The sequence below is a fragment of the Dama dama genome, chromosome 29 (genome assembly GCF_033118175.1).
Source record: "Dama dama isolate Ldn47 chromosome 29, ASM3311817v1, whole genome shotgun sequence".
Classification (NCBI taxonomy): Eukaryota; Metazoa; Chordata; class Mammalia; order Artiodactyla; family Cervidae; genus Dama; species Dama dama.
The window spans coordinates 15,323,094-15,611,451 of NC_083709.1; the positions used below are offsets into that span (position 1 = coordinate 15,323,094).

The 288,358-nt window shown below is 41.8% G+C and overlaps 3 protein-coding genes and 1 long non-coding RNA gene across 9 annotated transcripts; 2 read left to right on the forward strand and 2 right to left on the reverse strand.

Moving 5' to 3' along the window:
• Positions 1 to 9,784: 9,784 nt before the first annotated feature.
• Positions 9,785 to 15,350, forward strand: SAP30 (Sin3A associated protein 30). 2 transcript variants are annotated; one of them, XM_061132351.1, is made up of 4 exons: positions 9,785 to 10,715; positions 12,273 to 12,398; positions 12,932 to 13,030; positions 15,027 to 15,350. In XM_061132351.1, exons 1-4 carry the CDS (start codon positions 9,996 to 9,998, stop codon positions 15,147 to 15,149), a joined length of 1,068 nt encoding a protein of 355 aa, XP_060988334.1. In that variant the 5' UTR covers positions 9,785 to 9,995; the 3' UTR covers positions 15,150 to 15,350. The 2 variants fall into 2 exon arrangements, with proteins under 2 accessions (XP_060988334.1, XP_060988333.1); XM_061132350.1 differs by having other exon boundaries at positions 9,803 to 10,739.
• A 17,257-nt stretch (positions 15,351 to 32,607) lies between these two features.
• Positions 32,608 to 142,106, reverse strand: SCRG1 (stimulator of chondrogenesis 1). 5 transcript variants are annotated; one of them, XM_061132487.1, is made up of 5 exons: positions 141,862 to 142,106; positions 82,146 to 82,204; positions 78,671 to 78,773; positions 35,224 to 35,479; positions 32,608 to 32,803 (listed from the first exon to the last, which is right to left on the reverse strand). In XM_061132487.1, the coding sequence occupies exons 4-5, from the start codon at positions 35,463 to 35,465 to the stop codon at positions 32,749 to 32,751; spliced, it is 297 nt and encodes a 98-aa protein (XP_060988470.1). In that variant the 5' UTR covers positions 35,466 to 35,479; positions 78,671 to 78,773; positions 82,146 to 82,204; positions 141,862 to 142,106; the 3' UTR covers positions 32,608 to 32,748. The 5 variants fall into 5 exon arrangements, with proteins under 5 accessions (XP_060988470.1, XP_060988471.1, XP_060988472.1 ...); XM_061132488.1 differs by lacking the exons at positions 78,671 to 78,773; positions 82,146 to 82,204; positions 141,862 to 142,106 and adding an exon at positions 137,791 to 137,922; XM_061132489.1 differs by lacking the exons at positions 78,671 to 78,773; positions 82,146 to 82,204; positions 141,862 to 142,106 and adding an exon at positions 124,038 to 124,450.
• Positions 32,908 to 46,309, forward strand: LOC133048702 (uncharacterized). Its single transcript, XR_009691105.1, has 3 exons — positions 32,908 to 32,982; positions 35,236 to 35,324; positions 45,668 to 46,309. It is a non-coding gene; the product is annotated as an uncharacterized LOC133048702 (long non-coding RNA).
• Positions 142,107 to 145,316: 3,210 nt separating the features above from the next.
• On the reverse strand, positions 145,317 to 148,272 carry HAND2 (heart and neural crest derivatives expressed 2). Its single transcript, XM_061132472.1, has 2 exons — positions 147,643 to 148,272; positions 145,317 to 146,316 (listed from the first exon to the last, which is right to left on the reverse strand). Exons 1-2 carry the CDS (start codon positions 148,195 to 148,197, stop codon positions 146,218 to 146,220), a joined length of 654 nt encoding a protein of 217 aa, XP_060988455.1. The 5' UTR covers positions 148,198 to 148,272; the 3' UTR covers positions 145,317 to 146,217.
• Between the last annotated feature and the right edge of the window lie 140,086 nt (positions 148,273 to 288,358).

A 288,358-nucleotide genomic window follows, 5' to 3' on the forward strand; every position in this document is an offset into this window, starting at 1 on the left:
GGATTTGAGTGCAGGTAGTTTATCTGGAGGATTCAGGAAACACCAGTCAGAGGTGGGGAAGTCAGACAAAGAAGGGAAGGCAGTAAATAAAGGGTGCCTTATCAAGCCGGCTGGCTACCACTGGTACTGCCTGGAGTAATCCTATGGGAAAACTAGGAATTAGTATGAAACCCAGGCCTCAAAGTTACCCACCTGAGGGGCAGGAGAGTTAGGATATCTGTTACAACAGATCCTGTCAGTCATTAGGTGAGACCTGCTGAGAGGAGGGCCAGGCCCTTCTTCCAAAATGCCCTGACAGTGCTGTCTTCATTCTCAGAAGACAGCCCTAGGGCAAAGATGCTAATCCTGGGAGCAGGAAAGGAGCCTGAGATCATTGAAATGGGAAAGGCCAGACTATCATCAATAGGTGTGACTTACAAACCTGATTATACATTCTTTTGTGGCCAAATTTCAAAAACTTCCTGCAAAGTTAGGGAAGTGGTCCATAGGAGACCACCCTCACTTCAGACACCAGCTTCAGAGTTCAGGGTTCCCAAGACCCCTGTTAGGGTTGATGATATATTTGAAGGATGAAGAAAACTTACTGAAAACGGTTATACTCACAGTTATGGTTTATTACAGCAAAAGGAAACAGATTAAAATCAGCCAAGAGAATTGGTGCACACACAGAGGTCAGAAATCCAAATGTGCAGCTTCTAGTTGTCCTGTCCCAGTGGAGTCATGGACAGCATTACTTTCCCAGAAACAATGTACAATGACACACACAGAATACTGCCATCTAGGGGAGCTTATCTGCGTCTTGGTTTCCAGAGTTTTTACTGGGGCTCAGATATGTGGACATGGTTGATAGCCCTCATGGCTGATTTTTAGTCTCCAGCCCCTCTGGAGGTAGAAAGGATACCATGTGGCCCAGGCCCCAGGTAAACAAAGCTACTCTTCTTAGAAATTACTCCCAGGACATGAGGGCAGAGACCCAACCAGTAAGGTTAATTCTTTACTACACATCCCCAAGATGTCAAAACACTCAATTCTCTGATTATATTCTCATAAAATGTAGACATTAATAACCTATTGTCTGGCTCCCAGCTACCTGAGTCTTATGCTTATTTCTTTGTCATTTTACTTCACAGCTATGATTGTTTTGTTAAGCTTTTCAGATTCATGTTGAAATTATAAATTTCATTTGTTTCATCTTCTGTAAGAAAATTGTGCCACTCTCACAGTTTTCTTACTGTAACTTTCAGTAACTGTTATGCATATGACTTTCAAAATCCTTATATTTTAATTTTCCTAGACTATCATCAGGAAGTAGAAAAAAGGGCCACGATAGCTCTACAGAACTAATCTCTCATGGGCTTTCTCCTCCTTTGCTATAGCAAATGACTTCCCTAGAATATGGCAGCTTTATGAAGTTACATTTCCTCTGCCTCTCACTACCTAACCTGGCTCTGAAGAGCTTCTGCACATAGTTCTCAACTTCCTGATTTATTCACAGGCTTCAGGGACCAAGGCTTTGCTTTCCAAAATAATATTACTGCTTTTAGAAAGCTATTTTACTGGTATTTTCTAAGATCTGCTATCTCTGGTTAGTTCCTTTCTGTCCAGTCTCACCCTTTTGAATGTTTGAACTCTGTTCAAGCTCAGTCCTTTCCCCAAATGCCCTCTTGAGCTCCTGCACACACGTACTCTTTCTGGTCTCAGTTGCCTGCTACAGTATTCACATGTAATTTGGAGTGTTGGGGTTTTGCTAGTCAGCTGTTTGCTGAAAATTGTTTCTGTGAATTTATTTTCATTTCCATGTTGCTATGGATAGATTTCAGGAAATGAAAAAAAGTTTCAGAACTAAACAGACTCCATGTTCTTATACAATGATTATATAATTAATTTTTCTCCCATGTTCTTAAAAGAAACGAAGAAAGTCTCTGAAAGTACTATAATTATTGGCTTTAGATAATGAACAAGAATGTTCTAGTTATCACCAGCCTAATTAGAGCCAGTTATATAGATGTTTGGGCTTCCCAGGTGACACTAGTGGTAAAAAAACCCACCTGCCAATGCAGGAGACATAAGAGGTGCAGGTTCAATCCCTGTGTTGGGAAGATCCCCTCGAGGAAGGCACAGCAACCCACTCCAATATTCTTGCCTGCAGAATCCCATGGACAGAGGAGTCTGGCAGGCTGCAGTCTGTAGGGTCACACAGAGTCGGACACAACTGAAGTGACTTAGCATGCATGCACTTATGGATGTTCACACCTACTATGACACTAAGCCTATTGTCTAGAATATAATATGACAAAGTAGTTTAATGGAAAATCATATGAGGTCTACAGTGTAGATAAAATTTTTAAGTGAAACAGCCTCAGAGAGAAACTGCATTTTATTTTGATATGCTAAAAAGAGAATTGTTTGTAAAATGTTTCTCCGGGACCCAGATGATTAGAACATAGTGCAGGAATGTTGCGAGGGTTTTACTGGATCTTATCATAATCCAGTTGGATTATGGATGAAGAGATGTCCTGAGAATTCTGGTTTATCTTGGGGATTTAAAGCTATATTCAACTTATTTTTGAAGATTAATACTATTCCATCTTGGTAGTCAGCCACAAATAGTTTTGTATTTGTAGAGCAACCTCCTACATTACCTGGGAATTATCTCTGCTTTTTGTACACCTCACATTCTGGTGAGAAGAAAATCATGAAAGCAGCAGAGATAGGCTGACCAAGATGTTAAACTCTGAACAGTATTAGATTGCAGATGTTGTTTTTAACATAAGAACGGTACTAGTTATAACCAGGCAACTTAAGAGGTGAGAAAAAAAGCTGAGCATTTGTCAGTCATTTGGGTCTAGGCTTGGAGTCCAATACACATTAAAGATGGTAACCATAGTGAAACATCTCCCAGGCTGTGACTGGACCTCAAGAAGCATAGCCCAAAAGTGGAGGTGTGGGCTAGGATCATTAGTTTGGCTCAGAAATCCTCAAGTATTGGTTCAAGACTATTAGCACCCTTAAGGACCTGAAAGAAAGCAATGAAACTCCTATTTGGAAGAATGCAACATGATCCAGTGCCTTATATTATTTCCATAATTACTTTTTCAAATAAAATGAATAGCAAATAATCCAAGATGATGGGATGAAAGGATAGTCATAATCAGCCAGCACCAACAGAAACCACAGACAAATGAAAAAGACTTAATAACAAGCATAGTCTTTATACCACTATGCTTGTTCTATTCATGAGAAAAAGTCAAGCTTATAAAATTTGTCAAGAAATTGGAAACCATAAAAAGTGACTTTTAAGATTTGAAAAATAACCAAATTGGAGTTATATAACTAGAAAACAGAACAATTAAAAGGATTAAAACTCTGGGTAAATTTTAGAGTGTATTAGGCACACCTAAAGAGACAATGAGTAGGAAGGTAGGTTTACAAAACATCCCAAATGAATAAAAGAGAGACAAAATTGAAAATAAAATACTGAAGATAGAGCAGGAGACATGGAGGAAACACTAGGATGGTCTAATATGTATGGAATTAGAGCCCCAGAAATGAATGAGACAGTAAGGGCCCAGATGATTGTTGTCATTGTTCAGTCACTAAGTTGTGTCCGACTCTGTCACCCCATAGACTGCAGCATCAGGTGATATGTGAAGAAATAATGGCTGAAAAATTTTTAAAAATTGATTAAAGATGCTAATATGTTACTTTAAGAAGACAATAAAGTCCAAGTAGGAATTTTAAAAATAAAAGGCATTTTACTTTAAATGAAACTAGAAGATCAAAGACAGAAAAAAGCTTTTAAAAGCAGTCAGAAAAGAAAAAAAGATTCCAAAATGAAAGAGGGCAAAGTAAAGATTAATCCTAGGCTAAAAAATGTAAAGAAGACATAAGTTTCAGCATCAAAACAAAATATATAATTTCCAAACTAACTAATGGGACTATAAAAAATAATCCAAAAGAAAATAAAAAAAGAACATAGAGTAGGCAAAACAAATATAAAGCACAAAAAGTGAAGAATTAGTATAGTTGGATTTATTTTATTTTATTTTTTTCATTTTTATTAGTTGAAGGCTAATTACAATATTGTAGTGGTTTTTGCCATACATTGACATGAATCAGCCATGGATTTATAGTTGGATTTAAATATGTTAAAATATATTAGTAATTACATAACTCTAAATAGGCTAAATGCCCTAGTTAAAACGCAAAGATTATCAGGCTAGATTTAAAAAGAAAACATGCTAAACCACATGTTCTAGAAACACATCTAAGACATTAGGATACAGAAAAGCTGAAAGTAAAAAGATGGAGAAATATATCATGCCAACATCAAATAAAAGACAGGTGTTATAACTATTGATATATTGATAGCAACCAGACAAAACAATTAAAGCTAAGATCAGAAGGTCACTACAGAATGTTAAAATGTTCAGCTCTGGGTTTACATAACAGTTTTTAATATGTGTTAATAATATAGTCTTAACATAAGTAAAGCAAGAATTGACAGAACTAAAGAAAGAAATCAAACTAAGTGGGATATTTTTACTTAGTGGAACAAACAGATAAAAAAGTCTCTAAGGATATATGAGTGATTAGTCCATTTAATACTACCCAATGGGCATAAATAGAACACTAACCTAACACAGAAAATAAATTGTTTTTAACTGCATACAGAATATTTTAAAAAATTAACCATATTCTTGGTTAAGAAGCAAACCTCATTAAATTTTAGAGGATTTAGAATTATCAGACCATATGTATATGTTTGGAAATTCAGACATGATTCAGCAGTTCTGTTCACCAATACCTGTCCTATTAAACTGCAATCACAGATGTACCAGAGCACATGCACAAGAATGATCATGGCCCCAAACTGGAACCAACTCCTATGTCCATCAACAATAGGATGGGTTAAATAAAGTGTATTTTATTCATCCACAATGAAAAGAGCTAGTTAAGGGAGGTACAAGCAGATCTTCAAATCAGTGAAATCAGAGAAAACAGTAACAAAGGACACTATTCCACTTTCATAAAGTTGAAAAACAGGCAACTAAAAAGTCTTTTTAAGAGTTCATAACTGTGCAGTAAAATTAATAAAGAAAAGGGAGGCAGTGAACATCGTAAGTCAGCTCAGCTGCTGCTGGCCTGGAGAAGATTATGAGGGAAAAGGAGCACATAGGGTGCCAGCAGTCGGTCAGGGTCGGCTGCACGGTTGGTGGTGCCGCCTACAAAAGTCTCCTTTTCCTTGGTCTGTCTCTGGACCTGCTACAGTGTTTTTCTAATCTGCTATTTAATGTTGCTCTCCCTTGGTACAGCGATTCTTATTGGTCAAAGGCAGACTCTTGCAGGGGCCTGATTCCCCACTCAGCTTGCTGGCAGGGAGAGGGAGGGACTGCCCACGCCAGCAGTCACTCCCTGCCATCAGCTTTCAGTGCTAAGGCAGAGCAGAGATGGGTGAGGAGAGAGCTGACAGAACCCACAAATTCAAAGAAAAGCGGTTAAGAATTTCATCATGGTAATCACTGAGCTACAAGCAGAGTGGAGAGAGTAAGGAGTTGGAGGCAGTGGCCCTGAGCCTTCTGAGCCTTGGCCCTGTTGACAGTGTTCTATTTCTTGAGCTGGGTTGCAGTTATAAGGATGGTTATTTTACCACAACTGCTTAAACTGGACAGTTATGTGGTATGCACTTTTTTTGTTGTGCTTATTGTAATTTAAACTAGGACAAAGCATGGAGTAAAACAGCATGATCTTAGTTGCAATAAAGTAGAATTATTCCTGTATAAAGATGTATATACTTGTATGTTTTTTCACTCAGTCATGTCCAACTCATTGCCATCCCATGGACTGTAGCCCACCAGGTTCCTCTATCCATGGATTTCTTGAGGCAAGAATACTGGAGTGGGTAGCCATTGCCTTCTCCACGGGATCTTCTCAAGCCAGGGATTGAACCTGGGTCTCCTACACTGCAGGCAGATTCTTTACCCTCTGAGCCATCAGGGAAGCCAATTTATGGTATATACACATAATTGTTTTCTTAGAAGGAAACATAGGAAATTAACATTAGTTGCTTTTAGGGATGTGGATTTGGAAAGATGAGGGGAAATGGTCTTTGGTTTTTCATACTGAATCTTTTTGTGTCATTAGAATTTACAGTCATGTTCATGTGAGGATTAAGGACCAATTTGCATACTTTTGAAATTATGGAATTGCTTACTTTGCAGTAAAACTAGAAAAAAATTCAATCACATTAAAAGCTTTAGAGGGAAGAAAGGCAGGGAAAAATTCTTTTTTAAAGAATATTTTGAACCCTCTAAAGCTTTTAAAAAAGAATATTTTGATGATGTCAAAAATACCTTTATTATTTAGGTTTAATCTATATTTCTTTTTTGTCTCTTGTGAGGAAGATTTACCATGAAGCAAATGGACATAAGGTTCTGAGTCCCTCACCTGGACAAGGCTTGTATTTAATTTTGCATTCATAATTCTGTATGTTTTCTCTTAAAGATCCCTCGGATTATATAAACTTTGTTGTTGTTCAGTTGCTAAGTCGTGTCTGACTCATTGGGATCCCATGGGCTTGAAGCTCCCCAAAACCTGATTCCAACCTTGACTTGAGTTATACTTAGAGCATTTCTACACCTCCTGCTGAATATGAGAAGTTGTAGAAATAAACAATGAACCATGGTTGTTAAGAAAATTTCTTTGTAGGGATAACAGATTTACTAAAGAGATAACTTTAAATCAGGGATGGTGAATTTACATGTCATCTACTCCACAATGTTTTCTACTTGCCAGAGGTGAATCATTTCCTTCTGTATGCTAAGTGTATGCTTTTCCTTTAATTTTATTGAGGGATGTGTCTTTTGTCTGTGTGTTTAGTCACTCAGTCGTGTTCGACTCTGCAACCCCATGGACAGTAACCCGCCAGGCTCCTCTATCTATGGGGATTCTCCAGGCAAGAATACTGGAGTGGGTTGTCATGCCTTCCTCCAGGGGATCTTCCCAACCCAGGGATTGAACCCAGGTCTCCCACATTGCAGGCAGATTCTTTACTGTCTGAACCACCAGGAAAGCCCAAGAAGACTAGAGTGGGTAGCCTATCCCCTCTCCAGGGGAACTTCCTGACCCAGGAATCAAACCAGGGTCTCATGCATTGCAGGCGGATTCTTTACTAGCTGAGCTACCAGGGAAACCCAGGTTGTCTAGGTTACTATAAAAAATACCCTTTGTGTGTGTGGGGGGGGTGGGGGTGGGGGCGCTTATAAACAAAACAAATTTATTTCTTACAGTTCTGGAGGGTGGGAAGTCCAAGATCAAGGTGCTGATAGGTTCATGGCTGGTGAGTGTCCACTTTCTGGTTAATAGGTGGCAATCTTCTGACATGGATGGCAGAAGGAATGAGATTGCTTTCTAGAGCCTCTTTTCTAGGGCACTGATCCCACTCCTGGGGGCTCCACTCTTATGGCCTAATCACCTCCTAAAGACCTGACCTTCAGATCTCATCACATTAAGGATTTGGTTTCAACATAAAAATTTTGTGGGGACCCAAACATTCGTTTTCAGCAGCAAGTATCATGTGCTTGTTAAGCTACCTGTCTCCCCATTTAGGCTGAGCTCCAAAATGATTAGTACCCTCTCCCAATTTTTCTATCCCAAGGGCCCAGAAAAGATCCTGGCATGCCAATAAATGAGTATTTGATTGGAACTTTTAAAAACATTGTCTGTAAGGAGACATATGTCTGTAAAGGAGACATAGTTTATCACTAGTAAAATTCATATGAAACTGATATATAACTATACCATACATGAACTGATTTGATCATATTTGCAGAAGATAGGTTATAAACTTTTTAAGGGCAAGAACCACACAGTATTATAAATTATTTTAAATTATATAAAAGTACCCAAAATATGAAAATCTAACATCCTAATATCATGTCAGCTTTAGATTGTAAATGGAAACCACCTTTCAGCCATTCCCAGATAACATCCATTGGCTTCTCCTAACATGACCACCACTCTGAAGTTGGTCCATCCTGTTCATATATTCTCATTTTTATTATTTAAGAAACCATATCCATAAACAAGAAGTAGTATTCTGCATTTTAATACTTTAAGCCAACAATGTCTAATACAAACATAATGTGAGCTATATGTGTAGTTTTAAATCTTACAGTAGGCATATTTTGCAAAGTAGAAACAAGTCAATTTTAATGTTATATTTTATTTAACCCAGTATAGCGAAAATATATTTTGAACTTGTAGTTAATGTAAAAAAAATTACTAAATTAATATTCTTAAGAAAAATGTTACTAAGTCTTTGAAATCTTGCTGGTAGTTTATATATACTGGCATATCTCAGTTCAGGTTTTAAGTTTAGACTTAACATTTAAGTCGAAAAAATAGATTGTTACAAACATATTTAGAAGTTTTCCAATAAGTGAAATCAGTTTAAAATTTTTTAATGAATTAAAATGAACAATTCAGTTTTTCATTCACAATTAACCGCATTTAAAGTGCTCGATAGCCCCAAAAGGCAAGCAGACACCCTATTGGACGGCGCAGCTTGAAAAGAAAACACAACACTCACCATTCAGCATCTTTTGCCCACTAAATTTATTTAAAATATTTTTCTTCCTTTGCTGTTCTTTGGAAGTGCACAGACGGACTGGATGGCTGTGAATTTCAGGGTAGATGACAGTTTACATTTTTAAAAACTCATCTATCACTCAGTTTACTCAGCAAATACAAAAGAGCTTTCAAAAAAACCCTACTGCTTTCTATTTTTGTTTAAACAATGGGATTGAACAGGATATGCGTACTGATAAATGACGCGTTACCTTTAGCAAAGGTGTAGCTTTCGTACCAGCCACTCCCAACCTTCCACACCGCCCTCCACAAGCAGGCGTACACACGTACATTCACACGCGCGCGCACACAGACACGTACACAGACACACGCGTGCGCGCGCTCACGAGTCCGAAGCGCCACTTTCCCGGCGCTCGACCGAGCGCGCGCTTTCGGTCTCTGGGAGCTCTTGGCTGACCAGAACTCGGAGGGGTTCTGCTTTTTATTTTTCAAGTGTGATTAGACAGGTTCCCGGTTCCTTCGAGGACAAAGTGGAGATGCCCGGGCTGGAAGCGGAAAGCAGCCCTTTTAAGTCCACTCGTTCAGAGCTCCACCTCAGGAGGCCGGTAGATAAGAGTGCGCCCCGCAAGCCAGCGCGATCCTCTCACGGACAATGCTCGGATCTGGAGAACCTCCAGTCATCCTGCTGAAGGGGAGGTTGGGACGCACGTCTCCCCGCCCTGCCCACCGCCCCCACAGGCGCCCTGATGGACCATCTCGGGTGTCAGTCGACAGAGCTGCTACCCAGACCCAGGGTTAGACATGGGACCTCTGGGACCCAAAAACTGCCAGAGCGCCGTTCTCCTTGGTTTGGGTTTCCCACAAAAACGTTTAGTTGCTAAGTCGTGTCTGACTCTTGCAACCCCACAGACTGTAGCCCGCCAGGCTCCTCTGTCTATGGGCTTTTCCAGGCAACAGCACTGGAGTGGGTTTCCTTCTCCAGGGGCTCTTCCCCATCCAGGGGTCGAACTCATGTCTCCTGCATTTGGCAGGCGGATTCTTTACCACTGAGCCACTTGGGAAGCCCCACAAAAGACATATTTACATCAAAAACTTTTTCACAGATACAAAAAGGGCCCGAAACTTTTTTTCCCCCACACCTTCCCTCCCTTTTCATCCCCTCCCTTCCTACCCTCGCATCCCCTCCCCTCATACCCCGCCTCCCGCCTTTTGTGCTTCGCTTCAGGAGTTAAGTGACCTCTTCGTCTAAAGTGCCAGCTCTGCAAAATCCAGGAGCTAAACACAGCTCAACTTCCCGGGAGCAACCCCCTCCAACCACACGCCCCTGTTTTCTCAATGTATTACCGAAAAAAAATCCAGATCCCCCTCCGCGCGATGAATGCTGGGGTAAGTAGTTCCCCTAAACCATGAAGCTCGATGTCAGACTGGAGCTCAGGTTGGCTCCCCAAAAGAGAACTACAATTCCCGTGGTGCCCTGCGGGCAGAGTGGAAGGGGCGGGACGGACAACGGCGCAACGCGCTTGCGCAGATCGAGGGTCGAAGGGAGGCGGAGGTCTCGAGGTCCAACTGCTGAGGAGTCTCCATGTGACAGTGAGCGGCGTCCCAGCTCCTGGCGACGCCAGATTCCAGTTCCCGATCCCACGCCCCGTCCACTGACCCTGTGCCTGCAGACACCAGCAGGCCGGGGCCCCGTGGTCTTGGCCGGAGGACCCTGGCTCAGAGTTAATAGTCTCCGCCAAGCAGGTGCGAGGGACCGCCGAGACCCCCGGCATCCAGAGAGGCAGGCGGCGCGGAGAGTGGGGCTTCTGTCAGCGCGGCGCTGCGAGTGCGGGGACATGAACGGCTTCACTCCCGAGGACATGAGCCGCGGCGGGGACGCGGCCGCCGCTGTGGCCGCTGTGGTCGCCGCTGCTGCCGCCGCCGCGTCAGCCGGGAACGGGGCTGGGGCTGGCGCCGGGGCCGAGGTGCCGGGCGCAGGGGCGGTCTCGGCGGCCGGGCCGCCGGGAGCGGCAGGGCCGGGCCCCGGGCAGCTGTGCTGTCTGCGCGAGGACGGCGAGCGGTGCGGCCGGGCTGCGGGCAACGCCAGCTTCAGCAAGAGGATCCAGAAGAGCATCTCCCAGAAGAAGGTGAAGATAGAGTTGGATAAGAGCGTAAGTGACGGCGGTACGAATCTGCTCTGCCCGCCCCCAGGGGCGCTCGGGGAGAGGAGCAGACGCGTGTCGGTGGGGGTGCGGGAGCCCCAGACCTGGGTGCCTCGCGATCCCGTTCCGGGGTCCCTAGTAGGAGACAAACAACAAAGTGCTGCAACTCGGTCCGCGGTCCGCAGTAGACACTCTCGCGCCCTCGGGACCCGCTCCAGCGCCCCCACCCGCGCAGGGCCTCCACTCCTCCTCTGCGGGGGTCGGTAGTGAAACAAAAGGGGCGGCCGCACCGAGAACCCAGAGTAGCTGTCCTGCAACCCACGGCTCCTTCTGGAACAGAGGTGCCTTCTTTGTTTTGCTGCCCGAGCGGTAGCTTCCCCTTCCAGGAGTGGAGATCAGCCAGGACCGGACGCTGCGGGCGACTAGGACCCTGTCCCGGGTCCCGCGGGTGCGGGGTGGGGGACCCCCGGCTGCGAGCCGTGCGGCCGTGTCATCATCTAGGGCTGCTGCTCAAGACGTGGGGAGCGGGCAGCCGCTGCGGGTTAGCCCTCCGTTTGGCAGCCATCAGGGTTTCTTTCTTCGTCCTTTCACAGGTCTGTTCCTCTGACCATCTATGAGGTTTTTAGAAACGACCGTTTCCACTTTTCCGAGCCCTGGGGAGCGGTAATAAATCACAAGATGTGAGAACCAGCACACGTCCTGCATCTTCTTAACTTGCACTTTAGCTCAAAGTTTAATTTGAAAACCTGTTAGCTCACTCCTCAATTTTTTTTAAAGCAGTAACTGCTGATATACAATGCCCAGTATTTCAGAGGCTACCGTACAGCTCTCAGAACTATGTAATTAACGTTTTTGAGAACTGTATTTGGGATACTTTTTGCCTATTCAGTTAGTTCCTCAGTTCTGTACTTGAGAAACTTTCCAGGTATACTTGAATCATTTCACATTGTTTTGGTTGGAAAAACGTATTATAAATAAATGCTTTTATTTAATACTCAGGAAAGTTCATAATTCAAATTTAAATTTAGTAAGGATGTGAAATCAATAATTTATTTGTAAAAAGTGGATGGTTTTGTGTCTGGATTATAATTTGAGTATTAGATTAGGAAGCATTCACTATGGTATTAATATTTTTAAATGCGCTTTTAAGTAAAGAAAATACTATTCAAATAGCGAAACTGTGGCCAGCATCATTTTTCGCTTGTTTTAAAAAACGGCACAGCTGAACTAATCTAGTTCACCATCGCTGCAATTTGATGACAGAATCCAGAGCGTAGGAATTTCTCATTCTCTGCTTCTCTCCCTTCCGTTACTGGCCCTTCTCCCCGCCCCACCCCCCAAGTCCTCTTTAACAATATTGCTAGACATGGTATGTTTTAACTGGGTTTAAGGACTTAAGAGTAGCAAGAAACGTGCGTTGTCTTAACAATGGCCTGTTACTAATGTTTATATTTTTAATAATTCCTGTAACTATGTATTTTACTAATACATAGACACATTTTCCTGTGATCATAAGTCATCTGTGAAACTCTTCTGTTTCAGGCAAGACATCTTTACATTTGTGATTATCATAAAAACTTAATTCAGAGCGTGCGAAACAGGAGAAAGAGAAAAGGGAGCGATGATGATGGAGGAGATTCACCTGTTCAAGATATTGATACTCCGGAGGTAGGTGAAAGCTTTGTAAGTTAAATGTAAAACTTAAGTGCTCTATTCTGAAAGTTTTATTTTAAAAATATGAACAAATTCGAAAAATACTTGAAGCATTTGAAAACTCTAAAAACGAAAGCAAAATTAAATATAGCCAGTTAACATGCAGTTATGCAGTTTGACTTGTTATGGCTTCAATTGACAACTTTTTTTTTTTACTTTTTAAAAAATTTATTTTTTAATTGAAGGATAATTACTTTACAGAATTTTGTTGTTTCCTGTCAAACTTCAACATGAATCAGTCATAGGTGTACATATGTCCCCTCCCTCTTGAACCTCCCTCCTCAATTGACAATTCTTATAGTCCCCAGTCTTTAATAATCATCCTCAAAAAGATTGAAGTGTTTAATGCATTTTTAGTTTAGATTATTTAAGCCTTTTAAAATAATGGAATTAAATTTTCATTGTGTTGAAGTTGAAATGTTTTTTATAGCAAATATTAGTCATTAGCAAATGGTATGAATTAATTCATATACATTAATTTTTTCTAGGTTGATTTATACCAATTACAGGTGAATACACTTAGGAGATACAAAAGACACTTCAAACTCCCAACCAGACCGGGACTTAATAAAGCACAGCTTGTTGAGGTATATATGAGTTTTAAATTATTTAACCTATAATACAAAAAAATCATTAAATGCTAATAATGTTAATTTAGCATATATAACAATACATTTTAATTAGAAAAATCAAAGTTAATAAATCTATTGTGGAAGAATCTAGTTGTCTAGAAATGTTTGTCTACCACTTAGGAAATTCCTTTATATAATGATCACTCAGTAGATTGTATACAGTTTTCTAAGCATCTTCTAATACTGACTTTCAGAAATAGTAAGTAAAAGTTTTTTTATTCTCTCTCTAGAAACCTGTTTCTTTTAAAATTCTATTTTACTCAGTAAACACTTATTGAGCACCTAATTGAGGCATAATAATAACTTAGTAAGCTTTGATGTCTTTGTTAGAGTTTTCTTGAAGTTTTTGTTGGAATAGATTTTACAGATAAACCTCTAAACAATATTCCCGTAACTTGCTGATTTAACTATTTCAGAACTTGTTGATGTTAGTTTGTTTTATTTGAAGCATCCCTGTTTTTATGACTAGAAAACGCAAGGACTTTTATTCATGCTTTTACTTATAGGTTCCTGAATATAGGACTCGCAGTCCTTCAGTGAATTTTGAAAAGTTGAGTGCTTGTGTTCTCAGGAAATAATAGAGCCAAGAAACTGTGTGTCATATTAAGATATCTATAGATTTATGTGTTTATACTTCTATCATGTTTAAAATAAAAATGCTTAACCTACTTGACAGACTATAAATAAATATGTAAATCAGTTTTCCCATATTCTTCAATTTGTTAGGAAACCACATTTTATAAAATGTCCATATTGAATAACATAGGTGAATAGAAGGTATACTTCTTTGGCAGAATGCTTTTTAACATTAAGGCTTTAGCCAGAATTTCTTCTTTACTTCTTGCTTAGACAACAACAATCTAATTTTTCTTTAAATTTGATTTAAAAAATCAAGTCCTTTTCAAGTTATATAGTACATTAATATAACATAAAGATATTTCCTGCCATGATGAAATCATTAATATATCAATATATATACAGATACATAGTGAAGGTGCTTTTATTTTGGGACAAATGACAACCTAAGAACTGGTTATTTTAAATGTATCTTTTTTAAATGCAGAAATCAAACCTGATATTTTTGATAATCTGATCTTCTTTTAAAGATCTGTTTTCTTATTTAGAAATGAGAAATCCAAATAGTATGAGTGTTATAACTTAGTCAGAAATGCAGATATTTATAAACAATTCCAGAGTTGAGTGACCAGGCTCCGTAAGTCTCTTATCTTTTTCTTTAAGAAGTTTTACCTTCTGGAATCTAAATATGCATTTCAGTGCCCCAGTTTAGTCTAATATACTTCTACTGGTAGTTGCAGTGCATGTATTGCATTAGCAGAATGAAAAGGCAAGAAGGCAGGTAAACATTCTTCAGTGGACATCCTTTCCCTTCTCATTTCTCATCCATAATTTTTATACAGAAAAAATTTCAGGGAGTCTTAACAAAGAATATTTCCAATGAATGAATGAATGTTAAGTTGTAGCAAACATATTTGTAAGATAATTCTTGGTTTGTTTCTATCGTACCAAAACTTTTCCAAGTTAATCGTTGTTCTTTTTCCATAAGTAGAGACTAAACCATTGTATAATGCATGTGGACTCTTACATTCTGTTTTATTTCATTGATATTTGAAGTTTACAAGTAAAAGTATTTATTTCGTGATCTAGGTCTCAGCTATAAAATTTAAAATAAAGTGAAGTACACATTCTGATTACTATATACTTAATTGAGTGGGCTAAGGGGTCTTTTGAAATTACACTATCTCTTGTTCATAACATCTTATTATTATATGCTTTTCGTCCTGTTGATATTTTGTTAAATACAATTTATTTTTGAAAGGAAAAAGCTCTTACCACACTTTTTCTTTTGATGACAGTGTTTTTTTTTTTTAACCTGGTTTATAAAATCTATTAATATCTATAATTTAATTTCCTCAATTTTTTTTCTTTATAGATAGTTGGTTGCCACTTTAGGTCTATTCCAGTGAATGAAAAAGACACCTTAACATATTTCATCTACTCAGTGAAGAATGACAAGAACAAGTCAGATCTCAAGGTTGATAGTAGTGTTCACTAGGAGAGATGGAATTAAACTTGGATGTTCAGATGTTAAGACCGCTTACTGCTTTTTCACGTGTAGAAATGTTCCTTGTGTATTTTTTCTACAGAGGATTTTCTCTGGTTTTATTTTCTTTGTTTTGACTCTAATTAGTTGGAAACTCATGTAAAATGAGCTTTCCTAGATTAAAGGTATTTTAAATAAAGGTTATTGCTATTATAGTTGCTTCAGTGTATTTATTTTGTGGAAATTGATTTTTATTTTAAACTGACTTTTAGGGACCAGTATTAATTGAAATTTTAATTTGAAGATCACTTTATTATCTTTTTTCCCTTTTTTTCGTTCTGAGAAACTAACAAAAGTAATAGATGTTGCCCATTTGCTCTCTCTGGGGCAATCTGATTTGGAATTAAGGATATCCTAAATAGTAGTATTTTTTAAGTGCTTTTTAGTACTAACAGGTTCAAAATAGCAGAAAGAACAAACAGTTTGATGCCTACTTCCTTCCAAAGAAGAGTTAATATGTCAGCAAAGGTAAATGCAGTGCTGAAAGTTGAAATATGAATGTAGAATTAAATAGTTTGTCATTTCTTTAAATTTTGTTTTAGTGAAAAAGTATTTACATGGCACAAATATAGAAAGAACCTCTGCACTGCCCCTTAATTTTCAGTCATGTTCTATACTGTTTACAATGCAAATTAAAACTATTAAGTTGGAGAGATCAAGAATTTATCAGGATCTTTAAATTTTGGTCATAATTTCTGTTTTATTTCATTTTATATTTCATTCTCTGTCAGTTTTCTCCTAAATATTTTTACCTCTACTTTTCATGAGATTGTAGTATTTAGCCAAGGGCTTACAGTTACAAATCAAATTTATAGCTTGTGACATCAGAACAAAACATGTGGTGCAGATTTTAGGATAGAAATGGATGAGCCCATATGCAGCTCAGGATATCTCAAAGTCAACATTTGGTCCTGATAATTCTTTATTGTTGGAGGCTGTCCTGTGTATTTTAGGTTTGGTGGCGTCACTGGAGTCCACATACTAATGCAGTAGAGCTCCAAAGGTGATAACTAAAAATATTCCTAGACATTGTCAAATGGCTCTGGGGGGACAAAATCACCCCTGCTTGGGAACCACTATGTAGATAAGTTTAAAGAACATCTTATTTCAATAGAAGGTGAGTCTGTATTTTTAAGTGTTCTGAGTGTACTGACAGCTAGAAACTATGGTGAACAGTAACACCATCCTGGTGTTTAGGCCATTTAAAGATTTACTTGCAACTTTATTGATGAGCCAGAGGCTGTAACAATTAGTATATAGAAACCTCTTGTTTCCAGTACTCCAGAAATCTCCATGAGAAGTTTTTTCTTAGCTGAATGAAGATGAACCAACCACACACTACAAAATGTGGTAGTTTGTTTGAAAAAAGTATTACTTCTATGTTTTATATTTTTTCCTAAATCTATAAACTTTCTTTTTCAGTAGAAACTTGACTGCAGGCTTATATTTTATGAAATAAACTTGAAATTTTGGTCATATATAGCTCTGACTTGATTTCTGTTGTACCTTCTTTTATTTTTCATTCTCTGTCAGTTTTCTTTTAAATATTTTTACCTCTTATGAAAAAAGCTTGAAGCTATTTGCTGACATTAAAATCCATGTTTATGAATATAACCTTTGCCTCTCAATCTTAATTTCATAGAATTACTTGCATAAAATGTAGTTGTATAAAAAAATGAAATGAGAGTTGAGTGTTTATTTATCCAATGAAATTAAATCTTGTTAGAGCAATTTAAAACATGAAAAACAGAACTTAAGAGCCTCCCCCTCAAAGACAAGAGACTCAAGAAGCTGCACAGTAAAACTTTTACATAGAAATTTTAATTCTTACTGAGTTTTAAAAATTATGAGTTCTATGGAAATCTTTATTGTACTTATCTGTATCTGAACAAGAGAAAGTAAATGGAAACTCATATCTCTAAAAGGATAAGGATTATGTTTAGTGTTAGAATATCAGGAAAAGAATCAAAATTTGACTGCTGTTGGGGTAGAATGTATGGCAGGAGCTGAAGAAGTTGTTTGGTAACTACCCTTTACTGAATAATTTAGGTAAAGGCTAAAAATTAACGTCTGAAATGTATTTCTTTAATAAAGTAAGGTCTATTATTTCTACATAAAGTTTTTTTTAATTGAAATGTACATGATATACAATTAATTACTTTATACAATTTGGTAGTATTTAGTGTATTCACATCTTCATGGGTCACAGCCTTGTGGTGAAGGGACTTGTGTAACTCAATGAAGCTATAAGCCATACCATGTAGGGTCACCCAAGATGGATGGGTCATAGTGGAGAGTTGTGACAAAATATTGCTCCTTGGAAGGAAAGGTATGTTAAACCTAGACAGCATATTAAAAAGCAAAGGCATCACTTTGCTGACAAAGATTGGTATAGTCAAAGCTATGGTTTTTTCAGTAGCCATGTATGCATGTTAAAGTTGGACCATAAAGAAGGCTGAGTGCTGAAGAATTGGTGCTTTTGAATTGTGGTGTTGGAGAAGATTCTTGAGAGTCTGTTGAACTGCAAGGAGATCAAACCAGTCACTCCTAAAGGAAATCAACCCTAGGTATTCATTGGAAGGACTAATGCTGAAGCTGAAGCTCTAATACTTTGGCCACCTGATGCAAAGAATGAACTCATTGGAAAAGACCCCTATGCTGGGAAAGATTGAAGGCCAAAGGAGAAGAGGGCAGCAGAGGATGAGGTGGTTCGATAACATCACCAACACAATGGATGTGAATTTGAGCAAACTCCAGGAGATAGTGAAGGACAGGGAAGCCTAGTGTGCTGCAGTCCATGGAGTCGCAAAGACTGGGACGTGATTTAGCAACTGAAAATATCAACAAAGTGTATTCACAATGTTGTGCAACCACCAGCTCTAATTTAAAAAATTTTCATCACCCCATAGAAACACCCACAAGTAATTATTCCCAATTCCACCTCTTCCCATCCCCTGATAACCTTTAATCTTTTTGTATCTATGGATTTGCCTGTTATGGTATATCATGTAAAGGGAATCATATAACACATGTCCTTTTGTGTGGATTTTTCTTAAGACGTTTTCAAGGTTTATCCAAATTGCAGCATATGTTGATACTTCACTCCTTTTTATGGCTGAATGACATTCCAGTGTGTGTGCATATGTGTGTGTGACAATTTGTTTTTCCAGTCATCCATTAATGAAGAGATTTTGATTTCCACCTTTGGCTGTTATGACTAATGCTACTATAAACATTAGTGTACAAGTTTCTGTGTGGCCATGTCTTCATTTCTCTTGGGTATATATCTAGGAGTGGAGTTGCTGAGTCACATGGTAATGCTGTAATATTTTGAGGAACCTCCAAACTTTTCCATAGTGGCTGTATTAACAACTATTTCTCGAAATTGCTAAGGCTTGTATTTCCTTTTTTCTTTTTTTTTTTAAATTAAAGCCATCCTACTGGGTGTGAAGTGATAGCATTGTGGTTTTGATTTGTATTTTTTTCAATTCCTTTATTCATTTTTAAATTGGGTTGTTTGTTTTTATTGTTCAGTTGTAGGAGTTCTTTATTCTAGGTATTAACTGTATATGTGATATATGATTTACAAATATTTTCTCCCATTCTGTAGATTGCCTTTTCACATTTTTGATAATGTTCTTTGATGCAAAAAAAGTTTTAAATTTTTATTTAGTACAATTAATTTTTTTTCTTTCATTTGCTCATACTTTTGGTGTCAAGCCTAAGAATCTGTTGCAAAATCCAAGGTTATAAAGATTAGCCCCTATTTTTTTTTCTAGGCATTTTATAATTTTAGCTCTTAAATGTAGGTTGTTGACCCATTTTGTGTCACTTTATGTATATATGGAGTGAGGTAGAGTTCCACCTTCATTGTTTTGAATGAGATTATCCAGTTTTTCAGCACTGTTGGTTGAAGAAACCGTTCTTCTCCACTGAATGGTCTTGGCACCCTTGTCGAAAATCAATTTGCATAGATATTTGGGTTTATTTCTATATTTTCAGTTCTATTTTAGGCTGTATTTCTATTAGGCCAGTACTATATTTTTTTGACTATTCTAACTGTGTAATAAGTTTTGAAATCAGGAAGTGTGAGTCCTCCTTTTTTTTTCACTACATTCAGTCACAAGTCTGGTCTGACTCTTTGCAACCCCATGAACTGCAGCTTTCCAGGCTCTTCTGTCTTTCACTATCTCCCAGAGTCTGCTCAAACTCATGTCCATTGAGTCAGTGATGCCATCCGACCATCTCAACCTCTGTCACCCCCTTCTCCTCTTGCCCTCAATCTTTCCCAGCATCAGAGTCTTCTCCAATGAGTTGGCTTTTTGTATCAGGTGGCCAAAGCATTGGAGCTTCAGCTTCACCATCAGTCTTTCCAATGAATATTCAGGGTTGATTTCCTTTTCAGAGTGACTGGTTTGATCTCCTTGAAGACCAACAGATTCTCAAGAGTCTCCTCTAGCACCACAATTCAAAAGGATCAATTCTTTATCGTCCGCCTCTCACATGAGTACATGACTGCTGGAAAAACTATAGCTTTGACTATACAGACCTTTGTCAGCCCAGTGACATGTCTGCTTTTTAATATGCTGTCTAGGTTTGTCATAGCTTTTCTTCCAAGGAGCAAGTGTCTTTTGATTTCATGGCTGCTGTCACCATCTGCAGTGATTTTGGAGCCCAAGAAAATAAAATCTGACACAGTTTGCACTTTTTCCCCATCTATTTGCCATGAAGTGATAAGACTGGATGCCATGATCTTAGTTTTTTAAATGTTGAGTTTTAAGCCAGCTTTTTCACTCCCCTCTTTCACCTTCATCAAGAGGCTCTTTCCTCTTCACTTTCTGCCATTAGAGTGGTATGATCTGCATATCCAAGGTTGTTGGTATTTCTCCCGGTAGACTTGATTCCAGCTTGTGATTCATCCAGCCCAATATTTCACAGGATGTTCTCTAAATAGCAGTTAAATAAGTAAGGTGACTATATATAGCCTTGATGTACTCCTTTCCCAGTTTTGAACCAGTCTATTGTTCGATGTCTGGTTCTGTTTCCTCTTGTCTTGCATACAGGTTTCTCAGGAGATAGGTAAGGTGGTTTGGTATTCCCATCTCTTTAAGAATGTTCCGGTTTGTTGTGATCCACGCAATCAAAGGCTTTAGCATAGTCAATGAAGCAGAAGTAGATGTTTTTCTGAAATTGTCTTGCTTTTTCTATGATCCAACACATGTTGGCAATTTGATCTCTGGTTCCGCTGCCTTTTCTAAATCCAGCTCGTACTTTTGAAAGTTCTCAGTTGAAGTACTGTTGAAACCTAGCTTAAAGTATTTTGAGAATTACTTTGCTAGCTTGTGAAATGAGTACAATTTGTGGGAAGTTTGAACATTTTTTGGCGTTGACTTTTTTGGGCAATGAAATGAAAACTGACATTTTCCAGTCCTGTGCCCACTGCTGAGTTTTCCAAATATGCTGACATATTGAGTACAGCACTTTCATAGCATCATCTTTTAGGATTTAAAATAACTAAGCTGAAATTCCATCACCTCCACTAGCTTTGTTCATATTAATGCTTCCTAAGGCCCACTTGACTTCATACTCTAGGATGTCTGGTTCTAAGTGAATGACCACACCATCATGGTTATCTGGGTCATTAAGATCTTTTTTGTATAGTTCTTCCGTGTATTCTTGCCCCCTCTTCTTAATATCTTCTGCTTCTGTTAGATCCTTGCTGTATCTGTCCTTTATTGTGCCCATTTTTGCATGAGACATTTCCTTGGTATCTCCAATTTTCTTGAAGAGGTATCTAGTCTTTCCCATTCTGTGGTTTTCCTCTATTTCTTTGCATTGTTCACTTAAGAAGACTTTCTTATCTCTCCTTGCTATTCTTTGGAACTCTGCATTCAGTTGGGTATTTCTCTCCCTTTCTCCTTTGGTTTTCACTTCTCTTCCTTTTTCAGCTATTTGTAGGCCCTCCTCAGACAATCACTTGGCCTTCTTGCATTTCTTTTTCTTGGGGAAGGTTTTGGTCACCGCCTCCTGTACAGTGGTATGAACCTCTGTCTATAGTCTTTCAGGCACTCTGTCTGTCAGATCTGATCCTTTGAATCTATTCATCACCTCTGTTGTATAATTATAAGAGATTTGATTTAAGTTATACCTGAATAGTCTAGTGGTTTTCCCTTCCTTCAATTTAAATCTGAATTTTCCAATAAGAAGCTCATGATCTGAGCTACAGTCTGCTCCAGGTCTTGTTTTAACTGACTGTATAGAGTATCTCCAGCTGCAAAGAATATAATCACTCTGACTTTGGTATTGACCATTTGTTGATATCCATGTGTAGAGTCTTCTCTTGTGTTGTTGGAAGAGGATGTTTGCTATGACCAGAGCATTCTCTTGGCAAAATACTGTTTGCCTTTGCCCTCCTTCATTTTGTACTCCAAGGCCAAACTTGCCTGTTACTCTAGGTATTTCTTGACTTCCTACTTTTGCATTCCAATCCCCTATAATGAAAAGGACATCTTTTTTTGGTGTTAGTTCTAGAAGGTTTTATAGGCCTTTATAGAACCATTCAACTTCAGCTTCTTTGGCTTTAGTGGCTGAGACATAGACTTGGATTACTGTGATGTTGAATGGTTTGCTCGGAAATGAACCGAGATCATTCTGTCGTTTTTGAGATTTCACCGAAAGTAGTGCATTTCGGACTCTTTTGTTGACCATGAGAGCTACTCCATTTCTTTCTTACCCGCAGTAGTATATATAATGGTCATCTGAATTGAATTTGTCCCTTCCCACTCATTTTAGTACACCAATTCCTAGTCCAGTTTACCTTGATTCATGGACCTGACATTCCAAGTTCCTGTGCAATATTGATCTTTACAGCATCAGACTTGACTTTCATTATCAGGCACATCCACAATTCAGCCCAGCCTCTTCATTCTTCCTGGAGCTCTTTCTCTGCTCTTCCCCAATAGCATATTGGACACCTACTGACCCCAGTGACTCACCTTCTGGTGTCACATCTTTTTGGCTATTCATACTGCTCCTGGGTTTCTCAAGGCAAGGCTATTGAAGTGGTTTGCCATTCCCTTCTCCAGTTTTTTCAATATGGTTTAGGATACTTGGGGACCCTTGCAGTTACATATGAATTAGAAAACTAGTTTTTCTATTTCTGCCCCCCCAAAAAAGACCATAGACTTTTGATAAGGATTGTACTGTCTCTGTAGATCACTTGATAATTGCTATCTTAAAAATGTTAAGTATTTCAATCCACGAATATGGAATGTCTTTCCATTAATTTTAGGTCTTCTTTAATTTCTTTCTGTAATGTTTTCTAGTTTCCAGTGGGCAAGTCTTTTACCCTCTTGGTTAAATTTATTCATGATATTTTATTCTTTTGGTGAAATAAGAAGTGGAAATGTTTTCCCAATATCTTTTTTTTGGCATTATTCTTTACTCGTGTATAGAAAACTGATAGTGTGTGTTGACCCTGCAATTGTCTTGAATTCATTTATGAGCTCTAGTGGTATTTTAGTGGATTTTATGAGATTTTCTATCTACAGAATCATGTTATCTTTAAGTAGAGATAATTTTACTTCTTTTTAATTTGATGCCTTTTATTTATTTTTCTTGCAAAATTGCTCTGGCTAGGATTTATAGTACAATATTGAATAGGAATGATGAAAATAGGCATCTGTGTCTTGTTCTTTTCCTTATGAAGACAGTTTTCAGTCTTTTACCAATGAGTATAATGTTAATTGTGGGTATACCATAAATGCTCTTTCTTTTATAAAGAAAGTTTCCTTCTATTCTTAGTTTGCTCTTTTTATCATGAAAGGGTATTGAATTCTGACAAATATGTTTTCTATATATATTGAAGTAATCATGTGCTTTCTTCCTTTGTTTTATTAATGTAATGTATTGCATTGAATTATTTTCTTTTGTTGACCCACCCTATCATTCCTGGGGGAAATATCACTTGGTATATAATACTTTTATTATGTTGTTGGGTTTGGTTTGTCACTATTTTGTTGAAGACTTTTGCATCTATATTCATAAGGGATATGAATATAGATATCATAGGTCTGTAGTTTCTTCTACTGTTTTTATCTCACTTTACTATTAGGATAATGTTGGCGTCATAGAATGTGTTAGAAAATGTTGCTTCTTCTGTTTTTTGGAAAAATTTAAATAGGATTGACATCAATTGATCTTTAAAAGTTTGATTGAATTCACTGGTGACCATCTGGTCCGGGACATTTCTTTGATGGAAAATTTTTTATTATTCATAGAATCCTTTACTTACTATAAGGTAGATGGGGTTTTCTATTTGTTCTTGAGTGAACTTTGGTAATTGTGTGTTTCTAGGAATTCATCTAGATTAGACAATTTGTTTTCATATATTTGTTCATACCGTTCACTTATACTACTTTTACTTTCTGTGAGGTTGCTAATAATGCCCTTGCTTCCTCCCCCCACCCCACCCCACCCCCACCCCATGCTGAGGCAAAGAAGCTTTCTAAGGAAATTCTGAGGGAAAGAAGGAGATTTCTCAGTGAAAGAAGATTTCTGAGGGAATTTTGAAGGAAATAAGCAGATTTCTGAGGGAAAGAAGGAAATAACAAGGGAATTCTCAAGAAAAGGAGATTTCTGAGGAAATTGTGCAGGAAAGAAAAAGATTTCTGAGGGACTGAAAGAGATTTCTCAAGGGAAAAAAGGGTTCAGAGGTAAACCATGACAGAACCTAGGATGTTCTGAGCTAAAACCTGACAGAAAGAAGAGGCTTCAGAGGAAAAACTCTGACAGAACCTAGAGTTCTGAGGTAAAATCTGACAAGCCTAGGACATTTTGAGTAAAACCTGACAAACGTAGGACATTCTGAGCTGAAATCTGACAGAAACTAGAGGGTGCTGAGGTAAAATCTGACAGAAACTTGATGCTTCTGAGGTAAAATCAGATAGAACCTAAAGAGTACTGAGGAAAATCTGACAGAACCTAGAGAATTTTGAGATAAAATGAGGCAGAACCTAGAGGTTGGATCATCAAAAAAACAAAAAGAGTTCCAGAAAAGCATCCACTTCTGCTTTATTGACTGTGTGGATCACAACAAACTGTGGAAAATTCTGAAAGAGATGGGAATACCAGACCACCTGACCTGCCTCCTGAAAAATCTGTATGCAGGTCAGGAAGCAACAGTTAGAACTGGATATGGAACAACAGACTGGTTCTAAATCAGGAAGGGAGTAGTCAAGGCTGTATATTGTCACCCTGCTTATTTAACTTATATGCAGAGTACATCATGAGAAATGCAGGGCTGGATGAAGCACAAGCTGGAATCAAGATTGCCGGGAGAAATATCAATAACCTCAGATATGCAGATAACACCACCCTTATGGCAGAAAGCGAAGAACTAAAGAGGCTCTTGTTGAAAGAGGAGAGTGGAAAATGTTGGCTTAAAACTCAACATTCAGAAAACTAAGATCATGGCATCTGATCCCATCACCTCATGGCAAATAGATGGGGAAACAGTGGCAGACTTTATTTTGGGGGGCTCCCAAATGACTGCACATGGTGACTGCAGCCATGAAATTAAAAGACACTTGCTCCTTGGAAGAAAAGTTATGACCAACCTAGACAGCATATTCAAAAGCAGAGACATTACTTAGCCAACAAAGATCGGTCCAGTCGAAGCTATGGTTTTTCCAGTAGTCATGTGTGGATGTGAGAGTTGGGCTATAAAGAAAGCTGAGCACCGAAGAATTGATGCTTTTGAACTGTGGTGTTGGAGAAGACTCTTGAGAGTCCCTTGGACTGCAAGGAGATCCAACCAGTCCATCCTAAAGGATATCAGTCCTGAATATTCATTGGAAGGACTGATGCTGAAACTGAAACTCCAATACTTTGGCCACCTGATGCGAAGAGCTGACTCTTTTGAAAAGACCCTGATGCTGGGAAAGATTGAAGGCGGGAGGAGAAGGGGATGACAGAGGATGAGATGGTTGGATGGCATCACCAACTCAATGAATATGAGTTTGAGTAAACTCCCGGAGTTGGTGATGGACAGGGAGGCCTGGCATGCTGCAGTCCATGGGGTTGCAAAGAGTCAGACACAACCGAGCCACTGAACAGAACTGAAAGTTTTCTGACATAAAATCTGATGGTTCTGATGTAAAATCTGACAGAACTTAAAGGGTTCTGAAATAAACTGTGACAGAAACTAGAGGGATATGAGGTAAACTCTGACAGAACATAGGACATTCTGAGGTAAACTGACAGAACTGAAAGGGTTCTCAGGTAAAAATCTGAAGTAACCTAGAATGTTCTGAGGTAGAATCTGACAAGCCTAGGACATTTTGAGTAAAATCCAATAGAACTTAGTACATTCTCATGTAATACCTGACAGAAATGAGAAGATTCTGAGGTAAAATCTGACAGAAACTGGAGGGTTCTGAGGTAAAATCTCAGAGAACCTAGAGGATTCTGAGGTAAAATCTGATGGAAGCTAGAGTCCTGAGGTTAAATTGAAAGAGACCAGAGGGTGATAGGTAAAGTCTGACAGAATTGAGAGGGTTCTGAGGTAAAGTCTGACAGAACTAAAAGGGTTCTCAGGTAAAATATGACAGAACCCAGGGCTTTCTAAGTTAAAATCCGACAGAACCTAGAGGGTTCTGAACTAAAATCTGACCAGATTGTTCTAGGTAAAATCTGTCAGAAACCAGAGGGTTCTGAGGTAAAATCTGACAGAAAATAGAGGGTTCTCAGGTAAAAATCTGATGGAAACTAGAGGCTTCTGCAGTAAAATCTGACAGAACCTAGAGGGTTCTGAGGTAAAATATGACAGATAGTAGACAGTTCTCAGGTAAAATCTTACAGAATCTAGGGAATTTTGCAGTAAAATCTGACAGAATCTTGTACCTTCTGAGGTAAAATCTGACAGCAAGAAGAGGGTTCTGAGGTAATATCTGACAGAGACTAGGACATTTGTAGATAAAATCTGACAGAACCTAGAGGGTTCTGAGGTGAAATCTGACAAAGCCTAGAGGGTTCTGAGGTAAAATGTGGCAGAAAAGACAAGGGTTCTGAGGTAAAAACTGACAGAGCCTAGAGGGTTTTGAGATAAAATCTGACAGAACTTAGAACACTCTCAGGTAAAATCTGACAGAGCCTGGAGGATTCTGAAGTAAACTGTGACAGAAACTAGAGGAATTTGAGGTAAACCCTGACAGAACCTCGGGCACTCTGAGGTAGACTTTGACAGAACCTAGAACATTCTGTGGTATACTCTGATAGAACCTAGAGGGTGCTGAGGTAAAATCTGACAGAGCCTAGGACATTCTGAGGTAAAATATGACAGAACCTAGACGGTGCTGAGGTAAAAATCTGACAGAACCTGGAGGGTTCTGAGTTAAAATCTGACAGAAAGTAGAGGGTTCTAGGTAAAATCTGACAAAACCCAAAGTGTTCTGAGGTAAAATCTGACAGAACCTAGAGGGTTCTGTGGTAATATGTGACAGAACCTAGGACATTCTAGGTAAGTCTGACAGAAACTTGAGGGTTCTGAGGTAAAATCTTAAAGAAACTAGAAGGTTCTGAGGTAAAATCTGACAGCACCTCAAGGGTTCTGAAGTAAACTGTGACAGAAACTAAAGGAATTTGAGGTAAACCCCAACAACCTAGGACACTCTCAGGTAAACTGACAGAAACTGGAACGTTTTGTGGTATACGCTGACAGAACCTAGAGGGTGCTGAGGTAAAATATGACAGAACGTAGTGGTTTCTGAGGTAAAATCTGACAGAAGCGAGAGGGTTCTGAGGTAAAATCTGACAGAACCTTAGGTTTCTCAGGTAATATGTGACAGAACCTAGGACGTTCTGAGATAAGTCTTACAGAAGTTTGAGGGTTCTGAGGTAAAATCTGATAGAACCTTAGGTTTCTCAGGTAATACGTGACAGAACCTAGGACATTCTGAGATAAGTCTTACAGAAGTTTGAGGGTTCTGAGGTAAAATCTGACAGAACCTAGGATGCTCTGAGTTAAAATCTGCCAGAAACTAGAGGGTTCTGTGCTAAAATCTGACAGAAACCATATGGTTCTAGGTAAAATCTATCAGAAGCCACAGGGTTCTGAGGTAAAATGTAACAGAAACTGGAGGGTTCTTAGGTAAATTTTGACAGATCCTAGAGGGTTCTGAGGTAAAATCTGACAGATCCTACAGGGTTCTGAAGTAAAATCTGACAGAAAGTAGAGGGTTCTGAGGCAAATCATGAGAGAACATACTATGTTCTGAGGTGAATTCTGTCCCAAATTGGAGGGGTGTGAGGTAATATATAACAGAACCAGAGGGTTCTGAGGTAAAATCTGACAGAATCTAGAGACTTCTGAACTCAATCTGATAGAAAAAGAAGGTTTCTCAAAAACCTGACACAAACTATTGGTTCTAAGGTAAAATCTATGAGAAATTAAGAGGTTCTGATTTAAAATGACCTAAGTAAGGAGGTCATGAAGGAGTTTTGTGTGATCTGAGGGTAAGAAGGAGATTTCTGAGGCTTTTTTTGTGGGAATGGAGGTTATTTCTGAGGGGTTTCTATGTGAAAGTGGGAAATTTCTAAAGTTATTCTGAGGAAAAGACAGAGATATCTGAGAGAAAGTAGGAAATACCTGAGAGAAAGTTAGATATTTGTCAGGGAAAGGTGTTTTCTCAGGAAATTTTGCAGAAAATTCTGTATATTTCTGAGATAATTCTGAGATTAAGGAACAGATTTCTGAGGGAATTCTCAGAGATAGACATTTCTTCAGGAATTCTGTGGGAAAGCAGGAGATTTCTGATGGAAATAAGATCTCTTTAGGGAATTCTGAGGGAAAGATTTCTGAGATAATTCTGAAGTTTAAAAAAAATCTGACTTCTGAGGGAATCCTGAGAAAAAGAAGGAGATTTCTGATGGAATCTGAAGGAAAGGAAGAGATTTTGAAGATTTCTGAGAGAAGGAATTTGAGAAGGGTTTCTGAGAGAAGGTGGGTGAGTGGAATTGTGCTTGAAGGAGAGTATGAGAGAGCTCTGAGAAAATGAGGTTGAGAGGAAATTCTCAGAAAATGAGATTTAGAGGGTATTCTGTAAGAAGTGTAACACCCCTGCTTTTATTTGTAATTTTAGTTATATGTGCTTTCTCTCTCCTTTTTTTCAGTAGTGTTGCTAGGATTTATCAATTTTGTTTATTTTTTATTTGACGTTGTTGATTATTGGTTTTCCATCTTCTATTTCATTTATATCTGCTCTAATGTTTTTATTTTCTTTCTTCCACTGGTTTTGGATTAAGTGTGCTCTTCTTTTTCTAGTGTTAAAGTGCAAAATTCAGTTGCTGATTTGGGATCTTTCTTCTTTATTAATGTATATGTTTGTAGCTATAAATTTTCCACTGAGGTCCTCTTTTGCGGCATCCCCTAAGTTTGGTATGTTTTATTTTTATTTTCATTCATGCTTAAATTATTTTCTAATTTTTCTATCTTTTTCTTCTTTGACTCACTATTGTTAAGGATGCATTTGTCGATTTCCACATATTTGTTGATTTTCCTGTTTTTCTTCTGTTACTGACTTCTAGCTTCATCCCATTATAGTTCGAGAAGATAGTTTGTATGATTTCAATTTTTTTAATTTATGGAAAAATGTTTTATGTGCTAACATAAAGATGCTTCAGTCTATCCTGAAGAATCTTCCATGTGCACTTGAGTAGAATGTGTATTCTGTTATCATTGGGTGAAGTGTTTTGTATATGTCTGTTAGGTTTAGTTGGTTTAGAGTATTGTTCAAATCCCCTATTTCTTTTTTAATTTTCTGTCTAGATGTCTTTCCATTATTTAAAGTAAGGAATTGAGGTCTCCAACTATTATTGTAGAACTGTCTTTTTCTCCTTTCACTTCTGTTAGTTTCCTTCATATATTTTCTGGCTCTGTTGTTTGGTGTGTATATATTTGTAATTTTTAAATCTTATTGTAGCTTGACCCTTTTAACTACAAAATGTCTCTTGTACAATTTTTTTTAACTTAAAATCTATATTATTTGATATTAGTATAGCCAGATCAGCTGTCTTTACTGCTATTTACATGGATTTGCATAGTGTTGATAGCAAAATTTAGATTATGATCTAGGCAAGTGACAGTGGTTCAAAAATAAATTTTTGTCATGTTATTGCTTATTCATTTATCTGAAGTTAGTTTAAAAGTGTCAAGAAATGTCTTATATGTGTATATGTATTTTCTTCAAGTGTGTGTACTATTTATTATAGAATTCATTTTTTTGAGATCATAAAATTGTTCATATTTATTTGTAGCTAAAAGCTGATACTATAAACTTTAGTTTACTGTATGTGTTATGTCCCAATTACATTTATAGTCTACATAGTCAACTATAGTTCTCAAATAATAATCATACTAATTGCTGCTGGATTATCATATGTTTATGTACATGTGTATCATGTTTATGTGCAGGTATATTGTATGTACATCCCTTTTAATGTATATTTAAAGTGGGCATCAAGTCAGTTTTATATCCATAATACCCAACAGACTTATATTTTGACTTCTAAGACTCTAGAAATATAGATCACATATACCTTTTTCATTTAAAATTTACTATAGGTCTTTATTTGTACAGTTCTGAGAGTATTGGCTACATGTGTGCCATGCATTGCTCTCCAGTTACAACACTATACAAAAATGAGGACATTTTGGTGATATCATTTTATAGAAGTAAATTGAGGGAGCTAATTCAATATCAATTTACTATACTTTTAAAATATCAGTTTCTCTTTAATTGAGAAAAAAATTCAGGTATAGGCTGTTAATGCAATGTGATTTAGAAATATATGAATTTGATAATTTTTTTCCTTTTGTGAAAATTATTTTAAAGCCCATAGTGTTTACTGACAAGATTATTTACATTTTAGAAGCACCTGCCATAATACTTTGCTAAAACAATTTATTATTGAAAGAATTCATGTGTATCTATGAGCAATTATAAGGAAGTTAAAGTTGCAGAATAATCTGTGAATGTTCTTACCTGTCCTTCTCTCCCTCAGAATTGTTGCTCATTGTTTTATTTCTCCATGTTGCTTCCAATCTTTAATCCCAACAAACAAAAAAAGCAAGTCATCCTTATACATTATGATGAGGAAAAGAAAAATTTCATCAAGAAGAGATGAGATGTTAGTTAAGTATTCCCCACAACCATCAACTTTGTGCTCAGCACCATGGAATTTATAGTAAGAACAGAAATATAGAAAGTCAAAGACAACAATACAGAAATTGTTATTCAGTAAGCATTTAGCATATATGAACTATGTGAAATGTACAGTCGTATGTCTCATACAAGTAAGTTTGCTTTCCTGAAAAGGAAATAGGTTAGATGATGCTATTAAGTAAAGCAGAGGTTAAGACTTGAGTTCTAGAGGAAGACTGGCCATATTCAAAACCTGGCTCTACTGCTCTGATAATATAATTCTGGATAAACCACTTAATCTCTAAGCCTTGCCATTTTTGTCCATAGAGTAGGGATGATGATAGTAGTACATACCTCATTCAGTTGAAAGATGGTGTTAGTACATTTTCAATAAAAGCTTAGTCGTCTTGTAGCTAAAAGCTATTGAAAAAAGTATCTATTCATTAAATAATTGGGTGAAATGTTTGCTTTTAAAAACATGTTGACCAGGTCAGAAACTGTTGCATAAGTTGTGTGAACATTCATGTTTTTACATTTATTTGTTAATTTATATAAAAAACAATGTGTGCTTCTATAGTGTATTTGTTTCTAAAAGAATGTAATATAATTGGATATTACAAGTTATTTCCAGAAAGGAAAGAATATGATGAAAATCATCATAATTATCTATAAAGTTCCATTTATTAAATATTCAGCCTTTTTTCAAGTACTGTTTTTCTCATCAGGGTTTGATTGCAGCATTAAGGGGATACTTTAAAAAAGCCATTGCTGAATTGATTTTTTTGTCTTCCTCAGAGACAGTCTATGCTGAGTAGAAAATGTAACAGGTTTACTGATAATTTTCTTTGTTTACCTATTCTATGCACTGTTCCAGAAAGGAACAGTGTAAGATTTCTGTTAATGAGTTAGCTTGACTTTAATACCTGTCAATTCAGTAAATGAGAAAAAGCTCAATCAAATCATATGTTATGTTGATAAAACAATATATTTGAGTTTTTTTAAACAATTCCACTTCATGCATTTTTGCACAGGTCATACTATTTGAAAACATGGTCTGACTTATGCTTCTGTAGCTTTTAAGAGGAACTGAATTCTGACTACCTCAAAAAATTATTTTGTTTAGCCCAGTAACACCTATTGAGCATTGAATAGATACCAGATAGTGTTCTGGATATGGTCTTCAGAAACAGATCAGGGACCCCAAAGGATGTTTCAATGAAATAATGTCACTTTAATGCACAAAATGGTTATCTCCTAGTTTTACTACATGTGTGATGCTTCTCAAATGTTTCCCCACAGCAATACCTTATAAAGCATCCTATACTTCTCCTTTGGAGCAGCAGACCTCACATTTATAAATATTTGTAATGATTATTGTTTTGGTAGAATACAAGTTCCAAGAAGAGAAGTCCATCTTATTCATTACTACATCCCCAAATTGTAACATCCCCAAATAACTGGCACTGAGCAAGTATTTAATACATTTTTATAACATGAAGGACTTTCTGAAATTACTTCTGCTGGCTACCAGTCAGTGAACACACCTAAGGTGTGGAGCATAGTCCAATACTGCCTCTAACAACCAGAAAGTATCTTTGAAAGAATCTGTTTTATTTATCTTTAAAATTCATGTGACTTTTAAATTCTCATCCAACATCCATTTCTTTTAATATGTGTTTTTGTTAGTCCCCCCAAAAAGGGACATGTCAGGGGTATGCTGCATAGTTTTAAGGATACAGCTATGTGAGTGTTTTGGAACTAGAATTCTATTCAAAGTCTGTCTTGATTTTTTAACAAATATCTTAAACTCAAGTTAGCATCTGAAAGATTGGTTTAAGAATGTTTATCTTGACAATTTTGTTGTTTTTAAAAGAGCAAAATGCAAATATGCTTAAAGTATTTGGCATGCATGATATTTATTCACAGATTGGCTCCTTTTTCCCCTCTTACTATTAATAGAAAACTTCTAGTTTCCCTTCCAAGAACCTCAATTTATCTCTGGTTCTTTCCACTAAGTGTACATGGTCAATAACTGTCAATGAAGAAGTGAATTATTCTTCATCTTTGATCCACAGTTACGGCTTTGCATCTAGAAACCAAAATTCTTTTATCAAGTATATTAGACATCTTGTAGATGAAAATTTTCTAGTGAAAAATTTTAAACAATGTCCACAAAGAAAAATTAAATTGAATTTTTATTACTACTTATTTAACACAAGTTTGCTTAGACAAGTAAGAATTTATAGAATCTGTGCTTTATTGCACGGCACAGAAATCAGAAATACAGTTACACTATTATAGCGCGGTTTGCGGGGAATTATGGGTGATTTGTCTGGAATACATGACGATGTTTAGTGATTGTTGCAAGGAATCACAAAAGAGATCTTCGGTCCAAAGAAGACATCTCTGAAAAAGAGTAGAACATGAATTAAATCCAGCTGGAAATTAAGATATATGTTAGTCTTTGCTGGGCTAAAAATGGATAGTGATTTCCAGGATTTCAGACATAACTGTTTTTTTTAGGTGAATAAATACAAAGAGAATGAGTGCGAAGACTTGCCACAGGAGCAACAAAGATCAGGAAGGTAATCAATTCTTCTACTTTTCCCCATTTGTCATTGACATTATGCTATCATTTATTGATAAAGAAAAGCAAAGACTCGGTGACTTCAAAACATTACAATCATACCAAAAAATTCACTTATCTATTATGGGTGGGGATGGGCCATAATGTTTAAATCTACTGATAAGAAACAGAAGTTTAAAATTTTCTAGGGAAGCAAATAAATACATTTCTAGGTTTTATAGGGAAAGGTGAAATGTTGAGCTACTCAACTTTACTCTTGTTGGAAAAATCACTTAAGGTGATATATAAAAATGTGATGCTACCTTCTGTACTAATGTTATGTGTAATCGAAATATGACCCACAGGACTTGGAATTATTAAGGTGGGAAAATATGGATCAACTAACTAGGAAAATGAGGGCTGTTTGTAATAAAATGCCACTCCATTTGAAAAAATGCATGGAATAATATAAAATGATATGTATGTGCAAGGTAGTGTTATGATTATGGCTTAGTAGAAATATGCTGTATGCTTATACTTAGCATACAATGTACAACATGATAACCATAACTAACACTGTGTATGTTAGTTAACATACACAGTGTATGATATATTTGAAAGTTTCTGAGATAATATATCTTAAAAGTTATCACAAGGAAAAACAATTTTTTGACTATGTGAGGTGATTTGTGTTAACTGCACTTATTATAGTAATCATTTCATAATACAGTTGACCCTTGAACAACACAGCAGAAGGGGTACTGACCTTCTGTTCAACCAAAACTCCGTGAATGACTTTACAGTCAGTCCTCCATACCTGTAGTTCAACATCGGAGAATTCAGCCAATCATAGATGATATAATGCTATAGTATGTATTTAGTGAAAGAAATTTGCAGGTAAGTGTACCCATGCAGTTCAAATATGTGTTGTTCAAGGATCAACTGTCTATTTCTTTCAACTCATTGGGCTGTACACCTTAAAGCAAACAGTGCTGTACTTAACTATATCTCAGTGCAATTGAAAAAAAAAAAAGATACAAAATTTGTGTTTACAGGTTAAAAAAAAAAGAAATATACTTAGCTATTTGTTGCTACTGTGACAGCAGTAACCCAAAATCAGATAGAAACTACTTTCATATATTCATACTTCTATCTCATCCATTAACAATGGATGATCACAAAATTATAAAATAACTACAAGTACATTTCAGTAAATCAGTTTCAAGCCTTATAAGAAAATTTTAAGTATGATATTTTAATGTTAGGTGGCATTTCATTTATGTAGGAAAAGTTAAGTCATTTTATGGAGTCAGTTAACTTGAGTTCTTGATATCATTGTCTAATCAAGTGATTCTCACATTTTATGATGCCTCAGAATCACTTGAAGGGTTTAAACCATAATTGCTTTGCTTCTTCTCCATTGTTTCTGATCCAGCTGGTTTGGTCTGAGGTCCAAGGTTGAATTATATTTTTAATAAGAACTCAGCTAATACTGGAGCTGCTGTGCTGGGAACCACACCTAAGAACCAACTGGCTTGGTAGAAAAATTACCTGGTCCAAATCAGAAGTCTTAGGTTCTAGTGTCAGAGCTGATACTAACTAGTTATGTGGTTGGTGCTTGTCGTTTTACCTCTCTGCACCTTTCCCTGATAAAGTGGTTTTATCTGCCCTTTCTCTCTCACAGATTTCTTAGAAAAATGAAAAAATATGATGACATATGTTGAAAGTAATTTGGAAAAGCTAATTTCAGATGAAATAGGCAAGATCATAGTATTTGAGATTCCCCAATAACCAGGAAAAGATTACATTAAAATCAAGAGCTAAAAATCTTTATTGATTTATCTACCTTTGTATTATACTTAAAATACATCTACTTTCCAAGTTGGTAGAAACTTCAATTTAGTTAATTTCTGGTTAACTCATATATAGAACTAGAAAGTTTTTCTGTCGCTATTACCAAACTTTTCCATCCTGTTACTTGATCTGTTCACTGGGATCTTTTATCCAAAACCTTTTAATAGACTGGAGTGTTCTTAATTTGTCTTTCATTTAGCTTTACTAAAATCTGCCAAACTCTGTCTCTTAAATGAAAACATCTAGTTCAGTACATAATGTTGATGATCCTAAAAAATAGCTGAGATCTGAATAGGATTTTATTGAAAAGGGTGATAAGTTTCAGCAAACTGCTTGTGAAGGTTTCTTAAGAAAGTTGTTATGCATACATTTTACAACCATACATTTTGTGACTGCATTTCCTTACTTTGGGCAGCAGAGCAGTTCGCTGAAGTTGCAGTAACAGATCATCTCACATCCCTTCCCATCCCAGAAGTGATCCTGGACATTGACATCAATCTTCGTCAGGTCAGCTACTCCTTCTGGAAGACTGTGACAGTTGCGATCTTTTAGTATTTTTCTGTAGCAGGAGAGGCGGTTTGCAGGCATGGCTTGGAGTCCTAGCAGCAAAGTTAGTCCAACGGCGACAGCAAGTACTGTAAATTTCATTTTGGCTCTTGGCTCTGAGATAGAAGAAAACCCAAAATGTGTCAGTGTTTGTTTGTTTCATAGGTTTTTTTTAAAAGGATGGAGTTCATCTGAATGTAAAGTTCTGCAGCATCCTCATTAACTCTTAAATTGAAAGAGTCGGAATTGATTTTTTTCCTACTTTATTTGAATGTCTTTCTCAAAGTTTTATGACTATCTACAATAAAAACCACTTATTATATTTCTTTAAACTGACATGCCTGAGCTCTACAAAGAAATATTGAATGAGGGTTGTGTGAGGGAGAGAGAAGGAGAAAGTGGGAAGAGCCACTTGCATTTTCAAGTACTCAAATTCATTAAAATTTTTTTGTTGTTGAACTGTAATTTTCATACCATACAATTCACTTGCTTTACTTGCACAATGCAATGATTTTTGGTATATTTACAGAGTTGTGTAACTATCATCACAGGCATGGAGTTGTTCTTGTTTTTCATTTTTGACCATGAGGCATACAAAATCTTAGTTCCTTCAATCCAGGGATTGAACCCACGCCCCTTGAGTCTTACCTGCTGGACTGCCAGGGAAGTCCCCCAAATTCACTTTTTTTCCCAGTATATTCAGTAGAGGAAAACGGCTTTTAAGATGATAAAACTGAAGTAAATTTCTAGATTAGATATCATCATTGTGTACAGTGATTCTTGACTTTGCATATCCTAACAACATTGTCAAATAACCTGGACCCCACCCTGACAGAAACAAAAAGCCTACTCGTCCTGACACTGACAGATTATATTCTATAGATATATTTACAGTTAAGTTTTTAGAAGTTTCAGACTTATTTAGGGGACTGATTTTTGTTGCATATTTTTAGTAATTTGTGAACACTTCTCCCACATAGGTTACATCTGAGCCTCAGTTGAAAGCAAAGGCTTGAATTCCCTATAAGAGACCTTTAGCCTGTCCTTAGACACCCACCATGATGGGGAACTCAATTGTTGACTAAATCCACATATTCCACTGATATAGTTCTAGTGTTTCCCTTCCTGGAAAATATTTTTCTGTGGCTTCCACCCATCAGTTCTAATTTGAACTCTTGTGGTCATACCAAGCAAGTTTAAATCCCTCTTTTAGTAGATAACACTTCAAGTATAATATTTGTATGGAATATTCCAAAAGAAGGCAGAGTGCCAAAGAATTGATGTCTTTGAACTGTGGTGCTGGAGAAGACTCCTAGAAATCCCTTGGATAGCGAGGAGATCAAACCTGTCAATCTTAAGGGAAATCAATCCTGAATGTTCATTGGCAGGACCAATGCTGAAGCTGAAGCTCCAGTATTTTGGTCATCTGATGTGAACAGATAACTCATTGGAAAAGACCCTGATGCTGGGAAAGACAGAGGGCAAAAGGAGAAGTGGGTGACAGAGGATGAGATGTTTGGATGGCATCACCAGTGCAATGGACATGAACTTAAGCAAACTTCGGGAGATGGTGAGGGACAGGGAGGCCTGGTGTGCTGCACTCCATGGGGTCTCACAGAGTTGGGACTGGGCAACTGAACAACAACTTGGAATATTCATGATCTATTGAATTTAGCTTCTGTGGCCTCCATATTAAACATGAAGAGAATAGAGGTTTTTGCAGTAAAGGGAGACTAGCAAGATAGTGGAGGAGCCAGAATCAGACACCACAGCCGTTCAGATTTCATCTTGTTGGCAGGTGCTGAAGTATCTTAAATGTTTGGTAGAATTCACCAGGGAGCCCATCTGGCCTTGGTGATTTCTATTTTGGGAGGTTATTAATTATTGATTCAATTTCTTTAGTAGTTACAGATCTAATCACATCATCTAAAGAAGGACACTCACTACTTTTTATGAGTTTAGAAACTGAAAATACTTTCATACTATGACAGAGTTTTAGATTTTCTTTATTTCATATTCTGATTTGAATTAGTCATTTTTGGATTTGCTTATATATTTTCTTAGAATTATAAATATTCAACTTAATTCTTACCCCCAAATACTAGCTAAAGGAAGGACCAAAAAATGAGATCTATTTCACTTTATAGTTCTTTCAGATTTGAGAGAACAAGGCACTACAGTGTTGCATTACATCACAATCTAATATAGATAGAATAATACCTTCCAATGGTAATACCTTACACTTTGCAAATTGTAACATAAGTTGCATTTTTTTTTTAATGTAATTTTATGAGGTATTTAGTTCTCAGTTACTTCTGATTCAGGCCTTCTTTCCCCATAAGTTAATTGACGTTAAAAAAAAAAGAGTTACATTTCCTGACATTTTTTTCAGATTACTCTTCAAAGAAGCGTAATTAAATCTCTTGTTAATTGAGCATTTAATATATGCTAGGAATCAGCACAGTCATTATGCTTTAAAAGACATATTGAAGTCTAAGACGGAACTCTACTGTGCAAGCAAAGTTTTTTTTTTTTTTTTTTAACAGCTTTATTGAGGTAAAACTGACATATACTAAAGTACAGATATTAGAGGATACAGTTTGGTAAGTTTGGGCACATGTATGTTCCCATTATACTGTCACTATAGTCAAGATGGTGAGGGGATCCATCAGCCCTAAGTTTTCCTCTGCCCTCTTGTCATTTCTCCACCTCACTCATCCCTGCCCCCCACTCCCATCCAGACAACCACTGACCTGTTTTCTCACCCGAGATTAAGGTGCATTTTCTCCAGTTTCATATAAATGGAGTCATAAAATATGTATTCTCTTTTTATCTGGCTTTTATCACTCAGTATTCTTACTTTGAGAGACATGTATCTGTCCATTGCCTGTATCAATAGCTGACTCCTTTTTATTGCTGAGAATTATTACATTATGTATGCTATAAATTGTTATCCATCCATCTGTTGATGGATATTTGAGTTTTTTTAAGTTTCAGGCTGTTGCAAAGCTGTTATGAGCACTTGTGTACAAGGCTTTGCAAGATCATAGCTTTCATTGTGTGCTCAGTCGTGTCTGACTCTTTGCTACCCCATGGACTGTAGCCCACCAGGCTCCTCTGTCCTTGGGATTTTCCTTCTCCAGGGGATAGCTTTCATTAGTCTTGAGCATATACCTGTGAGTGGAATAGGTGGGTGTATGTTTTACTTCTTAAGAAATTGCTAAATTGTTTTTCCAAAGTGGTTGTACCATTTAAAATTCCCACCAACAGTCTGCAAGAGTTCCAGTTTGTCTATGTCCTTTCCAACACGTGATATGGTCAGTATTTTTAATTTTTACATTCTGATAGGTGTCTTGTGGTTTTAGGTAGCATTTCCTCAATGATTAATGGTATTAAACCTCTTTCATATGTTATCTTCATCTGTGTATCTTCTTTGTTGACCTGTCTAAATCTTTTCCCATTTAAAAAAAGTGGATTGTGTTCTTGAGTTGTGAGGGTTCTTTGCATATTCTGAACACAAGTTCTTTATTAGATATATACTTTCCAAACATTTCCAAACATTTACTTCATCTATGACTTTCCTTTTCACCTTATTTAAAATAAGCAAATGTTTTAAAATTTTAAAAGAAGGAAAAGTTTAAAATTAATGAAGTATAATTTCTCAGTTTTTTAAAATGTAATGTGCATTTGGTGTTATTTCTAAGGTCACAAGGGCTTCCCAGGTGGTGCTAGTGGTAAAGAACCTACCTGCCAATGAAGGAGACATAAGAGATGGGGTTCCATCCCTGGGTGGGGTAGATCCCCTGGAGGAGGGCATGGCAACCCACTCCAGTATTCTTGCCTGGAGAATCCCTTGGACAGAGTAGCCTGGCGAGTTACAGTCCATGAGGTCACATAAGAGTTGGACACAACTTAGTGACCAAATGACAACAACATATAAAATAAATAAGAGTCCTGCTCTATAGCCCAGGGAAGTGTACTAAATTTCTTGTAATAACTTATAATAAAAAAGAATCTGAAAAAGAATATATAACTGAGTGACTAACACAACATTGTAAATCAACTATACTGTATTTCAACAACAAGAAAAAAATTTCTTAATAAAATTCCGTCTTCCTTCACAGATTCTTAATCTGCCTTTCTTGCTCTAATTTTCCATGGAATTTATAAACCTCTAAATTATTATAAAATATTCTTATTGTGTCTCCCCCAAATTGAACGGAAGCTCCAGGAAGGCAGGCTTTTTTCTGATATGTATCCCAAGCACCTTTAACAGTGCCTGTCATGTTAGTGAAAGAATAAATAACACATCCTCATCTCTAGATGCTTACAGCCAGAGAAGGATGAGTCTCTCAGATTGCTAAACTCAGTAGCTAGTTGCAGAGGGCTGTTTATAACTGGAAGAGGTTAGTGAGCTGCCACATCCTTAAATTTGCATGTCTTCAGGCACTATTGTTTTAATTTAAATAAATTAATTCATTGTATTTAACTTTTTCAAAATAGTCTGACTTTAAAATGTACATCCCAATTTCTGGTTTTTGTTTGTTTGCTTGATTTTTGTCAAAACTAGCATTTGTTCTGGATGACTAGCCCATACTTGACTTAAAAATATATATATTTCTATGTATGTGTACAATTATGAGACAATTGAGCAACAAACATCACCTGCCTTTTCTGTAACCTCCCTCCGCTGATTCCTATCTTTCAAAAGGTTGGGAGTGTGGGGAGGAGTTGGGAGGAGAGCTGTAAGCTCTTTTTAATCTTTTTGCCTTAATGTGTTAGAATTTTTCTGTTACTTTAGATTGTTGGCATTTTCATATCTTTTTGAGCTTTGATCTTCCTAGTTGACTATGTAATCATGTACTTATTTTTGGTAATCTAGCTTAATTTTGTCTATTTCTTGTGACTTTTGAACAAACTCATTCATTTAGCCAACTTAGGCTCCTATTACCTTTCTTATATTTCCCACATTTCAGTGTAGTTGGTTCTTAAGCTCATTCCATGACTGTTAACATCTTATGCTTTCTTTCTATTAGATGGTTCTAATGAGAGCCATTTAGATTTTTTTAAGAAAAATTATTTTTCTAAAAAAATAGTAATACTTAGTGTAAGGCATGGAAAATACAGAAAAGCACAGATAGAATAAAAATCAACTAGAGTTTCAATGTGGAGAGGACAGTTGTTAACCTCACTTAGGACTTCTAATTTTTTTTTTTTAATTGTGATATAGCTGCTTTACAATGTTGTGTTAATTTCTGCTGTACAACAAAATGAATGAGCCATACATTTGCATATATCCACTCCCGCTTGGGCCTCTCATGCAGTGGCAAGGATGTTGAGAAGGAGAAATGGAGATGGCCAGGGACACTGGGAAACTAACATTTATGTTCTGGGTGGGAAGTATGTTGGAGAAAGAAGTTGATGGAAGAGATGAGATGAGAGAGAAAGACTCCAGGATGCCTATTAGGTTTCTGACCTGAATGGTACTGACATTTATTGAGCAGAAGGGGATTTAAGAGTAAATTTCTGGACAAGTTAATTTGAGATGCCCATCAGATGTGAAATGAAGATGTTGAGTAGACAGCAGAATGCAAATCTGGAGGTATGAATTTGAGGGTCATGGGGATGTTTACTGCTAGTCTTTGTCGCAGTGAGACTGCAGGGCAGTGAGTGCAGACTGGGAGAGAAGAGAGGAGGGTGGAGGCCTGGGCCAGCCTCTGTGCGGGGCCTGGAGGAGGCAGTGCTGGTTCCCTGGAGGCAGGGAGTGCACGTTCTCCTCCTCCCTCATCTCAGAGGCCTGCTTCCAGGCCAGGCTCACAAGATGGGCTCACACAGCATCCGCTGAAAGAAGGAACAAGTAAATTGCTAAAGAAGGCAGCGGGTATGTTGCCACACCGCGTGCCTCTCTGGCTGTGTCCAGGCCAGAGCACAGAATGGTGTTTCTGTCTGCCTTAGTCACATACTAGGGTGGAAAGTTCCACACCTGGCAAGTACTCGCTTGAAGCTTTTTTTTTTTTTTTTTTTAAACACATTATAAATTACCTGTTTGAACTGAAGTCTTCTCTTCTTCCTTTACTTAAGTACAGGTAAATAGCTTTAACTATTATTCTGCAAGTGGGGAAATGTCTGACCCAGTATGTTCCCATGATACATTGGTTGGTTTTTTCATTAAAAGACACTGACCTTCATCCTTAGCAATCCATCAAGACCATATATTTTCAAATGCCAACAAGAGTGAAATTATTTTGACCAATTGAAGCAAATCGCTCTCTTTTTCCCTCTCATTCTGTTGAAGGATGTGCCCTTTAAATTCCTCCTGGAATACGTGCAAATTACAATAGCAAATAAAGCTAAAAACTGAACATCTGAGGAAATAACAAGAGATCTTTAGAGAGTTACAGATTGGTTTTTTTTTTATTCAATTTTATGTAATTAACATTGTTCCTAATGTTGTAAGATGTCATTCCTATCCCAATAGGATAGTGGCATTATTTTTTACAATAAAGTTATATTGTATCTCATTTTATGTGTTTAATAATTGATATTAACAAATACAGTTCAGATGAAAAACCTCAAAAAATATAGATCACCTGATAAATGTCTGGTTAATCATAACCCTGGATAAATTTATTTTTTTGAGCTTTTTATTTTGTATTGGGGTAGCCAATTAAGAATGTGGTGAGAGTTTCAGGTGAACAGTGAAGGGCTCAGCCATACATGTACATGCATCTGTTCTCCCTCAAACTCCCTCAATAGTGGCCTTATTTTCAAAGGATCAATACAGAGGATATAGGGCTGTAGGCAAGATGTTTCTGGTTAAACAATAAATCACTGCCACCATCATATAGGGAGGGGATTGCAAATGTTGGTTGTATAAGGGTATTTGGCACCAGCAAGCTTCTGAATGGTTGGACTTAAGGGGAAACTGAAAAAGAAAAATTATCTCTTTAATGCCCCAAACTTGCAGGGTTATGTCGTGAAAGCGTTCAGACCTTCAGGGAGCAATGCTGCTGCAGACAGCTGATGTCCGTTCTAGAAACTGGCATTAAGAGCATGGGATGAAGCAGAATTGATGAATTAGACAGAAAGGGCAGCCCTTTTTATGATTCCTTTTGTAACATGGCCAGAAAGAAGTGAAGGCTGCAAAAGCAAATGAAAATTCCAACCCAGAGCTTGACATTTAAAATATCAAAATTACAGTTGGAAGAGAAGAAAACTGCCATCCAGTCCATGATGTTTTCCATTCATCTTTCCTGGCCGATGAAAATCAGTGATTTTTTTTTTTTTATTTACAATTCCCTCTCTTTCTTATTAACTGTACCAGAAGAGATTTATATTGGAATGACTGAGCACTGAATTGAAACTTCTCAAAGTGTAGGTTAAAGGAACAGAAGTGGTATTACAAGGTGAATAAGCCTTCCAAGCATCTTTAAACAGACACAATCAGCTCCAAGAGACCCTCATCAGAGGAAAAACAAAGTCCACATCCGTCCTGAAGGTGATCTGCCTTGGAGCATCTCAGAGGATGCTATGAATATGCTGGCTTGCATCATTCTCATTATTTCCCTGAAATCATCATCACTGCAGCATTTGGGAGAGCTTTTCACAGCTTGTGTAACTAAGTGAAGGACCTTTTCCCAAAGGGGAAAAGGGTTCCCTGTATTGTAGCAGTACAGACACTGTTGTATTCCATCCTGAGGGTGCCGAGGACAAATTCCATGAATTCCCTCTTTGTCTCACATATTTATACCAGTTTCTTTTTAGGAATCAGGATTTTCAAAAGCAAAAAAAAAAAAAAAAAAAAAAAATTGCTTTCTCACCGTTTATATACTTCATGTAAAGTAGGAATATAGGAATACAGCTAGTGCCTCGAAAAGGAGCTCATATACTTCCATCAGTCTCACATAGTCCTGAGCAGTCAAATTGTGGGGCCAGATTCAGAGTAGATGGGGGGCTTTAATAAGGACCAGCAGTAAGGGAGCTGCCTCCTTTTAAGCCCCCAATTAAATGCCTTTCCTGTTAAGAAATGTACATTTTCTCTTCTCTTTTCATCTGATTCTTTCCCTCTAACCTGGGAAGTATCATTTTTCTCAAAGTGCACACATCACCTCCTCTGAGGCTTTCTCCATCTCCCTTTCTCTTCTGACTCAGACACAAAAACACTTCTGCCCTATTCTATAGCAGTAGTTTGCAGTAGAATCAACTACCTAAAATGATTTTTAAGGAAAAAAGTACATACCCTTTTTCTTCTTCTTTCCTTTGGTCTTCTTGGCAGAGGAATCTCCTTAAATGCTCCAACTCACTGGGTGAGTTTGGGCAAAAGGAGAAAAGAGGAGGTGCTGGAAGGAGGTTACAAGTGGACCTTTGTCTGCTTCATCCCTCGCCAGCCTGCCTGCCAGGCCACTGCAGCCAAGACGGGCGAGAAGGCAGTGGGGAGAGACGGGGCTGCGAGACGGAGAACGGCCCCCTAGACTCTTCCAAACCAGGTGGGAGTGAACTAACAGCTTCTTGACAGAAGGAAATAGCTGGTCTGCACAGGCACCTCAGGGAGGCGGACTGTCACAGCAATGAAGTGTAGAACCTGAGGCACTTACAGAGAGCACAGAGTGATTTTTACCTTAGGGCATGTGTGTGTGTGTGAGAGAGAGAGAGAGAGAGACAGGCAGGCAGAGAGCACAGAGTGATTTTTACCTTAGGGCATGTGTGTGTGTGTGTGTGCATGCGTGTGTGTGTGTGTGTGTGTGAGAGAGAGAGAGAGAGAGAGAGAGAGAGAGAGAGATAAGGGCAGAGAAAGCAGGGAGTGGGGGAGGAGCAGGAGGAATGGCCACTGTGATTTAGGAAGGTGGTTGGCTGAGGATCTTTTCCCTTTCACAGTTTTCCTCACCATCTAGATGTCTTATTTTCATATGGGTTGCAGAGTTGGACACAACTTAGTGACTGAACAACAACCATCCCGGCTTACCAGGTCCTCACCCAAATGTTATCCATCACTGGAAAACAAAACATAAAATGACTGAAAATGAAATCTATTCTGTGCCTCAAAATAAAGGCATGAAAGGAATTTCATTCTGTTTGGAGTGAAGTGGAATTGTAGCATCTGTTAACTATCCTTTAGTCATTGTTGTTTTAATTCAATTTTGAGCAGAGTTCCAGGAGTTAGAAAGATTATAATAGAGCAGGATTATCTGGATGAAGAACAGGGGGGAAAGCATTCCTGGTTGTATCGAAAACCCAAATGAACTTTTCAGCCAACCCAGTGTGTATGTCTGGGTGTGTATGTTTTATATATATATATATATATATATATATATATATACACACATATATATATGTATATATATATACACATATATATATCGGAGAAGGAAATGGCAACCCACTCCAGTATTCTTGCCTGGAGTATCCCAGGGACAGGGGAGCCTGGTGGGCTGCCATGTCTATGGGGTCACACAGAGTCAGACACGACTGAAGTGACTTAGCATGCCTGCATGCATATATATATATATATATATATGTTATCACTTCTATGTCCAATCAAAGTTTATTACAAATTGAAAGTGTTAGTCACTCAGCTCTGTTCAACTCTTTGCTACTCCATGGACTGCAGCCTGCCAGGCTTTTCTAAGTTTATGGAATTCTCCAGGCAAGAATACTGGAGTGCATAGCCATTCACTTCTCCAGGGGATCTTCCTGACCCAGGGATTGAACCTGGGTCTCCCACATTGCAGTCAGATTCTCTACCATCTGATCCACCAGAAAGAAAGTGAAGCCGCTCAGTCGTGTCAGCCTCTTTGGTACCCCATCGTCTGTAGCCCGCCATGCTCCTCCATCCATGGGCTTTTCCAGGCAAGAATACTGGAGTGGGTTGCCATTTCTTCCTCCAGGGGATCTTCCCCACCCAGAGATCAAACCCAGGTCTCCTGCACTGAAGGCAGATTCTGTGCTGTCTGAGCCACCAGGGAAGCCACCAAATAGAAAAATCCCCCAAAATAATGACGGTGCCAGTTCATGATACAGAACTTAAGCATTTGTTAGAAGTATCAATATTAAATTTGAAAAGCAGGCTGATTAGTATTTCCTAAAAAACAAGTAACAGTAACAGCAAAATGCTCCCAATCAGAGAAAGTCTCGGGAGATGTTTTAGGTATAAGTAATTGGAGACATTGGACATCTTAAACTTGTGGGGAAAAAATGGGAACATACGTAAACTGTTCCCCTGATTCCCACCTGGGAGCTTATGCCTGCGCCCATATTTAGGATATGCTGCTCTTCCCTAACCAGCCCCTTTCTCCTGTTTCCTCCAGGCTTAAATCCTTCTGGAGTGGCTGAGGGTGAGGTGTAGAGAGAAGCAGCCTCAAGTTTCAACCTTCACAGGTCCCCTCCCAGGAGAGAAGGAGGACCTGTTTTAGGTGAGTATCTTGACGGAAGGATTTTCACAATAATGAAGCTAATTGAAAACTAATTCACAGTATATTTGTTGACATAATAATGAGCTACAGACAAAATCGCCTTTGGAATGGTCCCTCAAAATCTTCCATCTGTTAAAAAGAAACAATTAACCTGTTTTATTAACTTAATTACTTTTGAGCTCCATATAAGAGTATTCTTTTTCATGAAAACTGTTTAAAGTTTCTTCTGAACCTGGAACATTTGTGCTGAGAATGGCTTTTGCAAGTGGATTGAACAAGATAACCTCTAGTACCCAGACTTAGCTTTCTGCTACTGCAGAGAAACAGGAAAATTGACCCACTGAGGAGCCTCCACGAGGCCCAGAGGAGACAGCAGAATTAATCACCAAGGGGCTGTGGCCTGTGATGTCAAGCTTATGCCACTGTAGCTGCAGGAAGGGACCTGCTTCCCAAAGGCCCTCCTGTTGGAATTAGGATGCACTTGGGAACTGCTAGGACCCCAGACAGGCAGCTGTGACTGTAGTGGGGCTCAGGGGAGAATCTTCCTGCTCAGAAATTTTTCATCAGAAGAGCAAATACACAATCTCCTTTGCCTGGGTGTGCATAGCAACGCTCCCTGACCTGTAGAGGTGGTGAGCAGCCTTTTGGATCTGATCTTTATTTTTTGTTTTTGAATACACTAGCTTATTGTTCAGTTTGTTTCAAAATAATCCCTGGTGTCTCAGACAGTAAAGAATCTGCTGGCAGTGCAGGAGACCCAGGTTCAATCCCCCTGGAGTAGGGAATGGCTTCCTACTCCAGTATTCTTGCTTGGGAAATCCTATGGACAGAGAAACCTGGTGGGTTACAGTCCGTGGGGTCGCAAAGAGTCAGAAAAGCCTAAGCAATGAACACTTTAATAGTGAAATAGTTTGGTATAACAGCAATCACCATTTAAAGTATTTTATGTTTTTAAGTATAGCTCAAGGCACGTGCATGCTCAGTTACTCAGTTATGTTCAACTCTTTGCAATCCCATGAACTACTCTGCCCACAAGATTCTCCAGGCAATAATACTGGAGTGGGTTGCCATTTCTTCCTCTAGGGAATCTTCCCAACCCAGGGATTGAACTCGCATCTTCTGCATATCTCCTGTGTTGTCAGGGGGATTCTTTACCACTGAGCCACCTGGGAAGCCCTCGGATCAAAGAACACCCATTGCTTAAATGCACTTTGACATGATAAGACAATATTTTTTTATAGGCATCATTGACACCTATGAACAATAAATAGCCTAGTAGACAGATTAAGGTTTAACCTTTCTTTTCTTTGGTGGCTATTTAGAGATTTAAAAGAACAGATAACTCATTTCAACAGAAATCTGCTACTGATATTTACCTCTATATAATCTTCAGCTCAGACATCGAATGCCAAGAACAAGCTTTTGTTAGCTTGACCCCCTCTACCCCCAGCAATAAAAATTATCCCCAAACACATGTTTTTATTTTAGATATATTGATCTTCTAGTGTAAAGCTTGTCCCTTTAAATACCGGATGCAATCTAGGGCCAACAACCTGATTCCTAAAGAGTGAGAAGAAAGCAGAACCGAGAAATTTCTTTGAATTGTTTGGTGACTATGTACAAATTTTAAGAGGTCAGTCAATCCTGATACATGGAGCTAAACCTGCTGGTAAATAATCAATTACATTTCTCAGACACTGCAGTCTTTATCTTGTGACAAAAACTGATCTTTAAATATCATAGAAATAAAGTCAGAAAAATGGACCTCAGGAGAGAAGTGAATCGAGGAGAACTGGCCAGTTTTAGGAGCCCATGGAATATTTAGAATGAATGATCATGTTCACATGAAAATAAACCCTGGCAGGAAAGAGGCCAAGAAAGAAGGAAACTTGAAAATGAGCCCTTTGGTTTCCTGGCAGTCTAAAAGAGGCCTTGGTCTGACAGTAAATGGAATCATAGCCCAGATCCCAACAATAATTGTGTGGTTTGTTGGACACAACCTACTTATCAAACTGAGAATGAGAAAAGGTTAAGTTCCCAACGGGTGTTCTCTGTCGACTCCAAGTGAGTGCTGAAGCCTCTACAAGCCTCTGGTCAGTTGGTGATGAGGACAATACCTGTGTCAGCATTTTTAGTGATAAAAATGACATTGCCAAGTTTGCCAAACACTTAGACATCTTGGCTTATTTCACCCAGGCAAAATTCCTTCCTGAGGTACTTTTTCAGATGGGGAACTGGGGCTCCAAAAGGTCAAGCAGTGAGACCAAGTTTACCCAGCAGGTAAGCAGTGGAGCTGAGGCCAGAAAGAAGACAAAATTGTGCTGTTAGCCTGTTGCCTTGATAGGAGGAGGAGTGGAATGAGAGTGAGTCTAAAATTACAATGCAGTTGGAAATGGAAACCCGCTAGGGCACAGTGTTTACATGCAGCGCCTTTTGCCCTCAATTTTATAGGCTATTTCCAAAGTTGCTCAGGTCAGCACCTTTCTCTTCATCCCACCCTCTAGAAAGGTTGCTTTGTACATTTGTCATATAATTAGCTTGTTCTGTCACATTCTGCTTTCCATCCTGCGATACCCCAACCTCTTAAATATACTTTTTAAACTTGCATGCATTAAGGATCAGTCTTCATACTGTAAAGGTCAGTGGGTTTTGACAAACACATAGTATTCACTATCCCCTATTACATTATAATACAGAATAGACTCATTGCCCTAAAATATCTCCTTGTTGTTCAGTCGCTCAATCGTATCCAACTGTTTGTGACCCTATGAACTGCAGCACGCCTGACTTCCCTATCCTTCACCATCTCCCTGAGCTTGCTCAAACTCATGTCCATTGAGTAGATGATGCCATCCAACCATCTCATCCTCTGTCATCCCTTTCTTCTCTTGCCTTCAATCTTCCCCAGTATCAGGGTCTTTTCCAATGAGTCGGCTCTTCGCATCAGGTGGCCAAAGTGTTGGAGTTTCAGCTTCAGCATCAGTCCCTCCAAATGAATAGTCAGGATTGATTTCTTTTAGGATTGACTAGTTTGATCTCCTTGCAGTCCAAGGGACTCTCAAGAGTCTTCTCCAACACCACAGTTCAAAAGCATCAATTCTTTAGTGCTCAGCCTACTTTATGGTCCAACTCTCACATCCATACATGACTGCTGAAAAACCATAGCTTTGACTAGATGGACCTTTGTCGGCAAAGTAATGTCTCTGCTTTTTAATATGCTGTCTAGGTTTGTCATAGCTTTTCTTCCAAGGATCTAGCATCTTTTAATTTCATGGCTCCAGTTACCATCTGCAGTGATTTTGGAGCCCAAGAAATTAAAGTCTGTCACTGTTTCTCCTGGACTTCACCTATTATTCCTGGAACCCTGACAATTACTGATCTTTTCACTATTTCTATAGTTTTATGTTTTCCTCACTGTCATACAATTGGAACCCTAGAGTATGTAATTTGTATAGACTGGCTTCTTTCACTTAGCAATCTGTATTTGAGTCATTCATGTACTCTTAAGCTTTCTTAGCTTATTTCTCTTTATCACCAAATAATTTTCTGTGATACTGATATACCACAGTTTGTTCATCTTTTCACCTGTTGAAGAATATCTTTGTCACTTACAGTTTTGCATTTATAGATAAAAGTGCTATAAACATTTGTGTGCAGGCTTTGTATACACATACATTTTCAAATATTTTGATCAATGTCTTTTTAACATTTTTCAGGTTGATTGTAATTGTTGATTTATAATCAACTAACTTTTATATGGCTTCTCAAATATAGCTATTTGAAAAAATAATTTTTATATAATAAATCTGTTCAGAGTCAGGTATCATTTTTATAAAAGTATAAACAATGAGCCCATTAGTGTTTTATGGAAGAAGAGAGCTCTCTATATTGAGAGCTCTATATAGAGCAATTTAGATGTATTTAGATTTCATATTCTTTGAAATATGAGCAGGCATGTGGTCTGCTGAGGCCATTTCTTTTACATTGCAAACAGGGAAATTTATAGGTGTTAAATGAGCCTCAAAATTGTTCCTTTATTGCTGTAACCTCACTAATAAAACATGTTGAAATTTACACATTTGGAAATCCAAATAAAACCATTTGCAAGTTGAAGTAATGAATACAATAGGGTCTTAGATAACTAAAAGCAGGTCCCTTTGTGAATATACTTATCAAGTAGGACACAGGAAATGCCAAGAAATAATAAGCTTTGGAAATATTTTTCCTGGATGTTTCATCTCTCAGTACATGGTATGTTTTACATATATTATAATCCTTTTAAAACATCACTTACTGGGAATTTCCTGGTGGTCCAGTGATTAGGACGCAGTGCTTTCATTTCTGGGACCCAGGTTTGATCTCTGCTCAGGGAACTAAGATCTATAAGCTATGCGTTAAAAAAAAAAAAAGTTACATCACTTACTATTTCATAGGGTATGGGCATGCATTAGAGTGGAAGGCAAATATGTTCACTGTGTGTGTGTTAATCACTCAGTTACGACCGACTCTTTGCGACTCCATGGACTATAGCCGGCCAGGCTCCTCTGTCTGTGGAGTTCTCCAAGCAAGAATACTGGAATGGGTTGCCATTTCCTTTTTCAGGGGGTCTTTCTGACCCAGGGATCGAATTCAGGTCTCCTGCCTTGCAGGCAGATTCTTTACTGTCTGAGCCACGAGAGAAGCCAGTTATACATTCACTAAAATTAATCTAAAAGATGATAACAGTTCTACCCAAAAGCCTTTCTGTGACACAGTGTTCTATCAATGGCAAGTCAGCCTTTGCCTTTATTACTGGTATTCCAAAGAGAGCGCCTTTGCGAATGAATTAGCAAACCTTGTCCCCACATTGTGACCACCTTACAGAACCTTTACTGAGTTTTCCCACAGAATCCAAGTGACTTGTGCTGATTGGACCAGCAGGGCTGAAGTATAAAATATCCCACATCAAGAGAGCTCTAGCAGTGTATGCTATGTTTTAGTTTGTGTCTTAAGTTACTCGATGTAAAATATTTCAGAAAATGGTGTTCAAGTATCAGAATGAGGGATTTAAGACCATCATACAAGTTCCATTGATTTCTCCTCTGCATAGAAATGACAACCTTTTTAGGGTCAGAAAATTAATGAGTCCAAACCATATTGGCAAATGCTGGAATTTTTCCCCCTGACCTAAAAGTTTTGGAGATTTCTTCACTAGGAATTTGACTCACTAAGAGGTGAGGACTAGCTTCTAGGAAGCTCATGGTAGGGTGGGGGATGGGGGGTAGGAGGGGTGCTTAGGGTTTTAATTCAGTGGAAGAAATTCAGGAGAGAATTCTTGGGAACTTGATTCTGAAGCAGAACACACCTTATGATCCATCCAACGGGCTTCTATAGAGAGACCCTTTCCCTTTAATATGTAAAATTTTAGCAGGGGAAAATATCTTCTTCTATCTCTCTTTCACAAAAATATATATATTTGTTTGTTTTAATTTGTTTTTGACTGGAGGAGCAGCAGGACATTGGCCCTTTGGATCTCCTTGGGTTATTCCCTGAATACTGTCAATGATGCCAATACAAGTGAGTTGATATTCATGTTTCTAGTGAAGGAAGATTTACAAAGATTGTTCTCAGTATCCCCCACCATGTGCTAAATTGAACTTACCAAGAGTCTTCCAGGAGAGGGATCAAGGCCCTCTCCTCTTCCCTTCTGAGATTCAGCTTCCTGAGAACTGAGATGGCCCTGGCACTGCTAGCAAGAAAACGTTAAAGTTCCCCCAAGAAAAAAGAGGGAGTCTTGGTCAGGGGCTTGGGCTCCAGACCAGAGCCTAGAGGTTTGTGGGGGATAGTGTGTTCTAGATACAGTGTGCAGCTGTGGTTAGAAACCCAGTTACGCCCGGGCACCTTGGCAAAGCAGCCGTGTTTGTGGAACAGAGGCTGGCTGTGTGAGTGCAAATCCAATAGTGTTGACTTGGGATCCTGTGTCCTCAGGGGCACTCTGCTGCCTGCCTGGAGTTCTGAAGCAGAAAGGACAGCCTTTCAGCCCGACAGAACCAGTTCTCAACAGTGACACCACGTAGAAAGGATTAGAATCAAAACTAGTTTAAAAATTGAAGTATAGTTGATTTACAAGGCTGTGTGAGCAAAGTGATATAGCAAAGTGATTCAGATATGTGTGTGTCTGTGTGTTTTGTATCCTTTTCCATCATGGTTTATTACAAGATATTAAATATAGTTCCCTATGCTGTGCAGTAGTACCTTGTTGTTTATTTTATATATGGTAGTTTGTATCTGTTAGTTCCACATCCCTAATTTATGCCCCCACTTGGAAACCATAAGTTTGTTTTCTTTCTTTCTTTTTTTTTTAAATGTATTTTATTGAACAATAGCCGTGACACACAGGCTTAGTTGCTCTGAGGCATGGCGGATCTTTCCAGGTCAGGGATTGAATCTGTGTCTCCTGCACTGCAGGCTGATTCTTTACTACTGAGCCACCAGCAAAGCCCTATTTGTAGACTTCTTTTTAAATTTATTTATTTTTCATTGAAGGATAATTGCTTTACAATATTGTATTCATTTCTGCCATATGTCAGCATGAATCAGGCATAGGGATACCTGACTAGCGTGAGGTAATACCTCACTGTAGTTTCAATTTGCATTTCTTTACTAGTTAACGTTGCTGACCATCTTTCCATGTGCCTATTGGCACTCTGTGTGTCTTCTTTGGAGAAGGGTCTATATTAGGTCTTCTGCCCATTTTTTTTTTATTGGGTTGTTTGTATTTTTTAATATTGAGTTTTATGACCTGTTTGTGTATTATGGAAATTAATTCCTTGTTAGTCACATTGTTTGTAAATGTTTTCTACAGTCTGTAGGCTCTCTCTTTGTTTTGTTTATGGTTTCCTTTGCCATGCAAACACTTGTAAGTTTGATTAGGTCCCATTTGCTTATTTTTGTTTTTATTTCCATTGCCTTGGGAGACTGTCCTAAGAAAACATTGGTATGGTTTATGTCAGAGAATGTTTTGCCTGTGTTCTCTTCTAGGAATTTTATGGTGTCCTATCTTTTAAGTCTTTAAGCCATTTTGAGTTTATTTTTGTGTAGGGTGTGGGAGTGTGTCCTAACTTCATTGATTAGGTGCTCTCCCAGAAGAGCTTGCTGAAGAGGCTGTCTTTTCTCCATGGTGTGTTCTTGCCTCCTTTGTCAAACATTAAGTGGACATAGTTGCATGGGTTTATTTCTGGGCTCTGTATTCTGTTCCATTGACCCATATGTCTGTTTGTGCCAATTCCACGTTGTTTTGTAAAATCAGAACTTCTAATGGGCAGATCAGAGTTTTTTCTCTCTGGAACTTTGAAACAAGACTGCTCCCTTTGGACTAAGTAAATTCCCAGGTTGTGAACAATTTGGGGAATGGAGAGTCCCTAAGACAGAGACACTGAGTTACCTACAATGTGGAAGGATGGAGGCTTAAACAAATAATTAGAAAAATAGAGATGCCCAAATTTTGAATCCAAAACTAACGAGGTCCTACAGATTAGTATGCCAGTTCATTGTGACTCACCAAGAGCTCAAGTGTTTGCCAAATTTGTTTAACAGCTGAAAAAATATTTTTAACTAAGAATGTTGAGCGATGAGATTCTAAGGAACACCTGTTGGAAAATGCTTTTCGAATGGCAGAATTTTAGACACTAAATTGTGACAAAGGAGCGGTCAATGTACAGCAGGAGTTCCTTCCTGGAGCCTGTCCTTACGATGCTGACCCGTCTCAGGGTAGATCAGCCCGCCGTTCTGTGGAATTCATCACCTTGTTCTCATGCTCCAGCCCGAGGAGGGCAGAGCAGAGGGTGCTGACTTGAAGTCAGAGGCTTCTCCTGGGCTCAGTCTATCCATCCTCGGCCTTTGAATAATGACCACCTACAATTCCTCATTGACCCTGGGTGTAGGGTGTTTTGTCCCTTCTGTTGTTGTGCATCCTTAGTGCCCAGACTCTGCCTGGCCCGATTTAGATGCTCACGAGCTGTGTGTTAAACAGAACTCCTGGCCCTCTGTCCTGGCAAAGTCACTAGCAACCTAACCCGGCATTTCCTTTGCAGAGTCTGTGATTGCACAGCAGGTCAGACCCTGTGGAAGGTTCAGGAGAGCAGCAGCGGCTGGGAACTCCTGATTGGGTGTGGTGAGCCCAGTCCTCAGCCACAGATGGAAAATGACATTTCACTTGTCAATCAAATGAAGCCCATATTTGCCCAAGTCTGGTCATCCTGGGATGGTGGGGAACAGGGGTTCAGTGAAGCCTTTACAGGCTCCACCAGCTGAGTCGCTATTCCCCAGCTTACCGCTGCCCAGTCTAACGATGATGTGCAGAGTATTTAACCACTTATATGGCAAAATACATTTTATAAACACATGTATTTTAGTAAATCATTATATAAGTAAAAACATTAAATTTTCCCTGTGTATTCTCTAAACTAAATTCATCCTGAAGCCACTTACTCTGTGATATAAGATAAAATGATCACCAAATCATTCTAATCATTTCTAAGCCTCTTATTGATGTTTAGAAATTTCTGGGTGGGGACTTCCCTGGTGGTCCAGTGGTTAAAACTTCACTTTTCAAAGCAGAGGGTGCAGGTTCGACCACTGGTCAGGAAGCTAAGAGCCCACATGTCTCTTGGCCAAAAAAAACCAATACATAAAACAGAAACAATATTGTAACAAATTCAGTAAAGACTTTTAAAATGGTCCACATCAAAAAAATCTTTAAAAAAAAATACTGGTTGGGCTTGTGGTTGATAAACTCTCAGGAAGCTGAGCACTACCCTTCTCTAAACTACAGTTCTGGGGCGGAAACGAGCTCTTCTGATGTCTTCCATGTGAAGTCAGTGGTCATTACCCCTGGGGCCAAGAGCTCATGGTAGTGGGAGGGTGACTGGGCAGCTGTCCCTTGTGTTCTGCATCAGCTGACCCTCATGTTTTGCATGCTGGTGCTGCTCATGGAGCCTGTACCTGGAGCCCCTTTGCTTCCATCCCCACTTGCAGTGCTGTCCCCCGCTGGCCACCTGCCCACCTGGGTCCCTCCTGAGCGCCCACGGGGTCTGTGTCCATGCAGCTACCAACCTTGAGCTGCTTGGCTCATGGACCAGCGTCCCAAGTCCATTGCCACCTGTTGGGTGACCTTAGATGGTCATCTAGTGATTCGTGGTCTAACCTCAGCTCTTAATCAACCTTCAGGGCCATAGTTCTGTGTGTTAACCTGGAGGAACACCATGCCAGTGTATAGAGGCTGAATATCAGTCATGGTCTTGTCCCTTCTGAGTAGCTCAGGGTCCCGAGTCTTCTCCTCACCCCTTGCCTTTGGTAACCACACATCTGATCTCTTTTTCAATGCAGTTTTTCTTTTCAAGGTTCCCCGTGTGAGTGAGGTCATACAGTATTTGTCTCTCTGTGTATGACTCATTTCGCTTAGCACGATGCCCTCAAGTTCCATCCACGTCTTGCAAATGGCAGAATTTCCTTCTTTCTTATGGCTGAATATTCCATTGTGTGTGTGTGTGTGTGTGTGTGTGTGTGTGTGTGTGTGTGTATAGACCACAGCTTCTTTATCCATTTATTTATCAGTGACCAGTTGTTTCCATGTTCTGGCTGTTGTGAACAGTGCTGCTATGAACATGGAGATGCAGATATCTCTTCAATATAGTGTTCTCATTTCCTTCAGTTATATTCCCAGAAGTAAAACTGCTGGATCATATGGTAGTTCCATTAAATAAACCAAAAGTAGAATTGGCCCGTTTTTAAATTGGATTATTTGTTTTAGTTTTTTTGGCTACTGAGTTATATGAATTCTTTATTGTTGTTCAGTCACTAAGTCATGTCTGGCTCTTTGTGACCCCATGGACTGCAGCACGCCAGGCTTCCCTGTCCTTCACTGTCTCCTGGAGTTTGCACAAACTCATGTCCATTGAGTCGGTGATGCCATCCAACCATCTCATCCTCTGTTGCCTTTCTCCTGCCCTCAGTCTTTCCCAGCATTGGGGTCTTTTCCAGTGAGTCATCCCTTTGAATCAGGTGGCCAAAGTATTGGAGCTTCAGCTTCAGCATCAGTCCTTCCAATGAATATTCAGGGTTGATTTCCTATAGGATTTTAGAATAAATTCTTTATATATTTTAGCTATCAATCCCCTACTAGACTTAAGATTTGTAAATATTTTTTTCCCATTATGATTATGTAGGATGTCATTTCATTTTCTTGAGTGTTTCTTTTGCTGTGCAGCCTGAATATTTTGACACTCTTTCTGCCCTGGGTAATATTTTTTTCCCCAATAGCTTGGGCGCTTAAGAAGAGATCTTTAATCCCAAATGGTTGAAGGAAAATTTTCTTAACACACCTGGGCACCAGAATCAGCCATTTGATGAGTCCCTTTGCTGTCCACCTGAAGCTATCACAACATCATTAATTGGCTATACTCCAATATAAAGTAAAACGTTAAATACAAAAAAACGGAAAGGAACAGCCATTTGAGCGAGACTGAGAAATGAATACTGAAGCTCCATGTGTGGACTGGGTCTGCATCTGGTGTTGGGGAGAACCTTCAGCTTAGGGGTCCTCTGGGGTCCAATGCAAGCACCCATTTTCCTCTCCATTTGTAGGCACAGTGCTGGATCTAGTGACATACCTCAGTGAGACTGAGTCTTAGGAAATTCATGGTTGGTTGTTATCAGGGCCTCCTGCCGCTCTGCAAACCACCCCTGTGGAGAGTGATGCACAATTTCCTTTAGGTTAATTCCATAAGTTGCATTTCAGAAAGAAAAAGTGACCTGACATCACAGGGAAACCACTTTTAGTTGCTCCATTTCCTGGAGCCTACAGCTTTTTTTTTTTTTTTTTGCTACAGCTGGCAAAATGCCTGGGACAAGATGTATTCATGTCAAGTCAAAGCAGAGCTGTGTTCAGAGAAACAGATGGCCCACCTAAGGTGAAAAAATTACTTTCTTGCGGGGAAAGGCTGGGTGGTTTATTCACCTCTTCCTCTAGGAAGGCAGGAATGCGTGCAGGCAAAATAAACACAACACATCACAAGGGCATGCCACAGATGAACAGAATAACGTGCTGAGCCAGACAGTGAGAGGCTTCGTCCTGCTCCAGGAAGGCTGCGGGAACTTGTCACACACTTACGAAAGTGCTCCCGGACCTGGAAAATCACTCCATCTGTGGAAGTAATAAGAATCAGGACATAAGGGGAGAGACCCTACAGTCCACTCTCTCTGAGAGCCTGTAATGACACGCTGAGAAGATGGGGAACGGTTAGGATGAGCCAGGCACAGACTCAGAAAAAATGATTGAATATGAACAGAGCAGAATTGTGTTGTGCTCCATCGGAAGAAACCCTGTCTGGGGTTAATGTGGCTGGAGGTATGGTAGACAGATAATCTGGGTTTGTTTAGAAAAGGGGAGACATGGAATGGGAATTCGTTGCTGGTTATCTAATACTCTCTGCGGAGGTTGTTGTTATTCATTGTTTAGTGGCTAAGTCATGTCCAACTCTTTGGGACTTCACAGACTGTAGCCTGCCAGGCTCCTCTGTCCATAGAATTCTCCAGGCAAGAATACTGGACTGGGTTTTCGTTTCCTTCTCCAGGAGATCTTCCCCACCTAGGGACTGAACGTGTATCTCCTGCATTGGCAGACAGACTTTTTACCACTGAGCCACCAGGGAGACCCTAAATGCAAAATAGAAAAATCAACCCTGCATATTAATGTCTTCTTTGCCTGACTGGGAGAGTTGGCCAAAGGACTAATAATGATGACTGTTGTAAAAATGATCTTGAAATAGTTGCTACATAGATAAAATGAGATGCCTTCACTTACAACTGAGATTTATGGAGGGTCTGTGAGATGGCAAAATGGGGTTTGCAATGCAAGATGTTTATTGCTCCCAGAAGCTGTGGCTAATCTCTTATGAAGCAAGGTTTCAGTTGGGTAGTGATTGAGTAATTAGAACAGAGATGCATTGTGTAACTCCTTCTTCCTCTTTATTTATTGTGAACCAGTGAATATCCCTAGTATCAAGCTATAGGCCAGCTTAATAGATTTGATTTTTGAATATCTCATATCATGAGAGTTCAACGGTTCTTGCAAAAAGTGCCCACAGAAAGCTATGGCCTTATATTTATCTCTGCTGATGCTGAGCTTGTCTGATAAATTCATACAAGGGCATCCTAACAGCCTTGTATTTAAAGGGAACAAGAACCTACATTTAACCACCCTATCTTTACTTCTCATGGCTAAACTGTGAGACTGATATTATTTCCCCCTATGTTAAGGGTGGAATTAAGATGCAGAGAGATGAAGTAACTTTCTCCAGGCAGTAGAGCACCTTCAAAGCTGAAAAAACATGCTCTCTTCTGCTCAGTTTTACACAGGAGAAGTGAGGTGTGGATACAGTGGTTGTTCAGTTGCTCAGTCATGTCTGACTTTGTGACTCCATGGACTGCAGCACTGTCCTTCACTCTCTCCTGGTGGTATTTAAATGCATTCATAACATTTTGCATCCATCACCACCATCCTTCTCTGTAACATTTTTCATGGTATAAAACTAAAGCTGTATTTCTACTAAACAATAATTCCCCCTTCCCTTCTCTCCCAGACCCTCGGAACCACCAGTCTACTTTTGTCTCTTAAGAATTTGACTACTCTTAGTACCTCATATATCTACTCATGTTCTCTTTTGGTGGCTGTTTGCATGGAATAACTTTTTCCATCCTTTTACTTCCATTTTATTTATGTCTTTGGATCTAAAATGGGTCTCTTGTAGATGTAGTCATATCATGTATTTTTATCAATTCTGCCAGTCTCTGTCTTTTGACTGAAGATTTTATTTCAGTTCAGTTCAGTTGCTGAGTCATGTTTGACTCTTTGCGACCCCATGGGCTGCAGCATGCCAGGCCTCCCTGTCCTCCATCACCAACTCCCGGAGTTTACTCAAACTGATGTTCATTGAGTCAGTGATGCCATCCAACCATCTCATCCTCTGTCATCCCCTTCTCCTCCTGACTTCAATCTTTCCCAGCATCAGGGTCTTTTCCAATGAGTCGGTTCTTCGCATAAGGTGGCCAAAGTATTGGAGTTTCAGCTTCAGCATCAGTCCTTCCAATGAACACCCAGGACTGATCTCCTTTAGGATGGACTGGTTGGATCTCCTTGCAGTCCAAGGGACTCTCAAGAGTCTTCTCCAGCACCACAGTTCAAAAGCATCAACTCTTCAGTGCTCAGCTTTCTTTGTAGTCCAACTCTTACATCCATACATGACCACTGGAAAAACCATAGCCTTGACTAGATGGACCTTTGTTGGCAAAGTAATGTCTCTGCTTTTGGATATGCTGTCTAGGTTGGTCATAACTTTCCTTCCAAGGAGCAAGTGTCTTTTAATTTCATGGCTGCAGTCACCATCTGCAGTGATTTTGGAGCCCAGGAAAATAAAAGTCAACCACTGTTTCTACTGTTTCCCCATCTATTTGCCATGAAGTGATGGGACCGGATGCCATGATCTTAGTTTTCTGAATGTTGAGCTTTAAGCCAACTTTTTCACTCGCTTCTTTCGCTTTCATTATATTTTGAAAATTTCCTTTTCATTATAGGGGACTGGAATGCAAAAGTAAGAAATCAAGAAACACCTGGAGTAACAGGCAAATTTGGCTGTGGAGTACAGAATGAAGCAGGGCAAAGGCTAATAGAGTTCTGCCAAGAGAATGCACTGGTCATAGGAAACACCCTCTTCCAACAACACAAGAGAAGACTCTACACATGGACATCACCAGATGGTCGACACTGAAATCAGATTATATTCTTTGCAGCCAAAGATGGAGAAGCTCTATACAGTCAGCAAAAACAAGACCGAGAGCTGACTGTGGCTCAGGTCATGAACTCCTTATTGCCAAATTCAGACTGAAATTGAAGAAAGTGGAGAAAACCACTAGACCATTCAGGTATGACCTAAATCAAATCTCTTATGACTATGCAGTGGAAGTGAGAAATAGATTTAAGGGACTAGATCTGATAGACAGAGTGCCTGGTGAACTATGGACGGAGGTTCGTGACATTGTACAGGAGACAGGAATCAAGACCATCCCCAAGAAAAAGAAATTAAAAAAAGTAAAATGGCTGTCTGAGGAGGCCTTACAAATAGCTGTGAAAAGAAAGGAAGCAAAAAGCAAAGGAGAAAAGATATGCCCATTTGAATGCAGAGTTCCAAAGAATAGCAAGGAGAGATAAGAAAGCCTTCCTCAGCAATCAATGGAAAGAAATAGAAGAAAACAATAGAATGGGAAAGACTAGAGATCTCTTCAAGAAAATTAGAGATACCAAGGGAACATTTCATGCAAAGATGGGCGGGCTCAATAAAGGACAGAAATGGTATGGACTTAACAGAAGCCGAAGATATTAAGAAGGGGTGGCAAAAATACACAGAAGAACTGTACAAAAAAAGATCTTCATGACCCAGACAATCACAATGGTGTGATCTCTCATCTAGAGCCAGACATCCTGGAATGTGAAGTCAAGTGGGCCTTAGAAAGCATCACTATGAACAAAGCTAGTGGAGGTGATGGAATTCCAGTTGCGCTATTTCAAATCCTGAAAGATGATGCTGTGAAAGTGCTGCACTCAATATGCCAGCAAATTGGGAAAACTGAGCAGTGCCCACAAGACTGGAAAAGGTCAGTTTTCATTCCAATCCCAAAGAAAGGCAATGCCAAAGAATGTTCAAACTAGTACACAATTGCACCCATCTCACACGCTAGTAAAGTAATGCTCAAAATTTTCCAAGCCAGGCTTCAGCAATACGTGAACCTTGAAATTCCAGATGTTCAAGCTGGTTTTAGAAAAGGCAGAGGAAGCAGAGATCGAATTGCCAACATCTGCTGGATCATTGAAAAAGCAAGAGAGTTCCAGAAAAACATATATTTCTGTTTTATTGACTATGCCAAAGCCTTTGACTGTGTGGATCACAATAAACTGTGGAAAATTCTGAAAGAGATGGGAAGACCAGGCCACCTGACCTGCCTCTTGAGAAACCTGTATGCAGGTCAGGAAGCAACAGTTAGAACTGGACATGGACCACAGACTGGTTCCAAATAGGAAAAGGAGTACGTCAAGGCTGTATATTGTCACCCTGCTTATTTAACTTATATACAGAGTACATCATTAGACATGCTGGGCTGGATGAAGCACAAGCTGGAATCAAGATTTCTGGGAGAAATATCAATAACCTCAGATATGCAGATAACACCACCCTTATGGCAGAAAGTGAAGAACTAAAGAGCCTCTTCATCAAAGTGAAAGAGGAGAGTAAAAGAGTTGGCTTAAAGCTCAACATTCAGAAAACTAAGATCATGGCATCCGGTCCCATCACTTCATGGCAAATAGATGGGGAAACAGTAGAAACAGTGGTTGACTTTTATTTTCCTGGGCTCCAAAATCACTGCAGATGGTGACTGCAGCCATGAAATTAAAAGACACTTGCTCCTTGGAAGGAAAGTTATGACCAACCTAGACAGCATATCCAAAAGCAGAGACATTACTTTGCCAACAAAGGTCCATCTAGTCAAGGCTATGGTTTTTCCAGTGGTCATGTATGGATGTAAGAGTTGGACTACAAAGAAAGCTGAGCACTGAAGAGTTGATGCTTTTGAACTGTGGTGCTGGAGAAGACTCTTGAGAGTCCCTTGGACTGCAAGGAGATCCAACCAGTCCATCCTAAAGGAGATCAGTCCTGGGTGTTCATTGGAAGGACTGATGCTGAAGCTGAAACTCTAGTACTTTGGCCACCTTATGCGAAGAGCTGACTCATTTGAAAAGACCCTGATGCTGGGAGGGATTGGGGGCGGGAGGAAAAGGGGATGACAGAGGATGAGATGGTTGGATGGCATCACTGACTCGATGGACATGGGTTTGGGTGGACTCCAGGAGTTGGTGATGGACAGGGAGGCCTGGCGTGCTGTGGTTCATGGGGTTGCAAAGAGTCGGACACGACTGAGCAACAGAACTGAACTGAACTTCACTTGCATCAAGAGCCTTTTTAGTTTCTCTTTGCTTTCTGCCATAAGGGTGGTGTCATCTGCATGTCTGAGATTATTGATATTTCTCCCGGCAATCTTGATTCCAGCTTGTGCTTCATCCAGCCCAGCATGTCTAATGATGTACTCTGTATATAAGTTAAATAAGCAGGGTGACAATATACAGCCTTGACGTACTCCTTTTCCTATTTGGAACCAGTCTGTGGTCCATGTCCAGTTCTAACTGTTGCTTCCTGACCTGCATACAGGTTTCTCAAGAGGCTGGTCGGGTGGTCTGGTCTTCACATCTCTTTCAGAGTTTTCCACAGTTTTTTGTGATCCACACAAGAGTTTATTTACAATTAAAATAATTACTGGTAAGGATTTGCTTCTGTGATTTTGCTATTTGTTTCCTAAATGTCTTGTAGCTTTTTTTTTTTTTAATCATTCATCTCCTGCATTACTTCCTGGTTTCTTATGGTGTTATTCAGTTGATTTTTAATTTAATTTTTAAAAGTTATTATTATTTCGGCCTGTTGTGTGGCTTGCAGCATCTTAGGTCCCCTTGCGAAGGAATAGTGCAGTCTTAACCCCTGGACCACCAGGGAAGGCCCTGTGTTCAGTTGATTTTTTGTAGTGAAATATTAAATTCCTTTCTCATTTCCTTTTGTGTATCTTCTATAGCTATTTTCTTTGTGATTACCACAAGGATTTCCTTTAACATCCTAAAGTTATAACAGTATAGTTTGAGTTTATGCCAGCCTAACTTCAGTAACATACCCAAATTCCTTTACAGCTCCAACCCCATCCCTTTCAGTTGTTATCATAAAATTACCTCTGTCTACATCATATGCCCCAAAATGTAAAATATTATATTTTTAAAATGCAATACTGTCAAGCCATGTACAAAGGAGAAGGCAATGGCACCCCACTCCAGTACCCTTGTCTGGAAAATCCCATGGATGGAGGAGCCTTAGCCTCATGGGGTCGCTAAGAGTCAGACACAACTGAGCGACTTCACTTTCACTTTTCACTTTCATGCATTGGAGAAGGAAATGGCAACCCACTCCAGTGTTCTTGCCTGGAGAATCCCAGGGACGGGCGAGCCTGGTGGGCTGCCATCTATGGGGTCACACAGAGTTGGACACAACTGAAGTGACTCAGCAGCAACAGCAGCAAGCCATGTACAAACAAAAAGTTCAGTTGCAAACCATTGTTACAACAATACTAACTTTCGTAATTATTAAGTGTTTACCTTTATTGAGATCTTGATTTTTCCATCTTGTATAAGAGTTAATTCTTAGGTAGGTTGAAAAGGAGTCTAGGGCCCTCAAGGAGGAAGATGTCCAGGGCCCTCAAGGAGGACAAAGGGGTCCAGAGCTCTCGAGGAAGAGAAAAAGATAAATGTTTTTCTGTCTGATGGGCTTCTTGATTTTTCCATCTGATGGGCTTCCCTGGTGGCTCAGTCAGTAAAGAGTCTGCCTGCAATGCAGGAGACCCAGGTTCCATCCCTGGATCGGGAAAATCCCCTGGAGAAGGAAATGGCAATCCTGGAGAATTCCATGGACAGAGGATCCTGGTGGGCTACAGACAGTGGCGTCACAAAGAGTCAGACAGGACTGAGTGACTAACACTTGTGATTTTTCCATAGAGATTTGAGTTTCTCTCATGGTTTCAAGTATCCTTTCATTTCACCTCGCAGGACTCTCTTGAGCATTTCTTGCACAACAGGTCCACTAGTAACAAACTCCCTCACTTTTATCTTAATATCTTAATTTCTCTCTTACTTTCCAAGAGCAGTTTTGCTAGATATAGAATTCTTGGTTGACGGGGTTTTTTTCTTATAGCATTTTGACTATATCAGCCCACTGCCTTATGGTTTCCAAAGTTTCTAATGAAAAATCTACTGATAGTCCTATTAAGGATCCCTTGTGTGTGATTATTTGCTGCTATATTGCTGTTTCCTGGATGTTCTCTTTTTGGGGAGCTTTCAGCTCTCCATCCTTGAACATTGTTGAACTTGTTGGATATTTATATTCATGTTTTTCATCAAGTTTGACATGTTTTCAGCCATTATTTCTTCAAATATCCTCTCTGCCCTTTTCTCTCTTCTCTTTCTGGGACCTCTAGCATGTGTGTGTTGGTCTGCTTGTTAGCAACTCACTAACAAGCTCTGTTTTAAAAAAGAAAAGGACGCTGTTCCCTTTAAATCTACCAGCTGTCACTTAAGCCAGATGAAGAGGGACTTGCATTAGTGGGGAGAGGTGCTATAACAGTGACACTGCGTTTTTGTCTGGACCTGTGTGGTCACGAGCAGCGACCAGTGATCAGAGCACAGACCGCTGGTGTCCATTTTGCCCACCCAGGCTCCTGCAAGTTGTGGACAAGCTGCTCCAGGAACCGTGCATAGCTGCCTGCCATGGGGTGAGGGTGCGAGGCTGCTGTGGTCCTGAGAACTGAAACTGGCCAAAATTAACTGTCCACATCTTCTCCTGGACATTGGAAGCCTTCAATAAACTGTCCAGAGTTCCACAGTAGTTACATCAGACAGATTCTGCCAGCTCAATTGTTATCCAGGGTGGGACACAGATTCTCAGAACTTCCTACTTCATCATCTTCCCAGAATTGGCCAAAATTAAAAAAAAAAAAAAAAGATTTCCTTTTTTTTTGGAGCAGTTTAGGTTCACAGCAAAATTGACTGAAAGATACAGAGATATCCAATATAGCCCTTTCCCCATTATCAACAGAGAAATGCCTCTGGATTTTAAATTGTGTGTGTGTGTGCATGTGCGTGCTAGTCATGTCCAACTCTTTGCAGCCTCATAGATTGTAACCTGCCAAGCTCCTCTGTCCATGGAATTTTCCAAACAAAAATACTGGAGTGAGTTGCCATTTCCTACTCCAAGATTATGAAGTACCACCATTAAAATCATGTATAAGGAAACATTTCTTGAGAAAAGGCTAGTTGTCATATTGGAGCATTTCAACGCTTTACACAGCTGGCAAGTCTGGCCCCTTTAGGACCCACACTCGTGCACCAGGGGTTTCTTGGAACCTAAGAGGCAGGAGCCATCATGTTTCCTTCTTCTGGGTGTGCATCTGAAGTGCAGGAATAACAGTCATTCTGTCTCCCAAAGTCATGTGCTTTCTGTCAGTGGCCCAACGTCTTCCTACTTATCTGGGAGCCATCTTTCATGATGATTTATCCTACTTGAAGCCTCTTGATGTAAATAGTTGCCAAGTTTTAGAGTCTGTTGCTGTACCATCTCATCCATTGCAGTGCTCACTCCCATTCTTTTGTCTCAGATCCGTGAACATGGATTCCATGCTGTCATATGAGTCTCCTGAATAATTCTCCCCCATGCCAGATTCCTCTGTTCCCATCACATGGTTGCTATATGTATCATCTTATAGCACAGCTCCAATGATCTCATGCTTTTGCTCAAAAAAAAAAAAAAAGTACCTCTCCTATTCCAAAATCCCTAGAAACTGTGGCGGTTCCCAACTTCCCAGAGTCCTTTCCCAAATCATGAGGTCCTAGGTCTAGAGGGAGCATTTGATGTTTGGGGGTGGTTTTTCCTCAAAGTGGTGCTTTCTGAAAAGCTATCAGATGCAACAGCTCTGCTTTGTAACAAATCTATAAGAAAATAATTCTAGACTCTCCAATCTCCACAGAAAAGCCCTCATCTTTTTCCATTAAGTTGTTGTCTAGCGCCACCTGGTGTTAGAACTAGGCAGCAGCGGCTCTAGAGAAAAAAGAAAAAAACCCTGTTAATGTTTTATCCCAAACTGAGAATCTTTAGCACCAGAAAAGAACCTTAGAGATGATTTAGATGGATGCCTCACTTTATAGATCAGTAACTTATCCAGGATTTAGAGAAAGAACTGGATCAAGATTTAAGTCCTAGGCTTCTCAGTTTTCCCACACAGCCACTCCTTGCCCCCATAACCTCTTTTTTTTTTTAAACACTTTTTTAAAAGGTACATTTGGCTTATTTGTTTATTTGGTTATGCAGCATGTGGGATCTTAACTCCCTAACCAGGGATTGAACCCACACCCCCTGCAAAGGAAACACAGTCTTAACCACTGGACTGCCAGGGAATTCCACCCCACCTCCCACCCAACAGCCACGCAACCCTCCAGAGGAATTGGGCCAGAGTGATGATGCAACTTCTGGAAGAAGACGACAAAAGGATATTAACTTTCACTGATCCCTTCATATAAACCAGTTACTTTGCTAAGTACATTTCTAATATCTCAGTTATTCTTCACAGGTAGCCTGTTCCTATTCCTGTTTCACTGATAGATAAGGCGAGAGTCCGAGTGACTCACCACAGTGACGCTGTATTATTTCCTCACCATTATCCACTCCCTCCGTGCCCTTGTGTCTAGACCACATTTACACTTCCCTGCTCCCACTGACTCTGAGCTTGGCCAGTGGGACTTTCTTTGGTCAATGGAATGTGAATGAACTTGATGCATACCCCAAATGAGAAGAGGCTGTACATTCCGTGGTGCAGCCCTGTCCTCTGTGGGGACAACATACCGCAGAAGGTGGCTGTCCCTTCAGCTCTACCCCTGAAATAGGACACACGTGGAGCAGGGCTGAGCCCCCTAGTCACCGTCGATTCAGAGTTAGCTTCCAGCCTTTATGAGACGTAAACAAAAAAATGAATATTTGTCCTTTAAGCCATTGAGAATTTGGGGTTGTTTGTTGCTGCAGCAAAGCTGACCCATACAGGCTTGAACACAAGTCTGACTGACTCTAGAATCTCTTGCGAAACTGTGAAAAAGAAACTTGCTCTCAGTCAATGTCTAATTTAACTAATCTGAGAATCTATGTGTTAGGCCTTTTTTTAAATGAATCTCGTCTTTGAAAAATTAATTAATTAATTTGGCTGCACTGGGTCTCAGTTGTGGTATGTGGAATCTTTAGTTGTGGCATGTGGGATCTAGTTCCCTGACCAGGAAATCGAACCCCGACCCCCTGCATTGGGACTGCAGAAGTCTTAGCTACTGACAGGGAAGCTCCTGTGTGTTACATTTTAAGTTACTAAGATTCTCGCCTCCTTGGACTCCTTGCTTAATTCTACCCTTGCACTGACACGTATCCTGAGGATCTGATTTAATTCTGCAAGCTGCTTCTCCAGTTCCACCTACTCTGTGCTTTTGAGTCTCTTTCCCTTGATTTACTTTTTCCTCTTTTTAAAAGCACTTATTACCTTCCAAAATACTCTACAATCAACTTATTTACAGCACATATTGTTTAAATGCTGCCCAGGTGAATTTTAAGAGAAAAGGAGCTTTTAGGTCTGTTTTGTTTATTGTCGTTCCTTCATCAGTGCCTGGCATATGTGTCATTAGCCACTCAGTCATGTCCAACTCTTTGTGACCCCACTGACTGCAGCCCACCAGGCTCCTCTGTCCCTGGGGATTCTCCAGGAAAGAATACTGGAGTGGGTTGCCATACCCTTCTCCAGGGGTTGAACCCAGGTCTCTCGCATTACAGACTGATTTTTTACCATCTGAGCCACCAGGGAAGCCTGGCACATAGTAGACGCTAAAAAGTGTTTGATCAATGAATGAATGAAAACACTTCTGAAATCATGGTAGGTGTTGTGTTTTAATAGCTTGACCAGTAGAGGTCATAGATGAGTTCTTTAAATATCTTGGACCCACAAAGACTTCTACATCTGCTTTTATGTTGGGTCTGTTCACTCTGGATGTCTCAGGGATTAGTGTGGGTTGCCCTGTGGCAGTGATCAATCTGGTGGTGGCATTTGATATATATCATGAAAACTGCTGAAAGTGACAAACTGATGATGCCTCAGATTGTTTTCTTCTCCGTCTATGACCTAGTTTTGGGAGCCAAGGAAAAAAATGTCAAGTAGGATGCAAAATGGGGCATAAAGTGTTGGCTTTAAGGTATCTATTTATAGAAGTTGCTTGTAAATAAAAGTTCAATTCAGACAAACAACCAGAGAGGATAGTAAATGCTTAGTGTGAGTTGCAAAGCTATTTGCCTAGATTAACAACACAACCTCCCCAAAGTGTGTGTATGTGTATGTGTATATATGTTCAGATACAGCCTAGAAATCCTGGAACCCTTCACTGACCATTTCCTCTCCTCTTTTACAACAAAACATGGCAAAACAAGAATCATGAGCCGTGACTCTGCCTGTGTGGCTTTATTCTCCCTGACTTACACGCTTAACCTCACAGTGTATGACTGCATGGCGGGTGGGGGGACTTAAAGGGACAATGACACAGGATTGGAAGCTAATCTTTTTCTTCAGGTTGGCCGATTGATGGCTTTTGGTTGATTGATGAGCTCAAGGATAAGGATTAGAGAAGGAAAGAAATCTAATTTTGTGGCTTGCCTCCCACATACCAGGCACTGTGCTAAGTACAGTCACCTAGGTACAGGCACTGTGCTAAGCGGTCATCTTGTCCACTCCCTGAAGTGAATGGTGTCAAAGGTCACACCTAGTACTTAGTGGGAGCTCAAAAATGACTGACTAAAGAAGCGAGCGAGTCGATGACTGTTAAGAAAAGGATCTGTGTCTTTGTTTTGGTTTGTTTGAGGGGGCTGCTTTGTTTTATTTCCTCGATAGAACAAAATCCAACTGAAACCCAGAATGTGGGTACACATGTTTGGCATTTATTCGTACCACATGTCCATTTACTGGGCACTGAAAAAGGATGCCTGGAATGGGGTTCCCATCTCAAGATACTGGAAGGTAGGCGTGGATGGAGCACTAAGGGGGGTTGTTGTTGTGTAGTAGCTCAGTCGCGTCCAACTATTTGTGACCCCATGGACTGTAGCCCACCAGACTCCTCTGTCCATAGGATTTCTCAGGCAAGAATACTGGAACGGGTTACCATTTCCTTCTCCAGGGGATCTTCCTGACCCAGGTATTGAAACCCACCCAGTCTCCTGCATTGACAAGCAGGTTTTTTACCACTGAGCCACCTGAGAAGCAAATAACCAGATAGCATAGTTTTATTCTATTATGAGGCTTGTTGCTAGATAAATGCAAGGTTGGATTCTCCTATCTGATGATATGAAAGAATCAACTACCAACTACTCAACAACACTTTCAGAGTCGTACATTGGGCAGGAGAGGAGGAAGAGTCCCCCCAAAGGTTTACAGAGGAGGTATGTCTTCACTCTGACCGAAGTGAAATAGTACTTCTTCCTCTCCCCTCTCTTTCCTGCTCTCCTGTGCTGAGAGCCTTCCTGGACTATTAGGCATGTGATATATTCAATGCGAGTGTAATCGATACACGGAATGTAAAGACGCCAAGTGTGCATGAACAAATGAGAGGTTCTTAGACAATTCCAAACAAACATATACTTGATAATGGCTTTTGGCTGAAATTTATTTTTATATTTTATAGCATGTTCCCATTTGCCCGTGGTTAGCGAAGATTAAGCTTGCCAAGCTTTAATGTGGTACAAATGCCATGTTGAAGGCAAGTGCATGGTTACAGTATCTGGCTAGTAGAAAGCATTATCAACAGCTGTGGTTTTCCAACGCTTTGTGAGGCTGGAAAACTAGAGCACATGTGCCTTTAGTAGAGTGGGCATTAACATGCCCATTAATTTTTTAAAATATAACTTGCGGTCACTGGTCGTTTCATATGGTTTTATAGTTACAATGAAATTCTGGTTACGTGTGATAATGGCCAGAAGGCAGAAATTGGTTGAGTCCCTCATTAATTAATTATTGAAGGATTTATGGAGAGACTTCTCTGTTCACAGACATGTACTTGGTGCTAACTGTAGCCAGTCAATCCCACCCCTCCCCATCTACACGTTTGCCAGAATTGTCATGAGTGTAAGTGTTTATTTGAATCTTGTCCCTTTCCTTTTATCACCATCAAAGGATACATCTTAGGAAATAAAAAGGTTGAAAGGTAGGAGAATTGTCATAAAGATAATGGAGGAAAACAACGGTTCTAAATTGTTAAACAGTTTACCTCTGTAGAGGAGGAGGATCCTATACAATGGTTCAAAGTATCTGATGTCAAAAATCATTTGAAATAAGTTACAGAAATTTGAGATTTTGCTTTACCTAGTGTCTTGAATTGATAAGGTTTCATCATAAATATTCTCTCACACATCTACTGAATCTCTTCCTATTGGCATAGGAACATGGAAGATTGTCAGTAATCATCTATTTCTGCCAATTTTCCATGTTCCTATGCCAGTCATCAGAAAGAAAACAACATATGTACTTTATGATTCCTGAACTGACAAGAATTGGCTGCTTTGGAAATACTTGCATAGTTCTGTAACATCCAGTAAACCCAGCAGTAGAAGTGTATTTTAAAGAAAAAAAAAAAAAGATGGAGCTTCCCTGGTGGCTCAGGGGTAAAGAATCTGTGTGCCCATGCAGAAGACATGGGTTCAGGCCCTAGTCCAGGAAGATCCCACATGTAGCAGAGCAGCTAACTCTGTGCAGCACACCTGCTGACGCTGTGCCCTAGAGTGTGGGAGCCAAAGCGACTAAAGCCCATGCACACGAAAGCCTGTGCTCCACGATGAGAGAAGCCTCGGCAGTGAGAAGCCTGTGCACCACAACTGGAGAGAAGCCTGTGCGGCAACGAAGACCCAGCGCAGCCAAAAATAAATAAAATCCTTTTTTAAAAAGAGAAACTATAAAGAAAAAAAGGGTTATCAGTGAGCTTCCAATTTCATGACCACCACTTTGAATTAATTGTTTTTTTGGTCTTGTGGCGTTCTTTCCATTTTCCAAAGGATCTCTCATGACTCCTTAGGAGTGTCTAGCCAGAAACTCAGAAGGCGTAAGCTGTTCAAAAAGATCACCGTATGCTTTTCTTGAGTTTCATTCAGCAGCAAGGAATTTTCTAGTTGTTTTGATTGGTAGCTGGGCTTCCCGGCAGTTTTCCAATGCCATAATACTCTTTCATTCCACTTAATTTAAAAGACATCCATTTCCATGTGTGTCAGACATCTACTGAGTCTCTCCTGCATCCCCTAAGGAGTCAGTACTTGGCCACTGTGTCTCCAGGCCTTAGTCCGCTGTGCGGTCAGAGCTCTGTGCTTTTTCATTCCCTTGGCTCAATGCCCAATGAGATGCACGGGAAGACCAGATTTCGACATTAAACCGGCATATCTTATCATTCTTTTACCTCATTACGTAAGCCCTCCAGTGCCAATCCACCCTTGGAATAATAATAACAGCTCTTCTCTTCTTGCCTCCTGCCTTCCCCTGCATCTTCTCCTGGGACCTAAGGGGTTACTTCCCAATTGCTATAATAATGAGAGTTGTTGTTTAGTTGCTAAGTTGTGTCCAACTCTTTGGCAACCCCATGGACTGTAACCCACCAGGCTCCTCTGTCCATGAGATTTCCCAGGCAAGAACACTAGAGCAGGTTGCTGTTTCCTTCTCCAGAGGATATTCCTGACCCAAGGATCAAACCTGCATTTCCTGCATTGGCAGGTGGATTCTTTACCACTGACCCACCTGGGAAGCCCCCATAATAAAACTAGGCAGTATTTATTGAACATTCCCAAGCATTTACCAGACAATTCAAGAACTTTACATGCAGAGCAGGCCTAGGTGTCCCCACCTTTGCTGCCACTTTTATGCCCTCACTCCCAGCTCGGGGACTGAGGCCCCAGACTAAAAGTTCTCCAGGGATAGAATTTTAATTGCCAGATTTAACAAATAAAATTACAAAAATACCAGTGAAATTTTAATTTTGATTAAACAAGGGAAAAAATTAATATAAGCATGTCCCAAATATTGCATGAGAGTTACTTATGTTTAAAAATTACTTATTTTTAAATTTTTTTTATATGGACCGTTTTTAAAGGGAGGGACAGGGAGGCCTGGTGTGCTGCAGTCTATGGGTTGCAAAGGGTCAGACATGACTGGGCAACTGAACAACAACTACAAATTTTTAAGTCTTTATGGATTTTGTTACATCTCTCCTGTTTTATGTTTTGATATTTTGGCCAAGAGGTACGTGGGATCTTAGCTGCCTGACCAGGGATCGAACCCACAACCTCTGCATTAGAAGTCAAAGTCTTAACCACTGGACCACTAGGGAAGTTCACCTTTTGTTTATATAACCTTGCCTTTTCCAAACCAGGTCACTTTTTTTTACCTCCTTCTCAAGCTTCCTGTGATAACTCATTCCCAAAACATAGGGAAATGGATGTTCAGAAAGTTCTCCTCAGAGTAAGCAATATAAAAATCCCTTGATTGTGCAATTGTAGGTGTGCACAGTAAGCCCATGTGCAAGCTTAGGTTGGAGGCAGCAAGACAGACTAGCAAGCAGATCTATGTTGCATGGCAGCCCTACCACTACTGCCTGTAGGATCTGGAGAAGGTCTTTAATTGTCTTATGCTACAGAGTTCTCATTTTAAAAAAGAGAAGACTGCAATTGTAAGGTTGTGCATTCATTTTCTAGGGCTGCTGTAAAAAAGTTGGTGGTTTAAACAACAGAAGGATGTTACCTCCTGGTTTGGAGGCTGAAAGTTTGAGACCAAGGGATGGTTCCTTCTGAGGTTGTGAGGGAGGCATTTGCTCCACGCCTCTGTCCTCAGTTTGTAGATGGTGTAGACAGTTGTCTTTATAGTCACATGGCGTTCATGTGTGTGTCTCTGTGACCACATTTCCTCTTTTTTTTTTTTTTTTAAAGGACATGAATTATATTGGATGAGGGTTCTCCCTGATACATCACCTTGACTTAATTACCTCTGTAAAGACCTTATTTCCAAATAAGGTCTCACTTTGAAGTACTGTGAGTCTGGACTCCAGGGTATCTTTTGGGGGGAATATAGTTCAACTTACAACATTTTGCTGAAAGAATGGAATATGGTAATTTATAGGAGGCACCTAACAGAAACACTGGATCATAAGAAATACTTAACAAATAGCAGTTTTTGTGGTTGTGATTAACAGTTTTATCTTATTTTATAATGATCTTATGAGTACATGGTTATTCTCTGGGATTAATGGACACCTACATAGAAGGTCCAGTACTCTTGCCTGGAAAATCCCATGGATGGAGGAGCCTGGTAGGCTGCGGTCCTTGGGGTTGCTAAGAGTTGGACGCGACTGAGCAACTTCACTTTCACTTTTCATTTTCACACATTGGAGAAGGAAATGGCAACCCACTCCAGTGTTCTTGCCTGGAGAATCCCAGGGACGGGGGAGCCTGGTGGGCTGCTGCCTATGGGATCACACACAGTTGGACACGACTGAAGTGACTTAGCAGCATATAGAAGGTCGGGCTTCCCAGGTGGTTGAGTGTTAAAGAATCCTCCTGCCAATGCAGTAGACACATGGGTTCCATCCCTGGGTCAGGAAGATCCCCTGGAGGACAGCATGGCAACCCACTCCAGTATTCTTGCCTGGGAAATCCCATGGACAGAGGAGCCTGGTGGGCTATAGTCCATGGAGTTGCAAAAGAGTTGGGCATGACTTAGTGACTAAACAATAACAACAAACACAGAAGGTCTAGGTGGGGAAAATGTATAAATATCTAGAAAATCTTAGGCATAAGAATCAAATATTGAGAATAAAGAACTTTATGTTACTGCATGTGGTTAGGGTAGAGAAAGAGCAGGGATGTAGGATAGATGGTGAATAGAGGAGATAGCATTTAATTATCCAGACTGACTGATGTTGAATTGATGACACTCCATTTTAGTTCACTTTGAAAACAGAGAGAGAATTAAAATTTACCCTTGGACTATACAATCTGCCAGAAACAGTCAGAATCATTATATTTTTAGAGCATAAAAAAGTCACCAAAGAACCAGTCACTTGATTCTGATGACAGAAAAACTCAGAATGTAGTTATCCTACAAACAGCATTACTTGGAAAATATTTACAAGAACGACAGTTTCAAGCCCCTGTGGGATTTGAAAGTGGTGCATTTTCTGTGGCACCTTTCACTTCAGTGTATTATTTGAAGAGAAGTTCTTACTGCTAATAAAACTAGAAAGGAGAAAATTGCACTTGGTTCATAAAGAGAGACACCCGGTTCCCTGCAGGATATCCTTGTCGGGCTGGGTAACTAAGACAGTGCAGTGGAATGTGTGGCGGGGAGGGTAGATCTTCAGTACCATAAAAAGGGTGATTATTTAAGAAGTCTGGTCTCCATTAAGAATAGAACAAGAGGAAATATGTTTGATTTGCAGAAGGAAGAATTTAGGCTGGATCCAAATACTCTCTGTATTGGCATTCGGTAAAATAGGTACCCAAGAGAGGCTCAGTAATACCATTCCTAAGAAGATCTATAAAATTATGATAGACACTGCATTGTTAATAGTTTCTGAAAATAATAAGGCCTTATGAATATTCTGTCCAGCATATGAGATTTGCCTATGAATATCGGAAAGAACATAGCCAGGGTGAGCAGCAAGAAAGAATCTCATTGACCTTTAGCTGGGTCAGTTTTCTTGCTTTATGAGTTTGAAATGAAATATAGAGCAGAGGACAGCCTCAGTATCAAAAACAAGGAAGCAAAGAAAGACCCACTTCTTAAGGAAGTGTGCAGAAGGGTGTCTGCTCTTCCTGCTACCTCCTTGCCACCTGTCACAAAATTGAGGATGTCAGGAACTTTTTGCTCACAGTCAGAGGAAGGCACACCAGATCTGTTAAGATCAAGAAAAATAGGGATCTTGTGGCTTGGGTGCAGCGGTTCCATGACTGTCGCAGACGGATGGAAGGTGGAGCAAGGGGGCAGCCCTGTCCTGGGTTTGCAGCTGAAGCAACCCGTCCTGCTGATTTACCCGTATTAGAATTTTAAAAGTTCAAGCGAACAAGTTTTTAAAGGGATGAAAAGGCTACTTATCTTCTAACTGAGCCAGCTGGTCACCTGTGCCTCCCAGCCTCGGTGATGTTGTAGGGGGCATAGCACGGACGAGCGGGCCCTGGATCTGATCGGGAAGCTCACTTGCGGCTTCTCAGCGGTGGGATCTGTTGACATGAACAATCCTCAGCACGCTGGGTGACTGGAGTGCACTTTCACGATTCGCTCTCATTTTACCCCCTTGCTATTTCCACATGCCACTAGAACCCCTTCACTCCCCTCTGAATTATGTGCTGTTCAAGACGGATGCTCGGACCTCCCACTCAGGCAGGGCAGCCCCAGCTCCGCGAACTCACAGGACCCATTGTTCGTCCCTTTCGTAGCCAGCGCTGTCATCGCAGGCCTGCGCTCCAGCGGAGCCGGGGGTGGAGGGGTGGGGAGGTGGGGGGAGGTGGGAAACGAGCCCCCGGAGGGTCGTCCATCATGCTCGTAAACGCTCTGAGTTCTACCAAGTTCCATCAGAGTTCACCTACACACCGAAGCAAAACAATCCTGCTCTGTGCATTCTTGTTTTCTTCAATGTATATGCCGCCCACAAACGTGCATGAAATATTTGCACGTGTAATGGGTGCGCTTGAAGCTGTGCGCACATCTCGGCAACGGTGCGCAGCGCGCACCGGGCCGCGTGCCAGGGCGCCGGGACACCTGGTGGGCTGCACAGAGAGGCTGCGCTGCTTCTGGGCTTGCGTGTCCATGAATCCCTCTTCTCCGGTTTTCTCTCCGGCCTGCCTTCATGGGCTGTTGTTTTTTTTTTTTTCCTCCTAAAAATTGAAGTGTAGTTGATTTACAATATTGTGTTATTAATAGTTTCAGATGTACAACAAAGTGATTCAGTTTTTTATATATATAATATGTATTATATATAACATTTATATTATATAACTGAATCACTTTGAGATATATATATATATATATATATATATATATATATATATGTATATAAATTTCAGATTCTTTTCCACTATAGGCTATTGTAAGATATTGACTTGTTGATTATCTCTTTTGTATATTCATTGTTGCTGTCTAGTTGCTAAGCTGTGTCCTGCTCTGTGACCCCATGGACTGTAGCCTGCCAGGCTCCTCTGTCCATGGGATTTCCCAGGCAAGAAGACTGGAGTGGGTTGCCATTTCCTCCTTCAGAGGATATTCCTGACCCAGGGATTGAACCCACATCTCCCACGTCTCCTGCACTGGCCGGTAGATTGTTTGCTGCTGAGCGTATAGTAGTGTGTATATCTTGTGTCTTGATTTTAACAGTCTCACTCATCTAAGCATCTCCAAAACCTGTGATTAGTTAGGGTCCTGGCCTGTGGCTGACTCCCCCCTCCACCGCTTCTGCCCACACATCCAATTTCACCAGGAACATCTATGGCTCAGTAATGAGGTTAAGATTCCTCTCCGTGGAATCCAGGAGAACATGAAAGACAGACTGTCTTTTGTGTTAACATGAAGTCCGGCTTTCACCATCTTCTTTCTTCTGTAAGCTCTCTGCCCCCTTACTTTAGAGAAGAAGCAAAGTTTCCCTGAGCTTCCCAGAGCATGCAGTCTGGTTACTGAAGAATCTTTAAACAGTTTACTATGTCAGACACCCAGAGCAACACACACACACACACACACACACACACCAACCAGTCTGGCATCCTTTCCTTGTGTTTAATCTATGGCTGCTTCCCATCTAGTTTTCACCTCATGAAACTCATGAGAAATCTGAAGTCATCACCTCAGCTTCAGTCTGCATGTTCTGAGGAGTTCTGCAGGGCAGATGTGGTAGGAATTTGAAGGCTGTTTCTCCATATTTTTGGATCCTTTCAATATGCATCCTTTAGCCTGATGCGTGGTGCTTCACAGCACACATTTGAAGTATCAGGTTAGCAAGTGCCTAAAAGTGGTAGTTTTGATGAGAAGGGAGAAGAACCCACAAATTCCTTTCTCATTCAGCTCGAGGATTTTCTAATCTCTTTCAATGTAAAACCTCTTGACTGGAGTGAGGCTTCTAGTTTTACCTCTTATGAAGAGGGTTTTAAGACCCCTTAGAAGGCATCCTAATAGTCGAGAACAAGAGGGAATTACCACAGAACAGGTGGAAAATGATTTAGGACTTGTATCAACAAAGTCGGTCCACAAGGGTGAAATTCCATATTTTTATCTAGAATCAGCCCTAGCATCCTGGGATGATTAAGGCTGAGAAGACTAGGGGATGGTCCTATTACAGCTGTGGTGCTGGTGGTCCAGACTGACCTGCAGATGCTGGTCACCTGTCTGTGGAGAGCGAGCCCCCAGACCCAGGGAGGCTGGAGAGAGTGGGGTTTGTGTTGCGTCTCCAGACAGCTAGAGGAGAATTTGTGTCCTGGGGAGATGTTTCTGCCTGCCTTTATTGATGACTTTCTCCTCTGAACTCTCATGTTTCTTGGTTTTCTAATTAATTTTTATTTGAGTATAATTGCTTTATAATGTGTTAGTTTCTACTGTATCACAAAGTGAATCAGCTGTATATAAAAATATATCCCCCTTTTTGTCACCAGAGAGCCCTGAGTAGAGCTCTCTATGTTATATAGTCAGTTCTTTTTGTTTTGTTTGTTTTGGTGTTTTTATTTATTTATTTATTTTTTCATTTATTTTTATTAGTTGGAGGCTAATTACTTTACAATATTGTAGTGGTTTTTGTCATACATTGACATGAATCAGCCATGGATTTACATGTATTCCCCATCCTAATTATCTATTTTATACAAAGTAATGTGTATATGTCAATCCCAATCTCCCAGTTCATCCCACCCCCCACCTCCTTTCCCCCTTGTATGTTTGATCTCTACGTCTGTGACTCTGTGTTTTAACCTTGACTCACAGTTTATATGATTCACGCAGTGTGATGATATGCCATCAGCTTTCTTTCTGCATTTCGAGGACAGAGAGTATGTTTTTAGAGCTGTGCTGACTTGCAGCAGTCATTGTACATGATGGCTGCTCCCAAAACTGCAAGGTCCACAGGAAAACAAGGGACGGGGTGTTAGAGTCAGGGAAGCCTTTCCCTGAGGTCTGCACCAGAAGTCCCTGGCTGAAGATGGTCCAGCACTGGCAGGATGACAAGGCTGAGGGAATCCAGAGGAGAGAGAGACCCTGACGTGCCTCACCCAAGCCCACTCTGATTTGGTCTCCAAACTACATGAATTAATCAATGTTCTTCTCAGGTAAACCAGTTAGCCTTTTTCCTTGCAAGAAAGCATACTAATTGATACACCTATACCTCTGAAATGTTTAAGATGATGTTAAATTGATGTAAATTAAATCTGGCTTCTCTTTGAAGAAATATTATATACTTCATATTACATTTCTTTTTAACATTTATTATTAGTCTGTGCTGGGTCTTAGTGTGGCATGCGGGATCTAGTTCCCCTAGCAGGGATCGAACCTGGGTCTCCTGCCTTGGGAGCATGGAGTCTTAGCCACTGGACCACCAGGGAAGTCCCAATTCATAATACAATTCTGATAGAGAACCCAGTGTCCGACTTTTTATAGAAATTATTTTTTTAAATGCCATGTTGAGTCAAACATATATGATGTATTTCTAGAAAGTTTTTACAGAGCATGTAACTGATAACTAGGACAGAATAGAGTCAGCCTCTTCAAATTCAAATTCTTGTGAATATGTATCACATGTAGTTCTTGTCTTCAGTTCAGTTCAGTTCAGTCCCTCAGTCGTGTCCGACTCTGAGACTCCATGAATCACAGCACGCCAGGCCTCCCTGTCCATCACCAACTCCCGGAGTTTACTCAAACTCATGCCCATAGAGTCAGTGACGCCATCCAGCCATCTCATCCTTTGTCTCCTTCATAATTCCTCTGTTGTGTTCAGTGCGGGAAATAAACACTCTGCCAGGTCTCAGAATCGGCTGGGGGGTTTAGGGGACATTTCACAAGACTCTTTGAGGAGACGTTGAAGGATATTTGGGCCCACATGATAACTTCTTAAGACATCATGCCAACCTACCTTTTAAAATCAGTTTTACATACCTTTGGCTGCACTGGGTCTTTGTTGCTGCAATGGGCTTTTCTCCAGTCACGGAGGGCCAGGCCTACTCTAGCGGTATGTGGACTTCTCGCTGCAGTGGTTTTCCTGTTGAGGGGCGCAGGCTCGGTAGTTATGGCACACAGGCTTAGTTGCTCTGCTGCATGTGGAATCTTCTGGATCAGGGATCAAACCCATGTCTCTTGCATTGGCAAGAAGATTCTTTACCACTGAACCACCAGGGAAGCCCCAAACCCACTTTTTTAATGGAGGTATTTCTAAGCCAATTATTTTTTCACTTTATTAACTGTAAAATCATACAGGATTATTTCTTAAAACTCAGACAATACGGAATAAAAATGCTCCCCCTTCATGCTTGTGAGGATTATATTAGTATTTATTTTCTTTGTGATTAGGCTGTGGCCCATGTAAGTGTCATATTTCAGGGGACCTGTGAGGTCACAATAATGCTAAGACATAGTCTGCTTTTCTCACCCTGTTGATGTTTGCACCCACGGTTCAAGGCAACAGTGGGTGAAACTGGCCCCTTCGTGGGAAACTGCGCGGTGGCATCCAGCTGTGTGGTCAGCCTTGCATTCTTCATTGCCGTGCATTCACAGGAACCCAAGAAAGCCCACTTTAATTAAGCATGTTCTTGAAGAATTAGTAAAAATTATGACTTTTATTCAATCTCAACTCTGAGCATGCATGCTAATAATATTCTATGACACATGAAGCACTTCTACTGCATGTGAAGTCCTACAAGGGTAAGCATTTGTGTCATTATCTACATTACAAGCTAAATGAACCTCTTTTTTCATTAAGCACTATTTTTACTTGAAAGACAGACTACAGTTATTCAGTTTTGGCATATCTTTTCTTTAAAATGAACCAAGTGAGCCAGTTACTTCAAGGAATATTGCCAGTGATAGTGTACTTTCAAGTGAAAATTTGAATTTTGAAAAATGTGTCTGCTACTGTCAGAGCTTGATAGCTTCTCAATACTGGAGGCATTTCTGATGAGTCAGTGGTGTTACTAATTATGTGGTTTTTTTTTTTTTTTGGATATTGCACTGTGAAACATGTCAGCTTTTGGAAGGAATTCAAAGTCCACTGAAGGGTTTTAGAATCACATTATGTAAACTTGAAGCAAACACCACTTGCCCAGTTGTGGTTCAGAGTTAGAGAGGAAGAGCTACAACGATCTCAGATGGCTGTTAAAACTCTTCTCCCTTTGCCAATGATATATCTGATAGAGGATGGATTTCCTTCATATATTTCACCCAAACAACATATCATAGTAGACTGATTGCCCAAGAAGATAGGAGAACCAGCTGCCTCCCATGAAGTCAGACACTAAGAAAACTTGCAAAGGTATTAAAACAGTGCCACACTTCTCCCTGATTTTTTAAGATGTTATTTTTCATAAGGAATATTATTAACATAAAGTGAATAGTAAATTTTTACATAATTTTAAAAATTTTATTTATTTATTTTTATTTGGCTGTGCTGGGTCTTTGTTACTGCACAGGCCTTCCCTAGTTGCAGCCAGGGGGCTCCTCTCTCGTTGTGGGGTGCAGGCTTCCCGGGCTGGTGGCTTCTCCTGTTGCGGAGCGCAGGCTCTAGGGTGGTGGGCTTCAGTAGTTGCAGCTCATGAGCTTAGTTGCCCCACAGCATGTGGAATCTTCCAGGAGCAGGGATCAAATCTGTGTTCCCTGCACTGGCACGGGGATTCCTAACCATCAGGAAAGTCCTATAGTAAATATATCTTTTAAATTTCACCCTTTTATTTTCTAATATGATTCATGTCAATAGATATAACTAACAAAACCTCTTCAGGGTACTCAGTATTTATAAAGAGTAAAGGGCTCCAGAACCACAAACTTGAAAATATACTTCAGGAAACATGAAAATACAATGTCAGGAGTACAAAGCAGAACACTGAAATGGATGTGCAGTGACTCCAGCTATGTGAAAATGTATGTGCACAGAAAAGGAATAGGATGAAACTACAAAATAATAATAATTTAGGTGATTTAAGTTTTATTTTCATAAAATTTCCAACTTTTTATTAATAAAAATGTTTTGCTCCTATAATCAGGAAGGATAGAATTTCAGTTCCAACCACAGAGCATATATTTATCTGCTTTCTAACTGTGGTAGCCACCATAAGAGCATCGTGTTTTTGTTTTATTAGTGGTGTAGAAGGATTTAATGTGCCTGACTCTAAGACAGGGAGATTTTTAAATAAAGAAACTTTCCCAAATCAAATAAAAGCGTTTCTTTGTGGTAGTTCCCTGAGGAGGTGATAAACTTATTCAAATGACATTTGGGGGACTCCTATTGAAGAACTGGACTTCCTCTGTGGCTCAGACAGTTAAGAATCTGCCTACAATACAGGAGACCCGAGTGCAATCCCTGGGTTAGGATGATCCCCTGGAGGAGGAAATGGCAACCCACTCCAGTGGGTTGAGAACCCCATGCACAGAGGAGCCTGCTGGCTACAGTCCATGGGGTGGCAAAGAGTTGGATACAACTGAGGGACTAAACAACAATAACAACGAATTGAAGAATTGTCTATGAAGAGTCAGCCACAGAAGAAACGGATCTCCTCTCTCTATAGAGATACCGCATTCTCTCTCCTCCCTCCTCTAACAGCTTCAGCTAACAGTCTGTATGCTTGTTGACCCTGACCTTGAAAGCTGTTGTGAAGAACCATAGGTCCAACTACAGGGGAGGAGCCCGGGAAGAGCCCCCAGTCTCCTTATAAAAGCAAGTCTCTTTGGAGCTAGCCTAGGTTACTTGGCTGTACTCTGCAAAGCAGAATTAAAAGAAAGCAAGGCGAACTTCCCTGGTGGTGCAGTGGCTAAGACTCCATGCTCCCAGTGCAGGTGGCCTGGGTTTGATCCCTACTCAGGGAACTAGATCCCACATGCTGCAGCTAAGACCTGGCCCAGCCAAATAAATAAATACAAGTATTTTTTAAAAATAAAATGAGGAATTAATTACACTTTCCTTTTTATCCCTACTCAGTAGAGTGCCATACGGAGCACAAAGCAAAGGCTCAATTAACTTATGTTAATGGCAGCCTCTATGCCATCCCAGGGTCATTTGAGCTATGGACTGGATTGTCTGTGTTGACATCACTCAGCTAAAGAGAAGCTGAGAGTTATCAGCTTGTTTAGACTCAAAGATGATTCCACTTTCCCCAATAGCCTAAAACTCAGTCTCCTACTGGGGTGACCATTTCAGCATTCTTAATAATGCAACTTCACTCCATCTTAGTCTGACCTGACTTCTCCAGCTAAGCTTATTCACCCAAGGCCAGCCAAAGCTGGAGAGGGGCATCTGCTGGCCTGGCCATCTGACCTCTGCCACGCATCACTGTCCTGCAGATGAACAAGTCAGAACAAAGAGACAGACTGCACAGAGACGGCCCCGAATGTATAATTTTCACGGAGGGTTTGGCCTCTGGCTTACCCGTCAACTCCTTTTAAAGCACAACTGCCTCTCAGGTTGAATCATCTCCTCTCTTTTGCCTGAAACATACAGAAAGATAAACCAATCAGCCCAATGTGACTCTGTCCAGAACAAAGTTTTCTGCCAGGATTCAGGTGCTGGAAAACTCATGTCCCTTGAAAAGAAGTCCCAACAAAATGAAGGCTTATTTGTATTTGTTTCTGCATTTGGAGAGGGAGGGCGATGTCATCCATGTCTTAGACACATCTTAATTTGCGGATTTTTTCTTCTAAGACTCTCCTAATTGGATGAAAGTACGCAGGGGCTGATTTATGGATCTCCGGAGGTGCCAGGCATCACTTCACATGTGCACAGCTGCTCCACAGCAGTTTAACTTGGCGGAGGGTGTAAGCCTTGGAATTGTGTCATCTATTTGTACATGCTTACAACAACCTCCTTGTGCAGGTTCTTCAAGAATCCTTGCAGACATGGTCGAGCCTGGGCGTTGAAGGAGTCTCACGGAGTGATTTACCCTGTTGGGAGGCTTTCAGAGTTTCCAGGATGAAGGATGAGATAGCGTTCTGTGCCATGGATTCAGTTCCCCAGGGAATTAGAGAGATGGGCTGGAGAGGCTGCCAGAATGTGAGGCCTCAATCCCACAGTGGTTGTGGTTTCAGTGGTCATCCAGCCAATGCTGGAAGTGTCATTGTGCTCAGCAGGCTCTCTTCCATTCTGCTGTGTCACAGGGAAGCAGCTAAAAGCAGGGGTATGGGGTGGGGGGTGATGTTGTGTGAGTCACCACAGGTATAAATAGCTTGAGAAGCTCTACTGACAATGGATGATCTGGTCTCCACAGTAGCTAACAAGGCTATCTTCAAATGCAAAGGGCCTGAGTTCTGGCCCTGATGTCCTTTGTAGTCAAGGATGATATCGTGGACACTGTTTCTCCCTGTAGCCAAGTGTGACTGAAAATACCCGGGTGACAGATGATAAGGCCTTTCTATGGGGCGGGGGGTGGGATGGGGCATGGAGAGCTTGTGTGGGGTCTGTGTGTGGGCCTCCCAGCACTCAGCTCATCTTGTCACAGAGCATCAGGACTCCATCTGCAGCAACCCAGCAACCCTGGCCTCAGCCCCTTGGCTCCAACGGCCCACAAATGTCTCCACTCTTGAGCATCTTTCCCTGGGTCCTGTGACCAGGGATTTCCCCTCCTACCTGGCAGCTTGCTGTCTCGTGTGCCCATGCTGGGCAGGCAGATGGGGGCCAGCTTTCTTGCTACACTGTTTTCAGGGGGTTGGGGGAGAGGCCTTTGAGGTGGGCTGAGTCCTTTGGCAGCTTTGTTGATGGGTGGTTTTATTTTACCACTTCAGCACTGATTTGTTCCCAACCTTTAAGGCTAAAAGGACTTCCCCCCTTTCTCAGTGTCTCCTGTCTTAGGCCAGGTAATGCAGAGGCAGTGCTTTGGGCCTCTCCTGTCGGTAGATGTGCCTCTCCTGTCGGTAGACTAAGTGGACCCTTACATAGTTTATGGCCTTAAAAAAATGGTACCATACCAGCCTATTTTCAAAATCCTTTTTTTTAAAGGTTATAAATTTCTAAAGGCTTATCTCAGAAACCTAGTAATGGGTTCACAAGCCACCAACAGAGCTCAAGTGAGGCCCAGGCCGCGCTGGTGGCTTCAGCCAATGGCAAGCACTGAGTGACTGCTTTTTACTTCACCTCTTTGGCAAATAAAAATCTTCTCACATGTGGGTTCAAGATGGGATTAGGAAAGATAGAAAAAGGGCGCCTTAGCCTTAAAATCTCCTACAGGAGGAACTGCAAACTATCTTGAACAGGGAAATCCAAGAATCTTACTAGCTCCTTAACTGCTGAGCATCCTTCCTCGAGAAGCATCTGAACTGAGGGCTTTGGGCATAAGAAAGTTGTGATGAGGATGGGTGAGATGAGAGAGTGGGGGCTGAGACCTACCCTGGCCACCGGGCTTCCAAGGGAGAGGAAGACAACCCGGTGCCTCCATGAGCAGCAAAGGGACACCTTCTCGGGAGGGAGAAGGGACCTGGAATTAGGAGACAGAGGAACTGAAAAGAGACTTTGTCTACTTCACGATCCTGTCTCTTTGATTTGAGGTCATCCAAGGGTCCCATCTGACACAATGTTTGAAGCTGCTTCTCCAGGGCACACCTCTGAATCAGCTTTCATCTCTTCCCAGCCCTGTGACAATGCAGAAAGTGAGGCCTAGTCCCCAAGTCTCCAGCACATGAAGCAGTGGTCTCTGATCTTGTAGATATTCTTTTGTGTGTTTTTTTTTTTTTTTTTTTTAAGAAATTAGGAGGAGTGGGATTGAGGGTAACAAGCATCTAGTATATTTTGTTATTCCCATTTTGTAGATGAGGAAACTGAAGTTTGGTTATAGAACCAGGCTCATGTGAGTGAAAGTGAAAAGTGAAGTCACTCAGTCGTGTCCAACTCTTTACGACCCCATGGACTATAGCCTACCAGGCTCCTCTGTCCATGGAATTTTCCAAGCAAGAGTACTGGAGTGGGTTGCCATTTCCTTCTCCAGGGGATCTTCCTGACCCGGGGATCGAACCCAGGTCTCAGGGATTGAACCCAGGTTTTCCACCTTGCAGGCAGACACTTTACCAGAGTGAACAGCAAAGCTGGGATGTAAACTGAAACCACCTACTAGGGGTGAGCAGGTTGGCAAGTGAATCAAGGAGCCCCTGCATTTGATGTTGGCAGCTCTGTGTCAGAACCCTGGTCTTCTCTCTAAAGTCCTGACCAAGAACTCCAGGAAAACATAAAGTTCTCCTCATGGTGTTTGAGAAGGAAATAGTTCCTCTGAGATCCTCCTTCTCCAAGGAAGATTCTAGTAGGTTTGGGTTGATAGACCCCAGGAAGTCACTGGTAATAGAGGCTGACACCCCTATAAAATCAATCTATGCCAAGTAGGCTGGGCCCTTGGTTTCCTTTTTTCCATTGGATTTCTGTCAGGAATCCCAACTTCATGGCTTGTGACACGTGGGGCCCTTCTAGTTACAGAGCTCTTCCTCATGAATTGCTCAGTCAAACCTCAAAGCCCGTGTATCATTCCTTCTCTGTCAGGTGAGGACATGGAGACAGAACGCCCATGCATTCCTGACGGCAGCACAGCTAAGACCCCGGGGACTGGGGCTAGAATCTAGAACACAAGTGCTCTTAGCACTGCCCCGCCCTGCTCCTTCTCCACATCCTATGGAAGGGTTTATTGAGGACCGTGCTTCTGCACAAGGCAGCCGATGGCAGCAGTGGTCAGCTGGAGGCAAGGTCCTAGGGTGTGGTGCTGGTGGGGTTGGCCCGAGAAATTAAAATCAGGGCTGACTGGGGTACAACAGGAAGGATGCCAAGGTTGGCAGCCAGACCCAGCCTGAATTGGGCAGTGCTGGCAGCATGCAGTGTTATGAAACATTTTCAAAGTAACTAAGAAGTCTTTTTTAAGGTGATAAAATTTCTATGTTCAAAGTGTTAGAAAATATTTGAAACAAGCCATTCCTAAGTAGGTTGAGGTAAGTATTGCTAAGACATACTATTTACATGTGTAAGAGTAAGTTCTTCATAATATAGAACTGAATTCACTTCTTTAAAATGGGTTTGCTCTTGGGTTGCATGGAGACATGCACATGGTTTAATTGTAGCCCTCACTTTTCAACATTTTGACTGTCAAACAGACATAGGATGGCACCTTTCCTAGGAAATGTGATTTATAATATACTCTACACTTAGTGAAAATTGAGTTTGTGTATTAGTTAGGATTAGATTGCTAGAAGATCCAAAACAGCAGTGGCTTTAAGAAAATAGTTTATTTTTCTCTCATGAAAAGAGGTCAAGAGTCTGTTCATGGATGGTTTGGTGGCTTCCTGGTGTCAAGGACTTCTGCTCCTATCTTGTTACTCACTATGCATGAAATCTATTTTCAAATTCACCTCATGGCCCATTATGGCTGCTGGAGTGCCAACAATTATATCTGCAGTCCAGCGAGCAAAAATAAAAAGGGAGCAAGAATGAAGGAACACTCTCTTCCACTTCCACTTATGTCTCCTCAGCTAGAACTCCATGATTTGCCAGGTCTGGCTACAAAGAAGACTGAGAAATGTATGATTTTAGTTAACCATAATGTTCTCAGCTAAAACAATAGTTAGGATTATTTTTACAAAGAAAAAAAGTGAGAACAAATAATTAGGGGCAATCAGGAGTCTGTACCATAGCTTGATTCTGGAACCTATTCCCTTCATCTTGTTCCCTAGGCGCCAACACTTGCTCCTTGCCCACGTGCATTTAGATTTCCAGTGTTAAGGTCCTGTTGAGAACTGTGGAATGTCTGAGATTCTCCCCTACTTGTGAGTGAGGTGCCAGCATGCCAGTGTCCTGGGTGCTGGCAGAAGACACAGGGCCCTGGGTCAGAGATAAAGGCTTAGTTACAGCAACAGTCTGAGTGCCAGTCTTTTTTGTGGCAGCTCCCAGCCTCAGCCCCCACGGGGCGACAGCTGCACAGCAGCAGGTGGCATTACAGGAGAGGCACTGTGAGCTCAAGGAACGCAAGGGTTGTCTGGTGGGAAGTGAGGCTGCCGGCCTCCTGCAGAGGGAAACTCCACCTCTGTACTTCAGGCCATCCACTGTGAGGCATCCTTGTGAAGACAGTCCATCCAGAACACCGGTGTCAGCGTCTCTGCCTGCAAGATGTCAGACAGAGGAGAGGCCGTGGGGGACAAAGACCGACGTGACACAGTTCACGTGGAGCGAGTCACCATGAAAGAAGCGCCAGACACTCCCCGGCCTCCTGTGAGTGGGCGGAGCTTTGGGGGCTGGGGGGGAGGGGCGAGCCCGGACCTCGAGCCAGGAGAGGCTCCGCCCCACGTGCGGGTGTGCAGATGGGGGCGATGCTTCACAAACCTGCCCGTGTCCTGAGGCGTATGTGGAAGTCACACTTACTCTCCGTGGATAGATGGAGTCAGGTTCTGCCCATCCGTGTTTCCTGTTGGCCCTCTGTCCCACCCCTCAGCATCCTCTCATCTCCCTGAAGAAATTCTTGTGCCCTGAGTGAACGCGTATCTCCTGTATAAGGTCTGTGTTTCTGAATTCAGGGGGCCTTGGGTTGCCCTGGATTCTAGGGTTCCCTGGCAGGGCATAAGTGTCCACCAGGGACAGACCACTGCTGGTCTGGGACTGGAATACCCTCTGGATTCCCTCAGGGGAACGAGAATTTCACAGCCCTCAGGATGGCAGGACTCACTGAGGTGACCTGAACTCAGAGCTGAAAGTGCTCCTAATAGGTTGTTAGCGGCTGGGGTGTAGCAGGGGAGTATAGCCGTCCTGACCCTGTTTTGGGGAAGTTTAAAAGCATACAAGTGAGTCCAGTCAGGGAAACAAAAAGCAGGTAAGCAACTGTTTAGTGCTCTACTTGTCCTATGAAAGTAAAATGCAAGTCATGTATGGAGTTTTAAATGTTTTAGTATGTAGTTGCTGAGTTGTGACTGACTCTTTTGCGACCCCATGAACTGTAGCCCACCATGTTCCTATGTCCACAGGATTTCCCAGGCAAGAATACTGTAGTGGGTTGTCATTTCCTCCTCCAGGGGATCTTCCGGACCCAGGGATCAAACCCGTGTCTCCTGTATTGGCAGGCAGATTCTTCACCTGCTGAGCCATTGGGGAAGCCCATAAATGTTTTAGTAACCTTATCAAAAATATGAAAAATAGATTAAATTAATTTTAATATTTTGGGCATACACACCAAGGAGACCAGATCTGAAAGAGACACGTGAACCTCATCGCAGCACTGTTTATAATAGCCAGGATATGGAAGCAACCTAGATGCCCATCAGCAGACAAATGGATAAGGAAGCTGTGGTACATATACACCGTGGAATATTACTCAGCCATTAAAAAGAATTCATTTGAATCAGTTCTAATGAGATGGATGAAACTGGAGCCCATTATACAGAGTGAAGTAAGCCAGAAAGATAAAGACCAATACAGTATACTAACGCATATATGTGGAATTTAAAAAGATGGTAACAATAACCCTATATGCAAAACAGAAAAAGAGACACAGATGTACAGAACAGACTTTTAAACTCTGTGGGAGAAGGCGAGGGTGGGATGTTCAGAGAGAACAGCATTGAAACATGTATACTATCAAGGGTGAAACAGATCACCAGCCCAGGTTAAATGCATGAGACAAGTGCTCAGGGCTGGTGCACTGGGAAGACCCAGAGGGATGGGGTGGAGAGGGAGGTGGGAGGGGGGATCGGGATGGGGATCACATGTAAATCCATGACTGATTCATGTCAATGTATGGCAAAAACCACTACAATATTGTAAAGTAATTAGCCTCCAACTAATAAAAATTAATGGAAGAAAAAGATTTTGAACAACTGAAAAAAATTTTTTTAATATTTTATTTAACCCAATATACAGAAAATATGATCAGTTTAGTATGCAGTCAACATAAAATTATTTGGGAAATAGTTCACATTTTATGCTAGTCTTCCTGGTGTGGCATGCATTTTATACCTACAGTGAGTCTCAATTCAGACAAGTCACATTCAAGGGTTCAATAACCATATGAGGATCGTGGCTTCCATACCAGACAGCAAAGGCTTAGTCCAAGATTGTGTGTGGAGTGTGTGTGTGGAGTGTGGAGTGTCAGTGGTGCCTGACACAGATAATACACGCCCTGTCCAGACCTGGTCTTCTGTGTGTGGGGCAAGTGTTCTGTCTCCCCACGTGTGCAGGGTGTCCTTTTCTTCTCCTCACATCTTCCTTTGCGCACCGGAAAACCAGCTCTAGGGGAGACTTGGTGCTTGCTACCTTAGAGCCAGGCCCACATCTGGCTGGCTTAAAGAACATTTATGGACGAAATGGCCAATCTGAAGTTTAAAAAAAAAAAGAGGTTGTGGGGAAACAGGTTAAAAAGAGAAGAGGAAGCAGGAGGAGGAGAAAACCTTGTAAACTGCAGAATACACTACATTTGCGGTCAAATGAAACAAATTCTTTACTTGGTACATAGACTTGTCCTAGGCAGTGTGCTGGAAGGGAGAATTCCCAAGAAGCAGTGAGAGGTTCAGAGTCATTCATCAACTTAATCATGATCTATTTTCTTGCCTTGAACAGCGCCAGCTGGAATATGTTACATTCTATCCCAGGAAGGGAATCCAAGGAACAATTCCCAGCAAGCAGTTGTTCAGTGTGCAGAGAGTAAAAACCTCCAAGGCCTTTCATTAGAAGTTTCACAAGATTTTTCCATCATCTTCCACCTAGAGCAGTGCAGTGTAGCAGTGTTAGTTGCTCAGTTGTATCCTACTCTTTGCGACTCCACAAACTGTAGCCTGCCAGGGTCCTGTGTCCATGGGATTCTCCAGGCAAGAATACTGGAGTGGGTTGCCATTCCCTTCTCCACAGCATCTTCCTGACCCAGGGATCAAACCCAGGTCTCCTGCATTGTAGGCATATTCTTTACCATCTGAGCTACAGGGAAGATCCACCTAGAGAGATATAGTCAAATGGGAAAATTAGGACTGGAACCTTATACAATTTGGGACCCAACGCTGTGTTGGTGTGAGGAGAGACCCAGATTCCAATCAGAAAGCAATTTGAGTTTTGGTACAAGATATTCACTTAGGGCAGGCTTCCCTGGTGGCTCAGAAGGTAAAGAGGAAGATGGACAAAATAATAAGGCAGGCCTGGTAAATACCTGACACAAACATGGAACAGTACAAATACTTAACTCAGCCCTGTCCCAGGTACCTGAGATAAGTGGTTGGTCTAATGATATTTTAGCATTCAACTCTGTAATATGTGACAAAATGATGGCATTAATATGTGAAACTAGAAAAACGTAGTGAACTGTATATTGTGAATTGAACTGTACACTGTGAACTGGAAAAAATGATCAATTTGAGGGCTATGACAGACTTAAGATGTATAATTCTGAAATATTATGTTCATTTACTTTGAGATTTTAAGAAAATGCCAATATTCTATTTGACTCACAGACCTGATATAGCCACCTTAACCATGAATGTCCACAGGGGAAAAAATGAACTTAGCCTATCAACTAGTTTCCTTACTTTCTGAACTATTATCAGCTATGAGTTCTCCCCCTCTTCCAAATGTGGGCCTGATATTAATACTACAGAGGGGTAGTAGCTGTACACATATGTATCTAAAATTCCAGGAAGCTGGGAATTTTCTGGATCATGTGGAATAACAAAAAATTTCTCATGGAATACACAATGAATTGAAGCAATGCTTTAAAATTTTTTTCTTAATTATAATTTATCAAGTTAATGTAGTCTATTCTTTATTTGGATGTGAGTAAACAGTCTACTGACAAAAGGCATTTTCCTTTTTACTAAAGAATCACAGGACCCAGTTTGGGGCATTGGTCTAGAATCTAGGCATTATTGTATTATGCAAAAGAATCACTAGAATTTAACCTAATCGACTACTCAAGTCTCGACAAATTAAAAGTCAGTGAATCCACGCAGGAGACAAGCCAGCACAGGTGCACAGCAGTTGACTCGTGACCTGCAGCTGTTGCCTTTTGGGTTCACGTGACTGAGAGGAAGGTGGAAAAGCCCGCATTTGTTGACAAAAACTGCTAGTCACCAAAGACCAGAATATTTTTTGCCTTGGATTATTTTGGGAGAACCCTGCCAACAATTTCATAAAGACAACTTGGACATTTGCCTATAATGCTTGTAACCCCTCAGCTGGAGCTAACTATTAGCATTAAAACACTCCTGTTAAAATGGTCCTCCAAGGTTCAGTGTCTCTGTGCTGCCTTAACCTGCTCCCAGTTCCACTTCACCTGAATTCCCAAAGCCACACGTGTTCTTCTATTCCAGTGATGTGGAGTCACATCAAGTCAGTCAAGCTAGCAAGCTTGGGAGTTGGAGAAGAACATTTTGAAATCATCTAAAAAGAACATGTTTTTTAATTACAAGAGGGTGGGGTATGAGGAGATCTCTCCCCAAATAATTGAACCCAAATGGAACTAAGGCTTTGTAAAAATGGAATTATTAAAAAAATCAATAGTGTTCAATAATTATTTCAATGATGTCTAGATGGTAAGTCAATGCTCCCTACATATTTTAGGCCAATAGGCCCACAAACTCCTCCCACTTACCCCTCACTGATGAAAACCTTTCCATCCTGCATGCTATGTGCCGAGCATGTGGGTGGGCATCCAGACAATGCTCTGTATGAGGGCGATAGCCCTGCTCCGAGAGCCATTCTCTGAGCTCCAACCAGACGAGGACAGCCACCCGATGCCCTTGCATCTCTCCCACTGACGCTCTTACATAACCCAGAAGAAGGAGACTGAGGCTGAAAAGGTCCTTAGAGTATCCCATGACTCTCTCCTTTTCAACTGACAGACATCAGAGAAAGACCCTGGCTGTGGAGAGGCCAGCACAGTAACGACGCAAAGTCTGACTGGAAAGTGGATGCATCCCTACTTTGAAACCCACTGAGAAACACAAACTTTGCAGATAAAAACAACAGTAACGGAGAACAGAAGGCAGTTGCTAGGGGTCGGTGGGAAGGAGGGAGCTGACAGCAAAGGGCAGCAGCGGGAGCTTTCTGTGGGATGGAGTGGTTGCTTCTGGGTCCTTATGGTGGTGCATCTATGATTCTGTGCATCTCTCAAAATTTACAGAAATGTACACACACAAAATGAATTGTACTATATGCACATGAACAGTAAACTCAAAGAAAAGGGACTGACCCCTCTACACTGTTGGTAGAAATGTCAATTGGTACAGCCACTATGGAGAACAGTATGGAGGTCCTTAAAACTCTGTATGATCTGGCAATCCCACTCCTGGGCATATATCCGACAAAACTCTTAATTTGAAAGGATACGTGCCCACCAATGTCCACAGCAGCACTATTCACAATAGCCAAGATATGGAAGCAACCTAAATGTCTATCAACAAATGAATGGATAAAGAAGATGTGGTATATATATGTACAATAGAAAATAACTCAGACATCAAAAAGTTAAATTTTGCCATCTGCAGCAACACAGAGAGACCTATGAAGATAAACATTTAATAGATGTACTGGACAAGAATAAGACTCTGTCTCCTGAAAAACAGCAAGAGTGAGAACTCTCTGCCCCAAAGACAGAGTAGGCAGTGACAGCACAGGGCAAGGCCCGACTCCAGCCAGGCCCTCAGATCAGGCAGTGAGCCTGGCCGCCTGTGGGTTCCCAGCACCAAGTTCTGCTCAGAGTAGGTGCTCACAATGTCTTGCTTTACCTGAAGTGCTGGGAGTAGAAAGTTTCTGGCAGGCACATACAGAGCAGCGACTCGGAGTATCCCCAATGCAGTGATCCATGGAACTTAGTTAATCCTGCCACCGTGTGTAAACAAAGACTGCCCAAGGTATTTTCATTTCGTTTAGCTTGGCTGTCACTCAAGGCAGAGTTCAGAATTAAGGAATTGGATACTATCTTGGATATTGGTGATGTGCCATAAAAAATAAATTAGGTCCTTTAAATAGTAAGTACTGCATAAAACCACCCAGGGATTAGCCAGAGAAAAAAATGGCAAAGCAAATTTTTAAGAAAACTTTTCTGCAATCAATTGAATCTTTTTAGAATTCAGACAATATAAGACAATTCAGAATTTGGTCATAAAAAGAAAGCTCCCAAAATAATAACATAAAAAAAATGTTGAACACTTTATTTTTATGAATTTGTTTTCTCAAAAGAAAACAGAGATGCTGCCAATTTATCCGTCAGTAACTTTCCAACTGGGTAAAGCATTAAAATAATATATGCTATTTAAAAATTATAAGGAATTCATTAAATTGGCTAGATCTCAGATTTCATGTATTGAGGATTTTGCTTTGATGGGGAAGCAAATTCCCTATTAGGATATTTTTGGATTTGAGCAGCAGTTCTCTTCTCACTGGAGGGAAGATGCTGAATAAATGAGTGAATAATAAATTCTTACCTGCAAATTCCTCTGTCAGCATCAGACACCAACAAAGCAGCCTGCAGGAAGGAGGGGCGGGGGAAGGTGGGGTGGGGCTCGCGGAGTCTGGCCTTCTGGGGTAGGTAGGGTAGAGCTGCCCTCCAGCCCAGGGGGAGGCTTGCTCCTGTAGCCTGACTGTCTACATGTGGCCATGGACTCTGTAAGAGGCATATGTTGTTGCTTATGCTGCCTTGTAGCTCTGTGCCTGCACGCATGTCTCTCTAGTACATGAGAGATGGCCTTTCCAGAGGTCTTACCTTCGTCGGGAGGCTGAGCATCTGGCCCAGCCCAGACGGAGAAGTCAGGCAGAGTTAGAAACAGGGTTACAGTTCATATTAGTGATCTGTCCATTTCCTTTCTTTTTTTCCTCCCCCCCTCCTCTCTTATCTGTTTATCATTGGTAAGCACCATAATATATGTTTACCAGGTGGTATAGGATGTTATCAGTTCTGTTCAGTCGCTCAGTCGTGTCCGACTCTTTGCAACCCCATGGACTGCAGAATGCCAGGCCTCCCTGTCCATCACCAACTCCTGGAGTTTACTCAAACTCATGTCCATTGAGTCGGTGATGCCATCCAACCATCTCATCCTCTGTCATACCCTTCTCCTCCTGCTTCAATCTTTGCCAGCATCAGGGTCTTTTCCAGTGAGTCAGCTCTTCCCATCAGGTGGCCAAAGGATTGGAGTTTCAGCTTCAACATCAGTCCTTCCAATGTACACCCAGGACTGATCTCCTTTAGGATGGACTGGTTGGATCTCCTTGCTGCCCAAGGGACTCTCAAGGGTCTTCTCCAACACCACAGTTCAAAAGCATCAATTCTTTGGCCCCCAGCTTTCTTTATAGTCTAACTCTCACATCCATACATGACTACTGAAAAAATCATAGCCTTGACTAGATGGACCTTTGTTGGCAAAGTAATGTCTTTGCTTTTTAATATGCTGTCTAGGGTGGTAATAACTTTTCTTCCAAGGAGTAAGTGTCTTTTAATTTCATGGCTGCAATCACCATCTGCAGTGATTTTGGAGCCCAAAAAAATAAAGTCAGCCACTGTTTCCACTGTTTCCCCATCTATTTGCCATGAAGTGATGGGAACGGATGCCATGATCTTAGTTTTCTGAATGATGAGCTTCAAGCCAACTTTTTCATTCTCCTCTTTCACTTTCATCAAGAGGCTCTTTAGTTCTTCTTCCCTTTCTGCCATAAGGGTGGTGTCATCTGCATATCTGAGGTTATTGATATTTCTCCCGGCAATCTTGATTCCAGTTTGTGCTTCATCCAGCCCAGCATTTCTCATGATGTACTCTGCATATAAGTTAAATAAGCAGGGTGACAATATACAGCCTTGATGTACTCCTTTTTCTACTTGGAACCAGTCTATGGTTCCATGTCCAGTTCTAACTGTTGCTTCCTGACCTGCATACAGATTTCTTAAGAGGCAGGTCAGGTGGTCTGGTGTTCCCATCTCTTTCAGAATCTTCCACAGTTTATTGTGATCCACACTGTCAAAGGCTTTGGCATAGTCAATAAAGCATAAATAGATGTTTTTCTGGAACTCTCTTGCTTTTTTGATGATCCAGCAGATGTTGGCAATTTGATCTCTGGTTCCTCTGCCTTTTCTAAAACCAGCTTGAAATTCACAGTTCACATATTGCTGAAGCCTGGCTTGGTGAATTTTGAGCATTACTTTACTAGCATGTGAGTGTAATAGATAAGTGCAATTGTGGGGTAGTTTGAACATTCTTTGGCATTGCCTTTCTTCGGGATTGGAATGAAAACTGACCTTTTCCAGTCTTGTGGCCACTGCCGAGTTTTCCCAATTTGCTGGCATACTGAGTGCAGCACTTTCACAGCATCATCTTTTAGGATTTGAAAAAGCTCATCTGGAATTCCATCACTTCCACTAGCTTTGTTCGTAGTGACACTTCCTAAGGCCCACTTGACTTCACATTCCAGGATGTCTGGCTCTAGGTGAGTGATCATACCATCGTGATTATATGGGTTGTGAAGATCTTTTTTGTATAGTTCTTCTGTGTATTCTTGCCACCTCTTCTTAATATCTTCGGCTTCTGTTAAGTCCATACCATTTCTGTCCTTTATCAAGCCCATCTTTGCATGAAACATTCCCTTGGCATCTCTAATTTTCTTGAAGAGATCTCTAGCCTTTCCCATTCTATTGTTTCCCTCTATTTCTTTGCACTGATCACCGAGGAAGGCTTTCTTCTCTGTCCTTGCTATTCTTTGGAACTCTGCATTCAAATGGGTATATCTTTCCTTTTCTCCTTTGCTTTTGGCTTCTCTTCTTTTCACAGCTATTTATAAGGCCTCCTCAGACAGCCATTTTGCCTTTTTGAATTTCTTTTTCTTGGGGATGGTCTTGATCCCTGTCTCCTGTACAATGTCACGAACCTCCGTCCATAGTTCATCAGGCACTCTGTCTATAGTAGAAGTTAAAAGGCTTTTAACTGAGCATCTCCACTGTATAAGCATTCCACCATGCTAGTCATAGGGAGGTGAGGTGCAAGATGAATGGGTCTGATCCCTCTCTCCCCCTTGGCATTCACAGTCTAAATGACTGACATCAACTCACAGGCGATTTGGTGTTTAAATCATATTAATGTGTCAGGTAGACTGATTGCTAAGCAAGTGATCGTAAAGACTATAGAAAAAAGAAGCAAAGACCAAAAAAAAAAAAAAAAAAAAACAAAACACACACATTACCTTTCAACCAAAGCTAACTGTTAAATAACAAAGATCCAAACTGGATCACTTACCGTTTTTTCTTTTTTTTTTTTTTTTTGAGGATTTCCTGACATTTATTTTATCCTTGTCATCATCCTGACATCCCACAGTTCATAGAGCCATCCCAGCCTTTACTATTCCAAATTTGGCTTTGAATTTTACTTTTTTTAATTGAAGGATAACTGCTTTACAGAAGTTTGTGGTTTCCTGTCATACCTCCACAAAAATGAGCCATAGGTACACCCATGTCCCCTCCCTCCCAGGCCTTCCTCCCATCTCCCTCCCCACCCCACCCTTCAGCCTGTCACAGAGCCCTGTTTGAGTTCCCTGAGTCATAAAGCAAGTTCCCATTTTACATTTGGTGTGGTAAGTTTCTGTGTCACTCTCTCCATGCATCTCTCCTTCTCCCTCCTCTCCTCCCCCCATGTCCATAGGTTTGTTCTGTGTTTCTCCTTTGCTGCCCTGAAAATAAATTAATCAGTGCCATCTTTTTAGATTCCATATATATGTCAGTATACGGTATTTGTATTTCTCTGACTTAACTTCACTCTGTATAATAGGCTCTAGATTCATCCACCTTATTAGAATGTATTCAAATGTGTTCCTTTTTATGGCTAAGTAGTATTCCATTGTACAAATGTACCACAGCTCTTTATCCAGTCATCTGTTGATGGACATCTAGGTTGCTTCCATGTTCTAGCTATTGTAAACAGTGCTTCAATGAGCATTGGGGTATATGTGTCTTTTTCAATTTTGGTTTCCTCAGGACATATGCCTAGGAGTGGGATTGCTGGTTCATATGGTGGTTTTATTCCTAGCTTTTTAAGAAATCTCCATACTGTCTTTCATAGTGGCTTTATCAGTTTACATTCCCACCAGCAATGCAAGAGTGTTCCCTTTTCTCCACACCCTCTCCAGCATTTATTGTTTGTAGACTTTTTGATGATGGCCATTCTGATTAGTGTGAAGTGGTATCTCATTGTAGTTTTCATTTGTATTTCTCTGATAATGACTGATGTTGAACATCTTTTCATGTGTCTGTTAGCCATCTGTATGTCTTCTTTGGAGAAATGTCTCTTCAGGTCCCTTTCCCATGTTTTGACTGGGTTGTTTGATTTTCTGGTATTGAGTTGTATGAGTTGCATGTATATTTTGGAAATTAACTCTTTATCAGCTGTTTCCTTTGCTACTATTTTCTCCCATTCTGAGCGTTGTCTTTTCACTTTGTACTTTCCTTTGCTGTGCAAAAGCTTTTAAGTTTAATTAGGTCCCACTTATTTATTTTTGTTTTTATTTCCATTACTCTAGGAGGTGGGTCATAGAAGATCTTGCTTTGACTTATGTCATCAAGTGTTCTGCCTATGTTTTCCTCTAAGAGTTTTATACTTTCTGGCCTTATATTTAGGTCTTTAATCCATTTTGAGTTTATTTTTGTGTATGGTGTTAGGTAGTGTTCTAATTTCATTCTTTTGCATGTCCCTGTCCAGTTTTCCCAGCACCACTTATTGATAAAAACAATATGATCATCTCAATAGATGCAGGAAAAGCCTTTGACAAAATTCAGCATCTACTTATGATAAAAGCACTTCAAAAAACGGGCATAGAAGGAACCTACCTCAACATAGTAAAGGTAATATATGAAGAGCCCACAGCAAACATTATTCTCAATGGTGAAAAACTAAAAGCATTCCCTCTAAGATCAGGAACAAGACAAGGGTGTCCACTCTCACCAGTATTATTCAACATAGTTTTGGAAGTCCTGGGTACAGCAATTAGAGAAGAAAAAGAAATAAAAGGAATCCAGATTGGAAAAGAAGAAGTAAAACTCACTGTTTGCAGATAACATGATACTCTACATAGAAAACTCAAAAGAAACTATCAGAAAATTACTAGAGCTAACTGGTGAATTCAGCAATACAAGTTGCAGGATACAAGGTCAATACACAGAACTCACTTGCATTCCTGTATACTAACAATGAGAAATCAGAAAGAGAAATTAAGGAATCAATACCATTCACCATTGCAACAAAAAGAATAAAATATCTAGTAATAAACCTACCTAAAGAGACAAAAGACCTGTATATAGAAACCTATAAGACACTGATGAAAGAAATAAAAGATGACATAAACAGAGGGAGATATATTCCATGTTCCTGGGTAGGAAGAATCAATATTGTGAAAATGACTATACTACCAAACGCAATCTACAGATTTAATGCACTCCCTATCAAATTACCAATGGCATTTTTCACAGAACTAGAACAAAAAATTTCACAACCCATATGGAAGCATAAAAGACCCTGACTAGTCAAAGCAGTGTTGAGAAGGAAGAATGGAGTTGGAGGTATCAACCTTCCTGACTTCAGACTATACTACCAAGCTACAGTCATTAAGACAGTATGGTCCTGGCACAAAAACAGAATATAAACCAATGGAACAAGGTAGAGAACTCAGAGATAAACCCACGCACCTACAAGTACTTTATTTTTTATGAAGGAGGCAAGAATAAACAATGGGACAAGGATAGCCTCTTCAATAAGTGGTGCTGGGAAAACCATTTTGTTTTAAATGTACTTCATAAGAACATTTCCTTACTGAGTTTTTGCATTATACAACATTAAAAAAGCTCTATAACTTTTGTCTTTATTTCTTTTCAATATAGTTCAATGAAATTATCTCGATTTGGCACCTTGATTGTTACTTTGTAGCATTATGTGAACTTTTAGAAACACTTACCCTAACTAGTAACCATTTATTGATAAGTTTTACTTATTAGCTTTTAAAGTTAGACATGTTCATAGTTCAATACCAAAACATGACAAAAATGAATAAATCTCATGAAGTATCAGTGGACTCTAGGAAACATGGCATTAAAAAAAACCCCAAAAAACCTCTGTGAGCAATAGACTTTAAATGTATTTTCTCCCAAAGATCAAAGGGTAAGAGTAAAATCAAATTTCAAAACTGTGATAATTTTTATCCTTTGAAGGTTAAGTATTTACAAAGAAATAAAAGCTGAAGATGTTATATATATTATGAAAATTAAAAGAAACATAGGAACTTGGCCCATGTGATGAAATAATATTGACTACACACAAAGTTTTTAAAGTCTAGTTGTCCTGGATACTGAGATTTGAAATGCGATACAGACTCAGAAAACAGGAAATCAGCTGATTGACTTATGGGAATAAATTCCAAATTCATGAGAAGGCAAAGAATTAAAATCATCCTCTATAATGTCAAACACATAGTAGGTTCTTAATAAATATTGGGTGCATTGGGAGAAAACAATGCATTTTTAGGTTGGAGGCTTAAAAAGGCTTTTAGAGTCTTCTTGGTTTCTTTTTCTTCTTTGGGCACACCATGCAGCATGTGGAATCTAGCTCCCTGACCAGGGATTGAACCTGTGCCTGCTGTAGTGGAAGCATGGAGTCTAAACCACAGGACTGCCAGGGAAGTCCCTCCTCTTGGTTCCTTGATTGTGGTTATGTGTCCTGACCTGGATTCTGGATGAGAATCACCCATCCACAGGGCAGCTCAATATGAAAACTGGAACAGTCTCCTCTTAAGCAAACCCTCCCCCAACAAGACACTATTTTATACTCAATGAGTATTTAAAATCAATTTTAAAAGTTTTCGTGGCCATTTGAGAGTTTAAAAAAATCAGGTAAACCAGTTTTTGGATTGGATTGCCTGGTTATACAGTGCACTGGTTACCCTGGTAGCTTCTGCAACCGCCTGCCCATGAGAGGCACTAGCTCCTGGAGGTAGGGGTGGGAAATGACTTTTGAAAGTGAGACTCACACTGACCTCTTACTACCTCTGCTTCTTCCTTTTCTTACCTGTTTCTTCCTTAATTTCAACAAAAGCTTTCATTTGTTATATGGAGAGTTTATCATGGAAGACTTTTTCTTTAAAGGAGGAAAACAGAAAAATAAAACTTAATGTCTAATGCTTGGCTGTTCATGGATATTTTATCTTTATCGTATGTGCTTTCCTCTACAAGTGGCAGCTCCAGTACATTAAGTTTAGAAGTATTATTTTTATGTGAAGTTTTGTGATACTTCATGGCTGAACCTGACAAAACTAGATTTCCTTTTGCCGGTGTCAGGGTCCTCCAGAGAAGCAGAGCCAACAGGATACACATATGTGTGTATGCATGTATTTACATACAAGTTTATTATAAAGAACTGGTTCAGACCATCATGGAAGCGGAGATTATTCGATCTGTGGTCAGCAAGTTGGAGACCCAGGGGAACTGATGTAGTTCCTATCCAAATCTGAAGACCTGGGAACCAGAAGCACTGATGGTAGGATCTCAGTCTAAAAACTGGCAGGTCTGACACCCAAAAAGCTGATGTTTTGGTTTTAGTCCAAAAGCAAGAAAAGACTGGTATAGCAGCTCAAGGGCAGTCAGACAGGATGAGTTCTCTCTCACTCACAGGGGTGTCACTTTTTTCTTCCACTCAGGCCTTCAGTGGGTTGGCTGAGGCTCACCCACATGAGGGCAGGCCAACTGCGTTCCTCAGTCTACTGATTCAAATGTGAATCTCACTCTCAACCCCCTCACAGATGCACACACCCAGAACCATGTTTGACCAAATGTCTGGCGCTCCTTGGTCCAGTCAAGCTGACACATAAAATTAACCATCACAGCAGGTGAGATTCAATTATAAGATTAAATGAGTGTTGACAGATTTATTTTAAAAAATTATGCTTGCAACATAAGTTCAAGTATACAGTTATAAAGCATTTGAAGATTCAGTGAGCCATTTTAAGGGAAAATTAGTTGGCCTTTTCAGTGTTCCCTGGAAAACTATTGTTTCACCAAAAACAATTCTACAAATATTAGCCACTATTTAACTAGTTCATTAAATCATCTGTCAACCGTGCACACATCAGTTGAGTATGTATTTTGTGCCAGGCACTGTGCCAGACGCGGGGTATTCAGATGCCAAAGGAGAGAAACCCATTCCTGTCAGCCAGGAATTAATGTCCTGCCCAGCAGCTGAGGCAGCCAAATACATAAATTAGGAAGTAAAGTTGATTTTTAAATTTTTTCCCCAGATATAATTGACATACATTATGTTAGTTCCAAAATGGAGGTAGAGAAAAGATGGTGGAGCAGGACTTGAGCTCACATCCCCTCACAAAAACACCAAAGTCACAACTAACTACTGAACAACCATAAACAAAACAGACTGGAGCCTACCAAAACAAATGTTCTACATCCAAACACAAGAAAAGAAGCCACAGTAAAATGGTGGGAGGGGACTTTTGCAATATAATTAAACCCCAAACCTGCAGGGTGGGTGACCCGCAAATGAAAATAATTATATTGCAGAGGTTCTCTCAGAGGAGTGAGAGTTCCAAGTCCCCCATCAGGCTCCCCAGCTCTTGGGTGGAGGAGGCCCTCTCTCGGAAACTGCTGCAAACCACACATAGCAAGGACCCAGAGGTAAAGAGTGTCTTGGTGCAGGGACTCTGCAGGCAAGGACTCCTGCATGGAAGCTCCAGAATAATGTGGCTGGGCTTCCATCACCTGTGACTCCATCTGGTGCTGTCAGTGACTTTAAATTTTTTTATTTTATAAATTAAAAAAAATTATCAATTCAACTCTTTTGTATTTTCTCTTAGATGGTTGCCTGTTTGTGTTCATGTCTATGGGGAGGTATAGCCAACATTTTTCGTCTTGATTGAAATGCATATTTTGCTTTGTCTTTTTTCTTACAAGAAAATGATTTTAATCTGAGTATTATTTAATTGCAGATATATAGTTGGTCAATAGGCACATGAAAAGAAGCTTAACATAGCTCATTATTAGAAAGAAGCAAATTAAAATCACAATGAGGTACCATCTCACACTGGTCAGAACAGCCATCACTAATAAGTCTACAAACAATAAATGCTGGAAGGGAGTGGATAAAAAGGAACCCTTCTGCACTGTTGGTGGGAATATAAACTGGTGCAGCTACTATGGAGAACAGTAGGGAGGTCCTCAAAAACCTAAAACTAGAGTTGCTATATGATCCAGCAATCCCACTCCTGGGCATATATCCAGACAAAGCTATAATTCAAACACACACACACACACACACACATATAATGGAATATTCAGTTCCCAGTTCAGTTCAGTTGCTCAGTCGTGTCCAACTCATTGCAACCCCATGGACTGCAGCACGCCAGGCTTCCCTGTCTATCACCAACTCCCGGAGCTTGCTCAAACTCATGTCCATTGAGTCAGTGATGCCATCCAATCATCTCATCCTCTGTCGTCCCCTTCTCCTCCTGCCTTTAACCTCAGCATTAGGGTGTTTTTCAATGAATCAGTTCTTTGCATCAGGTGGCCAAAGTATTGGAGTTTCAGCTTCAGCATCAGTCCTCCCCTTGAATATTCAGGACTGATTTCCTTCAAGATTGACTGGTTTGATCTCCTTGCAGTCCAAGGGACTCTCAAGAGTCTTCTCCAACACCAGTTCAAAAGCATCAATTCTTTAGTGCTCAGCTTTCTTTATAGTCCAACTCTCATATCCATACATGACTACTGAAAAAAACCATAGCTTTGACTAGACAGGCCTTTGTCAGCAAAGTAATGTTTGCTTTTTAATATGCTATTTATGTTTTTCATAGCTTTTCTTGAGCAATATTCAATGAATTGGTCATTGAAGACCAATATTCTTGACCAATATTCGATGGAATATTGTTCAGTCATAAGAAAGAATGAACTGTCATTTGCAGCAACATAGATGGACCTAGAGATTGTCATACTAAGTAGCTCAAAAGGAGAAAGACAAATACCATGTGATATCACTTATATGTGGAATCTAAAATATGACACAAATCAACGTATCTGTGAAACAGAAACAGACTCAACAAGACACAGAGAACAGACTTGTGGTTGCCCAGGAGAGAGGGGAGGGATGAACTGGGAGTTTGGAGTTAGCAGATGCAAACTATTATATATAGAATGGATACACAAGGTCCTACTGTATAGCACAGGGAATTATATTCAGTATCTTATAATCTACAGTGGAAAAGAAGCTGAAGTTGTATACCTGGAATTAACACAATGTTATAAGTCAACTATAGTTAAATTTTTAAAAATTGTAACTGTGTATATTGATGGATGTTAACTGAACTTATTGTGATCATTTTGCAATATATACAAATATTGAATCATTCTACTGTACACCTGAAAACTAATGCAATGTTATATATTCCTTGCTTAGTCGCTAAGTCGTCTCTGACTCTCTGCAACCTCATGGACTATAGCCCAATAGGCTCCTCTGTCCATGGGATTTCCCAGGCAAGAATGTTGGGGTGGGTTGCCATTTCCTTCTTCAGGGGATCTTCCCGACCCAGGGACTGAACCCACATCTCCCGCATTGCAGGTGGATTCTTTACTACTGAGCCACCAGGGAAGCCCAGTTTTCTACTGCAGGTGCCTATTTTCTATTTGGGCACGAAGGAAAGAACCAAGCTGAATGAATATGATTAAGTTCCTGGCCTGATATGTCCCCCACATGGTCTTGTGTTTGTTTTTCTGTATAGGAAATGCTAAACCCTAGTGGCTCCCCCAAACACCTGGATTTTAGTATCTGAAAATTTAAGCTAATTAGCAAAACATAATTCCTACTTAATATAGCTTTCATCTGCTCATATCAATCTAATATGATTATTCCCAGTGCCAATTTCAAGTTCTAAATATAGTCTCCTATAACAGGCAGCTTGCACAGAATCCCCATCTTCATTTCACTAGTTCTACTGCAGATAAGTGTTCCCTTGGCTATTCAGGCAAATCCTTCTAATCCTGGGAATGTGGTCCTTAAGTAACTAACCTCTTGTTGGGGAAAAAAAAATACCAGTCCTGGTCTTCATCACATTTCTATACTGAGCCCAGGTTTGAGCAGTTCCCAGTTTCCTTGCATTTAGAGATTTTAGTTGCCTGTAAGGCTTCTGAATTTTCTTATTTTCCTGGTATGTCTGTTGTGGAGCGTCTCATAGTTTTAGCGCATCCCCCCCTCCCACTCTCTCTCTTTCTCCTTCTAACCCTGGGAATTAAAGGTATGTGCTCTGCAGTTTCAGTAACCTGGCTTTTAAGTGAGACCGCAGTACAAAATAATAAATGAGATTGTAAACAATGTTTGAAGTGGGTGCGAGCCATGCTGGACATTTCAAGATGGATATTTTTGCAGAAGCCATGGTAGAAGATGACGAAAGGCAAATAGATCACAGATGAGGGCAAAATGAAAACAAATGAAGAAAGAGAATGAACAGACACAGATTTTAGAAATCATTTTCTATTCCTAATTAGGCTTCATACCACCATGTTTGGTTACTGCTCTGCTTTCATTCATGTCTTTTGACCTTGTTTAAAAAAAAAAAAAAGAAACAAAGAAGTCACTTTGGGGGACCTCAATTCATTTATGGTCAGAGTCCAGCAGCCATCGTATACCTACAGGAAAGCCCACCTTCTTGGTCACTGGGTCCTGCCTGGATCTCATTTCATTACTCAGGACAATACGTCATTCACATCCACAGCAGTCTACATTGCTCTAGGTCTGAACACAGGCATGGAGCAACCATAAAATATCAAGAGTGGATGAGGAAACTACAACACTCAGCTCTGGAAACCAAATGATAGCCAATGTACTAGCCCATGTATGCATGACCACTGTAAGCCAGAATGGTGCCAAGAATGACAAAGACAGGAGGGAGAGAATGAATAATTACCTACTGGCTTAATGCAGACATTGATTTGTTTTCATAATTTTAAGTTGAATATACCAACTTGATGAAAGTGTTGAAAAGCCAAATATAATTCTTTATTAAAATAGAAAACACAGTGAGGTATGCTTTAAAAACAGACTAACTTTAGGGAACTGGATATTTTCATGGCTCCACTGATGATTTGCTAATTGACAAAGGGAAAACCCACCTTACAAATGGAGAGAGATGGGACTATCATCACCTTAACTCAGGGGTCAAACCAGACATCAGTAATAGTGTGGCAGCCACGCTTAGTGCCCAGCTGGTGTCATGCATGATGCGGCACATGCTCTCATGTATGGAATATTCTTCAAATGTGTAACCTGAGCCTTATAGAGACTCTACAGGACATATAGAACATGAAGGAATGTGTTAAACCACATGAAGAAAGAATCCAAACAGTCCCGAATTAGGGCATTCTAAACGACAACTGGCGTGGCCTTTTCCAAAAGTCAGGAGCATGGGAAAGTGGTGTGTGTGTGCTATTTTGGATAAAAAGAAACTGAAGACAGACCAATTGCAACATGCCCTCCTTGATTGGATTCTAAATTGGAAAAAAAAATCTATAAAGCCAAGGTTACAATTTTAATATGGACTAGGTATGGGAATTAATTTATTAAGTGGATTATGTAAAAGGATGTTCTCATTTCTGGGGGATGTGTCCTGAAGTGCTTGGGGTGACTGACTTTAAAATGGCCTAATAACAACAGAACACAGATGAAGCAAAGATGGCAAAATGATGACAATTATGGATTAAAAGTATGGGATTATGGGTATCTGTTGTACTTTTTTCTATTTCTCTTCATGCTTGAATATTTTAGGATAAAAAGTTTTTTTAAAAAAAACCCTGTAACTTCATGAGTCAATAATTTCTGAAAAGTAGATGTTTCAAAACTAATTCATTTCTCTCCATCCATCTGGACCAGATCCACCTGGCAAATTTACCAAAAAAATAAAATAATAAAATAATAATGGTTAATATAAATTTTAAGTAAAATCTGCAGTTTTCACATAAAGTCATCCACTGGCAACAACAAAAGGCAGTAATTTAAACTAAAGCACTTCAGCTTTCCTTTAATTGTCTTTACTTATGAGGAAGAAACAAAAACTTGAATGGTAACAGTGCCTGGTAAATATCAATATAACTGAAAATGTGCTGTTGTTATTAATGAATGCATTTTAAATAGATGGTGTAAAAGTGAAAAGAATCTTGCTAATCTCAAATTATCTGTGTAATCAACTTTTCAGCATGAGTAAGTTGAAGCATAAAGAATAGCTGTCAGTAAAAAAAGAACCACATGTAAGGAACTGCCCATAACTTATAAATAGTTATGCCAGCTTACAAATTAATAAAATAATAGCGTAGTGGTGTAGTGTTAGTTGCTCAGTCATGTCTTTGCGACCCCATGGACTGTAGCCCACTAGGCTCCTCTGTCCATGGAATTCTCCAAGCAAGAATACTGGAGTGAGTTGCCATTTCCTTCTCCAGATCTTCCGGACCCAGGGATTAAACCCAGGTCTCCTGCATTGCAGGCAGATTCAATCCCCACATCTATTTTAGCCAGTCAATTTTCCTCCCTGGATATATGTGTAGAATATGAGATCAAATATTCAATACTTACATTCTACCGTATACATTTCAGTTGAATTGTTGTCCAGATTTGGGAATCAAAGCTGACTTCTGAAATCACTAAAATTCCCGTCCAATAATAATGAGGTGATTATCAACTGGGCAGGATGAAAATAGCACAGGCTTGGGAGTTATGAAACTTATGTGACAGCCCACTCTCCAATGCTTATGTCCTAAACAAACAGTCCTTAGTGTCTTTGGACTTTAATTTCCTTGTTTAAATAGGCCAATGGTTAGAATAAAGACTCTTAACATGGATTGCAAGGGTCTGTGGATCCCCTGAAAGTAAACTATCTCATGCATGTTAGTGTAGAAGCATTTCTCTGAGGAGAGAATGGTAGATAAGAGGTACAAATTGCAACAACTCTCATCGAAGGGTATTATCTGATTCCCTGTCCCCTGGTCTGGGATGGCCTTGTGACTCACCCTGAGCAACAGAATGAGGCAGAAGTGATGATATGTGACTTGTAAGCCTTGACCTTGCAGCTTCTGTCCTTGTTCTCTTGGAAGGCTGCCACCATGTAAATGAGCCCTGCATCCCTGAGGCAGAGCTGTGGTGAGGCGGCAGCCAGCAATGACCACCAGACAGGTGGCTGAAGCTGGCCTGGTCTATCCAGCCTCCTTCTAGATAAAGATGAATGAAGCTGCCTAAGGGACACCAGACAAAACTAGCCAGCTGGGCCCAGGAAAACAGAATTGTGAGCAAATTAATAGTGTTATAAGCCACAGAGTTTTGGGGTGGTCAGTTATAATGTATTATTTAACTATTCCAAGAGGGTTTTCAGCTTTTCTCAAATTCTCTTTATTGAACTTCTGAATTTAAATTAGATTATTTAAAAGGTTATAATTCCTTGTCTCTGCTCTGTTAACTACATCATTGGTATGATTTAATGTGGCAAGTCATGTATTCAAACTGCATTTTAAAGTACATCCTAGAATTCCTGAACTGAAGAATCAGCAGGTCTTTGAGTCTATACTTCAAAGATATTTTCTACTTTCCTCTTAAAAAAATGTGGAACAGTCCTCAGGCTCATCTTACATTATTTTTAAAGATTAAAGCAATTTCATCTGAAAATTATATTAATATTCCAGTTTGTTATTTCCAGACAAGTGTTTGAACTTATTTAGGTCAGTGAGCATTTGCTCCTAAGTGATCTTATTCTTCAATCCCTTTTAACCAAACTCTGTCCCATCCTTTCTAAAGTGTGAAACAGTCTGAGGGTGTGGTCACCCTGTGCCTTTCCTGCTGACATAACATGGCTGAAATGCCATCCAGCCAGGTGTGGCTTCCGTACTTGCTTTTTTTCAAATGACCCTCTTCATTATCGGGAATGGTGGCCTCCTTCTGCATTTAGTCTTTCTGACTCTTTTCTCACATGTTCTTGACAGATTTTTTTGTATCCATGCTTGTTTCTCAGATCATATTTCACATTTATATACACTATTGAAAAACATCTCATCTCAACAGCCAGCTTCCTGCACAAAGATAGTAAATCTTTTTGGCTGCCCCCTTCTCTTTTCTTCTCTTCTTCCCCTTGGCCCCCAGCCCTTGCTTTGGACCATTCACAACTTTAGCATCAGAATTTCATTCTGAGAACTCTCCCCTGCTTCTTTTTGGACCCTCAGACCAGGGGAGACCAAGGGGTCAAAGTCAAGCTTTTATAATTTCCTGAGATATTTTAAAACTCAAACTAGCTGAGTGTGTCTGGTAGTGACCACATCCCTCTGGAATTTTCTGATGGCCAGGTGGCCCGCTTCCAGGATTCCTGTCACTTCTGATTTTCCATGCAGGGCCTCTGAGTTGGCCAGAATTAGAAGCAGAGTGTTAATCCTCTCCCTTCTGAAAGATGAAATTATCATGTGGGTTAGTGACTTTCAACCTTGCTGCACACTGGAATCACTTGGGGGCAGGGACATTTAAACAAACAAACAAACAATGTCTGGGGCCCTACTCCTAGAGATTCTGCTTTAATTAGAATGGGTGGAGCCTGCTCTACCTATTAAAAAAAAATTATGGGATTATTCTAACAGCCAGACATGGCTGAGAACAGTAATTAAGGTGAATTATGAATTTATCAGCTGTTCTGAGTTTAGAAAATGAGGCATCTGGTGATGCCAGGGTAGTTGAAGCCCCCATCATGAGGAATCTTAATGCTTCTTTTCTCTAACCTATTAAGCTAACACAGGCAATCCAGTTCTAGCATGTCTAAACAGGATAATGACAACCAGAACTGTGATACTACTTTCTGATTGTTGATATTAATTTCAATGCAGCTCTAACATCTTTAAACAAGACTAAGCTCAACAGCAAAAAATTCTTTGAAAAGTTCAGAAGACAGTTGGGAACAGTAACTTTTCTGAATTCCAAATAAAGATGAACTACATTGCTGTGGATGGTTTTCCTTATTAATTAAGAAATAATTTGACAAAGAAAGTGTATTGAAAATGAAAAAATATAGCAAATTTTTTTTCTCCTTCTTTGGTCAATTTTCAGGATGCTAATTCTGTGTTAGCCAAAAGGCAACTGAGATGCAAAATGCATTATATTTTTGAAGAATTCTCTCTCACCATATATCACATACACTACTTTTTTGGGCTTTAAAAATTTTTTAAGCATCTCAATTATTATCCCCAAGTATGCAAATGCAATTTTTTCATGAGGCTATTGTGCTTTCATGATGAAATTGCATTGTTTCTATTATAATTAGTGGCAGAACTGATTCTAGTTTCATTCGCAGACATAGGCTAAGTGTCAGCCAAGTTGGGTGCTAAGGCGTGAACAGCAAATCAATTCTGAATGAGCATCTTCTCAAAGGACCTACTGAGGGCACACTTGTATCGTGACGACCAAAGCACATGCTAGGACTACACACTCATGATTACGCCACTCAGTAGGTGGTGTGAGACACTGCAGGCATGCAGGGGAATTCTGCTTCCTGTGAACTGGAGTTGATCATAGATAGGACAGCGATTCTCCTGAATGCTCACTCCAGGAGTAGAAGGCATAGAGAGTTCTGAAACCTTAGCTCTAATCTGTTCTAAGTTACCCGTGTAGAAACTGCTATCTGTGGACAGCAGAAGTCCAGGGGTATGCTTTGTAAAATCCAAAAGAGAAAAACAGCAGAAAAGAATGAGCAGTATTCTCATGCTGAAATACTGCAACTGCTTTCAATCAAGCAGTCCCTTTCAGAATCACATGCATTTTGTCAACAATTCAGTTTTGCAAACATTTTGCAACATGGTATCATCTGACAAACTCTCAATAACATATTTTCCACTAAAGAAAGCACCCGTACAAAACGGTGTCAAATATCATGAAAGGGTGTGTTCTGAAACTGTGGACACTGAGAAAACTAGTGTTGCTTCTCTTTCCAACTCTAACGCATGCCATCTTGAGCTAGGATTACAGGAGCTGAAAACAATGCATGAGAAGGTGGAGGAATGAAAAAGAAACCCTGACAAAACAAGAGAGTACAAACAGCGGAGCGAAGACAACTGCTACAAGGCTTCCTAAAATTGGTGCATGTAACTCAGACCCAGACTTATTTTAACCTCTCTCATTTTACATAGAATACCTAAATACTCACAAATATCTCACCGCATGTGCATGCTCACTCAGTTGCGTCCAACTCTTTGTGACCTCTGAACCATAGCCTACCAGGCTCCTCTGTCCATGGAATTTTCCAGGCAAAGAGTACTGGAGTGGGTTGTGATTTCCTACTCCAAAATATTTCACCATCTACTGCCAAATATCAACACTGAAAATGATGTATACCTTTGTTCTGTGTCAGGGCAAGAATTGCAGATACATGCCTAAGTGTTTATACAAGTTTAAATAAAACCTCAAGTTAGATTTCTGTTCCTACCAAAATTGTGCAGTCTTTCTGAACAACTCTGTTGACTTTCCTGGAGAAAAGAGAAGACTCCCACTGCTTCAAATTAAGTCTACTTATTAGCAGAGAAATCATGGGTTATGACCAAAGGAAGACAGATTGGGTGCTTCTGCGATTAGAGTAAGTATATTCATCTTACAAATAGCTTGCCATCAGTGGCTCAGATGGTAAACAATCTGCCTGCAATGCAGGAGACCTGGGTTCAATCCCTGGGTTGGGAAAATCCCCTGGAGGTGAAAATGGCACCCCAATCCAGTATTCTTGCCTGGAGAATTCCATGGACAGAGGAGCCTGGTAGGCTACAGTTCATGGGGTTGAAAAGAGTCAGACATCCCTGAGGAACTAACACTTTCACTTACAGAAAATAAGCACCTCACATCTGAGGTGTGCATCCATGATTGCTTTTTCTACCTCTCTCCTTAGTAGGATGGGAAAAAACATACTTAGTACCCTAATGTTTTGGTTTTGCAAGCAATACAATCAACCTCCCAATTTCATCCTAAACCAGGAGGCATTCCTACTTTGCACAGTTCAACCAGGACTGCACAAATGACTGGGATCAAAAGAAGACATTCTGCCTCTTCACTTGAACTGAGTCAATGTGAATTAATTTAAAATGTCAAACTTGATTTCAATAAAACAGACTTGAAAAACAATACTGTTTGGTTAAGAAAGAGGTTAATGAGGAAAATGTAATCCCCACTCAAATGTCATTGGAATGCAAAGCCACATTTATTTGCATGTGTGGTATCTGTAAAAGGTCCAAGGAATTTTGTTTTTAGTGTTTTGAATTGTTTATAATGTATTCTCTTTTTTTTCCATCTACTAACAATTCCCAGAAATGATGAAAATCAAAAGATGGAAAAATATAAATGCATTTGGGTTCTAAGAAAATTACCAGTTGCAACATCTGCTCTAGCCACAGTTCATAAAGCAGGTGATTATGGAGACAATAAAGAAAAATGTTATTAAGTCAGTAAAAAAAGATCTCTTGAAGCTTGCCAACTCTGTGATAGCGCCTAGAAGTCTGACACTCCAAAACAGTCCATGCAAAATTTTACAACAAAATTTTCACTAATAATTATGCTCGTTTGCAAGCACAGGGTTCAGATATTCCAGGCTTCAGGACATGAAATACACTGAGCAATTTCTCTGACCTTGTTATGTTTTATTAAATCATTTACCAAAGTGTCAAATAAAACAAATCTATTATTTAAAAATCAACCCTGGAAAGGTCATTAGCTTTTCAACAGACCAGTTTTTCGTCACACTTTTAGATATTTTTCCGCACATTTCAGGGCCAGGAACTGCTTCATTAAGAGCACTGGGTTTCAAAACAACCCAGTTCCCTGAGGCTCGGCAGCCAGAGCAGAGCACTGTTCTGGGAGCCACAGGCCTCAGTTAACGAGGAGCCAGGCCTCAGAGTCAGGGATGTCTTGGCAGAGAGTCCACCCTGTTAATGTTCCGGCCACGGTTCACTTAGTAAGGAGCTGAAACTCTATTGGATAGGATTAGCGTTGCTTAAAATTTTATTTAATGCCTTGATCCGTCACTTGAATGGTCTCCCTAGGCCTTCAATTATGCAAGAATGAAGATGAGTCAAGAATTAAGGCGTTTATGGCCTCTCCTTATATTTCTATTTTTGGCAAATCCTGTAAGATACTGAGAGTGATACAGTCCTACAGTAATGAAATCCCTTTGGGAACCTCTCCTATTCCCCACCCCGAAGTTTCAGATAACAGGACTGCCTTTGGAGTAACTCCCTTGCACCCTTTGCTGACCTAGCCCATGGGTGCATCTGCAAGAACCACTGGCTCTTTTGGACCAAACCTTAGGTGGGGTTAGAGGTACAACCTATGAGGCCTCTAAAATCCCAGCTACTTCACAGAACTCAATTAACTACTAGAGAATTAATATTTTTTGAGAGTGTTAGCACCATGTCCCTCCTGGGTTCCTGCAGCGTCATCATCATTTTGGGGCCCTGGCTGGGGAGCTGCTTCTATCTGCATCATGGCTGACCTGCAGTCAGAGGGACTAAAGACCAAGGGCAGTCAGTTCCACTCCCAGTTCATGGGGTCACACCAGAGCATGGCACAGTGGGGAGGTCTCCCCCTGCAGGGAGGGGCACTGCGCCCAAGAGCAGTGGGATGGCAGCAGAGCAACCAAGGCCTTGTGGAAAAAATTAGTAAGTGACATAGATTCAGTCTTGCCTCTCCTCAGGAAGAATTGCTGAGCCAGAGAATCGGCTCCAGAATACTATCTGCAGATTCAGGGTGTTAGGGTGGGGCTTAGGCAGCAAGGCGGACAGAGGAAGCAGCCCCACTGTGGCTGGGATCCGCATCGTCCATCTAGCAACCAGTTCACACTGAGCCAGGCCAACTGGCTCAAGTAACTAGTTGTTTAGCCTCAGGCTGGAAATCGAAAATACAGTCTCTTAAGTAGCGTAGACATGGAAGGGCTGGAGGAACAGCCACCGTGAGAGCCCCCACACCCTCTAGGTTGGGGAACAGGCAGTTGGCAATGGGATGGGGCCACTACCCAAACTCCCACCTTCCAGAGCCCTCCTAGACACCCCCACAGCTGAGGAAAGACAAATATCTTCCTCTTGTCTGCCTTTCAAATGCGATGTGACTGCATTTCATTATCAGAACCTGCCCTGCATCCTGCCTCTTGCTCCAGATGTCCTGGGAATTCTAGTCTGTGTACCCTGGGTCCCCAGCACAAGGAGTACCACAGGCATGGGCAGGGCTCTCCTTCAGGGACAGTCATCCACATCCTTAGTGGCCTGCCAAGAGGAAGATGTCTGGAACCCTCCTCTCCTGAGTCCCCTCAAGATGGAGAGTCCGCAAATACACCACTCAGAGCCAGTGTTACTGAGTCACCCTCCTCCAGATCTGATCCCCCAGCAGCCTTGAGTGTTAGGGGACTGGCTTGGGGTGGAGGCAGGGGGAGCAGGGTTCATGGAATTAAGGTGGTATTAAGGACAAGATACCAGGAAGGCTTTCATCTTGCCCTGCCAGTCACCTTCTCCCCCAATCCCCTTCCCAAGAGTCTACAGATCATTGGTTCTCAAGGTCTGGTCCTGGGCCAGCAGCATCAGCTTCACTTGGCAACTTGTTAAAAATGCACCCCAGGCCTGGTGCATCAAAGCGGGGGTGGAGCCCAGTAATCTGTAGCCTAAAAATGCCATCCAGCTGATTCTGCTGCATCCTGAAGTTTGAGAACTCCTGCAGTTGGAAATTAGGCATTTCTGGAGCAACAGAAAGTGGAAACAAGGCCCACTAGATTACTAGTGGTGAACACAGCATATACCTTAGCAGAGGTCCCAGTCAGGTTCAGATAGAGCCTGGGCTAGGTCCATTACCCCAAAGTCTAAGCTTATGTCTCCTTTCCCTCTGGCTGACCACATGAGATAGGGTTAAAAGTCACAACCAGCATGAATGCAGGGAAGACAGAGAAGGAAGGCCACATCCAGTCTGTGTTTGGCTCAGATAACTAATCCAAGTATCTGGCGATATGCCTGGTGTCATACAGGGCAGGCTCCTATACCAGGAAACAGGAGATCGACTTTGAACACACAAGACCTGCCCTCTAGTAAATACGGTTTAATCAGGGCCCTGAAGCATCTGCTCCTCTTAGACACTGGGGCAGGGAGGAAGATGAGGGACAGAAGCATTCTTCATCCCAGTGTCAGTTCCTGAGCTTGGGAATTGGTTTAAGAACTGATTTAAGACTATTCTTCCTACCTTCCCCTGCTAAGATAAGGTAAGATGAAGACTTCCCTTTCCAATGTCTGGCTCCAGCTGCCCTCCCCTTCACACCCAGACTGAATAAGCAGGCTTCTGCTATATCCCCATTTTACCATTGCCACCTTCCCCTTGAGGTCTGGGGCTGCATCTCACTCTTTCATGCCAGTCTTTTTCCTGGGGCCTGAGGTCTGACTTGGATCTCTTATCATGTATTACTTTATAACCAGGAAAAAACCCACAGTGCTGAGATTTGAAAAACTGAATCCTCATCTCCCTATCTCATTTTCACTGAGGATCATGCTCAGCGTCAGGTCTGCAAGAGGGCATATACCCTCTAGCTCACCACAGAGCAGCAGGAGCCCCAGCCTTGCACCCCAAACTCCAAGAGCGTAACACTGATGGGGTCCTTGTTGGATTTCTCTACCACTGTCACTTTCACACTTTTTAATGTAATCCACGACAAGAAATACATTTTGCATTGTGACTCAGTATACATGTATACACACACATGGGGAAAACTTTTCTATGCCACTTTAAAACTGCTAGTCAAATTGCACATTACTAATTTCACGAGTTACTAATGGATAGCAACCTGCAGTATGAAAAACACTGTTCTGAAGTCCACACTGTAATAAACACGCCACCAGCATCACAGAAAAGGTAGCATTAGTAGCACACTGTCATCATGACCCACATTGCTGAGAGCTCTATGTGTTTGCATATGTGTTACTGTCATTTCTATTAAAGTTCTAAAATTGCTACTGGCCATAATACCAACTCTGTGTTCCTAGTTTTCCAATAAATGCCAAAAAATTACTTTTATTGGATTCATCTTAAAATTTGGTGATGATTTGAAACAGCAGTACGTGTAGATGGCTAAATTCTCATTACCAGATAAGCGGTTATTTTCTAAGTTTCAACAAACATTTCTGTTCAATGAAGTTTGGTTTAAATCAAGTAAATCGATATAATCGCATAATGGAGTTTCTCTCTTCTCCCTGTTAAATGACAGTAGCTCAAAGACTGGAAACACTTGAAGGATAAAGAATGGGTTTGAAAGGTGAAACGTGTGCCTTCCCTAATAGACCCTCAGCTGTCCTGTGAGGGAAGCTCAAAGCCCTCCTTTCACAGCCGGGTTGGTTCTGCCTCTTTAGGACCTGCATTCAGGGCTCTGTCACTCAGGACAGTTATGCGTGGCTCAGGACACCAGGTCTCCGACCCTGCCCGCGCCTGCGCGCGTCATCTGCAGCAGACGGGCGGGCACAGGATGCTGCGAGATTGGAACAGGCCTGCCCCACTCCTCGCCCTCCTTCCCCAAATCAAAACCCACCGAAAACACCGTGAAAAGCCAGAAACCTCATGGCTTTAATTACTTCCATTCCCCAAGCTGCATGTGGCACACAGGACACCTCGTATCCCTCCAGGGGTGCGCAGGGGGGGGAGCGCCAGCCCAGCCTGCCTTCCTTCCAACTCCGCGCCCTCCACTCCGGCAGGGCTTGCGGGCTGGCGCCACCTGGCTTTTCAGAGCAGAACGGGAGGCAGGAGGTCGAGGAGGTGGGCGAGGGGCTGCGGGCACCGCGGAGGGAGGGCGCCCCGGAGCGCCTCCCACTTCAAAGCCCCGGGGCAGCCAGGCAGCTGGCAAACCGCGCTACGGAAGGAGAGGCAATTACCCTCCTGGGAAACGAAAGACCTAGAATTTCCCCCGCTACAGACGTTAGAAGAGCAGATTCCACATTTAGGGCAGGCCTGAAGCGCAGACATAATGGTGGCAAGTCAAAGCGTTATAAACAAGCACCGGTCGGTTTACGCCTTGATGGGTTCTGGCGGATTTTACCGATTACCTATTCTGCACAAACTTCCTCCATCCACCTCCGGGAACGGAAAGACGACAGGCTCTGCTACCCACCCAGCTGAGCACTGGAAAGGGGGAGGGCTGTCGAACGGACCCCCTTGGCATGCAAACTGGGAAAACTACGCGTTCAGGAACTGATGTGAAAATAAAACAAAAGCCGGACTGGGAAGTGCTTTAGTAGAAAAAGCAGCACAGCCGTAACAAAAGCTGTAATGGATTCTAATACCTGTTCAGTGCTCTATAAATTCGCACTGAGTTTGCATTTGTGTGTATGGATGTGATGAATTCATAGGACTGCTAACAGGACAGCACTGCTATTAAACCTGGACTACTTATCAAAATTATCTACCCACCTATTTCAGCAGGTCTGTTCGGAGGGATCAAGAGCAGTGAATTTTTGGAAGCTGTTTTTCCAAGTAAGCATGCAGGTGCACCAACAGACACCGGGATGCATATAACATGCACACATTTTGTGCATGTATGGAAATGTGGGTTTGCATTTCTTATAATGACTCAGGCACCGTGCTATACACTTTAAAGCAGACTTTTACATTCACTTTTCATTTAATCATCACAACATTAGGGGGCATCATTAGTCCCCATTTTACAGGTGAAAAACCTGCAGCTTGGAAAAAATGTGTTGGTATCTATCACATATTTACTGAAAGTGAGGATGGCTTCGAATCAGCTATAAAAGAAGCTATAAAACCAAATATATTTATTCTAGTTCCAGGCCATTCTCATATTCAGCAAATATGTGATGGACGCCTTCTATACACCAGTAAAGCACCGTGGCCATCAAGATTAAAGACTTGTTCTACTGCTCTTGGGAACTCACACTTAGTGAAAGAGAGAGAAATTACAATCCTGTAGAATATAAACTCCGTAATCAGCCTGAGGCTTAATGAAGACTTCCTAAAAGAGAAGACACCCAGGCTGAATCCTGAAGGACCAATAGAATGACATCCTTCTACCTTATGAGGGAGGAGGGAGGTGTGCATGGGGTAGAAGGACAGCACATGTGGAGACATGAAGGCAAAAAACCACTGGTTCCACCACCTTTCAGCAGAGCCAGGCTTCACTATGTGAGAAGGGAAAGTGGTGAGAAAAGAGATGTTATGTAAGGAGCGTCACATGCTCATGTTTGCATTTTCCTGAAAGTTTGTGGGAAGTGAATGAAAGACTTACAGTAGGGAAATGATATGATCACATTATATAAAGATGACTCTGGTTGCTTCAAGGACAAGCTAAAGTGCACACGGGCAGGAGGAGAAATGATAGAATGATGCAGGTACAGTCAGAACCTGTCATTACTAAGGCAGGAGGTGGGGGCAGGTGAAGAAGGTGGATTTGAAAGATAATAGGAGGAACTGGCAATACTTGCCAGGTTACTGGCCTAGCTCGACTGTTATCAGTGCCATTCACAGAGACTAGACCAGACGATGAGTTGCAACAGGGACAACTACATTCCATTTTGAGAATGGTGAATTTTATTTCATTTCTTTATTTTTTTTGAGAATGGTGAATTTTAAAAATCTAAGTACATCTACTTAGGATATGGAAATGCCCTCCTGTACAGGGTTGGATATTCAGGTCTAGCGCTACTAGAAAAGGTTTGAATTGTAGAAAAACCTGCCATCAACATCATCTGTGACCACAGAATGGCTAAAAATAATAAAAGTGATGATAATAACTGCTAACATGCATCTAGTACTTACTATTAGGTTTTCTCATTTAGTTCTTATAACAATCTCCGGGATACTCCTAAGATTAGATTAGATTAGACTGACTACTGCCCAGGGAGAGATTTTCGTATCAGCAGAGAAAAAGTTCTAGAACAGGACCCTGAGGATGAGGTTTACAAGGAGGGGCTGGAAAGCTCTAGCTAGAGTTGCAATGAACACCTTACATAATCAGCCAGACTCAAATGTGGAAGGTGAGTATCTTTGCTCCAGGACAACAGCCAGGAGTGGTTGTCTGGGCTGGCAGCCCATCCCCACAGACGTAAGGTCTTTGCTGAGGGACACCCCTCAGCCCCAGTGCTGTGTGGGGTTCTTTTAGCCTCCAAGTTGTCAAGGTCTCCCAGCCTGCAGGTGATAGAGGCAGAGACTGCTTCAGTGCAGAGAAACTGCTTGTTGCACTGCATACCCCTGGATTCCAGCAAGGCTCATCAAGGTCAATCAAAACAGGAGAAAGCACCCAGACTGAATTTCCAACATGGCAGACAGTTCCCCACATCATATCTCACATCAAGGAGGTGCTTCCCCAAAGCAAGCAAGAGCAGTTTTACCATCTTACCATAATAGTGAATAACTCCTTTGTTAGCTCTTCTACCTGCCCCTACTGTTGATAATCTGGGAGTCTGTTGAGTGAGGGACAAGAATCACTTCTGACCATTGACTTGACTTTATACATATGTTAATTATTATGTTGCTTCTTTATTTGATCATGGATTTCTGTCTCTCTTACACTGAGTTCAAGACTCTAAAAACAAGTGAGACTTGTCACTGGATCCTCACTAGAGGAACCATAACCTTGTCCCAAAGGTCCTCGTGGGCTCAAAATTCACACAACAGAGTTGGTAAGTTTAAAGAAACAGCACAAGTGACAAGGTGCTGATTTTGTTTTGCTTTCATTTTGTACTCCTGAACCCAAGACTATTATATTCTGCTTCAGGTATTGCTGTTCTGAATGAGAAAATGGGGTGAGGAGTGCAGATGGTTGGCTCCTAGAGACCTGTCTTTGTAAAAATTTTCACAGAGGAATGTGGCACAGAGCAAGAAGCAATCCTGGGCTCTCCAGCTGTGCAACCTGGGGAAATCAGCTCTCTGGGCTCCTATACTCATCTGCAAGAAGGGGGCAGAAGCAACTCTAAAGCACTTTGCAAGTTTAACACTCATTGCGTACTTAATACAAGAAGAAGCAGGTTCTGCTGCTTCTCCATCTGCTATGAGTAAGGGACTCACTGTATGTTGATACACACAATAGCATCAGACAACATAAAGACAAATGATTTATGAATCAACAGATTACCAAGATTAAAAAGGAAATATGCATTGTTGTACAGCAGAAACACATTGTAAAGCAATTATACTCGTTAAAAATTTTTTTAATGAATGACATACATACATGCATACGTATATACACAAATATATAGCACACCCATATAAATAAATAAAAATTAAAATGTGTATATAATAAAAATTAAAAGTATGTGCAAACAGCTCCAGAGAAACCGACTGGTCCATACATGCAGCAGGTTGATGGCAAAGGCAGGTAGAAAGTTCAGATTTTCTAACTACTTGTCAGATAATTTGCCCACTGGCCCAGGTGTGGGCAAATTATAAGTCACCAGGTACTGGAAGATTCAGTAAGATTCATGTTTAATGCTCCACGTGTGGCATGTTTCCTTCCCCACCATCATCAATAGTGCATTAGAAAAAGCTGCATGTGCTGGTGACAGCATGGATCTGCTTTTAAATGGGAGAACCCATGAATTTGTCCCTGCCTTTAATACCAACTCTATATGTAAATTTGCTGAGGAATATCCTGAGAACATTTTTTCAGAGGTGATCATAGGAATCCATTTAATGGAAGTAGCGAAGAGAGAAGAAATTACCCAGTTTGTCCTTCAACTGAGGGGCAGTAAGCTCAAAGAGAGCATGTTCCCCAGTTCCATCCTAGTATGTGCCCTGGGCAAGTAGCTATCTTGTTAGGTCTCAGCTCATTTTCAGGGAAATCCAGAAGCTGAACCCAGATCATTTTAATGACCCCTTACATGCTCAGATTTTATCTTGAGAAATTCCTGAAGCAAACTGCCTGAACTTTGGGTCAACTATCCCATGCCTCTCTCAGCAAGGTAACTGAAAAAACTGTGATAGTTACCATTATCCAGTAGTAATAATAATGTTAAAATAGCTGTTGAGAAAGAGGAGTTTGCATCTGTTAAATAAATCTTGTTTGTTGTTGTTTAGTCCCCAAGTCATGTGTGATTCTTTCATGACCCCATGGACTGCAGCCTGCCAGGCACCTCTGCCTGTGGGGTTTTCCAGGCAAGAATCTGGAGTGGGTTGCCATTTCCTTCTCCAGGGGATCTTCGCTATCCAGGGATCAAACCCACCTCTCCTGCATTGGAGGTGGATTCTTTACCACTGAGACATCTGCTGCTGCTTCTAAGTCACTTCAGTCGTGTCCGACTCTGTGAGACCCCTTAGACGGCAGCCCACCAGGCTCCGCCGTCCTTGGGATTCTCCAGGCAAGAATACTGGAGTGGGTTGCCATTTCCTTCTCCAATGCATGAAAGTGAAAAGTCAAAGTGAAGTCCATCAGTCGTGTCCGACTCTTCGAGACCCCATGGACTGCAGTCCACCAGGCTCCTCTGCCCATGGGATTTTCCAGGCAAGAGTACTGGAGTGGGTTGCCATTGCCTTCTCCACTGAGACATCTAGGAAGCCCCAAATCTTGTTTAGACCGAAGTAATAAGTAAACTGGAGCCAGGTGTGTAGGCTCCTGCCCGCCCTTCGCTTCAACACTCATTAAGTATTGAATTGGCCTTACCTAAGAAGCCATGAGGAGAAGCAGACGAGAGAGGATGAGATGGCTGGATGGCATCACCAACTCGATGGGTATGAGTTTGAGTAAACTCCGGAAGTTGGCGATGGACAGGGAGGCCTGGCGTGCTGCGATTCATGGGGTCGCAAAGAGTCAGACACGACTGAGCGACTGAACTGAACTGAAGAAGCCATGCGCTAAGGCAGGCCTGGGACTCAGCTGGTGTAACTTGACATTAAGGGAGTGCTTACCAGCAGGACACTCACCTGCTTTTACCAGGTAAAATGCTAAAAGCGACCTGGCGCTTTTGCTCTGGCCCCTGGCAGAGTCATGGCTCTGCGGTTCCTCCAGTCCCTTCTGGGTGAAAGTCACCTTCCCCAAGTCCTTGTGGATCTTCCGCAGCCGCCTCAAGCGAAAGCCCGACCCCCCGGAACCCAAGCCCGTGGCTCCCTCCCATTCGCGAGAGGGAAAAAAAAAAAAAAAAAAAAGTAGACTAGAGTGGGGGTGGGGCAGGGATGGACAAAAAAAAGAGGAGGAGGAAAATCCTGCGAAACGTGTTTTGGCAGGCCCGGCCTTCCGAGACCTTCCATATGTGTTCCATATTGCGCAGACCCGGTCTTTGATGTTTTTCCTGAAAGTAGAGACATTATTCTTTCTCCAACTGCGCCTGAACCCAAAAACAGGGAAACGGCGAGGCCAGGCCGCAGGCCCCAGGCAGATCCGCCACGTGGACGGAAGCGCGGCCCTGGGTTCTCCCGTCGTGGACACCAGCCAGGCTGGACCCGAGGTGTCCTATCGACGGCAGTTAGGAGTTAGGAGTTACCCAGTCATCTAACTCCTAACACCCAGTTAGGAATTACCAAACGGGCCCTCATGTGCCCACTGTCAAGTCCTCCTTCCCTTTGCTTCCCTCTACCTCCCTCTACCTCCGCAGTAACCTTCTAAGGACCCTAAATCCGCTAGGGCTCTTCCCAGCAATAGGGAGGGACAGGCTGCCACCCACCGCGACCCAGAGGCAAAGAAGTCCTGGAAGTGACTCTGGCGCACAAGCCTTGGGTAATCCCAGCTCCTCGCGAGTGGGCGGAGCGGAGAGGGCTGGCCAGTAAGAGCAGCAGCATCAGAGCTCCCACCACTTCCGGGCCTCTGGAAGTACTTCCGGGTGCAGCCACACGGAGTGTGTAGGCGCCTGTGGTTAATTACAAATACTCAAGGCGAAGGTTAGAGCCAAAAGAGCAGTAAACTACCTTAGACGACGGTAACATCCAGGTGGGTGACACTATAGCCTCTCCAGTTAGTCATAATCAAGCTCCAGTTCTCAAGCACGTTAGCGTCTGCTCAGAGAAGGGGGATCCGAAGCGGAAGACCAGGGTGCCGCTGCAGCATCCCTGCCCCACCTGTCGTCGCAGGTACTCGAGCACGGCGCAAGTGCCCCATTAGTGAGGGTAAATTCACCAGGCACACGAGGCACAGCCTTTATGTGCTTTGGTCTCAAAGAAGGTCTTGGTTGTCTGGGGTGAATCTGGCCTGAGTGTGAACTCGGTCTTGGGGGCTCAGGTCCCCTAGAGACTCGAGGGTCAGGAGAGAAGCACTGGCAGCAGAAATCACACTGATGCCCTGTCCGTTGAGTGGGTCAGCTGGACTGGGCCCCCTTGTGTTTGAGCGCTGTGTTGAAAGGCGGAGCTGATCTACCTGAGGTGATCTCGTTTATGAGCTTGAAATTAACTGGATAGGCACAGGCACATGCCCAGCTTTATTTACAGTTGCTCTTAAACAATTGCTCCTTTTCCTTCGGAGCATCCGTCTGAAAACCATGATCTATTATCCCAGCTCCTACTGTATGCTCAGATCTCTACCAGCTCTTTGAGGGATCCAAGGCCACAGAAGGCCAGTTTTCTGCCCGTGAACCTGGCTCAGAACTGGTATTAGTGCATTAGTAGAAAAAAGGAGGGGGCACATTAAAATTACTTCTTCTGTTGTGCTTTTTTTCTGGAATGAATCAAAGGCACCCAGAGAAGAATATAATATTTCATGCCTGGACTTGGGCTCCGCTTCCTTTTTCTGACCCTTCCTCAACCCGGCTTTCCCTCCTCAAGAGATCTGGAATTCCCCTTACTGAGGGTGGGTGGGGGAAGAGCCAGCCCAGGTAAGTATGGGAGCCACATGGTCTCGGGAATGGAGAAAAGGAAATCATCTCCAAATGCAACCGGGCAGGTGGGGGTAGATTGAAGCCGAAAAGGAATAGGCAATCTGGATAACCCCCCAAGGAAGCAGACCCCAGACCCTGGTGGTGAGGTGTGAGAAACAGTCAACATTTGGAGTTCTGGAGTCAGAAGATTTTTGGCAGTTAGATAACTTCCTGATCTGCAGTAAATCTCACGTGACCGCAATTCTGTTGCCTGGCAACCTTCCTCTCTTTCCAAGTCTGCAAACTTAAGAGATTTTTACTGGTTCCCAGTTGAATGTGGTGCGGGCCAAATAAGAGCCCAGGAAGGAGTCCAAGAGAGGCAGCTTCATCTCACTGACCTACTGCCTCTCAAGCTCTCAACTGCAAGGTGACACAGAGGCTCCCTTTTTGGAATGGATCCAGGTGACCGCTTTGAGTGGCCAACCTGTCGGTTCTGGACACTCCACAACGGTCCAAACTAAACTTTATTTTTTCTATTTATGTATAATTGCAAGCGTCTTCCATGGTCCCAGTGCCCTCCTGGGTGTAATTAGGGCCTGGCCACTATGGAAATATATACAAGATGTTTAACTTTCCTTAGTGAAAAAATTTTAAAAAGAGCCTGACATACAATGCAGGATTCCCTCGGAAGCAGCACACTGTGAGAGGGGCCCAGTACCCGCCAATCTGAGGACCCCAAGCCCAGGCGGCTCCCTACGACCCAAATCCCTGGGTTCTTCCACCGCCAGTTGTTGTCACCCCTTGGTCCCTGTGGCCAGCTGGCCACTGCATCACTTCCACTCCCAAGCCCCCTAGTCATGCATGTGGGGCCTGGCTCGTTTGGCAGGTGAATAAGAGACCTTGCTCCACTTGCATCAGGAGTGTGGGTTTTTGCACAGGTTCTGGTCCTCTTGGGCCGTCTAATGTGGGGCCGTCTAATGTTGGCTTCTGAGACGTGCAGCGAGAGGGTAATAATAGAACAGACTGGAACGCAGTCGCAAGAATGCAAGGGTCAGATCTCGCCCACTGAGGGGGAGGGGAGAATGCAAATTTCGGAGCAAATCGCTTGTGAGATCGAAGGGACGGACTTGGAGACCCCAGAATCCGTCGTCAGGGGAGGCAGGGGGTCGCTTAGGAAGCCACACTTCGTGGAGAGGGGATGGCAGTTCCATCACATCCCGCGTTTCTAGGGAAAAAATGACGCGGATTTCCCCCAAAGACAAATACACAGTGATAAGGCTCACCAGGGCTAGAAGCGGCACTTTCAAACCCTTATTGGGCACAGGTCCCAGTTTTTCAAACGTAAAAACAAACTTCGCGAGGCTAAGATGCTGGCTCAAATCATCAAGTCCAGAAGCCAGGACTCAGCTCAGGCGTGCCTGGCCCCGAAATGCATTAAAGCGCTTGCCACTCAGCCGCTGGCAAAGAGCTGACGCGGGATCATCGCGACGTTCCTAATAGTACAAGAGTCCTGGAACTGTCTGAACCCTTGAAGGCTTTGGGGGAGGGATATCATCCTCAGGAAAGGAGAGACTTACCTTAAACCTGCCGCTGGGTGGAAGTTGGAGCTAGTAAGTCTCCTTAAGTAGCCAGGGGTGTCTTAGCCTAGTCGTTTCACGTCACTGCCTTCCAGGCCGGCACCATTGCACCCTCCGCGGCTCGATGCCCACTGTCATGCGCTTGTCGGCCGGCACGGAGCCAAGGCAGCAGCTGGGGGCTTTGTCGCCGGCGCCGTCCCCACTCAGCCAGCGCGCACAGCCCAGCTACTCTGGTGTTCTCATTTGGAGCTGTTTCTTTTTGGTTTTGGCTTAAGAATTCACCCTGGTCATAACTGTAATAATATCACTGGTCCGAGTATTCCGGAACGGTGAGCAGCCCAGAAGCTTCCCTGAGGCGGTGGGCGCGGTGCCCCTCTAGTTACCACCGCCGGTGACTAGAGCCCTGAAGGAGAGCAGCCTCGCTCGCAAGTGCCCTTCCCACGCGAAGAACCCCGGAAATACTGAGCTAGGGAACTGCGCTCTAGAAACCGTGTGGAGAAACCGAGCCAAATTGAGGCAAACAAGTTTTAGCTTCGGTTGTTGGTAACTCAGGCAGAGTTCCGAAAGCTCTTCGAATGTTGTGCACAATTACTTCCCCCTTTCTTTCTCTTCCTACAGCTTCTGGTCCTTTTCACTTCCATCTCAAATGCCTTGTTTTTACTGTTTCCAGACTGAGTCCCTGCAAGGAAAGGAGATTTCACTTCCGGGTTAGGGCATTCTGGTCGGAGGAAGAAAAACCAAGTTCAACTCAGACTCGCGATCTAATCCCAGTCTCTGTTCAGTCTCTTGGACTTGGTGTTCCTAAAGTTGAATATGGCCAACCCGCCACAAGTAAGGGTGGAAATGATGACAGAGGTTGACGGAGGAGAAATCCACGTGTGCATTGCGGCTCCCTAACTTGGTTTGTACTTGTCTATCAGTCTTGTTCGTCACCAGAGTCAGGTAATACATCACTGTTTACTAAACAAAATTGCAGGATAGGGGGGCTAGTTACTAGTTGGCATTTAGGAAATCACTATAGTCACTCCCTCTTTCCCACTCCCCCATGAATGTAAAATGAATTCATGTACCCTGTAGGGTTTAAAAAGTCCTGTTAAATGACCACTCATTTAGCTGCCTCCGGATTTGGAATAGTGTTCCAGAGGGAATGAGGGTCCAGAGCTCTTAGATTAAGCAGCAATTGAGGAACTGTTCCAGAACTTCCTCTTCATGCCCAAAGGGAAAAGAGGGCTTAACAGGGATGAGTATGGCTTCAGGGGCTCTTTAAAACAATTTGTCCTTAATGCCCACCTGGAATCACTCCTCTGTGCCACTGACTGCCCTAAAAAGAAGGATGTAGGCTCCTGCTCCATAATGCTCCTTTCCCAGTCTCAGCATCAGGAGAGTAAAGAAAAACGGAATGGAGAAAGTGAATAGAGGATGGAGAGGATCTGGGCTGGGATTGTCTCTGTATGACAGGAAACGGAAAAATCGCTTCCCTAAGCAACTCTCAAATCACAACCATCTCCTGCCACAGGCCTGCACACACCCCTTTCCTGCCTTCTGGCTCACCATACCTTCCACAATGCCTCAAATCCAAAATCTAAAGCATTTTCTCTAGAGTCAGCAGACCACCTCTCTGTGGATGAAAGGGGAGCCCAGGACCCCAAGAGGCAACCACTGAACAAGTGCTGGGAGGTGGATACACACAAATAACAATGTTTGGGAGTTGGAGCTCCCAGGGTTTCACTACCAAAACTTGACACATGAGTTTCCAAGGCCCCACACTCAGTCCTCCTCCCCTAGCTTAGGGGTGGGTGGTCCCTTCTGCTCACTGGACCAACTCTAAACTCTAGCCCTAACAAGTGGAGAAAAAACTGAGGCAGCCCTTGGAAGTTAGGAACCCATGTGAATCCCTTCCCAGGCCTCCCTAGTCTTGAGGGGAGAGCTCTGGGCTCATGTTAGATATTAGTGGGAGAGCAGAAACAAATCCAGTGAATTAGAGTTTCAATCTCAGTGCTGGTGTGGGGCACCATAAGTGACACTGAGGAATACATGTGATGGATGCTGGGCTCCTTGAGTTGAGGAAGAGAGTCTGGGAACTTCCGCTATCCTGGATATTTTGGAGGAAGTGGTAGAAAAGCACTACAACTTGTGCCCAAAGCTTCAAGTTCCTGCTCCCGAATTTCCCATGACCTTAATCAGCTTCTAGGAATGCATGTTAGAGGTTCATGGAAGGCAGCTCAACTCCCTGTCAAGGTCACCAGGAGACTTGGCCCAGGCTTTGGTGTGTCATCAACTCACAGGACATGGTTAGAATGTAGTAGGTAGGTAGTAAGTAGTAGGAATGGTAGTAGGGGGCCTGGAGTATGTTTGAAGGCACAGATCCATGGCTATGGCCAGGTCCCTCATCTCTGCAACTCAGCTTCCTTGCAGACACACAGGGTTTGGAAATACTCCTCTTACAGTTGGTGAAGATTAAACAATATGCAGCCTGCAAACTGCTTCACACATAAGGGGCTCTCCTTAGAACTTATTTCCTTCCCACCCCAACCAAAGCAGATATCATAGCTTCACTTGATGGAAGAACTGAGGTAGGATCCTGAGGAGCAGCAGAGGATCACTCTCAACTTCCCCGGACTCTTCAGACTGAAGCTCAGGACCACTGCTTCAGTCCTGCTAAGGTGCCCCCTCACTATACCTTGCAGCACACACGGGGAACCCAGGCCTGGGACACAGGGGAGGGCCAGGACCACGTTGGTGACTGTGCCCGATGGGGTCCAGGGCACTGTAACTGGACTCTAAGGCTCCTTCTGTCCTTCCTCCGGGAGCAAGTGCCACTCCACAGGATCCACCTGACAGCCAGAGGGTGACTTGCTGCAGGGAGCCGGGCTTCTTCACCAGCCTGACCTCTCCTCTGCTCTGAAGCTCTTGGGCCTGTTCTTGGGCTCTAACCCCACCCCCATCCCAGACCCCTCAGTGCCCAGATGCTACCCCTTGCACCCCGGGCTCCTGAAGGCAAGGCAGGACTTACTGTGCAGGCCAGGTTTTACTTTTTGTCTTGCTCCTGGTATGAAGCAAGGCCTTGTTTATTGAACAATGGCCCAGCTAGCAGCACAAGATTACCAAAACTGAAACAGTCCCCACATCCATTCCTCCCACCCCCCACAACTATCCCCTCTCCCACCCCTGAAGGCCAGGGCTAAGACCTCTTCCACAGCTGTGTGCCCCCACCCAGCAGCGACCACCAGGACCACCTTCCTAGGGTCTGAAGATAGATCTCAGGAGAGGAGAGAAGGAAGCCAATGCGGCCACATGCTGAGAAAGCCATCTCCTCACCAGGAGAAGGCCCATGAAGGCCGTGATTGAGGGAGGGCTGACTTGGTGCATGGAAGTATTTAGCAGGTTCAGTGTTATTACTGCCTAACAGGGTGTTAAAAGTAATATGATTGTGAAATACTGTGGGAAAAAACGGAGTTTCCAAAGCCAGTAGCGAGGCCCCTCCGTGGCGGCCTGGCCTGCAGGGCGGAGTCTGGCTGCCTCTCGCGTTGCGCCAGGAGGCGCTGCAGCGGCCAGGGACCGCAGAGGGGATTTTCGGTGAGAGATTAGGGACCAGAGAGGGGATGGGATGCGCATCGATACTTTGGGAGGTGGGGGAGGTCAGCTGATAGCACACCCAGGAAATCTCGGTGACGCTTTCCCCTCCTGACTTGCCAAGGTTGACACCAGGCGGCTTCACCACCTCCCTACTGAGTGCACAGAGAAAGACTTGGAGTTTTAAAATAGATAACCAGCACGTGGTAGGTTAGGTGGAAAACAAGATTTTACTGATTTTATGGAACAACTTATCCAGCCACTGGGTAGAGATGACGAGATGTGCGGGTGTTTTCTGCAGGAGGTGGGATGGAGGCGAAAAGGCAAGGTCCTAGTTGATGTAAATTTCTGCAATCGGATTCCCAGATCAGTTACACACAAACCCGGCAAGCTTTCCCACTGTGCCCTGCAGATGCGGACCGGTCCTCGCGGTCTGACCATAACCCTCTACTCCCAACATACAGCTCCTGGGCCTCCCCCAAACGCTAATTGTCAGACGTCCGAACCACCAGGAACCAGGCCGCGGATCGCACCGGGCGCTCCGTGCCACCAAGACACCTTCTCCTCGGGTGAGAGCAGGGCCCTCCAGCAAGGCCTAGAGGAAGCCCGGGGTCGCGTTCTCCCCGCACGGCGCAGAGCTACCCGCTCTGAGCTGGGTTCCGGACTGTCGCCAGCTCTTCCGACGCAAACGCGCTCTGCGACCTCGGCTGGAGCAGCATCGCGGCCCGGAGGGCGAGGTGCTACGGCCCTGTTTGGACAGGTGCCCCTGCATCGTCAGGCGCCTTGTCAGCCTGGAAGCGCTCGTACGACTCGCTCGGGTATTCTGCTTTCGTGGCCTCGTGCTGGGCGAGACAGCCTGCCTCGCTCTGTCCGCGTTTCCAGAGAGGACTGCAGCGGAGCAGTGGGGCGCCGGCGCTGGCGGTGGCAGACTGTAAAGATTGGGAGAAGGATCCGCAGCTCATTCTTCTGAAGCGCGAGGACTGAGCGTGTTCACCAGTGGGTGACCGCGGTGGCCCCAGAAAAACTCCACGTTCGCAAGGTAAATCGGATCTCCCGGACCGGACGTCTGCAGGGGCGCGCGTGCAGGCGAAGGGGAAGTGAGCGCGCAGGGGCGGGAGGGCGCTGCTCGGCCGGGGACGCACCCGCGCGGCTGGAGGCTGGGGCAGCACCGACCCGGCCGCTTCTGCTGAACCCCGGTGCTCACGAGGCCCCAGCCTCGGGTTTCTGTCCCGGAGGCCTGAGCCTCGCAAGTCGCTCCCCACACGCCTGCACCCATAGCCGCGAAGAACCTTGAGCGCGACTGAGACCGCGTCCGGGCGCGCGGCCCCGGGGGGCAGGCCAGGTTCGCAGCTCCTCCCCGGGCTCCGCAAGCCTCTCGGTGCCGCGGCGGGCCAGCCTGCCCAGTGAGCTCACTTCCTCCCCGGCGAGCGGACGTGGGGCGCTGGGCCTGCTGTGGGCGACATGCGCGAGTTGCGGGCAAATCAGCCGGGAGGAGAGAAGTCGAAACCTCTGCCAAGAGAGGAAATGGCCTCTTTCGTGGTCCAGCTCCGAGCGCGGGTCGTAGCGCGGAGATGCGAGGCGCCCGAGGAGAGGCAGCCTGGCGCCCCGGCCTCGGCCCGGAGGCCTGAGTTTCTCCCCGTCCCTCTTTCTCCCCCAACCACTGCCCCCTGGTTTCTCCTTTAGTTTCCACCTGGGTTCAAAAATTTGATATGCGGGCACGTTTACAAAGTCATTTCGCATTTTAAAGTCGGCAGCAGCGGAAGGAGTATTATAAATAGGCTCCGGTTTAATTGGTTGGTAATTCTCCTCTCCTGCCCTTTTAACTAAACGGAGATTCTAGCGGTGCTTCGGAGCCCTCAGGTGATTATGTCAAGTATATCTTACATTTATATTAAAATGCTGTCCCCAGGGTATCATCCAAGACCGGACTCCATTTATTCGCATTTCGAACCTGACCGCTGAGGCCAGAATATAGCTCCCCAGCCCTGGAAAGATGGTTTGTGGGGGTTGTTTAGTTTCCTTGCTGATTTTTATTTTTGTCCGGTTCTGTTTCTGAGGCTTAAGGGAAGACCACCGATGGCTCCCGAGGCCCCAGAGAATCTTCAGCCTCAGACCCCACCAAAACCCACGCTAAAAGAATGAAAAATCATTTGTTTTAAAAGCGCGAATTTTTGCAAAACCAAGAGCCACCCTGGTGGTTCCTTCACCCAGAGAGGCGCCCAAGCAGAATCCTCAGCCAGGACAGTGGACCGCATCAGCCGTGCGGTGGAGCGATTCCACGTAGAGTCCAGCAGCTGGGTTTCCTGACCGCGCAATCTCTCCTCCCGCGCTCTCTTCGTCGCCACCTCGCCTTCTCTGATCCACCAACCTCCCTCCTCGCTAGTTCCCTGGCCCGGTCACCACCTCTCTCCGGCCAGGGACGCAGCAGCACCAGCCGCGCTCACCTTGGGACCCCGCGGCTGACCCCACGCGGCCTCCGCGCCTCCTGACAACTTCCAGGCTCTAAGCGAAGCGCGTGTCCCTGTTGTCACAAGATCCACCAGCGCTTTTGAGGAGAGCTGCCTCACTGCTTTGCTTTTGGAAACATCATTCTTTCTTCCCAAGAGAAAAGTGTTTTCCTAGACTGGCTTAAACACTACACACACACACACACACACACACACACACACACACACACACACACACACACACACGACAAAGTCTGTGAAAACAGCCTCCGATAGCTGTCGTGAAGTCCAGTAAAGACTTTTAGGAAATATGAAGACCGGCCTCCAGGAGCCCACCCCAGGTTATCACTTCTCTGGCGACCTTTCTTTCCCGCCTCAGTCTCTACATCTCTCTCTCTCTTTTTTTTTTTTCTTCAAAACTTTTCCAGCCACCATCTCCTCCTTATTTCTCTTAAATAGGAGATCCCTTGAAATAAATAAGGAGAGGAGAGGAACTCATCACCCCCAGTTTCACTCATTAGTGGCTTGTGCTGGCCAGGGACCAGAAGCATCTCTGAGCCTGAGTCTTATCTGTGAAAAAGAGATTAGAACTCCAAAGTCCCACTTCCACTCTGAAATTCTATACAGTTAAGACAAAACTTTTCTTCTGAATTTCCGAACGACTGAAGACACACATTCTAGTAATGTTCTCTGCCAAGACGCAGATAAGGACATCTTAAACTTCTGCCGGTACCCTCTTTGGCTGGTTCCTCCCAGACCAGCCTTCCTTTCCAGGAACGAAAAGAGCCTCAGGGTGGAGAACACCAGGGGTAGGTCTCCTGATCACAGCCACCATCCAAGATCACTTATGGTCACATGATTCATTAGGACCCTTAATCCTCATCTGACCCACTGATTCAAGCACTGCCAGTGAAACCTCATAAAACTGGCCAAGAGGCTAGCCAACATATGCGCACACTAATTAGAGTTATGTGAGCCTTAGGCTTCCAGTCTGATGAACAGCTCTGGGGCTGCAGGGGGCAGGGGTTTGGGGTCCTTTTCACCTACCAATGCCCTTTAGTCCTACCAGGACATCATTTGAACTCAGTGGGTGATCTGAAAGCTACTCCGGCTTCGGAAGGTGGCTTAACCACAGTAACTAAGGCTAAAAACCTGGCAGTGGGTCCCTAAGAGGGACAGGCAAGAATCTTTTCAGAGGCAGACAAGAGAATCAGCAGTGAACTTTTGTTGTCATTATTGCATCTAGTATTACTACGAGAGAGGGGCTGGAAGAATAACAAGGTGAAGGAAGAGAGATTTTTGGCATTAATAGAAAGAGTGAATTCTTAATAACTCCATCCCTGAACACACACACACACATGCATGCACACGCACACATGCGCGTGCACACACTTATAGAGTAATAGCTATATTTCATCAAGAAGCTGAAGATCTTTCAACCCCACTGACAAGGATAAGGGAAAGCATGATGAGGAGGCTTCCACCATTGACTTGAGCCAATTTAGCAGTTCCAATTCTGGCCAGGTACCAGGAAGTCACAGAACACCCCAGAGAGCAGAACTGGCCCCATCCTTGGCAGGGGGCCCTGTGTATGGCACTTTTCCTACAAGGCATGTCTTCTTCTCCATCTGCATCTGACTCCTAGATAGAAAATGGTCTGGGTCAGTCACTGTTGGACAGTAAGACCCCCGAGCCTCTCTGAGAGCTGCCCTGATGTAACTGATGTAACTGGAGGTGCCATCTGCTTTGTACAGGGAGCTATCAACTTTGGCTTTATTTTTGTCTCTTTAGATTTCAGAGGACAAAATACCTGAGGTCTATCAAATCTACATATACTAACTCCTTACACTACAGAATTTATCTCAATTGTTTTAAAATACATGTGCATCTCCCAATCCCCCCCCACACCCCACTCCATTTATAACCCATACAAAATATCTACAGACTAAAACATGACAGAACCTTTCTGAAAGTAGGAGGAAATGTATTTGTGACTTACTTGATGCCTAACAATTTAGTCCTTTCAAATTTAACTGGGGGGAGGGACACACCACAAAATGAGAAACCACTTTCTCTCAGTTCTAAATTTGATCACCTCACTCTTTCTGCTTGCTTTTCTTCCTTTCTTTCTTCCCTTTCCCCTTACTGTCTCGATTCAGTAACAAAGTTTGGAGCCTTACGGATCATTTGTTCTGCATGTGCCCTGTCTTCTCTTTCACAGATATTTTAAAATTACAGTCAGGAGGCATCTCACACTGTGACCAGATTGTATTTGACATGAGCCTCTTTAAGTTCTTCAAAGCTTCCAGGGATCTGCCCCCATCCCCCAAGCCCTCCTGATCAGCAGAACAGATACAAATGGAGTAAACTGCAGCCTTCTGGATTCTTAGCAATTCCATTCCTATTTGCTTTTCTATACAGTAGGGAGCTCTGGAGGACTATGAAAGAAATTAATAACAATGAGAAAGAAATTGGACTGATGGAGAAAAGCTATTCACATACACATTTTGTATATTTTTGGACTGTGAGAGTGTACTGCCTATTCATGAGAAATTAATCTCAGAATATATATGATAGATGCTAGATGCTGAGTACTATTAGACATAATATCATGCCTTGAATAGGAAGATCTAGACTCCATTTATGGAGACTATTGGATTGAAAAACATGTAATAAACTTTCTGTTTTGTTCCATGGGTTGTAAGTTGGAAATCTGACTAGAAAATAGTATTTTGATGCAGAAGTATAGGGGCTTTCCGCTTCCCTGATGGCTCAGATGGTAAAGAATCTGCCTGCAGTGCAGGAGATGCAGGTTCGATTCGTGAGTCGGGAAGATCCCCTAGAAGAGGAAAGGGCAACCCACTCTAGTATTCTTGCCTGGAGAATCCCATGGACAGAGGAGCCTGGAGGGAGGGCTACAGTCCATAGGGTTGCAAAGAGTCAGACACAACTGAAGCGACTGAGCATGCACACACACGTGGAAGTATAGAACTTTAGGTCAGGCAGAAGGTAATTCCTCTCCTGTTCTCAGAAATGAATATTTGCCAATTAAAAGCCATTGGCTCATCCAGTTAAGACAGGTCACTAGAAACACTGACTTGCAGGACTGACCAAACCCTCAGTGCCAAGGGGAAAGGCTGAGCTAGAACACATGTGAAGGACTGACACTTTCTAATAATGTTTGAAAATGGACAATTTCTTGTATAAGGAAGAGGATACCCTCTCTCTCAGAAATGGTTGCCTGTCAGCACATTCCCACTCTTACCCTTCTCAGAGTGGGCTGAACACTTCACCCTGGGACATCTGCCATTGCCCTAGGCTTTAACCAACTGCAAGATTCTTGTTAGGCAAATTCTACCCAGGAAGCCTACGCCAAAAAAAGAGTAAAAATTCCTCTAATGATATTAACTCAGAAACTAACGGATCAACTAAGCAGTGAGTTGAATAACCAACCCACTCCATCCCCAGATCATTAAATAGTCCCTGGATGCCAAAAAACTTTTAGTGAGAACTGCCACGCTCTTTAAAAAATATGGATAAACAACAAGGACCTACTGTATAGCACAGGGAACTATATTCAATATCCTGTGATAAACCATAATGGGAAAGAAATTAACACAACATTGTAAATCAACTATACTTCAATAAAAAGTTTTTAAATGTGCAAATAAACAACTCCACCCCAACTGGCAACCTGTCTCATCCACTCACACTGGAGCTTACACTGCCTACAGTTTTTCTGGGGGCATAGTCCCTGATGGTAAACAACTGAAACCACTCCTGTGGCAAAGGTGGATTGCAAAATGAAAGGGACTTTAAAAAACTTTTACGTAAAGGTATGGTATATAGAAAAACCACACGGGAGATTATCTCTGCTCTACTCACTCATGTTAATAAACAAGCCCCCCTTAAACACAAAATTAGACCCTCTTTTCCCACGAAAACAGGTGGTCAACTGTGTAATTTCTAAGGAGGTACTAGTTGGTTATGTCAGAAAATGGGAGAGATTTCAGCAGGGTGGCCAGGAGAAAGAACAGGGCAATGTTTGTGAGACCCCAAAAGGCAGCATTTGGGGAAACCAGCGAACCAGGAAGGAAGGGAAGGGAATTGAAAGAGCCCTTGGTTTCTCCAGCTGTTAGCGGCAGTTTGAACACGTGGAGTCAGGGTTTTCCAAAGACAAGGAATAGAAAGTACAATTTTCCCCCACCTCCCTCCACCCCCACCTCCAGGCAGGTCTTCCCCCAAATTAATATCTCCAGGCTGGAGAGTTTTCCTCCTGCTGGGATTGTGCAGAGGTCACTTTTAGAGCCAAATATCATCATTTAGTAAAACTCACAGAGTGGTTGTGGAAGCAACAGAAGGAATCAAGGTGTTAGTGCTAAAAAAAGACTACAAGATCAGGTCTGGCTGGGAGTGGGAATATCCAAACGGGTTCTTCATATTTCACGTTTTATAGACAGTCTTTTCCCTAAAGGATATACTTTCATTAGGTCATAAATGCACCAACAGATGAGAGAGAAGCAAGGAGGGTGTGTGTGTGTGTCTGCGCACGCGCACGCCCTCTCGACTTGGGGGTGCGGATAAGCGGGTCTTAGTAGGAGGTGGGATCCAGGCCAAGGGTGCCCGCCGCCTACTCCCTCGGACAGAGGTCAAAGACCGCCCGTGGAGGAGCCCTAGGAGAGTCTTCCTCTCTTCTGCCTTAGTTCTTAGGTTTCCGGTGGGTCCACCGAAGCTCCTAACTGCCCAAGGTCCAAACATTGACTCGCTACAGGCCACAAAGTGGGTAGGGGGCTGACATGCTTTTTCAAGAGAGTTTGTTAAAAATTTTAACTCAGCAAAATTTCCTTGTTGGGGTCTCTGTGCCAGAGCCTAGGAAGGAGGGAAATGGATTTTCTGGCGACCTTCACTTCCCGGTAGACCTGGATTGAAAACATTTACCTCCTCCAGCACCCAAGAACTGCGGCTAGGTGCCCTTCTCCAGACAGGAGTGGGCTCTGCAGACGTGCATCCACCACGCTGACTTTTTTCAGCCCATTTCTCCAAGAGCAACTGACATCAACTAGCCGCCTATATCGAGTCCCGGAGGACGTTTCAATCCGCGGCACAGATTTCACACTTAAGCAGTCCGGTAGCAATTTTGAAATTATTGTAAAATACCACCTGGATGATATACTGTCTGTCTAGGCCAGATTAGCAAGCCACGCGCGCATACATTATGTTTAAATCACACCCCGAAACGCGAAGAAAATGTTTCAGTAGGGATCTACATGCCGCAGAGGGAAACTAGCGCAATAATTATTTCCCTCTTTTCTGATTTCCTGTTTCTAAAGAAAGCACTGGTATCAAGGACGAGTTAGGTAATGTGAACTAAAAGGCTAGCAGGTCGCTGTCATTTAAGCCCAATCACAGTTCGTAGTTCAAGGAAAACTGCCTTTAATTGACACCGTGTATATATTCTTCTGCTACTCTCGGACTCCCCACGCAGGGACGCCCCCAAGAGTATTTATTTCTAGGGCTGGAAACAAAACAACTAACCCGGTCTGCCGCGTAAGAGAGCGTTCCAAGATGGACTGCCGGAGAAAGGCTTTTTGACCCCAGTGGAAATTAGTCATATTGACAGACGCCCGGGGAAGGTAAATTACCCGGCGCGCTGACGTTACGCAGAAGCGCGCCCGGTTGCGACTCCGCCTCGGCGCCCGCGGGGCCAGAGGCTCTGTAAGTCTCTCCAGATTCTGATAAATCCCCACTCTACTTCTCTGGGGCTGGGATTTCAACGTGAAGGAGACGGGGAGAGCGGTAAAAAGGTGCTAGAGAGGAAAAGGGCAAGAGCAAACCAAAAAAGTGGAGAGGAGGAGAAACGCTGTGCGCCCAGGGCAAGCTGGACCGAGACCCAGAGCAAAGGAGCAGAGTCCGCAGGGGAGGGAGGGAGGAGGCGGGGAGGGATAGGGCCGCGCGGCTCCCCGCTCCCAGGTCCGCCACTTGGGAGGTCCCGGCCCCAGCACAGGCCTGGCCAAACGTCCCCCCGGGAGGCTCGCGGCTCGGGCGGGGTCGCAATTACACCTCGGCTCCAGGCGAGGACTTAAAAACCGAACGGCGGGGGCTGCTGTCTGGAAGCAAGGCCCCTGCGGTCATCAGAGGGGGGCCGGGCCCGTGCACAGGAACCTTTTACAAGGCATGTGGGTACAAGAAAAAAAAAAAAAAAAATCAAAATAAACCACTTTCATCCAGCGTGGGCCGTGAAAATAAAAGCTGCCTTCTAAAGAGGGCAAGCGGGAGTTTTGAAATTCAGTGTGTATTTTGCTGTTACATAAAGAGTTTTGTGATTTTACCTGATGACCAGGGGAAATAACTGTCAGATTGTTTTTCCCCAGGAGAGGGCTGTAATAGGGGGTTCACAGATTTCTCTCAAGTCATCTTTTGTCCCCGGACTGCAATCAACTGCATACATCCATACAGATCATTATACAAAGTGTAGAGGGAATACTGCGAGACCGGGTTATGACTGACTTAAAATAGGACGTAGTGGTCCTGCCTCTATCCTTTCTAAGACTGAGTTTGCAGAGGGGGCCGAATGAAGAGAGTCTAAAGCGTGCCCTGTGATTTCACCAGAAGTTGCACCGGAAGACTCGGCTACAAAAGGCCCAGGTCAGGGCACAAAGACGTGGGGAAAATGCGCCCAGCGGCTGCAGGGTTGGCGCCCAGCTAAGCCCGGGCCGAACCCTCGAGGTGCAGAAGGCGATGCCTCCAGGGCAAGCCCGGGCCGAGGGAGGCCGCCAGCTCTCTTCCGAGCCCCAAGCACCTTGGGCCTGGCGTCTGCGGTATTTTTAGCTCCTCTCCGGGTTCCATAGAGACTCTTTTGTAAGTGGATCTGAGACTTTCCAAGCTGCCCTTACTCGGAGGGGTGTGGGAGTAGGCGGAGGCGGCTGCACGGGTATTCTGAAGGAGAGTCCAATGTCTTCTTTAAATTGAAGCAAAACTCGCTCTCTCCAGGTTTCTGTCCTTCCTTTTCTCTCTTTCGCCTCCGGCCCAGGCCCGTGGGAACACGGCGAGTGCCCGAGTTAAGAGGATAGTGGGGTCGGGATGGGTGGGGTCTAGAGATCCGAGCAGAATCAGGGTGCTCCGCCTTTCACCCACTCCCTTTCGCCCCCCTCCTCCGCCAGGGCACCCTTGGGAGGGGACAGCACCGCGGAAGGAATCTCCATCGCTTCCGAGGAGATAGCGAAGGGGCTGTTTAATTGTTAGACAAAAGTTTAAAGTAAGTCCAGTAGTTTCTGCAAAGGAGTTTCCAACCCCATGTGTGTCCAGGAATACGAAACTTGGGGCCCAGACTGGCAGCTCTCAAGTGGGCGGATGTTGATGGCTTGGAGAGCTGGGTCTCCCTGCGCCGCGTCTCTCCTGGGAGATGCCCTGGTCTAGCTTCCGCCGCCCCGGTCCCCGCTACCCGCCCCGGTTCACGCCGAGCCCCAAAGGCTCTCGAGGCCGTCCGCACGCCCTTCCCGGTCCCGAAGGACAGCCCCTGCCCCCTTCCCGGGCTCTGTACGGGCCCTGAAATTGTCCCGGCGGGCGGGACGGCGCTCCACCCGGGAGAAACGCGGGAGGGAAGCCGGGGGCCAGGCCAAGCGGTCTCTGCTTCCTCCTAAGGTTCAGTCTCCCGCCCTCCCCATGCCGTCCACCCCGGCTGCCTGGGGTGCACCGAGGGGCCCTCGCGTCCCCGGCGCCGCGCCCCTACCCACCGGATTGCCTTCGGGGCCCTTGGGTGCTGAGTCGACGGCGCGGCGCTGGGCCGGGCGAACACGAACGACCGGGGCAGCCAGGTCTGCGCCGTTAGCAGCCTGGTAACCTTGAAGCAGGTCTAAGATGCTCAGAGGAGGAGGAAGTGCAGAGAAAAAAGAAAAGGAAGGGGTCGGGGCGGGGGGAGCCTAACACACACACGCGCACACGCACACACACGCAAGCAAGCAAAACCAACTTTGGTGTTGGACTTTTTCAGTTTCACACGAAGCGACCTGGAGTATCTGGAGAAGGTTTTTGAAGACGTTTAGGAGGGAGGGTGAGTTTTCGGCTGAGAAACTCAATCTGCCATACAGTAGCGGCCCCATCTGGGATCTGTCACTGCTGACAGCACCACAGGGCACCGCCGTGATCTTCTGCACAGCCTGCACTCCCCGGAATACCCTCCTTAATCAAAGGATGTCTGCGCGCGCCCGGGCTCAGCTGACCGCGCCGGGAGCAGAGCGGCTGGTGAATTCCACTCCACCCCCGCCCGCCCCCTCCCTCCCCACGGACAGAGCCCTGGCCCCTCGTGTCTCCCTAGCACATTCATTAAAAGCGGAAAAGAGACAGAGGCTGATGTCATTGCTCTCAGAAGATCATAAACGTAAAAGAGTCATCCTGTGAGAATCCCTGAAAATGACTTTAATGAATAATTTCAGAGACAGTTATGGCTCTGGGTGATTACTGAGCGAGAATATGAAAACCAGATTTGCAAAGTGAAGGCGATGTTCAGGCGGGCCACTTTTCTCCCAGTAAAACCGCATCAGTTTTCTTTCATGACCAAGTTCTCACAGAGTCAGTCTGCGTTTTCTTCTTCAAAAATAAAAGCAACACACACACAGTTTTTGTTTCCTGTGTAGCTGCCTTACCCTAAAGACAAAATGTCAGCTCAAGGCAACAACAACTCACTTTACACAGAATGGAATCCTGTACTGGCATAGTGGCTTACTTCTTTCCAGAAGGGGAGAGGTATTTACTGCCATCTTAATTTAGAATGATACCTTTTTTGGCCTCTTCTCTAGGCAATGAAGGTTGAAAACTCTCTCTGTTTGCTCTAAGTTCTTTTAGCAGGGAGAGCAGCAAAGAAGCAAACAGCAAATGACCTCACGTCCTGCTGAAAACTGCACGTCTCCCTGACTCTTGAGTTCTTGCTCACCAACGAATTGAAAGATGGTTTGGTGCTAAAATGAAGAATAACATTTAGAAACCCTCCATCTGATCACAGGGAAATATCAGGTTGAGTCTGGTTGTTCAGGATTAGTTGTGTATTAAATATACTATTTGAAAAAACTGGGTTGTAAGTTGGGGTGGGGGTTGGTGATTCTTTCTGTAAATGGTTTAGCTGCCTGCAAGCCTGACTCCTTTGCTTAGAAATGGAAACAGGGATTCTCTGGGCCTGTGGGCCATGTTGATTCATCCCATTTAATTCAAGTAAAAGTTTATGCATGCTAAATGCAAGACAGTATCACAGGAAGAAGTGATGGGTTTTTGTTGGTTTTGTTTGTTTGTGAGTGGTCTGGATGACTCAAAACACAGCCGGTCTCCACTATTAAAGCAGAACCTGGAGAAGCCACTAACCAGGGCTGTGGGGAATTACTTGGTGTGGCCATTATCTGCACCCCCACCCCCACCCCAAGCACAGATAGGCACGCCCTCCTCCACTTATTAAGGGTCCAGTCTTTAAAAGCCTCATTCTCTATCCCCAAGCCACCCCCATATTTCCTTCCCCCTCTGCAAGGGATATGGGTGGGTGGGAGGGGGGCGCCAACCTCTCAGTGTGATGCTTTCACCAACCTAGGAGGAAATGGTTCTCTTCCCTTCTAGATTACAAGACCACTTTGGAGTTTGCTGTACTGAGTTGCCTGGAAGAGGCGAACATTTGGGAAATTTTCTCAACTGGATCTCCTGTTTATTTTAGATACCCTTAGGCCCCCAATAGATCTTCTCATCACTACTCTCAAATCACGGGCTACGACTTCTTTTCCCTCTGGCTAAATTATCTGTAGCCTTTGAGTAAATGCTCAGCTTGGCCTTTGCAGCCTGTGCTGAAATAAATCACATCTTCTGGCTTTTAGAATCTTTGCTTTGCTTAGTTAAATCAAGGTGTGGGGCTGATCCATGATATAGCCAATTCTGTCCCAGGAGAAACTTTAAATAATGCAGTCCTGGCCCTCCCCCATGAGAAAGCCATCCCCTAGCCAATTGTCCAGTGTTTCACATGGGCCCTCCAGAGTGCCAAGGGTGAGGGACTGGCTGTGGTGAATGTGTGTGGCCTTAGGCAGTGGTTCCCTAACTCCCTGGGGGTGTCTTGAAAGCTGAAGACTTTAGGTCTTAACTCTGGCTGAAGCAGAATTTTTGGTGGAGGTGGGGCTGTATCTATAATTTTACCAGGTTCTTCAGAGATTTCCAATCACTAGGGTGGGGAGCTCAAACCTAAAGGGTTCTGGAGTTGGATTCACAGCAAAGACCAGGCCAGTGCCACAGGGCAGGAGTGTGGGCGGCCAGGGGTGTCCTCCGCCCGCGCAGGAATTACCCATATATACCCAGCCTCTGCCCTGGGCACTGACACAGTAGGGGACAAAGCTGCCCTAGGCATCCTTCCCTGGCAAATTGTCAGGGTTTGTGTCAAGGACATCTGCGCGGGGAAGCGGAGGCAGGGGAGAGTCCAGAGCCTCAGATCCTTGGGCTGTAATAGCAGGTGCAAAGACGGAGGCCTGGAGAGACTTTCGGTTCCATAATCAGCGTCTCTCAGGCCACCCAGCTGGGCAGAAACTCACTATTTTGGCTCGAGGGGTGTAGGGGTCAAACGGGTCCCAGTACCAGGAGGACGACCCGTCCCCCGCTCCACGGACCCCTAAGAGCCGCCCGACCTGCATGGGCACCGCTGCAGGGGCCGCAACTGTTGGTGTAGGAGAGCAGCACCCCAGCGCAGGGATGGCGGAGGAGCGCGCAGTCGGGTCAGGACCAAAGGCTGGAGCCTTTTCCGGGCCGGAAGCACCAGAAGCAGTGGGTTGGAAAATTTAAAGTGGGGACGGGCCCCGCCGAAGCGTTCACCGGCCCCACCTCATCTCAAAAAAAAAACCGGAAAACAAGAACGTCTTCTGGACTAAAAATACATATTGAGAAAGTCCCCGCGCACAGACGGGCGGCGCGTTCCAGCTGCCGGCCTGGCCCGGGAGAACTTGGCCACGCGGCCGCCGATTACACCCAGCTTGGCTGGGATGGCTCCGAGCCGTCTGCCCTGACGTCAGCCCGGCTCCGGCCGCGCCGCGGCGAGATAGGCAGCGCGGCTGGGCGCGGGCGCGGCGCTAATCACTCCCAGATGGCCCTAATAGCGGAGATAAAGACGGACGGAGCGGCCGGGAATAAATTTGTAATCAGGGCTCTACCATCTGATCATCAAAGCGGCCCAACTGCTGGGAGAATTGGAAGGGAATGTGCGTGTGTGTACAGTGGGGGAGTCGGTTCAGGGGAGAGGCGGGGGCGCGCTCCTGCACCCGGGCTGGCTTGGGCAGGGTGAGAGGGGGCAGGAGAGGACGCTTGTCCGTGCGCCTGGGAGTCCCCGCCCCGCGCCCCTGGACGGCCGACCCGCCGCCGCCGCTGGGGAGCTGAGCCTGGCCCTGGGACACCCGCTGCAGGCCGTGCGCGCTCGCAATCTTCCTCTCCTAGAGCTGCCCCTCTCTTGCCAAACAGTTAAACACTTGGTTTCCCCCATTTCCCCCCCGCCCCGTGGACGTAAATCCTACAGAGCGCCTGGGCTTCCGGGGAAGCGGGCTGCCCCCGGCCTCGGGGCCGCTCCGGGGTCTTTCCTCCGAGGGGTGCGCGGGCTTCCGCAGGCCGGGGCCCTCGTCGGCGCCCCCTCCTCGCGCGAGGATGTGGATGGACCCGAAGAGTCAAGCCCGGTCGAGCGAATCGGTCCCCGCAGGTCAACAGATCCGGACAAGACATGCGGCGCCCAGGATCCCGATCCAGCCCTCCCTGAGGCACAGGCCCCGCGCCTCCTCTCCTGGGCCGCTAGGCTCGTCACCTACCGCCAGTCCAATGTCCAGATGCGGGCGCGTGGGTGGGACTCGCGCGCGGGGAGAGCGCGCGCGGCAGTGGAGGAGGAAGTCGGGGGCCGCGAGCGCTGCTGGGGACAGGAAACGCTGAGCGGTTTCCCGCGCTTTGTAGAGCCACGGCTCAAACGCAGCGCCGGCTAGAGTGGTACCGCGTGCCCAGTGTACTGCCCCTGCACACACACGCGCCTCGGGCCCTCGCAGCTGGTTCCGGTTTTCTCTGCAAAACTAGTTTCTCGGAAGCAGCTTGCATGCCTCCTTCGACTCCGTACGGCTTTGCATCTAGCTGTCTCTCTCCCTCGGCTCCCTTTCCAGCGAAGTCCGAGTGCACACAACTCACTCCTCCTCTGGCGACCTCAGCCACGCCGGCCAGTCCCGGATGGCGGCCACCAGCCATCCAGGTGAAGGGGCAGGATTCCAGCCGTCCTCCAGCCCCGACTCAAACACACACTTTGTTTTCCAAGGGGCCTGGAGGCTCCGTCCCTGGCGCCACAGCTGCGCCCACCTCAGGGCGGGGACGACCAGGCCTCCTGGTTCTGCTAGCCCAGAGAAGGGCAGCTTAGGTGAGAGGCTCACCTTTCCTACGTTCCCGGACTTTGGCTAACAGACTGGGCGGCTGGGGTCGACCACCGACCCCCTAGAGCGTGGTCCTGGGATTCAGAAGGCAAGAAGACCTCCCAAGTGATTTTGCTGTCATCTTCCTGGCACTTCGACCTGAAAAAAACTCTGAAAGCCACAGTAAGTGTCCTGTCCTGGCGGAAAGTTCTGGGAAATTGCGGCTGGGAACAGGGTGTGTGGTCAGGTCCCCCTCTGTCGAGTTTTCCCAAATTACTTCCCAAGAAGTTGAGAATGGGTCTATTGGACACACGCGCCCGCGCGCGCGCGCGCCCGCGCCGGCGAGCCCTCGCCCCTCAGTGCTCCAAGGTTATCAGGCGCTCGGCCTGCGCGGCGGTCTGGGGCCCGGCCCTGACAACCAGATCCACCATCAATTTACCTTCCGCCGCCCCAGCTTCCCATTTAGCTTTTAACGTCAAATCCTGCATTTTTGTCGGCTCCGGCCTGTCTAGAGAGCTTGTGATTTCGCTGCAGGAGTGATTGCTTTTAACAAAATGGCAGCAACCACATTATCCAAGCAATTAAAACAGAGGCCTTTTAGCCAGTCCCACAAGGCAGGAGCTTGGGGGGAAAATTTTTTTTTTGAAGCAAAGGAGAAAGGGAGTTGAAAGGGAAAGAAATGTGTAGAAGAGAAAAGCATGGACGCGTAGAAGAAACGCCTGCCTAGCCCACCACTTCGTGGCCTGGGACTTGGCAACGTGGGACGACATGTGGGGTGTCTTGCGAGTTGAAGCGTCAGGTTAGGGGGTTCGGCACCCCCCTGGGTATCGGGTCTCCTGGATATCTGGCCCGTTGCGGTTGTCGGTGGGTTGGAAGGTCCAGGTGCTGGAGGTGTCCAAGCACTGGAGCTGCGGAGCCCTAGGAAGCGGCGCGGCGGGCGGGCAGGCGGGCAGCACGGGGGTCCAGGCCAGACAAAAGACGCTTTCCTGGAGCGCGGGTTTAAACGCACGTGCAGCAGCCCCGCGGCCTCGTAGCGACGGTGCTGCCGGGGTGTTCTGATTCCCTTCTGTTGGCTTTTAACAGACCAGAGAAAGCGTTAAACCCCCTAGAAATGCGTTAAGGCCCAGATGGCAAGGAAGACCAGCCAGTCCAGGCCCGCACGGGCACCCAGGCACGTGAAGATAACTCCTGTTTTGAAAACCTCACTTCCTCCACCACCAAGCATTCCACTCCCTTGGTAAAAACTCCTTCCCTCCGCCGGTAGGTTCTGGCATCTTTTCTCTTGAACGGATTAGCGTAAAGACGAAAAGGGCGGCAGGAGAGGGAGGGAGCCACTCGGTCAAACGGACAGGAATCCCAAGAGTAATAGAAAATCAGGGCGCGCCTCCCTCCGCCCCCCAACGCTATAAACAAAGGCAAGTGTCTGTAAACACAGCCCCGCGCCCACCACGTCGGCCCAGCGCCCGCTGACCCGAGGGGAGAAAGTTCAGATCGCTTTGGCCGAGTTGTTCTAACCCCGCGCCCTCACGTCGTCCGCCGCCCGCAGAAGAACCCCGCCGCGCCGCTCGAACGCCTGCAGCCTGGCTCGAGCGAACTCGCCGGTGGCCCGGGAGGGGCTCAGAGGCGGCGCTGGCCGGAGTGGGACCCCTGGGATGGAGGGGGAGAGTCTGTGCCTGGGGCCGGGGTGTGATCGAACATCATCCCGAGGATGGGTTCCAAGGTGGAAACCCTCTGGCAAGCCGCCCTCACAAAAGATTTGAACGCGCGGCGTCTCATGAAACAAAACCGCTTTTTAATAGGTTTTGCCTTTCTTCTCTCCCCCGCTGCGTACTCCGAATGCCTCCTCCTCCGCTCCCCTTCCCCAGTCTGCCGAGCCCTTTACGGCGCTCAAGCTACTCCGGTTCCTGGAGCAGAGATTCCGCTCCGGCCAAGCCCGCAGGCGAAGGAGGCCTGGGGACTTCCTCCTGGGAAGTGCCTAGACTCTCTGAGCCCGAACCTCCGGCCGCGTGATCGGCCCCGGCGGCTGGCAGCGGGGGAGGGAGCCCTGGGCCGGACTGGCCTGCGGCCGGGAGGACTACAGACACCGCGCGGTTAATATTGAGTTCCCTATAACTCCTTGTAAATCTAGCGCCCGCTTCACCCCCCTTAGAATCCTCGGTCGAGTTCGCGATTTCTTACTTGACGTAGAATTCCTTGTTACCTAATGATGGACTTTTTCCGAGGGCCCTCCCCCTCCCCCGGGCGGCCAAGAGGAGTCTCCCCCCCTCCACCTGCCCCCCGTTGAGACGACCAGCAAAAACCTCCTCTTTTCCTTTCTCCTGGTCTTTTTTCCCCTTTACTCGGATGAAAGCCCTATATTTTGAATTAAAAACCCTAGACTAGCTCCTGCGTCTGCAATAAGGGCTAGGTTCCTCCCCCAAACTACTTCAGCGAAAATGGCTCCTCCAACAAAACCCGAAGCCCCCACCACATGGCGTCTGGGTTGATTTCAGGTTGATTTCAACCAGGACAACTTTCTACCTTCGGAGCAAACGGCTTAGGCCTCTCTGCGGCCCAGACCCTCCTTCTACAGACCACTCGGTGCTCTCCTGGAGGCAGAGACAGAGGGAAGGAGGCACGACTCACGGAGCCCAGGCCCTTTGGCAGGACTTTCACCAAGGACATCTGTTTTTAAAGGGCTTCCTTGCCGGCCCTGCCTTCAAGGTTGCTCCCGTTGATGACTGATCTGAACCACTGACTGTATCAAACAAAGTTAGAGGCAATCACGATAATTTAGTTTACTTCTGAATATTTTAAATATAATGAAAACAAATATAACAGTTTTGTTTTCAAAACTCTCTTGAGGTATCAACCATTAAAAGATAGGGGTTTTGTAAAAAAAAAAAAACACACAGTGGTTTATTGAATACTTACAACGTTTACACCTTCAATATTAATTCCACTTAATTTTAGAGGACGGAAGTGCACAAAACAAGGAGCTGCTGGAAACATCTTCAAAGTGGGAACCACATCAGATGGAACTGTGGCGCTAGACACTTACCCCCAACATACATGATGGTGGTGGTTTAATTGCTAAGTCATGTCCTACTCTTTTGCGACCCCATGGACTGCAGCCCGCCAGGCTTCTCTGTCAATGGGATTTTCCAGGCAAGAATACTGGAGTGGATTGCCATGTCCTTCTCCAGGGGATCTTTCCCACCCAGGGTTCGAACCCGCATCTCCTACATTGGCAGGCAGATTCTTTACCGCTGAGCCACCAGGAAAGCTCAACGGACATGTTAGCTGCCCGTTTTCTGCTTTGAAATAAAACTTTATAATCCCCAGTAATATTTATATCCAAAGGCCAAGTATTAAAGATACACTTCACATACACACTAGTGTCCCGCTGTCTTTATCTGGAAGGGTTTAGGTAAGTGGAGAGGGAGCATCGCTGGTGTCTACACAGCAGGAGGAAACATTCACAAACAGAGACTCTACAAGACAACGACGGGATCCCTTACCACGAAGGAGTGTCCTCTTCATATTAAAATACGGAATGCTTTTCTTCAAATATCCACTTTTTTTTTTTTTTTTTTGGAGGGGAAGGTGGGGAGCGGATGCCTCGAAGGGGGCAAAGAGAGGGAGGCACATTGCACATAAATAAACCGGATGATCCAAATGCAGGAAGTCCTCAGAGCGGAGCACGCAGAGCTTGCCTGGAGTCCTGGGTCTACATCCAGCTCCTGGGCCCTGCTGGAGCTCTCCTTCTCTTCCTCCTCCTCCTCCTCCTCCTCTTCCTCACTGCTTGAGCTCCAGGGCCCAGACATGCTGCGGCCAGCCCGTCCGGCCTTTGGTTTTCTTGTCGTTGCTGCTTACTGTGCTTTTCAAGATTTCATTCTGGGCAAAGAAGAGGTGAGGTGAGGGGGAGAAAAGTAGAAAGAGAAAATCAGAGAGGAGATCCGGTCCCACGCAACCCCCACGCTTTCCCGGCCAGAGAAGATAGTGGGAGAGCCAGCCAGGAACCGCGGGTGGGGTGGCCTCAACTCCCAGCCCCTGCAGAAGAGCTAGGAAGGCTGGCGCTGCCCTAGTTACCGCCCAGGCCGACACGCAGCAGCAGCACTCAACTCCCAGGTCGGCGAGTTTATAAACAACCCCCGGTTTTCAAGTCATTTATGGAGGAACTGGGGGCCTTCTCTCTAACTCCAGATGTAGGGGCGCGATCTGGGGTCGGCGTTCAGTCTGGTTTCCCTGTTTTAAATCGCAGTCCCAGACCCGCGCTCTAAGGCAGATAGGGAGAGGTGCCTCGGCCTCGGCTTGGGCCTGTCTGTCCAAGGCCTCCTCCAAGGCCTCTGAAATCCCGGGCTACAGGAGATCCCTCGACTTGGCAGCAACTAAAGTGCCATAGACCCCAAGGAAGAAAACCTCGACAAATGGAATTATTTTCCATGTTCTTCATGGCAGTAGCCCTGCTCTAAACTCCACCACCCTATGGTCACCTGGTTAGGAACTTGAGAAAACTAATTTTCAGTTATAACTTTGTGTTACTGTTCAGAACAATGACAATGACTATGATGATACTTACTATTTGTCTTAAAATGTAAAGGCACATGCAAACAAAACCAGAAATAGGAAGAATACTCATCTGGGAAGTCACATTTTAACATCACTGCCAGAGAGAAACTGAGCTGAATTTTGAAGTACTTATCTTATGTTCACCTTCATGTCTTCCAGGTATAGTTATCAGAACCACCGCAAAAACTCTTAGAATCAGTGGCTGCCTCGTTATCAAGAAGGGGAAACGCAACCAGTAGTGAAATAACTGGAATCAAGTGCTTCTGAGCAACTTATTTTAGAAACATCTGAAAGCAAGAACGGACTGGAGGCCGAATGAAGGCTCGAAAGGACGAGGAAAGAGGGGTCCAGGCCAGTACGATCGAAAGATCAAGCTGGAGTCCGCGAGGCCGGCCCTAAGTGCCTGGGGGCGCGGCGATAACCAGGAAAGAAGATCGCCAGCGCAAAACATCCCTCTTCACCTCCTCCCCGTGCTGACACCCTCCCCTGGCCTCTCTGCTTCTGCGGGGAAACCTTCCGGACCACAACCTGGTGCAAGCTTGGCTCAGGGCGCTGCCAGAGAACGCGGCGGGCCAGCGTTCAGCCCAACGGGAGAGAGACCCGGATCCCCGCTCCCCCGCACCCCACTGCCCTCTGCCGCCTGGTACTGACCAGCTCCTTCTTCCTCTTCTCTTCTTTCACATCTGTCTTCTTGATCTCTGCCTTGAAGGCCTCCGCCTCGCCGTTCTGGTCGTCCTTGGCCAGCAGGTCCATGAGGTAGGCGATGTAGCTGGTGGCCAGGCGCAGAGTCTTGATCTTGGAGAGCTTGGTGTCGGCGGGCACGTTGGGGATGCACTCGCGCAGCTCTGCGAAGGCGCTGTTAATGCTTTGAGTCCTGCGCCGCTCCTTGCGGTTGGCGGTGCCCCGGCGCTTCACCGGGCGCGGCCCCCCCAGGCCTGGGGGCCCGGCGCCCGGCGGCACCCCCCCGTAATGGGAGTGGTCCAGGCTGGCGGCGCCGCTGGCGTACTCGGGGCTGTAGGACAGGGCCATGCTGTAATCGGGGGGCGACATCTCGGGGTGGCCGATGAGCCAGCCGTGGAAGTAGGGGCTCTCCTCGTGGCTGCAGCGGCTGGCGGCCGCGGCGGCAGCAGCGGCGGCGGCGGCGGCGAACGGATAGCCCTCATGATGCACCACCGGGTGGTGGGGGAAGCCCCCCACCAGACTCATCTCGCCCTCCGCGCCCCTCCACGCGCCCCAGCGTGCGCGCAGCCCTGCCGCGCCCTCGGCCCGGGCCCCCGCTTCGGCGCTCCGCGGCCTCCCCCACCCCCCACCCCCCAGCCCCCGGGCGCCCGGGCCGGCCCGGCAGCCGCAGAGGGGGCTGCTGCAGCCCGGGCCCCGGCCCCCCGCCTGGCCCGCGGGGCCCGCCTCAGCAGCGCCGCGGCCGCCGGCTCCCCATAGGGCGCGGCGAGCTGGTCCCGGCACCGTGCGCCCCTGGCCGCCGCCGCCGCCGCCGGCTCCCGCCTTGCTCCACGGCCCGCGCGCAGGCTCCTGCTTCCCGGGCGGCTGCGGGCAGGCACAGTCCTCTCGAGCTCATGCAAAGGTGCCCCGGCTCCCGCGGGGCTGCTCGGTGGAGTCGCCGGGCTCCGCGCCCCGGCCGCGTGCCCGGCGCCGCGGCTACTCGCAGTCCCGGGGCGAGTCCAAAGCCGCGGCTTGAAGAGCCGGCCCGGCTCTGCAGGGAGGCGGCGGGGTCGACTGCTCACTGTGAAGCTACCTCCATGCGACCCTTTTCTTCCCGCCCCTTCCCCTCCCCCCCACCAGCCTGATCTGGATTCTTGTGCGCTTATTGTTTTAATGAAATTTTTGGTTGTTGTTTTGGTCCTTGAACGTGATTTTAGCTGCGAATAACGTGTTCCGCGCTCCTCTCGGCTCCCTCGGAGGGCTTTCAGAGAGGTCTCAGTGCATCCATTTTCTCAGATCCTCTCCTTTCCGGGGAAGGATCTGGGCCCTGTAGGCCCCTGGAGCGCGAAGGCGGCGGCTGCGGCGCGGAGGGCTCTGCGCGGCGGCCGTGGGAGCTCCCGGGCGGCGGCGGCGGCGGCGGTGGCGGTGGTGGTGGTTCTCCGGGGCTGGACGCCGTGAGGGGAGGAAGCGGATTTTCCCAGCAAGATCTCCATGTACAGCCACATCTTTAGGGCCGCTCGGGTTAATATATGTCGTCAGAGGCTCCTCACGCCAATCCCGGGGCGGCGGGGGCGGCGCCTCGCGCTCTCCGCAATAAAACTTTTTGATGTTCTTGTTGCTAATTGCCGAGGTCCTCGTCCAGGATTGGCTGCCCCTTCATAACCAGAAGATAATTAAAACGAAGGGGGGGGGGGCAGGGTTAAAAAAACTTTTTTATCAGCCGGAGGTTAATGCAAGTGTTTAACAGATGCTTCACTATTAAAATATTTTCCCCCCAGGTCTCAAATACTGAAGAATCTTAAACCAGGTACGGTATTTCTCTGCTTTCTTTTCTGGTTAAAAAAAGGAAGCAGATATTGCTTTTCGAAGTGTTTTGTAGGTAACAGGCAAGAGCAGAGCAGCAGGCGCAGTTCTTTGCTGGGCGGGAGAGAGGCGGCGGGCGGCGGCCCCCTCCCAACCACCCCCCCGGAGGCGCGTCTCCGGCCGGCCGAGGCGGGCGCGGGGCGCAGGGCAAGGCTGCGGCTTTGACCTGGGCACAGACTGGAAACGCGCGTCTCTGCGTCGCTAGACTTACCCACCTCGTTACCCAGGCCAGGGCCCTCTTGGGGAGCTTGTGTTATATTGACTACTTTTGGAAATCGTGGTGAAGACCCCGGGACAACGGTCAAGATTGTAAATACCCTCATTTCGATGTTCTGCAGGGACGCCAGCCCTAGCGCAGACCTTGGGCGGTTTCAAAGCGCAGGGCACCTCGATTCCCCGAATTTGTTGTGTGGCCGGTATCGGTGTTCCCCAGGTTTAACTAGCCTGTCTGGTAAGTAACTGAATATTTTTTACAGCGTGTTCAGAGCTTATTTTTCAGTTTTTATGAACAAACATATATAAATACATCTCCGCATTCCTACCTCTCCCATAAAAGCGGGCATGTGTGGGAAGCAGGTTTAGTTATCGGAGGGGAACCATTAAACACCAGTTTAAGAGGCAGGCCGGGAGGACGGCTCGTGGATGTTTAGACTGCTGGCCTTGGTGATCTTGAACACATTAGAACGGAAAATGGATCTCCACTTGTAAGTCACCGGGCCGCAGGGCACCGGGACCGCGGCGCCCGAGTGGCTTGAGCCGTTTGAGAAGAGGTTGGGGGCTGGGGACTGGGGTGGACGGTGGCAGGAGCTGAAATGAGCCTAGGGGGTTGGCCGGCAGCCTTGGCCGAGGCTGATGTGGAGCTGAAGATTCCGCCCGAAGGGTCGGTGTGGAAAAGAGTGTCAACAGGAGCCCAAGGGCCGTAAATTAGAGGGAGCCCACGCGGGGTGTGCCTGCGCCAGCACGGGCCGCTGAGGCCTGGGACTCGCTGCTGGGCCTTGCGAGGCTCTGCCGGGGGAGACCAAGCACCCCACCTTGGGCTTCCTCCCAGGGAGGCAGGCAGGCAGAGTCAGGCCCCAGGCTGCAGAGTCCCGTTCCAAGGACTCGGTGAGGACAGTCCTTTGCTTGCATGCTGCCCACTTTTTGCTGGGTACAGGCTTGGGGAGGCAGGGTTTGGGGATACCCAGCTCCTCTGCTGCCCCGGACTGGGGCGGTTGCCAGCCACTAACCCCAGAGCCCTGGGCACAGCTTTGACAAACATGTTTTAGGTGGCTGGGCTGTAGAAGGAAAGGAACCCAGAGGGGGTCGTAGAAAGCTGGCTGAGAGTCACCATGAGGGCCCATCAGCAAAGGGTCAGTTTCCTGGGATGCCCCCAGCAGAGGTCTTGAAGCTGAGAATAGGGGTGGGGAGTAGCTGAAACCACATATGCTGGGCCCTTTGGGCTCAGAACAAAAAGCCTCCTAGAGCTTCGAACTTCCACCTTAAGCGGGTCTGCAGTTTGGAGCACAAGGAGAGTCTTTTAAAGACCTTGTTCTTCAGGGAAAGAGTATGGGCAGTGTGGTCAGGGTTTGGTCTGCATTTTCACCAGAAAGGTAAACCCTGAATGTGTATATACTGGTAGTTCAATCCTCTGACATTTGATACATTAAAATAAAGAAGTCTGTTTATAAAAACACATCTAGGCCTTGAGAGCACATAGACAAAAGTAAGGTGATTGCACCCAGATAAAAAACATAGGCTTTCCGGCCAGAGGGAGTTTGGGAAATGGAAAGGAGGTGGAAGAGGTCAGGCAGAGGGCTGAGCTGGGGACTGAGATGCGGTGTCTTCCAGGGATGAGTGGCCTCCGTGGCAAAGGCATCTGGACTCGCCACTTCTAGCCTTTCTTGTGTCCTTTTAATCGAAACAAACAAACAAAAAATAGACAAACCCCTCATGGTCCCGGAGAGCCTGGCAAGTGATAAAAGAGATGGACAACGTGGGACAGAAAAAAAAGTCGTAAAAGATGCTAATCTGAACCTCGGTCCTCACTGACAGTGTCATTATCAGTTAATTAATGTGATCCAAGGGTCCAGGACTTCATGAATCTCAGCCAAAATGCAGAGGCTTATGGCCCTGGAAGCAGGTGACAAGTGGGAGAATTCTAGGGTCCCAAAGTGGTTGAGTTCCACTCTGAATGTACAACCAACCGAGTCCGAGTCCACTTTTTTCTCTTCGTCTCCCTTTGGGACTTTTTGCTGCCGCTCTGGTGCGCTGCTATGTTACTCTGCTGCCCTGGAAAGCTGTGAGGCAAAGAGGCCATATCAGGTGTGCCCCCAGTTTAATGCCTTGTGCCTTCTGGGGCACTAGTGATGGAGGTGATGGTAGTGGTGGTGATGGACAGGGAAGAGGGAAAAGACAGGTAGGAGGCAGAGGTTCCTAGTTTCATGGTCCAGACCCCATGCTGGGGTATTCTATGGTGGCCTCTGGTGTTCTGCTCTGGGAAAGGGCACACTACTCCAGGGGCCCCTGAGCAGCTGAGAAGTTGCTGGCTTGGGGCTGCCTGGGTTGCCTGCAGGAGGAATCCTGCAAAGGTTAGGGTGTGCTAACCACTTCCCCTCCTCTGAGGCCCTGAGCTGAGCTGCAGCCAGTCTTTTCCAGGTGGGGAGACCAATTCATCGGTTGGGGGGACAGCCCTGGTTTTGGGGGAATGTTTGAGATCCTTGTAACTGATGATATACCCACCGTGCTGCACATCACAACTGCCTTCTTCAGCTAAGCAGACAGAACTGGGGTCCAGCATTTATTTTGGGTCTGTGTCTCTTGTCTCTTTCCTCCTCCCTCCCACCCCCTTGCCTGGAAAAGGGTCCAAGGGCACCGGGTTGGGGCGAGGCACTCATGCCCTGGCAAACATTCTGGGTTTGTGAGATATTACTTTAAAAATCAATCTGCTTTAAACTAAATATTTTCTTAAAAACTTCAGTCTGTTTTAAGGGAAAATACAGATCTTTTCGAGGTATTTATTATTTCAAAGGCAAGGGCAGTTTGTATCTTGTGTTTTGCTCATGAGAACTCAAAATAAACTGGACCTGAAAAGAACCAGGCCGGAGGGCCATAAACACACATTTTATGTTTACGGGAATTATGGCTCAATTCCCCTCAGCGTTTTTCAAGTCTCGTTTTACCTTATTTTCCTAACCGACATAGTAGAAGTGACTCTGGGCATTCCTGTTAATCTCTATAATGCTCTTGTGGGAGGGGAACCCCAGAACATGCCAAGAACCCCAGAAAGAACATCCAACCCAGAAGGTGGGAGAAAAAGCAATGTATTCTTGAAGGTGTCACCCCGGCCTCACCTGTCCAAGGGTGGTGCTTCTTCTGACACCCTGACTGCTTTGCATTTCTGTTCCTTCAAGGGTGTGGTTGAGTCATGGTGCATACTCGCCACTTAGCCCCAGAACCGCTAGGACAATCTAGAACAAGGGGCATTGTCCAAGTGGTGGGCAAGAGTCCCCCTCTAACAGGGAGGGGTTTGTAGTCCCCACCTTCTTGTTTACCTTTTGCCAAGTGACAGTGGGCCCAGAAACGTGGTGGTGCTTCTAGGACACATTTCTGAAGTGGAATCAACTTTGCTCAGGCTCCTGTCTGTTTCAGAAACGAAGGGCAGGAAGGGCTGCCCTTGGCTCTTTTGAGCTTCCATTTCTTCTGAGTGTTTTCTTGTTGGGTTTTGGGGTGGGGGTGGGGGTATCTGGTGAGGGTGCCCTCATCCCCCTCTTTCTCGTTGGAGCAGAGAGCTGAGCTGTGGAGACTGGGCGGGAGGGGCTGCTGCAGCAGCGACTGTGGTGGGGCTCACGGCTCCACGTTGGTTAGGAAACAGAACTTGCTGGGTGTTTGTAAATCCCCCCACATTTAGCCCTTCTCTCTCTCTTTCCTCTCTCCCTCCCTTTTCCTCTTTACCTCCTCCCCCTTCTCTCTTTCCCTCCTTACTAATTTGTTTGCCAGCAATGCTTGGATTTATAAGGTTTTTTGGTGTCACAAGCTGAAAGTGATGAAGAGTAAGATACTGTTTCATCCTTATGTCAGATTCTTTAAGAAAAATATTTTTAATTGATATATAATTGACACATAACATTTTGTACAATACTTAAGGTGGACACTGTACAGGAAACGTCTGAATGTCCACTATTACAGACAGTGGGAATTGCATCTTTTCCAAATAATCTCTGATTAGATCTTCATATGAACTGGCAAGTGTGCTGCTGCTCTGGAGGGTCTTTATTGATCGGGGGAACTCAGTCCTTTGCTGGGTACCCGCACTGGCCCACGTTTGTCTGTAAAGCTAAATTCCTTACTCAGACTGAAGGGAACAAAAGATAATGCACGTGAAGGGGCCTCCCTCCAGGCTGCGTGATGTATAAGTGGGAAGTGTTATTAATGAAATTACGGTGATCCAAAGAAGTACGACAAATTTGATCTTTGCTAGTCTGTAGTTAAATAGAGATGGAGGTGAGAGCAAAAGTGATGTAAGAAAATACACCGCACAGGATTTATGTTAACTGCTCATTCACATTCTTGTTTCAATCACATCACCTACACATACAAGCAATATATTCTTCCAAGCCGGGAGGAAAGCTGTCGACATTCAGAAGAGGAAGTAATTGTAATTTTGCATACACGCTTGAAGGGAATGGTAAAGAATAGACTTTAGCTAGTCTGCCAGACAGTCTGGGGTTCAGAATAAAATTTGAAAGCAAATGGCAGCTTAACATGCGGGGCTTTGGACAAACCACTTTATGTGACTGAAGGATCTGTTAGCAGCCCCAGTGCATTCCCAGTGCTAACTGCAGTGTGGCTTGCATTCCTAGGAAGTCCTGTTCTGAAGCCTCCTTTGCAAGTTCATAAAGAGATTTCTGGCAGTTTCTTCCAAACCCTTGCTACTTTCTTCCAGGGCCTTTGCTTCTAGGCGAGGGCTCACCACGATGGCTGAGTTTCAGGTTAACAAAAAGAAACCATTTTATCGTCAATATTAATGGCAAACCTCGATTTTTACAAGACTTGGGTTTAGCAGATCAAAAGCAGCTTGGCTTGATTTCTCAATATTCTCTGGAGCTTAGACAATTAACTGCAATTTTGCTCCTAATGAAATGACACAGAAAAAGTTGGCGATAGAAAACGTTGAAGGTAGTCTTTCAGCAGTGTTTTTCTTTTTTTTTTTAAATACCAGTGTACAACATGTCAGAATCTAAAACACTTGTCCACTGAAGCTGAGCTGTGGTTTGAAGGAAGCCTCCTTAAGAAAATGTGTGGGCAGAGTGTCTTCCCTTGCAATGCCACGAGCCTGTTCAGCTCTGCATTCCATGCTTGCCTTTTTGGATCCAGCAGACTGAGGTCTCCCTGGTAATTTGGGTACACCGAGTCTCCAGTTAATGACAGATAATCAGCCTTTGGGTCATTCGGTCATTCTCCTATTACAAACCCCTCCTGCTCTCTCTGATCTCCTTTCAAACTAAATTTCACACAAACAAATAAAGCAAGACAGGGACAAGTTCTTTTAAAAAAAAAGAGAGAGAGAAGGAGAAATATTAGAAACTCCTGATACAGAACGCCACACTAGGAAAAGCAAGCTAAAAGAGGATAGAAAAGAACATCTTATCCAAATGAACATGTTGTGTACAAAACATTAAAGGAGAAGGCTCTGGTTTCTGTTAAAGTGACAGAAAATTAAAATAAAAATAATTGCAGGCAGAAAAGTTATAACATAAACAGAGAAGGCAGGGTGCTTGCTGGAAATGCGCAGCACAAGGAGGCAAATTTGTTGTTACAGATTATACATCTGCCGAGTGACTGGAGAGGTGCGACTTTGTTCCATTTTCCAGAAGAGAACGCTTTTCTTTTTAATACTTGTGTGAGTGCCCACTTAAGTCAACACAGGCCAAAACCTCGAGGAACAAAAAAAATGAAATTGCATTCTGCTTTGCAAAGCATCCAACTTCAAACGAAGGAATTGGTTGCGAGCAGAAAAAGCAGAATTCCATTCGGAACACACTGAGCAGCCCCACTGGACGCCTGTGACTGATACTTTTTTGTTTTGCTGACAGAAAGCGCAGATCATTCTGGGAGAAGTACCACCGAAACCAGTTCTCCCTGCCCCTCGGGGTCTCCATTTTCCCAGTCCACCTCTGCCTGGGACTCCAGAAAGACAAACTTCCGAAGAGCCAAGGTACATCTCTGACCAGATCCCTCGGGAAAAGCTGGGAATGTGTGGCTCTAATAGCCCTGGGGTGAGTGCCCCAGTGCCATGTTCCTACTGGGCCTGCCCCTAACAGGCCCTGCTGGCCCAAGTCCAGGCCTCCTGAAGGGTCAAAGTGTTGCCTCTGGTGTCGCCTGCAAGCCCTAGATTTTCAATCCTAAAAGAGACTGAAACTTTGGCTCAGGACTCCATCAACTCACATTCCCTAAGTTAGAGGGGCAGCCAGGGATGAACAGGTGGTGACCCCCACATTGTCCCCAGCTGTGGGTCTGGCACCCCTTGACTTGCCAGCAGAGCTGGCAAACAACTTCTCTCTCTCCCATGTTAAAGAATCCACACTTCCTGGTTTCTTCTAGACCAAGCATAAATGCCACCTCCTCCAGGAAGCCTTCCCAGGTTTGATTTCCCTCCTTTCTGCTCCAGCAAATCACGTCTCCCTTCTTCTGAACTCTGTTCTGGTCCGCCCCCCACCCCGCCCCGCTTCTCTCTGGTAGCTCTCCTGGCACACAGCTTTCTCCTTCTGTGACTGTGGGTTCCCTGAAAACCCAGTCAAGCCACTGAATCCAGTGGGTGCTTAAACAGCTGTGTAAAGGATGAATTTCACGTATCCCAATGGCAATCGGATTGCAATTTTCTTTGTTTTGAAAGCGACCAGAGCTAGTGCCGGAGGCGGACATCGTCTCGCAGGGAACGGACCTCATCATCAAGTCCCCGGGAGAAGCGGGGAGAAAGCTGCTTGGACGGACCGAGCATCCAAGGGCTCCGCGACGCCGGCGTGGGATGGAGAAAAGGGGGACCAGCCTGGCTTGGCCTCCCCTGGGCCCTCTACCTCCTGAGCTGCCAAGCTAGAGCCTGGCCGGGTGGGCGCAGGCTCCCCGAGGACTGGTTTTCTCTGAGCCTTGGTGTCCGCATCTGAGCAATGGGGTAATGAAGCTGGCTGCGAGGATGCGCTCGTAGTTAAATGAGACCGAGGCGCGCACGGGGCTGGACGCTGAACACATGGGCTTTTTCTGCGCGCAATAAATATGTGTGTGTGTTTTCTCTTCCCGCCTCCTGAGTGTCTAGCCTTCTCTTTCAGCCGCCGGGACCCCCAGTCGGGGGTTTTGTCGGAGGGCGCCGCGGGGCCTCGGGGGCCGAGGGGAGGAGGGAGATGCGGGCGCGGGCGGAGTTCAGGCCGCGGCCGCCGGGGAGGTCGCCGCGCGGGGCGGGACCGGACGGATCCCTGCTCCCTCTCCTATCCTCTCTGGGCTCCAGGGCTTTTGCCTGAAGCGGGCAGGAAGGGGTTAAAGGCACCCCTCCCCCTCCCGCGCCCGCCCCCCTCCCCCCGCCCCAGCTCTTTTTTCCCTAGGTCTCATTAGGGAACCCTCCCCGCTATTTTCAACATTTCCTCAATCAAGGGCCTTTAAATAGAGCTGCACAAACAAATTGGCGGCAAAAGCGTAGATCTTGTCACGATTGAGACCGACCCAATATTTCAGCCTTGTTTGCTTTGCAATTACGGACAGGCTTTTGGCTACGGTGCCACCGGGGCAAATCGGCCGCCGCCCGCTTTCTCTCGGCACCGGGCGGCGGAGGAAGGACCGGCGGAGCCGGCGCGGGGCGAGGAGGAAGCGGGGAGGGGGCCGGGGCTGCAGGGCCGAGCTCTGGGGCTTCTCCTTCCCAGGGGAGCGGCTGGGGTGCACGCGGTGTTAACGCGCCGGACAGCGCACACGTGGAGTCCAGTGTGTCCACTTGCCCAGCTTCCTTTCTCCCCCTTTCCGCTCCACTTTTTTGCATCCCATCCCGTTTTCCTCCTGCACTTCTAGGCGGTTACCGGATTTCCCTCTCTCTCTCTCTAGCTAGCCTGCTCGGTCCCGTTTTCCTTGGCTGCTTATTCTGATTTGATTTTGTGCGCGAAGTCACTTTAGCTCGGCTGCTGGAGGATGAGGCTCCGAAGCCTTTGGCGGTGCTCCCGGGGGCGTGGGGCCGCCCACCCCTTCTTCAACCTGCGCTTTGGGACACAGCGGGCCAGCCGAGCTGGTCTCAGCAGAACAGTAGTTAACTAGAATCAGGTCCTAAGCCTGATATTTCACAGACAATTAAATCTTGGCTGCTGTTTCACAAAATTGTAATATTTACCCTGCTTTATACCGAGGAGCCCTTTTAAAGTCAAAAACAAATACTACATTTCCAAAGGAAAATATGATAATAAATCTCTTTTTTATGGATTCTTTCTGCATAAGTGGAAACCACATTATTTAACTCCTGGACCCCCCCCCCCCGCCCCTGCCCCCAATTCAGGCGCAGCTGAAGTTACACAGATACAGGCTTTTAATACACATTCTCTGTGTTGGGGGGGAGGTACCTGCGTTTGTCACGTTCAGTATAGTTTCCAAGGTTTCACATCCCATCCTAACCCGTGTAGCTGAGTGCAGCAGGGATTATAATATAATTAGGTCTGGGTTGTGAAGTCCATTTTCACCGAGATTCTGGAAAGATGGGCATGCCAGGCAATTAATCCGTAGCTTCATATTACTTTCTGAATGACTACCCATTTCCTACCCCTGTCCGGTTGAGAAAGTTGAGGCTGAGAAATAGTTTAATGAAACTCTGAGGTACTTGTTAAAATATGCTTCTTTATTATTTAAAAATGCATAAGAATCTACATTTATTTGCGAGTGGTTATAAAAGAAATTCATAGCTGTTCTTGCCAGTTAACAATCTCTTTTATGCTCTATTTTTGTTGTTGTTGTTTATAATCACACCTTCCTTCTTCAAAATTAATTTCCTATTGTCATGTTTTGGTTCTCGACTTTATTGAAAGGAAACTTCAGAAATGAATGTTTCATGAAATTGTGTGATGCAAAGTCACAGAATAATGTTTCAAGTCCATGAGTTATGCGCACCCACGTGCATATCTCATGCAATTTTCTATCTGAGATTGCTTTAGTATTTCTAGAAGAAACCCAAAGCAGTAGCTAGAAAGGGTACCATTTCATAAGAATTCTTCCTTCACCAGAAGAATTGGTCTGACATATTATTCAGTGCACAAATTATATTACTTTCATGTGTGTTAATCTGTTTGGTATTAAAACTGCTAGCGTCTTTTAACCATTAACATGTTTTACCACTCCACTTTCAAATTCGTGATCTCAGATAATTATAAAGATTTTGATGTTAATCCCACATTAAGTGAACAACTATGAAAATACCCTGAAAGCATTATTATGCTTATATAAATGCCAGGGAACATAATTGTACAGGGAACACGATTACTTTTTTATCTGCCATTATCCTACAGGGATATGCATTCACTTCATTTTTAATCAGGGCAGTTGTCAATGACTTTTTAACACAGCATTTTTTTCAACACAACATTTTGCATTGCCTACAAACCACAAGCAACTTTGTCCTGACAGATACATGTTTTTCTTTCATTGTTATTCATTAGCTTCTTTGCAAACTCACTAAAATAGGATAATATAAAAATATAGAGAATAATTATTAGACTCTACATATTTATTTAGTTTAGCTAATGTTATTAAAATAAAAAACATGTGCCTGGCATATAAATGTTTCTTTAAGAATTCTTTTTTGGATGCATAGTTATTATTTTTTAAACCAACTCAGACTTTCAAATACTGACTTTTTGCCTCTAAACAGGCATTGCATTGTTTTAAACAGTAGCTCCTGGAACAGTACTACCCTTCGTATTTTAGACTTCCAAACAACAATTGGAATTGGATAAATACTTTCAGCTGGGAGCACTTTCCTACTACCTTTGTAGGTAACACGAGTCCCTCCTTGTGCTGGGTGACAGACAGACAGCGCGCTGGACCTTCAGATTCTACCCTTTGCAGACCCCACCAGAAAATGGAGTTTTCCTATAAGATGGCTGTGGTCCATCTAAAAAAAAAATTCTATGAAGATGTAAAATCAGAGAAAATGAGTGAGTGCTTTTTCTCATGACAGTTATGAAGTGATGGCTTAAAGAGAGATACAAAAGACAAGACAGGAGGAATGCAGAAACATAAAATCTGAAAAAGAAAAGTTTCCTTTGGCAAGGTCTGGCTTTCTCTATAAACAGAAAAGGCATAAGTTGCATCCACATAACCAAAGAGGTTGGGTTTTGTTTTTGGTTTTTCAAATCAGTGATTTCTAAGATTTTTCACTGAGTGAAGAAGCCCCCATCAAGGAATGGAGGTAAATTCTCGGTATAGAAAATTCTAGCTATCTTGATTTTTTTTTTTTTTTTTGGAATGTGGACCATTTCTAAAGTCTTTATTGATTTTGTTACAATTGTTTCTGCTTTATGTTTTGGTTTTGTGGCCAAGAGGCTTATGGGGTCTTAGCTACCTGTCCAAACCCTCCACCCCTGTATTGGAAGGTGAAGTCTTAACTACTAGGCCACCAAGGGAGGCCCCACTACTTTAATTTTTAATATTGGGTTAAACTATAAGGATCTTTAACTCACTGTCCTAGTTTTTTTTCCCCTAAATGAATGCATTTTGTCACAACTGGTGTCAAAAAGCATCCCCCCCCCCCCAAATTGGTGTTAAACTGGAGTAATAAAGTATATCCATGAGATGATTTCCATAAATTCCCACTTATGGAGAAAAAGGTGAAAAAAAAAAAAAAAACCTTTTCCAGGAAGAAACCAGGCATCTTTGACTGTTATTAATCTGAGATAAAAAAGCAAGAAACTGCCTCCTTACATTCCCAGTAACTCTTTCTGCTTTTCCAAACATTGTTAAGTTCTCTGTATCTTTTGCTGTTCAAGATGATGTCAGCAATAAAATTATAGAATCTAATCAAGTGGTTATTTTTGCTTTATTACAAATATAAATTATATGTGGGCTGTTGAAGTGCTTTTTCTTTGCTGAATTTTTCATTTTTCAGATAGAGTGATGTTTAATGAAGTGTTTATAAGGATAAATATGATGGTTTATCAGGGATAAAGTAGCTACATTAAGAAAATAGCATTTGAGTCCATGTGGTATGGACTATGCTTTGTAAATGTAGTGTTTTTAAAATCACAAAAAGAGAACATCAGAGAACTCAAGTATCCTATTAATGTACACAGGCAGGAACTATCTGAATATGTGGAAATAACTAGATCACACCCTGAATTTTTCTCATTGCCTTGAATTCTAGGGGTTTAACTTATAATCTCAGATATATCTGGGCAAATAGGAAGCCATATTTATTTTATCATATTATTGTTTATACCCTGCTTCATGTTATTTACAGCAGTCTTTTTTCAAGGATTGATAAGATAAAACTTTCAAAATCTGTTTATAAAAATAGCTCCTATAAATATAATTCCAATTTATTTGGTTTATTACAAGGTCAGTGAAGTACTCCAGTAAATATTTGATCCCGGGATGAAGCAAAGTCACATTTGGAATGAGACAAGTGTTAGAAATTAAGTTTGAGTACGTTGTAAAGAAATATTATTAATAATACATACAAATAAAAACTATTATTATGCATGTAAGGTAGCATAATATAGTGATTAACAGTGAGTCTCTGGAGTTGGAGACAGGACCTTTTTTTAAAAAATTTTTGGCCATATCCCCCAGCATGTGGGATCTTAGATTCCCCACCAGGGATTGAACCCATGCCCCTTGTGCTTAAAGCTCAGAGTCTTAACCACTGGACTACCAGGTAAGTCCCTGGAGGCACAAAATTGCATATTGACTAGAGCAGCTATCAGTATGTGATCTTGAGAAAATTAGTGAACCATTATTAGCTTCAGTTATCCCATCTGTACAAGGTGGATAATTATTGTAGAGTCTATCACAAGGTCATGATGAACTTGTGGTGAGATTATTACATGAGGCTCTTAATTGAGGGTCTGGCATACAGTAAGTGCTTAATAAACACGAGGTAAAGCCGTACAACATAAAAGAGTGGCATGCCAAGTACCTTCCTAAAAGTCATGGGCTGTGGGAGTGTTGACAGCCCATGGACTTCACAGAGATTTGTGTGAGGAGTCTGCACTGGCTTCCAGACCTCAAGGTTGACAGGGTGAAGTGAAGACTTTTGTCTGTCTTTAGAGGCTCTAGAAAGGTATGGGGAGGTGGTCATAGCGAGAGCAACCTGCCAAACTAACAGAGGAGATCTACCTTAACGCCATCTTGGCCACGTGGTCTGCTGCTGTCTAAACTGGGGGAAACGACACCCTGAGGAAGTCAGATACCCTAACTCAATGGTCTCCTGACTATTTTAGTTGTGCACCCCAAGAATAAAACATGTAGAGTATATTTATTGGCAAATCATGTATCTGTACTACTTTACTGACATCATATGTACATTATAAACCCATACAAAAGCTAAGGGTTTCCCACTTAGCTCAGTGGTAAAGAATCAGCTTACCAGTGTAGGAGACACAGGAGATGCGGGTTCGATCTCTGGGTTGGGAAGATCCCCTGGAGAAGGAAATGGCAACCCACTTCAGTATTCTTGCCTGGGAAATCCCATGGCCAGAGGAACCTGGCAGGCTATAGTCCACAGGGTCGAGAAAGAGTCGGACAAAACTGAGCACAGTCTTCTCTTACAAAAGCTAAACTAAAAAGGAGCAAGATAAAGTAAACAATAGGTTTAAATATTTTAAGGTGAGCTTGAACCTTACAGCTGTGGTTGAAAATCCACATTTTAAATAGTCTTGGTGATTTACTGTTGGATTCATGTTGTCTGTGCTTGCCTTGTTTCATAGCTTTAGGACTGAAGTGCTTAACAGAAAGAAAGAACAGTATCAATTCTCTCATTTTTTCCTTGATGTTTTATGCCTATGTACTTTGAATTATCTTCAATGTAAGATTCCTTGTAGGAATCTTTTAAAGCCCTTTGTTGAAGTTTAGTTTAGTTAAAACTGGATTATATAATCTGCTTCTACCCAGCTGAGCCAGATAAACCATAACCTATCTTAGTCCTTGTGAGCTTGTGGTGGTGTTACTGAGTCCAAGCCCATATTGCTCACCACAGGACAGAACAATAAATTGAGAGATGAGTTGTTGGGGTAAAGAATAGTGACTTTATTTGGTACATTAGCAGACAGAAATTTGGACTAGTGTCCCAAAGAGCCGTCTTACCTGAGTTAGAATTCAGGCTTCTTTAACTAAAAGGGAAGGGGTGTTTGACTGGCTGTTGCAGACTTCTGGTGCTGGAATCCTTTGTTCCTCAACTGTCCTCCTAGGTCTGGTCATAATGTTCCTATAAACCTTCAACAAGGCAAATGTTATTCTCTGTTCTGCAACTTCTTATCTCTATAGGAGGGGGCAAGTGTTACACCTTTAAAGATCAGAGCCTTGAGGATGGCTATCCAGTATCTTTTGACTATAGGCAACATTCCTTTAGTGATTGACTTGTAGGCAAAAGCAATAGGATACCAATGTTAAAGTAAAAGAAGCAGACCCAATATGGAGTCAGATTTGTTCTTCTGTGTTACAGTGGGGGCACTCTCAGCCGCTTTGCCTTTGAGATCTCCCCCATCCCTGGGTGCCTCGGGCAACTGTGGATGTGGACCGAGTGAGGCTGTGGGTTAACTCATTTCTGATTGTTTATATGAAAACAAATACAAAGGGAATTTGTACTCTGGTCCTCTTGCACCCCCTTCTCTGGGGCATCACCGTCTCCTGCCATTTTTCTACCTTGATGTCTGATGGCAGAATGAATGAGACCCTTTGGTGCCCTGGACTTTGTTTTCTATAACTTGCCTTCCTCTACTAGCCACATCAACATGTTACGAGTTGCTTTTACATTCTTTCATTTGAACTCTCTTCCCAACCCAGAGATCAAACCCAGGTCTCCCTCATTGCAGGTGGATTCTTCACTGTCTGAGCCACCAAGGAAGCCCTTTCATTTGAACTCAGTACCTCTGGAAGGCAGGTAAGGTAGGTCTGATTCTGTTCCTCTGTTCATGGGATTCTCCAGGCAAGACCACTGGAGTGGGTTGCCATGCCCTCCTCCAGGGTTCTTCCTGATCCAGGGATCAAACCGCATCTCCTGCATTGCAGATGAATTCTGTACCAACTGAGCCACCAGGGAAGCCCCTTTCCTATGCTCTCTATACACATTATTACTTTAATATAATTCTTTACTTGGAAGAGTTAGTTTTTACATATCAGGAAATTGAGGTCCAGAGAGGTTAAGTAATTTGTCTAACGTGCACAGCTCTTAAGTTGTAGAGTTTAAACAAAAGTAAGCTGATGTTAGTATATATGCATATATATAGATATATGTAACATATATATGCCAAATATAAATATATTCAATCCCTTGTAATGTAAAAATAACAAAATATGTTAAATTTGGAAGACTTGCCAGCAGTGTTTGCCCTAAACTGGATCTCTGGCTTTGGCTAAAAATAAACTATGACAATACCACATGTGAATGAAGATGCAGAGAAACTGGATCACTCTTACACTGCTTGTGGGGAGAAAAGTGGGACGGCCAAAGGAAGACAGTTCGGCCATTTCTTTTAATAAAAAGTAAACATGTAACTACTGTATGACTCAGCAATTGCACTTCTGCACATGTATCCCAGCTCAGTGAAGACTTAGGTTCACATAGAAACCTGTGCATGAATGTTTATTGCAGCTTTATTCACACTAGCTCCAAACTGGAAACTCAGAGGACCTTCAAAGGACACTTGAATGGTTCACCATTTTGTTAACAGTCAAGCATGTGCTGTTAATCATAGTACATCTATACCGTGGAATGCATGCGTGTGTGTTAAGTCACTTCAGTCGTGTCTGATTCCTTCTGACCCTATGGACTGTAGCCTGCCAGACTCCTCTGTCTGTGGAATTCTCCGGGCAAGAATACTGAAGTGGGTTGCTATGCCTTCCTTCAGGGGATCTTCCCGACCCAGGGATCAAACCCACATCTCTTATATCTCCTGCATTTGCAGGTGAGTTCTTTACTATTAGCACCACCTGGGAAGCATACTGTGAAATACTACTCAGCAATATAAAGGAATAAATTATTGATCACCTCAACAACTGAAATTCACCTCCTAAGAATTATGCAGGATGAAAAAGTCAACCCCAAGTTGTTACATACTGTCTGGTTCCATTTATATTACATTTTTAAGTGGCAAAATTATAGAAATGGAGACAAGATTTGTGGTAACTAGGGGTTAAGGAATGGTAGGAGTGGAGGGAATAAAATAAAGTTAAAAAGTGGGCTGCCTTCAGTGAATTCAATCCCATGCCTTCTGGATCACCTGCAAATTGAGGAAGATTGAGCTGTGAGGTATGACAATGTGACACCTATTCCCTTTGATTTGTATTACTGACTGTAATGCATCCTTACTGCTGTGTTAGGGGGAGCAAAAGATGCCATCTCTTTTGTCATGGGACTTCTCCTTTGTAAACCATGGTTTTTTTTTTTTTTTTTTTTTAAATCTGTTGGGATTTGCACGTTAGAGGATGAAATGAGACTGATTGTGTCAATCTATTTTTAAGTCAGAGAAGAGTTTTTATTACCCTGCTTTTTTCTTTTCTACTTATTTTTCTTTTTTCCCTTCTTCTATTAATATTTGACCCCGTAGTTTCCCATTCTGTACTATGTAATCTGGAAAACAATGTGTGCATCCTATAGATGGAATTAGCAATGTCCTTTACAAAAATGTGATTAATTTTGGCTGTGCTCGGTCTTCATTGCAGCATGCCTGCTTAGTTGTGGCAAGTGGGATCTTAGTTCCCCAGCCAGACATGGAAACCTGTGTCCCCTGAATTGGGAGTACAGAATCGCATCCACTGGACCACCAGGGAAGTCCCAGTAATATCCTTCTTAAAATGGGAAATACAGAGATAAACTGAGTCTCTGACAGTACTATATGTTTGCAGTATGCCTGTATGCTCTTTCTTTTGGAGAGGAGTAGTGAGATTGTAACTAAAGCAAAAAGCCTATTGATGATTTGTGGAGAATATAAGTAACAGCAGTATTGCAGGGGGCTGGTCTGGCTTTCCCAGGCCACCAGCGCAGCCCCAGGGCCTCTGCTAACACCTGACAATGCTGGAGAGTGATTTAGTCACCGCAGAGGAGCTGCCTTCATGACAAATAGGGGTTAAATTGCGAGAATTTCAGGACACATTTTGGGGAAGGATTAAATAAATCAGGGGACTTGCTGACAGCAAATAGTATCTTTGAGTGGCTGATTTGAAACACAGAATCAGAGAATTGAGATGAATCCCAGGTGGTCTTTGGGAGCTGGAAAAAGTCCCAATAGTTGGCTGACTTGAATCTCAGCTCCATCTCAGCATCATTAAGTAGGCTTTAAGTGATGCCTTATAAGTTGTCATCTTAAGAAAAGATTATGCAAAATACAGTGGTGGGATTAAGGAATGTTAATCGAGGGAATGATATTTGGAGTTCATTTAAATGATTTCCCTGGTAGTGGTGGCAAGGGAAGAGACCTTTTGATAATCTCTCTAATTCTATCACTGTATTACTATAACACATCTTTTCTGAGGAACTTAAACATGCATTCAGTTTTTAACTGTCAGAACGAAAATGATTTTTTAAAATTCTAACAATGCATTTATGCACTTACTCTACTACAATGGTAAACAGTAAACTTTATTCAAGGATGCCATCGTTGGATGTTGAAATTGAATCATTTTAACTCAACTAGTTCATCCTAGAATGAGAGATGCCAAGAAAATTGATTGGTACCATAAAGCCTGAAAAAAAAAAAAAGGACATTTCCAGCTGCTTACCAGGAGGAAGTGGCATTGGGGAGGCGGCAATGGCTGTGTGAGACAGGTGAACACCCTGCAGGGAACAAAAGCTTCTGCCTCTATTCAAGAGACTTTAGAATGTCTGGGCCACCTCACTTCAGAGTTTTCCCAGATCAAATAGATAAAGGAAAAACAGAACAAAAATTGAAAACAAGCAAACTCCTGAAACCAATAGCAACACAACGAAAACTTTAATACGAGCCAAAACAAAAATTGGGCTTTTATGAGCTTGACTTGGGGTCAGGAAAAGAATGATAAACTTTGGAGAGGAAGAAAGAAATCATCAAAGCCAAGAGAAGCTCAAAGTGGAGTTTAATAGCAGCTATCGTGTTGCACCCAAGCCTGGACCACTCCTGCCGCAGCTGTTTCGTTTTAAGATGCTCCAGTTCCTGATTCACTCACACAGCCCTCCATAGTGATCAAGATGCACACACCCAGGCACCCGGGCCATCCAAAGTACCCGGAAACCCCCAGAGGATGACCATAGGGGCAGCACGTGTGGAGATTGGAAACCCAATATAGCAGTTAGCTGAATCATGTTTGGGGTCAAGCCCAATGAACAATTAGCAACATTAGGGATCTCCTTGTTCCTGTCAAAATGGCCCTGATGGCATTTTGTGCAAATTATGCCATTGTGTGGAAGTGTTTTTTTTTTTTTTTTTTTGTCTTTTTAAAAAAATTTATTTTTTACTGAAGGATAATTGCTCTACAGAATTTTGCTGTTTTCTGTCAAACCTCAGCATGAATCAGCCATAGGTATACATATATCCCTTCCCTTTTGGAACTCCCTCCCATCTCTCTCCCCATCCCACCCCTAGTTCTAATGAGATGGATGAACCTAGAACCTAAAATACAGAGTGAAGTGAGTCAGAAAGAGAAAGATAAATGTCATATTCTAACACATGTATACAGAATCTAGAAAAATGTTACTGAAGAATTTATTTATAGGGCAACAGTGGAGAAACAGACATAGAGAATAGACTTATGGACATGGGGAGAGGGGAGGAGAGGGTGAGCTGTATGGAAAGAGTAATATGGAAACTTACATTACCATATATAAAATAGACAGCCAACGGGAATTTGCTGTATAGCTCAGGAAGTTATTTTTTATGATGAATACCAATGGACCTTGGGTAGTAACTTGGATTTAACTTTAAAAACAATACTGAAGGACAGGAGTGGTTATAAGTTTCTCACTCTGGAGGATCTTTTTAAACATTGCAAGGCATTAGGACTTTTGCAGAATTCACTTTTTTGATCTGCGAGCTTTCTCTTCCTTCTTCACAGAAGGAGGATAACATTGTAGGTGTGACTGTCCCCACAGGGCAGTGAGCGCCACATGAAATCCTAGAAGTTGGGTCCTACCCCAGGAATTAGAGGTGTAATAATAACACCAATGATGATGATGGATAATAATACTATGTGCCAGGTCCTGTTCTAAGTGCATTTCCCATATTAACTCATATTTTTCATAGGTACCAACTAAGATACAGTTATTATCCCTATTTTGTACCTGAAAAGATGCCTCACACAGCTAGTGAACTCCATGCAGGAATGAAACCCACCCTTATCCATTGCCGTTCACTCAGGTTCTACGTATTTATTGAGCATCTAATGCAGACAGGTGTTGGGCTTTCTGTAGGCAAACTTCAGTGTGTACAGATAGATGTCTCTGCCTTCTTTCAGCTTCTCACCCATGATGCATAAAGGCTAATGATTCGCTGTGTGAAGAACTTGGTGTTGTGTGAAGTTATTCATCAGTGTTTGTATGGCATGGTGATTTTGATCTAAGCTCCTTGGTAAACGCAGGGAGCTCACCCCCTACCCACATAGCCATGGTTGTCTTCTTCCTTCTGCTCCTCATCTGAGTGGTTCCTTCCACTGGGTTATGAGGTGTGTCTCAGACTAGGTGGGCAGGCTTCCCACCTGGACATGACTATACCAGCAACAGTGGCAATAGGGGTCAGAGGGGAGAGCCCGATGATCTTTTAATGCATTGCTTTTTCTTTTGGCCATACCATGCAGCTTGTTGGATCTTAGTTCCACCACCAAGGATTGAACCCCAGCCATGGTAGTAAAAGTGCAGAGTCCTAACCATTGAACTTCCAGAGAGTTCCTGAATGCATTGCTTTTAATTAAAAACTTTGTTTTGAGGTATACCCAGAGACTCTGGAAAGTGACTCTGGGGTCACCCACTCAGGGGTGGCCTCTGGAGGGGATTTAGAGAAACTCCAAGGGCTTTCTTTTAGGCAAAGAAGGTCCAAGCTACTTCTTCTGGAGATCCAGTCACATCTGTAATCTTGGACCTGTGCCTAAGCAATTCTACCTTGATCTTTTGGAAATCTTAAGACAATTTTTCTGGGATTCAAACTCATAATTAAGCAGAATCATGAAAGGAGGTATATCTGAGCCTAGTTTTGGAGACTTTTGTCTTGAATTCCATCTGGAATATTCCCTAAGGTAGAGGCTTTGTGACTATGGGCTGGGTTCCCCAGTTTAGGTGGTTGGAATTGATTCGTTCATTCTTTAGTCAGTGTTTATTGAGTGCCTACTTTCCCAGGTGGCTAAGTGGTAAAGCATCTGCTTGCCAGTGCAGGAGACATGGGTTTGATCCCTAGATCAGGAAGACTGCCTGGAGAGGGAAATGGCAACCCACTCCAGAATTCTTGCTGGGAAATCCCACAGACAGAGGGGCCTGGTGGGCTGCAGTCCATGTGATCGCAAAAGAGTGGGACATGACTTACTGACTAAACAACAACAACAACATTGTGTACAAGACCTAAAATACATCAGACTTAAGGTCCTAGACTTTTTGGTTTTCTTAAAGATTCTAAAAACAAAATGCTAACATTAGGGGGCTTCCCTGGTTGTCTAGGGACTCCAAGCTTCCAATTCAAAGGGCACTGGTGTGATCTCTAGTCAGGGAACTGAAATCCCACAGGCCATTTGGCTGGCCTATATATGCATATACATATACTATATGTATATATATGTATGTGTATATATATATATATATAGACACACACACACATACATACAAGAAAAAATGCTATCTTTAGATTTACATGAGTGTTTAGGATGAAAAGGAAATAAGTCACAGATTGTTCAGAAAACAATATTTCATCTGCTGTAGAGGTGAATATTCAATAATAAAGAATACTGATACATATGAACACATTTGGTAAAGTGACACAATATGCTTTTTATGAGAATGTATCTAATCACTAACACGGAGACCCAGCCTCTTCTGAAAGTGTGAAATAAGTTAGAGTTTTATTCATACTCATGAAAATGGAAGTCGCATATGTGTGTGGAGTGAGTCTTCAGTTGGAGGCCCAGCAGATTAGGAGCAGTGTTCTGTGGTTTTGCCACTTGTGTGTGATTAAACCCTACAGAATAGAGTCTGTCCCTTTGCATTTGGTTTATGAAGAAAACTAGTAATGTGATATTGAATTAATGATCCAGTTTCTTTAAAGGAGAGACTGTTGGCCTAACACTTTCCTAAGTTGGAGCTGTCAACATGTTTCGTTTGCTTCTAATGGGAGTGAGGCCGGAAAAGGCAAAAGTTTTATAGGAAAGGTTATGTGATATTAACAAGAACCACATTTCTTTTTGATATTCTCTCATATTATGTGTGCTTTATCTTACTAAAAATTGGACGTTCAAGACAATAAAACCTCCTTTTCTATGGCCTATGAATGATCAACCTTTTGGATGATCAAAAAAATTTTGTCCCAAAGATATCCTTACTTCTCGCCCACCTTTATTTGCTGGTGCTGATTTCCAGCTGAAAGCACCCCTTCATATTATTTCTGAGCATAAAAGTCATGATGTGTTTTGCAAATACTCAAAAGAGCTTAAAAATCCATGAACCTCTGTATTTCTATTTTTTTTATTCTTCTGTAAGAGTGTATTTAAATTGGTTAAACAGATGGCTTTCTGTGTTTGAAAAAAACTGCTAAAAATATTCACCTCAAGATGGAGAGCTTGTAGGTTAAATTTCATTCTGGAGTGCACTTTTACAACCAAGTAATTAACCTTTGGATATGAGGGTATTTGAAGGAAACAAGGAAAATCTTAACAAGAGGATCTCACTAACAGGGTATGGTAGCCATCTCAGAGATGCTCCAGAAGGTTAATAATTAAAGACTTTAAAGTAGTTTATAAACATTGTTTCATTTTTCAAGTTTTCCTGTTTTCTTTCTTTATTACAATAACCTCAAGAGAGAAATACTTGGGGAAGGAAGTGGCAACCCACTACAGTATTCTTGCTTAGGAAATCCCATGGACAGAGGAACCTGGAGAGCTGGGGTCACAAAGGAGTCAGACATGACTTAGCAACTAAACAAACACAACTTGTGTTAAAAAAAAAAAAAAGATTAAAAAAAGAGAGAAACACTTCAAGGAGTGCTTTTGTATAACAATAGGCTTCCACTGTGGCTCAGAGGTTAAAGAATCCGCCTGCCAATGCAGGAAACATAGGTTTGATCTCTGGGTCAGGAAGATCCCATGGAGTAGGGAGTAGATACCCACTCCAGTATTCTTGCCTGGGAAATCCTATGGACAGAGAACCCTGGTGGGTTATAGTCCATGGTATCGCAAAGAATTGGACATGACTTAGCGACTAGACAACAGCAACAGGAATTCGCACAAAATTCTTGGTGGGAGAATGTGTTTAGTCAGTTACATTGGGTACTTATCACATGTGGAGGTGTCTCCCATGTTTGTAAAGAGATATAGTATGTTATAGCATGTAGAATCTGAGCTTTGAATTAGCCATTTACTGAGGCTGTGAAGAAATGGATTAAAGAAAAGTTAAAAGAAAAAATAGGCAGGAATAATAGAGGGAGTGCTGAGATAGTTCTTGATTATTGTCTGGGACATTTTGTTAATAACACTAAATCAAAAGAATGAGAGAGCTTTATGGGATGAAGTGGACAGGAAAGAGTTCTCCTTAAGCTTGCATTCAACCTTGAGAGTCAGATCAATTTTGGAAAAGGTCTTTGGAGGGAGTAGCATACCCTAGAAGGGAGAAGAATTTCATCTTGAAACCAGAGAGATCTGAGTTCAAATCTTGGTTCCATGGCTCTCCAGCTCTGGAATCTTGGGAAGTTACTTCACTTTTGTGGGCATCTTGTGGAAAATGGGTATAATAGTGACTGCTTAATTGCCAACATCTGCTGGATCATCAAAAAAGCAAGAGAGTTCCAAAAAAGCATGTATTTATGCTTTATTGACTATGCCAAAGCCTTTGACTGTGTGGATCACAATAAACTGTGGAAAATTCTGAAAGAGATGGGAATACCAGACCACCTGACCTGCCTCTTGAGAAACCTGTATGCAGGTCAGGAAGCAACAGTTAGAACTGGACATGGAACCACAGACTGGTTCCAAATAGGAAAAGGAGTATGTCAAGGCTGTATATTGTCACCCTGCTTATTTAGCTTATATGCAGAGTATATCATGAGAAATGCTGGGCTGGATGAAGCACAAGCTGGAATTAAGATTGCTGGGAGAAATATCAATAACCTCAGATATGCAGATGACACCACCCTTATGGCAGAAAGCAAAGAAGAACTAAAGAGCCTCTTGATGAAAGTGAAAGAGGAGAGTGAAAAAGTTGGCTTAAAGCTCAACATTCAGAAAACTAAGATCATGGCACCTGGTCCCATCACTTCATAGCAAATAGATGGAGGAACAGTGGAAACAGTGACTGACTTTATTTTTTTGGGTTCCAAAATCACTGCATTTGGTTATTGCAGCCATGAAATTAAAAGACGCTTAATCCTTGGAAGGAAAGTTATGACCAACCTAGGCAGCATATTAAAAAGCAGAGACATTACTTTGTCAAGTAAGGTCTGTCTAGTCAAGGCTATGGTTTTTCCAATAGTCATGTATGTATGTGAGAGTTGGACTATAAAGAAAGCTGAGTGCTGAAGAATTGATGCTTTTGAACTGTGGTGTTGGAGAAGACTCTTGAGAGTCCCTTGGACTGCAAGGAGATCCAACCAGTCTGTCCTAAAGGAGATCAGTCCTGGGTGTTCATTGGAAGGACTGATGATAAAACTCCAATACTTTGGCCACCTGATGCAAAGAGCTGACTCATTTGAAAGGACCCTGATGCTGGAAGGATTGGCAGCAGGAGAAGAAGGGGACAACAGAGGATGAGATGGTTGGATGGCATCACCAACTCAATGGACATGAGTTTGGGTGGACTCTGGGAGTTGGTGATGGACAGGGAAGCCTGGCATGTTGCAGTTCATGGGATTGCAAAGAGTCGGACGTAACTGAGCAACTGAACTAAACTGAATTTTGTTTTAGAATTAGTTGAGATAACATATACAAAGTGATACATAATAAGCAGTTGTGCATGTTGCTAAGTCACGTCTGAGTCTTTGCAATCCCATGGACTATAGCTCTGCAGGCTCCTCTGTCCATGGGAAAGAATACTGGACTGGGTTTCCATTTCCATCTCCAGGGGATTTTCCTGACCCAGGGATTGAACTCGCATCTCTTACGTCTCCTGCCTTGGCAGGCGAGTTCTTTACCACTAGTGCCACCTGGAAGCCCTAGTAAGCACTCAGTAATTGCTAATACCCTTAGTTGGAGAGAATGTTCTGAACAAGCACGGACTGAGGAGAGTGCTGGCCATGTCCACAGGTTCATGAAAGGACTACTGAGAATCTTGGAGGGAAGGATTAAGTAAGAGCATTGAAGTGAGACAAAGTGGAAAGATAAAACAGGATCAGAGTCATCCACTCGTCTCCTCATTCAACATAGATTGAGTTCCTTTTATGTGGGAAGCCCTCCACTAGGCATGGGATGCAAAGAAAAAAAGAGGACTGGGCCTTGAATTTCTACTGGATCTCAACGTAAGAAATTGGAACTTTATCCCACAGGGAGCTACAGCTTTTGAGAGGGGAGGGGCTTAAAAGTTGTATTTTAGTGTTTTATTGGCCACGCCACACTGCATGTGGGATCTAGGTTCCCTGACCAGGGATTGAACCAATGCTCCTTGCATCAGAAGCTTGGAGTCTTAACCACTAGACCACCAGGGAGTCCTGAAGGTGGTATTTTTGGATGGTTAATTGGAATATATTTCTTGAGCCCCAAGATATAAGTTCAGTTGTCTCTGGGTGGTTGGGGGTTAATGAGCCTGCCAGCTCCTTGACCAGGGTCCTGTGATGGAGTCCACTCAGATGGATGAGGAGGAAAAGCTCATGGGTGGAACTTCATATCATTCCTTGAAATAAAACCTTGTCACTGAAACTGCTCATACTGTACTTGTTAAGTTTCTCATTGAATCTGGGATTTTCCACACTCTGAGTATTGCACTGAACCTGTAGTCATGATGACACTTAGAGGTTGGCATCAGAGTCACTGTCTATTCAGGGTGAAGGGCAACATGAGAATGCAGATACCAGGGGCTTTCTCCAAAATTCTGTCTTCCACAAGTAGAACTCCCCTCCCTACTGGTAGATCTCTGTAACCAGAGGCCCCGTGACACACAAAACACACAAGATGCTCAATCAAGAGTTGCAGACTGGCTGATCACAGATGTTTCTTTGTGAAGTTTTGCCTGGATAAACAGCTCCTGTGTCTTCTACTCACAAATTATTGGCTCTTGTTCTTACCTCTGCTCCTAAAACTACTATTCTTACCTCTACTTCCCTTTTTAAAGCCCAAGACTCAGCAGATCACAGATCAAATGAACTGTGGAATCTATTCCTCTCTTGGATTTCCTACCAAATGGTTAACTACCGTTTCAGTGGCCATTTTCTTTATTTCAGGATTCATACCATATTGAATTGTAGTATAGAACTGAAAAGTGAAGGTGAAAGTGAAGTCGCTCAGTCGTGTCTGACTCTTTGCGACCCCATGGACTGTAGCCTACCAGGTTCCTCCGTCCATGGGATTTTCCAGGCAAGAATACTGGAGTTGGTTGCCATTTCCTTCTGCAGATCTTCCTGACCCAGGGATTGAACCCTGGTATCCTGCATTGTATGCAGATGCTTTACCGTCTGAGCCATCAGGGATGTTCAAGCAATTCTTTTATAAGATGATCATGTTTTGGTTCTCAGCTTGGAAAATGGTGTGGATTACAAGATATATAATTTACAGGGGGACAAAACACCCTCCTTTAGTACCTAAATACCAGCATTATGTCCAGTATTGTAGGTTATTTTGTACCCTGCTTTGACACCCCTCCACATAGACATCTATTGACTTAGTGTTCAGTCTACACTTTTTTTTTTTGGTGGTTGTTTAACTCAGGTGGTTAGGACATTGAGCTAATGAGAACAAGGTCACAGGTTCAACCTTTGTGTGGGTCAGCAAGGTTTGCTTTGTTCAGTGGCCACAGACCTGGTTGAGCCAGCTGTCTAGCATATGTCTTTCCCAGGTTATAAGAGGACATGGCAGGAGTGTGCAGATGGACAAGAGCAAATCCATCACCATTGTTACAGAAAGCCACCCGGTGGGTCAAATGTCTACTAATGGGGGTCAAAAATGTCTCATTCAAATGAGGCTGACATTTTAATACCTCTTGTTGAGAGGGTCTTTTGAACATCCAATTTAAACATTGTTGCTTTTTTTGTGTGGATCCATCTCTCTAATAAATGGAAGGCTGTATAAGACCTTAGAGATTTCTGAACACAGATTAAATATTTGAAAAGTTGGTTTAGCATGAAAAAAGAAATTTCAGAATGGCTATTCAGTTGTCTCTCCTTATTTCTAAAATCTATTTAAGCTGGTGAAATAAAAAATTAATTAGTTCTTCAGAGAGTGGTTGATAATCATCTTTTTCATTTAAGAATGAAAGCATTTTAGTTAAACATTCTTGTAATTAGATCACTAAAATGTTAGCAAGAAGGAGGCACAATTCACTCTGTATTATTCAACTCTTTGGCCATCACCCAGACCACACAGCCCATCTTTCATTTCTATGCAAATATGTTCTTCAACTTACTTCATTATTTGGCATCATGTCTTGTTAGATTTCAAACTGGATCAAGGTCAACTCCATTCCAAAGTACTCTGCGTTAGCTGTTTCCTTCAGTTCGATCTTTGTGGGCATTGAAAAGGCATTTGATGCAAAAAAGAGGAGAGCACAGTATAAAAAGGAAACTTGGCAAGAGGAGGAGGGAGAGTGACATATTGGTAATTCTTTTAAAGTCCACTTATTAAACAAACATTAGGCCAATGATAATGGAGACATATATTACATTTTTGTGTAAATTATACATTCACAAGATTAAGAATGAAAAATATAAAATGAGATATTGTGAAGAAATTTGTTCCCTTCCCCATCTTGCATGTAGAATCATTTTTATTAGTTTCTCATGTCTTGTCTGGTATTTCTTTATGCAAACATATCTGAAAACCTCCCCTCCTTTGATGCAAAAGGAAGCACACTATAAACTTGTTCTTAATCTTGCTTTTGTCACTTAACAGTGTATTTCAGATATCTTCCCCTATGGGCACAGAGTAGCCTTGGTTGTCACAGGCTATATACTATAGTATATATTATTATATACTATTCCAGTGAAAAGAAGTATTCAGTCCTATAATTTATCTATCTAGTCACTTATTGATGGACCTTGATAGAATTTCTTATGTTTTTTATTACAAAAATACAGAGTAATAAATTACTTGAGCATGCATTACCAGTCTTTCTTAAACATTGACCTATCACTCCATTGAACGGCTATATCATGATTTATTTATCCAGTCCCTTTTTGGTGGACATCGAGTTTCCAATATCTTATTTTTACAGACAATAAAATAACCTAATACTTAAGTATTTTCATTTATTGTCCTTTTAGGCAGTGTTAGAGCCATACAAGTCTGAAATTAGAAAAGTCTAGGTAGCCTGTTAAAGATTATAGAAAATGCCACACATGAGAAGTGCAAGCCCATGCGAACTGCATGAATAAAATATTTGGCTGTGAATAATATTTTTCTGTTATGGATAATTTTTAGATACTATTAGCTGAGGAAAGTGGAGAAAAATCCTTCTGTCACTGAGTCAGGAATTTAATGAGAAAAAAGTTAGTGCTAGTAATGATTAATATTAGTATGTACCATTTAAAAAATGTAGTATATCCAGGTAACTTTTTGATACCCATTTAAGTATGATACGATTGAGTCTAAGAATTATTTTAAATTAAGAAACAAAAAGTAGAAAAAAGGTAGAATTTAGGAAATATGGCCCAAAAATGCCTTCCTCAAAAATTGTCAACCTTACATATACTTGTAGTTAATGCTGTTTTTGGACATTCCTTTCTATGTGTCATCAATGTGACTCTTCCCTTTAAAGACAGGGAATTTAAGGAAGTCATGGATGGAAGATGGTTTAAGGTGGGACACATTAAGACCTGGGTTATTTTGGGTCCATAGAAATGGGATTTGTTGTAGAGTATTCACTCATTCATTCGTAAATCCATTCAATTCATTTATTCATTCATTCCCAGTCAGATTCCATATTTACTTGGCTCTTGAGTGCAAAGCATGCTAAAACTCTGGAAAATATAAAAAGTATGAAGTACAGATCATACCTTACAGTCTTGTAAGGAAATTAAGAAATTCACAGGATACAGTGAAAGTGTCCATGGTAAATATCTCAAGAATGACATAAACTGATATAAAGGCACTTCCAAAGAGGAAGACATTACTTTCAATGGGCAAGAGATGGTGGCATTTGTTCCGGAGTACAGGAAAATAGGAATAACAAAATCTGAACATAGCAGGTTTTACTGACAATGCAGTGACTTACTCAAAGTCTGAATTAATTGGATAAACTCTCAGAAACTGATGAACAGATGGCTTCCCACCTGCCCACCTTTCCTGGTATTCCACACACTTGCGTAACCTGGTTCAATGTTGCCCATGGGTCTGGGTGGGCTGTTGGTCAGAGGATCTTGGCATTTCTCCAGATGTACACGAGGGGAGGACTACATCATTTGTTGCTGAAACACCCAAAAGTTTTTTCTTTTATGGTTGATTGTATCCTGTGATTTTTATTTTTTTATTTTTTTTCATTTATTTTTATTAGTTGGAGGCTAATTACTTTACAATACTGTAGTGGTTTTTGCCATACATTGACATGAATCAGCCATGGATTTACATGTGTTCCCCATCCTGAACCCCCCTCCCACCTCCCTCCCCATCCCATCCCTCTGGGTCTTCCCAGTGCACCAGCCCTGAGCACTTGTCTCATGCATCCAACCTGGACTGGCAACCTGTTTCACACTTGATAATATACATGTTTCGATGCTATTCACTCAGATCATCCCACCCTCACCTTCTCCCATAGAGTCCAAAAGTCTGTTCTATACATCTGTGTCTCTTTTTCTGTCTTGCATATAGGGTTATCGTTACCATCTTTCTAAATTTGATATATATGCGTTAGTATACTGTATTGTCTTTCTGGCTTACTTTCTGGCTTACTTCTGGCTTACTTACTTTCTGGCTTACTTCACTCTGTATAATGGGCTCCAGTTTCATCCATCTCATTAGAACTAATTCAAATGTATTCTTTTTAATGGCTGAGTAATATTCCATTGTGTATATGTACCATAGCTTTCTTATCCGTTCGTCTGCTGATGGGCATCTAGGTTGCTTCCATGTCCTGGCTATTATAAACAGTGCTGCGATGAACATTGGGGCACACATATCTCTTTCAGTTCTGGTTTCCTCGGTGTGTATGCCCAGGAGTGGGATAGCTGGGTCATATGGCAGTTCTATTTCCAGTTTTTTAAGGAATCTCCACACTGTTCTCCATAGTGGCTGTACTAGTTTGCATTCCCACCTACAATGTAAGAGGGTTCCCTTTTCTCCACACCCTCTCCAGCATTTATTGCTTGTAGACTTTTGATTAGCAGCCATTCTGTCTGGTGTGTAATGGTACCTCATTGTGGTTTTGATGTGCATTTCTCTGATAATGAGTGATGTTGAGCATCTTTTCATGTGTTTGTTAGCCATCTGTATGTCTTCTTTGGAGAAATGTCTGTCTAGATCTTTGGCCCATTTCTCGATTGGGTCATTTATTTTTCTGGAATTGAGCTGCAGAAGTTGCTTGTATATTTTTGAGATTAATCCTTTGTCTGTTGCTTCATTTGCTATTGTTTTCTCCTAATCTTAAGGCCTTCTTTTCACCTTGCTTATAGTTTCCTTTGTTGTGCAAAAGCTTTTAAGTTTCATTAGGTCCCATTTGTTTATTTTTGCTTTTATTTCCAATATTCTGGGAGGATCTTGCTGTGATTTATGTCAGAGAGTGTTTTGCCTATGTTCTCCTCTAGGAGTTTTATAGTTTCTGGTGTTACATTTAGATCTTTAATCCATTTTGAGTTTATTTTTGTGTATGGTGTTAGAAAGTGTTCTAGTTTCATTCTTTTACAAGTGGTTGACCAGTTTTCCCAGCACCACTTGTTAAAGAGGTTGTCTTTTTTCCATTGTATATTCTTGCCTCCTTTGTCGAAGATAAGGTGTCCATAGATACGTGGATTTATCTCTTGGCTTTCTGTTTTGTTCCATTGATCTATATTTCTGTCTTTGTGCCAGTACCATACTGTCTTGATGACTGTGGCTTTGTAGTAGAGCCTGAAGTCAGGCAGGTTGATTCCTCCAGTTCCATTTTTCTTTCTCAAGAATAGCTTTGGCTATTCGAGGTTTTTTGTATTTCCATACAAATTGGGAAATTATTTGTTCTAAGTTCTGTGAAGAATACCGTTGGTAGCTTGATAGGGCTTGCATTGAATCTATAGATTGCTTTGGGTAGTATACTCATTTTCACAATATTGATTCTTCCAATCCATGAACATGGTATATTTCTCCATCTATTTATGTCCTCTTTGATTTCTTTCATCAGTGTTTTATAGTTTTCTATGTATAGGTATTTTGTTTCTTTAGGTAGATATACTCCTAAGTATTTTATTCTTTTTGTTGCAATGGTGAATGGTATTGTTTCCTTAATTTCTCTTTCTGTTTTCTCATTGTTAGTGTATAGGAATGCAAGGGATTTCTGTGTGTCAATTTTATATCCTGCAACTTTACTATATTCATTGATTAGCTCTAGTAATTTTCTGGTAGAGTCTTTAGGGTTTTCTATGTGGAGGATCATGTCTCCTGTGATTTTTAGAGTGTATTTTGGTGTGATCTTAGCTACCATCTTTTCTGGAAATCCAATATTTGATAGATACAAGTTGAAGTGAGCAGTTTGGTACTGGGCTTTCCAGGCTTTACCCTTATGCATTCTCTTTATCCATCCTGACTCCTATTGCTAAGCCACAGTGGCTGTATCTGGAACAGTTCTTCCCAGTTTTGCCACAGAATAACTATGGAGAGGATTTTGATGAATTCGGACTTAGGATGGGATCTAGGAGGAAAGAGAAATCATTCTAAGTGGAAGAAACAGGACAATGGTGTCAATAAAATGTTCCATGTCTGTGCTAATGCAGTGGCCACTTGTCACATGTACTGGGTGGGCCAGAAAGTTCTTCGATTTTTCTATATGATCTTAAGGGTTTTCCTAGTGGCTCGAATGGTAAAGAATCTGCCTGCAATTTGAGAGACCTAGGTTCACTCCCTGGGTCGGGAAGATCCCCTGGAGAAGGGAATGGCAACCCACTCCAATATTCTTGCTTGGAGAATCCCATGGACAGAGGAGCCTGGCGGGCTACAGTTCATGGGGTCACAGGGAGTTGGACACAAATGAGTTACTAACACTTTCACACACTTCACATACAATCTTATGGAAAAATCTGAAGGAACTTTTTGGCCAACCCAATAGCTATTGAGCAGTTGAATGGGGCTCCAGCAAGTGAAGAACTGAATTTTTTATTGTGTTTGATTTTAGTTAATTTAAATTTGAATTTAAATGGCCACATATGAAATAGTGGCTCCTACATTGGACAGCCCAGCTCTAAACCATTCTTGGAAATTCTGAATATATAGGACTAGTTAAGAGTTGAAATAGACCTTTAAGTTTACCTAGTTTGGCATTTCAATTTTACAAATGGAAATACTGAAACCCAAACGGTAGCATGCCTCATTCAAGGGTTTTGCACATGGGTATTGATGAGCCAAGTTGGAAGCTGGCCTTCTGATGCCCTGACTCCCCGTTTGGTGGAGTTTTTGCCCCACCATGTTGCCTCCTAGTTATGATGGCAGGGCTATAGCTACATCCAGTTAAAAGATGGTTGATTGGAAGATTTTAAAAGTGAAATCAAGCTTAGGTCCTTCAAATCAACTAACTATGAGATATATGCTGAACTTGATGGCATGCACTGAGATCAGGGGGGTAGTTTAGGTGAGGGAGGTGCAAAGTGTCATAAAGAACCCACAATCAAGTTGAAGAAACAGGAAATTTTCTGAAATATATATTAGAATGTATTCTAATATAATATATATTTCTATAGACTTGACCTATCTCTAACACAGGAGGTAAGAGATGACATTAGGGTCATTCAAACGTAACAGTGGTTGGACTTCCCTGAAGGTCCAGTGGTTAAGACTACAGTTCCAGTGCAGGGGGTGTGGGTTCAGTCCCTGGTTAGAAAACTAAGATCCCAAATGTCAGGGGACAAGGCCTAAACAAACAAACAAAAAAACAAACGTAACAGTGGTTGATATGAAGCAAACTTCTGCTCCATGGCTGACTTTGCATTCTTGCATTTTGTATTGATTACACATGCTCATTTATCACCAGGATCATTTATACTGTTTCTGGAGTTTTAAGATGTGAAAAGAAAGTGGTTTGTTTCTGGATTATTTTCCTGTAGAGTGGCACTGATATAAAATGAATTAGTATTAAAGTTATGCTGTTAGATCACAGAAGAGTAATACAGTCATGGGAGGTTGTCTATTTAAATCAGGAGAAAAGTATTGGCTCTTATCTTTTAGACATAGCCAGGAAACCAAATCCTTACTTGATTTACTAAAGTCTGAAATGCATGACAGCATTTCTAGAGTCTTTTTTTTTTTTCCACTGGTAGGCAAAACAAATGAGACCCAAGTGCTCATAGAACATTCCAAAGAGTCAACAGAGAGAAATGGAAAGTATTAGAAACATGATTGTCTTTAGAAAAGGAGACACAATTATAAGTAAAATGGGGAATGAAAAATCATCTAGAATCTAAAAATCCACCTTGTAAATGTTTCCTAAGATTTTTTCTTTCTCTTACTTTGTAAAGGTAATGTGTGCTTAATGTATTCAGCTAGGAAAATAAAGAAAGGATAAACAAAAGCAACTAAAAATCACTCTTAATCTCACTCAGAAGCAGCCCATGTTAATTTCCTTTTCCTTTCTTTCCAAAACCTACTTTTAAATATTTAGTTGCTTAATATTGTAGAGAGTTTTGTACCACAATTTTTCACTTAACCTTAATTGAATTTTGTCTGCAGAATTTTTTTGAGGGAATAACTTTTGTTAGGGGAGCCCAAGCCATTTGGGAAGCCCATGCAGTGTTTTCCACTTCTGCAGGTCTTTAAGGGTGCTAATAAATTAAGTCTTGTCAAGTTAATAAGTTCCAAAAGTTTTCTCTGTTGGCATGCCTTGGTAAGGGGGTAAAATTATCTGGCTTGGTACTTTATTCATTGTCTAGTTGCTGATATGAACCATCCATCAGTCTGTACCAAAAACTTGTAATGCTTGCGTCTTCAGAGCTTTCACTTCAGAAAACACTGTCATCAATTGTCAGGGACAAGAAATCCCAGTTGTCTCCTTGGCATATGGAGATCTGATTTGTCTTGGGGCTTCCAGAGTGGACTTCAAGAGTCATCTCCTTTTTCCAATGAAACATATTTATGTTACTATATTGCATTTATTGGAGAAGTCAATGGCACGCCACTCCAGTACTCTTGCCTGGAAAATCCCATGGACAGAGGAGCCTGGTAGGCTACCGTCCATGGGGTCTCAAAGAGTCGGACACGACTGAGCGACTTCACTTTCACTTTTCACTTTCATGCATTGGAGAAGGAAATGGCAACCCACTCCAGTATTCTTGGCTGGAGAATCCCAGGGACAGAGGAGCCTGGTGGGCTGCCATCTATGGGGTCGCACAGAGTTGGACACTTAGCAGCAGCAGCAGCATTGCATTTATTATGCGGACTTTTTCTATGCTATGTGAGTGACCTCACATTCTGTTTTCTTCAGTCCCCAGAAGGGATCTCTGACTTGGCAATTTGGTAACATTTTAGTGTCTCTTCTTGCTACAAATGATTTTTTTAGAAATATTGCTGTAATAAATAGATATATATACGAATGGCTGAGTCCCTTTGCTGTTTACCTGAAACTTTCGCAATGTTGTTAATTGACTATACCCCAATACAAATAAAAAGTTTAAAATAAAGAAAAATTACTATAGTTGGAAAAATAAAGTAAAATCGATGCTGGTAAGAAAAGAAATATTGCTAAAAATGTTTGGTCCAGTTTGGATAACTTAAAATGATACTTGGTCCTTTACTAACCTTGAACTTTATAAATCAATTTCTCATCCTCAGAGGAATATTTTTTTAAAAGATGTTGTTTCCTGTACATTATTGCCTCCTTTGATCTCACACTACATTTGGTCTTTCAGATAAGCGAGCCCAATAATTCCTCAGCTATAACTTCAGCAACACAGATAACTATCAAGCATCATATGACATGCAGCTCATTACACACTTGTGAAGAACCAACCATGGTCCTATATTAAATGTTTTACAGCTCATCTCTTCATGGCTTACCAAGTTAATATAACACTTAGGGCTATCTTTGTGTCCAGGACTGATAAAACAACTCTTTACAAAGTGGCATATGATATTTAAACTGAAACATTTTAAGATGTCTTAGAAGAAGAAAACGCATGAAAACGCACGAGTAAAGTAAGTCTCCATATGTAGCTTAGTCCTTTTATTTTATTCTATCCAATAAAGGGGCCTCCTTTCTTTCATGTGTCTAGTAATTCTCCTTATTGCCTTCTGGATAAAGTAGATGAATATGCAGAAGCAATATGCCGTCTTCAGAACTCTCTGGATCAGCATCTACTGATGTGCCATCATCCTTCTTTATCCACTTTATAATATACTGTTGAGTTCTTTGCAAGGCATAAAGACCTCTTTGGAATGTAATAGAAAAACAAAAGATTGGTTCAATATCTGATCACATACTTAAGGACAATCTTTCTACAGTTTCAATTCACCAAATAAAGAGCTGGCAGTCTGGAGATGGCTGGACGAGCAGTTTCCTAATTTCGAGTCTTTGGCAAGCTGGAATTCCACCTGCTAAAATGTAACAGTGTAGAGATTGTTGTCCTCTGGGTACATTTGCAACTTTCTGTTGGGTGCTCAATAAAGCAGACTGTATTACTGTGCTGGAAAAATTTAACTTGCTGCTCATTTGAGTATTAATCTATCAAAATATTTCCTGGACTTATTTTATGAACTAACAAAAGAGCCATTATACGTTTACCATCAGAAAGTTCTTAGTTCAGATTGATATTTTTAATTCCTTAATTGAATGGTTTTACTTCCTTGCTTAATGTAGACATTATTTTCAGATTATTGGTGAACTAAGAGAAGGTTAATTTGTAAGTTGAATTGGATTTTTGTTACAATCTGAAAAGACTTTTTGTAACCCAAAGACTTTTTTTTCCCTGGGTTCTAATTCTCCCTACCACCATTTCCCCAGCACCCTTCTACTCTCAAATGAGGCTCCCCCACTCCTTCATTTCTTCTTCTCCTCAATAAAGTGACTCCTCTGTCAGATAGTATATATGCGCTTTTCAAGACCAATTGGTTCCCAAGCATTTTAAGGGGGATGCAGATGTTTAAATGATAGCAAAAGAGGAAAAATGATGAGAGCCTAAAGTTTTCTGGAATATATACCAGGATAAAAGTCTGGTTGTTTTACAACCTAAATGGGAACTTTAGCTCAAAAAGACTTTTATAATATTTTTTCAGAAAAAATCATTCAAGATGATAAAAAATATATAGTATTTTTTCCCCTAACTTAGCATAAATATCCAGAGTAAAAGAAGAATTTTTCTTTTCCCAATCATGTCTGGGGTTATATTATTATTATTATTATTATTATTATTTTGTCTCTTTGTGGAAATTTTTTGGCAGAGTAGGTTCAAAGTTTGTTTAAACTTGGACACTAATTTTTCAAAAAGGTGGAGTTAAAAACACAAAATAAAGGTTGTTTTAAATTCTACTGTCCATTTTTCTTACTCAAATCCAATTTATCGGTGTGTGTGTGTAAGATTTGTGTATATGCATGAACAATTAAAAACAAGACTTTAATTAAAGGAAGAAATTATCACGGTGCGTAAGGTTTCGTCTATGCAAACAAAATAGAAGGCTATTTCATAATTATCAAGTGAAACTGGACTATAAAAAATGGCATGGTGGTGGATCCTGTTTGTTGTTTAATCACTGAGTCATGTCTGACTCTTTGTGACGCCATGGACTGTAGCCCACTAGGCTCCTCTGTCCATGGAACTTCCCAGGCAAGAATACTGGAGTGGGTAGCCAGTTCCTTTTCCAGGGAAGCTTTCTGATCCAGGGATTGAACCTGAGTCTCCTGCATCTCCTGCAGGCGAATTCTGCAAACGTCGCAGACTTTCTTTTTAACCACTGCACCACTTGGGAAGCGGTGGATCTTGGTACCAAATTGTAGTCCCTTTAATAATACTTTTATAGCATGAAGGTTAGTCTTCATTTCATCAATGTCAATCCAACTGAAAGTGTTTGGGCAAGGGGCACTACAGTACTGCAACCTGAACCTACCTTGGCAAAGTTTTGTCAGAGTAAAATCTGTATTGAATAACGACTCCTTCATAAGTCTGTTCTTTGTAACTCACCATGTGGACTGTTTGGTTTGCTGAGCAGTCAGCATGGTGAATGGGGCTTCCCTGATGACTCAGCGGTAAAGAATCTGCCTGCAATGCAGAAGATGCAGGTTCAATCCCTGGGTCAGGATGATCCCCTGGAAGAGGTCACTGCAACCCACTCCAGTATTCTTGACTCGAGAATCTCATGGACAGAGGAGCCTGGTGGGTGATAGTCCATGGGGTCTCCAAGAGTCAGACATCAGACATGACTGAAGTGACTTGGCATACACACAGCATGGTGAACAGCAAAGGGTGTGAGTTTTAGGATCAAAAGACCCCATTTCTGAATCTTATAGCTTCGGGGCTTTGCAAAAGTCAGATGGCTTCCCCGAGACACAATTGTTACCTCTATAAAAGAGGTGAACAACAGCACCTACCTTCCAGGTCTATGGTGAGGAAAATAATTCAATATGTGAATGTACCCCATTATGATTTTTTTTGGATATGGATTATTATTAAACTCTTTATCTGTTTTATGTTTTGTTTTTTTGGCATGTGGGATACTAGCTCCCTGATGAGTAGTCAAGCCCACACCCCCTGCATTGGAACGCAAAGTCTTAACATCATGGAAGTCCCTGAAAGTACCTAATATTGTCCCTTTTTTGCAGTCACTGCTCAGTGCATTTTATGTTTTCACAATAGGAAGAATTACTTACTACTAATAAACATTTAGCTATTTTTTTGTTTGTTTTGTTTAGTTTGCAGTGTAGCATCAGTCAAAGTATTTCGGGGATATCTCATTAATAGTCAAATGTATTCCAACAAGAGACATCCATATTATTGTATATTTGTGACATCTGATCATTCTCAAATGAAAAAAGGAGTGAGACAGGATTCCTCTTTGAAAACTTGGAGGGGCGCCTGGCTGCCCTGTGAGTTTTCTTTCTGGAGATCTTAATGTGCGTCTAATTCCTTGCCTTGCGGTGGCTGTGTGCTCAGGTATTTTTATTGTGGACTCTCTGCGGCCTCATGCTGCCTCCCTCCCCTCCCCGCCCCCCACCACCTCCACCACACAGCCTCGCCTCAGCACAAGCAGAAGTTCATTTCTTTGATAAAATCACAGTGACTTTCAAAGACCGGGAGATGGGAAGTGCTGGATCAGAGACATGGCTCTTCCCTTTGTTCACCAGAGCTGTGTTTTCTGCCAATCCCCTCAGATAGCTTTAAGAGCCCCGTGGTATGGGCTCTTCTATTTCCTTGGTCATCCTGTGTCCTCTTTGTCACAAAAGAGGCTCTAGTTTTTATTTGAAAATCAGTCTCATGATACATCCAAGTACTGAAGAGGAAAGACGTGTCAAGACAGGCACTGTACTTTCTTGGGATTGTTCATTTTTGAATGGCCTGGTCCCCGCCCACTTCCATCCCTGCAAGTCTGAGTCCTAGTGGAGGATGAGGCCTGACCTGCTACAGCTCTGCTGCTGGATCACCCCTCTGTGGTGGACAGTGGATGGTATTGTAAGGGATGAAGCTTTGTGGCTTTGAGGTCTTTTTACCTCTTCCCTCTTGGCAAGCCACTCCACTTACAGAGGGCTTCCCTGATGGCTCAGCTGGTAAAGAATCTGCAAGAGACACAGGAGACCTTCCTTTGATCCCTAGGTAGGGAATATCCCCCTGGAGAAGGAAATGGCAACCCACTCCAGTATTCTTGTCTTTAAAAAATCCTACGGACAGAGGACCCTGGCGGGGACTATAGTTCATGGAGCTGCAAGAGTCGGACATGACTGACTGACTAAGCACGTACCACTTACATAGTTGTTAAGGGGGCTTATTTATAAAATGGAAATAGAGTCACAGATGCAGAAAACAAACCTCTGGTTACCAGGGGGAAAGGAGGGAGGAATAAATTGGGAGGTTGGGATTGATGTAGACATACTATATGTGTACATGTATATGTACGCTGTCAGTTTGGTTGCGCAGTCATGTCTGAATCTTTGTGACCCCATGGACTGCAGCACGCCAGGCCTCCCTGTCCATCACCAACTCCCATAGTTTACTCAAACTCATGTCCATTGGGTCAGTGATGCCATCCAACCATCTCATTCTCTCATCTCCTTCTCCCCTTGCCTTCAATCATTCCCAGCATCAGGGTCTTTTCCAATGAGTCAGTTCTTCCCATCAGGTGGCCAAAGTATTGGAGTTTCAGTTTCAGCTTCAGCATCAGTCCTTCCAATGAACACCCAGGACTGATCTCCTTTAGGATGGACTGGTTGGATCTCCTTGTAGTCCAAGGGACTCTCAAGAGTCTTCTCCAACACCACAGTTCAAAAGCATCATTTCTTCGGCACTCAGCTTTCTTCATAGTCCAACTCTCACATCCATACATGACTGCTGAAAAAAATCATAGCTTTGACTAGATGGACCTTTCTTGGCAAAGTAATGTCTCTGCTTTCTAATATGCTGTCTAGGTTGGTCATAACTTTTCTTCCAAGGGGCAAGCGTCTTTTAATTTCATGGCTGTAGCCACCATCTGCAGTGATTTTGGAGCCCCCAAAAAATAAAGTCTGTCACTGTTTCCATTGTTTCCCCATCTATTTGCCATGAAGTGATGGGATCAGATGCCATGATCTTAGTTTTCTGAATGTGGAGCTTTAAGCCAACTTTTTCACTCTGCTCTTTCACTTTCACCAAGAGGCTCTTTAGTTCTTCACTTTCTGCCATAAGGGTGGTGTCATCTGCATATCTGAGGTTATTGATATTTCTCCCGGCAATCTTGATTCCAGCTTGTGCTTTATCTGGCCCAGCGTTTCTCATGATATACTCTGCATATAAGTTAAATAAGCAGGGTGACAATATACAGCCTTGATGTACTCCTTCCCCGATTTGGAAACCTTTCCTGATTTGGATTTGCTATGTCTATTGCATTATATGTATTCATATATGTATATATATGTATATAAGCTATATGTACGTATACAAACTATATGTAGAAAATAGATAACTAATAAGAATCTACTGTACAGCACAGGGAACTCCGCTCAGTACTCTGCAATGACCTCTGTGGGGAAGGAATCTAAAATGAACGGGTGTATGTGTATGTGTAGCTGATTCACTCTGCTGCGCAGCAGGAGTGAATACACCATTGTAAAGCGATTGTATCCAGAGGGCAGTACCTGAACTCAGGCAACCCTTGCTATGATTTGTGACCTTCAGTCTTATCTATGTTATTTATTTGGTTCATTTTTTTGGGGCATAGCTGCTTCACGAGGTTATGTTAGCCTCTGCCGTACAGGAGAGTGGCTCAGCTCTGTGTGTACATGTATCCCGTCTTTGTGGATTTCTTTCCCATGTAGGTCCCCACAGAGCACTGCATAGAGTTCCCTGTGCTACACACTATAGGTTCTTGTTAGTTGCCTATTTTCTACATAGTATCAAAAGTGTGCAGAGGTCAGTCCCCATTTCCCAACTCACCCCACTCCCTTTCCTTGTTATTTAAAGTAGAAGTAGCAGCAGAACCTGACTCGCCTGAGAGTGTTAAGTGAGCTGAGATGCTGTGTCTATTGCACTTGGCACACTTCAGGCAATCAGAAAATGAGTTCTTACCAGAATGAGGAGAGCTTCAGCATCACGCACCTTCTTCAGGCTGTGCACAGGTGGGTTGGTGCTGGTGGAGAGGCAGGTTGACCCCTCCATCTGGGTTCTGGTGCCTCTGCATTAGGTTCTTTGGGTCCTACCCTTGCTCCGTGGGTTTAAACTGCTGCTGGTTTGAACAAGTGCAGAGAGCCTGGCCAGGGGTCGGGGGTGGGGTGGAGTGGGGGACCAGTGGAAGGCTTTTCTCCGTTGGTTTCTCAAGGAGCCATAACTCTTTCAGATTCACTGCTCACATATGGCCTCCAAGCAGGCCTGGCAGTTTCCATCCATGGTGCAGGCTGGGAAAGGTAGGGTCTGGAAAACTCATAAAAGCGGACTGAGTGGTAAAGGAAAATCAATCTTCTCCTGCTTTGGACCAAGTTGATGAGAATCATTCTCCCTGATTCTCCATAAATTGGAACAAGGCTTAGGACACTAATCCTACTGTAATACCATTTGAAGACGAACACTGACATTTGTGACATTTAAATAACAGTTCAGGTCTGCTATTAAACCAGGGCCTCCGACTGTTTAACCTTTGCTCTTGTGTACTGTTACCCTTGGTCCAGTGCATGCAAATGTATTTATTAATGCATTTCAGCTTTCTGATGACAAATGCTTATTTCATTCTGCTGGCTGTGTTGCTTCTGTGAATGGTGCTGCACCAAATGCAACATTTGTTTTCAAACTTTTCAGTGTGATACATTCCAAGACTCTCTCTTAGATTTTTTTTTTAGTAGAGTTAAAGCTAAATAAAAGTGGAGGCCATTATCCAGAAAACTTCCTGTGGGTGGAAGAGTGTATTTCTGGAACTATCTAGAGAAGCCCAAAGCCAAATTCATTCAGCAAAATTTCTCAAATGCTTTTTGTTTCACATACATATTAGATCCAGTAGGAAGAAGAGGTGCATTTTTGCCTTTAAAGAATGTAGCCTTGTGATTTAGGGCCCTGCTTAGGGGGTTCTGCACCTTAACTCACATGAATCTCACCTTACTCTTAGTCTGCACTGACAAAATCACAAAAAGCAGATTCTTGTCTAGTTAAAGTCATGTAAACAAATGAATTAGAGACTGGAGGATATGGATCCTTTTCACTTTGATAGGTCTTCCTGGGTGGCTTAGACTGTAAAGAATCTGCCTGCAACGCAGGAGACATGGGTTCAATCCCTGGGAAGGATTCCCTGGAGAAGGGAATGGCTACCCACTCCAATATTCTTGCCTGGAGAATCCCATGGACAGAGGAGCCTGGCAGTCTACAGTCCATGGGGTCACAAAGAATAGGACATGACTGAGCAACTAACGCTTTCTTTTTTTTTTCATGGTATTTTAAAAAAGACAGTGTTGGTCTTAAAAATCAGTAATAACCTCTTCATTCTTGGATATTTTCCTAAGCAGGAGAAAACACTTTCTTCTTTGTTCTTTCTGATCATGTACCATTTCCTGAGCAGTGACAAATCTGCTGCACATCTCATGGAAAAGCAGGTCCCTTTGGTACTAGGATCACTTGGAAGCTGACATTCTAGTTTGGCTTCAGATAAAGTTAGTCCCAGACTGGTTGGCACCTGAGAGACCCAACCTAAATGACTGGTCCTGCCAGTTGCTAGATGTGTGAAATTCACCAAGGTGCTTCTTCATTCCATGGGCCTCCAGTTTTCTTATCTGTAAAATGGGTGAATTGTACTTTCTTGCTGAGTTGTCAGAATGATCAGAGGAAAGAATTCTGGGAAAATAGTGCAAAGCCTGGCCCATGGTAGCCTCTGTTTGGGTCCTCTTGCTCTACAGAGACCCCACCCCATTTCATTCCTGTTCCAGCTCTGCTCCTGGTCACAGCACAAAGCTTTTCCTTCTGGGCCAGTAATTCTAGATTAGGAACCATTTGTCCCCAGGGATACACCTGAAAATATCAGGAGACTGTTTTGGTTGTTACAGTTTTGGGGGGAGAAAAGTTACTTGCATCTAGAGGGGAGAGGCCAGACATACTACTAGAAATCCTATAATCTACAGGAAACCCTCCCCTCTCCCAGAACAAAGACACATCTGGCACAAAGTGTCTGTGGTCCTGAGGTTGCAAATCCCTGCAGGTCCTTGGGATGCTGACATTCTCTTCCCCGAACAACCCATTTCCAGGGTCTGTGCTTCTCTATCACTGGTCACACGGGATGAGTTGAGATGTGAGAGCAATGTGGGCCAAACTTGGAAGTGTGGGATGGAGTGTCTTCATGCTTCCGTGAGGCCCCTCCCAGAGGCCTGGGGCGGATGAAAAGGCAGTGGCCCTTGGGCCTGCTCTCTATGTTCCAATGTGGATCCTTTTTTAAAATATTCATTTATTTGGCTGCATCACAGGATCTTTCATTGTGGCACATGGATTCTCTAGTTGTGGTGTGTGGGATCAGTCGCTCCATGGCTTGTGGGATCCTAATTCCCCAACCAGGGATTGAACCTGTGTAGCCTGCATTGCAAGGTGGATTCTTAAACCACTGGACCACCAGGGAAGCCCCCTCCAATGTGGATCTTGCAGGAGGCTGGAGATCCTCCACTGCAAGCTGGCCTTCCAAGTCATTACAAAAGGACATCTGTCAAGGCCAGATGATAAACTGCATTTTATTTGACAGTTTGTAAGCTTGAGGAATAACTTTAAATATTTAAACATATGACACGGGGGCCTCTGTTTGCATTCTTGCTCTGGGAAATGAAAGTGAGGGCTGCGAGCATCAGTTTGAATTCTAAGACTCTCCCTCTTTGCTCCTGCCCAGCTGGGCTACAGAGGTTCGTTCCCCTGCAGGCTCAGCTCTAAGGTTGTCCCTGCACTGCAAGCTGGTGGTGGAGGAGGCTCTATGGCTGCAGGCTCAGCCCCAGTCTGTTTTGAGTGCTGTTTTTCTCCTGAGTTGGTGATCTTTTTTGTAGTTGAAACAATTGCATTTGGGAAATTTTTGTAGTGTAGATAAGGAAACAAGTTTTCACCTGGACATGTACAGTTTATTAGATGCAATCTTGAATATATATCAGAAAAAATTGCATGCTGCAGAAAAACTGGTAGGAGAGTATACAAATGAGTATTCAGATGCTGGTGCAAGGGCCTAGTTCAGAGGACATGGCTGGCCTTGTGAATCAGAGTATGTGTGCATGTGAGTGAGTTTGGGTGGGTGACTAACTGTGTGAGCCTCCCATTTTCCAAGATCTTAACGTGTGTTTTCTCATTGAATCTTCATTGTAACCACATGCAGCCTGTCTTATTATTTCCATTTTTATAAATAAGGAAACTGGAGCTCCTGTTAATGGTGGAAGTGGAGTTTAAATTTGGGTATGAGGGTAGTAGTAAGGAACTCTAGGTGGGAGCTGTAGAAATCAATGGTTTTCTTATAGAAATGTTGGAGTGTCTATTTTTGTTTGTTTGTGTCATGCAAAAATTTAGGTTCTAAGAAACCACTTAGAAATTAACAGTGCTTAAAAATTATAGCCTGCTGACTTGTCTGAGACACTTCTTTTTCTTTCTTCTCTGTTTGCTTACCTGAGGATTTGAGCTACTTCAAAGAGATCCAGTTGATTCATTAATGCAGGCAATTTTTTTGTCCAAAAATGTCCAAGTGGTTTAATGATATTACACAGTGAAGACAACTGACTGACTGGCTTGCTTCCTTTCCCTCTTGCGATATTTTTTTATTCCCCTGCTGAGGTTTGTTCTTCTTTTGCTTCTTATTTTATTGAGGCTGCTCAATCAATGCCTATGAGTTTATGTGGGTTTGTGTAAAGGTTTTTTTTTTTTTTTTTTTTTTTATTGAAGTGTAATTGATTTACAATATTGTGTTAATAATGTTTTCTTATATATAGACTCAGGATGGCTGCCTGGATAAACTGATCATCTGTACTAATATCATTGTTAGGATGACTTTGAAAAAAAGGCAAACTAATTCCAAAAGTCAATTTGTTAAACCCTTAAACATTCTATTTATGTTTTTAGTCTTAGCCTGGCCATAATTTTGGATTCAAAAACTGAACCTAATTATAGATATGTGTATAAAAAAGATGCTTAGAATAAGTTTGTCATAGTACAGATGATTCTATGCCAACAGTTTTATGATTTTGTTTATTCCTAAAATATCCAGTCTAATGGACATTTCCAAGATCATTTAAATATGGAAGTTTTACCATGGTTGTTGGCAAATTAGGGTTTTGTTCTGCAAAATTACCGTATGTTTTAATCAATAATAAGTAAAATTTAAAGTCTTACACATTCTACTAGTTATGAAAGAAAATTAAATGTCTAATTAAAGACCCATGTCATGGTAGAAAAAATGATGAATCTTTTCACCACTCAGCATCATGGGATCCTCCAAATATATTGCTCTTTTTTCCCCCTTGGAGTTATTTATTGGCCAGAAGGGGAGGGTGGACAGAACTTCTTTTGAAGTTAAACATCTTGCTTGGATGAGTAGATATGTTGCATCAAATCACAGTAATAAAAAGACAAAATGCTTTATTAAATCTTCTTTATCACTATATTGTGCTCCAATAGAATGATCTAATTAAAGACACAGTGAAGCCTCTTTTCATCTGAAGAGGAGTTCAGAGGCTTTCCTTATTAAAAGGTTTGCACAGAAACAAATACACTGCTGTCTTGCTTCCAAGTTTCTTAGGGGTGCCTCCTTCCTGTTTTGCTCTAATAATTATGGATGTCTTGGCTGTCACTTCGTGGCTTGAAACTAACTCGTCCTTTTCATCTTCAAAGTACCTGAAGACATTTACATGATTAATATTCATAATACCACTCAGAGAGAGGCACTGGGAATGCTATTCTTTTCTCAGATATGGAAACAAAAGAAAAGAATGGAAAGTGGTGTTTATTTGCTTCTGCTAATGAACAATTTACTTCCTAGTTCTAAGCTCCCAGATATCCAAGCTGGTGCCTTTTCCTGGCAACTCTAGCAGATGCTGTCAATTCATTCGGCCTAACATGAGACTTCTTTGAGCAATCACATGAATTGCCATCATCATGATCATGGGAAAATGTATAAGAATCAGAGAGAACATGATTCAGGACTACCCTTCTGTTAGAGTCTCTCTAGGTTCTCTTGATTCAAGGAGCATTTATGAGGTAAGGAAAGGAAAGGAAAAAACTCTTTTAATGCAGAGTTCCAAAGAATAGCAAGGAGATAAGAAAGCCTTCCTCAGGGATCGATGCAAAGAAGTAGAAGAAAATAATAGAATGGGAAAGACTAGAGATCTCTTCAAGAAAATTAGAGATATCAAGGGAACATTTCATGCAAAGATGGGCACAATAAGGGACAGACATGGTATGGACCTAGCAGAAGCAGAAGATATTAAGAAGAGGTGGCAACAATACACAAAAGAACTATACAAAAAAGATCTTCACAATCCAGATAATCACGATGGTATGATCACTCATCTAGAACCAGACATCCTGGAATGTGAAGTCAAGTGGGCCTTAGGAAGCATCACTACAAGCAAAGCTAGTGGAGGTGATGGAATTCCAGTTGAACTCTTTCAAATCCTAAAAGATGATGCTGTGAAAGTGCTGCACTCAATATGCCAGCAAATTGGGAAAACTCAGCAGTGGCCAGAGGACTGGAAAATGTCAGTTTTCATTCCAATCCCAGAGAAAGACAATGCCAAAGAATGTTCAAACTACTACACAATTGCACTCCTCTCACATGCTAGCAAAGTAATGCTCAAAATCCTCCAAGCCAGGCTTTAGCAGTATGTGAGCTGTGAACTTCCAGATGTTCAAGCTGGATTTATAAGAGGCAGAGGAATCAGAGATCAAATTGCCAACATCCACTGGATCATTGAAAAAGCAAGAGAGTTCCAGAAAAACATCTACTTCCGCTTTATTGACTATGCCAAAACCTTTGTCTGTGTGGATCATACCAAACTGTGGAAAATTCTGGAAGAGATGGGAATACCAGACCACCTGACCTGCCTCCTGAGAAATCTGTAAGCAGATCAAGAAGCAACAGTTAGAACTGAACATGGAACAACAGACTGATTCTAAATCGGGAAAGGAGTATGTCAAGGCTGTATATTGTCACCCTGCTTATTTAACTTATATGCAGAGTACATCATGAGAAATGATGCCCAGCTCTTTGTGACCCCATGAACTGCAGTATGCCAGGTTTCCCTGTCACTGTAAAGCAACTGTACTTCAAAAAAATCTAGCAGCTGTCTACAGATCTTAATTGGTTGTTCACACTGTTCATAATTTTGTGTTTGTGTTTTCAATTCTTGTGATGAACTTTGTACTTCTTGATTTATCACAGACACCCTCCTCTACTCAACACAGAATGACTCTCTGTAATTTATGTTGCCCGTTAACTGATGAAGGAATTTGAGTTTGCTGACTAAATAGGAAATGATTATCTTATTTCTCCAAAACGAGGAAAATTTGGTAAATCGACAAAATTGGTAAATTGTTGAATTTCTTTGACGTCATATCACTCCTGCTCCAAAATGATCTCTCCCCCTTCCCTGTAAAATTCTTATTTTATTTATTTCATTTAGCATTCTCAGAGGACAGTGATTTCACAAGGGAATCCACACAGAATTGTGAGTAACTGACTCCAGAGTGATGGTTTGTGCTCTAGAGCTACTGGAAGTTTAAAGGAGAACGCTAACCCCATCATCATCTCTGGTATCTTGTCAGGCAATGGAATATTTTTCTGGGGGGTTGCTAGTGGTATGATTGGACTCTCTCAAGTCATATTATACAGTAGTGATGATTTACTTTGACACTGAGTGTATAGCATAAAAAGCAAGTCCTATCCAAAAGCCTATTTTAAAAAATTAAAAAAAAAACAAACCAATTTCATTCACGAATTAATTCATTAAACTTTTTGGCTGCATGGCATGTAGGATCTTAGTTCCCTGCCCAAGGATTGAAACTGCACCCCCTGCACTGAAAGTGTGGTGTCTTAACTATTGGACTGACAGGGAAGTCCCAAAGCCTATATTTCTATATTCAGATTTCAATGTCAAAATCTAGAAAAACTGGAAGAAATTCACAAGTAAATATCTAAAAAGTAGTCTAAAACATCACCTATTCCGGGAGGGTCCTCTCTGCATTAAAGAGAGAGAACAGGAAGAGAGTGTTCTGGGGCAGCAGTGTAGAGAAAGCTAGGCAGACCCTCTTACATTTTAATTTCCATTCTGAATTTGATGCTGACCTGCCTGGCCCTGGGAGTACATACGCAGACAGAGTGGAGACCATGATGAATTATCCTGGACAGAGGCGCAGGTCGGGTAATGGCAACTGTGAGTAAGACACGTGAAACATTCCAGTGGTGACTTATTCTAGGATGGACCTGCAGGCAGGAGGGGTGAGCTGAGAGCTAGGAGCAGAATCCACTTCGTTACTGTCCCGAGCTCTCGAAACCTTCACTGTCCCCTGTAACTTGCGGTTAGCTGAAGTCACTCAATGTAAGTCCTTAAAGGCCCAGCCGGTGCAAGAACAAGTGGCTTTCTGAGCCATGTGCAACTCTGTTCATTCCTTTGGCCTTCCATTTTTAATTTTCACAGGTTTTCAGCTTGAGTTTAACAATTGTTTGTGATCAAGGTTAAATGAAAGTTTATTTTACTTTTGGTGACATTTTCACAGCTAATTTGAACTTAGGTCCCTTGCTGGAGAAATATTTACAAAGAAATAACATCAAATTGCACAGAATAAATGCCATGCCATTCAACTATGTAAATAGCAGCTGAGATGTTTAATTGAAAATAAAACACTGGTAAAATGTAAACATCATTTTGTTCCAGTTGCTGTGAGTACAGGATTCAGTGGCAGCAATGAAAACGGGAACATGGAAGTTAGAGTTTGTGACAGGGTCCACTCACTCTAGTGTGTCTGTAAGCCTTTTTTGTAGTCACTGCATATTCTGCAAGGCTGTTTAGTCCATCTCTCAAAACACACTCAAAACACACACACCTAAATGACTAATTTGAAAAGATACATGCACTCCAGTGTTCATAACAGCACTACTTACAATTGCCAAGGCCTGTGAGCAACCTAAGTGTCCATTGACAGATGACTGGATAAATAAGACGTGGCGTATATATAGTGGAATAGTATTCAGCCATAAAAAAGAATGAAAATTTTCCATTTGCAGCAACATGGGTGGACTTGGAGGGCATTACACTAAGTGAAATAAGTCAGAGAGAGAAAGGCAGATACTGTATGATAACACTTATATGTGGAATCTGAAAAATACAACAAACTAGTGAATAAAAGAAGTAGATTCACAGATATAGAGAACAAATCAGTGGTTACCAGTGGGGTAAGAGAAGGGAGAAAGGCAACATATGGGTAGGGGAAAAAAGGGTTATTACAGGATTGTATGAAGTCATGCTTGTGAAAGTTTTGAAAATTGTAAAGCACTGTAGAGTTTTGTTACTAAGATAACAAAAATGGAATAAACAAATAAATAAATAAAATCTTCCTCCTTAAAAAAAAAGGCCACTCATTTGTTATCATAAGGATTAGTTGTTTGAGACCTATTTCCACCAGCCTTTTAATGTACAGTTCAACGGACCATCAGGCATTTGGTTCCTTCACTCATTAAGCTGTTCTGTGGCTGTCAGTCAGGTATCTCTCCAGATTCTTTGGGCTTCCCTGGTGGCTCAGACGGTAAAGAATCTGCCCACAATGCAGGAGACCCAGCTTCAATACGCGGATTGGAAAGATCCCCTGGAGAAGGGAATGGCTACTCACTCCAGTATTCTTGCCTGGATAATCCCCTGGACAGAAGAATCTGGCAGGCTACAGTCCATGAGGTCGCAGAGTTGGACACAATTGAGTGACTAACAATTTCAGTTTTTCCAGATGCTTTATTCTTTCAGACCACTAGGAGCACACCTGGCCTTCCAAAGCATCAAATTCTGGTGTTTTGATTTGATTGTCTATTTATACAGCTGTAGTTCTGTGTTGTACGGATTTACCTCTGTACCCCAAACAAAACCCTCCCAGGTCCTATCTTGATAAGACTAATATTGGAGTAAACATACATATTTATGTACAATTACTTTGGGGAGAGTTGTCTACATGTATCTATTAATACCTTTTGGAAAATGGGTCCTCTTTTCCAGATTAAAAGCTTTAAGATGTGAAAATGAAATTGTGATAAATTTTGACCTAAAATTTAGGAGAGGTGGAGGATTATTTTGATGATTCCAACCAACTGTATATTGAAATTGCATTAATTGGAGAATTTCTGTTACCTTTGTTGAAAGCCTGATCTGAAGAGGTATTATAACAACTATTAAGAGCACAGACTGTGGAGCCAGACTTGTTGGATTAGCCCCCACCCTCACAACAAGTTACTGAACTATTCTTTGCCTCAGTTTTCTCATCTGTAAAATGGGTATAAGAATAATATTCAGTTCATCAGGCCATTGTAAATATTATACAAGGTAGCATATATAAATATAATAGTGCCTGGCACAGTTAGTGCTAGATAAATGTACTTATTATTCATTCCATTAGTAAACATTTATTAAGAGCTTTTATTACTTAGCATTTACTTATCTGTATTAACTTTCTATGTTATTATTATGTTTTATGGGAAATGCTTTAAACTGATTTATTTCATTATTTTTTCCAGGTTGATTGATGTATGATTGAAAAAAAATTGTATATATTTAGGCTGTACAATATGATTTTTTTAGAAGGTGTACAGTGTGATTATTTCATATGCATATACATTGTGAAGTGATGAGCAGAATCAAGTTAAATGTCATATATAGGACCTCTTGTAGTTACCACTTTTGTTTGTGTGTGGCAAGAAAATTTAGCAACTTTTAAGTATATAATACAATATTGTTAACTCTAATCCCCATACTCTATGTAGAACCACAGAACATAGTCCTCTTACAACTGAAAGTTTGTATAGTACCCTTCAATCAACACCTCCCTATTTCCACAGCCTCCCAGGGAAGCAATTCTTTTTTTTTAATTAATTTTTTTGGGTGTAATTGCTTTATAATGTTGTGTTAGTTTCTGCTGTACAATGAAGTGAGTCAGCCGTATGTATATATACATCCTTTCCCTCTTGGATCCCCTTGCCTGTCCTCCCCGATCCCACCCATCTAGCTCATCACAGAGCACTGAGTTGAGCTCCCTGTACTATAGCAACTTTCCACTAGCTCTTGTTTTACACACGATAATATATATATATGTCAGTTCTACTCTCAGTTCGTCCCACCGTCTCCTTCCCCCACTGTGTCCACATGTCTGTTCTCGATGTTTCTATTCCTGCTCTGCAAATAGGTTCATTAGTAACATTTTTCTAGATTCCACATATATGCATTAATACATGATATTTGTTTTACTGTTTCTGACTTCATTCATTCTGTATGACAGACTCAAACTTGATTACAAATTCTCCTTGCTTCATTCACCACAGTGAGGGTCGAGTTTTAAAGAGTTAAAATTTGGTGAAAATGTGCTCCTATCTGGCAAAATTCTTAGTATGGACACTTTTTTTTTTTTTTAAATTAAAGGGCAGCATCTGGACTTCAGTAAGCAAATATGCAATAACGTGTTACTTTGACCTTTTAAAAAGTTGATCTTCATTTTATTCAAATGGTAAAAATATTCTGAAAAGTTCCATGTTTAATTGCATTTTGGCCATCATTTAGTGAAATACTGATGTGCAAATGATGCTTTTACATTTCATACTTTGTACCAAAAATTAGACTGTAAGCTGAGAGAATCATCTAAAGTGAAAAATGACAAAGATCAGACTTAGGCTCACCAAACACAGGAATCCAATCTGAAAACATCCTTTTTAGATGGGAAATGGCTGACCCTTTCTTGTTCTAGTCTAAGGGTCAAAAACCCTAGGATGGGTGATTTTGCTCCCTGATACAGCCAAGTCTCTATGATTGGAATCAGGCTGAACCCAGTAACCACTGGCTGCAGCACAGACATGAGTGTGAGAGCACCTCTGTTTTTTGTTTCCTGTTCGAGGCATTTAATTTCTAAAACTCAAAGTGGACTTTGCCATAAATAGAAAATTATCCCCCCAATTCAAAGTCTTTGTTTATTAATAAAAGAGCAAATGCTACGAGCACACTTATACTAAAGCTTTGTTGTGTGTGTGTGTGTGTTTGGCTGTGTGTATGTGTGTGTGTGTGTGTGTGATTGCATCATCCAAGGTCCCTTTTTTTAGCCCCCGGTACCCTTTTCACGAAGCCTCTCTGTGTAGAATCTGAAGCAGCCGCACAGCTGGCCAGACCCCCCCTCTCTTCCCGGAGGCAGCCATGTGGTTTAGAACCTGGAATCAGACATTGTCTTCTGGGGCCTTGGTTCTTGTGCAAGCAGTGTGCGGGCAGGGACAGATGGAGGAGAGTGCTCTGGCAGTGGGCTTGAAACAGTGCCCCCTTGCTCTGGTTGTGGGTGCACAGCCCCATCGGGCTTCTGGGTCCTGAACCTCATCCCAGTCTGGAGCCCCAGCTTCCCAGTAATTCTGCAAGCCTCCGTGTACTTCCGCTTGATCCCCTTCCTCAGCTTTTTTGTCTTCCCTCATGATCATGAGGGCTTCCCCCATGGCTCAGTGGTAAAGAAGCCACCTGCAGTGCAGGAGACACAGGAGATGCAGGTTCAATCCCTGGGTCAGGAAGAACCCCTGGAGGAGGGCATGGCAACCCACTTCAGTATTCTTGTTTGAAGAATCCCAAGGACAGAAGATCCCAGTGAGGCTACAGTCCGTGGAGTCACAAAGAGTCAGACACAACAGAAGCGACTAAGCATGCACTCATGATCATTAGACTGGGTTTGTATTGAATATTTCTTACAAACAAGAACTTTCACTGATGCAATAATTTTCAAAGCCTGGGAAGAATTAAATGTTAATATTTTACATGGAAATATCAATGCAGCTGATGGTAACTTAGCTTTCAATAATGCTTTCTTTGAACCTAATAGCTCTTGTGAAACTTCATCAGTTACATGCTTCTGTAGGGCTCCACAATGAGATTTTGCCCAAATGTATTTTGGCTTGGCAGTCATTGCTAATCAGTCAGTGAGGGTATATGTTCTAACTCAGTTCTGTAGTTCAGCCTTTTTGCTGCTATTTTGGGGATGAAATGTTGACAGTATTGGAACGAGCTACACTGATATCTTGGGGGAGGTGCTGCTCAGTCATGTCCAGTTCTTTTGCTACCCCATGGACTGCAACACACCAGGCTTCCCTGTCCTTCACCGTCTCCTGGAGTTTGCTCAAACTCATGTCCATTGAGTCAGCGATGCCATCCAACCAGTTTGTCTTCTATAGTCCCCTTCTCCTCCTGCCTTCAATCTTTCCCAGCATCAGGGTCTTCTCCAAGGAGTCAGCTCTTTGCATCAGGTGGCCAAACTATTGGAGCTTCAGCTTCAGCAAGGAGGGTCAATTAACAGACACAATTGGTTTCAATACTTCCTTTCCAGAAGTGAAGTGTCTGCCACAGTGTTATTAGCTGAGACACCGTGGGTAGTTTTACACGTCAGAAACTGTGAACATGCACCCTGCAGGTATGATTACCAGCGTTAAGGAAGTTCTGTGCTACATAACCCTCGGAGCCAAGCCTCCAGGAAAGTTAAAGGTCCCTGTTCTACCAATAAAATGGGAGACTCATGAGACTTTTTGGGATTGACTATAAACTCAGACTTGTGGGACTTTGTTCTTCAAGGTGAAAACAGACACAAATGGAGGACAAATTGCTTTCCTTAAAAATCCTTAAACCTTCTTTGAAAGCATTGATCAGAAAGTTTCTGAAAATAAATGGCATCAATATTGCCTTATGGTTATCACAGGAAAAAAAAAAGTGAAAAAGCTCATGTGGACATTTTCTCCTTAAAATCCAGCACAGAAGAAATTTTATACACTTAGGCCATTGCCCAGAAGAGTGGTAAATGTGATACTTGATATGTCAGATAGTTGGAGGAACAGCAGAAGGAGTCATATTTATCAAAAGATTTTAGGAATAATTAAATGATTGTGAATTTATGAGACATATCATGGACCCTTGAAATACAAAAGTAATTAGGTGAGATTCACCCACACATGGTGAATGAAAAGGCATAACTAGTCCTGTCCAGTAACATGCATATTCCCAATGACTTGTGAGCACATATCTGGTAGAGTCATAAACATGGCCTCCTGCTCTCAGCTAACCAGATAACTAACCTGAAGCCCAATTACCTTGAATGTGAGGTCAAGAGCATGGACTCTGAGAACACAAACTTTCTATCAGATCTGAAATTCCATGGTCCTAAAAGCATACGTTGAATATTTTTTTGAAAACTATTTGATTATGTTCCTCTTCTCTCAGAATGAAGGGAAAAGAAACAGAAAAGGAGTGTCGAAACAGACAGTTCTAATCCTAAATGCTGGGCCTCTGAGTGAATTCATGATGCAGATCCATTTAGCTCACATCCTCCCAGACTAAAAAGAGAGGAGGGCTGGCTGCTGTCCCCCAGTGACCACCGTCCAGGGCAAAGGACACGTCTCTTCACACCACAGGGTGATGCTGGTGTCACCACGGACGGTGCTGGACCGCAGTGGTGGTTTCTACCTCTGTCACCAAGAGCCCTGTGGCTTTGGACAAATTATGTAGCCTCTGTGGGCCTCATCTTCAAAAGAGGCACTTGGACAGGCCTCCAGCATTCTTTCCAGCTCTTATATCCTTTGATTCAAAGAAAGCATTGTCTTTGGTATCATGTAAGGATCCAATGTGTCTACTAATCTGAGGTCAAGTTTTCTTTATTTTTGCCTAAAATAGTATCGTTCCAAGCTGCAAAGTAGAGATAGTGCCCACATTGAGACTAACTGGGTCGTTTACAAGGACAAGAGGAAGATTTTGGACTTTTCCTGGAACCAAGGAATTAAAGGGCTTCCCAGGTGGTACAGTGATAAAGAATCCTCCTGCTAATGCAGGGGACGTAGATTCGATCCCTGGGTGGGAAAGATCCCCTGGAGGAGGCAGTGGATCTTTACTGGATCTTCACTCCTGTACTCTCGCCTGGGAAAATCCCATGGACAGAGGAGCCTGGTGGGCTACAGTCCATGGGGTCTCAAAGAGTTGAACACGACTGAGCACAAGAAAATAAAAGAGCAGGGCACACTGTCAGGAGAGCTGTAAAGCTGTGGGGAGATGGAGCGATTAGGCATTTTTCTATCAAAGACAAAAAAGTTGTAAGACGAAAGTGAAAAAAAGAAAGAGGGAGCAACACGGGGGAAGGAGTGGGGGAGGAAAAAGGAAATAAGTAGAATAAGTGCAGCCCCTCTCAGCTGCAGGTCTTTGAAGTGAGGCCAGAGTCACGGCATAGCATCCTGGGACCAGAGGCCGATGAGAAGGAGATGGAGACGCTTTGTTCAAAGGTTAACAGTCAGTATGTCACGAGTGCTTTATCAGAGTAAATGCCCTGGCATTTTTAGATACTTCTTAGAGGAGTAAACCAGTTCTGGGGAAGCTTCCCAACATCCTTATGAAAGAAAAGTTCGGGTTAAAACCTAAAAAAGATCCTCTGCAACTAAGGGACTCTGTTTTCACTGGAAATATCTTTGAATTATTTGAATATGAACTAGGAAACGACTGGTAGTTCCTATTTAAAATGATCGAAAACAAAGTGGTTTGGTTTTTATTTTGGGTGAAAACAGTGGGTGAGTGAAGCTGCTGATAGTGATCCTTTTTCCTTGCTCTGTAGGATTTGCACTGTTTCCACAAGCTCAGTGCCATGTAAATAATGAATGAGGCGAGAGATCTATGCTCTCTGTAGACATTCTGGGTTCCTAAGTGATGCCAGCCAAAGGTCAAAACCGAGGTAAATTCAAGTTTGCTTTGGCAAAACCTACCTTCTCATTCAGATAGCTGAGTAGGTGATTGTGTAAAATTAGCAGAGGTTACTATGGAATCATCTGGAAAGCTTCCTGCAAGTGTCGGCGACCAGGGCAAGTGGTGTTTCCTTGAATGAGTTATCCAGAGTGCTTCAGATCACTCAGTTCCGGGGAGATATAAATGTATTTTTTTTTTTTTTTTAATAAGAAAACCAAACCTTTTGCTCTACATTTGGCGGGTTTCTTGGTGTGGAAATGATGTGGTCCAGCTTTTTATTTGTCCAGCTCTCCTCCGATGATGCACAGTCAGACAGCTTCTCAGATGATTAAGGGGGCTCGCAGGGAACTTCCACCTCTGACTGTTTAACTTACCAGCACTTTTAAAAGCGAGGCTGATAAAATTCATAAATTTGTCACATCTCTAGCAGTGGATGGACCTTGTCAGGTTCGTTTCTAAAACCCTTTGGTTCTGTGCTTTTGTGAAGCCAGGTCACCAATGACAAGTGCAGTGCAGAGCCATCAAGTCATAACTAACCTTTAAGTGTTTCCTTGAAGGCTAAGACCCTAGAATCTGAATAAAAAGTAGCAGGATGCTTGCTCTGATCTTTTTCTGACATTTCCCAAATCCCCAAGGCTGAGGGCACAGTACAGGTTGGGGCACATAAACTGTTCCATACTTGTGTCCCTCACTGTGGGCTCACAGACATGTTGGTTTCTGCTGGCAAGGAAAGGAATAAGCATGTATTAGGCAACTCATATTGGATGTGATCGTGGATATAATTTTAATAAGCTTATCAGAACTCCTTAACTGCAAAGAAGACACAGAGGTGATAAATGATCATCTAATCACAAAATGCTGATATGCAAATTTCTTTTGTTTGATATATTATAAAAATTCCCATTTTTCTAAGCTCTTGTGGTACAGTTCTTATAAAGCAACTCATTTCATACTAGCTCAGGATTCTGAAAATTATTTAATCTGTGAAAAAAGGATTTCCTCCTTTTTTGATTGTTCCTCAAAATTTCAGATAGAATGCAATATTAATATTTTTTATATATGATGACAAGCAGACTGTGTGTTTCTTCTAGGATGGATGGTTCATTGTCCTTATATGACCAAATATCATTTTCTGAAAAAGCAGGTCAAGTAATGTTAGACTTAGTAATAGCTGTGGGTACCTTGAGCAGGTCTCAAATCAATAATGACAGAGGTAGCCTGATAGCAATTTATGAACCACAGTCCTCTTGGGAAACATATTTCAAACCATAACTTCATCTAAACTGTTTATCGGCTAAGCTTGCTCAAATGTATGAAGTGTCAAAAAGTTTCTTTGACATTAGGCTTGTTATTGTCCTTTGATTTATGGACCAAAGCAAAACGTAGTAAATAAAAAGAATGTTTGGTGGTTTGGTATTTTCAGGAAATGATTAGAAACATTTGCCAATGCTATTCATTTTATATGTTTTCTTTTTTCCCCTTTTCAAATTAAAAAAAAAAAAAAGTGCTTCCATCCAGTGAATGACTTCACAGTAATGTTACCTTAAATGATCATTATTGTAAGCAGAAAAGCCAGTGAAGTTGCTATGAAATATTTAGAAAACTCTTAACTCAATATGCAAAGTTCGTATAAAGCGTTTATCCCTTCTCTCAAATTTTGCATGCCCAGCAGTTCACACAATGTCCTGTTTATAATTTGGCACACATTTATGGTGGCAAATCTGACTTATTAAAAACAAGGTCATCATACCTTAGTTGGTTTTTGTGGAAACTTCCAAATGGCAAAGAAAGGACTATTCTCTTGGAAAGCATCCTTCAAGAAAATTCTTGGGTGTACACAAAGCATTTTTATTTGCTTAGAAATGGAAATACTAACTTTTTGGCTTTTTTTTGGATGATGGAATATTATAGAGGTATAAAATGCATCAAAAGGAAAGCTGCGAGATAAATCCTTTGAACTATATTTCATTTATACATTTTAGTCCAGTCCATTTTACACTTAATTTCAATTTGATGTTTTCCATTCTTATAATTACTTAAGCAGATTTTCATATTAGACAACTCTATGGGCAGAATGTATATAAAAACTTAAATGTAAGATGATAAAAATTGACCAAGAATTCCGAAGGATTGCATTGTGAATTTTAAAATGTTAATTAAATAAAAAGTGTTATAAATGGAATTCACTTGCATGTTGAAGAGAAACAAGAAATCCAGTGCAGATGAACACCTTTTAATGTAAAAGTTGCTTAAATGAGTACTATTTCTGTTTCCAATATATCTTGTTCTGAATGGTTAACTACTAAGTTGATGGGCATCATCAAAAAAGTCACAGAGGTAGAAGGACAAATGAGTACACAGATATCTATGCCAGCATTGTTAACTTGTTACTGAATCTGTTTCCTTGAAAACAGGATGCAGTGAATCTGGGTATATTTAATGGAAAGTGGCCACAGTTACTGGAGGTTTAGGAGAAAACACTCCCCCGTGGAGTCAGAAATTCTGATCTGCTATCCTTCAAAGAAAGGCTGTTTCCTAGGCTGGCCAATATTCCTATGGAGCAACCTATGCCTATTGATAAGTTATCGGATTCCTCTCCGGAATCAGCTGGTCAGGAAGGATACAGAGGGGGAGGAAGGGAGTGAGGGAAATTTGATAGTGGCTTTGTCTGATCGCCAAGGTAGGAAGGGGGTGGAGTGCTGAGAAAGGAAGAATAAGAGAGGTAAAGATAGGAAGGAAAGCTGGGAAAGAAGGGGAAGGGTTCCAGTAGAAACAAAGCAAGCAGGGAGAAGATTTGTGTTATTTGGTCACTCAGACGTGTGCGACTCTTTGCGACCTCATGGACTGTAGCCCGCCAGGCTCCTCTGTCCATGGGATTTCCCAGGCAAGAATACTGGAGTGGGTTGCCATGTCCTTCTCCAGGGGATCTTTCTGAAAAGAAATGCTGGCTTGTGGTGGTTGGGTGCTTACTATCTTCCATGCACTATGAGAAGCGTTTTATATGCTTTATGTCATTTAATCTTCCCAAGAATTTTATGAAGTTTCTGTTGTGTTCATTTTCATTTTACAGATGGGGAAACTGAAGCCTAGAAGTCAAGAAATTTGCTCAGGGTCATGGAAGAAAAATGGTGGAGCTAGTATGTGAATACAGGCTATGTGACTCTATAGCCCCTGCTTTTTATTTATTTTTTTAAGGCTTTGTTGAATTTGCTACAATATTGATTGTGTTTTTACGATTTGATATTTTGGCCGAGAGCAATGTGAAATCTTAGCTCCCCAATCAGGGATCGAACCCTCAGCCCCTGCATTGGAAGGCAAAGTCTCAACTAACAGACCGCAAGTGAAGTCCCTAGCCTGTGACCTTGTACCATCAGTCGGATTGAGGAAATGCACCTGGGAGGCTTAGCTTAGTGGGTGCTAAGTTACTGCTTCTACTGCTGATGGGAGAGGATCCTGGTCCTTGAAGTAGTTACCGTGGCACAATTTGTGCTGAAGCTGCTTCTATTCCTGAAATATGTATTGTTATCTTCTCTCCCTCCATGTTTAACATTATACTGCAGTGTTCCTACTTGGTTTTCTCTGCTCCCCTTCCAGGTAACTTCCTGGGTTCTTGAGATTCTGTAATTTTAGGGGAGAAATGATGGCAAAAATCTTGATATGAGTTTCAGAAGCAAAGTTGTCTCCTAGGCGCTCTAGGAGAAATTGCGTTTCCCCAGACACTGGGTTTCCTATCAGAATTAGCTCCAGTGCTTTGGAAGTGTTACCTTAGCAAGCGCTCAGTCACTCAGTCATGTCCAACTCTTTTGTGACCCCGTGGACTGTTGCCCGCCAGGCTCCTCTGTCCCTGGAATTCTCCAGGCAAGAATACTGGAGTGGGTTGTCATTTCCTTCTCCAGGGGATCTTTCCAACCCAGGGATTGAAGGTGCGTCTCCTGCATTGGCAGGCAGATTCCTTACCACTGAACCACCAGGGAGGCCTGGTACTTGACTCATAAATGAGCTCTTAATGAAGCAAAGCAGAGGTAGAGCAGACCTTCTCAGTTGGAAACACAGCGTGGAGCCTCCTTCTCCAAGGCTCTGGAAAGGATGGAGTGAAGTTTCCTGATCTGTTCCTCCCTCAACTTCACCCACCCTCCTGCCTCCTCTTCAGAAGCAGGATGCTGTGAAAGGGCTGCAGAACTGGTTTCCCTGGTGCCTGGTGGAACCTTAATTCCTTCCTGTCAGCACATCCCTAGGCCACTCTCTGAGTTAGGATAAGCCCTGGATAAGCCGTTGAACTTCTGGGTAGTTTTCCAAATGAAATTCAACCTCTAGACCTTTGGGGGTTTACCAAGTCTTCTTCACTACCCTAAGCTGAGTTTGGAATGAATTTTCGCTTAATGGATTCTATTTGTGGGTGGGAGAGGCAATGATTGCATTGCTCAGAGTTGCAAACATAACTTCAAATAAGGGAAAAGAACCCAGCAGGAATGTGAGAAGAGATGTGATCCCTGGGAAGGTGTGCCTGAGGAGGTGTGGGGAGATTCTGATCGCCTGTTGAATGGAGATACCATAATCACGTGACAGAGGTCAGCTCCTGACAGGAGAGTTGTGTTTGAGTGGTGGTTTAAAAAAATAATGTGGCTGACAAAGAATATGAAAGATGTTGCTTCGAAGTACGGTGAAGCTGACTATGAAATGTTCAGGATGAATGACTGAGTACTGATTAGCTGGGAGAAAGGCAGTAAAACATTAAAAGTAAAATTTATAGGAACAACATCCCAAGTAAGTGGGACTATGCTTCCTGCTGGATTATTGCAAGGAATTTTCTTTGGGGGAAATTCCCATTGAATTCTGTGACTTGTGAATCTGGATCTAGGTCTGCAAATGTAATAAGAATGGAAACAGAATGTCTTAAAATACCAAGATATCTTTAAGAATGATCATTTTTACCTCGTTATTAACAACTCATTAGCATAAATCTTTACATTGCAGTTTGTCTGGCAGTGTGTTACTGCTTTTGTATGGAGATGGAAACGCGTGTGCAGCCACTGTGTGCCCAAGGTGTGGCCCTACTTCATGGCACGTGTCTTACTTGGTAAATGAACAGGCTCCAGATATGTGTGCAAACAGGACCTCTCTCCATATATTTATTTTCTTAATGTTGTAAATAGCAAGAGTTTATTAAGGTTTGGCAATCATTCTACTTTGGACTAAGTCTACTTTTCTTTGAAGATGACACTTGTTTCCCCAAACAGAAAAATGTCATCACCAATATCTCCTTAACCACAAATAAATGATCATTTCATTGAAAGAGGGTGGACTTCATATCTCCACATATGAAAATGCAAAGAGAAAAATTGAATAGGCAAAATAACTTTTTTTTAGGTTTTTTTTTTTTTAATGTGGACCATTTTTAAAGTCTTTATTGAATCTGTTACAGCATTGCTTCTCTTTTATGTTTTGTTTTTTTGGCCATGAGGCATAAGAGATCTTAGCTTCCCTGACCAGGGATCAAACCCACATCTCCCACATTGGAAGGTGAAGTTCTAACCACTGGACTGCCGGGGAAGTCCCAAAATAGCAATTAAAAACAATTGATGTGACAGTGATAACACAAATGTTTTCCTCAACCAGGGAAGCAGATCTACCTGCTATGACTTGGGCATGTCCTTTTTTTGTCTCTTCTCTTTGTCCATATATTCCAACTTCCATGCAGTCTGTTCCCTTGTCTGTGAATCTGTAAATGTTGTTCAGCTCATGGTAGTGCATATCCTGTGAAATTAGACAGTGGAAGAGAATTAGCTAAGGCCCAGAAAACTCACAGACTTCTTATAATCTGCAAGCATTATGTGTAAATCTATACAATTTCAGCATGAAGGACCTTGATCACACATATGAACTAGGAACTGGGATGGAAATTGATAATAATGGTGGCTATCTGTCATTCAACAGAAATATGAAGTTTACCTCCTTTTTAGTTTGCTCTATAATTTACCTGCTTTGGATCCACCCTTAAGCACTTTTCATTTCTAAGCAGGACAGTTTTTTAAATTGGAGTATAGTTGATTTGTAATGTTGTGTTAGTTTCAAGTGTAGAGCAAAGTGCTTTAGCTATACACATATATATTATTTTTCAAATTGTTTTCCATTGTAGGTTATTATAAGATGTTGAGTATAGTTCCCTGTCCTATACAGGAGGTCCTTGTTGTTGACCTCTGTTATATATAGTAGTGTGTGTATCTGTTAACTGCAAACCCCTAATTTATCCCTCTCACTCCTTTCCCTTTGGTAACTATAAGTTTGCTTTCTATTGTCTGTGAATTTGTTTTTGTTTTATAAATACATTCATTTGCACTATTTTTGGATTCCACATATAAGTGATACAATATTTGTCCTTGTCTGACTTCACTTAGTATGATAATCTACAGGTGCAGCTATGTTGCTGCAAATGACATTATTTCTTTCTTTTGGCAGCTAATATTCCATTGTATGTAAATATCATATCTTCTTTATGCATCTGTTGATGGGCATTTAGGTTGCTACCATGTCTTGGCTATTGTAAATGGTGCTGCTATAAACACTGAGGTGCATGCATCTTTGAGAAATATGGTTTTCTCCAAATATATGCCCAGGAGTGGGATTGCAGGATCATATGGCAATTCTATTTTTAGTTTTTTAAGGAACCTCCATACTGTTCTCCATAGTGGCTGCACCAATTTACATTCCCACCAACAGTGTAGGAAGGTTTCCTTCTCTCCACACCCTCTCCAGCATTTATTATTTGTACACATTTTAATGATGGCCATTCTGATCAATGTGAAGAGATCCCTCAGTGTAGTTTTGATTTGAATTTCTCTAATAATTAGCGATATTGAGCATCTTTTCACATGCCTACTGGCCATCTATTAATATATGTAGGACAAATTGTTAAAAATGGCTTCAATAGCTATTTTGCATTTTCCCAGGTGGTATGTCCTTGGACAGGTGGGTTTATTGAGGGCAGATGCAGAGACTCTGTGTAACAACACAGAACCAAGAAGGTCATGTAAACCTTGAGTCCAGCCCTGGATCTGCTCCATTTCTAATTCCTCACTGGGTTTTCTTAATCGCACTGAGGTATTTTCTTACCCTGATCGCAATGTTTGCCTTAAATCTCATAAAGCTCGCTGTGTTCCTGCTGCTCTCAGAGTCTCCTGCTTTGTGAACTATGAGGTTTAGTGCATTGGGACTATCTGTGCACATTGCATTCACTTAAAAAGGGAAAATCCTTTCAAACAGCTCCAGCTATAGAAAATCAATTTAGTTTATTTAGGAGGAAATGAGAAACTTGCATTGTAGGTGTGGAGTCTTACAACCATTCTGACTGGTAAAGTGTTCTTAAGGGGGTGGTTGGAAGAGTATGGAATCGCTGCAGCCAAAATTATTTTTGCGAGCACATTTCCAAACTCATGATCATGTTTTGGTAAGAAAAATCCCTATCCTTCTTAAGTTCTCAGGCTTCCCTCACTCCCAATTCTGGAACCCGTGTCAGGCTGTTCTGTGGCTCAGTTCTTGGTGATATGTTTTCAATTTGAGTCAACTTGATGAGAGAAAAATTACTAAAAAGTGGGAATGAGCTGTGAGGTGAACAGGGTTTTCCTATCAAAGTGGAGGTATTTTTAAAAGCATTTATTATTTCAAACTAAAACATTTATAGAAAGCCATGAGTGTGAAGTGTATGGTTACCAGTTGTGGATTGCTGCATTGAAAAAGTCAAGCTCCTAGGAAATATTAACTGAGGCTCTGGCTAACAAGAAGTTGGATCGAGGGAATAATTTGGTTCAGAAGACATGGCAGCTTAAAACAATAGTTTACTAATGTAGTAGAAACCAGCAAATAACATTCATAAATGTTGCCATGATTGAGACAGCATTTGGGGTCTTAAATGGAAACAATTCTGTCATTAACAAAATTGAAATGGCGAATGTATATATCTTATACATGTGTATGTCAGAAGTGAGAAAAATCACTCCTCCGTTTTCTATGTTTTATGGCCTCTGATGTAATATGGTTATTTTTTTTTTCAGTGTTGAAAATTATAACTATATCATTTTCATCACATTTGTTCCATAGTACAGAAGTATTTGATGGAATTCCCAGGTGGTTCAGTGGTAAAGAATCTGCCTGTGGTACAGGAGACGCTGGTTCGATCCCTGGGTCGGGAAGATCCCCTGGAGAAGGAAATGGCAACCCACGCCAGTATTCTTGCCTGGGAAATCCCATGGACAGAGAAGCCTGGTGGGCTTCTGTGGGGTTGCAAAGAGTCAGACACGACTTGGGGACTAAACAACAAAAAGCAATAAAATACTTAGCTTAGAAGCAAAAAAGTCTGGTTTCGACTGTGGATTAAAGAGATGTTGTAGAGTTAAGTTCACTTTCTTAGGGAAGGTCAGTCTTGTGTGGCATCTCTGGAAATTTGTTTGGAACTTATAAAATTCTCTTATCACAGAACTGCTGGAGATCTGAGAGAAATGCATTTAATCACATTGGGTGGGAATGCCCCTTTTTGAGTAAGTTCTTAGTTCACAATGTTTCTTCTCACTCAGCTAAGCAGCCTGGGTTCATTCTGCAACAATGCATATGGTGTGTTGTTAGATAAATAGCCAGCTGCAAACTGTGTTTATGGTATATGATTCTACATAGGCATAAAATTTTATGCATGTGCATGCTGGTGCATGTGTATAAAAAGAAAGATGACTTGAAGGTTGTTAATACTTAACTCTGGGTGGTGGGTTTTGGGTGATTATCGTTTTCTTTGTACAGTTTCTAGAGTGGTCCATTTTCTTTTGTTATTATGAAATGTCATACATTTGTCCAGTTTAAAGAGCAATAATATAATGACTACCCACTGCCTGGCTGAAAAATAGAATATTGCTTTATCTTAGAAGCCAAGCCTTCCTCTGTCCCTATCTCTTTCATGGAGGTCATTGCTTGGCTGAATTTTTTTGTGCTAATCATTCCTTTATTTTTCTATATGGCTTACCCACCTGTGTCTCCCTCTGCTCTCCTTTCTTTTTTTAAAGCAATAATTGTATTCATTTATTTTTGACTGTGCTGGGTCTTCGTTGCTGCACGTGGGTTTTTCTCTCATTGCGGTGAGCAGGGACTACTCTCTAGTTGCAGAGCACAGACTTCTCATTGTGGTGGCTGCTCTTGTTGCAGAGTAGGGGCTTTGGAGCATGCGGGCTCAGTGGTTGTGGCTCGCGGACTCTTAGAGTGCAGGCCGAATAGTTGTGGAGCTTGGGCTTAGTTGCTCTGCATCATGTGGGATCTTTCTGGACCAGAGATCCAACCCTCGTCTGCTGAATTGACAGGTGGATTCTTAATTACTGAGCTACCAGAGAAGCCCTCCACTCTCCTTTCTCTGCAGACATTCCCTGCACTGGCCTCTTTGCTGTTTCTGCAACACACTGGGGACCCTCTTACCTCAGGGCATCTGCACTTGCTGTTCCCACTGCCTGGACTGCTCTTCCTCCTTATCTGGCTCATCCCCTCACTGCCTTCAGGTCTGAACTCCAGTATTACATTCTTGATGAGAATTTCCCCTACTGTTTTCTGTGAAATTGTTAATTCCAAGACCCTATATTTCCTACTCTCTTTCACTACTTTGCTTTTTCTGTATATACTTACATTATCTAATACATTATAGTTTTCATATTTTCACTTTGCCTTTTTTCTGTCTTCACTGGAATGTAAGGTCTGTTTTCACAACTGTGTTCTAGTTGAATGGTATTGGCACAGAGTAGGCACTCAATATACGTATTTGTGAAGAGAATAAATGAACATGTGTGTGAAAACATGCTGTTACTACTACCTTATATTACTTTTCTTAGACTACTCTAGTTCCAACCCATATTTTAATTAGAACAACATATTTGTCATTACGTAAAAGCATTTGCATGTGTTTTCTTTTTCTGTACCACAGTTTGAATTTTGCCTTTACTAAGCTTAAAAAGTAACATGTTGAGTGCAAATTTAATCATTTCTGACTGGCACTTGGAGAAAAGAGCTTCTTGCATTAGAAAGTGAAAAATCTTCAGATATTCCAGATATATTCTCTTTGAGGAAATGTCTCAGGAAGAGCTTTTAAATCTATCTTTGTGTGATCTACACATCCAAAAAGCAAAGAAATCTTTGAGTAGCAAGACTTCTCATGAGATTCAGCTCAGTTCAGTCACTCAGTCGTGTCTGACTCTTTCTGACCCCATGAACTGCAGCCCACCAGGCTTCCCTGTCCATTACCAAATTCCAGAGCTTGTTCAGACTCAGGTTTATTGAGTCGGTGATGCTATCCAACCATCTCATCCTCTGTAGTCCCCGTCTCCTCCTGCTTTCAGTCTTTCCCAGCATCAGGGTCTTTTCCAATGAGTCAATTCTTCCCATCATGTGGCCAAAGTATTGGAGTTTCAGCTTCAGCATCAGTCCTTCCAATGAATATTCAGGACTGATTTCCTTTGGGGTGGACTGGTCGAATCTCCTTGCTGTCCAAGGGACTCTCAAGAGTCTTCTCCAACACCACAGTTCAAAAGCATCAATTCTTCGATGCTCAAGTTTCTCTATGGCCCGGCTCTCACATCGATACATGACCACTGGAAAAAGCATAGCCTTGACCAGACGGACCTTTGTTGCCAAAGTAATGTCTCTGCTTTTTAACATGCTGTCTAGGTTGGTCATAACGTTCCTTCCAAAGAGCAAGCACCTTTTAATTTCAAGGCTGTAGTCACCATCTGCAGTGATTTTGGAACCCAGAAAAATGAAGTCTGCCACTGTTTCCATTGTATCCTTATCTATTTGCCATGAAGTGATAGGACCAGATGTCATGATCTTCATTTTTGAATGTTGAGTTTTAAGCTAAATTTTTCACTCTCCTCTTTCACTTTCATCAAGAGGCTCTTTAGTTCCTCTTCACTTTCTACCTTGAGGATGGTGTCAGCTGCATATCTGAGATTATTGATATTTCTCCCGTAGTCTTGATTCCAGCTTAGGGCTGCTTTTACATTTGAGGTGGATGGTCACCTCCATTAGACCTCAGTTGATCTAACCCAGTTCTTCATCTTGATCTTCAGATATCAATACTTGAGTGAACATTTGAGTCAGGTGGTCTACACTGCATGTATATTTCCTTTTCCTTCTTTGACTTCATTAAATATTAGTAAGTTTTTTCGGCAGAAGGAAGAAAAGAAAGTGAAAGTGTGACTCCATGGACTGTAGCCTACCAAACTCCTCTGTCCGTGGAATCCTCTAGGCAAGAATACTGGAGTGGGTTACCATTTCCTTCTCCAGCGCTCTTCCCGACCCAGGGATTGACTCCGGGTCTCCTGCGTTGTAGGCCGACTCCCTACTGACTGAGCCACCAGGGAAGAGTTGTTATCTCTTACTGTGCCAGCAGAAGGAAGATGGAGAGTCAATTAATCTGTCTGGATGCCTGTTTTTATAATGTTTTACTGGAACACATCCTCTCCCATTTGGTTATGTGTTGTATGTGAATATTTTCTATGCCTACATTCGTTCTGTGACAGTAGAACTGAGTCATTGTAATACTGGCCATATGACTTCTGAAGCTTATTTTCTTCTGGCCCTGGTTAGAAAATGTATGGATCCCTGACACCAAACTATAACCAACATGAAACAGAGTCAAGCCAAAGGCAATTAGCCTTGTGAAAGAGGAGAAAACAAAGGCATTCAATTGGGACTTCCAGTGATTTTCTGGGCTCCAAAAACACTGCAGATGGTGGCTGCAGCCAAGAAATTAAATGACGCTTGCTCCTTGGAAGACAAGCTATGACCAACTTAGACAGCATATGAAAAAGCAGAGACATTACTTTGCCAATAAAGATTGTCTAGTCATTCTATGGTTTTTCCAGTAGTCATGTATGGATGTGAGAGTTGGACCATGATGCATGACTGAAGGCAGAAGGGAACAATAGAGGATGAGGTGATTAGATGGCATCGCCGACTCAATGGACATGAGTTTGAGTAAACTCAGGGAGTTGGTGATGGACAGGGAAGCCTGGCGTGCTGCAGTCCATGGGGTCACAAAGAGTTAGACACAACTGAGCAACTGAACTGAACTGGTGGTCCAGTGGTTAAGACTTCACCTTCCAAGTCAGGGGAGGCAGGTTTGATTTCTGGTTGGGGAGCTGAGATCCCTCATGCCTCATAGTAAAAAACCAAAACATAAAACAGAAATAAATGTGTTCAATAATTCATAGGAACTCAGTCCCTAGTTAATAGACAATTACATATTTTTTTAATTTTTACAATGGCTTGGTCTTGTTGTATTATTTGTAAACATAAGCTTTCTAAATATGATCATTTATTCTCACTGACATATTGAAATTCAAAGCTATTTTGTTTTAATTATGGATTGATTTTCTTTTTTTCTTTTTGGATTGATTTTCAAGTAGCAGTGACTTCTGCCACTCATTTGCAGTGGCTTTGCAGCTTTTTAGATCAAGTGCTATTCTGTAATAGACACCACTGCATTTTTATAACACAAATTACACTATAACTTACCTGTTTTGTATATGTGTCTTTTAATATGTGATTGAAATTTGTTGTAGTGATTGGTTTTGATGAAATCCTATCTCTTTAAACATAACTACTTCACAGTGGAAAGATAGGTAGCATTAATGCTGTAGTTAATTTGGTCATCTAATCAGGTTTTATAAGAACAACTTGTTTCCTGAATTTTTTAAAAGTACAGATAGCACCTACAGGTTTAATGTATCTTATTTGTGGAATATCAAGATAGATTATATTGAAACGTCTCTTGAGATGTGTGAAAAATGATAAAAATTAAGTACTTGTTAAACACTTGAGAAGCTTTCAGAATGTGTTTTCTGCATTTGGATTCTCCAGGAAGGTCCTACTTAGATTTGTCATCTGTTTGAATTAATGAGGTAGGTATAATAGAGACAAAGTGACAAACCCAGCCTTCAAATATTTATTGGGAAATACAAGGCCATGTCACATTTTTAGTATATAATGCAGCCTTAACAGTCTGAAAGAGTAGGTTCACTGTAAGTATTTCACAGTCAGATTTATGTAGGTACTATGGAAAACAGGAGACTTTTGCCTATAATGTAGGCATAAACATATAGCCATTAATTCATAAGTAGAAGACTGTATCTGGCACTGCATTGCTGCAGTAATTTTTTTTCCTTTAATCAAAAAGTAATAATAACAGAATTAACCAATTGTGGAGTCTCATATGTGCCACACTTGTTCTGTGCACTTTCTGAGCATTGTGTCTTGGTGTCACGTGTCTTTTACGAGATCCTTCCAGCTTTATTTTGCTGATGAGGAAAGAGGCTTAGAGAGGTTAAGTAATATCTCAGGAACACAGAGAGGAAGTCATGGCACCCAGTTTTGACTGATCCAATCTATCATATCTGGAAGTGTAGCACTGAATCTCTGCAGTGTGCAACCACCCTCAATAGGTATTCAATTCAGTTCAGTTCAGTCGCTCAGTCGTGTCCGACTCTTTGCGACCCCGTGAACCGCAGCATGCCAGGCCTCCCTGACCATCACCAACTCCCTGAGTTTACTCAAACTCATGTCCATTGAGTCGGTGATGCCATCTAACCATCTCATCCTCTGTCATCCCTTTCTCCTGCCTTCAATCCCTCCCAGCATCAGGGTCTTTTCAAATGAGTCAGTTCTTCCCAGCAGGTGGCCAAAATATCAGAGTTTCAGCTTCAACATCAGTCCTTCCAATGAACACCCAGGACTGATTTCCTTTAGGATGGACTGGTTGGATCTCTTTGCAGTCCAACGGACTCTCAAGAGTCTTCTCCAACACCACAGTTCAAAAGCATCAATTCTTCAGCACTCAGCTTTCTTTATAGTCCAACTCTCACATCTGTACATGACTACTGAAAAAACCATAGCCTTGACTAGCCTTGGACCTTTGTTGCCAAAGTAATGTCTCTGCTTTTTAATATGCTGCCTAGGTTGGTCATAACTTTCCTTCCAAGGAGTAAGCGACTTTTAATTGCATGACTGCAATCACCATCTGCAGTGATTTTGGAACCCCAAAAAATAAAGTCAGCCACTGTTTCCACTGTTTCCCCATCTATTTGCCATGAAGTGATGGGACCAGATGCCATGATCTTAGTTTTCTGTATGTTGAGCTTTAAGCCAACTTTTTCACTCTCCTCTTTCACTTTCATCAAGAGGCTCTTTAGTTCTTCTTCACTTTCTGCCATAAGTGTGGTGTCATCTGCATCTCTGAGGTTATTGATATTTCTCCCGGCAATCTTGATTCCAGCTTGTGCTTCATCCAGTCCAGGATTTCTCATGATGTACTCTGCATATAAGCTAAATAAGCAGGGTGACAATATACAGCCTGACGTACTCCTTGTCCTATTTGGAACCAGTCTGTTGGAACATGTCCAGTTCTAACTGTTGTTTCCTGACCTGCATACAGATTTCTCAAGAGGCAGGTCAGGTGGTCTGGTATTCCCATCTCCTTCAGAATTTTCCACAGTTTATTGTGATTCACAGAGTCAAAGGTTTTGGCATAGTCAATAAAGAAGAAGTAGATGTTTTACTGAAACTCTCTTGCTTTTTTGATGATCCAGCAGATGTTGGCAATTTCATTTCTGGTTCCTCTGCCTTTTCTGAAACCAGCTTGAACATCTTGAAGTTCACGGTTCACATATTGCTGAATCTTGGCTTGGAGAATTTTGAGCATTACTTTACTAGCGTGTGAGATGAGTACAATTGTTCAGTAGTTTGAGCATTCTTTGGCATTGACTTTCTTTGGGATTGGAATGAAAACTGACCTTTTCCAGTCCTCTGGCCACTGCTGAGTTTTCCCAATTTGCTGGCATATTGAGTGCAGCACTTTCACAGCATCATCTTTAAGGATTTGGAATAGCTCATCTGGAATTCCATCACCTCCACTAGCTTTGTTCGTAGTGACACTTCCTAAGGCCCACTTGACTTCACATTCCAGGATATCTAGCTCTAGGTGAGTGATCACACTATTGTGATTATCTGGGTTGTGAAGATCTTTTTTGTACAGTTCTTCTGTGTATTGTTGCCACCTCTTCTTAATATCTTCTGCTTCTCTTAGGTCCATACCATTTCTGTTCTTTATTGAGCCCATCTTTGCATGAAATGGTCCCTTGGTATCTCTAATTTTCTTGAAGAGATCTCTAGTCTTTCCCATCCTATTGTTTTCCTCTATTTCTTTGCACTGATCACTGAGGAAGGCTTTCTTATCGCTCCTTGCTATTCCTTGGAAATCTGCATTCAATAGATGTATCTTAGCTTATTGATTATGGGAAAGTATTTAAATGAATCTTGTGTCCAAATCTGTTTTTATGTCTTATACAAAATAGTTGAAAACAGAATTCTCTCCTACCTTCTATCACCATCAACCCTGCCTCTTTTATATTTGCATAGTTCATTACCTTTTGGAGATCATCCGAAATTAAATTAAAACCTGTTTTTTTTTCAAAGCATTACAGTCATCCTTCTTATTTATCCTTTTCCTAGATTCTTAAATGTGATGTTGTAAATCTCATTTTTCATTCCTGCCTCAAAAGGTGCTTTCTCATTAAAAGAAATAAAAAGAAACGTGGAAATTCCAGGGTTGCTGCAAACAGCTGTACTTTGTTGAGTTGACTTAGGTCTGGAAGGTGTTCATTCTACTAGACATTTCTGGAAACAAATATTTTAGCTTGATTTATGGTGCTGAAATAATTATTGTTATTTTACGAATCCCGTGTACTTCCATTGGAAGAACATTTGGAAAGCATCTTCCAATTGTCCAAGCACCGTTCCCTGCCCTAAATGACTTCCATTTAATTAAACCAGGTGGTACTTTGTGTCAACAGATTTTAGATAATACTTCTAAGGAGACTTGAAGGTGAAAAGTACAATTTAGCAGGACATATTATCAGTGTAATGCCATCAGTATGTATATGACAGGTCATTGATAAGCACCTTCTTTGTACAGTTTTATGTGCAGACAATTGTTCTGGCATCTAGACAGCATCTGGAGGGTGCACTCTCCCTCCAGGATCATGGGAAACTTTGGGGAAGAACCAAGGTGTTTTTTAAGTTGACCTCTTTCTTCCTCTCCCAGCTCCTGGACTGTCTGCTCAATGAGCAGAGAATTATTCTGCAGCATCTAGAAGTCGAAGTGTGCAATCATGTTGCCCACTCAGGGCACATCTGACTGAATTTCCACTTACTCCTTTGGAAGCACATGGAGAAATGGAGGTGAAATTTTTTCACAAGCAGTTAATAGATTCAGCAACACTTGCATAATTATTTCAATCATTAATAAAATATTATTGACTACCTCATTCCAGAAAATATAGTCTACCTCACTCTAGAAAAGTCTTGGGTGATGCACTTGAATGTGTCAAATAAAGTTAAAATTCTGCAGTAATAGGAAGTCAGGACAGAGGAAATATTACATGGCAATTGAGGCTGGGAGAATCAGGGCAGAACCATTCATGTAGAAGTGAATAATGTGGAGGTCCATGTGGCATTGAACTTCCTGTAACTGACTTGGAAAGGGAATTTTGCCTGGTAAAATCTAAATTTAATTAACTGAGAAGAAACTATGCAAACATTTCAGTGCTTTCCCCCCCCATTGTTTTGAAAGTCACAAAGGGTCAAAGCTTTTGTAAGTCCCATCTTGTCATGGTGGTCATTTTGAGGGAAATTAATTGATTCTTTCCTGCCACAGATAACATAACTAAATGGATCATTCCATTCCATTAAATGGCACCTAGGAAAAAAATTCCTCTCACAGTGTAGTCAATTTAGATCTGCAGAATGGACGCACTTGGTAGAATCTGGCTGGTCCTCTTTAGTTTAGTTATAGGGACCAGCGATGCTGTTGAGAACTCCAGGAAGAGATATTCACATCTTTTTCTCTATTTCCCCCTTAGTATCCCTCTTCTGAGTCCAGTATTTGTACTGTGGTCGCTGTCTCAGATCTCCCTGTTAGGAACTGTGAAAAGTCTGATATCTTACCCTACTTGCAAGCTGACAAGTGAGCCTGACCTCGTTCATGACTTGCAGCAGCAGCAGCCGGAGGATCCCACACTCAAGCTCCACAGGCCACGTAGAGAGGGCGAGGGATGCCCGCACAGTCGGTGGGTTGCAGCGGTCCCCAGTCTTTGGCATCAGGGACTGGTTTCATGGAAGACAATTTTTCCATGAATGGGAGTGGAGGGGAAGGTTTCAGGAAGATTCAAGCACATTACATTTATTGTGCACTTTATTCCTATTACCATTACATCAGCTCCACCTCAGATCATCAGGTATTAGATCCCAGAGGTTGGGTACCCCTGATTACAGGAGAGGAACCCTGAGCTTAAGAAACCCGCCTATCTTGATATTTTATCATGGGCAGTAAGCATGCTGCTCCTTCATCCAAGAGAAAGACATTTTTTTCTGTCTTGCCAGGTCGTCAGTTGTACAAACATCCTTAGTTTGAAACAGTGGCAATTAGTGCTTTTTCTTGTAAGAAATGCAGAAATGTGATAGGCCCACAGAGACTAGCCTTATAACAGTACCCCACTTCTTTATATCTACCTAAATACTATCTATCCCTTAAAATGAACATTTTCAGAGCTGGTTTTTTTTCAGACTTCTTGATGCCTATATTTTTAACTAAAAAACTTTTTATTGGAGTATAGTTGATTTGCAATGTTGTATTTAGTATCTACAGCAAAGTCAATCAGTTACATGTATGCATATACTCACTCATTTTTAAGATTCTTTTCCCATACAGGCTATTATAGAGTATTGAGTAGAGGTCCCTGTGCCATACAGTAGGTCCTTATTAGTTATCTATTTTATATATATATAGTAGTATGTATATGTCAATCCCAATCTCCCAATTTATCCCTCCTCCTCCTGAGTGCTTGTGTACTAAGTCACTTCACACACGACTCTTTGGGACTGTATGGACTGTAGGCACCAGGTTCCTCTGTCCATGGGATTTGCCAGGCAAGAATACTGGAGTGGGTTCCCATGCAACCCAGGGATACCATGCTCCTCCAGGGCATCTTCCCACCCAGGGGTCGAATCCATGTCTCTTTCATCTCCTGCATTGGCAGGCGGGTTCTTTACCGCTAGTGCTCCCTGGGAAGCCCCCTCTTCCCTTTATCCTGTGGTAAACATGTTTATTTTCTATATCTGCAACTTTATTTCTATTTTATAGATAAATTCATTTGTACCCTTACATTTTAGAGAAATCTCTCTCTGGATTTTTATTGTAGACTTTACCAAGATTTTGTTATTAATCTTCTAATATACACTTCTTTGTTTTTAATGGTTTCTTATGAGTCAACATCTTTTTCTCAAAGGTTCTTGAGGGCAGAAACCAGAAACCACCTTTGGAGCTTGTTTTGTATCCACTATAGTACCCAATATTGTAGATGGTTATATATATATATATATATATATATATATATATATATATATATAAAAGAAAGTGCCACAGTTGGAAAGGTAGTCCGTGGTAACACAGTGATAAATAATTGCTCATAATTTCCAATTTGTCATGCTACAATGACCAAAAACACAGAATCCCTCACTAAGAATCTGAGAGTTTTTATGATTTCATAGCTGTAGCATGCCAAGATTCTATAGCTAACTCTTGGCTTGGCTTCACTGGAGTTTAATCATGGCATGCTGTTGATTCGTGTTGATTTATCTCTGATTAAACATAAGGGATGGAAGGAACTCTCATGATACAAGTGTAGCTCTATTTTTATCCAAAAGCTTTTTCTATAAATAGGGCCAGTCATGTGCAGAAGACAGGTGGCAGCAAGGTGGAAGGCTAAATTGTGGATGAACACAATTCATGTCCATGTTAATTAAGCAAGCAGCAAGTCCATGTTTGTTGAAAATTAACTAGATATCTGCACTGGGCAAGTCTTGTCATCTTGGTTCCTGGTACAGAACCAGAGACTGAGACCAGTATGTGTACTGGAAATGTCAGGAACTGAAGTAAATATTTTTCCTTTTTTTCTTCTGTATATCTATGAAAAAGCAAGATATGTTTTGAAATGGAATTAGAAGGCTTCCCTATAGAAGGCGATTTTATAGATGTGTCAGAGGTGCTTTAGCTTCATGGGCAGCCTAGGCTTTGGAAGCAGGGTTAAAATCTGGACTGCACCACTGAGTCAGGTTAAATTACGTGAGTTTGCTGAGTTATCAGCAAATGTGGAAAATAAAGCCCACTTCTTGGAGAATTAAATGACATAATGGATGGCAAGCACCCAGTGGATGTACATCTGATACATACACTTGAGTCCCCAAATGGTAATTTTCATTATTATTAATATTAAACAATTGAGTTGTAAAGAAGTTTCAAGGCCGGAAAAGTGGGGAGGACTTCAGTTGAAGAGGAATTAAGAAGAGCAGAATTGGGGGAAGGGTTTTCCTGGTGGCTCAGTAGTAAAGAATACGCCTGCCAATGCAGGAGACTTAGATTCGATCTCTGGGATGGGAAGACCCTTTGGAGAAGGAAATGGCAATCTGCTCCAGTATTCTTGCCTGGGAAATCCCATGGACAGAGGAACCTAGTGGGCTACAGTCCATGGGGTTGCAGAGTTGGACACAACTTGTTGACTAACCAACAACAAAACAAAGGGTTGGGAGGGAGGGATGAATTGGCAGAGAATGGCAGATATTCAGGGCAGTGAAACAATTCTGTGTTGCTATAAAGGTGGATACATGTCATTGTATGTTTATTCAAACACATAGGATGTACAAGGCCAAGAGTGGACACTAATGTGGTTATGATGTGTGCTGTAGATTCATGCATAGTAACAGATGGGGCTTCTTTGGCAGTCCAGTGCTTGGGAATTTGCCTTGCAGAGCAAGGGACACCAGTTTGATCTCTGGTCTGGGAAGATCCCACATGTCTCAAGGCAGCTAGGTCCGTGTGCTGCAACTACTGAGCCCACTCATCCTAGAACAGGTGCTCCTGTGCTCCGAAACAAGAGGAGCCACAGCGAGAAGCCTGAACACCCCAACTAGACAGTAGTAGAGAGAAAGCTCACGTGCAGCGATGAAGACCCAACACGGCCAACAAAAAATAATAAAAATAAATTAAAAAATTTGAAAAATAGTAACAAATGTAGTGCTGGAGTAGACAGTGATGATGGGGGAGGCTATGCAGGGCAGGGGGAGGGGGAGAAGGGACAATCTCTGTACTTTTTGTTCAATTTTGCTGTGAGCCTGAAAGTGCTCTAAAAATTAAAGTTTGTTTAAAAAAACATCCTTAGAAGCAGCCTTCAAACAGGAAATAGGCCAAGGGATGCAGGAAGATTTTAACTAAAAGCCAGGGCACCCACCAGGTTTCAGAGATAAAGGGGAAGAGATGACAACCCTTCATCAGGTTGCCCTGATTACTGATGGATTAAATGAAGAATCTCAATTTTCAGGACCACAAAGAAAGCATATTAAATTTTGTAACCCTATTGATCTTTGTAAATTTTCTATGCTAAAAGTGGACAACTCATTCATAGAGGTTTTGCCCGAGCTGACTTTTTTGTTATTTCTTACTTGCTTTTTTAGATAGTTCCGTTATAAAACATAAAATCAAAATTATGATGTAGAGAGTAATAGTCTCTTTGTCAAATTGAAGTAAGGTAACTGGTAGTTTTCCAAGACAGTCTGAAAGGGGTGAGTTACATTTATGTGATCTAAATCCATTGGTTAAATGCACAGGGATTAACATCTGTTAAAAGAATTGTGCTTAGCATGCAGGTGTTTCAATATTTGCATTTAGTATGTGTTTCAGAAACGGCCTCTGAGAAAAACATTTATACAACAATCTGGTGGTTTTATTGTCTAAATCTGTCAGGACAGTCATTCCGTTACTCAGACTTTGTGACCCTCTTGCAAGCTGTAAACTGTTTAACGAAGTGAGTATATTGAGAAAGATGACAGACTTTCAAACTCTGGGGAAAGAGTCTTATATGAGAAGAATCAGCTTTTCCCCTGGAGACAGGGCCTAATATGTGAACAGCAAAAACAATTACATTGGTGATTTCAGGAAGTCCAATAAATTTCATGGCAGAGCCCCACTTTTGAAATATTACATCACTCAGCAAAAGTTCAGGCTCATATATTAGCTGAAATGAACTAATCGTGAATTAATTACCATCAGTTCATTTTTGTGAATGGACTGCAGAGGTGGGGCTCTGGTTTCAGCGCGGTCGGCGCCTTGCAGCTTAACTGTGCTGCCCTCTAAGTGTCCCTGTGCCCACGGGTGAGGGCACCTGGGGGTGGACTCCATCCAGCAGATCAGGGGGTCCCCTCTCATTGTGGGGTTTGCCACCATTCCCTAATCTACCTTGTTAAAATAAGTTGTACTCTGGGCATTTGTTTTGTAGGGAAAGGGGGGGAAATAAATGCAGCATTTCTCCAGGGATTTGTGGCTTAAAATTAGAAAGAAAATAGAGGAATCAATTGGTTTTGCACCCTGCCAGATTATCTGCCGAGCTAATGAAAACTGGGGAAAAGAATTAGAAATGATTTCTGCTTTATGAAAACCACACATAGCAATGATAGTATTGGATGGCTCACTTTGGCTTAATTACTTTTTAAGTACCTTTAATGTCTTGAGGGTACGTGGACAGCCAGTCAGAAATCATGTTTTGTGTATAAATAGCAATTAGCTTTTGATGTTAATATCTACCATGCGACTTGCTCTTCACAAGGACTCTGTGTTCTGACTTGTAGATAGTTCCTGAATCAAGGTGATTTCAGGTCACTTTGGAAACTCATCCAGGAAATTTCAGTTGAAGCAGATTTTCAGAAACCTTATGGCTTCAGAGTTGGACCATAAAGAAGGCTGAGTGCCAAAGACTTGATATTTTCAAACTGTGGTGCTGGAGAAGACTCTTGAGAGTTCCATGGACAGCAAGGAGATCAAACCAGCCAAACCTAAAGGAAATTAACTGGAAGGTCTGATGCTGAAGCTGACGCTCCAATACTTTGGCAACCTGATGCAAAGAACTGACTCACTGGAAAAGACCCTGATGCTGGGAAGGATTGAGGGTAAGAGGAGGCAGAGGGTGACAGAGGATGAGGTGGTTGATGGCATCACTGACTCAATGCACATGAGTTTGAGCAAACTCCAGGAGACGGTGAAGGACAGGGAAACCTGGCGTGCTGCAGTCCATGGTGTTGCAAAGAGTCAGACATGACTTAGGGACTAAACAACAACAACAAATGGTTTCAGGTCATTGTCTTCATCAGCTGAGACTGCATCATGTGGGGTTGCAAGTAGATTTTTGTCTGATGGTTTCTGGAAAAATCCGTACTTTTCTGGTGTCATAATAGCCATCTTCTGTGTTTTCTTCACTGAACATGTTTTATTATTTCTCCCAATTGCTGTTTCCAATCAATCTGATAAACTGTACCTTATCTGTATATCTTCCTTTGGAGATTTGCATGGACCAGAAACATCTCCAGAAATTTTTTGGCGGGGAGACCTATTTTGATAATTAACTCCTGATTTTGCCAGTTATGAGTATGAGAAAAACATACTTTTAGCACTTAATAAATAAGAGTACATTTTAATACCCCAAGTTAAGAAAGATATGATGAGTGAATGAAGAATGGCACTTAGAGTAAATCTGATTTATTACACAGAAACAGTTTCTTATTTTTCTCATTTGGGTGACATGGATTGACATTTAGCAGGAGAGTATTGAGAATCATTGACAGATCTGAAAATGTCTTTCTCTTAACATCAGGGGACCTGGGTTGGGTGAGACGCTAATTCCAGTTCAGTTATTGTTTTTTTTTTTCCTGAGATTCTGCCTCTGGGAAGAGGAGATGGGAACTTTGGCCTGGCCTTTCTGGCAACTTTATTATGAAATTCACATGAAATAATGTATGTAGAAGTTTGGACTATAAAGCATGCTTTTGGACTGTAAAGCATGATGAAAGTGAAGTTGTTTTATTGCAAATTTATGGAAGATGATAATGAGGTATTAGAATCCTCTGGTTAGGCACAGAGCCAGGAATCATCTGAGGAATTGCCTCCTGGTCTCTCCGCTGAGTGTTTGACCTCTCCATGTGCACGGCAGCAATGCCATCTTTGGTCTCCGACTGGTAAAGGATACAGAGATTTTAGTTGAGCTGGGTCAGACCTTTTCCTGAAGCACCTCCTCCTATTGCTACCAGCTCCTTTGAAGAAAGAAATGCTCCTTTTCTTTTCAGTGATAGTCCTTGAGAAAGGCAAACATGTAATTCCTGAGATTTTATTTTTTTCCAGGGCAAACATGTCTATTTCTTTTAATCATTTCTCATGAGGAAAATTCTGAGACCCATGGTCATCCTGTCCTGTTCCTCCCATCTCTCAGGGGCACTAACAATGGCCTTTGTATCCCAGGGATGCTCTGCAGAGCCCATGGAGAGGTGTGGTACCCAACTCCTTGCTCGGCATGTGCTACTGCTCTAAAGACCTTGGGATCCCCTTCCTGTATGTTGTATTCTCTGCTTTCCTTGGGCTTGGCATACACCTCCCTTTACTTCTACTACATTCTATTTAATGCATAGAAGCAACTGAAGTGACTTAATGCACACACACACACACACACACTAATAAGCCGTGTATTTATTTTTAAAAATCACTTACTTTTCCTGGTGTCAAGAGCAAAACCTTATAAAAACTTTGTTTCACCCTATAAATTTGGCCCTGTGCTCAGTTCTAATATCGAGTGCAAGTCTGATTTTTAATTTCTTAAATGATTTTAAATTCAGGTAGTACATGTATGAGGAATACAATTCAAAGGGCAAAAAAGTATATGCAGTATAAACCAAGTCTCCTTTTTTGTCTGTATCTCAGAACCTGCCACCTCTCCTCTCCAGATGGAATTGTTACCTGTTTCTTGTATATTCTTCAGAAATGATTTACACACACACACATTTTTCATATATACACATTGTTCTACATGGTGCTGGATATAATACAGTTGATGAGTAGTCTTTTTTTCTTATGCAAACATACATATTTCATGGGTCACACAAGGTCACATAACCAGATCACATCTAGTGTATTTTAAATGGGAAAGAAAATTGATGTCAATTTGTTTTAATATTTAAATTTTAAATTGGCATTTTGCACCCTTAAAAAAACTGCATCCTTGCTAAGTTGCATCTGACTCTTTGTGACCCCATGGACTGTAGCCCGCCAGGCTCTTCTGTCCATGGGATTCTCCAGGCAAGAATATTGGAGTGGGTTTCCATGCTATTCTCAGTGGATCTTCCTGACCCAAGGATCAAACCCATGACTCTCATATCTCCAGTATTGGCAAGCAGGTTCTTTACCACTAGGGCCACCTGAGAAGCCCTAAACTCAAGGAAGGCTGCAGGACCCGCAGGTCAACCATACATTTTATTTTATTAAAAATTTTTTTTATTTGGACCATTTTTAATGTCTTTATATAATTTATTACAATAGTGCTTCTGTTGTTTCTGTTCTGGTTTTTGGGCCATGAGGCATGTGGGATATTAGTTCCCTGACCAAGGGATCTAACCCACAACTCCTGTACTGGAAGGCGAAGTCCTAACCGCTGGACCACCAGAGAAGTCCTGTCCTTTTCTCTTCTTTGCCCTTGTAAGAGGGAAGGATGGGTGTCTACAAACCTCAGTGTTTTCCAGCACCAACCAATTTTTTTTTGCCCTTCCCTCTTGTTTTCTATGACTCACAGTTCTTCTCTATATGTGCATGGACTCTGTGGGTGGTGGTGGGGGTTTGGTGGTATGGGAACAGAGAAGATGAGGGAGGAAGGAAAGGTAATACCTGATGAATGGGGCTATTTCTATAGTCTCCAAGGAAGTGATGTAAACACATTGACAGGCGAGAATATGAATGTCACTGCTTCTTATTTCATGGGTAGGGAGTGACTGGAATGGATATTATATCAAGGAAGAGAAGGTGGGTGGGGGCTTCCATTTCACATCCTGCCTCCTCTATTGCTTCTGGTGCATCCTAGACGATTAGTCATCCTTACTACATTGCACAATCATACCTTGTCCATGAACAGCGTATTATAATCCACAGTATCCCTATTTTGAAGAGTAGGAAAATAGATTGATGAAATTTCTTTAATTACTTTATTTACTGTTTAGGAGGGCTTCCCTGGTAACTCAGCCGGTAAAGAATCTACCTGCAATGCAGGAGACCCTGGTTCGATTCCTGGGTTGGGAAGATCCCCTGGAGGAGGACATGGCAACCCACTCCAGTATTCTTGCCTGGAGAATCCCCATGGACAGAGGAGCCTGGCGGGCTACAGTCCATGGGTTCCCAAAGAATAGGACTTGACTGAGTGACTCAGCACAGCACAGCCCTGTTTAGGAAGTTAGTAGTACATCGTTCCTAGCCTAAGAGAATGTGGGAACTTCTGGGAGACAGAAGAGATATGGTATCTTTAAACACTGGATGTGTACTGGAGAATCATCAGGGGACCCTTCCCTGTGTGGTGTGGTGCTGCCTTAACCACATATGATTAGATACTAACATGTATTTCCTGAGGCTTTTTAACATTTATTCTGTAAGATGTCCTCTGGCTCCAGATGCGACTGGCTTCCTGGGCTACTGTTTGGGTCAGATCTCAGTGTTTAAAGCAACAAGACAGTGACGGACAAATGATGCCTGTGTAATCGTGTGAATTCTGTTTTCCTGAGGTCCATCTCACGATGCCAAAATGAAACAGTTTTCTCACATATTTATTTCTGAGAAAGTGCTGCAAATGAAATCACTATAGATTCATATTTCCACTGAGTCTCCGATAATCTGTGTATCCTGCGACCTACCTCATCTTGCTTCTACAGGTTTATATCTTCAGCGAGAAATTGTTTGCTGAAGCCTTTAGAAAAGAGAAAGGGAGCAAGGGGGAGAGAGAGAGAGAGAGACAGAGTAGGAGCAGGGAAGGAGGGAGAGAGACTGCAACTTTATTTTTCACTTGACTTCTAAGTCAGGGCAGAGGGGAGACAGTCACCAGCGTTCATGACATTGATGTGATGAGGGCTGTCACGTTACTAAGTTGTTCAGGATTTCAGCGACATTTCTTTAAAAATATAGCAATGGACTAGGAGTTTGGGTTCGTAGATGCAAACTATTACAGTTAAAATGGATAGACAAGATCCTACTATATAGCACAGAGTGTTATACTTAATATCCTGTGATAAACCATAATGGAAAAGATGTATAAAATGGAATAATGGAAAAATATATAAAAAATGAATATATGTGTATGTGTGTGGATAACTGAATCACTTTGCTGCACAGCAGAGATTGGCAAAACTCTGTAAATCAACAATACTTTGATAAAAAGAAATATACATAGAAATAGAAATTATAACTAATAATAGTAAAAGAAAAGTAACCTACAGATTGAATGTGCTTAACAAAAAAATCCAGAAAAAACTTATTTCCGATGAGCTTTCCAGTTGTGAAGAATATGTGTTACTGATCTTCATAGAAATAATGACTTCAATCCAGGTTTTCTAAGAAACTGAATGACTGCCCCAGGTTAATGGCCTTGAGGCACTCTCCCAGGCAGCCCTCTATCCTCAGGAAATGCCCCAGTTCTTCATCATTATTGTGTAAATAATACAAAAGTGGTACTAGTTCTCTGGTCAGATGGAAAACATACAACCCTGTTCTCTCCAGAATTTCCTTTATGATGATAAGAACAACATATTAGGGGGAAAATGCAACAATTTGGCTACCTATGCAAATAAATAGTCTTGTTCAAACAAAATTTTTAAACATAATATTAAACAACCTGAGCTCCGTACATCTGTATAAGAAATAGGGGAAGACTCCAGACTCAGAATTCTTAGACAGCTGTAGTTACAGCTGAGCAGATGCAAGTATTGCATCGAGAATAATGCAATTACTGTCATATTAGATATTTCTAGTTAAGATCAGGGTTAAATAGACACATAATTGACTGCTTTAATTGTTGCAAAGAAAAGACTGTACTGAAATTTTTAAAATTAGGACCTTCTCTTCTCATAAAAATATCTTATGTAACTACACTTTAAAGTTTTCCAATATATATTATGATGTATAAGGATTGTATTTTCTTATCTTAAAATATCAAAGGATTTTTATGGTCTTTTCATGGGCTTATTTTGCATTCCAGGATCTTCAAGCAGGCAAATGGTAAAATGAAAAACATGTGCGGGAAATTAGGATCATAGTTGCCTCAGCCACTGTGGGGGTTACTACTGAGGGGGAAAGGTCTTGGAGGCGCTCTTCTTACTTTGAACAGAGATGTGCATGCATAACAGCATCCCATGCCCCATATTCAGCTGTACAAGTTGTACACATTAAATATCTCACAATTGTATCTGTTAATTATATGTTACTAAAACTGGAAAAAGGTAAATTTTGAAAAATGCTCATTCTTGCTGTGAGCGTTCATTTTATATTTAGAGGATCAGCTCTTTTTCTAAACGATTTTCTAAACAAAGCTTTTGATTAAAAAGTTCATCTTGTTCTCACGTATGTGGTTGTTGTTTAATCAATAGGAACATTTCATGCAAAGATGGGCACAAAAAAGGACAGAAATGGTATGGACCTAACAGAAGCAGAAGATATTAGGAAGAGGTGACAAGAATACAAAGAAGAACTGTACAAAAAAGATCTTTACGACCCAGATAATCACGATGGTGTGACTACTCACCTAGAGCCAGACATCCTAGAATGAGAAGTCAAGTGGGCCTTAGGAAACATCACTATGAACAAAGCTAGTGGAGGTAATGGAATTCCAGTTGAGCTCTTTCAAATCCTGAAAGATGATGCTGTGGAAGTGCTGCACTCAATATGCCAGCAAATTGGGAAAACTCAGCAGTGGCCACAGGACTGGAAAAGGTCAGTTTTCTTTCCAATCCCAAAGAAAGGCAATGCCAAAGAATGCTCAAACTACTGCACAATTGCACTCATCTCACAAGCTAGCAAAGTAATGCTCAAAATCCCCCAAGCCAGGCTTCAACAGTACATGAACCATGAACTTCCAGATGTTCAAGCTGATTTTAGAAAAGGCAGAAGAACCAGAGATGAAATTGCCAACATCCACTGGATCATTGAAAAAGCAAGAGAGTTCCAGAAAAACATCTACTTCTGCTTTATTGACTATGCCAAAACCTTTGACTCCATGGATCACACCAAACTGTGGAAAATTCTGAAAGAGATGGGAATACCAGACCACCTGACCTGCCTCCTGAGAAATCTGTAAGCTGATCAAGAAGCAACAGTGAGAACTGGACATGGAACCACAGACTGGTTCCAAATCGGGAAAGGAGTCCGTCAAGGCTGTATATTGTCACCCTGCTTATTTAACTTATATGCAGAGTACATCATGAGAAATGCTGGGCTGGATGAAGCACAAGCTGGAATCAAGATTGCTGGGAGAAATATCAATAACCTCAGATATGCAGATGACACCACACTTATGGCAGAAAGCAAAGAAGAACTAAAGAGCCTCTTGATGAGAGTGAAAGAGGAAAGTGAAAAAGTTGGCTTAAAACTCAACATTCAGAAAACTAAGATCATGGCATCTGGTCCCATCACTTCATGGCAAATAGATGGGGAAACAGCGGAAACAGTGACAGACTTTACTTTTGGGGGCTCCAAAACCACTACCAGTGGTGGCTGCAGCCATGAAATTAAAAGACACTAAGAAAAGTTATGACCAACCTAGACAGCATATTAAAAAGCAGAGACATTACTTTGGCAACAAAGGTCCATCTAGTCAAAGCTTTGGTTTTTCCAGCAGTCATGTATGGATGTGAGAGTTGGACTATAAAGAAAGCTGAGTGCAGAAGAATTGATGCTTTTGAACTGTGGTGTTGGAGAAGACTCTTGTGAGTCCCTTGGACTGCAAGGAGATCCAACCAGTCCATGTGAAAGGAGATCAGTCCTGAATATTCTTTGGAAGGACTGATGCTGAAGCTGAAACTCCAATACTTTGGCCACCTGATGGGAAGAACTGACTCATTGGAAAAGGCCCTGATGCTGGGAAAGATTGAAGGCGGGAGGAGGAGGGGATGACAGAGGATGAGATGGTTAGATGGCATCACCTACTCAATGGACATCAGTTTGAGTAAACTCTGGGAGTTGGTGGTGGACAGGGAGGCCTTGATGTGCTGCAGTCCATGGGGTCACAAAGAGCTGGACACGACTGAGCGACTGAACTGAACTGAATCACTAAGTCATTGACTCTTTTGTGACCACCTGGATGGTAGCCTGCTGTGCTCCTCAGTCCATGGGATTTCTGAAACAAGAGTACTGGAGTGGGTTAACATTTCCTACCTCAAGGGATCTTCCTGACACAGGGATCGAATCCGAGCCTCCTATATTGGCAGGCAGATTCTTTAACCACTGAGCCACCAGGGAAGCACCACATGTGTGATAAGCTACCTCAATTAGAATCTGTTTTCATATTTCCAAATAATTCGATTTTTTTAAATTTTCTTTTCTGTTGTGTTAGTCTGACTGTTTATTCATCTGCCATGCTTTGAGTCAGAGAATTGCTAATCACTTTCATCTTGGTTCTTCATAAAGGGGCTATCAGAAATTTTGCATATATTTTACATATACACGTGGATTTTAGAGCCAACCTGTTTAGTACCAGGACCTCATTTACATATGTATTTTTTGGGGAAAATCACATTACATTTCCATTACCTAGAAAGATGTCTGGTATCTTTTTTGTTGAGTCATCTTGATGAAAAGCGACAGTCGTCTTTCTATTTGTTCAACCTCACTTTTATCTTTCAGGAGTGTCTGTAATGTTCCTTGTGAAGATTTTGTATGTTACTGTTAATGCACAAAATGTCTTTTAGGTTTTGTTGATGTTTTTCCTGTCCTTACATCCTCTGCCTGGTTATTCTTTATACATGTTATGGCTATAGATTTTTGTATAATTTTGTATTTTGCTAACATTCTCAATTATTTTATGATCACTTTATCACTGATTCAGATATTACAAGTAAAGTATTGTATCATGTGCAAACACTAGCTCCAATTATTTTCTCTGGTTTCATTACATTAGCTAATAAATCTAATTCTGTGTTAATAGTTCAATAAAATAGTAGGCACTTTTGCCTTGTTCAGGATCTTAGTGGATATTCTTCTGCTGTTTACCTAGTAAGTCACTGACTTGTTTTAGAATTGAGGTAATTTATTTTACCAATTTGAAGAAAAATCCATGATTTTCTATTTTACAAAGTGTTTTTTTCTTTAAATCAGAAGTGGATTTTGAACTGTGGAACTTTTTTCAGTATCTATGTCAATAATCAACTTTTCTAAAGATTTTTTAAAAAGATAGTGGTCATGCTAAAGAATTTCTTAATATTGAATCACTCTTGCTTTCATGTAATAAGCCTTAGTCATGATATATTAATTTTCAATTATGCTATTATAATCTATTTCCTAATGTTTCATTTAAGATATGTTTGCCCTGGGACTTCCCAGGTCGTCCAGTGGTTAAGACTCAGTGCTTTTACTGCAGGAGTCTTGGGTTCGATCCCTGGTCAGGGAACTAAGATCTTGCATGCCATGTGAGGCCAAAAAAACTAAAAAAAAAAAAAAAAAAAGGTTTTGTTTTGTCCCAGTATTTCAAAATGAGACTGGTCTGTGTTTTTATTTGCTATGCCATTTTATCAGGCTTATGTATCTATCCTATATTTCCTTTGTAGTAAAGTTTTTGAAAATGTCTAATTCCAGGGACAGCGGAGCCTGGTGGGCTGCCGTCTATGGGGTCACACAGAGTTGGACATGACTGAAGCGACTTAGCAGCATCCTTGGAAAAATTAAAGTAGCATTGGATTATCTAGCCTTTGAAGTTTTGGCTGAATTCCTTGTGAAACCATCTGCCCATGCTAATTTTTAAGGGCTAATTCCCCCTTTCTTCTATGAAAATTAATCCAAGTTTTTTTTTTTTTTTAATATTTGTATACTGTTCTACAATAAAAAAATACTGGCCCATAAAGGTGTGTATGCCCAATTCCCTGGGACTTGTGACTATGTTATGTTGCATGGAAGAAATGAGTGTGGGAATCTGATTAACAGTAGAGGACTTGAGATAGGGAGATTATTCTGGACTATATAATCTTTTGAGAATTTAAAAATGCATAGCTTTTTTTTTTCTTCTAGGTCAGAGAGACACCTGTGAGAGGCACTTGATCTTCATCCACTGAATCTGGCTTTGAAGACTGAGTGAGGGACCATCAGCTAAGGATTTCAGTGGCTTCCAGAAGCCGAGAACGGCTCTTAACTGACAGCTGGTAAGAAAACAGCCACAAGGAAACACATCCTGGCAACACACCAGTCAGCAGGAAACAAATCCTCCTGTAGACAACCCAGAAAAGGAAGCAGACTGATGACATCTTGATTTTTGTTCGGGGAGACCCATATTGGATTTCTGACGCCCAGAACTCCAGATAATACATTTGTGTTAAGCCATTAAGTATGCCAAGGGAAAAAAACTTTACAATAACAACAAATGACAAAGGAAAAAATTTACAAAGCAGAAATAGAAACACAGACACAGAAAACAAACAGATGGATACCTAGAGGGAAAGAGGAGGTGGGATGAATTGGGAGATTGGGACTGACATATATAATCTACTGATACTATGTATACAAGAGATGAGAACCTACTGTGCAGCACAGGGAACCCTATATTAAGTGCTCTGTGGTGACCAAATTGGGAAGGAAATCCAAAAAAGAGGGGATACATGTAGATGTACAGCTGATTCACTTTGCTGTGCAGTAGAAACTAACATAACATTGTAAAGCAACCATACTCCAATAAAAATTTTTAAAAAATGCACAACTAAATAAAAAGATTATTGCTTAAAAACTTGTGTTAAGCCACTAAATTTGTGATATTTTTGTGGCAGTAATAGAAAACAGGGTCAAATTTGATAAACATGTTTGATACGAAGTGGACTAATTTAGATAGGTTTTCAAATGTGTTTCCATATAATTATGCAATATGGAGGCATGATTTTTAAAGTTTTCTCTATTTCCCTTTGGTCATTTATTATTTTGTGTATTTGTTCAGTTCAGTTCAGTTCAGGCACTCAGTCGTTTCCAACTCTTTGTGACCCCATGGACTGCAGCACACCAGGCTTCCCTGTCCATGACCAACTCACGGAGCTTACTCAAAGTCCTGTCCATCAAGTTGGTGACGCCATCCAACCATCTCATCCTCTGTCGTCCCCTCCTCCTCCCGCCTTCAATCTTTCCCAGCATCAGGGCCTTTTCCAATGAGTCAGTTCTTCCCATCAGGTGGCCAAAGTATTGGAGTTTCAGCTTCAGCATCAGTCCTTCCAAAGAATATTCAGGACTGATCTCCTTTCACATGGACTGGTTGGATCTCCTTGCAGTCCAAGGGACTCACAAGAGTCTTCTCCAACACCACAGTTCAAAAGCATCAATTCTTCTGCACTCAGCTTTCTTTATAGTCCAACTCTCACATCCATACATGACTGCTGGAAAAACCAAAGCTTTGACTAGATGGACCTTTGTTGCCAAAGTAATGTCTCTGCTTTTTAATATGCTGTCTAGGTTGGTCATAACTTTTCTTAGTGTCTTTTAATTTCATGGCTGCAGCCACCACTGGCAGTGGTTTTGGAGCCCCCAAAAGTAAAGTCTGTCACTGTTTCCGCTGTTTCCCCATCTATTTGCCATGAAGTGATGGGACCAGATGCCATGATCTTAGTTTTCTGAATGTTGAGTTTTAAGCCAACTTTTTCACTTTCCTCTTTCACTCTCATCAAGAGGCTCTTTAGTTCTTCTTTGCTTTCTGCCATAAGTGTGGTGTCAACTGCATATCTGAGGTTATTGATATTTCTCCCAGCAATCTTGATTCCAGCTTGTGCTTCATCCAGCCCAGCATTTCTCATGCTTATATAAGTTATATTTCTCATTCTTATATAAGTTAAATAAGCAGGGTGACAATATACAGCCTTGACGGACTCCTTTCCCGATTTAGAAACATTCTGTGGTTCCATGTCCAGTTCTCACTGTTGCTTCTTGATCAGCTTACAGATTTCTCAGGAGGCAGGTCAGGTGGTCTGGTATTCCCATCTCTTTCAGAATTTTCCACAGTTTGGTGTGATCCATGGAGTCAAAGGTTTTGGCATAGTCAATAAAGCAGAAGTAGATGTTTTTCTGGAACTCTCTTGCTTTTTCAATGATCCAGTGGATGTTGGCAGTTTCATCTCTGGTTCTTTTGCCTTTTCTAAATCCAGCTTGAACATCTGGAAGTTCATGGTTCATGTACTGTTGAAGCCTGGCTTGGGGGATTTTGAGCATTACTTTGCTAGCTTGTGAGATGAGTGCAATTGTGTAGTAGTTTGAACATTCTTTGGCATAGCCTTTCTTTGGGATTGGAAAGAAAACTGACCTTTTCCAGTCCTGTGGCCACTGCTGAGTTTTCCCAATTTGCTGGCATATTGAGTGCAGCACTTTCATAGCATCATCTTTTAGGATTTGAAATAGCTCAACTGGAATTCCATCACCTCCACTAGCTTTGTTCATAGTGATGTTTCCTAAGGCCCACTTGACTTCTCATTCTAGGATGTCTGGTTCTAGGTGAGTGATCGTGATTATCTGGGTTGTGAAGATCTTTTTTTGTATAGTTCTTCTTTGTATTCTTGTCACCTCTTCCTAATATCTTCTACTTCTGTTATGTCCATACCATTTCTGTCCTTTATTGTGCCCATCTTCCAATACTTTGGCCACCTGATGCGAAGAACTGACTCATTTGAAAAGACTCTGATGCTGGGAAAGATTGAGGGCAGGAGGAGAAGGGGACGACAAAGGATGAGATGGTTGGAAGGCATCACCGACTCATTGGACATGGGTTTAGATGGACTCCGGGAGTTGGTGATGGACAGGGAGGCCTGGTGTGCTGTGGTTCACGGGGTCGCAAAGAGTCGTACACGACTGAGCAACTGAATTGAATTGAATTCCATGAAATATTCCCTTGGTATCTCTAATTTTCTTGAAGAGATCTAGTCTTTCCTATTCTATTGTTTTCCTCTATTTCTTTTCATTAATCACTGAAGAAGGCTTTCTTATTTCTCCTTGCTATTCTTTGGAACTCTACATTCAAATGGGTATATCTTTCCTTTTCTCCTTTGCCTTTAGCTTCTCCTCTTTTCTCAACTATTTGTAAGACCTCCTCAGACAAGCATTTTGCCTTTTTGAATTTCTTTTTCTTGGGGATGGTCTTGATCACTGCCCGCTGTACAATGTCAGGAACCTCCATCCATAGTTCTTCAGGCACTCTGTCTATCAGATGTAATCCCTTGAAACTATTTGTCACTTTCACTGTATAATTGTAAGGGATTTGATTTAGGTCATACCTGAATGGTCTAGTGGTTTTCCCTACTTTCTTCAATTTAAGTCTGAATTTGGCAATAAGGAGTTCATGGTCTAAGCCAGAATCAGCTCCTGGTCTTGTTTTTGCTGACTGTATAGTTTGTACTTACTCTCTTTTTCTTCAATGAAGTTAGCTATTTTTTGTTTATGGCTACTTTCAGGTCTTTGGAATCGGCAGTTTTGGAGCAGAATGCTAAGGGCTATATCTTACCTGATCTTTGCCTCATTAGCTCTGTGATGATTTTGAGAAGACAGGGCCAGGCTTACCTCATCCTGAATCTACCTCTTATAATTCTCTCTCTCTTTCTTTATTTTTAAGTTTTTTATTGGAGTATAGTTGATTTACAATGTTGTGTTAATTTCTGCTGTACAGAAAAATGAGTCTGTTATACATATATCCCCACTTTTTCAGATTCTTTTCCCATATAGGCCATTACAGAGTATTGAATAGTTTCCTGTGCTATACAATAGGTCCTTATTTGTTTATCTATTTTATTTTCTTATTTGTTTATCTATATAGTAGTATGTACATGTCAATCCCAGTCTCCCTGTTTATTCCACGCCCACCCCCCTATAATTCTCTTGAATTGATTTCTCTTGCAGGAATGCTAAACTCAGCACGGAAAAGCCAAGTCTCACCAATACTGATTCCCTCCCCACAACTTAGTCTCACTCACAGGCTCTACCTGCATGTGAATTTGGACCCTCTGATTGGCTTGCTCTGTCTGCGTGGTTGCACGTGGCTCACGCTACACCCTCCCGGCCTGACCCATCAGCTCTGCTTAAACTCAGTTGGGCAGAGCTTAGACACACCCAGCATTCTTTCTCTCCTACTGGGAAGGAAGGCTGGGAAATGTAGTGTTTATTCTTAGTGGCTATCTGTTCAGCTAAAATAGACATCATCTTGTAACGGCAGAAGAGAATACATAGCTGGCCGACTGTTGGCATATGCCATGTCTTTATCTCATGATTTTTTCTTTTATTTTCCCCATTAAAACTAAGGATGTTTCTTTGCACTTAAATGCTTAAAAATTTACCCTACACTAAGTAATATTTACATTGAGAGAAATTTAAACTAGTTTATTCTTTATATAGTTGTTAGTTTCTTTCTCCAATGAAACTGGCCCTTTTCATATGTATTATAGTTAATAATGATCATTATTTAAAAAATTCAACCAATGAGAGAAATATCCAACATTTATGCACATTGAGAAAAAATATCATTAATATTTTGATGACTATTCTTTCCTGTAACATTTTTGAAATATACCCCCACTTTTCCAAAGATTTTATCAAAAAGTCATCATGCAGTAATACTGCCTTCACTGTATAAACTTTTAAAAATGCAGTTTTCTTTTTGTTGTCTTTTCTCCTCTCTCCAAGTAATTAACCCTAGATATCAATGTTATCACTTTGGTATGTATCTTGGCTTACTTTAATTTATGATCATAAAATTATATTCATACATATATTTGCATATATTCATGCACATGTATAATTGTATGTATATTTTAAAATCTTGGTATTGTTTGTTTAGAAAAGTGGGATAATATATATTACATATTGTATTATAATGCAATATGTTATTACTATATTTCTCTGCTGCTTACCTTTCTGACTTAACAGCATGTTGTAGAAATCTTTTCAATCATTGATTTTATGATTTTATTATTTATTTACTTATTTTGGCTGTGCTAGGTCTTTGTTGCTGAATGGGCTACTCTGGTTGTGGTGTGCAGTCTTCTCATTGCGGTGTCTTCTCTTGTTTCAGAGCACAGGCTCTAGGGCTTTCGGGCTTCAGTAGGTGCAATTCCTGAGCTTTAGAGCACAGGCTAAGTAGTTGTGGCATGCAGACGTAGTTGCTCCGAGGCTAGTGGGATCTTCTGGATCAGGGATTGATCCCATGTCCCTTGTGTTGGAGGGCAGATTCTTTACCACTGAGCCACCAGAGAAGTCCTCAGTCCTTGATTTTAGATTGAAAGTATTCTTTGCAATTGCTGCATGTTATCTCATAGTATGGTTCTACCCAACTTATTTAAATTTTGGGATTTTCCTGATAGCTCAGTTGGTAAAGAATCCGCTTGCAGTGCAGGAGACCCCAGTTTGGTTCCTGGGTCGGGAAGATCCCCTAGAGAAGGGATAGGCTACCCACTTCAGTATTCTTGGGCTTCCCTTGTGGCTCAGCTGGTAAAGAATCCACCTGCAATTCAAATTTTTACCTGATATTGAGCATGCATTTTTTTCTTCACATTTTTTGTCCCTGCCCTGAAAAACAGCATTAACCTTCCCTATATACCAGTACTTCATTTCTACAGAATAGATGGCCAGTAACAGGGATGCTGATGTGAAGAGTGTATGTACTTTAAATTTTAATAGATATGGCCAGGGTGCTTGTCCAAAAGGCTAAAAGAATTCATACTTCCTCCAGCAGCATATGGTTATATCCTTTCCCACAACTCCATCAGCCATAGGTGTTATCACTCTTAAATCTTACCGATATCGTGTGTGAAGTGATATCTCTTGCTACTTTAACTTTTTGTTTTATGATCATTGAGACTGTGTGTGTCAGTGTTATATGTGTAGTATTTTTAGGCTATCTGAAAAATATGATAAAACAAAACCCATGAATTTTAGTACTTCAGTGACACATGTGTGTGTCAGTCACTTAGTCATGCCCAACTCTTAGCGACCCCATGGACTGCAGCCTGCCAGGCTCCTTTGTCCATGGGAACTCCCAGGCAAGAATACTGGAGTAGGCTGCCGTTTCCTTCTCCAGGGGATCTTCCCGACCCAGGGATCGAAACTCAGTCTCCTGCATTGCAGGCAGATTCTTTACTGTCTGAACCACTAGGGAAGCCCATAATTTGTCCATAGAAGGCCACATCAGCTGTTCAAAAGATAAAAAATTCTGTGCAGAGCTTCGTGTGATATGAAATGCCCATCTCACTGCTCTTTTTCTTTTCAGAAGTAGTTTCAAATTTTAAATTGTCTACTTAACTGGTTGTTTTCTTATTCTTTAAACCCAGCAGATGACTAAATAGCTAGTAAGCTTCTACTGCCAGGTAAAAATATGCTATACATCCCATTGCTTCAACAGTAAACATTTGGCTATTTTTGCAATGTTTAAAAATACTTGGATTACTTTAATCTTAAAATTTTGGCAGTCAATTTAGAAGAGCATCGATTGGAAGTTCTTCCTGACCTGTCTGGGTCTTTTCAGGGTAAATGTAATTGCTATTTCAGGAGGTTAAGATTCTAGTCCTGTAGCTTTGACATAGGTGAACCTACCTAAAGACTAAGAGAAATAATTTTGTCATAATTCAGACTAATGGTAGACTCTTAGTCTAAAGACATAAACTTTAAGTTAAACATTGAAGCCATTGATTGTGTTCAATGTAATTGATTTTGGTAAACATTAAAACCAGTCTTGTAAAAGTCTTGGTCTAGGTATTTAAAGAGAACAGACTAGGTATTTCTCAAGTATGATTGTTTGTGTATTTATTACATATCTGTTCTATTTAAAATACAAAATCTTCCAAAACTGTTCCTTTATGCCATTATGTTAGTTCCCAAATATTACAGCTTGATTTACTTATACCAGTCTCAACTTTTAAAACCTATTCAAATATCAAATATATTTTTACAAAGGCACTGTAATTGCTCTTATGAATTCAAAGTGCATGATTACTGTACCTATATGTAAATAGCATGTATATTATGGATGCCAAAATCTAATACATGTATTAGGCTGTACTAGATAATTCCCCCCTCATGGTGTCATGTTTCTCTTAAATTTTTAGGAGTCTGTGGTCTGTTAATATAAATGCTCTGAGTGCTGGGTCAATTTTTAAAATATAGATGTACAAAATCGTAGCTACTTGTCATTGGGTTTTTCTTACAGGAAAACTGGCACCAATCTTTTGGCCAACCCAATATGATGTGATAGACACAGAAACTGTGAAATCAGATTTGGTTGTTCCTGTGGCATTTTAAACAAGCAAAAAATGTTAAATTGTCTATAAAGAAACTGTGTTTGTAAGTTTTATTATTAAATCTGCCACTGCTTTGCTGACTCATAAAAGTGGAAAATGTGTGCTTTTATAGGTTTATAAAAAGGCAAGCTATTGTTTCATGAAAAATATCTTGCACCGATTGAATACAGGTGGCTGCTTGTTTGGACTTTGAAGATGTAAAGGCTTCGTATAGATGTCTGAAAAAGGTAATACAGCAATATAAAAAAAAAATCTTCCTCTCTTTGCTCATCAATCCTTTGGGTATTCCATGTCAAATAAACGCTACAACAATTTATAGTAAGAGTACACAGTGGAAGTGCCAACCCTAACACTCCTTAGGACTGGATACCAGCCAGGTTTTTCACACCAATATTTAATGCGAACTAAAACGTCTTTTCCACTGGAAGTGTGAGAAGGAGCCTGCTTTCCTATATTTGGCTACGCGCTTACGTGAAGTATAAAGTCAAATGCCCGTGATGTTCTCTTTATTTCAACCGTGATGAATTGTGTTCATTTGTTTAAGTGCATGTGGCAGCTTTAGTGTTCCAACTATAAATTTTGGTTAACGTCTATTGACATGCTGTATTAAACTTAAGAAAAACAAATTACACTTCACCCGTTTTAATTGACTAAATGTGTCAAAAACACAGTGCGTCGAACACGAAAGGTCAGAGCCTTCGTCTACACTGTAATGGGTGTCATGGCAAGGATCCAACTTTTCTTGTACATTTCATTTTTCACCGAGTTTGAGGACGAAGCATACGTTTCACGTTCACTTCCACTTCTCATTTGTACTTCAAAGTTTATCACAGGCTGTGTGACTACCAAGAACCCTTCTCTCCTGTGCTATTTAAAATTCTCTTCACTGTGACGTGCCTGCCGAGAGAATACTGATGTTCTCCTGTAAACACGGCCTCAAGAATGGACTGCGGCGTTCTCAGGAACAAAATGCTGATTTATAGCACACATAGATCACCGTAGTGATGCCTGGAAAGGACCCCGTTTACATATCTTGTCCCTGCTTCCACGACTGAACCAGCAACTGTGTGGCTAAACTTGGCATCCTAGGTTCCCTTGGGATCTGATTAAAGTTACCAGTTCTTTGGCTCTGCATCCATTGGTTTATATAAATCTTGATTCCTCCAGTAATTTATTAGCTTGAAGCTTGATGATTATATAATGTTTATGAAGCTCTCTCTCACCTGCTACCACCCACCTGTCCTTCCCTGCCCCCGCCCCTGCCCCTAATTACCTCTTGGTCTGGGATCTTTTCATCTCTTTTCTCAAAATTAGCTCCTTTTCAAGGGTTCCACCATGAGTTTCCAGTGTGAATTTATGTCTGGAAAAACTCTCCATGCAGCCGGTGTTTGCAAAGTGTTACATTTCGTATTGGATAAAACAGGGATTCTAAATCTTAAAGTTTATGCCACTTTCATCATTGCTTGCAACAATCTCATTCCTTATGACATTCCTCATTCCGTAAAACCACACGTTTTATGTCAGCAGTAATGAGACACTGTCAATATTTGTTCTACTAGGATCAACTAGGGGTGGAAAACCTAATAGTCGTCCTTATCTGAGAAGCTCAGACACTGCCTGGTGGAGCTTCATTAGGACTTTCAATCCTCCTTAAAGAAAGGAGAGAGCTTTCCTGGTGCTCATTGGTAAAGAATCTGCCTGCAATGCAGGAGATGCAGTTTCAGTCCTTGGGTCAGGAAGATCCCCTGGAGAAGGGAATGGCAACTCACTCCAGTATTCTTGCCTGGAAAATTCCATGGACAGAGGAGCCTGTCAGGCTATAGTCCATTGGGTTGCAAAGAGTCTGACCTGACTGAACGGCTAACACTTTAAAGAAAGGAGGAGACCACCCCACTCTAGGGAATCGCTACTACCGTGAAGATTTTCTGTTTATTTTTGTTTTTTCAATCTTGAAGATTTGATGAGAGTGAGTCTGGTTCTAAATGATGGGCAGGCAGACTTTCTGTAAGGGACCAGAGAAAGAAATTTTAAGCTGAGAAGCCCAGATGGTCTCTGTCACAGCTCCTCAGCCCTGCCGTCCATGGCACAACCTTCAGTGTTGTATAAACCGATAAATGTGGCTATGTTCCCATAAATATTTATAGACAATGAAATTTGAATATCATATAAATTTCACGTGTCATGAAACAGTCTTCTTCTGACTTTTTTCCAACCTTTTTAAAATGCAACACCGATTTTAGCTTGGGGGCCATAAGAAAACTGTTGGCAGGCTAGATTTGGCTGGAGGGTCCTAGCCTGCCAACTGCTGCTTTAAACTCACATAATACTAATTTCTAAAAGGCTCAAAATTATTAGAGTTAGGAAGTTTCCCTTTTAAAATAGAGTTGCTCTAGTCTTCTCTATGGGTTTCCCATGTGACTCAGTGGTAAAGAATCAGGTTACTAATGTAGTAGGCACAAAAGATGAGGGCTTGATTCCTGGGTTGGGAAGATCAACTGGAGAAGGAGATGGCAACAAGTGTTCTTGCCTGGGAAATCCCATCCCATGGACAGAGGAGCCTGGTGGGCTATAGTCCACAGAGTTGCAAAAGACTCGGACACAACTGAGCACAGTCTTCTCTTAAAACAAGAATCGTTTCCCTCCCTTCCCTCATTTTTGAGTCAGATGGTAAATATGGTGGCATTTGGAGTTGAACCCTGTGAGGATGAGATGTAGCAAAGGCATGTGATACCTGGCCAGTATCTGCTCCATCCTTGTCATCCCCATGCCCGTGGCCCCGGGCCTCTGTGTGCTGTCTTCTCTGGCCTCCGGGGTGCCTTTGGCCCACGGGGGAGGCTGTGCTGGAGGTGCTGAGGCAGTAAGATCCCTTGGGGTTAGCCCTTGGCCAATGACCGAGGGTAAGTATCCCCAGTGTGGGTGGTCTCCAAGGGAAGGCCTGCATTGCCCCTCTGGTTCCTCAGTGGGGTGGGAGCCCTTGTTGCTCATGGCTGCAACATGCTCAAAAACATACCTTTGACTGGCCTCCATCCTTCTCTGTTGCATCCTAACCTCTCTCCTGGTACGTCTTAAGACTCCCCCCAAAACCGCCTGCTTGCTAGAGCCTCAAAAGGTAGCATGTTGTTTTACTATTTTTATAAGTGATTTAAAAAAATTATATATTTATCGACTGCGCTGGGTCTTTATTGCGGCATGTGGGCTTTCTCTAGTTGCAGAGAGTGGGCTACTCTCTGGTTGTCAGTATGCGCAGGCTTCTCTTTGTGATAGCTTCAGTGGTTGGTGTACCTGTGTTCAATAGTTGCAGCTCTCGGGCTCCAGAGTGCAAGCTTAGTAGTTGTGGCCCATGGGCTTAGGTGCTCTGAGGCCTGTGGGATCTTCCTGAACCAGGGATAGAACCTATGTCCCCCACACTGGCAGGCGAATTCTTAACTACTGGATTTCCAGAGAAACCACAGATGGCATGTTCTTAAATTTAAAAATAATGAGGCCCGCTGGCCTAGGTTGTAAATCTTCAATCCTTCCTTTTTCCATCTGTATTTAGGCAGGGCCGGCCACCTGTCCTCGAGCGTGGCGGGGACTTTTTTCTCCTCTTTTGTCTTTGGCCGAAGGGCAGATACCAGAGCTCCTGGCCCTCTGAATGACTGCTCACCAAAGAGCATTCCGAGAAGTGGCGTGACACCTCCACCCAGGTCACACCCATTGTTGTGTTGTGTGTGCTGTTACAGATGACACAAGAAAATAGGTCAGAGGGGACACAGTGTGATTGCCTCCCCTCCCCCCATGCCTGTGACATGTCAAAGGTTATCTCTCTATGACAGCTCACTTTCTCTTTTCTGTTGTAACGTGTAGGACTGGGATGAAGTAAAGTGATATGGTCTCTTTGAACTCCAAATCTCTGATAAATTTTACTCTGTGTCCAGTCCACTGCCGATTTCCTTGCTGCCCTTTGCAACTCTGGCCCATCTGCTCACTTTTCTTCTTTATGGTGCTGGGGTAAAGTCATTCCAGAAAACAATTTTTACATTTTTGTTAAGACTTTTTAAAAAGTAGTTAAACGTTTTCCCCTGATAACACCGTCACTCTGTATCTTTCTTTCATTACCAGGAGGCATGAATATGCCTTACTAGTATTTCTTCTACTGACTCCTATTTTTGAAAAGTACAATGTCTTCATTACTTACAGTGTAAGTGGAAGTGACCAGAAGTGTTCTTGGGATAAAATTTTCTTAAGGAAAGAGAAATAAAGTGAGAAAATGCAAAGGAGAGATATTAAGATTCCATGTATAGCAACAAAAGAGGATGGTAAAGGATCGGAAACCATTAAATACAAAGTTGGTAAGATAGAAGGGTTATGCTTACCTAAAGTCAAAGGCACTTAGAGAAGCAAATTTATAATTTAATCAAAAGTTTTTATTTTATTTTTAAAAATATTTTTTAATGTTGACCATTTTTAAAGTACTGAATTTATTACAATATTGCTTTTGTTTTTTTTATGTTTGGGATTTTTTGGCCCCAAGGCTTGTGGGATCTTAACTTCCTGACCAGGGATCGAACCTGCACCCCCTGCATTGGAAGGTGAAGTTTTAACCACTGGACTGCCAGGGAAGTGCCAAAAGTTTTATTTTTTTATTTTTTTTAAGTTTTATTTTTAATAGAAGTCCCTACCACTACTTCAAGTTGAATGTCAGATTTTAAAGAATGTTTTTTGAATAATTATCACCATGGTAACTTCCAATTGCTATGAATATTAAATAAATGTTTACTTGGACTGAAAATTTCTTAGATATTTTGGCAGAGAGAATGATGTGGAAGGCTAAGGTGAGAAAAAGGAAAACCAGGAATTATACTTTTGTAGGCCATACTTGCACACGTTGAAGTGAAATAGATGCATTCATATAGTTTAGAACTTGGCTTTGAGGCTACACTGAATATGGCCAGTTTAGTTCAGGAAGTGATTCATGTGGTTTGGGAAAGAAAAGTACAGTTACGAGTAATCCCTTGTCTATGATGAGCTGTGGATTAGATGAAGTCTTCGGGGGGATTGGGATGGGGAACACGTGTAAATCCATGGCTGATTCATGTCAATGTATGGCAAAAACCACTACAATATTGTAAAGTAATTAGCCTCCATCTAATAAAAATAAATGAAAAAAAACAACAATGTTGTTAGAAATAGGAACTTGGATGGATCAGTGGATTGTCTTGATTCTTTCTACATATTAGCCTAGACCTGGGTGTTAAAGGTACTTCAGTTACTAAGATGTGGTCCCTGGCTTAGGCAGCCTCTGGTGACTTTATGAGCAGCACCAAAAATGGTACAGGAAAGCCCAAGAAGTGCCTTATGCTCTTTGGTCGATTCCACTGCACTGTGGAAAACCTATGGTGTGGTCATTGCTTTCCTTGGTCGTGGAGTCATACTGCCTTCATCCCTCCATTCACTTCACTCACTCAGCATTTTTGGATCACATGCCGTAAACTGGATGTGGTGCTCAGTGATTCAGATGTCCTCAGGGAGCTTACTCTCTTGTCTTTAGAACAAACCAACACTGAGATATAAGAATGCATTAGTAATCTTTGAGCTTCAGGAGTCATTAAAATTGAATTATGACATTGAATAATCCATATATGAAAATTAATTTATTGTAGATGACAGTCTTTGAGGGCAGCCTCCTGGCAACGCATGACTACAGTCACATGAAGATGGGAGGTAATGTGAAGACAGGACATCTTCTCTATTATGTTCAAAGATTTAGTTGCCAACTGTTGCTTTTAATAATCTATACCATCCATGCAGCAAAACTCAGCAATGAATTTTCAAGTTTCCTACTGGTCATTTGAATAACACTGCAGATAAAACTTTTTACATTATAAATGGATGTCTGCCACCTTAAGATCACTGCCCATCTCACTTCATCCTTCCTTGGGGTCCTCAGTTGCACATCATCATGTATCATCACCTTTCAGCCTGCTCTGATTCCCCCATCTCACACTTCATCATGTCTTACATTCTTTGGGAGCTCTCTGCTCTGTCAAGGAATCTGTCTCCACTGTTTACTAATTCATTATTTCCAAACCAAGTATAATGTAATCAAACTTTATTGGTATCCAAATTAGTTCTTTTTAATGTATCAAAACTAGGACTACTGCATATTATCAAAAGGGATAATTTCTTTGATAAAACGTGGTCAACAAGTAGTAAATGATACTATGTGGTGTCTGGGCTTTATTCTTCTCTACATTGATTCTATGAACTTGAGCAGATAACTTACTATGGTGCTTTTGTGACATTAAACAGAAAGAAGTTAAGTTATATACTGACTGCCCTGTTGAGGTGTCCACATTATGAGTTGATCATATTGCTTTTGGTGATGTTAACTTGAGCAGGTGATTATTTTGAGTACATATCAGAGTAGTGAGTGTCATTTTGGGGGAGGTCACCTTCTTTACCTTAAATAGCTAAGTAATTTCTTTCATTCTTATTGACCAATAAAGGCTGAATGAGAACTAATCTGGATCATTTGAAAGATCACAAAATTGAAAAAACTAGGGAAATCCCTGGCGGCCCAACGTTCAGAACTCCACACTTCCACTGCAGGGGGCAGGGGTTTGATCCCTGGTCAAGGAACTAAGATCCTATAAGCCGCTCAGCATGATAAAAAAAAAAAAAAGGTAATAAAAAAATTAAAAGACCAGTCATTACATGGTTTACTCTTGAAGTAAGTAGATTTCCCTGAATGAATTATTGCTTCAAATTTTCTAAGGCAAATTGCTAACATATATTTTATTATGTGATGGAGTTGAGCATAGCAAATGTAATATTTTTATTCACAATTGTTTCACTTTATCTATTCAAATTCTAAGCCACCCTTGTGGCTTCCCTTGTGGCTCAGCTGGTAAAGAATCTGTCTGCAATGCGGGAGACCTGGGTTAAATCCCTGGGTTGGGAAGATCCTCTAGAGAAGGGAAGGACTACCCACTCCAGTATTCTGGCCTGGAGAATTCCATGGACTGTACACCATGGACTTGCAAAGAGTCGGACACGACTGAGCGACTTACTTTCACTTCATTCAGATTCTCATGTATTCTGTGTACAATTTCTCACTCTTTGCTAATATAATAATTTCAAATTACCCAAATAGATTTTTTCCATTACTCTGTGTCTCTCAGTCTGTTCAAGCTGCAAATACCACAGACTGGGTGGCTTGTAAACAACAGAAATTTATTTCTCACAGTTCTGAAGCCTGGGAATTCCAACATCAAGGTGCCAACATGGTTGTGTCCTAGTGGGAGAACTCTTGCTTGTTCATAGCTGGCCATTTTCTTGCTGTGTCCTCACGTGGCAGAAGGGGTGACATTGGGACCTTTTCTTAAGGGTGCTAATCCCATTCGTGAGAGTGCTGCCATCACGACCTAACCACTTCTCAGAGGCCCCCACCTCCTAACACTATCATCTTTTGGGGTTAGGATTTCAAATATGAATTTTAGGGGGACACAAACACTCAGACCATAACATCATGTCCACTAGAATCAATAGGTTGTACATTTAGAAGTTCACCCTCCCCAACAAAGTTACTGCAATTCAATGTGTTTCAATGTGTTTTGGTAGCTAGCACCTCCGGCTGGGGAGGCAAGCAGCAATTTCAAGATCTAATGTGAAAGCATCATGATTTCTGATCTCACTTTAATAATTCTAGGAGTTGCCAAGATATATGTTATGTCTCATTGGTGTGACTAGAGTATTTTTCCATTAGTCCTAGTGAATATTGAATTCATACTATTAAAGTGGGCAAAACATGCCTATAGGAGGCATTTAAATTGCAATGCAGAGAAGTATTTATTATTTAGAACAATATTTCAGTTTAAAGAATCAAACCTGCAAATTTAGGATGACTAATTTTTACCAAGGCACCTTGTTATTGCCTAGGCTTAAAGCATGATATTAAACACATATGTTACAACAAAGCAGTCAGGTCTGTGTGGTCAACTTTTAATTTTGTTTTCATTCTACTCTTTGGCCTGTGGAATTTAAGACTTTGTTTATTCAGAAGATGATGAGAAAACCTTGCCTTTGGAGTACTCCATAAAAATTTACAGGGACAATGCTGTTTTCTTTAGTCAAAACAATGCATTTCATTGACTTTAATGGTTGCTTGCAGTTGTAACTGGTTTGTACTTTGAAGCACTTTGATATTTGTTATCAGTTTTTGACTTAAAAGATGCTGGTTGAAATACAAATAGGTTGATAAGTCTTGACTGATGTTAGAAACAGGCACTTTCAATTTAACTTCAGGAATCTGAGAAAACAAATGTTAATGTTTGCAGAATAAGAAGGTATGATGTTATATAATCAAGTATTCACAGAAACATGAGGTCCTTGGTGGCTCAGATAGTGAAGATCTGCCTGCAGTGCAGGAGACCTGGGTTCGATCCCGAGGGTGGGGAAAATCCTCTGGAGAAGGAAATGGCAACCCACTTAAGTATTCTTGCCATGGACAGAGGAGTCTGGCGGGCTACAATCCATGGTATCACAAAGAGTCAGACACGACTGATTGACTAAGCACACACATGCCACACAGAAACATACTTAGATTTATCAGGTATGATCCAGAATAAGAACAGTGTGAATTTTAAAAATTGAGACAGGCAATGTGGCACTGATATTTATTAGTAAGTGATGGAGGGAACATCCAGAAGAATTTTGTGTAATCTCTGATGGCCAGTAGATATAAGACTTTCTATTGGATTCAGATGGAAAAGGTGAGATGACTTGAACGATGCATTTTAGAATGCTGACAGCCAGTCTACGGAAGCCCACTGACTGCCAAGAGAAGACCAAAATGTCACCTATGCTTACTCTTGGTTCAGCAAGCATTTCTTGCATCCCTTCAACATGTTAGGCACAGGTGATGGAGACAGAAAGATAAATAAGACACTATCCTCTGTCTAGAATCAGGCTATATATATAAAGTAGTAATAGGCAAAATAATAATCATCATTTATTAAACACCTAAAGTATGCCCACTGCTTAAATGCAGTTACTCCTAACACTCTGATTCTACAAAGTATCATTTGCTGCCATTTGCCAAGAGGAAGAAAGAAAGAAAGAAAGAAATAACCTTGAAGTGGTTAATGAACTGACCCAAGTCACAGAGAGCAAATAGAGAATTTGGTTTGGACCTTGTTCAGATCCCAAGGTCTAAGGTCTAAGGTCACCATTTTGAAAATATATGGGTCAGATCATGTAGGTCATTTAGGACATTTCAAGTAATTTATATTTTATTCTGAAGGCTATTGAATCTGCTGATTTTAAATAGCCTGTGGCATGCCAGGATGTAGGCTTTATTTTTTAATGTATATTTTTTAAATCAATTTTTTTATTTTCCTCTAGTTTCAGCGAGCCAGGGCTACTCTCTAATTGTGGTGCATGGGCTTTTCATTGCAGTGGCTTCTCTTGATTCAGAGCACAAGCTCTAGGGAGTATGCACTCAGTAGTTGCAGTGGATGGGCTTAGTTACCCTCTGGCATGTGAGATCTTCCCAGACCAGAGATGGAACCCATGACCCCTGCATTGGCAGGAGGATTCTTAACCGTTGGACACCGAGGAAGTCCAGGGTGTGGGCTTTAAAGGGAAATATCAGACAAGGATGGAGAATGGAGATGAAACCTCAAGAAGGTAACACTGGATTGGTAGGTAAAATTGATGAGCCCTGAGAACAGAGCCTTGAAAATGAAAGTGAAGTGAAAGTGTTAGTTGCTCAGTCATGTCAGACTCTTTGTGACCCCATGGACTGTAGTTCACCAGGCTCTTCTGTCCATGGGATTCTCCAGGCAAGAATACTGGAGTGGTTAGCCATTCTCTTCTACAGGAGATCTTCCCGACCCAGGGATCGAACCCAGGTCTCCCACATTGCAGACAGGTTCTTTTCCATCTGAACCACTAAGGAAGCTGCTCAGGGAAGAGGATAGACACTTTGAGGGCCTCAAATATTTAAGTGGGAGAAATAGGAGATGACCTTCCATTTCCATACATTCTTTATGTGAAAGAAAAACAAAGAGCTATCATGTTATAAAAAGTGGTTGAGGAAAGAAATCGAAAAAGTTGTTTGTAGTGTCAAATGTCATAGAACAATCAAGTATGATAGAATATATAATTATCCAGTGGCTACAGCAATTTGGAAACTGCATGAATAGCAATTTGATCTCATCAAGAACAGTTGTTGGAATTCCCTGGTGGTCCAGTGGTTAGGACTCTGAGCTTCCATTGCAGGGGGAGTGGGTTTGATCCCTGGTTAGGGAACTAAGATCCCACATGCCTCATGTTACCACCCACCCCCCTCCAAAAAAAAAAAAAAAAACAGTTGTTGTAGAATGGTGGAGAAAGAAACCACATTACAGTGAGTGAAGAACCAAGTGGGAAGCAAATACTGCTGTTAAGAAATGATCGTGAAAGACAAGGCGTCCTAGAGAGATTGCTCAAGAGCTGCACTGGCTGGAGAGAGGGCTTCTTCACAAGGAAGAGGCTTGAATCACATGCAGAAGGTAAAATCCAGGACAGAGGAAGAGGTTCAAGGGCAGGGGAAAGCAGAGCTGTGGAAGATGTGGGATGCTAGACTAGCTTTTGGCAGGAGGCAGGACATCTTACTCTCTGTGACAGAAGGGATGTAGGTGTGAAGATATACCATGTAGGAAAATAGGACTTTAAGAAACTTTTTCCTAAATGATTTCTGTTTTTTATGTTGAGAAAAGGATAAGATGATCTATGGCAAATGAGAAAGATAGGGTTTGAAAAAGGAGTAAATGTAAATGGTAAAAAATTGTGGAAATGGGAGAAGAAGCAGACTGCTGCTGCTAAGTCGCTTCAGTCATGTCCGACTCTGTGCGACCCCATAGCTGGCAGCCCACCAGGCTCCCCTGTCCCTGGGATTCTCCAGGCAAGAACACTGGAGTGGGTTGCCATTTCCTTCTCCAATGCATGCATGCATGCTAAGTTGCTTCAGTCATGTCCGACTCTGTGCAGCCTCATGGACAGCAGCCCACAGGCTCCTCTGTCCATGGAATTCTCTAGGCAAGAGTATTGGAGTGGGTTGCCATTTCGTTCTCCAAGGAGCAGACTAGGGATATGTCTAGAAAGAACTGCTGCTTGTCCCCAAAGGTTTGATCAGAGCTCTGAAACCATGTTTCTTCCTGATGCCAGATTTCATGACTCTGGGATTGTTTTCATGGTACTTAGATATAGAAATGAAGTAGATCAATAGCTAGGTTGATCCAAAGGTTTTCAGTCTTTATGGGTCAGAAGAGAGACTGACCAAGTCAAGAGCCAGTAGATGTTAACAAGTGAATGTGTGAATATTTGAATAAAGTCTGAGACTCAGGCTAGATATGAAGGAATGGGAGGAAGAAGAAGCAGGTTCTTTGAGATATATGACAGATACTGATAAAAGTAGGAGAGTGGGGAATCTGTAAAGAGAAAAATTTGTGATTGGGATATGGTGCTTTAGATATAAAAGATGGAATACTTTCAGGGGAAATGAGATATTTAAAACACCCCAAAGCAATTTGTATATTTTTTCATGGGAGGATCATGGCATCTGGTCCCATCACTTCATGGCAAATAGATGGAGAAACAATGGAAACAGTGACAGACTTTATTTTCCTGGGCTCCAAAATCACTGCAGAGAGTGATGGCAGCTATGAAATTAAAAGATGATTGCTCCCTGGAAGAAAAGCTATGACAAACCTATACAGCATATTAAAAAGCAGAGACATTATTTATTGACAAAGGTCCATGTAGCCAAAGCTATGGTTTTTCCAGTAGTCATGTATGGATGTGAGAGTTGGACCATAAAGTTGAGAGCCGAATAATTAATGCTTTTGAATTGTGGTATTGGAGAAGACTCTTGAGAGTCCCTTGGACAGCAAGATCAAACCAGTCAATCCTAAAGGAAATCAGTCCTGAATACTCATTAGAAGGACTGATGTTGAAGCTGAAGCTCCAATACTTTGGCCACCTTATGCGAAGGACTGACTCCTTGGGGAAAATCCTGATGTTGGGAAAGATTGAGGGCAGGAGGAGAAGGGGATGACAGAGGATGAGATGGTTGGATGGCATCAGCAACTTGATGGACATAGTTTGAGCAAGCTCTGGGATTTGGTGATGGATAGGGAAGCCTGGCATGCTGCAGTCCATGGGGTTGCAAAGAGTCGGACATGACTGAGCAACTGAACTGAACTGAACTGTGTAGCAGAGGGAACTCGACTCAGTATCCTGTAATAATCTATAAGCGAAAAGAATCTTGAAAAGAATAGATTCATGTAGATGTGTATAACTGAATCACTTTGCAGCACAGCTGAAACTACCACAGCATAGCAAATCAACTATTCATGTGTGCTCAGTCACCCAGTCGTGTCTGACTCTTTGTGACCCCATGGACTGTAGCCCCCCAGGCTCAGCAAGGATACTGGAGTGGGTTGCCATATCCTTTTCCACGGGATCTTCAATTTAAAAAAATGAGTTGAAAAAGCCCAAAGTAGCAAGATTATGTGAAACAGTTCTTTTGGTCTCTTGTCCATCATGATCCTGCTGTTACAGAGCCGAGCACACCGTATGGTGAGCATGTAGTGTCTGTCCCATTCTATTATGATTTCATCCATGGTGCTGACTACAACTTATTTATTTCTGAACTTCCAGTGCTTAGCAGTGCCTGGCACAACCTGCCTGTGTGTGCTTAGTCACTCAGTCGTGTCTGACTCTTTGCGACTCCACGGACTGTAGCCCGCCAGGTTCCTCTGTCCATGGGATTCTCCAGGCAAGAATACTGGAGTGGGTTGCCATGCCCTCCCCAGGGGATCTTCCCAACCTAGGGGTTGAACCCAGGTCTCCTTCATGGCAGGCAGACTCTTTACCATCTGAGCCACCAGGGAAGCCCTGGCACATCCTAGGGATTCAGTAATGTTTGTTTTCTCATGTAGACAGAAATAATCAGAAAGACTTCATGAACTAAGCATGTTTTCAACAACCTGCTGTCCTTTTTTTTTTAAATCACTGTTTTCCATATTCGACTTTTTCCCCGAAGGATCAGTACAGCACACGTTAAAGTGAAAGTGTTAGTTACTCAGTCGTTTCTGACTCTTTGTGACCCTGTGAACTGTGCCCGCCAGGCTCCTTTGTCCATGGAATTCTTCAAGCAAGAATACTGGGGTGGGTTGCCATTTGCTACTCCAGGGATCTTTCCCACCCAGGGATCAAACCCAGGTCTCCTGTACTGCAGGCAGATTCTATACTGTCTGAGCCACAGCATTTATACTCACAGAACACAGTAGGTACATAGTAAATAGTTGCAATCAGTTGATTATAAAAGAGCAACCTTCCCTGATTGTAGAATGTTGGACTTTGCTTTGTTGCTACTTCTGTAAACCTACATCTGGGGAAATATATTTAAACAGATTCCATTTACTTTTCTTAGTTCTGACAAAAATATGTTTTACTTCCTGAAAACATGCCTTTGAGGTATGGCTTCTTCACCTTGTTGAAGGTATTCAGCGTGTGATTCTGACGCTGACAGAATGATTTCAGTAGGAGCCGAATCTCTGTACACTGCATGCATCCTATCCAGGATGCCCACAGACATTTAGAAATTTGCAGAGAACTCAGCTGAAAATTTTATTCCAATTGATTAATGGCTCATCTACCTCACAAAAGTGAAAAATTGAACTAGCTTATTTGTATCTTTTTTTTTTTCCTTGACTAGCTCTATACCAGTCAAAATCATTGAATAATTACTCAGAGAGCTCAAGTGAGGTTTGGGTAAATCAACATGTCTGGGGGATCATTTGACTGACATAAGATGGAAAAAATATTGCCATTTTAAAAAGTGAAAAAGCCTTTCATTACAGGGATATTTGAGTGCTGGTAACAGGAATGACTTGTTTCTTTCAGATGCACAAACAAATGTCAATACTAGTTAGAGCGTTTGGCTGGGTCCTGCACTGTAGTTTCCGAGATTCTCTCTGGTCCACTCTCAGTTTCAGAGGGTGCTGTTCTTCTTATCTTGGACCAAAGTCATCTTCTTTATTTTTAATGTTTGTGAGGACTCATTACCTATCACCCATTTATCTATAATTTAGAGAAGTTTGAAGTACTGTATCTGGAGAAGGCAATGGCACCCCAATCCAGTATTCTTGCCTGGAAAATCCCATGGACGGAGGAGCCTGGTGGGCTGCAGTCCACACACACACACACACACACACACACAGACACACACACACACCACTTAACACAGAAAGGAACCATAAGAATATAAACATCACCTGATGTAATTGTGAACCCAATTGAAAGTATTTCTGTATTCAGTGGCCATCACAAATAGCCACATCCTAACAGTAGCATCTTCAATCTTTATTTTGACCACAGATGTAAAAAATCTTAGTAAGGTCAGAGGGGTTATATTACTGTTCTATAGCAATTTCAAGATTCCTGGCATAGGCTTAATGATGAAATGATATCCTGTGTGACAAACCAAGACAAATTACTTCTTTGAAATCTGAATTAAAACATCAGTGTTGATTTTTGAAAATTTAATCAAATGCAATTTAGGTTACTTTAAACTTATAAATAGTACTCAGAAGGAATAGTCACATGGAAGAGAAATATAAGCCTGGAGCACTTTAATTAGCTGTTTTCACAACTGACTTAAGAATCAACATTTACATAGTGAGATATCTTTTTAGGAAATGTCACAAAGTGAAAAAATTATGTGTCAGTAGTCTCAATTTCTGAAATAACTGAATGCTTCCTTTTTCCAAGTTAAAGACTTTTCAAAAAAGAGTTGAATAAGTATGCAACCCCAACCAGATGTTAATCTCTCTGAAAGACTACTGAGTAACAATTCTTTTCATTCCTGATTGCTTGTCTGGTTGACAAGATTTTTCCAAATTCTTCTTGGATCCTAAGAAACAAAAAAGGGATGGAGGGGGTGCATAAAATCTGCCATTAAGCTAGACAATTTGCTTTTGCTTTTTCAGATTTAATTCATATACATTTTCCTAATGTGCCAGGTGGACTGGACTCACCTCATGGCTCTAGCTTCACCTCTAGGTTAATTATTTTAGGATCAATTTTCCCCATTTCTGCACCTGGATTTATTTGAATCAAAACCAAGCTTTGAATTCATTTTTGATGTTGCTGACTACAAATTTCTAATAATCTACCTCTTCAACAACTCTTCCTTTTTTCTTACACCCAAGATACCTATTTTTTAAAAAAAAGTATTTCTTTGGCTGCTTGGGGTCTTAGAGGACTATAGTCCATGGAGGTTGCACAGAGTTGGACATGACTGAGCATGCATACATGTTCCAAAAGCAATGCGTTTGCACATCTTTTTTTTTTTTAATCACATTTTATTTGTTTGTTATTGTTATATTATTTGGGCTTCCCGTGGTGGCTCAGCTGGTAAAGAATCTGCTGGCAATGTGGGAGACCTGGGTTTGATCCTTGGGCTGGGAAGATCCCCTGGAGAAGAGAATGGCTGCCCAGTCCAGTATTCTGGCCTGGAGAATTTCATGGACTATAGTCCATGGGGTCAAAAAGAGTTGGACACAATGGAGCAACTTTCACTTTCATTATTATTTATTTTTGCTGGTCTGGGCCTTAGTTACAGCACACTGGATCTTTACTTGCGACATGCGGGATCTAGTTCCCTGACCAGGGATTGAACCCAGGCTCCCTGCACTGGGAGAGCAAAGTCTTAGGCAATGGACCATTAGGGAAGTCCTGCACATCTTTTCAAGATGGTGCTTCTGCAGGTGACTGAGGTCACCTGGTATACATTGATTTTTTTTGAAGTTTCAATTTCAGAATGGGATGTTCTCTTACCTGAGAGCATACACTTGGAGTTCAGTGAACAGATTCTGCTGACACAATGCAATAAGAGGACGTCTTCACCAAAGTCTCAGTCAAGCAACTTTTTCCTTGGAGTAGTCATTGGAAATGCTCCATTTTCTTCAATAGATATTAATGAAATTACCTATTACATTCAAGGGTAATAGAGAGGATCTGTGTGTAAACGAGAAAATCCATTAATTTTCAAATAGAATTATCTTAAATATTGAAGCTCTGTAAACGGATTAAAAAAGAAAATGCTTTTATTTGTGATGTTTTACTATTTTCTCTCATATGCAATCTCATTTAACCCTTAGTAATCTTGGGACTTTATATGAATGAGTCAATTGAAGCTTTGAGATTTTAAGTTAATTTTCCAAGATCATTCTGTTCGCAACTGGTGATGTCACTCATCCATATTTGATTTGAAAAGATTCATGAGATGGTCAAATCTTATTCCAGTGCAATTTTTTTTAATTTTTAAAAAAATTTTTTCCCATTTATTTTTATTGGAGGCTAATTACTTTACAATACTGTAGTGGTTTTTGCCATACATTGTGGGAGGGGGGGATCGGGATGGGGAATACATGTAAATCCAGTGCAATTTTGATATTTGACAAATTTCAGAGCAACATAAAGTGGTGTGTGTATGGATTTTGCAGAAACCAGTAAGCCTATCTCTCAAGAGCATGGATTTTTCAGTAGACTGGACCCGAGTTCAAGTTTCTGCTTTTCCATGTAGAAGTTTTTTATTTTTTAAACCTTTTGTAAACTCCAGAAGCCTGTTTCCTCATTTAGAAAACAGGCATCATAATAGTTCCTGTCTCGTGGAGTTGTATTAGAGCTGAATGAGCTGATACAGGAAAAGCTCATGGTGCCAGGCAGGGGCTAATGACTCACCAAACATTAGCTGCAAGTTCTTTTTTTTTTTTTAATCATAGACAGTGACAGGTCTGATACATATTTATTCATTGAATTTACAGTTTTCATTTCTAGACTATGTATATCTTACATATTTATACACAAAATGTGATTAATCAGAGAACGCCTGAAGTACATTTCCATTGTAAATTGCTCAAACTGTCTTAGAGAATGAAAATAACCCTGAGATGCAGTGCTGACATTCTCCAACAGCTGGGGCAGCAGACAGGGCTGATGTCTTTCTACCTATGAACTAAGAGTTTTATCCGACGGAGGTGGTGACCGTGATTTCTCTCTGAAAGATGCCTGAATGCCAGCCAATGCTGTATTAGGATCTGACACACCACCTGACCCATCTAAAAGCAGATAGAAGAATAAGGTTTTTCAAAGGTCACTTTGAAACCATGCAAAGTGTTTTACATGTTTTTGCTGTGGTCGAAGATTGTGTTTAAGACACTTGTAACAAACGCAACAAAAATCAAAATGAACCAACAAACAGAATGAAAATAGAGAAAGAAAGGGAAAAAAAGGAGGGAGGGGAGTTTGGGGGAGAATGGATACATGTATATGTATGACTGAGTCCCTTGGGTTGTTCACCTGAGACTATCACAACGCTGTTTGTTAATTGGCTCTATCACAATAAAAAATAAAAAGTTTTTTTTTTTTTTTTTGAAGAGCTTCTGTCCAGGATTGAAATGCTTGCACTTTAGTCAGTCTTAACATTTTTGATAATGACATTATGCACAGCAGCAAAGAAACAAAAGGGGATAAAGGTCTCAGGAGTTATATTGATAAACTATGTGTGGTGCTCAAAAATGGCACGGAGTATCTTGTTTAAGCTGTAAAAATATATTAGCGTGTCATGTTATCTTCATAAATTCTTCTCACACATAGGGTGGGTGAAATTCCCAAATCCCAAGGCACATCACCCATTCGGCTGGTCGCTGCAATTCATCAGTTGTTTTGCAGGCTCACAGTGGAGACTGAGGTATTATGATTCTAGAGGGTTTGATAATAGATGAATTATTAGCTGTTGGGGACAGATTCGTTTTGGAGCCTTTCTGTGTTAGTTTCTCCTGTAGGACAGCAATCATTCTCATGGCACTTGCTCCCTCAGCCTTAAAGAGATTCCAATTCTAGCTTGTAATTTTTTTCCTAGTAAAATTTCATTAGTGGTTAATTATGACTGGTAGAGCTGTCCGGAAGTTCAGCAAGTGTGTGGAGAGTTCAAACATGTCAAATTCTAATCAGTCTCACGATGGAACAGCCTTGGGGATTCTTTGTCACCATGTTTATACACATTTGTATTCCTTTCCTCCATAGAGGATCATGTGTTGAACTTGAGATTTTGACCTTTTTGGAAAACAAAGACTCTTAGAACTTATTTCTTCTAAGGTTGAGCAGTTTTACTTTTTGATCTTTGAGTATTTCAGCAGCATCTAACTTAGACAAGGATGCAAGAAATTAAATGCTCTTTTGAATGTTGTAGATCAGGCGAGATGAACCCAAAGTGTGCTTAAGCCTCTTCATTCCTTTCTAAAAGCTTTGTAAGGAAGCCAGACCAGCCAGGGCAGATTAAGCAGAATCATCTTCTTTTCCAAAGGTGTATATTTGTGGGAAACTGAAAGGAGACAAACCACCAAGGAATGTCATAAAGTTCTCAATAAATTCCCAAAGTTCCAAATTGCAGTCTTAGAAGAGTTTATTCACATTTAGGTAGGATTTTAGTGCATACATTGTCATCAATTCCAAAGTTAGCTTGACTACTAAAATATTAATCACTTGTTTTTTTTTCAGTGGGGGTTGGAAGATATGCAAATAACGAAGGATTTTCAAAAAGTCAACACAAAATATAGTTGTGTGTGTGCTCAATTGCTTAGTTGTGTCAGACTTTTTGTGACCTCTGGACTGCAGCCAGCCAGGCTCCTCTGTCCACGGAATTTTCCAGGTAAGAATACTGGAGTGGGTTGCCATTTCCTCCTCCAGGGGATCTTCCTGACCCAGAGATCAAACCCACATCTCCTGCATCTTCCTGCATTGGCAGGTGAATTCTCTACCACCAGGCCAACTGGGAGGCCCCCAGATATAGTTACACTGAAATTAGATAATTAGACACATAAATTATGCTGAAACCAAAGTTTTTTCTAGGAATACATTGTTATCAGAATTTTGTGCTGTTTTTTTGTCTCTAATTTTCTGAAAACTGGGTTTTTCAGAAAACCACACCTATAATTTCATAACTGGAGGACACAGAGGAGAATATCAAACCTGAATTAAAGATGGAGAAATGGTCCCAATGGCAGAAGTCCTGAGTGGCAGTTGCATCTATAGCAAACATTCTAGAATGCTGAAGTTGATTTAGAATATTTTCTAATGCACTTTATGTTTTTGCTGTGTCAGATATTTTTTGAGTGAGGGGCATTTCTGTTTCAGCAAAGAATTATATGGCTGAATTATCAGGAGTGTGATTCAGGACCTGAAAGATATTTGTTTATGTACTATTGAGGGCTCATAATTGAAATGAGGTATGAGTCACAGATATTATGTATTCAACAGTTATGTGAATTATTTCTGATAAGTTACTTTCAACCCTTTTGTCAGCCCCTGTACCTCTAATGCCATTTTAGAGAACCCCTGGCTAAGGGCAGACTCAGTCTTAGATTTTCCTATTTAAAGGGCCTTATGAAGGGGACTTCCCTGGCTGTCCAGTGGTTAAGACTGTGTCTTTACAATGCAGGTAGCACAGGTTGGATCCCTGGCTGGGGAACTAAGATCCCACATGCCTCGTGGGATGGCCAAAAAAAAGGCAAAAAAAAAAAAAAAAAAGTGCATTATGAGGATACAAAAGAAATCAAAAGTATAGACTATATTCTGGAAACTTATAGACTATTTTGGGAAAGTAGCATTCACTGGTAAGAATAGAGAGAGGGAGAAGACAGTGAGGGCTTGAGGTGCTATGGAGTGATGAACTTGGATGGCAATGAACATGGAGGGTGACCATCCAGGACTAACCTGAGGGATGGGGCAAGCTGACTAGGCATTGAAGTTGAGACATGTCTGGCATAAGGCACTGGAAGGCCTTCTCTCTCTTCTCTGTTAATTCAGTTGCTCATTCAAAACAAGTGTGTTGGGGTGTGGACGGTAGGCTGGGTGCCTTGGTGAGGAATATAGCATTGAGGATGGTGGGCATTGGTACCTCATCCAGGAAGTTTAGGGTCCAGAGTTCAGCAGGCAGAGACTATTTCCCAGAGTTTGCCCAAACTCATGTCCATTTAGTCAGTGATGGCATCGAACCACCTCATCCTCTTTGGCTCACTTCTCCTCCTGTCCTCAGTCTTTCTCAGCATCAGGGTCTTTTCCAGTAAGTTGGCTCTTTGCAACAGGTGGCCAAAGTACTGGAGCTTCAGCTTCAGCATCAGTCCTTCCAGTGAATATTCAGGGTTGATTTCCTTTAGGATTGACATGTTGGATCTCCTTGTAGTCCAAGGGACTCTCAAGAGTCTTCTCCAACACCACAGTTCAAAAGCATCAATTCATTGGTGCTCACCTTTCTTTATGGTCCAGCTGTCACATCTGTACATGACCATTGGAATCTCAGTTAACTCTGGCAGTGGTCCTGTGGGTCGGACAGGGCAGGCCCTGCCAAGTCCCATCTTGTTTGAGAAACTGAATCTCAGAGGCTGGCTGCCCTGCTGGCATCTTGCAGTTGAGAAGTGGAGGAGGTGCTGAAAATAACTCCAATTAAAAAAAAAAAATCACAGTAGTTTCCAATGGAAAGTTTCAAAGCACAGAGCATCTAGGACTCACTGTTCTCAGAAAATTCGAGAACGTTGGGATAATCAGGAACTTTTGTTTATAAATGTGTCCAGTGAAGAAAGAACTGTGGTTGGAATGAAAATTCCACTTTATCTGAAGGACTGTTCAAATATCTCCTTTCTGGCTGTTTCCTTCTTGAGAACACCAGTAGCTGGCTTGGAAGCTCTTTGAGGACAGTCTTGGGTCAGTTTCTCTCTGCTGTCATAAGTGCTTACTCTCAGTAAGTGGTGTTTTGAACAGTTTTAAGAAGGCTCCTTTGGTTGCTGTGTAGAGAAAAGACCTGGGATGAGGTGGAAGCAGGAGGGAACACCTGGAAGGCTGATGATGCCCTGGTCTGAGTGAGAGAGAGGGTGATGGTGTTGGTAAGAAGTACTGGGTATATTGGATATACTTTTATATTTTGAGGCCTCTCTGGTGGCTCAGACAGTAAAGAATCTACCTGCAATGCAGGAGACCCAGGTTCGATCCCTAGGTTAGGAAGAGCCCCTGGATGAGGGAATGGCTACCCACTTCAGTATTCTTGCCTGGAGAATCCCATGGACGGAGGAACCTGATGGGCTTTAGTCCATGGAATCACAAAGAGTAGGACACAATTGAGCGATTAACACTTTCACTTTTATATTTTGAAAGCAGAGCCAGCAGGACTCTGACAGGTTAGATGTGGGTTGTGGGAATTGAGGTCAAGACAAGTGTTTTGGCCTGAAGTCTGGAGGGAAGAAGGGACCCCCAGAGAGGATGAGGAGGTGGGAGGAGAAGCTAATGTGGATGGAAGATCAAGAGTCCAGTTCTGGAAATGTGGAGCTCAAGGCACCTGGTACACATTAGATTTTCTTTTTTTCATTCTTTCTTTCCTCCCTCCTTCCTTCCTTTCTCTCTTCCTTCCTTCCTCCCTACCTCTTTCCCTCCCTTCCTTTCTTTATCTTTCCTTCTTTTTCTCTGCTTGACCTTTCAAAACATTAAATTAAGGAAGACATACTGGATTTTTATTGAATACAGTTTATTTCACTTTTCTAACTTCAAAATATTCATCTGCAAGAGGAAGAAAAAAGAAATTAGAAATGAATACTCTAGTTTTTGAGTGGGGACATTATTTTACTAATGTATTCTTACAGCTAAATAAGAGATTCATTTTTCAGTCAATTTTGTTTTTTCAGTTTTACAAGAGACATTGTGCACCTCTGGGCTATGTTTTCCTTGACTGATTCTGTTGGAGCTGGTGGAGGGAGTCCCTTCACTGAAACAGCATCTCTGCTCAGGGTTTGATCTACTCCCTTGGAAGGCAGTGCTGTGTCCTGCTGATTTTATGTCAATTCCAACTTGGTAAAGAAAGTCAAACATCTTCAAAAGTTCAGTATGAGGATACAGCATATGAAATATGAATTCTTAACATTATACACTGTCCTGACCCTTTCACTGAAGTATAGACCTTTTGATACTTAGGGCTCTACACTAATTTTTCATGTCATTAGGGTACTGTTCTTTGATAAGCAACTTTATTGCATTGAATTACAAGCAAGCGTGGATCTATTTTAAGCCACTTAAATTCAAGTATAGGATAAGACAATGAGCATGTCTGAGATTGAATATTTCTGAAAATATCTTCAGTAGCTTGTAATCATAAAAAGCATGTTTTATGGATATGGCCATGTTAAGACACTCCAGAACTTTCTTTTATCTTTAATATATTAAAACCCTTTCTTCTAAAAGCATTTTAATTTTTTAAACAGGTGTAATTCAGTAGCACTCATGCTAAATTTTGATTAAATTACTTGAAGCAAAAATAATTGCATCTTAGCACATGAATAGAGATGACCAATTTTTATTTCATACTTTTAAATTTCAAATCATGAGAATCTCAACATTGCCAAGGATATGCAATTTAATATTCACTATGTGCTTAAATTGGAGAACTTCCACTAGAAAAAATGCATTGTTGAGAAAGTACAACTCCAACAAACTAGGAAATGTAACAAAAAAGAATCAGGATCACAGAGACAGAGAACAATCTGGTAGTTAACAGTGGGGAGGGGAGGGGCAACACAGCAGAAGGGTGTTAAGAGGTACAATCTACTATGTATAAAATAAGCAATGAGGATATAGTATGCAACATGGAGAATATACCCAATATTTTATAATAACTATAACTGGAATATAAAAGCAAAATTGCTGTCTGAGGAGGCCTTACAAATAGCTGAGAAAAGAGGAGAAGCTAAAGGCAAAGGAAAAAAGGAAAGATATACCCATTTGAATGCAGAGTTCCAAAGAATAGCAAGGAGAGATTAGAAAGCCTTCCTCAGTCATCAGTGCAAAGAAATAGAGGAAAATAATAGAATAGGAAAGACTAGAGATCTCTTCAAGAAAATTAGAGATACCAAGGGAACATTTCATGTAAAGATGGGCTCAATACAGCACAGAAATGGTATGGACCTAACAGAAGCAGAAGATATTAAGAAGAGGTGGCAAGAATACCCCGAAGAAATGTACAAAAAGATCTTCATGATCCAGATGATCACAATGGTGTGATCACTCACCTAGAGCCAGACATCCTGGAAGTCAAGTGGTTCTTAGGAAGCATCACTACAAACAAAGCTAGTGGAGGTGATGGAATTCCAGTTGAGCTATTTCAAATCCTAAAAGATGATGCTGTGAAAGTGCTGCACTCAATATGCCAGCAAATTGGGAAAACTCAGCAGTGGCCACAAGACCAGAAAAGGTCAGTTTTCATTCCAATCCCAAAGAAAGGCAATGCCAAAGAATGCTCAAACTCATGCACAATTGCTCTCATCTCACACACACTAGTAAAATAATGCTCAAAATTCTCTAAGCCAGGCTTCAGCAATACGCGAACTGTGAACTTCCAGATGTTCAAGCTGGATTTATAAAAGGCAGAGGAACCAGAGATCAAATTGCCAACATCCGCTGGATCATTGAAAAAGCAAGAGAGTTCCAGAAAAACATCTATTTATGCTTTATTGACTATGCCAAAGCCTTTGGCTGTGTGGATCACAATAAACTGTGGAAAATTCTGAAAGAGATGGGAATACCAGACCACCTGACCTGCCTCTTGAGAAACCTGTATGCAGGTCAGGAAGCAACAGTTAGAACTGGACATGTTCCAACAGACTGGTTCGAAATCAGGAAAGGAGTATGTCAAGGCTGTATACTGTCACCCTGCTTATTTAACCGATATGCAGAGTACATCATGAGAAACTCTGGGCTGGAAGAAGCACAAGCTGGAATCAAGATTACCGGAAGAAATATCAATAAACTCAGATATGCAGATGACACCACCCTTAGGGCAGAAAGTGAAGAAGAACTAAAGAGCCTCTTGATGAAAGTGGAAGAGGAGAGTGAAAAAGTTGGCTTAAAACTCAACATTCAGAAAACTAAGATCATGGCATCTGGTCCCATCACTTCATGGCAAATAGATGGGGAAACAGCAGAAACAGTGGCTGACTTTATTTTTTTGGGTTCCAAAATCACTGCAGATGGTGACTGTAGCCATGAAATTGAAAGACTCATATTCCTTGGAAGGAAAGCTATGACCAACCTAGGCAGCATATTAAAAAGCAGAGACATTACTTTGCCAACAAAGGTCTGTCTGGTCAAAGCTATGGTTTTTCCAGTAGTCATGTATGGATGTGAGAGTTGGACTATAAAAAAAGCTGAGTGCTGAAGAATTGATGCTTTTGAACTGTGATGTTGGAGAAGACTCTTGAGAGTCCATTAGACTGCAAGGAGATCCAAGCAGTCCATCCTAAAGGAAATCAGTCCTGGGTGTTCATTGGAAAGACTGATGCTGAAGCTGAAACTCCAATACTTTGGCCACCTGATGGGAAGAACTGACTCATTGGGAAAGACCCTGATGCTGGGAAAGATTGAAGGCAGGAGGAGAAGGGGACAACAGAGGATGAGACGGTTGGATGGCATCATCAACTCAATGGACATGAGTTTGGGTAAACTCTGGGAATTGGTGATGGACAGAGAGGCCTGGTGTGCTGTGGTCCATGGGGTCGTGAGGAGTTGTACACGACTGAGTGACTGAACTGACTGATAAATGGAGTATAACTAAAAAATTGTGAATCACTATATTGTACACCTTTAATTTCCATAATATTCTACAGTAACTGTACTTCAATTAAAAAAGAAGTAAAGAAAAAGTACAACTCCATTATGGACTGACTTCTTTCTTCTTATTTTTGATGGTCTCCTCCCTAATGTCCTGATCTGAAATTCATAATTCTTGTTTGTTTGTTTTTGTTTTAAATTGGGATATAGTGGCTTTACCATGTTGTGTTAGTTTCCACTATACAACAATATATGACACATATATCCCCCTGCTCTTGTGCTTTCTTCCCTCTCCCCCTATCCTACTCCTCTAGGTCATCACAGAGGACTGACCCGCAAGTCTTTCAAGGTCTATTTCAAATTGCTACTTAGTGAAACCTGCCTGAGAACTTCTGCCTTCATCAAACTCTACTTCCTGGGCAGCCATGCACTTATTAGCTGCATTGGTGACATAGACACAATTATTGTGGAGCTGATTCCATGCAGCTTAGCACAGCGTTATATAGCATTTAAAAGTTTTCCTTGCATGTAATTATTCTCTCTGCAGTAAGTTTCTAAGGTGTCCGAAGACAGTTATGTCATGCCTTTTGTTCTGGGTGCCATGTATTTTTTGTTGAATGAAATATTTTATTCTTTCAACTATCATTTATTCAGCTCACTATAAGCCAAGGATGGTGCTGACCATTGGCACACCAAGCTTTATTTGTTGTTTATTAATTCACTGCATTTTTGAGTGTCTGACATCTGTCAGGTGCTTGATGTACAGGATTGAAGTAAATTAAATTTCTAGTTTTGTAGATCTTACCTCTTAGAATGGGGGACGGATCATAAAAAAGCAAATAACAACTAGGTACATATTTTTAAATAGTGATAAGGGCTATGAAGAAAATGAAACAGTAAGGAGAGACGGAGTGTGAGCATATGGGGGTGTTTGAGAGAAGATGTTGAGGAAGGGCCTCTCTCACAAGATGATATTTGAGCAGAGAACTGAGTGAAGTGAGCGACGGAACCAACCAAACATTCGCCAGGAGAGAGTTCCTGCCAGAGGAAAAGAAAGGCAAGTTCAACTGCTGGGGATCGGGGTACCCACGGCGTGTCCTGGCACAATGAGAAGGTCACTGTGGCTGGGACACCTCAAGTGATGGGAGAGGGGGCTCCCGGGAGGTGAGGTCAGGAAGGAGGCAGTGCCAGCTCATGGTGGGCTTTAAAGGATTTAATTCCACACATGAGAGGAAGACATTGAGAGGTTTTAAGTAGGTTACTGACATGGTCTGATTTATGCTGAGATGTATGAGAAAGATCCCAGAATTGTTCTAAAGAAACTGAAAATCTGTTATTCAGAGTTCTGCTGCACAAACATTCATAGTCATTTTTATTAAACTATGAAATCAGAAAAGGAAATTTCCTAAAAATTAAAAAATTCCAGCTATGTGTATGGTATTAAGTAGGGTGCACATATAAGTGGGTAATTGTGTAAAGTAGCAAATAGTAAATTTAAATAGAAAATTATAGCCTCAAAAGTTATAAAGACAAGGAATGTAGACTTTACAAACTGAAAACTTAAGTCCAAGAAGTGCAATATTTTCATCTGAGAAATGAAATGTGTGGCTATTTTATTTACTTCCATATTTTTGCATGTCAAAATATCAAGGTATGATTTAATATTTTATGTAAGAATATACATTTCTATCATCTGAATCACAGGACTAAAGGAATGTTAATAAATAATTATGGCCCATGTTTTCCTCAGAGAACGGCCTAGTTGTAAATTGTATCTGAAGAGCTGTGAAATAGAAATAATTATATGCTCTTATTGCTATTAAATGGTGGCTCAGACCATAAAGAATCTATCCACAATGCAGGAGACCTGGGTTCAATCCCTGTTTTGGGGAGATCCTATGGAGAAGAAAATGACTACTCACTCCAGTATTCTTGCCTGGAGAATCCCATGGACAGAGCAGCCTGGTGGGCTACAGTCCATGTGACAGCAGTCAGACACGACTGAGCAACTAACACTTTCATGGTACTAAATAATCAAAGCTAATTTTTTTTTCTGTCCACAGATGAGATCTTAGTGCAAGGGCTCTGGGTTGTGATATTAATTTTGACACTGATGTGATAGACTGTGTGGATCACAATAAACTGTGGAAAATTCTGAAAGAGATGGGAATACCAGACCACCTGACCTGCCTCTTGAGAATGCAGGTATGCAGGTCAGGAAGCAACAGTTAGAACTGGACATGGAACAACAGACTGGTTCCAAATCAGGAAAGGAGTATGTCAAGGCTGTATATTGTCACCCTGCTTGTTTAACTTATATGAAGAGTACATCATGAGAAACGCTGGGCTGGAAGAAGCACAAGCTGGAATCCAGATTGCTGGGAGAAATATCAATAACCTCAGATAAGCAGATGACACCACCCTTAGGGCAGAAAGTGAACAAGGACTAAAGAGCCTCTTGATGAAAGTGAAAGAGAAGAGTAAAAAAGTTGGCTTAAAACTCAACATTCAGAAAACTAAGATTATGGCATCCAGTTCCATCATTTCATGGCAAATAGATGGAGAAACAGTGGCTGACTTTATTTTTTTGGGTTTCAAAATCACTGCAGATGGTCACTGCAGCCATGAAATTAAAATATGCTTACTCTTTGGAAGGAAACTTATGACCAACCTAGACAGCATATTAAAAAGCAGAGACATTACTTTGCCAACAAAGGTCTGTCTAGTCAAAGCTATGGTTTTTCCAGTAGTCATGTATGGATGTGAGAGTTGGACTATAGAGAAAGCTGAGAGCCGAAGAATTGATATTTTTGAACTGTGGTGGTGGAGAAGACTCTTGAGAATCCCTTGGACTGCAAGGAGATCCAACCAGTCCATGTGAAAGGAGATCAGTCCTGAATATTCATTGGAAGGACTAATGTTTAAGCTGAAACTCCAATACTTCGGCCACCTGATGCAAAGAGCTGACTCAATGGAAAAGACCCTGATGCTGGGAAAGACTGAGGGCAGGAAGAGAAAGGGACAAGAGAGGATGAAATGGTTGGATGGCATCATCAACTTGATGGACATGATTTTGGGTAAACTCTGGGAATTGGTGATGGACAGGGAGGCCTGGCATGCTGCAGTTCATGGGGTCACAAAGAGTTGGACAGGACTGAGCAACTGAATTGAACTTGGAGCAAGACAAATAATGGTAGAAACAGCCAATGTTTACTGAGTGTTCTTTTCTGGTAATTCTGTCAGTTACATGCTTTGTGTGTGGGTTTTCTTGCCAGAGTTCTGAACTAGATGAGAAAGAAAACAAAACTGGTCACAAGGAGAAGCCCCTTTACCACCACTGAAGCTATCACCAGACAATGTGGCAACAATAGGCTTCAAACACCAAACTCTGGAATTCCATGAACATCAGCATCCAGATTTTCCACTAAATGGCAACCTAAGATGAATAGAACAGAGCAGAATTTGAGTGTTCTGTGGGCAGCTGACCTCAGGATAAAAAGAAGCAGAGAAAGGATCTGGGCTACACTGCTCTACCTCATCTTATGTCTTAGATGAGGGTATTTGAGGAAATCCCCTTTAGAGGCTTCCCTGGTGGCTCAGTCAGTAAGGAGACTTCCTGCAATTCAGGAAATCCAGGTTCTATCCCTGGGTCAGGAAGATTCCCTGGAGAAGGAAATGGCAACCCACTCCAGTATTCTTGCCTAGGAAATTCCGTGGACAGAGAAGCCTGGTGGAGTATAGTCCATGGGGTCACAAGAGTCTGATACGACTCAGAAACTAAACCACCTCTTCATTTAGATTATGGAGGGACTTCCCTGGTGGTCCAGTGGTTAAGACCTCCATTGCAGTGGGTGTGGGTTCGATCCCTGGTTGGGGAGCTAATATCCCATATGTCTGGAGGCCAGAAAACCAATATGTAAAACAGGAGCAGCATTGTAATGAATTCAATAAAAACTTTAAATGTGGTCCACATTTTTAAAAAAAAGCTTAAACATTTATAAAAATGGACAAGAACTGTTGTTCTTCATGGCAATGAATGTATTAATTCATTTAATTCTCACAGAAATTTTATGATGTAGAAACAGAGGCACAGAGAGGTGAAGTAAGTCACCAGATATTCCACACCTGGCACTGGGGGAAGCAGTCTTGAACTCAGGGAGTTTGGTCCTGGAGTTCTCACCCATCTTTCTTCTCCAATCATTATTTTTAGCTGAGCTTTCTAATCTGAAAAATGGCCAGATTAGGCTAGAAACATCTCTAAGAATTCCTTTCAACTTTAAAATGCTTTCATATGTTGGGTTTATTGTAAAAATATCTGGGTGTGTGAACTGTTTTAAACTCCTCAGGCAAGGGAGGATATGGAACAATATTATACACAACTTAAAATGTTATTCTGATGAAAAGTTGCAGTAGGTAATTGTAACCCAATTCTCTTTTCAGTGTGGAAAACTTAACAGTTTAAAAAGGAGCAGACAGATGGAATTTTGCTAACGTGTCCAAGGAGGAAACATGACTTCACATGCATATTATATGCAAGTTTATGAATGCAGTCATAGGGTCTGGAACCAAGATAGGAAACTGTGATGAAAATCAGTGAAGTAAAATATCAAAATAAAACATCTCATGACAACCCCTAATGGGGAGCAATGCTGATGCCTGTAATAAAACTTGGGAGCATTAACATGAGACATAAATGGCTGAAAGATTCTGAGTTTCCCTGGTGATATTCATATGTCACAAACTGAATGTTAACTGGCAACAATTCAAGAAGCGATGCATTTAACATGCCACTGTTGAGATGCCCAGGTTGCAATCATCGACAGTAAATTGTGACATTTTACTTTGTGTCAAATTAACTAGACACTTGTTTATAATTTCCTAAGAACTTGTTGAGAGCAAAGATTTAGGATTATAATCTCAGCTAAGAATGGAATGTGTGATTTAGGTAATAAGCTCACCTTTGTGTATTTGACATTATCAACATATTTCCAACAAAATGGTTTCAGTTTTTTTTTTTTTTTTAAGTTTTACTGAAAGGAGAGAATTTCAATTCAGTTCAGTTCAGCCACTCAGTCGTGTCTGACTCTTTTCAACCCCATGGACTGTAGCACACCAGGCCTCCCTGTCCATTGCCAACTCCCAGAGTTTACTCAAACTCATGTTCATTGAGTCTGTGATGCCATCCAACCATGTCATCCTATATCGTCCCCTTCTCTTCCTGCCTTCAATCTTTCACAACATCAGGGTCTTTTCAAATGAGTCAGTTCTTTGCATCAGGTGGCCAAAGTATTGGAGTTTCAGCTTCAACATCAGTCCTTCCAATGGACACTCAAGACTGATCTCCTTTAGGATGGACTGGTTGGATCTCCTTGCAGTCCAAGGGACTCTCAAGAGTCTTCTCCAACACTTCTCCAACACATTTCAAAAGCATCAATTCTTCGGCACTCAGCTTTCTTTATAGTCCAACTCTCACATCCATACATGACTACTGGAAAAACCATAGCCTTGATTTGACAGACCTTTGTTGGCAAAGTAATGTCTTACCCCACGTTTAAATACATTCTGGGCATTTTGGACTAATATTTTTTTATTGAAGATTAATCAATACCATTCACCACTGCAACAAAAAGAATAAAATACTTAGGAGTATATCTACCTAAAGAAACAAAATACCTATACATAGAAAACTATAAAACACAGATGAAAGAAATCAAAGAGGACACAAACAGATGGAGAAATATACCGTGTTCATGGATTGGAAGAATCAATATTGCCAAAATGGCTATACTACCCAAAGCAATCTATAGATTCAATGCAATCCCTATCAAGCTACCAACAGTATTTTTCACAGAACTAGAACAAATAATTTGACAATTTGTATGGAAATACAAAAAACCTCGAATAGCCAAAGCTACTCTTGAGAAAGAAGAATGGAACTGGAGGAATCAACCTGCCTGACTTGAGACTATATTACAAAGCTACAGTCATCAAGACAGTATGGTACTGGCACACAGACAGAAATATAGATCAATGGAACAAAATAGAAAGCCAAGAGATAAATCCACGTACCTATGGACACCTTATCTTCGACAAAGGAGGCAAGGATATACAATGGAAAAAAGACAACCTCTTTAACAAGTGGTGCTGGGAAAACTGGTCAACCACTTGTAAAAGAATGAAACTAGAACACCTGCTAACACCATACACAAAAATAAACTCAAAATGGATTAGAGATCTCAATGTAAGACCAGAAACTATAAAACTCCTAGAGGAGAACATAGGCAAAACACTCTCCGGCATAAATCATAGCAGGATCCTCTATGACCCACCTCCCAGAATATTGGAAATAAAAGCAAAAATAAACAAATGGGACCTAATGAAACTTAAAAGCTTTTGCACAACAAAGGAAACTATAAGCAAGGTGAAAAGACAGCCCTCAGATTGGGAGAAAATAATAGCAAACGAAGCAACAGACAAAGGATTAATCTCAAAAATATACAAGCAACTCCTGCAGCTCAATTCCAGAAAAATAAATGACCCAATCAAAACATGGGCCAAAGATCTAAACAGACATTTCTCCAAAGAAGACATACAGATGGCTAACAAACACATGAAAAGATGCTCAACATCATTATCAGAGAAATGCAAATCAAGACCACAATGAGGTACCATTACACGCCAGTCAGGATGGCTGCTATCCAAAAGTCTACAAGCAATAAATGCTGGAGGGGGTATGGAGAAAAGGGAACCCTCTTACACTGTTAGTGGGAATGCAAACTAGTACAGCCGCTATGGAAAACAGTGTGGAGATTCCTTAAAAAACTGGAAATAGAACTGCCATATGACCCAGCTATCCCACTTCTGGGCATACACACCGAGGAAACCAGATCTGAAAGAGACACGTGCACCCCAATGTTCATTGCAGCACTGTTTATAATAGCCAGGACATGGAAACAACCTAGATGCCTGTTAGCAGACGAATGGATAAGGAAGCTGTGGTACATATACACCATGGAATATTACTCAGCCATTAAAAAGAATTCATTTGAATCAGTTCTAATGAGATGGATGAAACTGGAGCCCATTATACAGAGTGAAGTAAGCCAGAAAGATAAAGAACATTACAGTATACTAACACATATATATGGAATTTAGAAAGATGGTAATGATAACCCTATATGCAAAACAGAAAAAGAGACACAGATGTACAGAACAGACTTTGGGACTCTGTGGGAGAAGGCGAGGGTGGGATGTTTCAAGAGAACAGCATCGAAACATGTATATTATCTAGGGTGAAACAGATCACCAGCCCAGGTTGGATGCATGAGACAAGTGCTTGGGCCTAGTGCACTGGGAAGACCCAGAGGGATCGGGTAGAGAGGGAAGTGGGAGGGGGGATCGGGATGGGGAATACATGTAAATCCATGGCTGAGTCATGTCAATGTATGACAAAAACCACTACAATATTGTAAAGTAATTAGCCTCCAAGTAATAAAAATAAATGAAAAAAAAAAAAAAAAAAGAAAATTAAAAAAGCCCTCAAATTAATGTTTCTAAAAACAGCTTCAAATCAATGTAAGATCTAATTACACAGTTAATTGTTCTGTGTGTGTTTGCTCAGTCATGTACAACTCTTTGAGACCCCATGGACTATAGCCCACCAAGCTCCTCTGTTCATGGGATTTCCCAGGCAAGAATACTGGAGTGGGTTGCCACACTCTCCTCCAGGGGAACTTCCCCACCCAGGGATTGAACCCTGGTCTCCTCATTGCAGGCACATTCTTTACCACTGTGTCACCTGGGAAGTCCAGTCAATGGTTCAAATAACTTCAATTTTTATGTCAAATTAATTTGGTAGTTGGAAAGTGTCGAATACCTTCATTCAACGCAATACATTTAAATTCTAGTTGATGAGCTTTTATCTCCATCAAAAAAAAAGAAAAACTCAAAAACAAAAACAAATGAGAAGAATAGCATTGCCTTTGCTAATTAAATAATATATCTTTGAAGAGTGTGAGTTAAAAGAAAAGTATTTGTTTTCTTCAGGGGTTGCTTTGGTATTATGTATAGCTATAGTTTTAATTCTCTGTTTATCTCTACTATCATCTTAAGAGTATTATCTTTCAGAATCCTTCTGGCACCTCAGAGGTACTTTCCAAAGATTTTTTTTTTTCTTTTTGGTTAAAAAGAGGTTTGATTTGCCCACTGGAATTTCATGTATACTTGCTCTTTCCCATCTGTGTGTGAGTGTGTTTTGATATTATGTCTTTAAAATTATAATATGAAAGGGTATTATGATTCTTGATTTCCATAAGTAGCCTAAGCACAAGAATGACTTTTTAATGATACAGTTTAATCTAGATATACATTATAAATTGCTTCCAAGAATATGCTTACTTTATTGACTAACATCTCAGGATAGAGGACATGATTTAGTAAGGAGCAGACTTGGCATATTAAAAAGAGAAATGACCAATGCTGATACTCTGGAGCAGAGAGGTTTATTAAAATAAATAGAAAAGGGACCAGAGTCTTTTACCTTCATTGTATATTACAAAGTGTGATAAAGTATCTCAACTCATAGCATAAACCAAAACTACATTATTTGATTCCTAATAAATTTGGCTGATGACTTGTTACAAAAATGAACAATAAGGACTAAACACAAATGTATAAATAAGTTGACATGTATTCAAAAAATTCTAATAATGTCCAGGGTGTAGTGGGTTAGAGATGCCAGGAGAAGAGGAGGGCTGCCTGAATAGTTAGGTCTCCTTTGTGGCTTATTTTGAGAACAGTGACTTGGAGCTGTTGTGAAATATTCTCTTGTGATTCCTCCACCTATAAATAGCTCGCTTTGGGTCTGATGGCTTCTAATCAGTGAATAATGATTGCCGACTGGGCCACGGTTATCAACAGCAACAACAGTAGCATTTATGGGACTTGAATCCTCATAACAAGCCAGTGAAGTAAGGATTATAATTACCTTCATTTTACCCACAAGCAAACCAACACTCGGAGAGTTTAGGCCACTTGCCAAAGACCATGAAACAAGGCAAATATCACTGATATTTATTGTGCTCCTGCTATGTCCTAGGCACTGTTGCTGGTCTCGAGGACAAAATGGAGCAAAAGGCAGCCTGTGTTCTCAATCCCTGTATAGTCTTCTGGGGGAAACAGAAGAATTCTTAGGCAACAACGGTGTACAGAGCTAAGCACAAATACAAGAAGTGTTGCACTGAGGTGCCATGAGATACAGAATACATTCCCAGGGGGCCAGGGGAGACTTCTGCAGGCAGAAAGTAACAGAACAAGGTAAAAGAGCTCTCTTTCTTCTGTTGTAGGTGTTGTTGTTTGGTTCCCGAGCAGTGTCCAACTCTTTGTGACCCCGTGGACTGTAGCACGCCAGGCCTCCCTGTCCCCCACTATCTCCTGGAGTTTGCCTAAGGTCATGCCCACTGAATCAGTGATGCTATCCAGCTACCTCATCCTCTGTCACCCTCTTCTCCTTTTGCCTTCAATCTTTCCCAGCATCAGGGTCTTTTCCCCTGGAGGAGGGAATGGCAAACCACTCCAGTACTCTTGCCTGGAGAATCCCATGGATGGAGGAGCCTGGTGGGCTACAGTCCATGGGGTCGCAAAGAGTCAGACATGATTGAGCGACTTCACTTTTCCCAGCATCAGGGTCTTTTCCACTGGAGGAGGGAATGGCAAACCACTCCAATACTCTTGCTGCAAGAACTCCTCTTTCTTGAGTACCTTGCTTTTAAAAATACATTGTGTTCATCTTCAGTCTTCTGACTCTGTGAGTCTTTAGTTCTATGCAACTGTATTAGAGCTGACCACGATATAACCTGGGAAACTCTTCTCTCTGCAAATGTACTGCCAGCTCCCACCTTACATTCACTTTCAGGGCTGTGTTTAGAAGGGTACTTATCTATTGTGCCAAAGAAAATGTATATTTGAGAAAAACACCGAATAGTTTGATAGATGTGTGGAATCCAAAGCCAGTTGTTTATAAGATCAAGTTGTTGTTGCTCAGTTCCTAAGTCATGTCTAACTCTGTGATCTCATGGATTGCACTCTGCCGTGCTCCCCTATCCTCTGCTATCTCCCAGAGTTTGCTCAAATTCATGTGCGTTGAGTCGGTGATGCCATCTAACCATCTAATTCTCTGCTACCCTGTTCTACTTTTGCCTTCAATCTTTCCCAGCATCAGGGTCTTTTCCAACATGTCTGTTCTCTTCACATCAGGTGGTCAAGGTATTGGAGCTTCAGCTTCAGCATCAGTCCTTTCAATGAATATTCAGGGTTGATTTCCTTTAGGATTGACTTGTTTGATCTCCTTGCAGTCCAATGGACTCTAAAGAGTCTTCTCCAACACCACAGTCTGAAAGCATCAATTCTTCAGCCCTCAACCTTTTTTACAGCCCAACTCTCACATCTGTATATGACTACTGGAAAAACCATAGCTTGGACTATCTGGACCTTTGTTGGCAAAGTGATATCTCCCCTTTTTAACACACTGTCTAGGCTTGTCATAGCTTTCCCAAGGAGCAAGCTTCTTTTTATTTCATGGCCACAGGTACCATCTGCAGTGATTTTGGAGCCCAAGAAAATAAAATCTATAACTATTTCCACTTTTCTCTCTTCTATTTGCCATGAAGTGATGGGCCCAGGTTACTATTTATAAGCTCTCAATTTTAATATAAGATATTTTAGCTACTCAAAAGTGATATGTTATTTGGAAGTGTTTTAATATTTAGAAGGTCAGCCTGACATATACTTTCCTGTCATATGGAATGATCACATGAATTTATAGCATTCACAGAGCAGTCTGTAGATCTGACTGGACTTATGAATGAAATGTGTCACTTTTTTGATTAATCATTGAAGCTCTAGCAGCAAGAGAAAATAACAAGTTATTGTCTTTACAGCATCTCTTTTCCAAGAACTGCCCCTCCCTCTAAAGTGGTTGCTATGGGTGCCACCATATTTAAAAATGTGACTATTGATTGATTTTGGGTGGGAAGAAGAGTCAAGTTGGGCTAATCATCAGTTCAGTTCAGTTCAGTCACTCAGTCCTGTCTGACTCTTTGCGACCCCATAAGTCACAGCATGCCAGGCCTCCCTGTCCATCATCAACTCCCGGAGTCTACCCAAACCCATGTCCATCGAGTCAGTGATGCCATCCGGCCATCTCATCCTCTGTCATCCCCTTCTTCTCCTGCCCCTAATCCCTCCCAGCAACAGGGTCTTTTTCAATGAGTCAGCTCTTCACATCAGGTGGCCAAAGTATAGGAGTTTCAGCTTCAACATCAGTCCTTCCAGTGAACACCCAGGACTGATCTCCTTTAGGATGGACTGGTTGGATCTTCTTGCAGTCCAAGGGACTCTCAAGAGTCTTCTCCAACACCACAGTTCAAAAGCATCAATTCTACGACGCTCAGCTTTCTTCACCGTCCAACTCTCACATCCATACATGACCACTGGAAAAACCATAGCCTTGACCAGATGGACCTTTGTTAGCAAAGTAATGTCTCTGCTTCTAAATATGCTATCCAGGTTGGTCATAACTTTCCTTCCAAGGAGTAAGCATCTTTTAATTTCATGGCTGCAATCACCATCTGCAGTGATTTTGCATCCCCCCAAAATGAAGTCTGACACTGTTTCCACTGTTTCCCCATCTATTTCCCATGAAGTGATGGGACCAGATGCCGTGATCTTAGTTTTCTGAATGTTGCTAATAATACTGTACTACTATTTGGTCTCACAGATTAGGCTTGATTGCTCATGGTCGTTTACTCGCTAAGCCGTGACCAACTCTTATCACCCCATGGACTGTATTCTGCCAGGCTCCTCTGTCCATGGGGTTTCTCAGACAAGAATACTGGAGTGGGTTGCCATTTCCTTCTCCAGGAGATCTTCCCCACCCCAGGAATTCAGTGACAGTTTACCTAATTTTCTGGAAGAGGAAATCGGCACATGCTAAGTGTAAAAAATATACCTAGAGAGAGAACCTGGTATTTCTATACCAGTCTAGAGTTTTTGCCCTACATTACACTGGAACCTCAAAATAAAAGTCATCATCTTCTTTAAGAGTGTTTTTCTGGGCATAGTTTGATTAGCAAAAGCAATAATTACATTTCAGTTCTACAACTGAAAAGTTTTAACAAATTCATTTCAAAACTTATTTCCAATAGTGAATTTGAGAATACTTTTAAAATTAACATTTTGTGTGGTTTTTAATTTAAAGAGCTCATGCCTGCTCACTTGTGTTTGATTCTTCTGTGACCCACATGGACTGTAGCCCACCAGGCTCCTCTATCCATGAGGTTTCCCAGGCAAGAATACTGGAGTGGGTTGCCATTTCCTTCTCCAGGATATCTTCCCAACCCAGGGATTGAACTCACGTCTCCTGTGTCACCTGCATTTGTAGTCGAATTCTTTACCACTGAGCCACCTGGGAAGATAAAACTCTGTTTCAAGATTTCTTGGCAGGATAACGTTTCCTAAATGCCATATATTATACACTTAAAATTCAAATATTAGGTTGGCCAAAAAATTTATTTGGGTTTTTCTTAACATCTTATAGAAAAGCCCAAGTGAAATTTTTGACCAACCCAATGCTTTGAAAGAGCAAGTCAAATAATATTAACACAAATGTTAAGTCTGTCTAGATATCCTTTTAAAAGTCTAATAAGATCAAATCAGTAAAACAGACATATGTTTTCCTATTTGGTCTGAGTGTGTACATGTGTGTTTTTTCTGGCCGTGCAGATGTAGCTAAACAAACTCTTTCAATTAGTGAAATGAGTTCCTTAATTTATAAAGCAAATTCAATTAGACTGATATTATGTAGAGGATCCATTTGAGTTTGACCTAAATTTTTGGAACCTGAAACACCAAACCATTATGTAGAAAACAGCATTAAGTCCCTAGCTCTTGCAATCACAGTTCCAGCCATTTCTAATTTTATTTGCTGTGGTTACCTGTCTCAGTCTGAGCTCTTATGGAGGAACCAAAATTCACAGCAATGCATTATTGCCAACATCTTTTATTCTCTCTTTTATTTCCCCTTTGCAAATGATGATGATGATTAGTGCTTAGTGATTTGGAAGGCTGTTTTTTATGACTCAGCCTCTGAAGAGCTATAATTTCCCATAAAATTGCTGTCCACACTTGGACCACAAAGCAACTCCTCCCTTTATAACCATGAAAATTTTGTTAAAGCTGTATCTTACTTGAGAGTCCTTACTTTAAAAGTTTTAGGGGGTCTTGGTAAGTGAATAGAAAAAGTTATCTGCAAGTGAATTTTTATTTCATTTAGTTCCAAAAAAAGTGAGGAGCTCATCAGGGATTTAGAACAATTTCATCACCAGTGCATCAACAACTTTCTTGTTCATGGTGGGAAATCAGATAAGTGACAAAGCAAGCTCAACATATGTCATACAAAACTGCTCCTGGTATTCCTGGGTCAAAGTACCTCCCCTGGTACCACTGCCGTCCACACCTGTTCCTCCCAAAGGCCCTACGGCTGCTACAGTTGAGCCCCAGGATGGCAGTAGTAATGGATATGTGGAACTCTCAATCACCAAAGCTTTGCTGTGTTCCAACTCTCATGCTCTGTTCAGAATGCTTCGTTTCCTCTGAAAGCCAGGTTTTTCAGTAAATTTGTTAGGAAATAACTGACAAGATGAAATCTTTCTCAGGAGGCTTCTCAGTCCCTCATGTAAAAGAGAAGAATATTTCTTGGGTTATTAATTTTGACACAAGGACTTCCCTGGTGGTCCAGTGGTTAAGAGGTCACCTTCCAATGTAGGGGACATGGGTTTGATCTCTGGTCTGGGATTTAAGATCCCACATGTTGAGGGTCAACTATGCCCATGAGCCACAATGAATGATCCTACATGACTCATCAAACATCTCACATGCCACAACTGAGACCTGAAGCAGCCAAATAAATAAATACTTTTAAGAAACTTTAATATCTATGACAAAATAACCAAGGACCACTATATTAAAACAGGGGTTATGTGACATTTACATTGAATCAATAACTATGATTTCCTACTGGGTCAATTCCATTGACTTTTCTGTTCTTTGTTTATTTGACTAAAATTTGACTTTCACTCTGCTGTGTTTTCATATTTGCAAGTTGCAAGGTCATATATGCATTCATTCAACCATTTTTTTCAACATATGTTCACTGATCCTTAATCTGTGCTGGGTGCTATCACTCAGTGAGATTCAAACCTCTATCCTCGCCCAAATGTATTTAATAATGATCTATGTAAAGAATTAGTCTCCTGCCATGAATGGTAAATATAGTTTTAAAAATGCCACCAAGCCCTAGTCCTGACTGAGACATTTTTCAAGGTTAGGCAAGCTGCTTGATCTTTCCTCCTATATCTTGGAAATGCTATAGAAACTGTTGCCTTAGACAAGGCCAGAGGAACTCTTGACCTGGGTTCACCCTTTAGAGGATCCCGTACATTGTAAACACCACTCAGTTCCAAGGAAATGCTTTCCCACTTTTCTTGCCCTGTATCCACAAAACAAAAGCCTCCAGTGTCCCAATGCCATGAAGGCTTGTGGATTTTGTCACTGCCAATGTCAGAGACAGACACTGCTTTGGAAGTGTGGGAAAAAGTACTGAGGTGGAGCAAAAGAAATGAATGTGCAAATCCTTTCTATCAGATAACATGAATACAACATTGTCTTGAGTCATAAAATATTTGTTTCCCAGGAGTGCTGAGTGTCTATATTTCTTCCCTTGTTGCTAAGGATTGAACTGTGTCCTTCCAGATTCATATTGAAGCCCTACCCTCCAACATGACAGTATTTGGAAATGGGGCCTTTAAGGAGGAAACCAAGGTTAAATGAGGTCATATGGGTGAGCCATGGTCCGACAGGGCTAGTGTCTTTATAAGAAGAGATACCCAGTGTTCTCTCTCTCTAGCTGTCCCCCAACCACCAGTTGCATGGTCTCAGAGTAAAGACCACATGAGGACTGCGGCAAGAAGACAAGCACTCTATGATCTCACGTATATTGGAGTCTAAAATGTCAAACTCATAGAACCGGATGGAGTTTCCTCATGGTTCAGTCAGTAAAGAATCCGCCTGCAGTGTAGGAGACCTGGGTTTAATTCCTCTGTCAGGAAGATCCTCTGGAGAAGGAAATGGCAACCCAGTCTAGTATTCTTGCTGGGAAATCCCATGGACAAAGGAGCCTGGTGGGCTACAACCTATGAGGTTGCAAGAGTAGGACATGACTTAAAGACTAAGCCACCGCATAGAACTGACTGAGTTGCCAGGGGCTGGGGATTGTCAGGGTGAAAAAAGCAGCAAGATGTTGGTCCAAGGGAACACATTTTCAGTTGTAAGTTCTGGGGATCTGATGTACAGCCTGGTGATTATAATTAATAATACCACTTTTTTAAAAAAAATTTGCTAACAGAATAGATGTCAAGCATGCTCATCAAATAAGTAAATAAATAAGGAGACTATGTGAGGTGATGACTATGTTAATTACCTTGGCTGTGGTAATCATTTCACAATGTAAACATATATCAATTCACCCCATTGTACCCTTTAACATATACAGTTTTATTTATCTATTACACCCCAATAAAACTAGGGAAAAAAAGAATCAGTGTCATGCTTCATATGTTTCATCTGGACTCACATATATGTACATATTTTTTAAGCAGCAGAAATTAATTAACATTGCAAAATGATACTCAGACACTATGTTGCGTCTGAGTACGTGGTGTACTTAGTATACATACCAAGTGTGTACAATTGTTGTGCACACTTCACTAATCTATGTCCATCTCCAGATCCAGGAATTAGAACATGCACGTATTAACCAGCTCAGCCTGCCATAACAAAACACAGTCTGGGGGGGTCTTGAACCATAGAAATCTACTTCTTACGGTTCTGGAGGCTAGAAGTTCCAGGTCAACATCCAGCAGGTTTGGTTTCTAGAGAGGAATTTTCCCAGCTGCTGATAGATGTTTCTTATTTTTTTTTCCTTTTCCCCCTAGCTTTATTGAGGTATGACTGACAAATAAAAATTGTATGTATTTAAGCTGTATAATGTGATTTTTTAAAAGCATACAACATTATGATTCGATACATATGAAAGAAAGTGAAAGTGTTAGTCATTCAGTTGTGTCCAACTCTTTGCAACCCCATGGATTGTAGCCCTCCTTGCTACTCTGTCCATGGGATTCCCCAGGCAAGAATACTGGAGTGGGTTGCCATTTCCTTCCCCAGGGGATCTTCCCAACCAAAGATCGTACCCAGGTCTCCTCCTGCATTGTAGGCGATTCCTTACTCTCTGGGAAACCAGGGAAGCCCTGGCCTCTGAACCTTTGCAAGTGCTGTTTCCTCTGTCTGAGCATCTTCCCAATCATTAACCCATCCCCTCCCTGAGTTTGTCCTCACCATCCTTCAGGTGTCAAGTTCAAGGTCACTCCCACACCCACCCCCATAAAGTAGGTTAGATCACCCTGGTGTCTGTCCCCACAGCATCCTGTCCCTCCCCTGATGCCCACTCTCTCACATTCTCATAGCAGCACGTAGGTGCTCAAACCATGTCTTCAAATGAATACTTTTGGGTTAACATCAGCTTAAACAATAAGATGATACATCTATAGAGAATAGATTATCTCTGCAGAAATGTCATTGTCCTACACATGCTTACCATATATTTGGAGTCTGTTGCTAGAAACTTCAAAGGCCTCTGGTGATGCAAAAAAGTGTTTTCATCATCTAATGGACTCATTTGCCAGACTGAAATTAACAGATATTGATAAATCATATTATAGCAATCCAAATCAGTTATCATTTTATAATTTGAGGTTCTGCCTGTATGATGCATTATGGAAATACAATGTAGGGGTACAGTTACTCTCCAGAAGGGAGGGGGGTCAATTTTTTTTTTTTAATTTTACAAATAAGATTTTCTGGCTTTCAGATCATTTACTAACATTCTGTGAGTTTCGGAAAACAACATGGGTGACACATTTCCTTGGAAAAAAATGGAAGAGGTGACAAGCTTTATCAGAATGAAAAAATGTGCTCAAGGACTTTCAGTCCTGAAAGGTCAACTTTCTCCTGCTGCTTCCTATTAATAGAATTAAAAGGCAAACTTTGGGGCATTTCCCCCCTATTACATATTGACTGAATCTGTGAAGAGCTATGAAATGCTAACCAAAAGGACAACCCAAAATAAATTTAATAAGAAGCACAGACTCTACAAGGAAAGCCCTTTGTAATGTTTTCCAGGGCATGGCCCCTTTTGAACATTACATTCAGGAAAATATTATACAAAGGAAACGTCACTTTATGAGGCTTTAGATGAAGCCTTTTCTATTTTAATGAATGTCATATAGAAGGAAATGTTCAATATAACAGAGTTTCACTGAACTGTATTGTTGGAATAAGCTCTAGTTACTCTGGATTTTCAGCTTTAATCTTGTGAGAAATACATTTCTAAACATCTCTGGCCAGGCCTTCAAATTTTATTCCCTCCCCAGTGTGGATTTTAACTCCCAAGGTCCAGCCAAACTCACATTTGTGGTATTCTTCAGGTTAATGAAAGGCAAACAAATTGACAAAATACTGTATCAAATGAGTGGTAAGGACATTTCCATTCAATTATTCTTAAGCCCTGAAAAACAGGGTGTGTGTGACTTTGCTCCGCTTTAAATTACCTCAGCATTTAAAAACCACCTGGATGAGTTCAAGAAGTAATGTGAGGCTGAGAAAAATATGAATTAATGAAGAACACATTTTGGTGATAGGCCTATAAATAAATTGTTTCTGTAGTTGGCACCCAAAGATTGAATAATGCTAAGGCAAGCAGACACAGATTGCTGAAGTCTTTTTATGTAAAATGTGGTTAGTTCCTGCTTCCTTTGCTATGCTAATGAATGCCAGGGAAAGTGTAAACTGTATTTTAACTTTTTGTTTACATCGGTGGACACATGCTGAGAAAGTTCCCATGGAATTTCGCTTACCATAAGTACTTAAAAGGTCCAAGCTCATGGAATTAATCACATTTAAAAAAATGATTTGGCTTCCCACATTCAAGATAATAGTCCTTTGTTATTTTTAACAACTTTGGCATATAAGATATGGAATAACTGCTCAAGTATAACAGCATAGCCTTCGTTACAATAAATCGTTAAATTTAATAGGTCTGGATGGTGACAGAAGGCTGATTCTCTTAAATGGTCAGACGTTTAATCTCCCTGGAAGCATGGAGGAAAAATCTACAAGAAAAGTTCTTTGGATTTTCTACAGAGGTGGGTTCTTTCAAAACCAAAGCATCTTTCTCAGTCAAGAAGGCAAGAAGGCATGCATGATCAGTCGTGTCCAACTCTTTGCCTATGGACGATAGTCCGCCAGGTTCCTCTGTCCATGGGATTTTCCATGCAAGAATAATGGAGTGGGTTGCCATTTCCTCATCCAGTAGATCTTCCTGACCCAGAGATCAAACCCACATCTCCTGTGCCTCCTGCATTGCAGGCTGATTCTTCACCACTGAGCCATCAGGGAAAACCCTGAAGGTGATAAAGTAGAAAGGAAATAGTGAGATCTTTGAGGGTAGAGAAGTCACTCTATGTTCTAGGAACAGCAAGAGAAGACATGTTACTTCCTCTGTCATCAACACACTTCTGCGTTGCATCTCGTCCAAGTTTCTTATAATAAGCATGAAGATGAGGTCAGTGGGGCCACCCCAAGCCTGAGAGCTGAGGGGACTGTTGGAGGCCAACACACCACATATCTAGATATTTAAGTTTGAGAACAAGCAAACAAGTTGTTACATAAAATATGTAATCTGTTCTATTCTCCTACTTTAATAAGTATCTTTTTTAAAAAAAATTAATGGATTATATATTGACTTACAAAACGCACAATATGGGAATTTTGAGTTAAGTTTTATTTGGGGCTAATGAGGACTTCAGCCTAGTAGACAGCACCTCAGATAGCTCTGAGAAACTGTTCCAAAGAGGTAGGGGAGAGGTCAGTATATATATGATTTTGGTGAAGGGGGAATACATGCATTCAAGCACATATTTTCTAGAAGGTTTCTACTAGTTTCATGAAGCTTTTGCTAATCACAAGGAATAGTTGTCACTATAAAGGATTTTAGTGCTTTTCTCGATCTGGGGAGTTACAAGAACTGGGCTCATAAAATTGGCTTCTGAAAATATCTAACTATCTGAATACCTGTCCTGCCAATTTTCCCCTGAGCACAAGGTACTTCATTTCTGCTCTCCACCCTGAACTCCTTTCAGGGGATGTTGAAGTTCAGCAGTTGTAGCAGCACATGATGTAATCCTTGTAGAGGTAGATGACAAGTACCCATGGCAAGTGCCAATTTGTAGTTGACATATAGTTGATTTACAATGTTGTGTTAATTTCAAGTGTACAGTATATGTGAAATCTAAAAACATGGCACAAATGAATATATTTACAACACAGAAATAGAGTCACAGATGTAGAAAACCAATATATCTTCTTAACAATAGAAATGAAAAATACATGTGAAACCGTGGTTTGTAATAGGACTGAAAGTCGGTAAAATGTCAAAGAAAACTGAATTTAACTTTTACTGTTCAGATCTGGGTGTTTGGTTGGTGAGCCAGCACTTTTTAGGTGAGTAATAAAACACAAATATATCATCATTTATTTTTTAAATTACACATTTATCTCATAAAATTTCTGCAAATTCACTTGTTATATTGTTATGGTCATTGTTTCCATGTGGATGGCATATGTTGACAGCCAATCAGCTGATCTTTCTTGAGTCCTTGTGGTTCTTAGATAGTTTTTTATTCATTAATATTTACTCTGTGACAGTAGCAACTAGAATTTTTCATCAAAATGTAACGCAATACTTTGATTCAGAGGTGAATATGAAAATTAATAAATCATGTTCAAACATTATAATAAGGATATTGACAATAATTATCACAAAAGCATGTCAAAGTAGTGGTTATAAGATATAAATGTCCATCCCTCCTATAGGATTTTCAAAGTATCCTAAAGCAATATCAAGAGTCATAGGGTATCTCTTAGACTGTTCTCTTTAGAATCTCCAATGCTTGGATATTATCCAAAAAAGTGAAAATGGCAGCATGTGACTCCATTCGTTCTAGTCCCTGTTCAACTGAAATCATAAATTGCTTTCTAATGGCCAGAAAATAATTTTTATAAAAAGTAGTTTTGGAAACATTTGGGTATGCATCTTTTCCTTCATAGTCAGGAAATATTTTAATTTCTTGTTGGAATTTCCTTCTATTTTAATGAAATGTCACATTTGTTGCATATTTAACATCAGTTGCTTACAATTTGGAAAAATAATTTTCTCCAATTTTTAAAAAAGTTTTAAAGTTCTTTTTAAAATGATGTAGCAAACATCTTATTTGCATTGTTGGTCATTATATTTTGCTAACATTATTAACACCCAAAATAAAATTCATAATAAATTTTCCACTGAAAGTCCCAATTTGAGTTTTATTTGAGGAGCTTTTCAACATAATTTTTTGAAATCCAGTTAAACTGAGTAACGTTTGCTCTTTTATGGGTATTTTTCTCTGACTTTCTTGTGCAATGATCTAATTTGATCCTCCATCCAAAAGAGAAATCATATTTTTCATTTTTTATTCATATGACAGGCTTAGCCATTCTGTTAACAAATTTGGAAATCATTTCTGCTAAATTAAAAAATTTTCCATGTTTTCATGGTTTGTAGAAATGTTAGGGAGCAGTTGATACAAAGGGTGCAAACTTTCAGCTATAAAATGAATAAAGTCTGAGGATCCAAAGTATAACATGGGACCATAGTTGATAAAACTATATTGCATAGCTGAAATTTGTTAACAGAGGAGAATTTAGATGTTTTAAAATATGTGTATGTGTAAATATGTGAGTTGATGGCTGTGTTAATTAACTAGATGGGAGAAATTCCTTCACAATATATACATATACCAAATTATCATGAAGTAGACTTTAAATATCTCACAATTTTATTTGTTAACTACACCTCCATAAAGCTGAAAGAAGAGTTGCAGTAAGCATCATTGTGCTTATATTAGACCCATGATAGCATCTTTTAATATTCTTTTAAGAACATTATAACAATGCTGTGTATTCCATTCTGTATTTGCTTATTTGTTGAAAAATATCAGCTGTTTGTCATTTATTCTGACTTTTTTTTTTCAGTTTAGTATTTGCTAAGTTTATATGCATATAACATTTTGTGTCCTTTTTGAAAATAATTTTTTTTCTTTTCCATTATGGTTTATTACAGGATATTGAATATAGCTCTTTGTGCTATACAGTAGGAACTTGTTGTTTCTCTGTTTTTTATTTTATTTATTTTTTTTTCATATAAATGAAAGAAAATAATTTTATTTACATATTTTTGACTGCGCTAGGTCTTCATTGTTGCACAGTCTTTTCTCTAGTTGCAGAGAGTGGGGGCCACTCTCCAGTGGTGGTGTGCAGTCTTCTCAC

Bases quoted from the DNA above. Each gene is read 5' to 3' on its own strand.
- SAP30 (XM_061132350.1), top strand. From the start codon at position 9,996: ATGAAGCTCGATGTCAGACTGGAGCTCAGGTTGGCTCCCCAAAAGAGA. The intron at 12,399-12,931 runs GTAGGTGAAAGC...AATTTTTTCTAG, and splicing joins AAGATATTGATACTCCGGAG to GTTGATTTATACCAATTACA. The intron at 13,031-15,026 runs GTATATATGAGT...TTTTCTTTATAG, and splicing joins ATAAAGCACAGCTTGTTGAG to ATAGTTGGTTGCCACTTTAG.
- HAND2 (XM_061132472.1), bottom strand. From the start codon at position 148,197: ATGAGTCTGGTGGGGGGCTTCCCCCACCACCCGGTGGTGCATCATGAG. The intron at 146,317-147,642 runs GTCAGTACCAGG...TTCTTTGCCCAG, and splicing joins AGAAGAGGAAGAAGGAGCTG to AATGAAATCTTGAAAAGCAC.
- SCRG1 (XM_061132487.1), bottom strand. From the start codon at position 35,465: ATGAAATTTACAGTACTTGCTGTCGCCGTTGGACTAACTTTGCTGCTA. The intron at 32,804-35,223 runs GTAAGGAAATGC...ACTCTTTTTCAG, and splicing joins GAACTGCTCTGCTGCCCAAA to AGATGTCTTCTTTGGACCGA.